Source organism: Bactrocera dorsalis, chromosome 3 (genome assembly GCF_023373825.1).
Source record: "Bactrocera dorsalis isolate Fly_Bdor chromosome 3, ASM2337382v1, whole genome shotgun sequence".
NCBI lineage: Eukaryota > Metazoa > Arthropoda > Insecta > Diptera > Tephritidae > Bactrocera > Bactrocera dorsalis.
Window position 1 is genome coordinate 12,730,079 of NC_064305.1, and position 252,582 is coordinate 12,982,660.

General features: G+C 37.0%; 3 protein-coding genes across 4 annotated transcripts in view; all 3 read left to right on the top strand.

Moving 5' to 3' along the window:
* Nucleotides 1-5,420, top strand: part of LOC105233129 (uncharacterized) — a 6,712-nt gene extending 1,292 nt beyond the window's left edge. The window contains exons 3-7 of the mRNA XM_049451544.1: nt 1,142-1,254; nt 1,349-3,069; nt 3,121-3,359; nt 5,082-5,131; nt 5,227-5,420. Of these exons, the coding sequence (XP_049307501.1) occupies nt 1,142-1,254; nt 1,349-3,069; nt 3,121-3,359; nt 5,082-5,131; nt 5,227-5,281 (2,178 nt within the window). The 3' untranslated portion in view covers nt 5,282-5,420. The remainder of the gene's footprint in view (nt 1-1,141; nt 1,255-1,348; nt 3,070-3,120; nt 3,360-5,081; nt 5,132-5,226) is intronic.
* An 8,370-nt stretch (nt 5,421-13,790) lies between these two features.
* Nucleotides 13,791-231,534, top strand: LOC105233244 (uncharacterized). 2 transcript variants are annotated; one of them, XM_049451540.1, is made up of 8 exons: nt 13,791-13,902; nt 156,462-157,252; nt 166,599-166,856; nt 175,548-176,038; nt 197,693-197,795; nt 200,138-201,160; nt 210,377-210,800; nt 230,276-231,534. In XM_049451540.1, exons 2-8 carry the CDS (start codon nt 156,685-156,687, stop codon nt 231,093-231,095), a joined length of 3,687 nt encoding a protein of 1,228 aa, XP_049307497.1. In that variant the 5' UTR covers nt 13,791-13,902; nt 156,462-156,684; the 3' UTR covers nt 231,096-231,534. The 2 variants fall into 2 exon arrangements, with proteins under 2 accessions (XP_049307497.1, XP_049307496.1); XM_049451539.1 differs by lacking the exon at nt 13,791-13,902 and adding an exon at nt 14,108-14,384.
* On the top strand, nt 128,658-138,266 carry LOC125777252 (uncharacterized). Its single transcript, XM_049451572.1, has 2 exons — nt 128,658-129,932; nt 137,095-138,266. Exon 2 carries the CDS (start codon nt 137,101-137,103, stop codon nt 137,728-137,730), a length of 630 nt encoding a protein of 209 aa, XP_049307529.1. The 5' UTR covers nt 128,658-129,932; nt 137,095-137,100; the 3' UTR covers nt 137,731-138,266.
* Nucleotides 231,535-252,582: the final 21,048 nt, after the last annotated feature.

Consider the following 252,582-nt stretch of genomic DNA (forward strand, 5'->3'; position numbering starts at 1 on the left):
ATGGAGGACACACATTGAGGAGACGGTAGGAAGGTATCGTTTTTTTTATTCCTGTAGAAAGTTATAGGAAAAAGGTGGGGAGTCACACCGAAGGTGGTGGTTTGGCTCTTCGAAACTGAGACGAGGAAGCTCCAGACTCTTCAGAACACTGCATTTTGAACTACGACAGGATCCCTCTTGATGTCTCCTGTCGGACACCTGCATAGTGAGGCTTGTATGCTCCTAATTAAGGAGCATAATGAACTTCTCTCCAAGCAGTTCCTGCTGAGGTGCTTTCGCAGTCACCTGCTTGGAGCGGAACCGCCTCCGAGGAGCAGTAAGAGATAATTCTTCAACTTCGTCGACGACATCAAACAACACGCCAACAAGACTTCGGACGCAACTTACTTCCGACAAGCACTGACTGCCCTCCACAGTGGAGCCATCAACACCTTCACCGATTTCCTGTCAGTGATTAGGGTACTTGGAATCAAATCACCACCATTGCGAACGAAGAGCTCGAGTTGTCAGCTTCGTTCTGGATACTGTAGCGGGTAAAATTTCTACTTATCTGGTATAGACCCCGATATATCTAATATATCCTACAATGAGTCTCCGTATGACACTGGCCACATCGTTGCATGCCAGACTAATCCACCTTATCTGACATCCCTTTCTTTTTGGTCCGACCCTCTCTAAACAGCGCGTTTCTTGGGCCTACCGTTGGATGTCGTCGACGACAACTTATCTAATCTTTACCATCCTAATGGGGATTAGATACACGTTACAACAACAACGATATAGACGTAAATACACCGTTATCATTAGTATAGGACCGAGTTGGATCGCCTTTTCGGCTTTGCGCTCTTTGAGACTTCAATATCCTTTCGGTCTAGATTGGAACCCAGGAGATCTTCTGAACTACTCGTTCTTAGCAAAGTTCTTCTTGCCGAAATCGTACGGCTTTTGGATAACAAGCATTTATGCAGTAAGACTAAAAATCTTGACGGACGCAAGTTGTCGAAGTTGAACGAGGGAATGTGTGGTGAGAACTTTCAGGCTCTTTCTCCTCTCCCTATAAGGATCGATCTAATACATACATATGTGCATCGATTTTGTATTATTGTGAATTAAAATTATTTTTCCCAAATGCCATTTTCAGCTCCTCTTTCAGGGCGTCAAAAATCTGAATAGCGATGATTTTGATTTTCCCGAAAACGCGCGACCATTTGTTTATCAAGATGTAGTAGACTTGGGAGTTGACTCCGTATCAAAGTAAGTGTGTAAAATAATTTTTAAAACGTAGCTACACTGCATAATCAGACACCAAAAGGGTAAAATTTAAAACTGTTACTCATTTTCCTTCCAGAACGGAGTACTCCAGCTACGGCATGGTCACTGACTATTTGTATGCCGCCATTTTGGCTAACATTATCAATGGCAGGGCGCCGCTGAGCACACTAATAAATTGGGGCCCTGCAATGGGGTTCCTACCACATCAGCAGGCGCTCGTCTTCGTTGACAGTCATGATGGACAGCGAGACCGTAACCTTTTGGGCGCTAATCAGCTGATCTCCTACAAACAACCAAGGAAATACATCATAGCAACCGCATTCATGTTGGCACATCCATATGGTCGGGTTAAACGGATTATGAGCTCGTATTACTTTGCTGCACAGCACCCCGAACAAGGACCGCCGTTCGAAGAAGGTAAGGAGCCAGAGGCGGATGCTGAGGCAGATGCTGGTGAGGCTGCAGAGGATAGTGAGGCAGCAGAAGGTGGTGAGGTAGCAGAAGGTAGCGAGGCTGCAGAAGGTGATGAGGCAGCGGAAGAAAATATAGAACCAGCGGAAGGTGACGAACAGGCTGTTGAGGTAGACGATAACGCGGCAGAGGGAGAAAACGAGGCAGCTGAAGTGGAAAGCGAAGCAGCAGAAGTGGAAAACGATGCGGAAGAAGTAGACACTGTGGGAGCAGAGGGTGATAAGGATGCTGCAAATATTGTTGCAAGCTCGTCACACATACGCTCACCGACTTTTGATGGGGCGAGTGGACGCTGTGAGTATGCATCTGGTTGGGTTTGTGAGCATCGTTGGCCGCCCATCGTACAAATGATACGGTTGGTGAATACGCTTAGCGAAATGGAGGATGGCGTCATGAATTTTCAAACCGCCGGTCCGAATCACATAGCCTTCTGTCGTGGCAACAAAGCATTCTTTGTGTTTAATAGCGATCTACAGTTGGCTTATGATGCTGATGTTGCGACTTGTCTACCGAGTGGTACATATTGTGATGTGATTAGTGGTGGACGTGCGGAGCATGGTGCATCTAGAGCGGATTGTGCAGGCAAGCGTGTTATAGTCGGTGCGGAGGGTAAAGCACATATTATGGTGCCAGCTGTGTTGGGCATTGATGAAGAGGGCGCTGCGGTCGGAAGTGATTATGATGAAACGGATGTGGAAGCGAATGATGCCTACGGAATTGCAGCTGGTGCGGACGGAGAATTTGGTGTACTGGCCATATATGAAGGATCGAGATTAGATAACGAAGCACAGACAGACGGCGGTCAAACAACGCTGGGTGGAGATGGAGGCGAAACTGTAACTGAAGCCGTAGCAGATGATGAAGAGGACTCGGTTGACGCAGAGAATGTGACGGAAACAGTGGATGTGACTGAAGAGGTTGTGTCTGCTGAAGAGCAGGAGGATGCGGTGGTAGAAAGGAAGAACGCTAAACTGGAGGAAGTCGCAACCAATGCTAGTGTTGAAAATGAGAATGCCGAAGCGGAGGCAACAGCTGTAGACACCGCTGCTGCTGATGAAGAAGTTGAGGAACAAGTTATCGAAGAGGGAGAAGATGAGCAGCCGGCACTTGACGAAGAAGAGCCAGCTGTAGACGGAGACCAAGAGAAGATGGACGAAGCTGAAGGGCAAGTTAACGAAGACGGAGAAGATGAGCAGCCGGCAGTTGATGAAGAAGAGCCAGCTGTAGACGGAGACCAAGAGAAGATGGACGAAGCAGCGCCAGAGAAAACTGAGGAAATAGAAATAGCAGTTGACGATGAGCCCACAGCAACAGATGCGATTAACAGTGAGAATGTTTTATCTAACACAGAGTTCACATCAGACGAGTTAGTTGTAGATCCTCCTTTCAGTGAAGACGCAAATAATGATGATGATACAACGTCAGAAGTTGATACAGCTGCAACAGAAGCAAATGAAGACCAATTTGCTCGAAATGTAACTGGACTGCGAGTTGGTTTAGTAAATATAGAGAAAGCCGTTAAGGAGCTCGAGAATAAAGCGGGCGAAGATAATGGATCAGGAATAACGACAGCAGTTAAAGACGTGGCCGATAGCATTGCAGAGAAAACTAAGGAGGTAAGTGTAAGATTAAAATATTTTTTATTGGATAATTGCAAATGTTTTGCACAAACCACATGAACCATGGCAGGGAATGTCTTGCCGTATATAGAACTGGTGGACGCGAAAACTGCCCTCAAATTCAGAGAATCAGGCTAATTAGAAACTGCGAGCCTGGGCACTTAGGAATCCTTGCATACTTTGATTTAATTCTAAGTTTTTGAAATATCGGGTCGCCGAACCTAGCCGTGGCTGCCGCTTCTGGGCTCATATACGTTCGAATGAGGCATGGGCGGGAAGGGTTCGGTGGAGGAGAGGTTACTTCAAAGCTAGAGGGGATGGTTGGAGAAGGAGTGCGCTTTCGGGAACTTGCCGTCAGCTCCAGTTTCAGGCTTCATGACCACTGCAGTATCTTTCAACCGGAGGTGACTACCATAAAGGTATAATAACCTTGGCATTCGCTTCTCTGCTCACATACCTTCGAGGAAGACATGGACGGGAAGGGTTCGTTGCACGGGAGGGCCGGTAAGCTTTTTTACGGGTGCATTGAAGCTTGCAGGACGGGTTGATGAAGGAGTACACCATCAGGAACTTTAAATTAGCTTCAGTACTAGGTTCAAGCGTAGACGACTGTCATTAAGGTTGTAGTAGAGTTACTGCTCCGGAGCGTTGCTTCCTTCAGAGGATATCCTACCCTCTCCGATAGTATGAGAGCGATATTAGTCTTGAGTTCGCCAACTGTGCGCTCATTATTAGTGATCGAATTTCTAGACTACTTATCTCAAGTAACGAGTTACTTTCTGATTAGACTGGTTCAAGTTCCCGTTCACAGCAGCAGAAATATTGTAGAAAAATGTAAGGCTGACGAGCTTCCTAAGACCAGTACTTCAGTTTCAGTAACTGCAGAATCTTGTAGTTCATTATTAGACTATTGGGCCTGAGACCAAATAAGCAGCCGCTAGTGGTCTACCAGTAGCTGCGCAGCTGCAAGGTTCTTCTATCTCAGGGTAAATCATATGGGGCCCAGTGAACTCTTCGCTCTTAGCAAAGTTCGCTTTTATTGGTTGTAGGAATTCTAACTGGCCACTGTCCGATCGGCATTCGTGTCGTGAGATTATACATCTTACCGAATGTGTGAATAGAATAGAGTTTCCAGCTCTGAGAGTGTTCTGTAAAAGATGAGCAGCTTCTTAAGACAAAAGGACGTAGCCAAAAGGTCAGATCGATGCTTCGAAAACTGAGTGACTGGTTCGTGACAGACAGACAGACATACGGACGGATGGACGGACGGAGGGAGAGACTGACTTTCTCCTCTTTAGGTGTGTTTTTTACGTGGCGGGTTCCAAACCCAGCGTACAACTGTAAGGAGGGATGTTTCGCCTTCGCTCTTTAGCTCGCCTTCAACCGACTTGGTCCAAGACCAGAAGACCTGAGCTGCTTGAGGCATATGTAAAAGAATCGTTTCTGGTCATTCCCAGGTGAATGACGCTCAGAGAACTCTCCTCACTTGCGTGAATTTCTACACTTAACTCTATCCTGAGACTGAATATATATGACCAAATTCAGCTCGCAATGCTGATCATTTATATAAATATTTTATAGGGTGTTCGACGTTTCCTTCGTTATGATAGACTCCTTGGCAAACTTAATATACCCTTTTGTGGGTATACAAGTTTTATCAAATAAAAAAAATATTATTCTTTTTTACTCCTTTTTCGTTTTATTTTCTCATCCCCACAGGTCGTTGCCAAGGCGGGCTTCAACAATAGGGCCGCACGCAGCACAGAAAGGTACGAACTGCCCACGGCGAAATCATCGCTAACAATCAATCCGCGTTAGTCAGCAATACAATAACAACAACTAATTTATTTACTCTCCCTTTCAGCGAACAATTTTGCAGTTTACTGATACTAATCAGCAACATTTTAATAAATTTGTAGAGCACTTACAGCGAGCGATATGAGAAAAGTGAATTTTCACTTTATTTCAATTATTTGATATTCTTTTATTATACATATGTATGTGAGTATTTGCCATTTCTACAAGCCATTTGCACAAAATAAATGTAAAATAAACTAGAAAATTGCAATTGTCAATTGCTTGTTGGTTGTTGTTGGCGCATGGTGATCGTTTTCCTCAGATAATATCCACTAAGCAGTTAAAGTAGAAGAAAAAGTGAGCAAAGAGCCGGCCAAAAGGGTAGGCTATTCTAAGTGCAGCAACAAAAAACTTACATTTAGTGTTCGGCAAACCCCGGCGCACATAACCACTTATTGCATGTTGACCATCAGCGCGCACAATGGCAACCCACAGCCTCAGCGCCGCACCGCCACTTAACTCTTACTCCAGCAGGCCAGCGCCAAATCGCGATTGTCGTAATGCTCACTAAGTTGCTATAAATTGAAAACGGAAATAAAATGTAAGGCACTCAAGCAGAAAGGGGCGCACAAGCGGTGAGTCAACTGCAAATCGAAACGGTGCAATTCAATTTCATTGCATTCCTGGGCACAGCCACACCATACACACCCCAGCGAGGCGCACTAACTGGCTCATGAATTGAAGAGTTATTTAGTGGCAGGCTCACATTTTGTTGTTGTTTTTGTACGACTATTTGAATTAAAGTAGTTACAAGGCTATGCATTATACCTCGGTTTGCTTATAGCCTACCTCTACTACCTCTCCCACTGCCTCCTGTGCTCTCCCTCTCCTCTTAAGTACTCATTTTGTTATCGTTGAGTTCAATTATACCCGTTTTCTGCAACATTACCTCCGACGCTTAGCCACTACTAGCTACTAACAAGCACTATCTAGAATCTACAATCAACAACTACAACAAAAAGCAACAAAAATAAAACAACTACAACATCAACTGTTAAAAATTGCTGTACCTACAAGTGCTAGTGTGTTGTCAACAATTGCAATCTCGCTGCAGAAGTGTCCAAGTTGCTGCCCTGACGGCGTTAGTTTGTATAAATATGTGAGTATGTGTGTGTGTAGGTGTGGTCTTGTTATCTCACTATTTGCCAGTTAGGCAGTGACACTACCGGAGCCGTTGAGAATGCCGGTGTTGGTACTACTCACTAATCGGTAAGTACAGTGCAGGTGTGTGTGTTATTTTAAGGAGGTTCATTTCCGGTATGAAATTTGAAAATCGAAAATTATATTTGGTGCTGAAAATGTCCTTAAGTAGTTGGAGATAAAAGTATTGCTACGGAAATAAATGGAACTTAACGAAATATTTTATTGCGAGCGGTGTTGATTATCTGAAGGTCTGTACTTAAAGCTTCGGAGCCGAATAATAATGTCATTGTGGACCAACAGCCTAAATTAGGTACGGATATCCAACGAAACTTAGTCTCTCTTCATTATGTATTTTTTGGAGGATGGAGTCATGTCATGCTCTATCAGGGCTATTCACTTGGGAGTAGCTAGAAATGATCCTTCTACTTATATCTCAAGCAGCCCACGATTTCCGGTCATAAACCAAGTATCCTCTGGGTAGCCAAAGAACATCCATTTGAAGGCGAGCCAAAGGGAGAAGACCAGTCATCCCTCCCCATGGTTGTGTGCTGGGTTTGGCACCCGCCACGTAAAAAACAGTACCGTGAAAACTAATCAACAGCCTCGTATGAGAGACCCCTCTTTTGATGACGACCGTGGCAAACGAAATAAGGACTACGATTTGAGGGCATGCACCTGGATGTCCGGTCCCTTAGTTGGGAAGTTGCCGCTGCCCAGCTGATTGATGTCTTCGTTATAGTGAAAGCTGACATCGCCGCCGTACAAGAAATGCGATGGACGGGACAGAGACTGATCCTGAGGACAAGTAAGATTCAGCAAAACTTAATTCTTTTGAGCATATTGACACGTTTCTGCAGTCCGGAATTCGGTAATAAGGGTGGAGTTTACAATAAAAGATTCCCTCCCCATCTTTTCGTTTAAGTTTAAAAGGACTTAGGTAGCAGTTAGGGTCTACCTTTTCAGCGTTTGGAAGCCTTAAGTTAACGAACTGGGCATCACAGAAATAATTTGAATTTATAATAAAATAAAGGAACAGCTTACATATAACTTGATGGATGCTTCTTTATTCTTCTTGATTGGAATAAAATTCCGTTAACATCGGAATTTGGCCGAGTTAGATCTCCATTGGCATCTTGCGTTCTATCACTGGACCAATGGATTGGATCAATAGATCTCGCGCTTAGCAGGCTCTGGTCGACGACCCGCTCCTGAGCGACTACAACGACTACAAGCTCATATTGGCTTAGAGTTGAATACAAGCGATCCTCTGAACTATTTACCCTTAGCAAGGATAATCTTGCCGCAATCGTCAGGATTCTTACTGGACATTGTCCAATAAACATTCCTGCGATAAGTCTAAAAATCTTGCAGACCCAAGTTGTGAACGTTGTATGGAAGAGGGTGAGGTAGTTACTTTATTCTGCACTGCCCAGTCTTTGCAAAACCGAGGTTGGCATGTACCAACTTTTCGCGAACGAGAAGATATAGCCGAAACTGATATTGGCCGCTCCAGCAAATTTGTGTTAGGCTCAAGGCGTTTTCTTGATTTATAAAGGTTCTTTGATCTATTGTATAGGAGTTTTATATACCACAACGGACCGGCGTTCTAAGCGTTCAAGTTGATTCCTATTAGGACCGAACTCATAACCAGCAGCTTCAACAACTGGCATTCGATACAATATTTGGCCGTAACACCAATAATATAATGAGCAGATGTAATCCTTACAATTAGATGAAACGTAACCAGAAGGAGATTACGACTTCACAGGTATTGATAGTTGCCCAACGCACTCCAGGTTCCGGTTATTCCAGTTTTCAGTGGCTGCGAGACTGAGGTACACTTCTTCCTGGCAAACTCATTTGCTTCACAGTTGCGTCTTTTAATCCCCCTGGTACCTAAATTATCCCAGTCAAGCTCAGGACAGTGGAGCTCCGATCTATTCCAGTCTTTAACGACAACGAGTCTGAGGCACCTTCCTTCCTTGCAAACTCATTGGCTTTACAAATACCACTTTTAATCCGCCTATACCCATCCTGCTGATAGCGAGGTTGAGCTTTCCGACATTAATATCGAGCACAAAGTTCATCATTTCATTGCTAGCATTATCACTCTGATATCGGAGTGTATAGTCGCTTTCCTAAAGAAGTATGCTTTTCGAAGCAGTAGCAGTAACATCAACCTCGACTTGAAAAAACTGTAATAGTCAGGAAGTCTAAAACTGATATCGGTGGATAGTTCTCAATACTAGACTCCTTTAAAAACCTTCCTCCAAGCCTTGACTCATCCGTAAAGCATCTTGCTACCACTTTCTTCCAGCGGTGCTTCTTACTCACAACTCCTCTGCTTGTCTGACGGTCGAGAAAAGACCGCGTGACTTGTACCCGGTACATACGTACATCAAGAGAAGCCTGCTGTAATGCCAGAAAACAATTTTGTAAATACGATGCTGCCTAAGTTGACCAATTTCTGCCTACCAACTGGCCTTCAAGTACCAAATACTTTCATTCACTTAGAAACCCATAGTAGGTTGCTGGATGTGGAATGCATAGTATGCATAAGGACCGACTCGTTTGCGCCCAGTATTGCTACCCACTCGCTAACAGCTGCCTTAGAAGCTGCATTCTTTCAAAAACAGGCGCCCATCTGCCACACCTTAACCAATTATCTACACTGACCCTACCACTTACTTACTAACCCAATTTGATATGAGATGCTGGCTAAATGTATGTATGTATGTATTTACTGAGGATCTCAGCACTTCTTGCCAGTCAATTTGGACCTGCTGCTGGACTGAAGCTTGGATTTATTGGTGGCTCTGTGTATGCGAGCTTATTGTGGTAGCAAGTGGCAGGAGTTTGTTTGCTAGCTTGTTGCACGCAATGTAAGTCACTTTTGCTACAAAAAAATAAACCTTTTCTTCGATTGGTGCATTTCTTTTTCAGAATTCCTGCACTTTTCTTGCAATTGATTGTAAGTGGAAATGGAAGTGATTTCATTTGCCAACACTTGAAGTCAACTTATGTGGCAACATGCAGTGTTGCAAATATCTACACACATGTACATATATATATACGAATGTAGGTGGCTAATAGCATCGGCTTTTGTATGCGTAACGGTATTTTATACGGATTTTTCTAAATTTATACCGAAGCGTAATAGCTTTGGCCGAAGCCGGCGAGCATTTTGTTGAAAGCTCAAGTGTAAGTTCATAGATTGCCTCGTTATTGCAAGTGTGTTTGTTGTTGTTATTTTTTTGCCTGCGTGTAAGTTGTTGCTTGTTAGCGTTGGCCAACAGGTGCTGAAGCGTAATTGAAAAATCTATAGTGTTTGAAAAATCGAAGAATTGTTGCGAAATACCGTAATAGCGTTGAAGGCAGTTGAGTAGCACGAAAAAAACTGCAGTGTGTTGCACGTATAACGGTTAATCGTAACAAAGCTGCAAGCGCTACTTGTTAAGCCAGCCTTGTGCGTCGCTACCGCCCACCTGCGGCGCTGAATACTTTTATGGAATTCGATTATTTTGAAAATGCCAGCATACTCCAGCCACTTGGACACGCCCACTTTGCACCAGTAACGGCCCAAATCATTCGCTACTTTCATGGAATCGGCTTCGCGTTGAGCATAGCGTTAGAGTGCTTTATGGCAATTGCTGTTCAATGCAGCGTGCCACAAAGTATGCAGCTTGGCTCATTACGTGTGCCGCGCCCAGGGTTGTATTTGTGCGTGTAGCCTTTGTTATTGGTGCTTGCTGCTTGAGTGCGCTCTGAGTCCTGATTTATGCTCGCAATCTTTGTTTGTTGTGATTTTCGTTGAAGCTACTTGACTTTACACGCTTGTATTGTTGCTATTGTTTGTTGTTGTTGAGTTGTTGTAGATCGGTTGCAATTTTGTATAAGAAATGGAGAGTTTTTGTTTCGCCAAAATGGTAGCAACTGCGGTTAGTAAGAAGTTCGTTTGAGATAGTTTAAAATAATTCCATTGGCTTGGCGCAGAGCATGAATTTTGTTAATTTAGTAGTTCCGCTAATGAGCTTTTTAACTTGTTTTATTTGTGCCTGGAGCTAACGAACCCGAAGCAATGAGGCGTGCGCTAAAAAATATAATTTAAGATGTAGTGAAGAGAAATCCACTGTTCTTCCAATAAATTACTTTACATAGTTATCTGTAACTCGGGTTGTGTTTTTTACCTGTGGCCTATTTTCGGAGTCCAAGCAACAGCGGACAACTCATACTTATACTCATTTTGGTTGACCATTTTATAATGAACAGCCCATCTCCGAATCAACGTTGGCAAATCGAGTAAATTTATTACCTAAATATTGGGTTGGTTTAAGCGACGCATCGCGCGCTCCGTCTAATAATCCGTCGACAGAATCGCCGAGCGGAAACAGTAATTCGAGCAATCGTGGACCAGTTTCGCCCCACATTTCCTCTGATTGATAATGCACATCCACAGAGATGCCGTACATAGTGCACCGGCGACGCTATTCCTACTAGATTGCTTATAGTATCAAAGATTACCCGAGTGAGTCTATCCACCAAAGCGCGCAACAATTGGAGCTGTGTTCATCTAATTAGTGGAAGATTTTTCGAAAATTATTTCGATTTACGAACTTACAAAATCCAACTCGTGATCGAATTGGAGCTAAACTACTTAGCATCAAGTGCGTCGCATGTTTGGTGAATGGGTCCAAAACTAGATGGACACCGATTTCTATTTTCTTAAGAAAATTTTGTTCACCGTTTATGGTTGAGGTGATGATATTGTACAAGTTATAGCGACGAGATGCCGTCATATTCTCAAAAAGCTACTATTTTGTATGTTTTATGGGTTGCGTCCATAATTCGTCAACAAAGTAGCCGACAATAATGTTACTGTCAATCTAAATCTATGAATTGGCGGATGCTGATATTAAATACTTTTGGTTTCCACAAGACGGGGCTACATGCAAGACAGTCAAAAAGCAACAATCATTTGATTTGAGGACACTTTTGGTGACCGCATCATCTCTCGACATGGCCCTGTGATGTGACGTGGCCTCCAAGACCTGGGTATTGGACATCACCATATTACTTATTAAGAGGAACTGTAAAGTCGAAGATTAACGACTTGGAAAGGTATTGCTGACAATTGCAGCAAAAAGTGGTCGAATATTGGGCCTATCTGAATCATTGGGGAATTATTAATTTGATTACCTCGAAATTGCACATCGAATTAAGAGAAAAGTGAAGAGTTCACTAACGGCAACGTAAGTGATAGTGAGTCGGCACAAGCGATGGCCAAGCCAGGATTGACTGACCGTTAAGGAAAGCTTTGTTATGTGTTAGTGCGATTCGCAGGGAATCATCTACTATGAGTCGCTCCCTTACGTCAAAACTCCCAATTCATAACTGTGACGCCAACAATTGGATCATCTGAAGTTAAGGATCGTACAGAACCGGCCAGCTTTAGTGAATAGCAGAGAAATAGTGTTCCAATACGACAAGACCAGGCCACACATATCGATGATGACTATCCTTCATTTCCGAAAGTTGCTTTCAGAGGGCTTTATTCATCAACGTTATGGTCTGGATCTGGCATAACGTATTTACAAGTTTTTTTCTGTTTATGGCAAGTGATTTTACAGGTGAAATATTCGCCTGAAGTAAAGTTTGGAAAAATAGACTGTCCCATCTGTGAATATCAGGCTACCGGCTGACTTTATACCGTATATATCGATACATTCTGATATCTTATTAATGTGGTCTGATTCATAACCCCACAAAGATCCAGTTACGAAATATCGTCCTTTAATTTATTGATTTCAGATAATGGTCAATATGTAAAGTATAAATGAAAAGAAGTGAATGTTTTTGAGGTTAGTGCAAGTACACTGACGCTATAATTCCCAAGGAATGTAAAGCCTATATCGCATATAAAAAAGTGTTAATGAGAAAATTCTGAAATCTTAAAAATTCGTCGGAAATGGGACCTAATTTAAGGAAAATATGTTTTTATTGTATTATAATGATATCGAAAAGTTGAATCATCGCTGAAAATAGTGAATAGCTCAAAACGGCTTCGAATCGGCCCAATAATTCGTCATAGTAGAGTCTTGTGGTCATTTCGTCCTTCTCCAGTTAGCCGATGTAGATGATTCTTCTGCATTCCCTCCAATTTCAAGCCGATTGAACAGTCTGTCGATAATCAAGACAAGAGCTAGGTAGGTTTGAGGTCAGATTGTGTTTAAATAACATCGCTAAATGCAGCAAAGTGGAATATCCAGTCTCGATGCTATCTATTCTCAACAGGCGGTATGCCAATACGAGAATTGTACAAATTGTTCTCTATTATAGCTGTTTTCGCGTGTTCCATTATAGCCCCAAGCGTAACTCATCAACAACCGACTGGCGACCGCATTGAAGCTCTTTAATCTGAATTTTGACGGTTGTCAGCGACAGCGAATATCACTGCGCGTTTATCTTTCAAAAACAAGTATACTGAATTTCGAGTAATATTAAGTTTTAACTTATTTTTAAAATGTTAATTTCCATACTGTGTATAGATACCAAGCATCAAGCTTCCAATCATTTGTTTCCGTTATTTTTGAAATTTCGAATGTCTGCAACGCACACATTCCACATAGAATCCACAGTTTCGTACATGCGCAATAAAGCATGCTATGAATGCAGCCCTGCTACTGTTATTAACCATTATGTGGTGATGTTAGGGTGGCAAAGAAATAGGCTCGAATTAAGTTTAAGATTTTTTGTAAAATTTGTCTTTAAGAATTTCTAAAAAAATGTCTAATACGGTTAAATAACGGTGGATCCCGATGATGAGTTGTGAGTCCTAAATTTTTTCTAAATTTTTTTTATGTGTTGAAAATAAAATAAAGTGATATATTTTTATTTAGTTTGTGTGCTATTGGAAAAAATAATATTTCTTTAATCAATTTAGAACTGTTATGATGGAGTTGTAGTTATCGTTTCATCACAGCAAACCTGTAATAGTGACTACGAGGTAAACTAATATCTGATAATAAGTATCTTTGAAAGTAAAAAAAAAATAATAAAAAATTATTAAAAAAAAAATATTAAATTTTAATAAAAAAAATTACTACATTTAAAAAAAAATATTAAATTTTAATGAAAAAAATTACTAAATTTTAATAAAATTTTTTTTTAAATATTTTTAATTTTTTTTTCGGCAAACGCTTCTGAAACGCATACTTCTAAAGCAAAAGCTGAAAAAAAATACTTTCAAAAAATTTCGCCCATCTGTTGCTATTAAAGTTTTAACATCGCCGCCTAACACACATTCCACAGCAGTGCCGTTAGTGTATGCGTCGGCTATACATAGCTGTTACGACAACAGCGAACGACTGCTTTGGAATTTTCAAAGTTACAAAACCGATGTGCTTAAACGCGACGACTTCAGTACGACGACGGCAAGCGAACAAGTGGCAGCACGAAACGGTGAAAAAACGGTGCGCTGCCAACGGTATTAAGCGCTTAACGGCACAATAAAGCATTAAACTGAGTGCATAATGTCATTCAAGTGAGTGAATTGTATTCTAAGCAGTGCGAATGCTGGCATCGGCATGTGTATATTGTGAAATATTACAGTAATATTAAATAACAAAATAAAAAAAAAATAAATATTTTTTCCGAAAACAAGAAGTAAGTTTCGGGTGTAAATAAAATAAAATAAAAAAAAATATTTATAAAATATTTAAAAGCAGGTAACGAAGTGCTTAGTGACAGCAGCGCTGAAAAATGTGTTTACGAGTTGAAGCGCCTAAAAGTATGCTTCGCCCAGCTTTTGTTGACTGAAATGCAGCGCATCCTTGAGCGCGCTCGTCTCCAGCGCGCAACGAAGCATTTGAAATGCTTTGAATTATTAAAATGAAATGGTCTTTTGGTTCTTTTAATTTTGCGCGTGTGTGTTTGTGTTCGTTTCTAACTGTACACACTGCTTGACTACATCATAAATATGCGTCCCAGACAGCAAGTCGTTGGCATGCAATTTATCAATTCTCGGTATGTGCAATAAAATTAAGTGCAGATTTTCTGGAAAGATTCTGGAAAGCAAGCGTATGTATGTGTGTGTGTGTGTGTGTATATATACGCGCCATTGGCAAAATTTTGTTAGCAGTGTAGCTGTTTGCTCGCATTTGCATATAGCCAACGCTGGCTGGTAGCAAAATTCAAAGCACGTGACCTACCAAGTGACCGCAATAAATATGCAACATTTTTATTAATCACTGCATATCATCAGGCGTCAGCAGTTAGGAATTACTTACTCATATTTCTCGTACTGCTTTATTATACTCTTCTCCTTATTTTGTTGCTGCTGCTGCTGCTCGCCGCTCATACACTATATTTACGGTCCATTTAATAGATAGTAGACAGCTGTTGTTAAGTAACTGCACAAATTGGGGACATACTTTTAGGTTGTTTTATTTAACGTAAATAATTTACACCCATTTTGGCATGCTAGGTTGGGTAGTTGACCTGAAAGTGTTGTGGAAGAAAGTGGTGCATATTTGTAAAGCACTTTTATGCGAAGGTGTTAATGTAAAGAGTGAGTAAAAATATTGAAGTTTACATTGGGGTGCCTGTGATATTTGCGCATATTTAAGTTGTTGAAAAAGAAGTAACACATTAATGAGTTAGTTTGATAATTAAAATTATGACAAGCATTAAGGAAGTGCTTGAACTATTTTTGCTGAATTGGCTAGGGAAGTGAAAACTTATATGAAGAAGACTTGATTGGAAATTTTGGAATATTTAGATATGGGTGCGTGCAGAGGGTATATTGAAGCCACAAACTACTATTTTATGTGCTTAACTGGTCTTAAAATTCATATATAAGCACACTCCTCAACAGTTTAACTAAATTTTGATTAAAAAAGGACAATATTTGACTTTGCTTTGCATACTTTTGGGATTTGTGGTAAAAATAACATCTATGAATACCGCATTGAAATGAATTTCTATTAAACACTTTCGTTTGCACAGTTTCATATTTAATAAAGATTATATTGTTAATAAATATCATTAGCTTTTGGAATTTTTGAAGTATTTTTAAGTGTAAATTTGGAGCCACACTGTGTGAATTACACAATCAGCTTTGCTGTTGCCTGGAATAGTCTTGCATATTTCTATGAGCTATATTGAATACAGTTTAACTTGCAGTATACTCTTAGGCGTTGTAGACCTTAACTTGTTTCAAACAGGTTTATCGCAAGACAAGTAGCTGAGTGCGAGCATACTTCAACTTCAGGTTTAATGTTGCTTGCTTTCGGCAGCTCAAATGCCATAAGGTGCTTTATGAATAGTACGAATTACATATAAACTACAAAAGATTTAGAGGAAGAATTAGAAAGAAAAGCTTTATTAAAAAAAAGTTTTAGTAAAATTTTTTTTATGTACTCTAACATATACACATTTTTAAGAAGGAAAGTCTGAAGGATTTTTGACAAAATAAACACAAATAAGAAAACTATTAACTTATAAAGTAACTTACATTTATTTTTTCTGTTTCGCTGAACTAGATGTTCAAGTGTTCTTTTGTGGCGTACTTTTTGGCGCATTTGAATTTCGAAGGATTTTTGAAAACGTTTTTACTTTTTTAATAAAATAGACATAAACTCAGTGTAAAAAACTGTATTTAGTTTTGGTTATGCCTTTGATCAGGTATAACCTTTTTTAACCTTAGTAGAGTTTGAATGTTAACTTTTGTTAATAATGCTGTCTACAAATCCAATCTTTAATATACTTTAACGGTCCGATATATTAAATAGAGTTATTATTTTTTAATTTCATTATTTTTTTCAAATTGACTTGTATAATACCTAGTTTTTATTATTTAAATTTTTTAAATTATTTTTTCAGAACGATATTTTCTTTTTAACAGAAAAAAGTTTGGATATATTACTAATTTTGAAAGCTAATATAACGGGTGATTTTTTTGAGGTTAGGATTTTCATGCATTAGTATTTGACAGATCACGTGGGATTTCAGACATGGTGTCAAAGAGAAAGATGCTCAGTATGCTTTGACATTTCATCATGAATAGACTTACTAACGAGCAACGCTTGCAAATCATTGAATTTTATTACCAAAATCAGTGTTCGGTTCGAAATGTGTTTATCGACAAATTTTGTTCAGCGATGAGGCTCATTTCTGGTTGAATGGCTACGTAAATAAGCAAAATTGCCGCATTTGGGGTGAAGAGCAACCAGAAGCCGTTCAAGAACTGCCCATGCATCCCGAAAAATGCACTGTTTGGTGTGGTTTGTACGCTGGTGGAATCATTGGACCGTATTTTTTCAAAGATGCTGTTGGACGCAACGTTACGGTGAATGGCGATCGCTATCGTTCGATGCTAACAAACTTTTTGTTGCCAAAAATGGAAGAACTGAACTTGGTTGACATGTGGTTTCAACAAGATGGCGCTACATGCCACACAGCTCGCGATTCTATGGCCATTTTGAGGGAAAACTTCGGACAACAATTCATCTCAAGAAATGGACCCGTAAGTTGGCCACCAAGATCATGCGATTTAACGCCTTTAGACTATTTTTTGTGGGGCTACGTCAAGTCTAAAGTCTACAGAAATAAGCCAGCAACTATTCCAGCTTTGGAAGACAACATTTCCGAAGAAATTCGGGCTATTCCGGCCGAAATGCTCGAAAAAGTTGCCCAAAATTGGACTTTCCGAATGGACCACCTAAGACGCAGCCGCGGTCAACATTTAAATGAAATTATCTTAAAAAAGTAAATGTCATGAACCAATCTAACGTTTCAAATAAAGAACCGATGAGATTTTGCAAATTTTATGCGTTTTTTTTTAAAAAAAAGTTATCAAGCTCTTAAAAAATCACCCTTTAGTTATTATTAGTCTTTTTTGAACTTTGTTAAATCCAGAGAGGTGTGTTCCGCCATTCCTTCCGCTTTACGCTGGAATGATAAGTCGGCATGCATGATGCTTACAATCAAATTATGAGCTTGGAACTATTTCTACTTTTTCTGCGAATAATTTTCCATCTATAAATTTTGAAGGGCTGCCGCCTGTAAAAAAAAAGTCCTAAATTTGTATATCCTCTCATGATTCTCTTCATGTCTTCAAGTCTTTGTCTTCTGGTAATTTTATTTCAGATTGGATGTTGACATACATTACCTCTATCCTTAAAGGTGAAAGATGAAGTCTCCAATTATACATCTATTTCTAAACTCTTTAATAGTTCTAAAATTTCTGAGTGCTCTATTAAAAATAATGTATTTATGTAACTAATCATTAACGTCAATCGTCACGGGTTTGTTTCTGGTCGCTCTACTGTGTCAAATTTTGCGGCCTTTTCCACTGGATTAAGTAGATTTTTCCACAACCTTTGATAAAGTTTCTCACAATATTCCAATTATAAAAATTATTGTCCTTAGGTTTGCTCTATGTTTTCTTGTAGTGGATCAAGTCATGTTTGCACAATAGACGTTGTGCTGTTATTGTCGATGGAATGTTATCTCATTCTTAATGACATCGGGAGTGCAACAAAGAAGCGGTTTAAGTCCTCTTCTCATTGTTCTGTTTATCAACGACATTTGCTGTTGTTTCTCTTTTGCTAAATTTTTGCTATATTTAGATGACTTAAAAATGTTCATACCAATCAAAAACTCGGAAAATATAATTAAACTTTAATGTGATATTGATAGTTTTTAGGATTGGTGCCTGAACTCAGAGCTTTTTCTGAATTTAGATAAATGTTCTCAAATCTCCTACCCAAGGAGACATACCATCTTATCTCCTAGTTACAATATTTCAAAATGCGTCCTAAAATGTGTAACTGAAAACAAAGATCTGGGCGTAAGTTTTGACAATAGATTTTTTTTCAATAAACACGTCAGTTATATCACTTCTAAATCATTTTCTGTCCGTCGAAGTGAGACCACATTGAACGCTTTTTCTCAAATTTGCTCTTTTCAATGTAATTAATGAAGGTATTGACCGTCCTTTTTAGGAAAAATTAATTTCAATATTCCTCAGCGTTGCCTCAAATCCATTTTCCCATTTTATTGTAAAAATGGGAAAACTATATTTGCAGATTATGCCCCTTTCCAGCGTGCTGTACGTGAGTTTAACTCGATTTCTCATGGATTCTTTTCAATCTGGGTCTTCCTTTATTAACATTTTTAATTCTGTTTTTTTAGCTAGTTATTTAGTCCTAATTTTACTATTCTGTATTTCTTATTTAAATTATAATTTTTTAATAGTTTGTAAGAATTAATGTTCATAGACTTAAGTAGCTAAATAAATAAAGTTTTTTAATTTTTATTTTTATATTTTTATTATTTTTTTTAATATACTACTGTAAGCAAAAACTAGTATTGAAGCCAAGGGAACTACTTTTAGGGAGACGAGTTAGCTTTTGAAGAATAAATTAAGAATTTTAAAATAATTAACAAAGTCATACAATTTTTTATTCATAGTATTCAATTTTTTTGACCAAAATTTGAATTTCGTAAATTTTTTTTTTTTAATTGTATCGCTTTATTTCATATATATTTTTTTATGGTCTTTGTTTATTTGAAACTTATCAATCTTAAATTTAATTCCGTTGCATAGTTTTAGGCAGTTCGAATATGTTACATATTCCGTTTCAAAAAATATTATATAGAAGTTAAATAATTCTATATATCTACTTATGAACTCCCAACAAACATGAAGTTATCGCTGCATCCAAAAGTAATCAGAAAATTTCATTTACTACTAGTACAATGTATTTCCGCTTAGTCAGCCAATTGATTAGCTGCTTTTAGGCGCACCAACACCTGTGTCAGCTACACTCAAAACCAGTACGTGCACGCTATTGTTAGTAAAAATAACGGTACATACTATTTATTAGATGTAGAGAGTGTTGTCTAGTTTTAGGCGGATTGACTTATCGGCATGAGAGCGCATGCAGTGAACGACCGAACAAATAAATAAGTAAGGAAATAAATGTATGCATAGACGGCCAATAAATAAAACAAAAGCAAAGCAAGGCAAATAAAGTGAAAATTGAAACAAAACAGAAAGAGTGAGTAAAAATGAAAAAAACGCACGGAAAAAAAATTACAGAAAATAAAATGAAAAAAGGCAGCAGCAGCAGCATTGTGAAGCAGATAAGCGACTGATGTGATTGTCGGTCGTGAGCAAACACGTTCATTTCCGCTTGATTAATTGCGTGGGCAAGCAGCGAGCGATACGCCGTTGTTGTTGTTAGTGTTATTTTTGGTAAAAGGTTGCCAACGGCGCGAAAGTGTGTGCTGCTTGTATGTGTCTGTGTGTCTGGGTGTATTTATTTTGCTTTATTTTTTGACTTTTTGGCAGTCTATCAATCCTTTCACCGCGCTTAGCCATTTAGTATGCGCATTGTTGTTGTTGTTGCTGTTACTCAAATCAATTCGCCGATTTTCGCCCGTGCAACCGCCAAACCCACCGACTCGCCAATCAATCGATCAAACCGACGACCGCCCATTTCATTACAATCTCCCTGCAATATACATGAAGGTGTGTGTATGTGCTTGCTTGCATTGATTGCCTACATTTAGGCGCGCTGCTGAAAAATTGATTGCAATTTAGTTAATTGAAATTTACATTGTGGCATTAAAATTAAATGTGCGTTGTGCGATTTTTTTCCTCGCCGTGCGCTCGAGTTGCGTTCATTGGCAGCTGGAGAATGGCATTTGCTGTCCGGCACACTGGCTGCGAAGGTAAGTTTCGAATTGGAATTTTCTGAAATGAAAACTAAAAAGTAAGCGCGCAAATTTGTACAAATTGTAGGTGTAAATATAAAATGGTGCTGGTTGTTTGTTTTTTGAGCAAATGCATTTAATTGAAAAATATTTGGCAAACTGTGGGGAAAATCGGAAGCCGAATAAAATACAAAAATAATAGAGTTATATAACCAATCGCGCGTGAAAAACAAAAATATAAATGTTTGTAAAATTTTAGGTTACCAAATAAATTTAAACCATAAAACGTTAACTTCAGTTGTAGCGTAGCTTTAATAGCCTTCACATTTAAAGAAGTTTCCATACAAGTACTTGATTTTGATCGCTCGGTTTGTATGGCAACTATATGATATAGTGGTCCGATCTAAAATTTTTTTTGGAATATGGTAGTGTTGTTTTGAGTAATAATTCGAGCCAAGTTTCGTAAAGATATCTTGTCAAATAAAAAAATTTTTCATACAAGCACTTGATTCTGATCGTTCAGTTTGTATGGCAGCTATATGTTTTACTAGTCGCATCAGAATTTTTTGTCCTAGATAATGTGGCGTTTCTATAGACAATAACTAGTGTCGAATTTCGTGAAGATATCTCATCACATATAAAAGTTTTCCATACAAGTACTATATTCCGATCGATCTTAAAAATTTCTTGGAATATAGTAGCAATACTATCAGTAATAATGTACGCCGAATTTGATGAAGATAACTCGTCAAATGAGAAAGTTTTCCATACGGACACTTGATTATGATCGTTCAGTTTGTATGGCAGCTATATGCTAAAGTGATCCAAAATCGGCTTTTACGACAAATTAGTAGGCTTTTGAGGCGCAAAAGATGTATGCGAAATTTCAAATTGATATCTTGAAAACTGGGCGACTTATGTGTGTATATATAGTCAGATAAATAGACCGACGTGGCTCAACACAGCTCGTCACGTTAACCATTTATATATCGTCACCTAAAATGCAAAATCAGTAAACATCACTTTTCATAAGTTTACAGGCGAAGGAAAGACAATATAAAAAAAACACCATTTTGTCATATTGAAAGAAAATCTGAGTTTTGGTTATAAAATGGTTATATATTGGTTATCATACATTGAAACAAAACTTGAGTTTTGGTTACAAAATGGTTATGTATTGGTTACCATGCATTGAAACAAAACTTAAGTTTTGGTTACAAAAAGGTTATGGATTGGTTACCATACTTGGAAACAAAACTTAAGTTTTGGTTACAAAATGGATATATATTGGTTACGGTTGATACGATGTATTGCATTTTAGGTGACGATATATGGTTTATGGAGTCTGTGGTATTTCTTTGAGTGAGTTACAAACTTTGTGGCAAATTTAATATACTTTGTAAAAGGTATAAAAATGAAATAACTTTTTTTGTTTCTCTCTGCTCAGTTAAGTGCAGCTAATAGTGGACAAAGCTCGTTTGTATGAATTTATTCATTTGGAAAATTAAACATCAATCATTTGCTAAATGTTGTTTAAGTGTAAAGCTGCTTTGGATTTCACACATTTGTGATTGCTCATGTAATTAAATTGATTTAAGAGTAGGCGATTGCTGTTTGTTACTTATACCATATTTTTCATGGTATTCGAGACACTTTTCAATGGTTTCGCTTAAGTAAATTAGTGGCGAAGTGTCATTCGAAATTTTATAAGTTTAAGCAGTAATGAAAACTTGTGTTTCAGTAAGTGAAAGCCAATAAAGTTATTTTAGAGAGACACTAAATAGTAGCGTATGTAGAGAAACTGTTCAAAGAAGCCTCAAAGAAATCGGAACGAAAGCGGAAAGTGAAGGAAATACACTATTGCTTACCGCTAAACACAGAGCTGCACGCTCAAGCAATATGCGAATTGGGGTGTTGAACAATGGAAGCTGGTTACATGGTCTGATGAAGCCAAAATAATAAGAAAATATAGAATATGGTGAATAAAAATCGTCAGGCAAGTGTTAGAGACATGGCAAGAGAGCTCGTCATTTCAATAGAGGACGCGTGACTTTGATGAATATTTTGAATATGAAACTAATAAAGATGATTTTTTTCAGTAAGCATGCTTGATCGTGCTAATTCCGATTGCATATTCACGGAGGTTATTATAAATCTAATCTGTAAATTAGTGGAAATACGTGCTTTTGGATGAGTATTGATTAGGAAAAAAGTTTGAAATTTTTCCAATTCAAATTTTTATAAGATTCAAAGATTGAAGATTTTGCTAAGTATAGTTAGAGGGACTTCATTTCAGTAAAATATATACACGTTTCTGTTAAAAACGCCATTATCGCTGACGTTGTCCTGTTAGAACACAATTCATTTCAAAGCTGGCCACTCCTGGGCGATTGCCTTCCTCAGATGGTCCAATTATTGAGAGAAAAGGATTTAATTAAGAGTTGAGTCTTAAAGGAGCAGTTCATAGCTGATGAATCTCTGCCAATTCCGCCAAACACATAGAAAAACCTTGCTGATACTCGTGTGGCATCTGGACAATGACTTGTCCTCAGAAAATATCATCGGCATCGAGTTGCCTTCAAAAAATACACATTATATACTTGATTATGCCATTCTTCAATATACACTTTTTTCTTTGTTTTTCGAAAAGTAAGAATATACTATACAAATAGTAATATCGTAGGAAGTAGTTTGAAACCAAAAACGGCGGCAGATGTTGTATTAACAGCTAGGACTCAACACATTCGCGCTCTGTTAAATTCAAAGCATACTAAATACTTTTGGTTAGGTTAGGCTTCGAGACTGTTCCTCATGTTTTGGATGAAAAGACTTATGACTCTGTAGCGACAACATGCTTGAAGTCCATCACAAAAATGTTGATGCAAATAATACCTACTCCAGTCGGTTCTCTCGGATGACTAAAAGTATGATATCCAAGATATTTCAACTTTGGTCTAGTGAAAACTATCAGATTGCAGGTTAATGCAAAGGAGGGATACCTTGTTTTTTAGATTTCGTTCAAGTATTTCGAGTTGAAATAGTTAATAGGTATCCAGAACAAAGTCTAAATTACTCTTGAGTAAGACAAATTTTACAAAAGGCAAATTCATACCAGCCCTGTTTTCTTGCTCTCAAGAAAAATCCTCAACAAAAATACTTGATTCATCAAAAAAAAAGTTGTGTGTGAGAAGCATTGTAATAGTAATGAGCTTGTTGGGTAATTGCTGTGTTGTGTTTATTATTTATATTACAAAATTGTTTTTGCTACGAGTAATTAAGCATATGAAAAAGCAGAATGAGAGAGCGTGAGAGCAGTAAATTACAACTAAATTTATTTTAATTGCCAAACATGAAAATTGTTGAGAACTAATAAAAGTAAGTGGTGAGTTTTTTTGAGTGAATGAGTGTGGAAAAAATTAATGTGGAAAAGTACGAAAATGTGGAAAACGAGTAAAGAGATGAAAGGGATGAGAAAATTAATAATAAATTATTTTGAAACCTAGAGAGCAAAAAAAGAATTGAATTTTTTTCGAGCGCTGATTAATATGAATTTAAATGAATTAATATAAATACCATAATTTTTATTATTTTATGGAGTTCCAGCTACTAAAGAGAAAAGAAATAAAAGAGAAATCTTTTTTTAGGAGTGAAAAGATTCCTAAAAATATCATAAATCACGAGTTTTATAGCCGAAATACTATAAATTATTTGAAAATAATAACAAAAATTATTTACTAAGTTTTTCACTAAGCGGAGTATAAATTTGAAACGTGCAACAACCACTCTCAGTTGGCACTTACTTAGCTAGAAGCGCGAGTGACAGCTGAATAGTGCTGATAACTGCCGTTTGTTGTCTGTCAGCGAATTTAATGTGTCATTTGGGATGACATTGTTGACACTTAAGTGCAATATTTATTTCGACTTTATTTCATATTTATGAGGTTGCCACTTTTTCTCACTGCGGAAGAGACGAAATGAAGATGCACAGAATCTGTGTTCAACTTAAAGCATTTTTATAGCTTTAAAGGATAAATATGAAGAAAAATTTTATGAATTTCAATGTTTCAATATTTAATGATAGCTTAACTAAATAAAAAGCGTTGCTACCTGGTTAAGATTTCATTAGGGGAGCAATGACATATTTAGTTATGTATATTATTATATGGTACAATTTTTTGTAACACTAAACGATATTTAAGATAGAGATAGCTTAATATTTGATTAAAAGAGGTTGCCACCTATCTAAGATATACATACACATATGAAAAAATTATGATTAGCTTTAGAATATTGTTACAAAGAGGCATATTTCGATAATATATGATATTAGTTTTACGTATTGTGAAAAGGTGTTGCCACCCTTTTGCGACCTGACTAAAATACAATGAAAAAAGTATTTAAAAAAAGCTTTAGAATACGGTAACAAGGCTAATATTTCAATAATATTTGTAATATTAATTGTATAGTACGTATGTACATATGTATGTATGTATGTTGAAAAGCAGTTGCCACCCTTTTGAAATATAAAAGGCATAATTATGGCCATCGGAAACTGTTGCATTTCTATACTCGTCAATTAGGTTTTACTACAAAAAGTTGATTTTTTTACTTTACCGAAGTTAATTTTTTCAGAGTTGCCATATGGCTTTTAATAAAATAAATGTGATACAGTTTAAAAAATATAAAACTTTAATATAAATCAAAATTAAAAAAATTCTAAAAATCAGAATTAATATTAACTTTTTTGTACATATTTTAATTGGTGCTGCCACACTTTGGAAAAGTGTACCTAGTGTATTAAGTGAAAAATTTGTTGAAAGCTTTTTGCGAAAAAATCAATTTTATTTCAGAATAGGTTTAGTGCTATTAAAACAATAACTAAAAACATAGTTGTTTTTGGGAGTTGCCACCTGACGCATTTTAAATTATATATAAATGTAAATTAAACTGTACCAATTTTTTTTCGAAGCTATTATTATGCAAATACATATTATTATTGTATATTGAATTGATGTTGCCACCTTTTTAAATTTTAAGTAACTTTTAAAATAAAATTTTTGTTGATTCCATATTCATGATTATGAGTTAAAAATTTGAATACGAGTAATTCAATTTTATTATTTTTTTTCGAAATTATTGTTATGCAGTTTTACTAAAATGATGTTGCCACCTTTTTATAATTAAAATATTTTTAAAATAAAAGTTATGTTTTTATAACTATGGTTATGAATTTAGTGCTATTTAAAATTAAAAAAATGTATGTTGTTGCCACCTGATTTAAAAAAAATTAAAAAATATATATTTTTTGAAAATATTGAATGAGATAAGTTTGTTGATTTTATATTCAAGAGTGAGGGTTAAAAATTGGATAATTAAATTTCATGGCTTTTTTCTCGAAATTATTGTTATGAAGTTTTATTAAAATGATGTTGCCACCTTTTTGAAATTTAAATATTTTTTAAAATAAAAGTTATGCTAAGTTATAGTTACGGTTTAGAATTTAGTGTTATTTAAACCTAAAAGTTATATGGTGTTGCCACCTAAATTGAGAAATTAAAAAATGTATTATTTGAAAATTTGATTTTTTTTTAATTTCATAATAATGAGTGAGAGTTACAAATTTCAATAAGTGAATTTCATTAATGGTCTACATTTTTTTTTGAATAAGTTTCCTGAAAGATATTCTTCACTAAAAAAATGTTTTTTTCTCAGTACTGTATTTCTTTAGACAACTAATACACCGATAAGAATCAATTTATTCTGCCATAGGCATGATATAAATTTAGTGTACTGAATCGTTTAATACATGGAAATACTTATGCTGAAGTTCACATATATTTCTTTGTATATACATACATACCTTATAAACACTCCGGTTCCTTCCGGAAATGCTTGACAGTGGTATTAAATATGTCAATTCACGTTAAACGTTATTTAATGGATAACATTAATGTCAATTGACTGCCAAATATATAACATGTGCGCATACGCCTAGAAAAAGATAACAGCATTACACACACATGCACACACTTAGATTGAAATATATTACTTGTAAGGTCAACTGGACCAGACGCCATCACTCAGCGGTAAATGATAGCCTTGGCGCACACACATATAACAGCACAGCTATATATGTAACAGCTACAACGCCTAGAAGCATGCCACAAAATTGTGGCAAAGTTTTGCTTTTTATTTACACACACGTATACATGCAAACCACAACTGTTTATCTGCCTTTATTTACTGCCTTTGTTTACGCATTTAATTATAAACAAAGCATATGTGATTATGTCTATATAAAAACATACTGAGTCCCACATATGCAGACAGCGACCACAATGGCGCGCATGTGAAAATGTTTATGTATTTTTACGCCAAAGTGTCAGCTATTATTACAGTTAACGGATGCTAATGTCAAATTAAATTTAGCAGCAAAAATTTATGGCTCATAAAGACAAGCATACGCATATACATATTCATTAATACAAACAAACAAAGCGCTGCTGGCCTAATAGGTTTGTAGGCAAGCATATAACGGTGTATCTACACTGTATGTGTGCGTGTGCGCTTATAAATATAAAAAAGATAAATGTGTTTGTGATTTGTCTACGCGGAGTATTATTTGTTTGCATGCTTACACAATATTTTCCGCTAATATTCACACGTGATTAGGGACGGCCCACAAATGTGTGATGTTTAATGCGAATATGCTGAGGTTACGTATACGCCGTGTGCGCTGTTTCAGCTAACATTTGCTGGCATTTGTGTGCAAAAGAGATGTTTTTTATATTGTTTGACAAGTTTCTTTGCATTTATATGCAAATGCCCGAGTTTTTAATGCGATTTGATGCAGAGAAAATTTCTATTTTTGTATGAATTATATTATTAAATAATATTCTATTAAAATGTATGAAATATATCAGCTGTCAAAAAGAGAAAAAAACATAATTAATGTCAGACAAATTGAAATGAAAATAGTAAGCTTGAAACATAAAACCATAAAAAGGCTATTTGCATAAAAAGAAGATTTGAATTAATCAAATTACTATAGAAATGGCAGAAAAACCACGAAGAGCAAAAATAAATCTTTTATAATTATTTGAACAATAAATGCAATATAGTAGCATAATTATAGAAAATTTCATAATATTTATATAACGTTGTTAAAAAGCAGAATATCACATAATTCTAGAAAATACAAAGCTAGTTTTTATAAAAAAAATTAAAAAAAAAATTAAAGAGGACAATTAAATGAAAAAAAGTTTAGAAAAATTTTATAAATTGTTAATTTTAGAATTTAAGTTCTTTAATTAATTAAATTTTTTAATTAAATTTGTAATTAAAAAATGCAGACATTAAATTAAAAAAATAAATATTTAATTAAAATAATTAGTTACCACAAAATATGTTTGCTTAAAAACTTGATATTTGTTTAAATATTTTAAATTGTTTTGTTGTATTAAATGGAATTTTTTTAATTTATATAATACAATTTTTAAAATAAAATAAAAAATATGTCAAATAATTATAATAAAACCAAAAATTTATTACATTTGATAAGAAAATATTGTTTACAAACTAAATTTTTTTAAAAAGTTATAATTTTTCAGCAACAGAAAATCTTATAATTTTAATTTAAGATTGTTTTCTATTAATTTTTTTAATTATTTGGATAATACATTACAATTTTTGAAATAAAATAATTAGTTTTTGAACAAAAACAAAAATTTTAAAGTAATTTAATTCATAATTTATAACTTTTTTTCAAACTAACTAAATAAAGTTTCTATAAAAAAGTCGCATCTCGTAAAATTAATAAAATATCTCTCAAAGTGAACTAGCAGGGCATGTATTTAAACTCCATTCAATGCGCTGCAAAATTTTTAATCAAGAAAATTATTTTCGATATTTTATATGTATATGTTTTAAATTAATTAAAATTCAAATCTTTTTTTAAATATAATATTTATGAAACACAAAACAATTTTTTTAATACAAATTCTATTTTTTGCTAAAATACTGAACAAATAATTTATTAATTAGTAATTAAAAATTATTTAATTTAGAAAAATTTAAAAAATAATAAACAAATTTGTAATTAACAATTTAAAAATTAAAATTAAAATAAAAATACATTAATAAAATTAATTATTTTTAATTATTATTAATTTTAATTATGTATTATAATTATAATAATTATTAATTATAATTTAATTTAATTAAAAAATATTAAAGTTAAACAAAAAATTGTTATAAAAAAAAATTAATTAAAAAAAAATTAAGAAAATAACTTTAATAAACATTTAATTATAATAATTATAATCTTTTTGAAACACAAAACAATTTTTAAATGCAAATTGTGGTTTTTGCTAAAACACTGAAAAAAAAAATTTATTTAATTAGTAATTAAAGATAAGTTAATTTAGAAAAATTTAAAAAATAATAAACAAATTTGTAATTAACAATTTAAAAATTAAAATTAAAATAAAAAAAATTAATTAAATTAATTATTTTTAATTATTATTAATTTAATTAATTATTAATAATAATATAATTTAATTAAAAAATAGTAATTAAAGATAATTTAATTTAGTAAAATTTAAAAAATAATAAACAAATTTGTAATTAACAATTTAAAAATTAAATTTAAAATAAAAATACATTAATTTAATTAATTATTTTTAATTATTATTAATTTAATTAACTACTAATTATCATTCAATTTAAATAATAAACATTTAATTATAATTTTATTTAACTTGAACAAATCTATTAAAATCTCAATCAGTTTATGCAAATAGTCATCATTACGAGTGCATTCGAAGCCTGCGTATTTAACCCCATTCATTTTCTATAATAACTCATCTAATGAAACGTGAGCCATACAAAGTCAAAATGTGTTGAGGAGCATTTATAGCAAACAAAGATACAAATTATGCGTTAATGAGGCAAATATTTGAATGGGCACATAGCTAAATGAAAAATGGTGAAAAAAGAACAGAGTTGAAGTGATTTACACACATATATGGTATTGAATGGTATAAAGTATATGAAATTTGTGGCTACCGCACATACCCGGTGAAGAGATTGTATGCATTACCTCAGTGGACTGTAATAATGAATAAACATGTTTATAACGAGGCAAAAGTCTACGTTTTTAAAGACTAAAATAATTTTTTTCTGAACAAAAGAAGAGATAAATGTGGAAATCTTACACATGCAAGTGCTCATTGTATATGAGGCTTGAAAATAAATGACTTAGCAAAGAAAATAGCATATAAAATAGTATAAATAAGTGTGAAGCTTGCATTAAGCTTTCTATGAGCGGTGTAGCATATTTTAAATAAATTACAGGTTTTGACATAGATACCTTAAAACTTACTCAAAATGGCTTATAATTGCAAATCCTATTAAAATCGCTTACTTGAATGCGTAGTAAATAAATTATATTCATAATTTTATTATAAAAATTTTAAAATTAAATGAAGAAAAGGTATCAAGCTCCACTTAAACTGAGCTAGAATCTATTTGACTTTCAGACTAATGCATAGTTGCCAGTAAAAAGAAATTCCTTACAAGTAGATTACAAGGATTTGACCCATCACTTTGTAGGGCAGCTATATGATATGGCAGTCCGAACTAAAAAATTTTTTTAAATATAGCAGGTCGGCTTCAGGAAATAATTTATATCGAATTTCGTGAAGATAACACTACAAATAAAACAGTTTTCCTTACAAGGATATGATTTTAACCGATCAGTTTGTATGGCGGCTATATGATATAGTAGTCCGTTCAAGAAGATTTCTTGGATTATTGTAGTGCTATTTTAAATAATAGTTGAATATATTTTGACAAATAAAAAAGTTTTGCCTACAAGGACATGGTTTTGATTGGTCGGTTTGTATTGGAGCTATAGGATATAGTAGTCCGATCTAGTAAATTTTTGGAAATATTATAGGCCTGTTTTGATTTATTATTTATGCAAAATTTCGTGAAGATATCTCAACAAATAAAAAAGTGTTTCTTACAAGGACATGATTTTCAGCAATCAGTTTGTATGACAGCTATATGATATAGTAGTCCGATCTAGAAAATTTTTTTAAATATCGCGGATTGGCTACAGAAAATAATTTATGACGAATTTCGTGAAGATATCTCAACAAATAAAAAAGTTTTCCTTACAAGGATATGCTTTTCACCGATCAGTTCGTATGGCAGCTATATGATACGGTTGTCCGATCTATAAGATTTCTTGGATTATTGTAGTGCTATTTCAAATAATAATTGATGTCAAATTTGGTGAAGATATCTCAACAAATGAAAAATGGTTCCATACAAGTACTTGATTTTGATTCTACAGTTTGTATGGGTGCTATATGTTATAGTGGTCCAATATCAGTGATTTTGACAAATTAGTAGGATTTTGAAGGGAGAAATTAATGTGCAAAATTTGCGAACAATATTTCAAAAATATAGGCCTGGTTCGCATACTTATATGAAGGCAAAGGGACACGGGTAAATCTACTCAGCTCTTGACGCTAATCATACTATATAGACATACATATATATACTCGTATATATTATAGGATCTGCGACGTTTCCTTCTGTGTGCTAGTAGCTTCGTGGCAAACTTTACAAATGCTCTTAAGGGTTCTTAAATACTAAAACAACTAAAATGACATGACAGTGATTCAAATATTTAATTGAGTGCTGGCATAGCAGCACTTTTGGCAAATATTTAATATAAAATAAATGCATACAGCATATCAAATACAAACATACATATGTATAGTACATACATGCACACCTGTACACAACTTCCAAAAGCGCTGAAAGCTCTCTTCATATTAATAGAGTGCCATTTGTGCCTCAAACAAACAATTGCAAAATGGCAGCGGAAGTGCCGAAACGGAAGCGGAAATGCCGGAAATTGTTGTTGTCATGGTAGCGCTAACGAGATTTGCATTTTTGGGTGCTCACATGCATTGTGCACACGAAAGTCAAAAACATTCAAGCAACTAAAATTGTTTATTAATTTAAAATTTTTTATGAAACTTTTTGGTTTTGTGCATTTGGCATTTTTTCTAGACGCGCTAACTGGCTGGTAATTGCTTTGCGTGCACGCTTTTGAACGCTTTTGATATTTGCGGCGATTTTAATCGAATTTCACGTCAATTCGCTTGTTTATGCTCACTTAGGCATGCGAAAACCGCAAACAATTCGCCATTAGTTCTGATGAAAATCATAAATTTCGACGCGAGCCTGCGCGGTAGGTGTCGGGAGCGGATTGAAAAGTAACAAAAATAAATTGAACTGTGACGAATTGAAGTGGCGCTAAATTAAAATATTGCGTTGGCTAACCACAGCGTATAACAAATTGATTATTTAATTGGTGTGGGATAATTTTTAGATTGAATTTGCTTAATTGCCGCTGGATGGCAGCGGTTATAAGCTGCCATATGTTATTGTTCTTATTGTTGCTGTCGAATTAAAATTTGGTTGAACAAGTGGATTAACATTACATGAGAAAATGCAATAATTTTTTCCACATAAAAGAATTAAAAAAAAAATTTTATTAAAAAATTAAAAATTTAAAAAATTAAAAAAAGTTTTTTTTTGTAAAAATCTTGGATTTTTTAAATATGTTACAGATAACAAATTTGCTGACGTATTAAAGAGTAAACAGCTGGTTTTGATTATTTAAGTTAAAATGCTCATATTTATGGTTTTCTAGATATTAACATTAATGAAATATTTTTTTTAAGTTTTTGCATGTAAAATATATCAAGATAAATTTTATTGCTTCAAATTTCTAAATTAAGATTTTTATTTCCGCGAAGTAATATAGTATAATAATTATAATATAATATATAAATTTTTTTTATAACACAATAAAAATTAAATTTAATATTTAACATTTCTAAATAGGTGGCAACATCTTAAGGTATTTTATTACTTTTACCAATCTTTTCACGAAGTATTAAAAATATGAAATTATTTTTTTTATCATTGCCCAATAATCAAATAAGTAAATTTAATTTTTAACATTTCTTAATAGGTGGCAACATCGTCATTTTATTAATTTTATCTATTTTTGCACGAAGTATCAAAAATATGAAGTTTTTTTTATTATTGCACAATAATCAAATAATTAATTTTTTTTTTCAAAATTCCGAAATAGGTGGAAACATCATAAAATTATTAATTTTATCTATCTTTTCACGAAGTATTCAAAATATTAAATCATTTTTTTTATTGCACAATAATCAACCAATTTCAAATTTAATTTTTTTTAAACAGGTGGCAACATTGTAAGCTTTTTTTTTTAATTTTAATTTTAATCGTATATGACACTGGACACGATATTTCATTCCTATTTAACGCACGTTTTCAGATTATTAAAACTATTTATTTACAATTTAGAACAGGTGGCATTGTCTTGGGGTTTTAAATTATCTTAGTAATACATCATTTTTTTTAACTTTTCTTTTCACTTATTTCATTTATTTTTCTTAAACATAAGTGAATTTTTACATATAAATAAATTTTGTATATGTGGCAGCCTCGTTATAAAATAAAATTAATTTTTTTTTTGAATTTGAAAAAATAACCTGCACATGCCTATCAATTTTCAAATAATATAGAATATTTTTTAACATACATTTCTGAATAGGTGGCAACATTATACGGTATTTTACTAATATTAATTTTAAACATTAAAACACCGTTAACGATATTTCATTCCCATTAAGTGGTAACAGACGTTTTCGAAATACTAAAACTATATATTTATAATTTAGAACAGATGGCATTATCATAAACTTTTAAACTATTTTTGTAATACATAATATTTCTGTTAAAATTTTCTTTTCACTTGTTTTATTTATTTTTTAATAATAAGTGAATTTTTACATAGCAATAAATTTTCTAAATGTGGCCACCTCGTCACAACATTAACTTAATTTTTTTTTTAAACATACAAAAATTTTCAAAAAAACATGTCTATCAATTTTAAAATAATATAAAAAATTTTGAAATTTCTGAACAGGTGGCAACATCATTAGTTAATTTAATAATATTAATTGAAAACATTAAATTACTGAAAATTATATTTCGTTCTCATTAGTAACAACCTTTTTTAAATTAATAAAATTATTTTTTACATTTGCGAACAGGTGGCAATATCATAAGTTTTTAAACTATTGACAAATAATATTTTCTTAAAAACTCTTTTCACATATTTTTTTTATTTTTTGCGATTATAAGTAGAAATATTTACATAAAAATATTTGCAGGTCAAATATAGTTGGCAACCTCGTTACAACATAAATTTCAACAATTTTACTTATAACATACTAACGCACGCCTGTCAAGTTTCAATACTTTATTTTTTTTATTTTAAGATTTTATATTTATAATCGGGTGGCAATAAGTTAGTTTCGATATATTCGAATTCGATATTTGTGTTTTGTGTATAATACAATATATTGGGTAGGCGAAAAAGTCTTTTCGTATTTTGTCAATAGATGTCGTGATATTTTCCAAAATATTGCTATCTTAATTTTCCCTACACTTCATTCCTTCTTCTTAATTAAAAATTATAGCCGAGTTAACAACAGCTCGCCAGTCGTTTCAATTCCATCAAAATCCATGGAAAATCCATCTACTCCGCCTTAAGCATTCCATTTAAACACTGTAACGCCCATTAAGCCTACCACCGTTATTTGAACTCTAGACACAAATGGCAGCTAAGACAAATTTGTGCTCAGTGACCGCGAAGTGGTTAATTTACTCAAGCGGTTTGTCGATTGCCTTCCACTGGCGGCAAATAGCTTCGAGTAGTTTTGAAGGCAGACAACATGATAACGAAACGCTGCAGTGTAAGCACGCTAAGGTGAAGGATAAAAGGCAATTGATGGTATAAACAAACGAAATTTATAAGCAGACTGAAGGAGATATATTCTAGATATACATAGGTACATATGTATATAGATATGTTTGGTATCTTTAAAATCAAGAAATTATTTTGTTATGTTAAAAATTCTATTTATGCGACATTTATATATATTTTTCTACAATTTGTGGGCAAGTAAAATATAATCTTAATCCCAATGCTGCTTTTAGCCCTGTTTTTTGTTCAAATCCTTTTCTGCATATTAATTGTCTTTTTGTATATTTTATGATTTACATTTCATTTCTAATTTTTGTCTCAATCGCTGATATCTTAACCCACTCTCTACTAGTACTTCATAACTCATACCAACCTCTTTTTCTTTCTCTCTCTCTTTCTTCCTTTGTTTCAATTTGCTACGCTTGTATTATTTAACACACCAGCAGGATTTCAACTGCCCAAACGCATAATTTCTAAGTAAATATTGTGAGGAAGACTGTGTGTGCTTGTAAGTGAGTGTTTGCCAGGATTAAGAGATAACCGCTGCTGTGATTATTTACTCGTAAATATTGAAATTTAGGCCGAACAGGAAATTGAAATTTCAATATTCGAGATTTTCGAGAGGAGGCAGCAGGCAGAGGCTGCTTAGTAGAGCACTTTGTGATTATATGAGACTATTGTGCGATTAAATTTGGACTGTGTGAAGAGAGTAATAAATTTATGAAATTTATTTAAGAGCGACGGCTTGTAAGTTCATTCAAGCTCCTTTTGTTGTTCATTTTTGAAGAAATATGGATTGATGATTCCACCGGTTAACGAACAAACCAAAACTCTTTTTCTGGATAAAATGGCAGCTCTTGAATCTCTTCAGATTACTTTGCGTCTATGCAATTCGAAAAGTTACAAAAAAAATTTTGGAAAAATAAATTTTAATACAAATAGAATATCCTTTTTCACTTTGAAAAATGCAAAATTAACTCAGAACTTGGTTGCTCTGTAATCCTGCTTAGGAGTTGTGATTTAGCAAAACTTTATATATAAAAATTACGTGTCATGTTGTTTGTCCGCAATGGACTTCTAAACTACTGAACTGATTTTAGAAAAATTTAACACACTGTGTCCAGTTTGAAGGCACTTAGGAGATAGCAAAGTAAAAACAACTCATAAATAAAGAATACAGTTTAATACTAAATGGACGCTCTCTTAAGCGGACTACTGGGCGGTCCCACAATTTGTTGATGTTTACTAAGTATAATCTATTAAGCGGACAACTCTATTAACTGGATAGAAAGGCTGCTATCCCGACATTGAGAAAGCAACCTTAAATACGTTATTTTTTCAAATGAAATTTATTTGCATGAAAATATACAAAATTACACCTCAACTACGAACCCTTTTATTCGTATATCGACAAAAACTGTTTCGCCTGTTTTCTTAAATGAAATTATCACTGGTATTGAATAGTTTATTATATGAATAATAGTATAAAGTGTATGCCAGATCTACTAGTTATCGATATAGAACGACTGTATTTCAACAATTTTTGCATCACTCTTGCAGAGAACTTAGCCATGCCGAGTTGATTTGAAAATTTTATAAGTTTTAGTTCCCAAATATAAAGATTTCATTTAAATTTTTGTGAAAATATCTTGTCATATGAAAAAGCTGTCCATATAAGGACTAAATTTTGATCGGTCAGCTTATATGGCAGCTATATGTTACAGTGGTCCGATTTGAAATTTTTTTTTTTCAAATATTATATCGTTGCTTTGAAGAACAATTTGTGCATAATTTCGTGTAGATATCATAACAAATAAAAAAGTTGTCCATGCAAGGATATGATTTCCAGCCTTCAGATTGTATGACAGCTATACGCTATAGAGGTCCGATCAGAACAATTTCTTCGGAGATTGTACCGTGATCTTGAAAAATAATCTATGCGAAGTTTAGTGAAGATATCTTGTCACATCAAAAAGTTTTCTTCAGAAGGACATGATTTTGACCAAACAGTTTGTATGGCGGCTATATGATATAGTAATTCGTTTTAAAAAATTTCTTTAAAAGTTAAAGCGGTATCCTTGGATAATATTTCTAATCAAATTTTATGAGGATATCTTGTCAAATAAAAAAGTTTTTTATACAAGGATAAGATTTCCATCATTCAGTTTGTATGGCACATGTATGCAAAAGCAATCCGTTCTAAGCAATTTCTTCGGATATTGTACTATTGATAAGCATAATAATCCATATGAAATTTTGTAAAGATATATCATCAAATAAAGAAGTTTTCCATACAAGCACATGTTTCCGTTCGTTCAGTTTGTATGGCGGCTATATGCTGTGGTATTCCGATCGCAATAATTAATTTGTAGTTTGTTGATATGCTTTGGATAATAATCTGTGCCAAATTTCGTGAGGATAACTCTACAAATAAGAAAGTTTTCCATACAAGACTGAGACTGAGGAACTAGTTCGCGTATATGCAGACAGATGGACTGGCAGGCGGACTGATATAGCGAAATCTACTCAGCTCGTTGTGTTGATCAATTTTATATATATTTTACTCAATTGTATATATTTTTTTTACCTGTCTTTACCACATTCAGCAGCATTTAAGCATATCATAAAATGAATGTTACTTAACACTATAAAAACTCACTTTAAATTTTTGTTTCTTCAAATCTTAGTTTTTCTTTTTTACCTTTCCATAATCATTCCACCAGCACATCAGCACTTCGCAGCCCAACTCCTCCTCCGCAGCTGCAGCTTCAAAACCACAAGTTACTGACATTTTCAATCAAATTAATAGCAGAACGAAATACCCTAGTAACGGCTCCTAACAACACAGCTGCACGCTAGGCAGCTTTGTTGACCCACTTAAAATACCACAAATCTGTTTTCAAATTCCGAAAGCTTGCGATTACCAAAACACCTGCAGCAAAGATTACACACATACACAAACAAATAAATCCACCTATATACAACTACATAGATAAGCACTTATATGTATAGAGCTGCATGAATCAGTACAGCGGCACCGAAAGCAGATAGTTTGTATACTGGAGCAGACATAAAGGCACACAATGTGGCGAATATTTAGGATATGGAGCAAATGCTTTCAAACACTTTCACCAGGCGAACACATGCAGAAGTATATATGTGTACATACAAATCTATATTGAGGTGTGCGCTAGTTTATAGCACCGCAGCGCGTTTGTGCGCATCTGTTTTTGCATGTGTGTGTGCGTGCATGTGGATAATGCAGACAAAGGTGTTCGGTGCCCCATTTTGGGGCGTCAATAGCACTCCGTTGTGGATAATGCGACCCAGACATTTGTTTGTTTTTAGCCTGCGGTTGAGCAAATTTAAACAAACACCGGCGACACAAAGCGTTTAGCCGTGCGCTTTAAGATCTTTATCGGCTAACTGCTGCTACAAAAGTGTGGTGAAGCTTCTTATGCTGCACAACGATTTTTGCAGGAAGATAAAAGTAAATTAAAATGTAATTTAATAATGCTAATCAAAGTAAGCATAGTCTCTTGCGCTTCATTCGTTTTTAAATCTTTTTATCTCGCTCTGCCATTAACGTGGCATCGATTTGCTGAGCGCACGAGGAAATGGAATCGGAGCATTACGTTGATGTCATTGGGAAATTTAATCTACCATTTTTAGATGCTGCTGGGTTTGTGCGATTTTTGTGCGCCAATAACATTAGTGTGGGGCATATACTATATATAAACATATTGTATATACATATAAAGAGTCTTTATTAAGGTGTATACAATTGCTTAGAGTGTTGGGTATTTATTTTTAGAATACTTTGAGAAATTATTAGGCAAATACTTTCTTTGGAGAAATTTTAAAAAATCTTGGAATATTTGCTTTATAATATCCTTCATCGAGGCTTTTTCTTGCAGCTCCGATATCGGAAAGAGGGGCATGCAAAATTCTTTATCTTGATATTGAGCGGTCTGTTTGTATGGCAGCTATATCCTATAGTAGTTCGATCTGAACGATATAAAGCATTGTTTGAGGTTTTTTAATGAGAGAGATCGACGTCGTTTTTAAAATGCTAATCATTCTCTACTAAATGGCGAATTCTTATCTTGAGCCTAGGAACTCTGAGAAAAAATATATCTATATATAATCTTTATCAGTCTTGCAATTTTATTCGTTTATATATTCGAATGTTTCATGTGATAGTTTTAAAAAGAACGAAAGGAAATATTTAAGGCGGCGTTGTTGCCAATTTTCACATCTTTGAAAATAAAACTATGTTATATAATAGTTATGTTTTGTGATATAAAAACTCTATCTGAACATTATTCAAAGAATTCCTGTTCAAAAATATCGAATTAAATGCGTGGTTTTTTTGTGAGATATTTTTATTACAACACTGTTGCCAAATTTCACATCTTTGGAAAAACAAAATCTGTTACAATGAAAATTATTTGCATTTTGTAAATTAATAACTGAATCTGAGCATTATACAAAGAATTCCTAAAAAAAATATGAAGTTAAGCACATGGTATATTGTGAGATATTTTCATTACAACACTGTTGCCAAACTTCATGTCATTGAAAAAAAATCATATTACATTAAATTTATATATTGTAATATAAAAACTGAATATGAAAATTATTCAATGAATTTTTGTTCTAAAATATCGAATAAAGCGCGTGGATTATTATGAAATATTTGTATTACACTGTTGCCAAATTTCATATATTTTGAAAAAAAACATACAACATAATATTTGTATATTCTAATAAAAAACTGAACACAAACATTATTCATTGAATTACTGTTCGAAAATATCAAGTTAAGGGCGTCGTTTATTGTGAGATATTTTCATTACAACACTGTTGTCAAATTTTCTGCAGTCTAAACAGAAAATTTCCACACAAACCACTTCGTGCCAACTAATACCTTAACACAGATCAGCACAAAAACACTAAAATGTGGAATGTGTTTCTAAACCATGCATATAGGCGTAAATAGACGAGAATTGGACTCAATTGAAAATTTCTCTCAATTTTCGCTTTGCTGTGATTTTCCAGCAACTTGAATTTTTTCAATGCTAACGCCAATGCACAACAAGACCAGCAACAGCAATTCACCAGTTGGTGAAGGCATAAAAACGGCAATCAAGGCGGTGGTACAAAAAGAAGGAAGAAACGGTAACTCAGCTTGAGTGAGCCAACTTGACTGTGGAAATGCATTCATTGGCACTCACAATGGGCAAATGCAACGAATAGAGAGGCACTACAAAAACCATTTAGAGAAGTTAAGATGTGAAAGAAAGTGGCAAATGCGACTTAACGGTCATGGGAAAAGTGCACAGTTAGCTGAGTAACGGGAAGAAATTAAAGCACGAGAAGAATAGAGCGTGAATGCATGCAGTTAAAGATAAATACATAAAGTAACAGTGAAATGGTACACAAAAAAAAATAAAAAAAACAAAGCCATGAAAGAAACGCAAAAAGCAGAAAAGTGTTTGAAGGCCGCAAATGGCGAAGTGGAAAACGACTGCGGGTTTGCAGTGAGGCATTGAAACGTGGCACGGTCTAAATGTTTAAGTATCGTGAATGGATGCGAATGGCGGAAAATGATTTCGTATGCAACAGTGTTGCATTGTATGCGAGGCGAATGGGCAAGGTGTGGAAAATAGAAAGAAAAAGCGACTTAAAGCAGTTTAAATGTTTAACGGGTGAGTGTGTAGCCGTGTAGGAAATGTTGAGAAAGCATTTTAAGCGAGTTGCATAAAGTATTGGGATTAAGTTGCAAATCGAAAAATGTAGTTAATTTTTGGTACAGAATATTGCAAATTCGCTGAAGTAGAATATATAAAAAACAAGAGTAAGAAAATCTTCACGCTCACATCATAAATAAGATAGTCTAATGGCGTCAAATCGTTCGACCGAGGCGGCCAATTGACTGGGCCATTTTGCGTATTAAGGCCTAAAGCCTTGGTATATGACTAAGTTTAGGTACTGCCGAGTAATGACTGCTACCAGAAAGCTTCATTGCTTTCATGTTCGTCGGAAATATGAATGAGCAATTGGATACTAAGGACAATTGAAGTACAACTCACAATACCTAGCAACAAAGCTTGTGAATTTTTTGATATAAGAAAATAAAATATATATATAAATTATTGGAACCACCAGCACTTCTCTTTTAATAACTATTTCAATATCCACCAAAACAAATGACTTTTTCAGTGGAAAAAATGAATCTTCTGGCATATTTCGCATGCAAATATCATCTATAAGCCTTTGTGGTCTAGAATGAAATGAAAAAAAAAAAAAACGCGTCGCTCGTACAAAAAATGCATACTCAACCATGTAACCCTGCATTTGTCATGCCGAGGGGGTTCGTGCATCGCGCGATTTCTACTACAACACAGTGTCACTCTACTCACAAGTGTCAATAATGACAAAAACGAAATGCAGGCAAAAAATAAAAATCAGAACAAAATGTGCAACTATAAAAATAGCGGCAATAAATTATCGCGGCACGAGCGCACAGACAAGTTGCATGCCACAAACTGGCAGTATGAAAATCGAAAAGAAGAAATTCAAGCAGAAGCGTGAAATAAAAAAGTGGAGCTACAAAAAAAAAGACGGCGAAAAAATATGCAAACAAATTTGTATTGTTGTCTCGGTAGAAGAGAATCAGTCACATAATGTGCATGCCGATAAATAAATGAGCACAAGCAAATATTAAAGGAAAACAAAAGCAAACTTTGTAGGTCGCTTAAGAGTATAATAGAGAAATCAAAACACGTTAAAGCTTTAGTAAGGAGAATTTTTAATTATTATTCCTTGACATTAATAAAAATTAAATAAGTTATGTCGAGATATTAACTGTAATAAAACGAAACGGCACGAGCAACTAAACGCTTATGAAATTGTGTCGCTAATAACGTAGAGATTTTACAAGGGATTAAGAGCTTTCACCAAATATGAAACAAGATGAAACTCCAAAATGAATATCTTATCCCGTAAGAAATAGTGCACTCAAGGGACTAAGAACTTTCGCAAGAGCTTGAGAGCTTTCACCAAATGTGAATTAATACGAAACTCTGACTCGAACATCTAACTGCTTATGAAATAATACAACTGATGGACTGAGAGCTTTTACAAGAGCTTGAGAGCTTTCATTAAATGTGTGACGAGACGAAAATCTGACACAAGAACCTAATCGAATTAAAAATAAGTAGACTGAGAGCTTTTACTAGAGATTGAGAGCTTTTACCAAATTATAAAGCCTACAAAACTCCAACACGAACAGCTACCTCGTCGCTTAAGAAAGAGTGCACATAATGGACTGAGAGCTTTTACAAGAGCTCAAGAGCTTTCACGAAAAATGTATAAAGGAGAGTTTCTGACACAATAATCTAAGCGCATATGAAATAGGTAGACTGAGAGCTTTCACAAAATATTCTTTAGTAATTTTGAATAAGAACAGAGACTGTAAACTCTTCCATGTTTTGCTCTTTTTTGCTTGAAAAGCTTTTTTCCTCAAAGTTTGGTCCTTTCTTATTAAGGATTTCGAAATAAAATCTAGTCCTCAAATTTTGTCTTCATCCCACATACATAGATTGTTTAAATACAAATTTTAATATTCTTTAAATTGCTTGCCGCACTTAGGCTTATTAAAGGTAGCGGCTCTTAAAAGCTTAATAAAAGCTCAAGACTCCATTATACTCCTTTAGAATCATTTTCAGCCTACATAACTCGTTAAAATTCTAATTATACTGTATTTTTAAATTCTCTGTACTTAGCTAAGCCTATCCAAGATGGTCCGTGAAAGCTCTAAAAAAGCTCAAGGCTTAATTTTTAAATTACATTTTTTCTCTTTTAGAATGCAATATCTACGTATTCAAACCTTTTTGTGGCAAAGAATGAGTAACAAATGGAAATACTAATAATCTTCGAAGCTCTTCATTTGACTGTAAAAATAATCCATTATTTTGCTATGGAACTCATAAAATCGTATATACTATATGTACTTATCTATGTTAGCATATGAGTACATAATATGTATCGTATATCACACACATACATATGTCTAATGAAGAACGGTAGCAACAAAGTAAATAACAACAAATACCTGAAAAAATAACACGAATAAGTTAACAAACTCTGAACAATTCATTTCACAGCGAAAGAGACTGACAGACTACTTCCACCTAACTGAAGGATATTTTCTATCTGTTTATGTGTCTTAAGGCCCACTAGTGTAGGTTGAAATTCCTACTTGACCACCAAAACAAATCCTGGATCATTAGTCAAATGAAATCTATTTCCAATTGACAGTCGGTGTAAGGATACTGAAAGGATATCATCAGTCTTTATTGTGCACACAATGATAGACCTTGCCTCATTTTCTGCGAAGTTAACTGTGTATCAGTTGTAAGTGCGACCACTTTCGTATTGCTTTACGAAACCCTCGTTGAAAGTGAATGATGAAATTTATTGTTCATTGAGGTTGCTTACAGCCACAAATCCTTACCATTAGCAAACCGGCACAGCTGTTAGGCATGGGAGACATGGATATACTTGTGTGTATAGTGAAGGGATAATAAGTGGAAGCAAGAAGAATTGAGAAGCGTTTGAAGTTGGATGGAGATAATAGTTGGTAATGGTTCGGAGATGGGTCTTAGAAATTGTTTAGGAAAAAAGTCTGGAAATCAAAAAAAAAAATATATAAATATGTTTATTAATTTACATACTTATCAGGAGAAAAAGTGATGGAAGATGGAGAGATACATTGATAACGTGAAAGAAAACAAAAAATATGAGACAGAAATTCACCTGGGAGAGAGGGTAAAAATTTCATATATAGAAAACTTGAAAGCTAAAATCTGCAACGTATGAAGGGTTGAGAGAGAGAGAGAGAGAGAAATACAGTAGAATAGAGTAAAGTAAAGTAGACTGGATCAGGGTGGAGTAGAGTAAAGTAAAGTAGATCAGAGTGGAGTAGAATAGAGTAGAGTAGAACAGAGTAGAGTAGAGTAGATCAGAGTAGCGTAGAATAGAGTAGAGTAGATCAGGGTGGAGTAGAGTAGAGTAGAACAGAGTAGATCAGGGTAGAATAAAGTAGAGTAGATCACAGTAGAGTGGAGTAGAGTCAGAAATTATAGTATGGAGAAGGAAAGTTATAATAGAAGCAATTTTTTTTTTTTTTGTTGAAGAGATGTGGGGGGGAAATCTTCTAAAGACACCCTGGCGGGTAGTGTCGGATTCGCTTGATGCGCCTACCGACTAAAACCCCCCCACACCGGTTGCCAACCATATGGTTATGAACCTAGAATGTAATTTGGGGGAGAAGGAGGAAGATTCATTTGTGAGCGGTAGTGGCCCTCAAAAGAATCTGACGCTAATAGGCGAAGCTCGAATTTTTGGTTAGGTGGGAGCGGAAGGATTTGTTAGGATGCATGGCCTTCTGAAACGGTCGGTTTTCTTGCACCTGAGAGTGGCAAGACAGTTGATGCTGGGGTTGCCGTGGGTAGCTACTGACGCCCGGAGATTTGCAGCGTAGGTAATGGCTGCCGATTGAATGGAAGGAAGATTTGTTTCCTCTAGGATCTGTTTGTTTCTAACATACCACGGGAAGTTAAGAGCAGATCTTAGTAGACGCATGTATGTGGATTGAAGCCTGGACACTTGTCTGGGTGAGGCAGAGCCCCAAATAGGGATGGCGTAGGAGCAGATGCTTCTAATGATGGCATTGAAAGCTCGCTTTTTGGTGCTTTGGGAAACCTTTTTATTGGTAAAAAGGGGTTTTAATGCGCTGAAGGCGCCATTGGCTTTACCTCGAACTGCTGTGATTTGTTTCGTCCAGGTTAGCCGCCTGTCGAAGACAACACCGAGGTATTTCGCGGAGGGGCTCCATTTGATGGGGAACCTGTTTACCAAGATTTTTGGTGGAATTCGTTTCCTCCGTGAAAAGAAGATTGCCTCTGATTTGGTTGTGTTGATATCGAATCTCCACATCCAGTACCAGTCGAGGACAGTGGGGATGAATTTGTTGAGGGCGGATGTGCTGAAGTTAATTGTACGGGAGGCGTACAAGAAGGCGACATCATCCGCATATTGGGCTGTGAGAATTTTCTCCTCGGTTGGGATGTCGTAACAGTAAATGTTGAACAGCACTGGGGAGAGTTTGGAGCCCTGAGGGACTCCTGCCGTGATCGGGTGAGCTTCAGAGAGCTCACTATTCACCCGAGCAGTGATTTTCCGGTCAGACAAGAAAGATTTTACTAAGCCAATGAGGTAATGTGGGAAGTTTAGCTTTATAAGCTTATAAATAAGCCCATCATGCCAGACCCGATCGAATGCTTGTTTGCAGTCAAGCAGGAGCATAGGAATGTGTCTTCCTTTGTTGAGGTTGTTAGCAACAAATTCGGAGACCCGCAAAAGTTGGTGTGCGGTGCCATGTTGCTTTCGAAATCCATGTTGGAAGTCGGGAAGAATTGTGTTTTCTGTAACAAATTTCTCTAGTCGGGAGAGAATTATACTTTCTGCTACTTTGCTGAGGGTGCAGAGTAGGCTGATGGGGCGATGGCTTGCCGGATCGCTTAGTGGTTTTCCCTGTTTGGGAAGAAAGACGACTGTAGCGGCTTTCCAGGCCGGGGGAAAATGTTGGAAACGCATCATGGCATTTATGATGTTGTTTAGGGCAACAAGGTGTTTGCGCGGTAGGATTTTTAAGATGCCGTTACCGATACTGTCGTGACCTGGAGCTTTCCGGTTTTTGAGGGAGCGGATAGCCTCGGAGACTTCTTTGGGGGAGGTGGGCTGAAACTCGACCGTCTGGAAGGTTGTGCCCCGGACAGTTTCTGATACTTGGAAAGGGGGAGCATTGATTTTTAAGGGATTGGGCAAAGATGTTGGCTTTGTCCTTGTCCTGTGGGTAAGAGATTCCGTCTTTAATTAGGGCTGGGATAATAGAAGCAACTACGAACTAGGTTTGATATAGTAAGTTCAAACCCTTCCAAAGGAGAAGGGCAAACATTATATTCATCAGAGAGGGAGAGAGCATAAGAGAGCTAGAATCATGTTTCATAAATAGAATACTATAAGGGGAGTTTGTCGCTAAAATCTTGTACGTGTTAAGGTTGACAGAGACAGAAATAGGAAGTAAGGAAGGAGAGAATTGTTTTTACAAAAGAAAATTGGTACTAAATACAACAATAATAAAACGATTATACTACATAAAATATTGAAAAAATACCGAACAGATTTAGCACAAGTTCATATGCGCGCATATCCTGCCATTCGAACTGCTTATACTCGCTTAACCCTCACAATATTAGCCACATAATGGCTCATATCGGTGGGTACATCAAACACAAAAACCAAAACCTAAAAATGAAAATAATAAAAAAAAAACACATCAATAAACTCATAAACTAAAAATCGTTGAGTCGAAAATATCCTTGAGAGTTTCCTCATGCACACTTTATGTTTTTCTTGTAAGAATGTATTAGTCTCCTTGGACTCACTCATCTTTTCGCTTGTGCTGTACGGACAAAATAACTTATTACAGCCGTTGTAGAGGCTTTAGTAAGGACAAGCTGAAAAATATGTCCCTTGACTGTTGCTTCCGAATCTGGCCTCCTTATAAAATGGCAAAAAATAAAAATAATAAAAATTTTGCATACATCACTATTTGCTGTGCTGTTGTACAAAAGTGTCTTGTTATAAGTTAGATGAGCTCGAATCTCAAGTGTGCTTGGTATGTGTGTAAGGACGGACACAAATTCAGTAACCTAGTTTGGTTGGAAAGCAAATAACATGAAATTGAATTACTACTTAGTAGTTGGGTAATAAATTGAAAAATTGTGTGAAAGTAAATAGGTACAAATCATTGAACAAATGTTATTGAATCAAAGCAAAATTGTGCAGTTAGTGTGTGTTGTGTCAACATATACGTTTATTAAAAAAACAAATAAGGCAAAAAATTTATTTTTAGTTTTTTTTTATTTTTTGTCTGTATTTTTTTTTTATTTTTTACTTTTTTATTTTTAATAATTTCTCTGGCAGCGTTGACGGTTATTTTATTGGCTTACAATACGTCCTATTCTGTTCCACAAAATCTCGAGTTAGAATCGTCATGCTGGCGCTATTTTACTGGTATCCTGTCATATATCCTTTTTTGCACTTTTTACTAAAACCCAGTTAACTATTCATTTATAGATTTGTTGATATTTTTTGTTTAAATTTTTTTTATTTTTCGTTTACTTTTTATTTTTATTAATTAATTTCAACGCTATCAATTCTTTTATTAGCTTACAACACGCCCTATGATATTCCACACAATCTCGTGAAAGAGTAATCAGGCTGGCGCTATTTCCCTGGTATCCTGCCATATATCCTTTTTTGCGTTCATTATTAAAAATCAATTAACCTTTGATTTATAGATTTTTTGTTTTATATTTTTGTTTTTTCTTTTATTTTTAATAATTTCTCTGTCAAAGCTAACGTTTATTTTATTAGCCTACAACACGCCCTTTTTTATTTCACACAATCTCGAGTTAGAGCAATCACACTGACGCTATTTTCCTGGTGTCCTGCCATATATCCTTTTTTTGCGTTTTTTACTAAAAATCAGTTAACCTTTAATTTAAACGCCCTCATCACTTGTGTGCCTCTCTTTTATGTCAATTTTGTTGTTGTTATTGCTATTGTTGACCTTAATGCCGGTCATCGTATAATATTGCTGTTTTAACAAGAAGGCTTGCTTGATATTTTCGGCGTTAGAGGAAGTACGAATTGTTGTTCCTTTTGTACGGTATACGAGTATATAAAGCATGAACCCAATAACTTTATGTTTGCTCTGCTTTATGAGTGTCATAAACTCTGCTTTCTTGACTTGTTGGCATCCTTTGTTTTTTGTAGACTCTACATAGCCTTTTGTCTTTGCCTTTTTATCGCTCATTGTTTTTATGCCGCTGAAGCGGCTTTTACTGTTGTTGTTGTTGTGGCTCTCCAAGTCATTATATGTTTTATGCGCCTTTACCCGGCGCGATTTTTAACACATTTCAGACAAATAAATTTCCTTTACTCGGCGGTGCAGTGAAGTAAGCTAGTCCTTTTTGTTGTTGTTGGTAATGTGTAGGCATTTTAATGGGGTCCTTCGTGTATAGGCGCGCTGGGTGGTATTGTGTCCATAAATTTGACACTTGAGTGCTTCGTGATTGCTATTAACCACACGTAATTTTTTAAATTTATTTACTGCAGGGGTGTAGGCTGGTCAGTAAATGCTGAAATGTCAAAACCGCACTTAAAATTTTAATTTTGCATACCTTTTTTTAATGTGGTGAGTGTTGTTTTTGTGTTGTTGGGTCATTAAGAGTGTGGAACTTTTTTTGTAGTGTATTAAGATAATTACTTGAGCACTTAAGAATTTTAAGGCTGCTTATGTTCACTATTAAAAATTAAACAATATTGCCTGCAGCATATTTACTAATGAAGTGGGCTTACCACATGGTTATCTACCAAGGTGATAAGGTAAGGTCTGTCTGGTTCACACATATGGAAGTGTGGTATCTTTCTCGGTAGTAAGGGTTTTGATTTAAGTCTATTTTGCCCACAACTTGTTACATTGGCAGACTGATTAAGTGCCAGTAGTAAAATTTAATTAAGTTTAGCTTTACAAAAATTTCCCATATATCCTTTTTTAATATTCTTTAAAAAAAATTTCTCACAAGTTGTTAGAAAGTTCTTGTGATTGAATGGCGTTAAAATTTCAGCAATAAATTAAGAAATATAGAGTTGCTGCATATATCCTTTTTTTACATTACGTTGCAATGTGAAATTTTATTAAGGAAAGCATTATAGCTGATTGACATATTAAAGTGCAAATTTATAAAGTTTTGGTAACCTTGATCTGATAAAATATGCTAATATATCCTTTTTTGGGAATTTTCGTTTGAAATTTTTCTCTCACAACTTGTAAGAAAGCTTACATGATTAAATGCAGGCAGACTTGTAAATATAAATATAAAATTAAAGAGTTGTCGCATATATCCTTTTTTTGCAACTATTTTAAATATTATATTTAATAGCTGAAATTACTGCAGATGACTTACAAATATGTTAAAATTCAAGAATACGGCTTAAAAGGGGCAATAATACTGGTAAAAGTAGCTATGAATTGTAACAAAAAAATTAATTTAAAAATAAAGGACATAAAAAGTTTATATCGGTCACACAATTGAAGGTGTTTTTCCTTTTATAAAAATTAATTTCAAGTCCTTTGCTAAGAGCGACGATTTGATAATTGAATACAGCTTGATTTTTACTTATAAGTTAAAATTTTTAGGGTTGCCTCATACATACATACATATGTATATCCTTAGCATAGAAACATAATTAAAAAAAAAACAAAAAAAAACAATTATTGCTGCTAACTATATGTTCAATTGGTGTTCTGCTTGAATGCCACTAGTAATTTAACATTTATTTGAGTTTTACAAAAATTCCCATATATCCTTTTTTAAGTATTCGTTAAAAATTTTTCGCTTACAACTCGTTGGAAAGCTGATGTAATTAAGTGCCACCAGAATTGTATAAATAAAACCAAAATTGTAGAGTTGCCTCTTATATCCTTTTTATTTAAAATTTGAAATATCAAAATTTTTAACTGAAATTGATGCAGCTGATTTATAAATACATTGAGGTGTAAAAAAGTGCTGTAACGAAGCAATAATATTGTTGAAAGTGGCTGCATTTAAATATTAAGGGAAAATTTAATTTAATTCTATACAACTTGAAAAGTTTAGTGCTGGAATTGTTACAATGGTGGTGTAATTCAATGCTCTTAGAAAAATAAAATATATTTGAATTTTTAAAATATTCTTACATATCCTTTTTTTAATATTGGTTAAAAATTTTTTGCTCACAACTTGTTATTCACCTTATTTAAATTAATGTCATCAAAATTGTCAAAATAAATTTAAAATTGCAGAGTTGCCACATATATCCTTTTTTAAAAAAATTTGAAATTTTAAATTTTTTAACTGAAATCGATACAGCTGAGTTACATAAACATTGAATGACAAAAATATTATTATAACGACGCAATAATATTGTTGTAATTAGCTATACATTTTTCTTTTTACTGTTTTATAATGCATTATAAAGTTTTCGTATTAACGAAAAATGAGCCTCACTAATTTTTATGCTGCTTATTGAAAATCAACAAATATTACAGATATTTGTTTGCGTTTGCTGAAATCAAGCTGCCATAGATAACAAACAAAAATGAGGCAAGCAACTGAAATAAAAATCAGCAAATTTATGGCAGCAATCTTTTTCTACTACGGCCCCACCACTCAGCGACTTCGAATTTCTTTTCCCATTGCTTTCGAATTTCTGCGAATTCTTCGCTTGCTTTCTATATTTCTCCTGCTTTATTTATTTTGCGTTTGCGTCATGATATCTGCGTCCTCCATGCTTGCTGCTTCACCCGCTACGTCATCACAAATCGTTTGCTTTTTCATTTCGCCGCTTCATCGTTGCTCTGCGGCTTTGCTGCTGTCTTATGGCCATTATAGTAAATTGAATATAATTTTATTTGCACAAAATGTGTGCGTCTGCCACTCATTTCAGCGTTAGATTTGCTGTTGACTTATGATTACGTTGCTTTGGTTAGCATTCGCAATCATTTCGTATAATAAATTTTGTTTTTATGCGCCTTGTTGCATACTTTTGGGAGCGCAGGCAGCATATACTCACTTTAAATGCTGTTTCTCTGAAGTGGCACAAACATATTTCCACCCGTTGCTTTATTTTTTGTACACTTCATAAAAATTACTCAAACTGCCTCCCCTCTCCCCACTCATTTCCGCTTTCGCTAGTGATTTTTTTGCTACAGTCTGCAGTCTCGTTGGACCCACTTTAATAAGCTTACTTGCAGTTAATTTCATTCGCCGACAGACGCAGCGTGCAATCATGGTTGACGGGTTTTCCCAAGCGTCTGCTGTGCCTACACTATGTGGCAAGCAAAGGCAAAAGTAAAAGCAAAAACAGCGGAAAAGGGAAATAGGGACCTTCTCCAGCTTTCTCCACCTCTTCGAAGGCGAATACTCAATCCTGTTGTCTATCAAATTTGCGTCAGCTGCCTTTGAGTATATCAAAAGGCAAAAGGGAGGCGGTTGTGTTAAAAGTAAATTAGGCAAACGTAGGCAGCTTTACCGCTGAGAACGCCATTTGGCCGCGGTGAGAAAAAGAAGAGGCAACAAATTTATTTTTTTTTTTTCATTGCGGTTGCTTTCGCCTGTCAGCCATGTCGAACAACTCAATTAATTTTCACCAACTTCATACGAATTTTATGAACTCGCTATTAAGGCGCTGCGTGAAAAATTTCATATTGCCTCAAAGTGCGTATGCTCTTTAAGCTTCTTAAAGCTGAGACACATTCGCAGCTCACTTCACTCGATTCCTCCGCTTCCACGCTCATTCATTGCGCAATAATTCGCACATCATTTGCGTTGATTTCATTTGCAATTTCACTGCTTCAATGCTCACTCCCTACTCCACCATTATTTTGCTCCCTCACTAGCTCTTCAATATTCTGGCTGGTCTTTGCTGGTCAACACCTTGTTTCGTTTACCCTCTTACTGTGCTTTCCAAAAATCTCGGCTTTCATTACATCTAAGCTTCGCATATTTTGCTTTTGGTTTTTTTTCTGATTTTATTACATTTGTTGCAATTTTAGTGTGATTGCTTTCGAGAGTCCTTACGCTTGTTGCTTACAATAATTATTTTTATTTCTATTACATTTTTCTTGTTTCTACGCTGCTTTTGCCTTGCGCTGTTCACTGGTCCCTTTGACTTACATATCTTTTCTACAGCCAGCAAATCTCTGTTTTATGTGCTCCACTCATTGCTTTGCTCTCCCCTTTTTTATGAGCTTTCAGTGTGGTGATTAGTAATACGAACTTTTTGTACCCTCGTTTCGGATATTTTTATGTCATTACTTTTCTGCGTATTTTGTAACTTTCATCGCATTGATCTACTTTTTAGATAATATTTACCACATTCAAGGGATTTTATGTATTCGATTCCATTTTGTGTACTTCCTCTTTGTGTACCCTTGAAAGAAAATTATACCGGAAACACGTTTTTGAGCAACGAACAAGCCATGAAAGAGCCTTGAAAGCGTATAATATTTCTGATAAGCTTCTGAAATATCCACACAACGTATTGTTGGAGTTCTGACGGTCCATTGATCGATGGGCTTATTACAAATCAGATCTGAGAACAACTTGTGGATTTCAGGCAGAAGCCGGCGAGTTAGAATCATAATATCTATGCTTTACACTCCCAGTTATACAAGATCACTCTAGGCCCCAAACTCAAAGCCATCTAGATTTTTTGTAAATGACTGGGTCTGATCCTTACACTAGCTTGGCTATAGTCCTTGTTATGCTAGTACAAACTGTCTAGATGAAAAGATCTGTAGTTTAGGACGAAAATATAAAATATTTACTAATTCCGAGATCACCTTAATTTCGGGTCTCATTGCATCAGGTTTTAATACTTCACATCAGAGATCACTTACATATATCTAACCTTGCCTAGCTATATTCCATGTTAAGAAGGTACAAATATGTGTGCCTAAAATGTCTTGATGAAAAGGTCGCAATATTAACTAATGCTTGGATCATCCGAATTTCGGTTGTAATTACATCAAGTTTTAATAATTTTGGAATAGATGGAAAGCAGAATCATTCTATTTTACAATTCAACTTTGAAAGTAAAGTCCTTTCTTCATAAACACTATAGCTTTTTATAATTCTCTTACTTGATTATTATTATGTGCCCGCAAAATGGTCCAAGTAGTTACCAGATAAGGTAACTGCAGGGAGGGTTTCAGAGAAGGTCTCTACAAAGTATACGCAATACCGAATAGCAGAAAAGGAGTAAAAACCATATGATTACATAGCTCTAGCCTTTCACCCCTTTCTTTGTACTAAAAATCATACATCGGAATAGGTTCGGTTAGGTTAGGTAAATAGGCTGATTTCGTGAGACAACGAATAATCCCACTTGGAGTGATAGGGACGATTGTCCGTTGTGATGCTCCGAACTCCTAAGTGTGGATCAAAAATATCGTCGTATATCCAGCCACATAATTGGCGCTTAAAGGCAGCCACATAATTATTGGAACTTGCTAATACCTTCTTCAGCCAATTTACCGTGTTCGTAGAAGATATGGAAACTAAAATGCTTCAACTTTTGTCTTCCGAAAGCTAGACAGTGAAGGAAAAAGTGTCTAGACATCTCCGTCTCATCATCCTCTCAGCAACCTTGACAAGTTGCGTTCACTAAAATCTTCAGTCTCAGCTCGTGAGTGCCAAGTGCCAGTGACATGTTAGAATACCTACATATATTTGTGGCCATATGAACTTTGTCAAGAGCTAATAGCTCCATGCACCGTTTGCGTTCCACTCTGGTCCAGAAGGCTTTCGCAATGCCACAAATATAATTTGCTGACCAAATCTGTATAAGGACTTTGAAAAATTCATACCGACTTTTTTAATTTCCACTCTGAGCCAAAGGCTTTCAGAACCTTACAAATGCAGGTTGCATACCAAATCTGTATAAGGCTTTGACAAAATGAAACCGATGTGTGATCTGAAAACCGTTAACTATTTTGTAGTTCGAAGTTTGTTTTCCACTTCTTGAAATCGTTTCGTCATCGAAAAGTGACAGCTCTGTGTTCCTTCAATATCAATCATACATAGGATAGTTTTCTGTCGATAATAAAGCAATTGTTTACAGATGAATCCTCAGTTTATGGTGGCTTTGTTAGTGTATTACTATTCAATTCTTAGTTTTTTTCTTACCTTAGTAACTTTTCTGTTTTCTATATCATTGTCCAATCGTTTGCAGACCACGCCTATCACTTTTCTTTCTCGCCTCCATTCGGTACCCAGCAATATTCTTGTGTTTAAACTCTACTTTGGAGCATAGATATTTATACTCGTATATGATATATCCCTTTCTTAAGTATATCCAAAGCTCATAGTATATTGTGGCTCACATACAAAGCTTGAAACTGTAAGCAGAAAAGTTTTCTTTGGTTTGCCAGATAATGCAAACTGCATAGTTTAATATTTCTAGGAACTGTAGACGTTGCTACGGATGCAGGACTTTTTACATATGATATGGGACTAACGACAAGAAAGAAATCCATCTACGGAAATATTTTTTTATTATGCCCCGAATAGGGGTTAAGTTAGCCATGAAATTGATAATGACCAGTAGGAAGAAAGGAGTTTTTAAGTGGTCAGCTTGACGAGTAGAGTGGATCCATCAGTATCTGCAAGCTATATCATATAGCTGGCACACAAACTGAATGATCGGAATCAAGTGCTTGTATGGCCAAGAGATCGTTGAAGACATGCCATGTTCTGGTCAATCTTCGACCTCTTCCACTGATGAAAATTTTAACGAAGTGGAACCGTTTTCAGTCGTTTGAAGAAATTAAATGGAATTCGCTGAAGTAGCTGAAGGCTATCCCAAAAAGTGCTTAAGAAAAGTGTTTCGAAGACTGGGAAAGTCGTTAACATAAGTGTACCTCTATTATATCTAGTGGGGATTACTTGGAAGGCGACAATATAAATATTTATGAATAATTAAATTTTTTTGTTTATTTACGATTTCCGGGTACTGCTTTATAACAAGGTATACATTATCACGCATCCCTCCCTTGTGATGGTCCTCCCTACACTTACTGTAATATCTCATTTACTCAGTGCCAAATGATTGCAGCGGCGAAATGTGGAGGCAAAAAACCCCTCCAAAGCAGCAGTGCGTCAGCGTGCCCGCAACTACCTTAGTAACTTCTTTTCAGCTGTCACTCTCGCTTAGCGCTCTGTCCATTGCACACCGCAGCTGCGTGCAATTCATCATAATTGTGGCATTTGTTATGTCAGCGCTACTCGCCGGTAGTCCATCATTTTCACTTCTCCCTGGCTGTCAGACCGCGCTACCTGGCCGCTAAGTTGTACGCACAGGTTTTTCCTGTTTACTACATTTCTGAGCAACTTCGTTGGTATTTATTTTCTATTTTACCTTCCTCCACCACCCTCACAGTCAGTTTATAGTCACCAAATGAATTTCGGCTGCCAATGGTCGCCAAAAAAGAGTTGTTGTTTTTCGTTGGTTGACTTTTGCTTGAACTTTGGTTTAGCTGAATCAATGTTTGCATATGATAGAGTTGTTGTTTATGTATATTCTCGTCACCCCAAAAGTTGCTGGTGAAAATTCCATTCATTAAAAAATCATAACGGAAGCATAACAAAATTACTGAAAGCATAGCTGCGTTTGCTTTTATTTGGCTCAGTTGCCATAGTTTGCCTTTTTTGGTGACAACGATTTTTTGTTTTTGTAATTTCTGTTTTTTTTCTGTTTTTTTTTTGTGCTCGTTGCACTAGCAGTGTCTCTTTTTGGAAATTGATTATTTTTTCGTTTCGTTTTTGCTGCTCGCTGCTTTTGTTGTAGTCAATGCCGTTGTTTGATCGCTCGTTGCCCTTGGTGACCGCAAAGTCTCAAAGATGTTTTTCGCATTTTCGGCGAAATAGTTCTTTACTCCTTTAGAATTCCTTTGACAAATGCTTGGGCATTTTGTATACTACAATATATACCGACCTGTGAACCTTTAATTTATATTATTAATAATACAGAGAGTAAACTGTAGAAAGGTTGTTAGCATTGGTGACAAGAATTGGCTTCGAAAATATTTTAAGGTAGAAAGCCTAAAGGTCAATGAATTTAAAAACAAAGTAACATGTTAACTTCGGCTTTCTTGGCGTTTACTGGCGTAGAAACTGCTTACGCGGTTATAGCCAAGTTAACAACAGCGCGGCAGTCGTTTCATTTTTTCGCAATGCGGCGCCAATTGGAGATTCCAAGCGAAGCCAGGTCCTTTTCCACCCGGTCTTTCCAACGGAGTGGAGGTCTTCGCCTTCCTCCGCTTCCCTCGGAGAATAATGCTTCTAATGCACCCAAAGTTGGACTGTTTTCATGTAACTGGACGACATGACCTAGCCAGCGTAGCCGCTGTCTTTTAATTTGCTGAACTATGCCAATTGTTCGTCTAGAGAAAATTTTACTTCTCAATTGCGTTCACAGACCGAATGAGGATGGATAGATTCATGTGTAGAAATTCACGCAAGTGAGAAGAGTTCTCTGGTTGTCAGAAACGATTCTTTTACATATGGCTCAAGCAGCTCACACCTTCCAGTCTTAGACCAGGTATCCTCTGAAAAGCCAAAGAACATCGGTTTGAAGACGAGCTAAAGTGAGAAAGCAAACCATTCCTCCTAAGGGTTGTGCGTTGGATTTGGACCTGCCACGTAAAAAACGCCCCCAATGAAAAATTACCAACAGCCCCGGAAGGGAAACCCCCTTTTTGATGAAAGCCATGGCAAACGCTGAGCTTCAGCTGAGGAACTAGTTCGCGTATATATAGTATATAGACAGACGGATGACAACGTTCACTTCTGGATGTTACAGATATCACGGGAAACCTGTTTAGGGTATAAAAATAAGTCTTGGTCAGCGACAAAATATAGCATGATGGCCATGAAACGAACTTTTTTTGTCAAATCGAAATTGGCGACAAGCAACATGAAGTCCATGAATCTTGCTTTTTTGACCGAATAGGAATGGACGATATCTAATATGAGTTTCATGAAACGAGCTGCTTTATCCGATTCGGAATACTGGGAGCGCGGTTAAAGATAAGAATGCTTGACTGAATGTTTCACTGGGCTGTTTGGTATCTCAGCGAACTCGAAACAGGCTGGATTTAACAAGTAGTAAGAGTCGAGTCTAGATAATTAGGAGTTTAACTTGGAATACAAATAGTGCAACAAATTAATTTTAGTACACGGTTCTCAGTGAATGACGTTGAGTGTATCTTGTGGGACCCCACAGCTATTTACTTCAACAACAGAGCTGTCGGTGCAACAATTTTCAGTCTGGAAAAAGAAGCAGAAGAGGTTAATCTTGAGACGAACGAGGGCAAGCCAAAGTACCTGTAGGCCACACAAAAGATTCACCGCGTCTGTGGGACTATGTCACTGTTGGAAACTACAAATTTGCAAAAGTTAAGGTCTTTGTATGTATCGAAACCAGCAAAGCCTGGAAATCCAACGTGGAACAACACTTGCCAATAGTGGGTACTTTGGTAGACAACGGAGAAGCAGATCCCTCTCTCTACGACCTAAAATTACTCTGTAACTTTTTCTTATTCCCGTCCCATTAAACGACACAGAAACATCTACGATGACGACCAGAGATGCGAAAGTGCTTGGAGCATTCGAGAGAACAGTTTTCCACACGGTCTTTGAAACCGTTCGCCTGCGCGACGAGTATCGATGAAGATGGAACCACTAATTGCATCAAAATCCAGTGGATGTGCTGGTTAGTTCATGTAGTTCGCATGGAAGTTGATACTAAAGTGAAAACAAGTTTTCATTCGAGGCCAAAGGCTGGACAAAGGAAGAAAGGCGCCCATGTATCCAATGAAAGGACCAAATGTATAGTTCTGTACTTGTATGTAATTGGAATGTACAACAGGAATTAAATAGCAAAGGATGAAGGCAGCTGGCGAACTTTTATGTGCTGGGCCCAGACCGACCCACGTTTGTAGTGCCATAGAAGAATAATACGATTTTTGCTCTGAAAATACTTCTCACACCACATCTTTAGTCATCCGCAAGTGCCTTAAAATAGACAAAGAAGCACGTAAAGTATCTGAGATAAGCTTTTGGTGGTAAAAACTGTAAAACTAAAATGGTTAATCTCAAGGCTACTACTACAAAACTGTAACTTAGCAACCCTGAAGGCGACAATTACTCAAAAATACGTGCGCATATTGAAGGAGTTTGCTTCTAATACTAAAACTTACAGCAACAACAAAGTATGTTTTTAGTATTAGAAGCAAAATTCTTCCATTGCTCTCATGTGTGCTAAGCAGACAGGAAACAGGCATGAGTGTGTATGATAATCTAGTTAGGGTTGCATTTATGTTAGATAAGGCTATCAAAAATACTTCAGTGGTGAACTAATTATCGCTCTTGGGCGCAAGTGAAAATTTGCGAGCGATAAAAATTTTATGCTGAAAAGTATGTCGGCTATTAAACAGCTGTTTTGCTACAGGGATAAAGGCACTTGTGTGATAAAAGCAATGAGGATATATACATACATACATATGTGAGTAGTAATAATACCAAAGGCGAATAATAATATTTAGGTTTGTGCTGGTGTGGTAGAGATATTATAGTATATTTATAAATACTACAATAATAGTAGATTCACGAGAAAGGCCTGCAGTAATGTAATAATTATACTAAATGAAATGCAACTAAAAAGGGGTTTGAGTTATGGCGGCACAAAAGCATTCATATACACATGCCTATGGCTTTGTAAGTCCTCTCTCTCTATTTGTGTTTCTCACACGCACTAACCAAATACCTACAGAAACAACTTTAATACGCAGATAATCGCTTCTACTGTCGCTAAACTTATAAAGTCAACAAGGCGACTACAATGCAAATATGTGAAAAGGACAACAGAGATATGTGTGTGGTTAAAGGATAATACACAGCTATGTACTTTCGGCCTAGGCTAAGCGTGACTATATAAAATAGCTTAGAGGCTTTTGAATTTGCCAAAATTTAGGCAATTTCATTTGGAATGCGACTCAGTTTGCCAAACAAAGTACAACTCAACTATGGCGCGCTGGGCTGCCGACTGTGCGTCGACCACCATTTCAACGCCTTAAGCCCAGCCATAATGTGTGCCAGAACATATGGGGCGCAACCTTGCCTAAATGTGGGCAAAAATGTGAGCGAAGTAGTAGTAAATGGCAAATAAAAAAATATGATAGCTAACAAAATAACAATAACAACAATGTGAAACAAAATTGTGGTCGTATAATGAAACAATAAAAACTAAACAAGCGCAGTAAAAGTAAATACAGCAATAACAATAGTAATAACAAGCACTCCCACCCACACAAAATATACGAACGCACACATATACGCTGGCGCTTAAACCACAAACAATGCCAAATAAAATATTTAGCATACAAATAGGCGCACAGCATACAGTGAATGTATAACCGACAAAGAGCAGCACTGCCTGCTGCTACCACTACACACTGCAGAGTATATATATACATATATACGTGTGTTTATATGAATATGTAAATATCGCTGTTTGTGCTTGCCTCTGTGTGCGTTTGTTAAATAAACAACTTTGTATTTGCTTTGCTGCTCACTTGCCTCAAAATCACATAAAGTTCTTTGTCGGCTGCGTTTAGCTTTCGTCGCAGCTGTTTTCTAGTTGCTTAAGACTTTGCTGCCGTTAAGAAATTGTGCGTTTTCTTTACAACTGCCATGTGCAACAACTTTGTGCGCCTAAAAGTAGGCTTGTTAAATTTTGATTACGCTTTCGCTGTGCCTAGTTTGTTTTAACTAACCTAAGAGAGTTCTCGTGCATTATTAGTTGAAGCCGTAGTTGTCAAAAATTAACTTTTTTTTGGAAAATGTTGCCACATAGTAAAAAAAAATAAATTATTTAAATGAAGTTAAGTTTATATATCACTTAGTAGACTCTTAAGAAACATTAACAGCACACCTTCAGCTTGATCGAAAAAATATGTATTTATATACAAAGTCGAAAGATTGCCACCTGTTTGAAAAAAAATTAAAAAAATTTTTTATTCCTTTATATACAAGTATAAGAGATAGTAACACTGAAGATGTTTAGAGAGTTCAAAGTTAAATATCATTTTAGGGGGTTGCCACCCGCATAGAAATCATAATTAAAGTAATTTGAGAAGCTAAATGAATTTTTTCGTTGCGGAAGTTGGAAATGTCCATCAGATAATTTCTTTTGTTGGATATCAATCAGTCTAAGAAGGCTTGCACGTAAAAATGTACAAAGCAGTGCTGCCAATGAATTGAAATTATTAATTCTTTGTGATTTAAAGTCTATTAAAGTAAAGCTATCGAATAGACGTTATTGAAAAAGGCTTATTGCAAAATCATTTATGGATTGGGTTGCCACCTGATTCAAATTTTAAATAAATTAAACATTAAAAATATTACCACTTATATATGTATGTAAAAAGGTGCCATTTGTTTAAAATTTATAATATTTTTAGTCGGGTTGCCACCTAAAAAAAATTAAATAAATTAAAATAAAATAAAATAAAAAATATGACCATATATATATTTTTGTAACCGTTGAAATGGGTTTGGAATTTTTTAAGTAAAATATAATATTGAGTAGGAATGCCACGTGATAAAAATTTTAAATAAATAAAACATTTAAAAAATATTATCACTGAGAATATTTTTGTAAAAGAATGTATAAAGTTTATAAATATAATATAATTTTGAGTGGGGTTGCCACCTGAAAAAATTTTAAATAAATTAAAAATTTAAGAAATATAGCCAACGGTGAATTTTTGTAAACGGTTGCCAAGGGTTTGAGTTTTTATAAATATAATTTAATTTTAAGTTGGAATGCCACCCGATAAAAATTTTAAATAAAACATATGTATTTTCAATAGATGAAAATTTGGAAAAAATTACCTTAAGATATATTTTTTAACTGGTTGCCAAGTGTTTATAATTTTTAAATAAATTATAATTTTGACTGGGGTTGCCACCTGCAAAAATTTTTAAATAAATTAAAATTTTGAGAATTATGATCATTGGTAGCTTTCTGTAAAAGGTTGCCAACGGTTAGGAATGCTGTCGGATATATTCTTCAAATGGTTGCCAATTGTTTAAAATTTGAAATAGATACAAATTTTAAGAAAAGTTACCATTGAATACATTCTTCGAAATGGCTACCAAGTGCTTATTATTTTGAAATAAAATAAAATTTTATATAGGGATGCCAGCTGATAAAAATTTTGATTCAATAAACTTTAAAACAAATGAAAATTTTGAAAAAAATTACTAATGGAAATATATTTCAAATTGGTTGCCAAGTGTGTCAAGTTTTTAAATCAAACACAACTTTGCGTAGTAATGCCACTCGACAAAAAATTGAGTTCAATAAAATTTAAGAAAAGTTATCATCAGATGTATTTTTCTAAATCGTCACCAAATATATAAATTTCTTAAAGAAAAATAAATTTTGAGTAGGTTTGCCACCTGATAAATATATTAGTTCAATTAAATAGCTAAAATAAAATAAAAAAATATTTAATATTTAGAATAAAAAAAAATTAATTATTTAAAAACTATAGCCGTCGGAAATATATTTGACAAGGGTTGCCATTTGTTTTAAAATATAAAGTAAATATATTAAATTTTAAATATTAGGCAAACAAATATAAAATGATAAAAAATTCCATCATTGAAGGTTGAAAAAAGGTATATATTTTTATCAGAGTTGCCAGATAATTATTATTGTGGCCGTCTATTGAGTAACTAGATTTGATGTGAACTGGATTTGCACACCATTTAACTTTTCCTTTAAATATTTTTTTCATTTTTGAGATGTGAGTCCCCTCTTCTTCAAAGGCCTTCTCGGAAAACCAATTAAATTTAGTGAGTTGCGTGTTCTTTTGCACTCGCTTATAAAATAAAAAAGCATTAAACCCCCAAAAGTATACTATTTTGCCCTCCATAATCTTTGTATAACAAAAGAAACTAAAACTCAACTTCAACCCAGAAATACGCCGCTTATTGTCTGCTCAAATTTACGCATCTCATTTGCGAGCCTTTATCATCACAGCGGTAAATACTGTAACCCATACAAATATGCCACTTGCGCTCTCTTTTGCTTCCGTTTTTTCAGCTATTTGTGTCATTTAAGTCTTCACCGCCGCCGGCCAAACGCGTCGTCCCAAGATTGTCGACGCTGGAAAAGTTTTTAATTTATTTAACGCCGCTGGCGATTGCTCAACGTCGCCGCCCTTTACACAAGGCGCAGCTGTATGTTGTGCCGGCGCGCTTTAGAGCGTTGCTCAGGCGGTAGTGTGAGTTGGCGGTTACATATCTGTTGAAAGGGGTACAGTGTGAGCTCATAAATGTTTGCCCTCGAGCTTAAGCTGCGCATAAGATATTTCTTTATGTGAATTACTTTTTAAGTGGTTGAACGATAAGGCAGTAATGTAATTGACAAGCTTTGGCAAAGTTCTTTGATTGTGTGGTGAGTTGGCGAAGTAAGTTAAATCGTGGCTTGGCTGTTGAATAGGTGAATTATAAGAAGGAAGTTCTATAAAAGCGGATGCTAACTTTGTTAGGCGAGATTAGTTGTGGATCACATATGATAAGGCAATTTTTCATTAAACTTTTTAGAGTGAACAGATAAAGTAATTCAATATATGTTTCGATTTGGAAACTGAAGCAGTGTTCTTTCAATACTATTAGCACACTGTAAATAAAGTGGACCCAAACGCAAGGCCTTAACGTATATGCCAGGCAAATAAGCATAGTGAAAAGGCTGGCATTAAGAGTGATCAGCGTTTTTCGAACATTATCAATTGATGCTGCTGAAGTAATAGCCAGTATAATGTTCATTGGTATCCAGAGTGACGAATACGAGCGGATCTACGAGTTATCAAAGCCGTCTATAGAAGCCGAAAGAGAAGAGAAAATCAAAAGTTTAACAACATGGCAGCAGCGATGGTAAACCCCACACAAAGGTCGGTGGACCAACAGGCTGATAGCGGAATCCAGTCGTGAATAGATATACGATATGGGGTCCTAGCTTTCCACCTAACCTAAATACTAAGTAGACATGGCTGCATTAGAAGCAACTTGTACAGATTTCAGCACGACATTAGTTCGAATTGTCTGACGTGTTCAGAGTGCTTTGAAGACTCTGAACACGTATTCTTTTATTGCTTTTTAAGTACAAGCGAAAAACTGACAACTACACTCGATGGCAGTTATACGGTGGAAAATTTGACGACTCTCAATTTTGAAAAAAATCAGGTTTTTTTTAAAGAAAACTATTTTATTTGACAAGATATTTTCACAACATTTGGTGTTTATTGTTTGGTTAAGGCAATGGTACATTCTCTGTAAAAATTGTTCAGATTGGCTATTTTAGTCGTACAGCTGCCAAAGAAACTGAACGATCAGTATCAAGTTCTTGTATGGAAAGGTATTTCATTTGGCAAGATATCTTCAAAAAAATTGAGTTCGCTTATTTTCTAAAGCAGTGCTGTAATCTCAGAAGAAATTATTCAGATTGAACAGTTATAGCATATAGCTGCCACACAAAATGATCGAACAAAATCAAGTCATTGTATGGCAAACTCTTTTATTTGACAAGATATCTTTATGAAATTCGGCACAAATTAATGTCTTAAACAATGATATAATCTGTAAAAAAATTGTTCAGATCGAAGGACTATAGCATATAGCTGTCATACAAAATGAATGTTTGGAATCAAGGTTGTGTATAGGAAACTTTTTTGTTTGAAGAGATAGCTGTACGAAATTTGGTACTCATTATTATCTAGAACAATGGCATAATCCCCGAAGAAATTGTTGAGATCGGATCAATATAGCATATAGCTGCCATACAAAGTGACCGACCAAAATTAATTTTCTGTATAGAAGCTTTTGCATTTTGTGGGAATATGAACGGTATTAACGTTTTTTCTTGTTTTCTAGTTTTGATAATAGATTTTCTTTTATTTCAACCATACTTTCTCATATTTTTTTATTTTTGACATTTGCTTAGTCGGTATCAAATTATGTTAAATAATAATACAATTTATTCCACTTTTCAATGATTAACTTGATTTAAATGTATTTCACAACTGCTTTGTCATAATTGTGTGCTCACGTAAAAAATAAGCAACTTAACAGTTATGTAAACGCTGCTTGCCTTCAATGAACTGCGCTGCACTGCGAGTGTTTGAATTCCTTCGCTGTGTATATGCAAGACTTTAAGGATTATCACCTCATTCCTTGGCGCAATTTTAATTAAAAATGAAAAAAAAGAAAAAATGCAATAAGAAATAAATAAAAATGCGCAACGTGACACTTATGCATGTACGCCTGCAGCGTGATGTATTAAAATTTTCTAATACAAAAAAAAAGGCGCTTCGGTTTGCGTCACTCATACGCCACGCAGTACTTCTTGCCATAACATTCACCTGTGAAAGAGCGATTTGTGTAGCGTAAAAGTTCCGTTACAGCGTACGACATGTCCGGTCATGCTGCACCATATGTATGTGTGTGTGTGATAAAGCAAAAGCATGCATGTGTGTGTTCAAGTATAAGCATGTGTGCGTGTGTATGGCAGTGATTGCATGCCTTTTGCTTGCATGTCACTGAGAAATTAGTCGTCGCCTTCGTCGTCGTCGTCAGCGTCTGCGTCATCACTATGGCATTGAGTTGTTGCCGGTTGCAGACTGGCTGAGACGTCATACGCTCGAACGCTTACTTGCTTGCTTGTCAACTTGCCTTTGCACTTGCCGGTGTTCGTGCGCTTTGCAATGTCACGCTGTGGCATGCAACGTCGACACACACACACATACACATGCGTGCATTGCAATGTTTGTGGAAATTGCTGTAACTGCTCAAGGCGTTGTCTCCGTTTATTTTCCTTCTATTTGTTTTCCTGCCTTTCGGTTCAGCGCATTCGTTCAGTTCGTCATAGCAACCGCTTTTATCAAACAGCTGGAAAACTTGTCATAAAACTTTCGTACTTTTTAATTCTTCCATTTCGCTTTCATTTCATTTTATTATATAATTTTTCAGAAGCAACTATCTATTGCCTGACGCACAGCTTGTGGTTGGTCTAAGGTTACAGTTCGGCTTTCTTTTTATCATTTCACCGGTGTCCAACTTCAAACTATCAACTGAGTCATCTTTTTGCCTTCTTAAAAAGTTTTTGTTAGTTTTTTTCTGCTCTTTCTTCTTTTTCTTGTTCTTAGCTTCATATCTGCTTCTGTCTGCTAATGAATTTCGTGCATTTTTTGTTTTGCTGCCTGTTTGTGAAACCGAGTCCTTTGCCATTTCCGGCAGGTTATCTGCAACTTATATTTCACTTGCCAAAGTTCACAAATGCGGCCAGCTTGGAGACATGTGTTGTCGCTTGTGCTTTTCTTTAAGTGGTCTTAGTAGATTTTCTTGCACTTACAGCCATGGGAATATACCCAGTTGCATTGGAAGGTGTTTAGTGATTGAAGAACAAAACTTTTTATAAAGCTTTGAGCTAATAAGTGTCAAAAACAGAATTTTTTTGATACTATTGTGGAAAATCAAGCATATTATCATATACAAGGCTCTAAAGTTTTGACTTACTGATTAGAGTCTTTAAAAATCAAGCTTGACTCGAAAATATTCTCATTTATAAGGTTCTACAGCTTAGACTTACTGCTCAAAATCAGTTTCATGTATGAACAACTTTTTTATTTGAGAATACTATACATCTTCAAGAAATTCGACATGGTCTATAGCTTGAAGCAACGCCACAATCACCCAGCAACTTGATCTAGACGAACCTCTAACGATCAGTAGCAAGTGCTTGTATGAAAAACTTTTTCATTTAACAAGACATCTTCATGATATTTGGCAGGCGTTCGTATACAAACCATGGACATAATCTTGGAAGCTATAGCATATAGCTGCCATATAAACTGACCGTTAAAAATCAGCTTCTTGTATGGAGAACTGTTTTATTTGTAAAGATATTTTCATGAAATTCGGTATAGAGTGTTGCCTTAGGTAATAATGCAATCTTCGAGGAAATTATTTAGATCGGACTACTACATCATATAGCTGCCATATAAACTACCCGTTTAAAATCAGGTTCTTGTATGGAAAACTCTTTTGTTTGATAAGATATTTGAATGAAAATCGATATAGGGCATTAACTAAGGTATTCATGCAATCTGAGAAGAAATTGTTCAGATCAGAGCACTATAGCATATAGCTGTCACACAAACTGAACTATCAAAATCAAGTACTTGTATGAAAAACTCTTCTATTTAACAAGATATCTTCAAGAAATTCCGTATGAGTTATTGCCTAAGACAGAGCCACGATCTTCTTTTAAATTATTGAGATCGGACAACTATAACATATACCTGCTATACAAACTGAACGATCAAAATCAAGTCGTTGTATGGAAAGCTTTTCTATTTCATCAGATATCTTCACGAAATTCAACATAGCTTGTTTTCCAAGATAGCGTAACAATCTCCAAGCAAATTGTACAGATCGGACTACTATAGCCTATGGCTGCCATACAAGCTGCACAACTAAACTTTAGTTCTCTGGAGGAAAAATTTTTTCTTTGTGATTATCGCTTTTCCCTCAAAAAACAAAAAATAATAATAATAATAATAATTCCAAAGCTTAATTTATTTAGATTTAAAATGATTTAATAACGAAATATAAAAAATATATTTGGTTTTATAAAAAAGCAAATATGAGAAAATGCTCAAGTTTCATACTAAACTTAACATTTCTGCACGTTTGATTTCAAATGAAAACCAATAGAACTCTTTATAACTAATTTTGAAGATCTAAAATGCAATTATTGACAATTTAATATTAAAAAAACATAATTTCGTTTTCTTTGATTAAAAAATCTTTATTTTTATTTCAGTTTTGCAGTCCTTCCTATATAAGGTAAGCACAAATATATTGTAAAAAGATAAAAAAAGTGAATATAACTGCTTATTTATATTTAAAATATTGAAATAACACTAATTTCTATAAAAAATCAGCTTCTGAATAACACCTTTCCTATAAAATGTGCACCGAAACTTTATAAAATATATGTTACGTATACGCCGTGTGCCACCATAATATTACTTCCCCCTTGAGAGCACAAATTATCTACGCCGCTAACAATTCCTGCTCCTGAATGCTAAAATAGATTTCTGCTGCTCAGCCAGCAGACATTTATACCACAAGCTTACCACATGTTGCATGCAACACAACACTCTTATGCTCCACACACAACAATTTTATGCGCTTATTGCCCATTGCGCCGCTTTGGCTTCACATTTCATCGCGTTCAATTTGGCTGACGTGCGTTTTGAGTGGCTGCGCTTCACCTAAATCGAACTGTATGCTGCGCAGAGCAGCAATTTCCGTTTACTTTTCACTTTGCATCGCGTCTTTGAGTGGCTTTTGGCACAAAACTTTGTTGAAAGGCTTTTCTGCAACAAATTGTTGTGTGTGTGTGCGTCTACTTTTCACTTTTCACTTTTGACGTTGCATGCTGCAGCTTACTTCAACTTACGTACACAAATTGCCATTGATGCGTTGTGTGATTTTTTGTTATTTGCCATGTTGTTGTGTAGTCTACCTTACGGCGCCGGGAAAATTACGCCCAAGGCACTCAGCGGTAAGCGAAATCGCATATATTTGAGTGACACTTGAAGGCAGCCATATTGATTTGGCAAATTTCATTATTTCTTAGATTTTTGGAATATTTAGATTGAGGATGATTTGAAAAAAATTGTAGTGGGGGTTGCCATATGTTTCATATTTTTAAGCAAAAAATTTCTATGCGAGGTGATATTAGGAAATAGGTATATTTAAGTAACAAGGAGGATTTTAATTTAAAAATAATTTTGAAGAGGATTGCCACCTGTTTGGTATTTTAAAGCAAAAAAGTTTATGTGATTAGAAAATCATGATATGTGTGTATGTTTCTAAAACAACGATATGTTCACGTTGTCAAGGAATCTGTAAATGTTATGAAAATTTTGTAGTGGGGGTTGCCACCCGTTTAATAATTTTAGGCAGAAACATTTCTGTGATAAGCGTTCTTATGATATTTACGAGTATATGAAAATAATGAGGAAGTTTTAATTTAAAAATATTTTTGAGTAGAGTTGCCACCCGTTGAATATTTTTAAGCAGAAAAATGTCTATGATAAGTGATATTACGATATGTCGAATACATAATAGTGATGAGGATGCTTTAATTGAAAAATATTTTTTAGCAGAGTTGCCACCTGATACATATTTTTAGGCCAAAAAATCACTATGATAAATGGCACCAAAATGTTGATATCAAAGTGGTTCCACCTTTTTATAAATTTTAACCCAATTAAATTTTTGAAAAAAATTGAATAGTAAAATGTGGGTATCAAAATAGAAAAATCATTAAAGCATCCAGTAAATTATCTGATTTTTTTTAAATAAATTTATAAATAGTCAAGAAATATGACATTTTGTATCAAATGAAACGCTACTTGATGTACATTTGTATATAATTTTTAATACCATATAAGCTATTAAGAAGAACATAAATATTTTGAAAACCTACAAAAGTAAGGAGCAAGGTTGCCACCTGTTCATAAATTTGAACACGATATAATTAATGAGATAAATGAAGTTATACCAAAAATATTAAACATTTTTCATGTGCAGAAATGCTTCGTCGGTACGATGTGGCAACTCTACACATCCGAGATTTAATTTTTTGACTTTTAATATTGCGAAAAATCAAATTATTTTAATATGTAAAAAGAAACCTGCGTCGATATGAGGTGGCAACTCTGCACGTTCCACGTTTTTTTGTTAATTTTTTCAAATATGCTGCACTATTCAAACACTTTTATTCCAGAATAGATCATCGATAATTTTTTTCTTCGTCGGTACGATGTGGCAACTCTGCACATTTTAGATTTAATTTTTATCTCTTCAAATATCCTGCAAAATTAAATCACCATAAACTGGGAAACAAAGCTCTTTCATGTATAAAGAAAGTGCTTCAGTATGTGGTGGCAACTTTGCATCTTAAAGATTTTTATACTCTCGCAACAAAGTTGCTAAAGAGAGTATTATAGTTTTGTTCACATAACGGTTGTTTGTAAGTCCAAAAATTAAAAGAGTTAGATATAGGGTTATGTATACCAAAGTGATCAGGGTGACGAGTAGATTTGAAATCCGGATGTCTGTCTGTCCGTCCGTCCGTCCGTCCGTGCAAGCTGTAACTTGAGTAAAAATTGAGATATCATGATGAAACTTGGTACACGTATTTCTTGGCTCCATAAGAAGGTTAAGTTCGAAGATGGGCAAAATCGGCCCACTGCCACGCCCACAAAATGGCGAAAACCGAAATCCTATAAAGTGTCATAACTAAGCCATAAATAAAGATATTAAAGTCAAATTTGGCACAAAGGATCGCATTAGGGAGGGGCATATTTGGAAGTAATTTTTTTGGAAAAGTGGGCGTGGCCCCGCCCCCTACTAAATTTTTTGTACATATATCGTAAACTACTACAGCTACGTCAACCAAACTCTACAGAATCGTTTCCTTCAGACATTTCCACATACAGTTCAAAAATGGAAGAAATCGGATAATAACCACGCCCACCTCCCATACAAAGGTTATGTTAAAAATCACTAAAAGTGCGTTAACCGACTAACAAAAAACGTCAGAAGCACTAAATTTTACGGAAGAAATGGCAGAAGGAAGCTGCACCCAGGGTTTTAATAAAAATTGAAAATGGGCGTGGCGTCGCCCATTTATGGACCAAAAACCATATCTCAGGAACTACTCAACCGAGTATATAATATTTTCTTAGCACCCTGATGACACGTACGAAATATGGGTGAAATCGGTTCACAACCACGCCTTCTTCCAACATAACGCTATTTTGAATTCCATCTGATGCCTTCTCTATATAATACAATATATACATTAGGAACCAAAATAAAAAATATGTAAATGACGGATAATGAAATCTCGATTATCACTTTATCATGCGAGAGTATAAAATGTTCGGTGACACCCGAACTTAGCCCTTCCTTACTTGTTTTTTTTAAGTTCTTCAAATATATTTCTTTATTCGAACGCTGTGACTACAAAACTGACCCTCAATGATGTGAAAAATAAAATTCGTTACATATGTTAAAAAAAAACTGTCGGTATAAGGTGGCACCTTTGCACATTCCATATTTTTTTTTATTATTTTATATAAATTACTATAACTTCAAAACTGACCCTCAAAAATGCGAAAAGTAAAACTCTTTTCATGTGTAGTTAAAAAAATCGTTAGGTATGAAGTGGCAACTCTGCCCATTCCAGATTTTTTTCAGTTTATCAAATTTCCTATACTATTCAAGCACTTTTACTCCAAAACTGCCTTTCAATAATGCTACCAATTTTTGTTTTCATAAGTAAAAAGAGCCGTGTCGGTATGTGGTGGCAACTCTGCACATTCCATCAACGCTAAAGTTTATTAAATTTAATTGCTGTCGGTGTAAATTGAATTTTCCTGTTAAAAGCATTTACGAAACGCAAATAAACACACGCCATTGCATACTTTTGTGCGCCAAGCAGTGTATGTGCTCATATAATCACAGCGCATAAACATGCATAAATCCAATGTATGCGTGCGCGTGTGTGAGTTTAAATAAAATTTACTGCTTTCAACTGCATTTAATGTTTACAGAGCGCCGAGTGAAGTGCGACACAGTTAAGTGGCTGAGCGAAATGCGTAGCGTAGATGTGTGTGTGTGTGGTAAAACAGTTCGCTTACTTAGTAGTAATATGTATGCATACACACTGATGCATATATTTATATTATATGTGCTTATTAAGCAGCTTTTTGCCGAGCGTAAAAATCATTTGTCAGCTTCCTGTGGCTGATATGTGTTCGCCTGCATGTGTGTGTGTGCGAGGCGTACGTGTTAATTCGCATATTGGTACATTATTTGTGTATGCCAATAACAAAAGCAAATTGGCTCATATTTATAAGCTTTTGTAATGCAGCCACAACAACAATAACAAGCTGTGTAAATAAATACCGAATGACAAGTGCACATATGTATTTACTTGCAAATGTGTAATTGTTAAAAAGTGTTGCATACGTTGAGGCGCGTGCGGTTTACGCTTGCGGTTTCAGCTTCGCTCTACATATCACACGCTTTGCAAATTTATTTTTAATTGTTTTTTACACTTAAATACACTTTTTTCAATTGTTGCACGCAAGTTAAGCTAAAGTGCAGTTATTTTCGCACGACAATTGCTTCGGCTGTCGTAATTGCATTAATTTGATTTTGCTTCAGTACGCCGTTTGTCATAAAAGCGTGTGGTGAAGAATATTTTTTCAGTCGCTGATAATGTCATAATGACAAAAATGGCTTTTGTTTGAATTTACCGCTATGCCATTGTAAACTGTCAGTGTGTATGTATGTGTGTCTATATGTGTCATTGTGAGTTGTTCGCTTGTTTGGTTGCAAAAAAACTGTAAATAAATCAAATTCATTGTGTAAACCGCGATAAAAACTATAACAACACTTTTATGAACGTTACACATAAATCAGGGCCTTATCTTTGAAAATCTTATTTAAAAATAAATGTTGTTTTTTTTTGGAAAAAAGTGAAAAATAACAAAATTGTGAGTAAAAAATAAATTCGTGAAACTTTGTCGCTTGTAGGCACTGAGTTTAACAAGGAGTAGGTGGAGTATGAAGGATATACCACAATTAATGATTTGGACATTAAAGATATGTTTTGTTCATTCAATATTTTCATACCATAAAAATAATTATTAACTAAAAAATATTACTAAAATAACTTTATAACTGTTTTTATTTATTTATTATGTTTTTTTGTATTTTGTTTCAGAATAAATAATTTATAATTCACTTCAAATCAAGTGGTATAATATTTATTTGATAAATTGGTTTGAAAAACATTTTTCGCATACGTGGCAACACTCACAAAAATATTTAAAACATAAATATTTCTTAAATATCAGAATTTATATTATATCCATATTGCAATGTTTCATATATTTTATTTAAAAATTTAGTTAAAAAACAAATTTTGAGAGGTGGCAACCTTTATTTAGATTTTTTTTTTATACTTTCAAATCTCTCGCTTGCTATAACCATATACACATAATACCTTAATTTTCAATTACAGTTAAAAAAAAATATTTTGAACAGGTGGCAACACTCGTTAATATTATATTTTGAAACAAAAGCACTTTTAAATACCTCCTTTGCTATATTCATATACCAAAAGGTAATTGTTTTATAAACTTTGTCAAAAAAATTTCAACAAGTGGCAACCTTTATTATTATTTTTCCAACTTAAGCACTTTTAAATCTCTTTTTTGCTCCAACTTTATACTAATAATATATTATTTTATAAATCAGTCAAAAAAATTTCAACAAGTGGCAACCTTTATTAGCATTTTATTTTTAAGTGTATGCTCTTTAGAATCTCGTTTTTACCAAAACCATATCCCAAAAAATCCTTGTTTTATGAATTTACTTAAACAATTTTTAACAGATGGCAACCCTTATTAACATTTTGTTTTTTATATATTTGCACTTTAAAATCTCTCCTTCACTATATCCATATACCAATAATATTTTGTTTCATAAATCTTTTTAAAAAATTTCAAAAGGTGGCAACCTTTCTTATTATTTTTTAATTATAACACATCATAAAATCTCTCCTTTGCGATAACCATGTACCCACAATATGTTATTTTATAAATTTAGTTTACCAAAATATTTTTATTTGTTTTATAAATTAATTTTAAAAAATTTTCTGAGGTGGCAACCTCCACAAATTTTTTAAATGTATGAATTTAAAAACTCTTCTTTGCCATAGCCATATACTAGAAATATCTTATAAATTTAGTTAAAAAATTTTCAACGGGTGGCAACCTTTATTAATTTTTTTACTTTGAAATATCATTTTTGCTATTTTATTTTAGAAATTTACTTAAAAAAAAGCTTTCAATAGGGAACCACTGACTGAATATACAGCTATTACTTCACCCTGTCCACCGAGTGAAGAATGGAGCCTCCCAACGAGCAGAGAGTAACACCAGGGATTTTGCATATCTTAGTAAAGAGACAAGCTCAGTTTCATTTGAATTTATGGCTAATCTACTTCTTATTTCACATATGCATATCATTGGGTAAGGTCGCAAAAGGTGTTTGGGAATTTTCCTTGTACCAAAAGAAAGTATTGTTCGCGTAGGCAAAAACCCAGCAGCCTCCTAACTTAATTTCCTTCGAAGAGTAGTGCGGGAATCCTGAGCAAGAGGAAAATATATTACCCCGCAAGCCACTATTTATTTTCGGCATTGTCTATCCACTCTTCCACTCAGTCACAACCGTTCTCTCGCAAAGGAGACTATAGACTATATGCCTGCGATTAGTTCCGACTTTAAACTAATAGAGAGCTCCTATAACCGCTTCCGACAGTATCTTGTTGAAGGCTCCATCAGCATATTCCTTTTGTATAAGACCTTCCTCCAGCCATTATACTCCCAGTTACAAGGCAGTGTCGACCGACTTGCAGTTGCTGTAGTTCCGTTGAGACCATAATATTCCATTCCTTGGAAACTCTACGGAAGTTTTGTAGGAATAATGCCATTGGCTTCGGAGAGACATAAGCGGTTAAAAAAATTACGCTGGTTCAGAGGGTCTAAGAAGGCTGTATAGACGTCTTGAAACTCTTCAAGGAGTAGTGCTTCCGTAGATAGGTTTAGCGAAAAGGTAGCGTACAAGAGTGCGACTCCTCACTATTTAGAGACCAGTTTCCAGCCCCATCTTTCAAATACTCCAAGGGGGTAAAATTCTTTGCAAGAGTAAGTACGTCTAAACCTAGAGGATAACAGCTCACTAAGCTTTCGCGCATTTACTAATTTTCACTCTTGTCATTTATAAATTTCAATTGGGAATGATACGAAACCTTAGTAATCGTTTTAACTGCTCAGATTCTTAAATGCTTAATCGAGCGAGCTTAATATTTTTATGCACCCACAGCTTTAACAGTCTTACTGCTGATTTTCCTAGAGTTGTATATATGTATATGTATGTAGTTATATGTGTATATGCCTAGTCCGCGTACCTGTGCGTCCCATCAGTGTTTACCACAACTTTGTTGTTGTTTCTATTTAGAAGTGTGCGATGCCACGTGGACTTTTTTTTACTTATTATTTCTACCTATCTCTTCTTGTTTAATTTTACTGGTTTCTTCTATACTTTTTTCATACCTTTCTTTCGTTTCCCTTGTGTTTCTTTTCGCATTTGAACTGCCACCACAGCTCACTTGTTCTTGAGTCACCACTAATAGCTTAGCATTTGTTTACGTCGTCATATTTGGGTTGGCGCTTACCAGCGCTTAGTCAGGATATAAGTGAGTAAGTAGTAGCAATAAGCATTTCGGCACGAGAGTTTCTTTTATTTTGCTACAAACCGCAGTTATTCTATCACTTGGCTTGGCTGACTAAGCAACAGCAGTTATTTAGAATGGCTTTTGACTTTTTGATGAGACTCATTTTGATTTGCTTGTCATTTGATGGCGTGCTTGTTTCTTCTTTCACTTGCGACTTTTGTAATCTGCCGCGTCTGCTAGGTCTCATTATGTGCCACACAAAGTAGGCACTTCGAAGTGGCAAGTTCATCGTTTGCTTATCTGCGTATTTTTCTTTTGCGTTTTTTTTTTCTTATTTTGGTTTTTTCTTCTTCTTTTGTGTGTTTTTCTTCTTTGTGCTTTTTTTTCTATACCTTCTATGCTTACTCTTATCTATTTCGCTTAATTTTTTTCTCTCAGCAAAACAGCTGTTCAGCGCCGCGGGTGCCTCAGCCGTCCGCATAGCACATAATCCACTTCAAACGCAGCCAGCGCCTCCCTCTGGGCACCTGAGGTAATTTGCTTATTAGAAATAAAATATGTTTCTGCTCTTCGTCGTCGTCGTCTTCGTCTTCGTCACCTTCACCAATTGTGTTTAGGCTGCCTTGCGGCTTGCGGCGCTTTAATTTATGCTACTTTCGTGTCCTTGCAGGTGGAATAATTAAATTGTTGCCTACTTTTTGGAGCGCATTACCGCATTTTCCGCAACTTGGTCTTCCTTGAGTTTTATTTACTGTTGTTGTGGTTTTTTTCTTTTGGTTTCGCTTAGTGAGCACATTTGCTTTAAAGATTTATTCGAGAGAAAAACAAAAATTACTGCGAAAACTTGAAATTTATGAGGTTGAATTATGGGTTTGTTGACTTTTAGACAACTTCATGGAATTAGCATATTAAATTGCGTTTAAATTCAAGAGAAATTAATAATTTTAAGATAAATAGTTGAGCATCTGTTGAAGTTTTGTGAAAAGTAAGACTATTACTAAAAATATTGGAGGGTTGGAGTTTAGAGACTAGGAAATAAGATCTTATGTTACTCAGAAAGGCATATAAAGGACCAAAGCTAAGGACTAACACTACAAATATTATACTTAAATAAAATTGTATCATTTTTGGGAAGATTTTGCTACACACAGGGTGACACACATAATATTATTTGATGCAAAGGTTGGTAAATCGGACGAAGGCCTAATGTCTCTGATATAAATACCCTTCAAGTTGAATTAAGGTTAGGTTTAGTTAGGTCGTGGAGTTGATCCGAAGTCGATGAATGGACAGAAATTTGTGTTACTCCAATATATAGGTATAGGAAGAAGTTGCACTACAAAGAGTCACCTTGTTTAGTATCGAATGGCTCGAAGAGATATTTCTCGGTGTTTATGAATTTTTCTTGTACCAAAAGAGAGCATTGACCGCGTAGGCAACAACAAAACAGTCTTCAGTACCTTAAGTTCCTTTGAAGAGTCGGCAGAAAACCTAAAAGCAAAAGGACATCACCTTCTTTGGAGCCACTATTTACTTTCAGAGGTGTCGTTTATTTCCCCGCCACAACCGTTCTGTAGCATAGGAAACTATAGATGATATGCCTTAAGCTTATAGAGAGCTCCAATAAACGATCTCGAAAGAACCTTGTTATAGGCCCATCGACATCAAGGAGAGTACCAACAGCATATTTTTTGTATAAGGGCAACCTTCAGCTATGACACTAACCGGTCGACCGACTTGCCTTTGCTTTAGTTATACTGAGCACAAGTCGCACTATGAGAAGTCGCCTTGTCTGAAACCTCGTTTGATATCAAACAGTTCGGAGAGGTTCTTACCGATCCTGATGGAGCTTTTAGTATTGCTCAGCGCCAGTTTTCAGTCAGTCTCATTAGTTTTGCTCCTTTTCGTGCTGTAAGAAGCAACTTTGAAATCGACGAAGAGTTGGTGTGTATCGATCCTCTTTTCACGGGTCCAAAACTTGACGCATGGTGAATATCTGGTCAGTTGTTGATTTTCCAGGTCTAAAGCCACTCTGATAAGATCCAATCAATTTGTTGACTGTGAGCTTTAATCTTTCACACAATACGCTCGGCAGAACCTTATACGTGATGTTGGGGATGCTTATCCCACGATAACTGGCGCAGATTGTGGGCTTCAATTCGGCGATCACCACTTCATTCGACGAAAATTTCTGCCCAGCGACCAAACTTTTGAGATCTAAAAACAAGAAATAGTCGACAGAGTTAAAACTTGAAGAACGCGGTGTATGCGGGAGTATGTAATTCGAAGCCCAATTCATGGATTTTTGGCAGCGTTTTCAGTGACTTATGACACGGTGCATCGTGTTGTTGGAGCAGCACTTTCTTTCTCTTCAAATGAATCTTCGAGTGTTCTTCGGCGATAGTCGCTATTCCTTTTTCAAGTTAGTCAATAAAATTGTTCCATGCGCATCCCCAAAAACAGGCGCCATAACTTTGTTGTCCCGTTTGGTGACTGTCGATTGAACTTCGGATTGCATTGTTGCCCTGTTGTTGCACCCACTTTGCACTGAGCTTTCCTTTATCCTAATATTGGTCAGTGATATGCTATACATGTTTAGCTGACCTCTTTAGAGTGTCTGTAATCTCGAACAACTGCACTTTGCGGTCTTCCTACTATATTTTGTAGACTTTTTTGATGTTTTCGTCGGTAACAACCTCTCTTGGCCGTTCAATGCGTTCACGGTCTTCTGTGCTCATTTCACCATATTTAAACCTATCATACTAATACTTGATGATTGATTGTTTTGGGACAATGTGCGAAAACTCATCCTCAAGCCAAGGTTTTGCTTATAATGTAGTCAGGCCGAGGACTTTTCATTTGAATTATTATTTAAAAGATCTTAAAGATCAAAATTAACTTTAGATGAAAGACAAAATTAAAAATCAGTCCAAGCTACTACCAAGTTCTTACTATTGAATACTAAAAGCCAAGAATCGTTTTTATTGAAATAATATTTGCAAAGGGTAAGGCCTAACATTAGGCGCATAACGTAAATTATCAAAAGCAATAAAAACTATACTTCTCTAAGTCAGCAACATTACCATCACTCCAGTAAAACGATTTCAGTTTACTTGCACCATTACTGCGACGCCTACATTTAATAAACTATTAACATCTACTTGCGCTCATAAATCTAATATAATTTTTGGCGCTGGCGGTTAAAAATGAGAATGTCAAGCGACGCAATGACAGTGCAAGACGACAGGAAAACAAAATAACATTAATAGCAGACATACTTATCAGCAGGAGCTTTGCGTTGTCAAAACAACAGCTGTTCTTAGTTGTAAGCATATTGTGTAGTATACCTTTGGGAGCGGTGGTTTTGGTTTTGTGTGGGGAGTAGAAATGCAGTTGTGAGCGGAGTAGACAGTTGAAGTTAAAACGAGCAAATGATGGGAATTAGAACGCTTGGTTTTTGGCAGGGCACAGTGTAAGGAAAGTGAAATTAATTGGAGAAAAATTAGTTTTGGATGTAATATGTGGTATATGACTACTGAGCGGCTTGTTTTGACAAACTTAAATCCCCATAAATTGTATGGGATACTACTGCGAGGTGTTATCAGTTTTACTTTTATTCATATTTTATATAATGAAAATTTAGTCCATTCCTTTTGTTTTTTTGTTGGATGGGAAATTTGTACTTAAGTTGTGAAGAGGGTCCATCAAATGTTATATTACTTTGGTGGACTTTTTACGGAGTCCATATACCTTTGGTAGAGTTAAAGTCATGGATCGCATGAACAACGGTAAGGGTATTATTTGCAGGTAACGCCTCATATATTTCTGTTTTATGTTTTTTTTTTTTTACTTTTGGAGGAGCTCCCTGTCGAGAACTTGCCATCAGCTCCAGTTTTAGGCTTTCTGACCACGGCAGCGTCTTTGAATCGTAGGTGGCTACAACATAAGTAGCAATAGATCTACTGTTTCGGAACGCAGTCTCCCTCAGAATAGTGACGGAGTAGAGTAGTGCTATTAGCCTTAAGTTCGCTGATAGTACGCTTAAAACTTGTGAAAAGATGTCTAGACTCCTTATCTCCAGCCTTGAGTTATTTCATGAATCGACTGGTTTGGGTGCCTGTCCTGGCTAGGACAGATATTTCAGCCTCATTAACAGCGGAATGAAATTGGACAGAAGCTTCTGTGCTGTGGCTTACTAATAAACCATTGGGTCTTATGCCAAATTAGCAAGCACTGGTCGATGAGCTCACTAAGACAAGTAATAACAGAGGCATTGGAAGGGACAGAAGCTCCTTTAGCTGCCTGTGGCTTACTACTTGACTTGAGCCTCAGATCAGATCAACAAACGCTGGTCGCAGCAGCTGTGCCGTCGCGAGGTCCTTTTGGCCCAAGAAAAATAGCAGGAGATCCTGGGAACTTTTCTCTCTCAGCAAAGTTCACCTTTTAGTGGTTTCGAGACGCTCGAGGTCCATCTGGCCTAAGAAAAATCGCAGCAGGTCCAGGGTACTAATCTCTCTCAGCATAGTCTACCTTCTAGTGGTTTCGGGACGCTCGAGGTTCTTCTGGCCCAAGGTAAATCGCAGCAGGTCCAGGGAACTCATCTGTCTCAGGAAGGTCTAGCCTTCAGTGGCTTTCCGGCACTGACTAAGCAGGATTCATGCAGTTTGTTTGAATATCTTATCAGATGCCAGCTACATCAACCCCGTTTCTGCAAGATCCAGACAAGAGCACCTCCTATGTCATACTTTCAGTCACCCAGGTGAAAAAACGAAATTATAAATAAAATATCTCAACAGATTTGTGATAGGTTCAGCGCGTTTGTTTCGACAGCAGATATCCAAGTACAGGGGTTTTTCGCTTGGAATCACAACTTTCTGTACAAAACAGTCTCAGTTGGATCCTCCGCATAGATAAGGGATCAATCTTTTTTGCCGCAACCTTCTGACTTTTCTTTTATCTGATTTCCCTTTACTTGGTTCAGGCTTTTTATAATTTGCAAGGGGGATAATGGTCAACTTTGCAAGGTCGAATTTATTTCGAGTCATGCAGGATCAGATTTTATCCTAGATTGAAGGAATCTGAGGATAGATTGGCTATGAATTCGAGGTTAAGTCATGTGATGGAAATAGCGTAGGGATTTCGTCGGTGCTGTGTATCCATTCATACCCTCTTGTTCATAGAGAGATACTTAAACTAAGGGTTTCTACGAATGAAGCATGAAGGAATGATCGATTTCCGTCCCATGACACTCTAGAGTTGCTGAAAATTATGTGTATTATATTAGTCATTCTTTTCGGCTATTATTTTACTTAACATTTCTACACTTTTCTTCAATATTTATGCTCAACTTGATACCACTGCACCACAAGTATGTCTCCCACCCTTAGAGTAGTACATAAACCTCAGCGCTCACTCTCATATTCAGCACCACGCAGGTATGAAGAGCAACTATGACAGTACTCATTAGTCCAAAGGAAACACGTTGCCAATGAAGCTTAACGAAATTGCCGTAGACAGCACAAAAACACCTGCATAAGATATATAAATACTATAAATATAAAATGAGAAGAAAAGGAAAGAGAAAAATGAAAAAAAAAAACACACGCCACTTTGTTTCACTATACCAAGTGTCGTAGCAATTTTGCTGCGCCCGCACAATCGAAGCCTCAACAATAATCATAGGCGACTGCAAAAGGCGCACAGCCTTCGCCGGTCCCCTGACAGACGCACAGCGTGACGCAAGCGACATCTGACAGCTGACATATCACCATTTCACCTCGCACCCACATAAGCACATACAAACTCCTGACGCCCCACGTAACGGACACGTTAGCGCGTGCTGTGTGCTGCGTGCCGTAATTGTTGCTGTTTTTGGCGCATGAAGAATGATAGGCAACCTTGTTAGGCGCTTCCGCATTGTTTCGCTGTCATTTTACGTTGAACTCATCATTCTTTTCCACACGCTCACCCTCGCCGCTCCTAACCGCTGCCATTTAGCCTGCGCGCAACTCTCGGGAGTATGCCATTGTGGTTGCTGTGGTTGTCAGCTTGCAGCCAGTCGGCACGAGTCAGCTTCAGTTAGGCTCAGTTCACCTAGTTGTCTGCTCAGTCGTCACCTGACTGTGCTCTTTCATTATGCTGTTGACACAGCAATGCCTAACTTATGTACTTAGGTTACCACCTGCCTTTTATGCTGCTGCTGCTGTGCTTTCTTGGGCTGTCTCTTGTGGGGCCACTGGGCGTATGAGTAATGTGATGCTTTCGGTGGCCATAAGTAATACTATACTCGCATTAGTGACGCGCTGCTGTGGTTTCTTACACTTTTGCGCTCTTGTTACTGTTGTTCTTGTTGTTATCTACTCTTTGTGTTATGTTTCTTAATGTGTATGCTGCTGAATTCGTGCTTTTGATCTTTGCTCAGTTTGTTTGTTTTGTTTTTGTTGGCAGTTACGTCTCGGCATTTCAAGCAGGCAATTCATCATAAATAATAAGCCGACAAAATCCTCACTAATTGGCGATTTTTCTAGCTTTCTATTAGTGGAAAGAGGAAATCAAATGTGAGAAATTTTCAAGGACTTTTGAGGTTATAGAGTTTTTAAATTTTTTCTTGCACTAACTTTCCTTGTTCTTGGCTTTGATGTAAGGTCATTCTTGTCGACCGCTACCAGCCTAGCTCCGGGGTATACCCAATCATGACCATAGAAGCTTTAAACAGTTAGATCGATCTCTTGTCAGCCAGCCGACATCTTTTCATGATGGTGCCTGGTTCGGACTGCTCAATAGCAATTTCAGTGTCTCGTTTGTCCGCGCAGCTTCTACCTACTTTTATTGTGCTCTGGAAATTTTCCAATTTTCCGAAGTTCGAGGCCCGGTTAGTGGGTGTCACGCATTGTTCTACAACCTTTTGGTTGATGGCTAAGCCTCTTCAGCTGATATATGCCTTGTAGCTGACGCCTCTGGTGGTTCAATCGCGAAATTGAGTGAAAATGGACTCCTGAAGCTTTTTGTAAGTTCCTCATTCGTTGGTGGTAGCAGCTGTGCCTATCTGAGCAAGTAGCTAGCACGGCGATTCTTAGCATGCCATTCATTTGCTGGGCCCTGAACTATTCCATAGCCTCACTTTTGCCATCTCCTTGCCTTTTTTGCTTTATTACTTTGATTGAAATGATTTGTTTCGCCTGCAGTTGGTGGAGTAAGGCCTTGTTTCCACACCGGAGTTAGTGCTGGTCCTTTTCACGCAACCGCCAGTACCTTCAGGGTTTCTCCAGGAGTCCCAACCGGAATAAAACTTCCTATTTGAATGCTGTGTTATTAGGGAGGAACGAATAACAAATGAACTATACTGTAAAGTCAGATCTTAGCTCCATACCTCCAAACTGCTACAGAAGCGAACTGCTTTCAACCCGTCCATACCAATGTTGTAATACTGTGATATCTATTGCTAGTCGGCACTCGCGGCCAGGGTTTAGTGTTGGGTTTTTTTTGACCGAATGGTCTCGTCTAAAAGTGGTCGAAATCGGATTATAAGTTTTGAAGTCCCCAGTTGGCAAATATGTAGGTGCACATCAGTACCTTTGTCTGACTTTTAAGCCAAAATGACGGATATATGGTGTAATTCAAAGAAATATTTTTAGTGATAAATATTTTTTCTGGTGCGCATACGAGTAAACCATATCTAACACAACTTATTTCCGAAAATGTCTGTATTTGGTACACTAATTGCCTTATCTCACATAACAGGCTGTTTTCAGACGTGTGCTTTCGATGAGACAAACATTGTTTAGGTGACAGCTGTTACCTGATTTATACTCGGTTTAGTTAGTTTTTTTATAATGAACAGATCAATTCCGGAAAAAACTTTGCAAAAGGTACAAATTTATTCCCAAAATAATTGTTCTGTTCGCTCGATGATTCGCGTGCGGCATCCAATACTCGGTCGATGTGAATGTAGTAGAGTCAGCAATTTGAGCAAATATCTATCGGTTTCGCACCACCTTTACTCTAGTAGGTAATGCAGAAGTCATAGCGTGCGCACCAAAGACGGTATTACTGCTTTGGAGCAGAGTAGCGAAGATAACTTAGAAGAGCCCAAGGCGCGTTACAATTGGATCTGCTTCCATTCATTTATGCAAAATTTAGATTTTTGGAAAAGCACGTCGCAAGTTCAGTGAAAGGGCCTGAAACGATTTTCACAGGAAAAGCTTATTGTGAAATGAACCTCACTCTTCATTGAAAGGGTACGTTAATAAACAAAATTGTCGCATTTGTAGTGTAGATAATCCACGGGTCATTGTTGTGATGCCGTAATATCTTCAATAGGTTACTGCTTGAAAAGATCCATGGGTAGAGGGCATTATTCATCCATATTTCTGTAAACATTAAGTCGATTTAATGTTGCAGTCAATGAGGAACGTTATAGAGTCATTTTTAAGGACTTTTTCGTGACTAAATTGAATGATGTTGATGTGGACGAACTTCTGTTTCAACAAGATGGCGCCACAGGTCATACAGGCAAAAGCCCAATCAATTTGTTGAAGGAAACTTTTGGTGACTTAACACTGCTGGACTATTTATTTGGCTTATGTGAAGTTGTTTGTCTACGTCGAGACCATGAAGGCCTTGAAAGATTACATTCGGCTCGTTATAGTTGACATACTGTCCCAAGAGCTGCGAAAAGTGGTTGAAAATTCAGCTTCGAGTAAGCTGCGGCAGTACGGTTAGGTTAAGTTAGATGGCTGATCAAAGATTGCACGTGGACAGCGATATGTGGGCTTTGTATGGCTTCAAAGAAGAACTCCTGTGTTTTCTATAAATTAGCAAAACGCCTAGTAGCTAATAAAAATTTGCACAAGCTTTTAATTTTCACTCCCGCGAGTTCGGTAAGATGTTTGAAGGTATGAGCTTCCAAGTGTTTAAGTCTTGACATCCCACAGCGGGACCTTGAAGAAGGAAGTGTTGTGTTGTTTCTACCTCATCTTTTTCAATACAGCTTTTGAAGATGGCGTCTAGTAAGAATCCCAATTCTATCATGTGGACGCAAATGTGGCAGTGCCCTGATGAAAGCCCCACAACTATTGGGAGGTTAGCCTTACTGAGATTAAAAAGATCACTAGATATCTTAAGATCGATCTTGGACCAAAAGGTTTTCCGCGAAGCCCTGCTATCTTGTAGTAGAACACAAAAAGATACGGAAGCACCGACCTGCTCCCATTTTACGGATAGCGCTTCTAGGGTATCTTTCTTTGCTAGCTCATCAGCTTTACAGTTTCCTGCGACTCCGCTATAGCCTGGCCCCCATACCAGTCTTACCGCTCCGAACGTCTTTGTGATTCGATGCTCGACCAACCCTGGACGCACTGTTAATGAGTTCAAGGATGGTACCACCGCTCTGCTATCTAAGTGAATAGTCACTTCTCTGGAGGAAGCTGCACTCCGGAGTGGTAAATCTACTGCTGTCTTAAAGGGTGCAAGCTCGGCTTGGAAGACACTGAAACAGGAAGTCTGAAACTGAAGTTTATAGATAGCTCCTGACAGTAAATCCCTTCACTAACCTTTCCCCCCAAGCTTTGACGCATCCGTAAAGAAGCTCACTGCACCTTTCCTCCAATGGCCTCTTCCCACCTACAACTCCTTCGTCGGTATATGGGCAGAGAAGGAGCCTGAGTTTGCTTCTAATATTTTTTTCTTCAAAAGTCGAATGACTTTCAATTTCCGTTACTTTCAATATTTTCGGACATATGCAAGCATTGAAACTCCATATCGAAAATTTCGATAAACGCTTCGACTCCTTTTAATAGCGTTGCTTGATATCTCATATACCGTAAAAATTGGAAGTTAATAATGCGAACTATTTGATTTCGAAAATTTCGAGTATATTTTCGGTTATACTATAATTATTTCCGCCAAATCCCATTGACCCAAAATGCGCAATACTATTTTCGAAAATCAAACTGCTGAACTGAAATTGAAATTACATTTTGTGTGCGAAAGTTTTTGTAATCTCCGCTTAGTCCATTCAGACACACAGATATGCCGCAAAATTCAATTAGGCAAAAGCAGTGATCCCAACACAATTTCAAGCGCCAAATTGTATTGACCAAATGTATTGAGAGCGCGTGACTGTGTGTGTGTGTGTGAGTGACTGCGCGCTTTGCACTCGAATTAATAAACAAACATATAACAGCGCTTGTGTGTGTATGTGTTTGTAAATTTGATGCGACTTATGCATATGCTTGTTGTGCTTGTTGTTGCAACTAAGTGTTTGCTGGACTCAAAAACGCGTGTAAAACAATTAACGCTAATTGGGTAGTCGGTAATGCGGAAGATGGCGGCGCAGCGCAGAGTGCGACAGACAGCGCGGTGCAGGGAGCTTTTTCCACATGCTGAAAGCCATGAAATTTTTGACTTTTCACAGCGCACTCATGCATACATAAAAGCAGCGCTTTAATTACCACACACGCATAAACGCATATAAAAACACAGGCGATTGTGTTAGAGCGCGCGCTGGCAGCCAAAAATGTTGTGTATGTGAAGAGCGCACACATACTTTCATAAGCGCATATGCGTCCCACGGCCATTTGTAGTAGTTTTGTCTGTATTGGTGCGCAGCAGTGCGTTGTAAAGCCATCAGCGCGGCAATTGCGTTGTGGCGCGCCGCATGACATACGATACCCGCCAAGCCATGTGGCTTTGCTGTGGTTAACGACTCGACTGTCAGCTGCTTTTCATGCTGCTGCTGCTACTACTCTACTTGTTGTTGTTATATTTGGTGTTGTTGTTATTTTTGTTTTTGTTATTATTCTTGTTTTTGTTTTTATTTGCCCATTGGGTTACTAAGCGCTGCGTAGCAATAACACACGCGCGCTTTATATGCACATATAATGAGCAACTGCTTTGCCTGTGTGTGTGTGTCTGTTTGGGAACCTTAGCGACGCGCCAGTGGCCCAAAAGCACTTATAACTGTGCAGCAGCGTATTGACCACAAGTGGCGCATGAGCGCTTTTCATACAAGTGCTGCGGTGCTGTGCGTTTGGGTGCATCTGCATTGCCTTGCATTGGCGTTAGACGCGCGCGTTGTCAGCTAAGGGACCCCCCAGCATATTGAAAGCTGCAAAGGCAGCACGCATATTAAGGTGGCCTTGATTCGAGATAATATCAGCGCTTATATTAAAATTTTGGAATTTCTATTAGGAGAGTTTTAGCGCTTAGGGTTTTGGGCAGAATATGGGAAGGACAGTTATGAAATGAGATTATGGGAAGTAGGGAAGGAACAAAAATGTACAGGAACATGCAACATGCGCTCATTATTTTTGGCATAAAATTTATAATTCTATTTCGCATAGTTATAATGATCCGATTTCGGTCACATATGCACCGATTTGTACAACAAATTTTTGCTATTTTGAGTTTATATTTATGGTGTCAGTTTCATAGGAACCCTTGTCTTTATAATCAAAAACCGGCGACAGTCGCTCCTTACAAGCTGCTCTTTAGGTGAATTTTTCATCGACAAAATCATGCACTATAGGCAGGAACAGGTATTAATTACTTGTTGTCTGTTCCAGACTATAAGATGAATAAAAAGAATCTTCTAACTAGCTCTGTGGCTTCTGGCGAGTTCTTTTCGATATGTGCGGTCTGCCGTTGTCCTGAGGAAATAAAATTCCTTACATATTTACAAAACTGGCTTTGCTAGTGAACTGTCAGACCCTCCAATTGTTGGCAGTACAGGTCCGAGTTAAGAGTTTGGCCATAGTTCCTTCCTGAGCATCAGTTCTGGCTTTAAGATAGCTGCAACAAATATCCCAACTGAGGCTTCTGGCGTGTTTCTATCGATATGTTTGGCCTGGCTTTGTCGCTATAGAACACAACTACTCACTTATTTGGCTTGGCGAGTGAAATTTCAGACTATGTATTGGCAGTACATGTCCGAGTTAAGAGTTTGGCCATAGTCCCTTCCTGACCATCAGTTTTAGCTTTAAGATGGATACAAGGAATATCACAACCAAGCTTCGGAACTTGTGGCGAATCATTATCGATATGTGTGGTCTGGTTGTGTCCGGAGGAAACACAACACCTCTCTTATTTACCAAAGCTGGCTTTGTGATTGAATTTTTGGACCATCCAATTGTTGGCAGTACTGGTCCGAGTTCATTGTTCGACGGTGCTTCCTTCCTGACTATCAATCCTGGCTTGGTGACCAATTGTGCAGGGCTCAAATCCATTCGATCACAACCTTTTTGTCTGACATTGTCTTAAGCGACCGACTTTTTACCATCCGCTTGAGAAAACGGATCGATTTTATGGCGGCACAAGAGGTTTATTCGTGGTAACTCTTGTATAATCCATACATCAAGCTTATTTTCCAGCCTTCATAAATATATTCTTCTTCTCTTCCAGTGCTTACGATAGTTTTCTGAGTTCATTATTGAAGTAGAAAATATGAATCAAGTTATTTATAAATAATCACAGTCCCAAAGTTACGACCCACTCAGTAATTGGCTGCTGAAATTCATTTAATACGAGCATTTTTTTCTTGCTAAGGTTCCTCAGTATCTTTTACTACCAAACTGGCAAGCTCTGGCTAATAACAGAGCGTATATGATACCTAAAAAATATCACAGAGCAAATCAAAAGCATTGTAGCTCAACTTTAGTGTTGAGCTGTTTAGTCAAAGAGACCGAAAACCATATCGTCGTCTTACTCAGACTCCGACTCCGCCTTTTTGGTTCTTTCTTCTTTTCGGCAGCAGCGCCTGCACCAGTAGCTGAAGCAGAGGCAGCAGCAGAAGAAAAAAACTTCCTGGGGTTATTGTTGAACTCCTTGATAGTAGTAACTTCCTTGTAATGCACTTCGGCGGCAGCAGCAATAGCCAACAGTCTCTTCAAACTATTGATAATACTGTGTGCTGGGGAATCAATAGTTTAGTACCAATCTGTAATGATACAGCATCAAAATTGGCACCAGCTTGGAATTTCGCAGGGAGATCTTCGGGCTTGATGTCCAAGATCTTAGGTGATAAAATAGAACTAGAGTCGTACGCTGAGAATACGGTCAAACCATACGAGAATTATGCTAGCATATCTATATATCTTTCACCATGTCTCATTGCCTCGTCCATTACCAATAACGCTATCCTATTCTCGCGGTATCTTTTTTTATATATTTTCCTTTATCTCTATCCAACTCTTCTCTCTATCTCGCTCTTTCGCTTTATTTGTCCATCTCTCAATTTTTTTCTTCTCACACTTCTGTAAATTGGTCAAGAGCAAAGAATGCAGGAGTCGACCTTGATTTAGTTGGGTTTCGATGTCAATGGTTTAAAAATTTAGAGCTTAACATGGTTTTTTCAAGTACCGGAAATAGAAGTGTCTCCAAGATAACCAGACATTCCGAAAGTCTTTAGGGTGTAAGCATACTTAAATATCAAAAGTATCAGAGCATGACCGACTTCTACTTTAGATAAAAAATCTTGGGAAAAATAATTGGTAAGTGTCGGTAGAATTACTGATTTACTTATGACTTAATTACTTGGGGGAAAAAATTGATTTGGGCTAATCCTCAGACGAGTTTCGTACAGTGTAGGAATTAATTTAGAGTTGAGGTTATTAGGCTTACGATTAGAGTTAAGGTTAGGGTTTTCGTTACGGTTTTGGTTATGGTTTGGTTTAGATTCAAAGTTAGGGATTGGATTATGACCTAGGTTAAAGTTTAAGTTAAAGTTACGGTTAGTGTTTAGTTTCGGTTTTTCGCGAAATCAATAAGCTTTTCTGATTTTTAGACACTACCTATTTTATAGCACCACCCTAATTTGGTAACTACTTATCTGCTCACCACCGCCAGATTTCTGCTGGTCCAAACTGCTGTTGACTGTGATTGACTTTTCAATTAAATTGTTGCGCTTTATGCATTGCAGTAACATTTGTCGTCGTTGCTGCTGTTCTTGTTACTGTTGTTGTTGCTGTTACTGTTATTGTTCCTGTTGCTGTTGCTGTTGCTGTCACCGCAATTATTTTCGCTTTTAGCAACAATTATTGCCCACTACAGCATTTGGATTGGCTGTTGTTGTTGTTGTTGTTTGCGTTTACGCTAGCACAATCTAAATTAGCGGTTAATTAATTGCCATGCGATAAGCTAATATTAAATTTGTCTACTTGCCACAAAAGTATTTATGATGCAACAATTATGTTTTCAAACAAAAGAGTTGCAAAGAGAAAAAAAACCACCAATTAATTCGCCACCATTTCATGTTTGCTGATCATTTTTCAATTAACGCCAAACAAATGTATTGCAAAAGTAATTGCTTTATTATATAATGGTTTTTTATACCCTGAGTGTAACACGTATTAAGTTTGTCATGAAGTTTGTACCACACTGAAGGAAATGCTATAAATAAATGATCAGCGGAAGGAGCTGAGACGATTTTCAGTCCCTTAGTTTTTGAGTTATCGGTCGGAAATTTTGTATACGACCTTTTTACCTTAAGAAACTGCTCATTTGTCGGGACCATCGATATTGGATCACTATAGCATTGGCTGTCATACAAAAAGTGCTATTGGAATGAAGTCCTTGTATAGAAAACTTTTTTGTTTGATGAGATATTTCAACAATATTTGACATAATTTATTCTCTAAGCCAACGATATAATCTGCGAGAAAATTATTCAAATCGGAGCTCTATAGCATATAGCTGCCATACAAACTGAATATTCGAAATCGTGTCCTTGTATGGAAAACTTTTTCATTTGATTATATTTCTTCACAAAAATTTAGCACGAATTATCATCTAAGTCATAGCTATAGTCACCGAGAAAATTGTTCAGATCGGAGCACTATAGCATATAGCTGCCATAACACTTAACAATCGAAACCGTGTCCTTGTATGGAAAACTTTTTTATTTAATGAGATAAGTTCACAAAATTTAGCTCGCATTATCACCTAAGTCATAGCTATAGTCTGCGAGAAAATTGTTCAAATCGAAATACTATAGCATATAGCTGCCATACAAAGTGGACAATCGAAATCGTGTCCTTGTATGGAAAACTTTTTTATGTGATGAGATATCTTCACAAAAATTTAGCATGGATTAAGCCTAAGCCATATATATAGTCTCCGAAAAAATTCTTCAGATCGGGTCACTATAGCATATAGCTGCCATACAAACTGAATAATCGAAATCGTGTCCTTGTATGAGAAACTTTCTTATTTGATGAGTTATACTAACAAAATTTAGCAAGAATTATTACCTAAGCTGTATCTATAATGTCCGAAAAAAATCTTTCGATCGGAGCACTATAGCATATAGCTGCCATACAAACTGAATAATCGAAATCGTGTCCTTGTATGGGAGATATGATAAGATGATGATCAACATCATGTCCTTATATGAAAATTTTTTTATTTGTGTAGGGTATTATAACTAAAAGTGAATGTTTTTTCTCTTGTTTCATTTTATAATCACTTTTTACCGCCGTCCAATTTGCATATTCACTCACTTGTTCTGCAATTAACTTTATTTTTTACATTAATTCAGGCTTGAAGTGCGCTTGATGGCTTTTTAATGCAGGTAATGTGTGCTAATGCCTGCTAAGCCAATAAAATTCATACGGTTGTGCAGAAAAACACTTTAAATATGCTGGCACAAACAACAACCCACACACACAGCCACACTCTGTTGCATGCAACTTTAAGTGCGGGCATAAATTATGAAAATGTTTGACACATAATTGGCTGGAAATTGATATTTTGCATGCATGCAAATTGGATTTTAATTTTCACACGCCTATTTACGAGTACACTAACAATTTGCGATTTAATTAATTTTCATTTAATTTAAATTTTATGCACGGTCCATTTAATCACGGTTTGGTTTTTTCATTTTTTCATGCAGCGTGTGTCATCTGTCTGTTTATATCAAAATTACTTAATGCTTGTAAGTTTTGACAGTTACTAACTGATTGATGTCGTATACTTACCTAAAAACCGAGGGTTCGAAGAATTTTGTCGATATTGCTTTTAAGTACCGCGAAAGACATGCAAGAGGTTATAAACTTTCGAACAGATCCTCAGTATTCACTTAGTCAAATTTATTGACTCTAATTTGTCAAAAGATCAACCTCGATACTTTACTGACAGTATCGTAGTTAAGAGAGTTACGTAGACATTTTACATGAGGCTTCAAATATCAATGGTTAATGTATTTCTCCTCAAGTCAACTAAACAATTGTGAAAAACTTGCTATACTTGCGTAACAGTAACACTATATCTCCGCCATAGTCGGTTCCAAGTCCAAGTAAAAGGAAAAGAGATGAATGAAGCACTCCGAAAAGCCCCAAGTAAGCGGCTCCGGAAGTAGGAGGGAGAAGAAAATGTGGAAAGGATTCTGAAGACTCAAAGCTCATTCTCAGACAAATGAAAAAGTTCAACACCGGGAGATGGGAACCCGGTCCGAAAGACTGGCAAACGCTTCGGGTTCTCTAGCTCAGCAGCCTGCAAACAGCAGAAAATGACAGCCGGATCTAGCAATCTCCGAAAACAAGGAACAGCCGGAGTCAAGTAAACGACGGTAACAATAAAATCACCAGTAATGAGGCAGATGGGAATATAAAGCAACCCGGCGTAAGGAGGAGAGATGGCAAAGGCATTTCGATCAGCTTCTAGCAAGCTTCTCAGGCAGATGTAGAACGGATTCCGGAGACTCCACTTTCATAGACGAACAACCCCAATTTCGAAAGGAGATGGGAACCCGGTCCGAAAGACTGGCAAAGGTTCCAAGTTCGATAGCCACGTAGCACGGAAACAACAAACAATGGCTGCCCAGTCGTCCCCGAAATGAAGAAACCACCGAATTCAGAAAACGACGGTCAGAAGAAAATCACCGTTGATTAGGCGGATGGGCGCAGGAAGTCTTACCCGTTGGCGACTTGTCTTTTGAACTAATACGGGGACCTGAAAGAAGCATGTCAGACCGCAACAGATCATATTTAAGGCGCCCTTCAGTGATGGTCTAATCGACGGTTATTGTTGTTGTAGTGGCAGGATTCTGCCGAGTACCCGAGAGTACTTGGCTGGACAAAAATCCGAATCCGTTTCGGTTACGTAGACCCGACTGTCGTGCGAATGGGTCTAATCGAATCGACCGTCAAACAGGTCAGTGTTCAAAGTCAATGTGGCTCGTTTCGAAAAGCAAGTCTTCTGGTTGGCCATCAATTACGTTATAGACATTGTAGAAATCCGCCATATGCTGACGAGTCTGGCGAAGCTATGGGTGTGTGACGAAAAGGTTCCTAGATTCTTGAAGGCTGTGATATCATTAGACTCGATACTGAAGAGGCTGGCCACAGAAAACATGGAATTGAGGACGAGTATTAAGGTGATAATCCATCCTAGCAGCACCGCACATGGTGATTTCATAGTTATGGGTATAGATCAAGACTCGAACTCATTCCTAGAGCCTATTTCTGTTCTGAGTCGGTCATTGCTAGGTCACGACAACATCTCTTTCGGATAATTGCTCCCCTAACGGTACTAACTCTGGAACCCTGGTGCGAGGAGACTCTCTGAAGCCACCATCTGCTATAACATCTACTGGTGAACACGCAGTAGCGCCGTTGTTTCCCCCAACACGGAGTTCGTCGGATCAGTATAGTCAAACCGAGGCGGTAATGGCAGGCTTCTATTAAATTTTAAAGATTAATTGTTTAATTACTTTGCTTGCCCATTACACCCCCACGCTTAACCCACTCACGAAATGCCAATAGAATCTCGGCAATGAATCTTCAAATTTTCGCCGTGAAGCTTTTCAATTGGCCACCGACCATTTATCATTTCAAAGTCGGTCATAAATTTTAACGCGCACACACGCAGCTGGTGGCAATAGCATAAAAGCATTTAGCGTGAAATCGACGTCTGCTGCGCACACTAACACACACACATACACGAATGTAACAAAAACTTATGTATAATGAAGAAGGTATGTATGGCAATGGGACGCCACAGCGTATAAGCGACAATTAGAAACTACTAAATTTAACACTGTCAACTGTTATTAAAGTTTTCAAGCGCGAAACTTGGCTGAAAGGCAATTGTGAGTGTCACAGGGGAAGTTGGGCGGCGGTGTGATGCGACAGTGCGAAGTAAAAGCGATTTAAGGATGTATTCGACTCTCTGGTAGGATTTGAAAGTGAGACGCTTTTAAGGGTTGCGGTGCTCACATAAAAGCCGAAGGCAAATATTTGTATTGAAGTGAAGCGCGCGAACTACTATAGGCATACATTTCATGACGTTTCTACTACTTTACTCACGCTATCAAATTCTGCTCGCCGTTCACCACGTTTTTGATATCTTTGCACAGTCAGTTGGATTCACAAATGTATTCGTAGCCAGCTGAAAAAGTCGTGACAAAAGTGGCCTGAAATACGCAAGCTGCGGCTGAACGACTGTCTACTCCATTTGCCAAAATAAACGCTTGCTACCTGACCCACCGACCACTCTTCGTTCTTACCACGAACACCCGCTACGAGCGCGCTTTGCTAAACGGTATTATTTGATTTATTAAGCAGCAAAGCCGTTGCATGAAAAATTGGTGTTTTGTAACGGTAAAAACAAGCATTTAAATTTCCGTAGCCCACATTTAAGCGTGTGCTCAAGCGTACGATTTGTAGCATACATTTAGGCGTGTGCTTCTGTTATCGGTCGTTGTTAAGACAAGCGGAATAGCTAAATTGACATTTGAAGTGCCTGTAAAGTTGTTAAAGATCGCTTAATGTGCGCTATGTTGTTGCTGGTAGTGTTTTTTCAACGCGTTAAAATATTTCTTTCTTTTGCTTGCGGTTCTGGCTCGTTAAGTCGAACAGATTTGCATGGCTGCGTGGCCTTGCGGTTACCGCTCGATGATTTTTCACGGCTTAAGCTGGCAGTGTTGAGAAAAGGTAAACCTCAGAAGATGAATGAATGTGCTAAGGTTGTTAAAAATCTGTAGTATAATTAATGATATCGAATTTGAAGTCTTACGAAAAATATGCAACTTTAAGTGGCAGTGATAAGGGAAATAACTCAAAGGAAGAAATATGCTGTTGTTATAATAAATAAAAGTTTTGAGATTAAGATTTATTTACACAGCGTTAATATAGCGTATATATGTGAATAGCTGTAGAAGAATGTCAATAAATGAAAGTACTAACGTGAGCAAAAAATGGTAAGGTTATGTTCATAATTTCAAAATTCCTAATGTTTGCTTGCAAATCTGGGACGTCTCTCTCAACGTATACCCGTTGGCCCAAATACACCCGTACAAATGTTTTTTCCAATCCTCGAAACGATAGCTAAAGTCAATCCCTTGATTTTTGACCTGCTTATGTTTTTCGGCTTCAACTCACCTCCTCCAATCTGTGGATCTTATCCTTGAAGTGAGATTCCGGATGGTCTGCAAAATACGCTTCTACAGCCGTAATGACCTCTTCATTTGATGAAAAATGCTACCCACGCATACATTTTTTGAGTTCTGGAAAAAAATGGGGATAAAATCTGGTGAACACGGTGGATGTTCCAACAATTCGAACTTTATTTCATGGATTTTAGACATTTTCAAAATGCTCTTGAGACATGGTGCATTGTCCTGATGGAAGAGGATTTTTTTCTTCTGTAAACCGCGTTCTTTTTTCGCGAATTTTTCTTTCAACTGGTCCAAAAGGTTGCAATAATATTCAGAATTAATTGTTTTACCAGTTTGCAAGTTATCCACAAACAAATGTACCCCAAAAAAACTAATGCCATAACCTTCTTCGCCTATTTTCAGACACGAACTCTTTTCGAAGCCGAACAAGAAGGTTCACATTACTCTTTAGCCTCTTGTTTTGATTCAATATCATGGTGATAGACTTAAGTCAATGTAGCGACACACAAAACCCACTTTATTTTTTAAAACTATCCAAATATTGCTGAGAAAGTCGCATTCGAATGTGTTTTTTTTCCATTGTTAGCGTGTGTGGTATCCCTTGTGCACTCGGCTTTCTAAAACCCAAAATTTCACTTAAAATATGGCTCACACAGTCTAATGAGATGTGTAGAGCCTCTACCAAAACTGTCTCAGTCAATGGACGATCTTCCAAAAGCATATATTGTATTTTTGCTATGATTTCTGGTGTTGATGCGCTTTTTGGAAGTCCCTCCCGTGGATCGTTTTCAAGGCTAGTACGACCACGCTTAAATTCAGCAACCCATCTTTCTACTGTTCTACTTGTAGGTGTACAATCATTATACGCTTTTAGCATTCCTTCGTGAATTTATTTTGAGCTACACCTTACAAAATAAGAATTTTATCAATATCATTTAATTTTTTTCTACTGTAAAAAAATACTGTGACATGGCGACACTAAATGGCTGGTTAGCAAAGAATGAATTCGGCAAATGATATTCTAAAATGGTTTCCACTCATCCTTCCGGTATTCCAACGATGGCAGTGAGATCTCTGACTGTTAATTAATTTATTATTAAGCACCAATTCCTACAATTATATTTCATTGACGGGTTGATCATCAGTTGATGTTGATGGCCATTTTGGACTTGGTTCGTTGTCAACGCGTTCTCGACAGTCTTTGAGTAATTTGTACCCGTCAAAAACACATGCTCTCGACAAACAATTATCACCGAAGGTTTACTCCTACATTTTCAACAACATCTCGGCACCAGAAATTTGATTCCGTACCCAAAATTTTGTCAAACTTTTCTGTTGAATAATTTCATTAATCGCAAAAGTCAACGAATACACTTTATGTACCTCAGAAAGACAAGCGAACACTAAACACTAATGATTCTTTTGAAGTGAGATTTGACGAAGATATCAATGACATACCAACGTTAAACAAATATATTTCGACAGTTGAGTTTTCGCGCGAAATTTAAATAAAAAAAGGCTTACTATTTTTTGCCCATATTAGTATGTTTGTACTGAATTTGAAGCACTGCACGACTGAAAAGAAGCAAATACGCTAAAGAAACACCAAAAGTAAGCAGCTAGGAGGCATACAACAACAACAACAGTAAGCAATGAAGAAAAACAATGTTAGCAGCAATAACAAGAAAAATGCTTACACAACAGCAGCAGAAACACACTGCAGTGAATATCCTCATGTAAGTTGCTATTGCACAGCTTCTGCTCCGCGCTATGGCGCTTATAAATTCCTGCATTTGACACACACATTTGCCAGGCTGTTGAACAAATTACACAACAACACTCTCACACACACATGCAAATACATATTTTTTCTGTTGTATGCGTGCGTGAAGAATGGACTTGTAGATTTTCCATTAACTCTCTTACATATGGCACACACACACACGAGCATTTAAGCAAGCATGTAAATTCTAGCGGAGCTCAAGTATTGTCGTTGTTGTTTTGATATTTACTTGTATAAATATTTACACACACACACAGCAGCGACGATGGCAGCAACTTCAAACAATACAATATAACAAGCAGTCACAACAATAATAAGAACAACAAGAAGTGTATAAGTGAGTGTAAGTGCTTTAGTGGCAATAAATTTTAAGTTGCCGGGTAGATACTTGTATGGGTATGTAGCTACTTGTCCGTGTGTGCCGAAAATTCAAAAGATGTTGAGACTTAGTAGTACGCAAGTGCGATGCCAAGGCAAATGCCTGGCAATAGTTTTTAAGACACTCAAGCAATTTTTGGCAAAATATTTTGGAGAGTTTGGGTAAGAGGAATTTATATATATTGTCATTATTTCTATATATATACATACAAATACATACAAATATTGCTTGTATTGAAAATTTTGTGGCTTAACGGACCTTCGACTTAGTATAGTTATATCTTAGTATATATCTATAGTATAATAAAATATCTCAATATACTCGTATATACTATAGTATATCTATAATAATGGCATATAGAAACCAGTTCATTTCATTTGGTGTGCCACTTCAGGATGAGAATACCCTCTAAACGTGAATGGAGAAGAGTTTTAGTAGGTGAGAATGATGTAGTTTTATTGGACTGCAAAGTACCAATACTTCGCTGATCTTGAAATCTCTCTCTAGCCGACTACATAACACAGCCAGCCTCTTCAAATCGAAAGTGTTGGATATGGAGGATAGCCAGACGCCACTTATTAAATCCAGCGTAATCAAAAATTGCAGAAAGGCTTTAAGCTCACTGCCAGATGAACTTCACTTCTCCATAATTTGGGTTTCCGGCCACAGAAACATTTTCGACAACAAAAAAGCGAACGAGTTGGTCAAGCTAGGAGCCACTTTAGACGATTTCCAGTTGGAGTTGATAAAATACCCGCTGGGAACGATCAAAAGAGAGCTTTATACTCCCTTTAAACAAACAAAGCACTTATAAATCAATAACCAACTGCAAGGTAATGAAACAAATATGGCGCTAGTATGATAAGACTAGAACTAAAAACTTATTACACAGATCCAAAAATAATATTAGTTTAATATGACGCCCTTTTAGAAAACATGAAAACAAGCTTCGATGTTATCAATTCTCCTGATTTTTCAACCAACTTTTCAACATGTTCCAAGAGATGGAAATTGAGGAAATGAGAAATGAAGAAATAACAGCTGTAAAAAAGCAGAGATCGCAGCGTCATTGCTTTAAATTATTAGTCATATTACACGCTGAATGAAGCTGAATTACGAAGCTGAGTTCTTCAAATATGGAAACGCTTCTTACAAGACTAGTTGATTTTTGCATCGGGCAATTACTCCGTTTTGAACTCAAAACATCTGATAATAGGAGTTCAATTCACTGACTTCTTAAAGAATATACTCTCTAAACAATACATGTAGCAAGAAATTCAAAGACAGTACCCATTTTAAGGATCAGCTCTTTAACCTAACCTAAACTAGCCGCTTCAACTCCACTATGATATGAGATACATTAAAATAATTTTTGCCGATTTACTCATATACAGAGTTTGTCCGGAAAGTAATAGGACTGAGTCGATTTAAAAAAAATTAGTGAATCAATCGTTACAATCCTTTAAAAGCTTTCAAAATAGGTGCCTTCTGCATGAATGCGGCGCTGCCAGCACGATTTCCCAGCATTGGAGCCTTCATAGAAGGCTTTCTACGGAAAAGCCTTGAGAGCCGAGGTGCATGCTGCTCGCCTCTGTCATCTCAAAATGCTTGCCTTTCATCAGCCTTTCAGACAAGGAATCAAAACAGAGTCCGAGGGGGTTACATATAGGCTGTTGGGTGGCTGCGGCAGCGGTGGAATGCCAGCCTTGGTTAGGTAGCTCTTCACAAGAATGGCGGTGTTAGCCGGGGCGTTGCCGTGGTGAAACTTCCAATCGGCTGCGATGTCTTGTCGGACCCGATTGATCCTTCATTTTAGTCTCTTGAGGACTTGCACGTAAAACTTGGCTTTAACGATTTGTTCAGGAGGAAAAAATGTCTGGTGGATGATGCTTTTGATGTTAAAAAAGACAATGAGCATCGTTTTCATTTTGGATTTGCTCATTCTTCCCTTTTTTGGGCGAGGAGACGCCGGCGTGCGCCAGTCGTATGATTGCCTCTTTGTCTCGGAATCATACTCAAGATGCATGACTCGTCACCTGTGATTATTCAAACATCTTCAAAGCTGCATGATTGGCTTGCACCACTCATAGAAATACGACGTGCGAAAATGTTCCTCTTGAAATACTGGATCAGAGTGGAGGAAGGAAAATCTTCTTATACATAGTAGCAAAGTGATAATTCTTTCAGCAGATTGGCATATAGTAAGCATACTCATAAAAGATGATAGTCCAGCCAGAGGAATTCAGCGGTAGCGATAAAGGAAGGAAAAATAGAAATAAATAAATAGAAAATAGAATATAAATATAGAAATTAAAGCATACCCTCCTTGCTACATACCAAGATAAACAAGAACCTTTTTGTTCAAGTGTCTGCATGAACCACAAATAACAATTTTTTTTATAAAAGCAACAGCATACAGAGACAACAGTCAAAGCAACTATCGAAAGGAAACGTTCAAACGTAGAAACTACAGACTGGAATTCAAATATGTCTAGTTCTTATTAACAACAATATTCCGCCAAAAACTCGGCATTTCAAGTAAAAATTACTCAAGTGGTTCAGTTAACCTAAATTTGGACAACAGTCTCTTCAGTGTAGTGAGTTCCAACCGCAATTGTTTAAAATTTGAGTTCACTTGATTTGCTCTTTAATATTAATAATATATATATAATATGATATATTTTTAGAGCGTAACTTTGCGGCATATCTCTATACTGTGCCAATCACAGCGCTGAGCGCAATTAGATTACCCCACATAAAGCAATTTTCTATTTAATTGCGTTTACGCTTTGAATTTGCTTTAACAAAATATTTGTTTCTATTTCTTCATTTGCTTTTTGATTTCATTTTCTTTTTTCAGTTTCGTTTTCATGCAGCTTTCTTTGTTTGTTTGTCCTGCTCTGCGGGCAATTCGAAAGCATATGTGTGTACATATATACACATGTATGCGTACGAGCATGTTTTTGCGCTTAATCTAATAGCAAAACATTTAAATCAACAAAAATGAAATTGTTTCACATTTAATTAAAACATAAATACAACGCTTTCCGAGAGAGAATCGGAGCTAATACATTTACGAATGGCTGGTTGATTCAGCTTTCAAAAGCACACACACTGGTTGGTGGATTAAGTGGCGTACATATCACGATATGGTGGATTGAAGAAATTAAATGAGTTAATAACTAGTTATAATTAGCGCCAGTTTGGACCGATTCGGTAGCAATGAAGTGTCTACCAAAGAGACTCAGAAAATAAGGGAGGCAAGAACTACAAAATTTTGGTGCGAAAATAATTTCTTTGTGGAGTTTTCATGGCATTTCTTTTATATTCAGGTCTTTATCTCCGAAACATACACAATGACAATGAAGTCCATATTAAATCAGATATTACTTAGTTTGATGATAATATCGTCTTTACGTCTTGAACTTTCTGATCGCATGACCTTGGATCTTGGAAACAGAACAAAGGACAATCTCTGTTTTCTGATTCATTTAATTATTTACTGCCCTCTTTTTATTCTTGAGATCCCCCAAAAGTTGCTTCAAAGACAATACCAGTTTCAGGCTTCCTGTCTTTGTTGCATTATTCAAGCTGAGGTTGGTGCTATCAATATAACAGTTGGTCTGCTGCTTCAGAGTGCAGCCTCATCTAGAAAGGTGAGTAGTCAAAAATATGAGCCTTGAATTCAATGAGCGTGAGCTCAAGTTTATTTAAGGAATGGCAAACCTCCTCATCAACCACTTTGGGTTACTTCTGCATAAGACTAGCTTGGGTTCCTGACCATAACGGAAGTGTAGGCAACTGCTGATGAGTTGGCAAGGAAGACCACTTCAGTCTAACTGTTGTTGGAAAAGAAACGGGTCCGAGCTACTCCTGCGAATTATGGATAGCTGAGTCAGTTGGAACTATAATGAACGATGTACAAGTATCGGTCGAAAGATTTTTCTGAGAAAATTTTAACCTGTAGAGCTGTTAGCCTTCAACAAGACAAGACTTTCGCCAATTGTAGGTGGGATGAGATGATGAGTTGGTAAGAAAATGCACCTCAGAGTCGCTGTTGTTGAAGCGGGTACTGGTAGGAATTCCGCTGTCCTGTTGCGGATTATTTATCGGATGATCGATGCTTAATATAAATCAGTAAAGCTTTTCACCCACAGCAAGACAAGCCTTTCCCCAATTGAAAAGGTTATAACTGGTCATAGTCTTATTGGTGTGTATATGGTGTTAAAGGATAAGGCTACTATCTAGAATTCCGGAATCAAAATCGACTTCGAATGATACGAGGTAGCAATGTGTCAATACTATCTTCTTAATTGCATCACTCTGGGCGATCAAGGCTAAAGCAAATTGGATCTCACAACTTTAAACATTTTGTCGAGCTCTCAGGAACAAAAATTAAATGTCCAAGCAAGTTTGTAATGGTTCGAAGGTGCTTTACTGACACTTAAAATTTATAACCTGTAGTTACTCCGGTTTCCTAAAGACTGATCATACATGATCAGTCCAATTGTGATCTTCTCTTCGGATCAGCTATGAAACCTAACCTACTTGAAAGAGTTGAGTGTTCTGAGATTCCACAACATTTGCTAGTGAACCAAATGAAACAAATGGAGAGAACAAAGTGTAGTTAACCGTTATGTATTACAGATTCTAAATCTCATCTTAGCTATCAGAGTTTTCCATCATAAGAATATGAGAAAATATGTTTATGTTATCAGCAATATTGTTCCCATAAAGGCCACAGAAGAGCTAAACTCTGAACTAGTCTATTATCCTATCGTCTATGAAGCCACTGCTAACGGTATACACATATTCATGCAAATAAAGTAGTGTGAAAACAAATTGCTGAGCAAGCAAACACACGGTGGAACGTGTCGATTGCCCTGTGGCTAATTTGGGTCTCCTCCATCCAATGCGTATACATATACCTATTTACATTCGAAAGTGAACCCGTTTCGCCATTCAAACATACATATGTATATGTGCAGTTATATATTTGCATATATGTAGTTACATAAGCATCTGCAAAGCATAGCGTTGCGTATGCACAATTTTATAGCGAACATTTAGTGCATAAACTTTGCCAATTACGGTCTGTGAATGTCCTTTTATGCTTTTTGTATTGCAACGGTATTTTATGAACTCGTAAATTGAAACTGAAAACCGCAGTCACAAAGCATTTTGCTAGTTCCTTAACTGGCTTTCACTTTTGTAGATACTTTTTTTGGCTAAATTTAATATTTACTGCTTATTTTGTTGTTTCATTCGCATCTTTATTTCTATACCTCTGAAGAAATGTGCCAATTAGAGTAAAAATTTATCTGTTTCTATTCTAAACCCTCTCTCTTTAACACTCTTCATTCACTTGATAGTGGCCAGAAACGATTATTTTACATATGACTCAAGCAGCTCACGACTTCCGGTCTTTTACCAAGAATCCTCTGGGTAGCCTAAGAACATCCGTTTGAAGGCGAGATAAAGTGAGGAGGCGAAATATCCCCTACATAGGGTTGTGCTCTAGGTTTGGAACCCGCCACATGAAAAAATACCCCCCAATGAATAGTAGCAACCAATAATATTTCTTATCCACACTTGACTCTAATATTAATTTACTTAGTTAGCCTACTACTGAAAGGCTTTTAGAAACCGTAGTATCTGCTGCTTCATCCCGAAATATAAATCTTTACTATCCTTATGAATGCTTTCCACCATTCTTTACTGATCTTCTTATCTTCGGATCAAAAATGGTTGAAGGAGCGAAAAAAATTGTGAATCGTGAAAGCCATTTCCTATTTACAATCAGTTTGTTTAACCTCTTTCCATTTTTGGGGTATGAAACATGACCGCGCTATGTTTCATAAGCACTATGAATTATTTAAACTTGTTTGCGACTAAAAGTTATCTACTTTATTTTTGTTATTATTGCAGCAAACTCTTTCAAAAACTTTGCTGCAGCAGCCACTCTTTGACTGCCTAGCTAATGGTGGCGCGCATTAAGAAGTAATAAAGGCTTTCAAAAACTACAAGAAAGCGCCAAATTCATTTCTCCGACTATCACACAACTTTGGTAACTTTTGCGATGCGCAGCTGTCGTGGCATTGCGCTAACTTTTTAAATGAAAAACCAATTTTTTTTTTCGAGAAAAAGAAAGATAAAGAACAAGAAGAGCGAATAGCCAAATTTCTTCAAAGGAAAGGTTATATAAACAAAGTTAAAAAAAAGAAGAAAAAACATTTCTTGAAAAAAAAATATTTTAATTTAATATTTTATATTTTAATTTATTTTTTTTTTAAGAAAAATTTTTGTTTTTCAAGAAAATATATTTTTTTAAGAAACTATTTTTTTTAAGATAATTTTTTTTTCAAGAAAAATTTTTGTTTTTTAAGAATTTTTTTTTTCTGAAGAAAAAATTTTTTTTTGGTTAAATTTTTGTTTTTCAAGAAACTATTTTTTTAAGAATTTTTTTTGAAGAAAATATTTTTATAAGAAAAATTTTTGTTTTTCAAGAAAATATAAATATTTTTTTTTAAGAAATTTTTTCAAGAGATTTTTTTGAAGAAAATAGTTTGTTTTAAGAAAAATTTTTGTTTTTCAAGAAAATATTTTTGCAAGAAAAATTTTAGTTTTTCAAGAAAATATTTTTTTTAAGAAATTTTTTTTGAAGAAAATTTTTCTTTTTCAATAAAATATTTTTTTTTAATAAAATTTTTTGTTTTTCAAGAAAATATTTTTTTTTTTAATAAATTTTTTTTTCAATTTTTCAAGATAATATTTTTTATTGTCTTTTTAGGAAAAAATAAATTAAATTCTTTTTTTAAATTTTCAAGAAAGTATTTCTTCGTTAATTTTTTGAAGAAAATTTTTGGTTTTCAAGAAAATATATATTTTTTTCGAAATTTTTTTGAAGAAAAATTTTTTTGAAGAAATTTTTTTTTTTTTCAAGAAACTATTTTTTTAAGAAAGTTTTTGTTTTTCAAGAAAATATTTTCTTTTATAATTTTTTTTGGTTAAGAAAATATTTTTTTTAAGAATTTTTTTTTTCAGGAAAATATTTTTCTTTTCAAAAAAATATTTCTTCCTTATTGTTTTGTAGAAATTTTTTTCCTCTAATTTTTTTGAAGAAATTTGCTTTTTGCTTTTCCTTTATCTTTCCTTCCTTTGGCATTCCTATTTCGCTTTTATTTTTCATCCTTTATTTGCCTGCTTGCTCAGCTTCCTTAACAACTTCCTGCTTTGACGGAAATTTTATCAATTTGCATAACAAACAGCGAGTGCTTGCGGGCGCTAAGTGTCGCATTACATACACAGACACACACATACATCCCTAAATAATTTTTAAGACCAACAAGGATAAAGAAAACGCAAACTCAGGCTACGCTTCTTGTGAGGCCAGCAACTTCCTGTCTCCACACAAAGATTGCTGTGTCTTACAAGAGCACGTGCATGTGGTTTAGCATGCCACAAAAAGTCACAACAACAACAATAATTGTCAACGCGTTGTGCTAACAACTGCCAGCCCTACAAATGCCTTCTAATGATCGTGCCTGTTGTTGTTGGTTGCATTGCTGTGCGGTTGGAAATTCGTTTGTTGCAACTTGTGTGGCAGGAATTTCACTTGCAACACGCAACGCCACACTGTTGGCTTTTCTAGCATTTTTGCATATATTTGCATCAGCAAATTGTTTTGTAGCTTGTTGTTGCTATTGTTGCAGCAGTTGTTTACATGCTAACATTACATTGTTTTTGTTGTTGTTTACATTTGTTCTTGTTGCATTATTATCTGTTATTTGTAAATACTTGGGAAGCTGTTGCATTTAATTTGCATTGCAATGCGACATTTGTCGGCTTGCCATGCTCCCCACGCTCTCCACTCTTTCTACACCCCGAGTCAGCGATGGAGCGGTCGAGCGTGTTGCTTTGTCGTCTGGGTGTGGTCGAATCGCCTGCTCTTCCATGACACACCATTCGTGGCGTATGTTTCTGTGACATGCAACAGTTTGTTGGCACTCACTAAAAATTTCATTGTCTCTCTAATGCCGGCATTGTTGTGGCAGCTCACAAATTTTCGCATGCAAAACTTTCAACTTTCACAACAAATGCTGTTGCATAAATAAGTGTTGCATGGCAGTTTGTCACTGGCGTGTTGCATAGTTGTGCAACTTTTAAGGCGCTATTTGGTAATAAAATCATTTTGAGTGAATTTGTGAGCGAACATCAACAAAGACATTTGCCTAAAAGCTTTCGTCAATTTTTTTTTGGAAAGCATCATAGCTTCGCTTGAAGTTATGAAAATCAAATGCTTTGAAGGTACTACTAACAAATAAAAAATTTGAATTTTATACATTATTCAAAATCAGTCAAGTTGATAACTGAAAAGGCATTAGTTGGTGTCACTCACGTGGAACTTAGCTAAATTGCTAATGTTTTCAATCTGAAGGGAAGTGTAAAAAACTAGACATTTCTGTATAAGTTAACTTGAATTGCAACTAAATAGTATTCTAATACAATTCTGTAAAGTGCTTTTAAAAATATGATATATGAAAACTTAACTTATATGGTTAGTTTAATGGGTAGTTAATCGGGTATGTAATTAACCAAGGCTACTAGATACTAAGTGTTATATCAGTATTTTAGATATATAAAAACAATAAAAAATAGGAACTATCACTTTGAGCCAATGAATGAGGAAAACTAATGATATTTTAGCATATTCAGTGGTATAAGTATACTAAATATATTCGAATGGAGAGTTCGATACACGGGGAGTAGCTAATTAAAAATGCAGAAAAACTTTCCTACACGAACATTATGGCGAATAAATTGCCTTCTTTTCATCACCCATCATTGAAAAAAACTATTTTCAATATCTTCATACAATATTTGTCCCATTTTTGATTCAGTTGGGACCATTTTGCTTGTCAGAAACGATAAACACTGCTTATATAATATTTAGCTTCTGCATGAATTCAGAACTAAAATAATGAAGAATTAATATCAATAATGCGCGGTCATTGTGAAAATTTTGGCTAAAACCTGAAGCCTTAGGCTACTGAGCTCGAAGGGGGATCTATACGCTAGAACAAGAGCCAGATTATCATCAGAAATCACAGCTCACATATGGATATCTTGAATATTATTATCTCGAGACAAATTATACCACATTTCCATCGTTAAGCGATTGATTTCATTTGCTCAGAATCTGGTTAATACGTGCATTACAAGCTGATTTAGGAAATTATTATACGCATTTGCGTTATTTACAAGTTATTGTAGGTTTCGCATTAAGCAAGTAAATCTACAACTTCGAAAACGCCATATTCTAATTAAAAAATGTATGGCTCTATAAATAGACATTCATAATTTTTCGTTAAAAATATTATGTTAAAAGTTGTAAGCGGTTAAAGTGATACCTCAAATGTGCCAAGCATTCATGCAAGTGATACAATCGGTTTTACTCATACGACATGGTGTACCATATGAATAAGGTACATTACATGCACACATTTAACTGCGTTAAACTTTTAAAAAATCTAAAATTTATGAAAAACAGCGTACAGACCTTATTTCTAGAACAAAATTTCACTATTTCAAGATTGTATGTAGATTTGCTTTTTTGCAGATAAAAATTTATTCCAAAAGCCCCATAGAACATATAACATATTGGTATAATAAAATTGTTAAAATTTAATAAAAGATATAGAGTTTGTTTGGTTCGGATCTTCATTTAGAGAAGAATGCAGTAGTGTTGCTGTGATCGACAGTTCCAATGGTGAAATCTACATATTCGTCGACGGATCCAAAAATGAAATAGGAAAAGGAGAAAGCTTCTTTTGTGGTCATCCATACGCAGAAGATCAAACTAAATGCCTACAATACAGTCACTCAGGCCGAAATTGTTGAGAAAAGACAACGGCTTCTGCTCTAACCAGCTAGTCTATAAACCTTTTAGTGGACAGCCAAGTGGGAATTCAGGTTACACTTAGTGCTTATACAAAGTTCTCATTTCGTTATGCTATGCAAGCGGGCAATAATTATACTCTAAGTAGGTTAATAACATCTGTTCACCAAATAATATAGGAATAGAAGGAAACGAAAAGGCCTGAGATCACAATTTACATTTTATTCAGCTTGTAGAAGAGATGTTTGAACCAGTGGACCATTGCTGGTGCTGGCTATGCCCTTCAGAGAGCTGTAGTTTAGAAAAAGTATTTAAGGCATAATTTTAAAATTTTATTATGTTCTATCAAAGGCATAGCCAAATTAAGAAGAGAAATTATTATTTTTATTCCACGCTCTCCTCGCTATCTAAGGTCTGAATATGAATAAAATCGGAAGATAAATATATTTTTTTTTGAAAATATTGCAACACTTATATAACTAATAGATTATACATCTAAACATAAAGAACACAGCTTTTCGGAAACAGCAAATTCCCCAAGAGCTTACATTTACTTGAATTTTATTAACACCAAATACAATTTTTTATTTTTATAATTTGTAAATTATAATTAATTAATTATTCATTAATAAAAAAACGTTATTATTTATATAACATAATTAACGCCAACATTCAAAGCCTAACAACCGTGCCATTAATTAAACAGCATAACAGTTTGCATGCTCCGAAATAATTGACGTAACAGCCCGAGGAGGAAAAGTGAAAGGCACAGCCATGGCAGACAACAACACATAACAAACAACTAACTATAATTGACAGTTATTAATGGCAACAAATTTGTCGGAGAGTTATAAAGTGACACAAGCAAATTGCTAGAGATGCCCTTGCCAAGAGTTGCTCACGCACAGCAGGAGCGTACAGTGTAATTGATAGAGTTTAACTGTAGATGTATATATAGGCAGATATTTTATATAGACATATAAATATATATAAACAGACAAACATAAACACATGCATATATACAAACGACTCTGACATAGACATGAGAAATTACACTGTTTAGCAAGGTTACGTATACGCAACGTGCAACTGCCATATCATATAGTATACTATGTACGTAATATAATACCAAAGCAGGGTTTTTGGGTTGGTACTTTCCTATTAAAATGCATAATTGGCACAATTTAATGACTAACCAAACATTCATACATACATACACAACAATAAGCAGCAACATATGGCAAATAGCGACCAGCAAATACAGCAAAGAGCAACAAAGTGCACTCTGAACTCACACACTTCCACACAAATACGCCAGTACTCAAATACACACAGAAAGATATACCGTTATAGAGGCATACCCAATTAACAAGCGCAAATGCCCATTGCTAGTGCAGGCAATGTGCGAAAATTTGCCTTAAATGCCAAACAATTGGAAAATTGTTGACAGCAACAACAGTGGCGCAAAACATTTATACGAGTGTACACCATGGAAAATACGCGAATTTGCACCAGAAGCTGTCTAACTACACTATGAGCGAATCGTTGCTGACAACGTCATGTGCGGAAACCACATTGACGTGCTAAATAATAATGAGCCGAAAGTAGCGTTAACCGCAAGTGAGAGTGCTGCGTGAAATAGCGTTGCATGGTGGTGAACAAAACTGCTAGCTGAATATGCGCTGAATTGGCAGGGTGTCAATCAAATGTGTTGTTTTCAATTGTTTGTGCGCCAGCTATGATCCATATGTGGTTTGAGAGCATGCTGAATACCTGTATGCCAAGCTGAATTATTGTTTCTTGTTGGTAAGTAAGAACTTGTAATGAAATTTTGTTTGCAAGCAGGTACAGTTGAACAATGCGCTGAAATCTATAACAATGCTAATATCGAAGTTTAAAAGCCTGCACTCATAATGACTTGAGTGATTATTGCGTCCGCTGAATAACAATTGTGTTAGCTGAATAGTAAACATGTAACTCTCTATGGCTAGAAGGACACGTTTATTAATAATTATGTCCGCTGAATAACAACTCTAACGGCTAATAGCAAATATAGTCAATATTAGGCCTGAAGTAATTTATAATTTTGTAGTCTTGCTAAATAAGAATTATGTAACACAGTCTTTAATATCAAGGAAAAAATTTATTTACTTTAAGACATGAAAAAATAAGTATAAATCGCTTGTTATCAAAAATTCTTTACTTGGTTTTCATGCTAAATTGATCAAATGCTGATAAATGCTATATAAGAGTAATATACAACAATATGAAACAATGCTTCCGCTGAATTTACAGAGAGTGTTCCAAATTTCACCTCTTGCTTCAAAACCCCGTTTCAGTTAGCAAAACAAAATTTGAAATGTGCTGAATATGCGCTGAATGACCATAAAAACGTTGGGGATTGATAATTAGTAATGAAATATGTTCAAATACTCTATATTCGTTCGTTTAATAAAACTATGCATGCGCTGAATTAACATACAATGTTGAAAATTTACTTTAATGCTTAAAAAGCTCGATTTATTAACCAAAAGACAGCCCAGTGTGAATTAACAAGCGCTGAATGGCTGATAAAGTGTGGTTTGCCAGTCAAATCTATGAAAATAGGTATTATTGATATTCTGTTACATCATATCTTTGACAAGGACTTCATATCATAAACTGTCGTGACTGAACTTTTGTAATCAAATATTTCGAAATATTCTAATTCCTTACGTTTATCACAATTTGAACACACTGAATTGATAGAAAGTGTACCAGATTGAATTTCTTGTTACAAAAACACAAGCAAATCATTATTTACTATAAGCTGAATATGCGCTGAATAAAGACTTAAAGGGTGGATAAAAATTTCTGAAAAGTTTAAAAAAAGTTGTTTGAGATATTCTGTTATACCATACTTTTAATATGATCTTCATATCATAGCCAGTCGTGATTGATTATTAGCAATTAAATTTTCTGAAATACTCTGACTCCTTGCATTTAACGAAACTTTGAATGCGCTGAATTGAGAAAGAAATTTAATTTCGTGCTATAAAAACTTAATTCGGCTAGAAAAACAGAATTCAGCCTGCGCTGAATACGCGCTGAATAACCAAAAAGCGTGATTGGTCAGTAAAATGTTTGAAAATAGCGCTGATTGACCAAAAGAGCGCGGTTAGTCAGTAAAATAATTGTAACTATCTATTTAAGTTATTAATTCTCATCATATTCTACAAATAAAACAAACTTTTGCATCTACTGCCAGAAAAATTAAGCTGAATAAGCGCTGAATTGTAATTTATGTAAGCACTTTGTCCGAAACCACCATCTGCACTTTTTAAATCCGCGCTGAATAAAAATTTCTTCAGCTGAATTAGTGAGATTCATTCGAAATACGTGCTGAACTGAGCTAAGTAGTTAAATATGCGCATTACATGTATCAGCGACGTGCTTGTGCCACACAGGTTAGCACTTTGCCTGCCACTCAGTGTTTTATATGCTAATTAAATAGCTGCATGCGTGATTTGAATGAGCTTTAAGCTAAAATGCTGTAACAAATCGTGAGTTTTTCTGCTTTGTTTGATATCACTAACTACTATATGCTTTTCACGCGCTTGTAAGCGCTAATCTTTATTGATATCTGCCACATAGCACTGCAATGAAGCGACGGCAAACATACATTTTTGTGAACACGGCGACAAAACCGTTATGTGGGTGGTGTGTAAGTGTGCTGTGGGGTTTGATATGCGCTTGCACTCGGGCTGCAGCTTACGGCATTTCCATTGCAGCAATAAAAATAACAACGCTATGATCCCGCCGGCTTTCGAAGCGGGCAATAAAAATAGAATCGTATGTAAATTTATATAGAGAAATGCATTTTTATTTTGGTTGCGGGCAAATTCAGCAACTACCCATGGCATTTATGTAGATTTTCGCTGCATTTAAATATTCCATTTCGTTTTAATGCGCAATTCCTACCTACCTACCACAGATATGCACTATTTGCTTTTTTACTGGGATTTTCATTTGATTTTTTTTTATTTGATTTTTTTTTAAATATATTTTTGTGAATTTTTTATATTTTTTTAAATTTTTCTTAGTGTTTTCCTGCATCCTTTTACCCAGGCACGTTTTCTACGTGTGCCACATGCACAGGTGCAAGGATCAAGCAGCTCTGCAAGTGCTTGTTTTATCTCTCACACAGGAATTTCGCCATACGTTTGCGAGTCATCGCGTCTTCTAATAAAATTGACTTTCTTTTATTTTATTTTTCGGTGATTTAGCATTTTTAAGTGAATCTCACGTGCTGCTAGGATATCGCTGTTGGTAATGCAATTGTGCGCTGAACTCCTATTTGATTCTTACCTTTATGCTTGAGAGTCAAACTTTTGCATTTTTTATACATGCCAAATGCGCTTTAAGTGGGCAGACTTTTAATATGACTCAATATGCATTAGCAGCACTTGAGTTTATTGAGAGACAAATATAAAAAAATAATGGAAATGACAAATAAACTTAAAACCAATAAACTGCAAATTTAGTTCAGGCATCAAAAACTCATTTCAGTTGGCAAAACCAAATTTAAAATGCGCTGAATATGCGCTGAATGGTCATATGAACTCATATTATGGGTTATTAAGAATGAGATGTACAAATATAGAACATTTAGGAGCATAAATATTCTATATTCGTACGATTAATGGAACTATTTATGCGCTGAATTAATATACAGTGATGAAAAATGAGTTTTAGGCTTAAAAAACTCGTTTCAGTTGGCAAAACTAAATTTAAAATGCGCTGAATATGCGCTGAATAACCATACACAAGATGGTGATTGATTATTAGTGATGAAATATTTCCAAATGCTACATATTCGTATGATTAATGAAACTATTCATGCGCTGAATTAATATACAGGGATGAAAATTGAGTTTTAGGCTTAAAAAACTCGTTACAGTTGGCAAACCAAAATTTAAAATGCGCTGAATATGCGCTGAATGACCATACACAAGATGATGATTGATTATTAGTGATGAAATATTTCCAAATGCTACATATTCGTATGATTAATGAAACTATTCATGCGCTGAATTAATATAGAGTGATGAAAATTTAGTTTAGGCTTCAAAAGCTCGTTTGAGTAGGCAAAATAAAATTTAAAATGCGCTGAATATGCGCTGAATGATCATATAAAAGTTGCTGATTGATCTTTAATAATGAAATATTCCCAAAAACTCTATATTCGTTCGATATGATACCTATGATACATGTAATACCTACCTACCTACCTACCTGCATAAGATATTTATTACCATTTCATTTTATTTAGTTATAAGATGCTGTTTTCCATTTCATCAAAAAATGTTTCTTTTCTTTCAGCATTTTCATGCATCTCTCTTGCCCATCAACAATTAAAGTGTAGAGGCAACTCGTAGTTCAATATGAGCGGCCGCATGATTACTTGAAGACTTTAAAGGTAAGTCAATCTGCGATCCATATTTTTCTTCACTTAATATCGCTGAAATACACAGGGTGACAGTTATTTCCATAATTAAAACATATATTTCGGATCTCACTGTTAGCCATATACTATAAGAAAAAGGGTTACAGAATTAGGTTAGATTAAGTTAATCTGGTAGGCCAAGAAGACACGCATAGACTAGTTTTGGTCGTTTGCGTTTCCAGATGGAGTTCAGTTGCTAGGTCCATCATCATCATCCTTTCAGCCTTTAGAATGCCTGTGATTGACGCGAGTTTTAACAGAATCTGCGGTCTCACTATTAATAACTCCTCGAATGTATCATACCGTAGCGACACCAGATGCTTACAACGTAGACTTGCCATTGCAGGACAAGTGCTCAATGATTCTGCGATTTCCTGCGAAATGCAACTGTGAAGGGTATTATAGCATCGACACAGCGAAAGTTAACATTTTTTCTTGAATCTACTCAATATTAATCCGTATAATTGTATATATTATATTGCACTGAACCTTAAGCCACAGCATGTAGAATGTGGAACACGGCGTATGAGTAACCTGCATTCCATAGCGAAATGCATAAACTTCTAAGATTTCAAAACATTTGCATTTCAATGCCAAAACATTTAAAGCCTTCGCAGAAGTATGCAATTTCGAAGGAATTTCACTTTAAGACATTTCTCCACACAAAATCCACGCAACTGACTGAATTACTGTTTCTAATATTCACGCCTTTCGCACACCATTCGACGGCGCCATGCAAATGCTTAGCATTTCCATCACAGCATGAGATGTGGCGTGCCACGTCACAGCTTCGAAATGTATGTAATGTTAGGCTTTTGCTGACACTTACGTGACATTCCTGCCAACTTAAGTGACACTTTTTGAAATCTACCGCAAAAAAAAACGTAAGCGAAAAACCGGCAGAGCCGCAAACTGCAAACAAACGTGGGCACACATTTTGAATAGTAATAAACAAACACACACATGCCAACGCTGCAGTTGAGGCTGAGTTAACGCTATGCGGATGACGATGATTGTGCAAAAATGGAGGAAAACAACCAAATCCCCCCAAAGAAACACTGCATAACAAGCGTGGGTCGGTTAGAAAGTGGATGGGTATGAAAATGCGAAAGAAAAAAACAAATGTGTTTATTTGAAAAAAAAGTAGGAAATAAAGGTTGTGATAACATGTGAATTGGCAAATTGTATGGTAAATATTTTGAAGTGTGAGGGGGGCTACAAATGGATGGTAATGGGAGTGCACGCAGTAACCAGTTAAAACAAAAACAGGAAGAAGCCGTAACTGCGGTTACACTTTAGCTTTAATAACTTTCAGGTATGGTAGGTATATGCTATAGTGATCCGATTTGAACAATTTCCTCAAAAGTTCTTTTGTTGCCTTAAATTAATAATTCAGGCCAAAGTTGTTGAAGATATCTAATCAAATAAAAAAGTTTTCCATATAATAATTGAATTTCTATACTCCAATTTGTATGACAGCTATATGCTATAGTAGCTCCTTCTGAACAATTTCATCGCAGATTATAGAATTGCACTGGACCATAGTATGTGTCGAATTTCGTAATGATATCTTGTCAATTAAAAGGTTTTCTAGACAAGAATTTGATGTTGTTCGGTCAGTTTGTAACGTGGCTATATGCTATAGCGGCTCGATCTGAATAATTTCTGGTCAGGTTGAATCGTCGTCTCAAATGATACTACGAACGAAATTTCGTGAAGATATCTCTTCAAACAAAAAAGTTTTCCATAGAAGAGCTTAATTTTATCAGTTCAGTTTGTATGGCAGCTATACGCTATAGTTGTTCGATCCTAACAATTCGAACACATGTTGCACCGATATCTTAGACAATAAGCTGTACCAAATTTCGTGATGATATCTTTTCAAATAGAAAAGTTTTCCATACAAGGACTTGAGCTCAATCGTCCAGTTTGTATGACAGCTATATGCTATAATGATCTGACATCAACAGTTCCGACTGAAAAGAAGCTTCTTGTGAAGAAAAAAACAGTTCGATATCTCAAAAATTTTCAGCATTCGTACGAGTATCAGTTGACGCCATCCATGAGTTTCTTTATAGATTTGACTATCTTGCTAAGTATTGTAGCTAGAAAATGAAGCGCTGAGATAAGGTAGGCTAATGTAACCTTTGTATCAAAATATCTGGCATTTGACGCCAAAATTTTAAAGCTTCGAACGAGAATTATGTGGCTTATTCGATTACTGGATCTGCATGAGTCTGTGTCGGGATCTTTCGATCTTTCTTGCTTCTCAGTTCAAAGTGTTCATTATAATTCATATGTGAGCTGAAGGCCTCTGTAGCTAGTGCTCCTTATATATTACATAATGTATAAATAAATAAACAAATGCGTATATTTGGCAAAACAATGAGCTAATTCCAGATTATTTCACAAATAATAATTAATCCATAGAAACTCTAATATTAAAGGTTCTACAAGTACTCAAGTTACATATATACAAACATACAAGATCTCACATCCCGGTACCAAATCAGTTATTCATACTCAAACGTGCATATTTTTCAAACCTTTCTCTCACTTCTCTCAATTTATTTGCACATGTTGAGCGGGTGAAAGCTGATGAGAGCACGTCAACACATAGCCATCAACGGAAATAAAAGCAGAAAACGATAAAAAAAAAAAATAAATAAAAATTGACAAACAAAATGTTAATAAAAAGTTGAGAGTTTAAAGTGGGTTGTGAAGAGTTTATTGCCGTGTCAGACACAAATCTAACTTGGAATGTATGACTTTGCTGTACAAGAACATTTGCTTGGTTGTAAATTAAATCAGATTGTTTTGAAATGAAATTGAATTGTGGATAGACAGAATCTGACCAAGAGCTGAACTAACGTACGATAATTGCTTGAGTGAAGACTCTTTTAAGTTCTTAGACCCTTATATTAAGTGGCATGATACCCTTATAACCACAACCGCGTTTTGTAACACCATTCCTTCTTTTTTTTGCTGCCTCATTCCACATTCCGTACTGAGTTATCATTAGGCCTTCATCGTAGTCTACGGTAACCAGGACATATGATTCCATCGTGTCGAGCATAAATAGTGGTTTGTATGAGTTTGGATCCCCAGCTAGTTTATTTGGAGACCAGACGCTCCCTCTTCCAAATTTTAAGGAACAATATCGTGTCATAAGCACTGCGTAAACAATGAACGGACCGGTCTTGAGTTTAATGGTAGTCTTTAAGGCTTTGTTAGGTATTTCATCTACTCCTGTTTATTTTGTGCTGTCAAATCTTTCCGCTGCTTCAATGACTTCTTTCTCAGTAAAAAATAATGCGCTGACTACTAGCAGTTTCTATCATATCATATATTTAGTATAGGCGCAGCTAGTGAATAACATCGGTCGGTGATTCGATTTTTGTTTATGAAAGTGTTGCGGAATCTCACTGTGAAATTAATGATTCTTCTATTTTGAAGTTCATTAATGATAGGACTATCAAACCTTTTTTTTCAGGGACAGTATGCACTATGCCGAACTATTGAGCTAATTCCACGAAGAAATTCAGAAAAAATCTAATTTGACGAAGATGAAGTGCACTTTCAACATGAAAATGCATCGGCACACACCTCCGAAATCGGTCTTACTAATCTAAATACAAACACCGTCGCCATATTCTTCAGAACAGCCTACAAACAATTTCTCGTTGAGTTTTGCAACTAATGTGGAGAATATCGCCGCCATGAAGGACTACTTTATAGATCTGCACAAAAGGTGTTTCGCCTAATCGAGACGACAGGAGAACCTGTTGAGAAAAAAATCGATTTTTTACACAACTTTTGCTTTTCTTTTGTAAGCTTAGAATAATTGGACCATTCCCGTACAAAGCGGCATGAGAAATTCGAAATCTTATACTGTCATCAGGTTTTTGTGTTTTTTTTTTAATGAAAAATTACGTTAAAATTACGAATTACTTTCACGTTGGAAGTTGACTATAAAGCCATTTATTCCATTTATTAAATACCTTAAGTTGGATGATTTTGCTCATCTGCAATTATGCCAGAAGCCTTACTTGAAAGTGTAAAGCTGTAATCTGTATGAATACGTGTTTTCGATTCTCTCTCTCTTTCTCTTTTATGCGTCTCTCTTTCGACTAATGAAATTATTTAAAGAACTTCAGATCTTTTTCACAAAGGTTTGTATTCTGAGCTCAAGCACATGCGCAATTTATATTGGTTAGCATATGTTATGTACATATGTATAGTCGTAAATATACATATATTAAGTATATACTATATGTGTGCAGTAAAATTTAGTTAACAAAACGATAAACCGTATTTAATAAGTAAATTCATGTCATCGCCCTTCTAGAAAAAATGTGCCCTAATAAATATACACACAAAGAAATGCAAAATGAGAAAAAACGTTAACTTTGGCTGCAAGGAAGCTATAATATCCTTCACAGGAGCATTTCTTTGATCGCTCACTTTGTTTGACAGCTATATGCTATAGTGGTTCGATCTGAGCAATTTTTTTAGCGATTCTACTGCTGCCTTGGAGAATTATTTTTGTCAAGTTTGATGACGAGAACTCATTAACTAAGAAAGTTTTCTATGCAAGGGCTCAAGTTCGATTGTTCAGTTTGTATGGCAGCTATAGGCTATAAGTGTCCCATCTGAAAAAACATTTTAGAAGATTATACCATTGCTTTGAATAATAATTTATGCCGAATTTAGTGAAGGTACATCGTTAAGTAAAAAAGTTTTCCATACAAGGATTCGATTTTGATCGTTCGGTTTGTATGACAGCCATGTGCTCTACTGGTGCGTTGCTTACCATTTCTTCAGAAAATATAGCGTTGCTTTGGATAATATTCTGAGCTAAATTTGGTGAAGATATCTTTTCAAATAAAAAAGTTTTTATACAAAGACATGAATTTAATTGTTCAATTTGTATGGCAGCTATACGTTATAGTAGTCCGATCCGAACCATATCTTCGGAGATATTGTCATTGTATCGGAGAAAAATAGATGCCAAATTTCGAGAAGGTTACTCGTCAAATAAAAAAGCTTTCCTTACAAGGACTTGATGCCAATCGTTCGGTTTGTATGGCAGCTATATGCTAAAGTTGCCCGATATCAGCGATTCCGACAAATGAGCAGCTTTTTGAGTAGAAAACAATGTCTGCGAAATTTTAAAGCAATGTCTCACAAACTGAAGGACTAGTTTGCATATACATATACAGTCAGAGAGACGGGCAGAAGGACATGGCTACATAGACCCGTCATCTCCGACGTTCCATTCTGCGTGTTACAAACTTCATGGCAATCTTTATATATGCTGTTCAGGGTATACATCAGTGTATACAAGTTTTTATGTGTATGTATTTGTCCCGTGGAGTAGCAAAATTTCGCATTCAAGTGATTACATCATTGTTACTCGCATTTAATTGTGTAAGTGGCGGTTTCACCACAACTTTCAACATGCGCCAACATTAAATATTCCCACAAATGTGTGTAGCTGCCTATATGTATGTGCTAAGTGCGTACCGTTATGTCGTGCAGGCATTGTATGCGCATAACACTAATTATAAATGAGTATGTGTTAACAAGCGTCTGCTCTGTTTCCACTGTGGCATTCCTCACCGCTCTCAACGCACGTGCTTGGCATTTTTTCCGCAGCCCACAATGGCACACGCACACACTAACACTCTTACTTAGCAGTTACATTTACAAGCTTCTACTTTTTGCTGCTAACATTAAATTTTGTATAAACTTTATTTTAGCCAGAATTTGTGTGTCTGCAAGCAAATTTTTATTTGTTGTTGCGTTTACAATTTTATGCGTATGCATGTGTCTGCCACGCTGGATGCAACTTTTTCAATAAAAATGTTTCACAAACTTTGGCACACGCTTTCGCGGAAGCCCACGCACATTTCACAGTAGCTTCTCTGAACTGGCTAAATGATTTTGGCTGAAAAATGGTCTCAAGTTAGTATTGTTGTTGTTGTTATTTTTGTTATATAATAGTGGATGTTAAAGCTGTTATTTTCTTTAATTTGCCAACAGAACTCAGAAGCAATTTGCTTGTCTTATTCCGTATAATTTGGGCCACTACCCACCGACCCTAGTACCTGTAGTTTCTTTGCTGTCCTCATGCCTATGAGAGAATGCGAGAAAAAAACGTATTCGGAAGGGTATAGAGGGTTTTCTCCTTCGAATTGAAGTTTAACGGGAAGCTTTTGAAAGTTCTCTCCAAGTTAATTTCCGGATTTCAGATCTCTGAGCCCTCAGCAAAACGAGGAATCATATTTAGACTATTATGTGTAGTCGGTTCTGAAGCCAAACGAAAATAACTGCAGTGAAAGGATCTCAGCTCTCGGCAAGGACTTTAATTCTATTTGCGCTATTTCAGTTGAATGGCTCTGAGGTGGTTCTGCCTGGCATACGCAAGACATTTGAGGAAAAAATATTGAGTTGATTTGATCACATCTTCTTTCATACAGCTGATGTAGTTGGCATCCAGTCCGATATTCAATCTTACTGAATAAAACCCGATCGGAATGTGCCCAGTTAGAAATCCTAAAAACATTGTAGGGTGGCCTCTGCTGAGAGCAAAGAGTTCCCTAGACCCCTAGACCTCTTATGATTTACTTTGGGCCAGAAGGATCTTACGACTGCACATCTTCTGGGAGTTGACCAAAGCCAGCTGATTTGGTCTGAGGGCCGTGAACCACAAAAAGCCAACAAAGCTTCTATCGGTTCCCATTCCACAGGTATTGAGACTGAATTAGCTGCTCTAACAAGCTCATCAGCCTTATACAATACAAATAATTAATGCAATACCGCTGTGACCTGGCGCTCAAACCAGTCACCCAAATCAGTCTAATCATGAAATAACTCGCTGTTAGAGATAAGGAGTCCAGACGTCGTTTCACTAGTCTTGCGGGCACATTCAGCAAACTCAAGGCTTATATGACAGTCCTACTATTGGAGTGAATAGTAACCAGTTAGAAGCAGACTGCGCTTCGGAACGGTATATCCACTGCTACCTTAATGGCAGCTAGCTCCGCTTGGAAGATGCTGCAGTGGTCAGAAAGCCTAAAACTTGAGTTGATGGAATGTTTCGGATATCTTCTTCGCATGCTTTGTTTCATCCGTAAAAAAGTTCGCTGCCCTTCTTTTCCAGTTCCTTCCCTTGCATGCCACGCACGAATATATGTGAACAAAGAAGCAAATAGCAGTGCTAAGCTCGGCGAGCTGTTAATCCATATTGTTTAAAATGTATACTCGATACATAAATTAAATAAAAACATCCGGTTTTTTATTATACATTTGGGGTTTCAACAATTTTATTTAAATTTTACTTATTAAATATTATTATTAAATATTATATCGACGGGCGAGGCGGCGGTACTCCAAATCCGGGAACGATTTGTCACTGCTGGCGATCGAGAGGACACGGATCGTGGTTGGATTTTTTAATTGGAGGTATCGTGAGGTGTCGACACGGCAGAGTGTCTATGCGAACGTTGATGGTTGAAAAGTATGTATCGAATGAGCAAACGAATGTTGTAGATTGTAGGTGCTGGCGAAAGGGGTCGACGCGGCGCAGTGTATGAACAAATGTGTTGAATCGGCTCCGGAGACCATCCTTTATGCTGAGTGGGTGGATGTACAAGTGTGGTGAGTTATCTTGTGTGCGAGTGTGGGGTCGTCAAGTATTAGTGTGTGCTAGTTTTTCCGGTTAAAGTGGGGGGATGCTTAACTCATTTAAACACATATATTTTGGAATGAAATCAAAGTGTGTGAGATATTCAGAGGGCCCAGTCTCGCAGTCATCTAAGTACAAATTATTCTGTGTTGGATTTCGAGGCTGACGTTGCTACTGGTTCTAAGATAGACGAAAGTCTGACTTCGAAGTTATGACTGTCAGCAGTTACATGGGAGTCAAGTCACGAGTACAACGACTGTTTGTTTGATGACAGCAGATATTTAGTCCTCCCCTGGTTCACTACCAGACCTATTTGGTTCGCTTCTTTATCCAGTCTGGAGAAAACAGAACTAACGGCGCGATTGTTGAAGACAATGATATTAAATTCACAGATCTTATAGAAGATTGTACCTTTTCCATTCTGATCTGCAGTTTGAATTGTTCTCTCGAGACGTAGATTTAAGTAGTCATAGAATTTGAAGCCGCCTTGTCTGAAACCTAGTTTGGTTTGGAACGGATCAGAGAGGTCCGTCCCGATTCTGACGTAGCTTTTGGTATTGCTCAACGTCGGTTTACACAGCCATATTAGTTTTGCGGGGATGCCAAATTCAGACATTGCGGCATAAAGGCAGCTCATTTTCGTTCTGTCAAAAGCAGCTCTGAAATCGACGAAGAGGTGGTGTGCGATGAGAGCCGCCTGTTGAATATATCGACAATTTTTTCGCGAGTGTGGTCTTTTCTATCTCAGTCAGCCCAAAATTAAAACATTATAGGCTTATTTATGGTTTAATAGAGCTAAGGAACTATTTTTAGTGAGAAACCACACTTGTTTTCTATAAGTCCCCCCAGAAGTAAAGGGCTGCCAATGCTTTCATTAGTCTTTCATTCCTCAGTCTTAGTTTTTCCTCAACGTTGGGTTTCTACGAGAGTTTCGTTTCTGGGATGAGCCCTAAGTACTTAACTCCGTCAGCAAGCCTTTTGTATTGATGATCTTCATCAGAAGTACGGGAAGGTTCAGAAGCAAAGGGTAGTGTAGAGATAATATAGTAGAGTAAAGAGATTTTTGTTCCCAGTGGTTTCACAATGGGTCAGAAACGGGTTAGAAGTGCTAAGATCAGTATGACTTCTTAGAAATAAACCCTCCTGCGACAAAAGCTGGCAGCTGCTACTTGATACCAGCTGCCCTTATGACCCCTCTGTACTCACTTCAAAGCTTTGTTTTTGTAAATATCTGCAATATATTCCTGCCAGTTCATTAAACATTAAATGAACAAATTCTGCCTTTGATGCCGCTGCCTGGTTTCTGGTTTCATTGACAATTTCGCGGCAATGCGAATTTAAAATGCAAATAAAGGCGCGAGCAAACAAGACAATAAAAGTGCACAGCACTGAAAGAGTAAAATACAAACACACACACACACACATACATACAAACGACAGCCAATGAGATGGGTATTTAAAATCACAATATTATTGTTGCTTTGTTGTTGTTGCGCTATCACTGCGCTGACCTCGTGACCGGGCGTTTGTAATGCAACTGCGACAGCGAGCGTGTTGGCTTACGGCATATTGTGGCAGCAGATTACAATTTGACTCTTCTTTATAACACTTTATGTTTTCATCTTTACAGTTATGTATACATACATATATGTATATGTATTTTGTATTTTTATGCGCCTGCACCAGTGCCGTGCAACCATTGAGCTATTCAAGCGTACGCTCAATGGCCATCTGGTGGCCAGATGCAAATAAGGCGATAAGCGCGGGAGCAAATTGCAAGCGGGCGGGCGGCAAGCTATAGTAAAGCAGTGTGGAAAGCATTGAAAATATTAAAAGAGTGCAACTACAATTACGAAATGGTGAACGGCCAACAACAACAACAACACTAACAATAAACAGCATTGCTTTTCACCTTCTCTCCCTGCAAGCAAATGGCCGCGTGCTCACGCTCTACAAGCTTGTTTTTGCGGCAAGCTGTGCCACAAGTATGTCATGGCCACACAAGTTGCTGTTGTTGTTGTAGTTGCTGCTGTTTTTTGTCACACTCGGTGGCATGTCTTTGTGGCGCGCGCGGCTGCTGGCATTGCATTGACGATAATGAGCGTCAACAGCATTTTGTTTGCCAGCTGTTCGACAGATTGCTATATTATGTTGCCACAATTTGTTGCAAGCAAGACGGGGTGTATGCTGAAATTCAAATATCCACCTGGCGCTTAAGGGCAAGCGTTTATGTTGGTACCCCTTGCACACACACACAAAACCCTGTGGTTGCAGTAGTGTATGTGTGTGCGTGTTTGCGCCTTTTAATTATTTCTCATTTCACTTTTTGAGCGCAGTGACTGCATACTGAAACTGCTGGCATATTCTGCCGGTGGCGCTCATCGCGTTGGTCATTATCACTAGATATCAATGTGTTCCACACAAATGAGCTCAGATATAGCCAGACATTGACCCACATATTTCAAGTACTAAAGTCACAAAACCCTGGTTGGTGTTGAATCGAACAAGCAACTGGTATAAATATCATAAACTGATATAAACAACTTAAAAAGTTAATTAGAGTATATGTTTTGGATTAAATAAAACTTAAGAAGTGGCAAGATAGGTAACTGGTATAAACCAGACTGACTGGTGTAAGACAGAGGAAGTAAAAAAAGCGTTTTTATATATTTTAATAAATCCCTTAGAGTAAAAAATTCGATTTAAAAGACAGAAATTAGGAGAAATTACTAACTGGTATAAAAAAATAAGAAGTTAAAACAAAAAAAAAACGCTTCACTAAGATATGTCAGTTTCACTTTCTTAAATAATGTGTTTGAAACTTATTGAAACTTTTGAGCTATCAAATTAGGGAACTAGTATAAATCAGAAATACAGGTATAATTAAAAAGACATGAAATATAATGTACCTACATCATTTGAATAAAGCTGAGTACGCGATTAAGAGAAAATTCAGCCGAAAAACAAAACTGGTATAAATATAATAAACTTTCATAAACAGGTTTAGAAATAATATCGAACGTATGGAGCTGTTCATTTCGACTATTTTAAATAATGTGTTTTAGTTTCGTTTAAACATACGAACAACTGCCTCATTACTTAAAGAAACTATTGCTTTCACTCACTTTTGTTCAGGTGAAAGCTAAATAATAAACTGCTTTGAATAAATTAGACTGGTATGAAAAGGAAGAGACAGCATAAAAACCGACTTAATTACTTACTTAATTGTTACTTTATTAAAACTGCTTTTAATTCTCAAAATTGTAGAATAAACCATATAAAAAATCTGGTATAAACCTAAAATATTGGTATAAAGAAATAGATTGGTTATTATACTGTAAAAGATAGAACATGAAGCAAATATAAAAGAACGTCAGCATAATTTGGTACAAATAATTATGATTATTGTTATAATGAAAATTTCGTAAAAGAAGCAGATATAACACTTTACAGAAGCTGTTTTCAGTTCGTAAAATTGTGGAGCAAGACATAAAAAATCTGGTATAAAAATATAAGTCTGGTATAAACGAATAGATTGGTTACTTTACCAGAAAAGAGAGAACATGGCGCAAATATAAAAAATTTCAGAGAAAAATTAATTGAAAAGCTGGTATAAACTGCATATATTGGTATAAATGAATAAACTGATTATTATATCAATACAGGTAGAATATGAAGCAGAAGTTTCACAGAAGCAATTTCGCAAAATTTTAGTAAAAACTTAACTGAAAACACGTCTGGTATAAACTAAAAAACTGGTATAAATTATTAGGTGAATATTTTCTAAAGTCTAATACTTAGGTCACTTCTCGAAAGCTGTTTTTAATTTGCTAGCTTTTGTTTGAGCTGTAACAAAATAACTGGTATAATTCTAAAATATTTGCATAATGAAACCAACATAGAGTAAGTGAAAAATATAAATAATACAAATGTTTAGCGAAAAAATAATTTACATAAAATCAATAAACTGGTATAATGAAATAATTTTTATCACTCGAATGTAATAGCCATATTTTCTCTTGAACTTAATTCAACTAGAAATCTTTGTTAATTGAAGTTATCTCAATGTTAGCTAGCAGTGAAATTGGGAATCGATCACACCCATCATTAACAGGTTTAGCATACGAGTGCTCTAGACTAGGAATGAATTTAAGATCAAATATTATTAAAAGTATAGATATTACTGAAACTGTCACTTAAAAACAGGCAAAAAGCTATAAGAATGCATATATAAATATATTTATAAGGGTAAGACTAGGACTAAAGACATAACAGGGTTTGAGAACAATCCTTAAAATCTTCCAAAAGATTCCTTTCCTTCATCTTTATAAGCAACACTCACTTGAAGTCTATTATAACTGAAAACTTTGCTTCAATCCCACACAAATATATCTTTCATATTTAAGTCCGAAAAATAACGGTTCATATTCCCCCACATACATGTACTAATGTATATGGGATATACATAACTCATTCTATAATCACCCATAATTTACATGCTCTCCGGACTTACTCTGTTTTATGCTGTTCATACAGTTTGTTTACTCTCTCAACTTATCGGCACATAATTTTTACTTATCCACTTTAATTGCCTTTCACGAAAATACAATCGCTGGGTAATTAATTTTTGCTGTGTAATGTATTCACCGTTAAGCAACTTAAAAGCAAATTATCTTCTGGCGTCCATAAGCGGTTAATGGATTATGGACAGTGGAATGATATTGGAAAAAGTTGCGTCAAACAGAGGACAAAACAGTAGCGTAGTAATATTACTTCCTCAGTTAAAACATCACCTAGAAAATTTTTCACCAGGATCTATGCAAGTTGCAAAATTTTCGCTAGTAGAATTGATTTTAGGACCGACAGTGTGTCATTATTCTGTTGAAAGCGAATACCTCGTGTATGTGATATAGGACAAGAAAAAATTATATATGAATGTATGTATCTACAATGCTTGCCACAGACCGAATACTAAGAATACTCCAAGTATTTTGTCGCTGTCAAACCCTCGTTGGACTGATCGCGCATGTTAAAATTCGGCTGCTGTTATTTGATCAGATATTACAGAATGTTTTTTGATGATATTTTAGGAGTTTGGAAGTTAACATTCAGCTTGTGCAAGAACTGAAACCACTCGTCCCGTTAAGCGACATCGCTTTGCTCTATGGGCTCTTGAAGTGTTTCAAGAAGATCCGACGTATTTTCAGGTTCAATGACTATGTAAACAGCCACAATTGCCACATTTTGGACGAAGAGATTCAAGGTCTGCCATTTCGTCTAGAAAAAACGGCAGTTTGGTGTGGTCTGTAGGCCGGTGGAATCATCGGTCCATATTTCTTAAAAAATGATGCCAGTGAAAACGTTACCGTCAATGACGACCATTATTGCGCCATGATAACCGACTATTTGTGGACTGAAGTTGAAGTTCGTGATCTCGGCGATATTTGGTTTCAATAAGACGGCGCCACTTCCCACTTCCGACTCATCGACTAGTCTATGGATTTATTGAGAAAACACTTTGGTGCACAGTGGCATTTCGGCGGAAAAAATAGGATTTATGCACTTTCCAATTTCAAAACTTTAATGATTTTGTTTTGTAAAGAAATATTTGGATAAGAAAAATTCAACAAGGGTTTTTATAAAAAGTGAAATTTTATAGTTAAAAAAACTAACAGAAGTCGACGGAAAGTTATTCAATAAAATCAGATTAAAATTATTGCCCAAATAAAGAATTTTTTTTGTGTGTAAGTTTATAGCTACGGCTTTTCTTTTATTTTTTAGTGAAAATATAGCACCTACTTGTTTATAAAAAAAAAATTTATTGAAATTGGCAAAGTAAAGTAATTTTTATAATTTTTCAAAAATTATACTAAAAAATATCAACTTTTCATTTTTTGATGGAAAAAAACTTTATGTGCTTTGCCTTGCTTAGCCCTCTTACTATAAAAAAATGAAAGTTCCGGGTCTGTACTTTCAATTAAAAAAAAAAAAACAACCGCCAATTACCGTCCCTTTTAGTAACATCGATTTTAATTTCAAAAGTCACTTCCAATATTTCATACAAATGGTCAATAAAACAAAAAATGTAGTATACTTTCAGGCTCTCGGGAATTGAGGTAGAGCGAGGGGGAGAAAAACAAAAGCTTTTGAGGAATGTAGTGATCGCGCGAAACGGTATAAAGCTGCAGCCTTGGCGTCACATTTCCACAACAACAACTTTCACTGGCAAGTGAAATGATTAGAATGGACAAAAACCCACAGGCCTATATTTATTCTTCAATTGTATTAGCATTAATAATTGATGCTGATTTAACAAAGATGCAATACAATACCATAAGAAATGTTTTGCAGTCTGAAGGGTATAATATTCTTCCACCTTACAACAAGCTATCGACTGAAAAAGAAAAATGCTATCCAGGAAACATTAATGTAGCGGACTTCAACAGACTTCTTATAACTTCGGATCCTTACATAAGTAGCTTAAGGCGTCATTCGAACAAAATTTAGAACTAGATCCCACTGTTAAAGATATGGTGCTTGCATAATATTACAAATAAAAACTAACACAATTTTTCGCCTGTTACATATTCAATTAAAACATTGCATATTATATTGGATTTTTATCAAATAACGTCACTTTGCGTTTAAGTTTAATTTTTTTTTTCATCAGGAGAACTCAATTAAGAAGTGTCCCGAATTTCAAGTCCCTAGGTCCAAAAATAAAAATTTTGGCAATTGCAGTTATATGGGAGGTGGGTGTGGCAGTAGGCGGTTTTCCAAGATTTTTCCAAAATTTCTTAATTTAGTCCAGAGAAGTGTTTCTGCAAAGTTTCATTCTTGTACGACCACTCCTTCTATTTTTTTCCAAGAAATGTATGGAGCGGTGCCACTGTGCGGTGTGCAGATAATTTCACGTTTTGGGCCGGCCGATTGGTAACCAAAATCGTGTGATATCACACCTTTAAATTTTTTCTTGTGGGAACATGTAAAGTCAAAAGTCTATGCGGCCAATCCCGCTTCGATTCAGGCTTTGGAGCAAAACATCACGCGTGTCGTTCGCCAGTTACCAGTCAAAATGTTTGAATGAGTCATAGAAAATTTTTCTTAACGGAAGGACCATCTGAGATGTGGTCGCGGTCAACATTTGAAAGGGATAATCTTCAAAAAATAAATTCCAAAGAATGTTCTTTCGAATGATAAGAAATATTTCACATCAAATGTGAAGTTTCTATGCTATTTTCTTTAAGAAAAGAAGGAACTTAAAACTATTTCCTTCAAATTCCCAAAATGTCTGGTCCTAAAGGTGAAAACTATATAGTTTTGGATATATTTGTGCCTAAACAGGGTGTATTAAGTTTGTCACAGAATATATTATATAATATCCAGCAAGAAGCGTCTGACACAGCATGAAATATACTTGTATACCCTATGCTAATGATCAGCACGACAAGCTGAGCAGATCTACTCATCGCCTATTCTATAAACAATGCACCTGTGAAGGGTGTTTTTCTATTATAAATTACCTTCTACCATACATTACGAATATGTTCTCAAAATGGTCCACTGTTACAGTGAAATGGCAGTCAACCGCTTTCATACGCGTCATTGCTTTAAGGCGTTAATAACTAGGTGGAAACAGCAGATTCAGTGACATCGTTTGATTTTGTTGCAATTGCCAATAATATTTGTGTCATCTTTTGATTTTCCCACAAAAATTGTTGTTGCAGTGATTTTATAAAAATTCAGATGCAAAGTTTCATAATCAGTGATTAAATACAAGTGATATCAGTTGTGCTCTCTGCCTGCCTTTCTGAAACTTGCCTATTGAGTTACTGGTCTCCAACAAAATTTGAAGACTGGTGAGTCGAACAAACAATTGGTATAAGACTAGCAGAACCAATAGAACAGGATAGTTAGTTTTATATCACATTATTGATGGATCCATATGGTCTTTAGCATTGAATTTCACATTATGATACATATGACATACTCGTACTCATAATCAAGGATCGTTATATTTTTGACAAGAGCGCAAATCTAAATTTTACTTGAATTTCAGTGAACAAGCAAGTCACGAGTAGAAGGTGGCTTTTAAGCTTATTTAATAACGTCTATATATAATATATTTAGCATACTACTAAAAATTTAATTCTAATCCTCATTAGATACAAATCTATATCATTAGTGAGTAGCACAGAATATAGTACATAAATATCGCATATAATATACATACATGCGTACATATACATATGTGTTTATTTTGTTGTACATTTTTGTTGTTGCACTTGCCTGTTCAAGGACAACATTCAAACGTTGGGTGAACGTGTATAATTAATTGTGTAATGCATTTACATATGTCCATATCTGCCGCTAATTAAATTTTAATGACGGAAGAACATGCAGCAACACACTCAACCGATTAAAGCGATTAATGTTTAATTGTCTTTGTACGATTCAGCAACGAGTAGAGGAAGAGTGAGAGCATACTGTGTTGCTAAGAAGAGACGCAATTGTTAATCGTAATTGAAATTTGTTGATTAAATACCACTCTAATAAGACATTGCCATTGCCATTACTATAAGGAAGCCCCAAAAGGTGATAAGCTTATAATGTTAGATATTTTCTAAGAAATATTCGGAATATTAAACAAGAAAATACGTTAGCTTCGATTTCACTGAAGCTCTATTAAGCTTCACAAGTACAAAATTTCCTTACAGGACTTTCAATTCGATGGTTTAATTTGTATGAGAGGCATGTACTTCTTCTTTGTTGGCGTAGACACCGCTTAAAGCCGAGTTTACAACAGCGCGTCAGGACATCTTTCTGTTCCTCTGCATCCCCGATGTGTATTGCGTGGAATATTCTCAGAGCTGGAGTGTTTTCGTTCACTTGGACGACATGACCTATCCAGCATAGCCACTTTCTCTTAACTCGCTGAAGTATGTAAATGTGGCCGTATATCTTGTACAGCTCATCGTTCCATCGACTGCGGTATTCGCTGTTGCCAATGCACATAAGACCATAAATCTTCCGCAGAAGAGACCAAATTATCTGCGACTTCGAAGTAATGAATGCTAACAGAGCCGTGGTAGCCAAGTCTCGAGTGCGACGACTGTATGTTTGATGACAGAAGATATTTGGTTTTCTTTATTTAGTTCTGCAGAACAGGTGGTGCGCATCGATTCTCTTTTCACGGGTCTTTTCCAAGACTTGGCGACGTATTTGAATAGCTCGGCCGGCAATCCATGCGCTCCCGCCGCTTTGCTGTTCAGACGGGTAATTGCTATTCGAACCTCTTATTGGTCGGGAAATGGAACGTGAAAAACACTGGATACTTGTCTTCCTTCTATTACAATATGATTGATCTGGTTGATGGCTTTTCGATCCAGAGACAGCCAGGTGGCTTGATGAATTTTTCTAAGCTGGAATCTAGTACCACAGACAACCATATTTCGGACCCCGGCGAATCGGATGTTTCCTCGTGGAGGCTGAATTTCCCGACCGTTGTGCCAAAGATTTCTTCTTTGACCCCACAGGCGTTAAAGTTGCCATGCTCGTTTTTAACATCATGAGGGGGGCAGCTCTCGTAGTTGCGCTTAAAGCGGTCATCGAAGGCATCTTTAGTCACATTGTCCCTCTATACCGTCGGGGCATGGGCGCAAATAAGCGCCAGATATTCATCCACCAGCGTGAATGCCAGAACTCGACGACGGAGTCTCTCTCCCACCACAAATTCCACACCGAATTAGCTCATTTACATGGCCACTGTAGTAAATGCCACAAGGACCTACTCGCCTCAGTCCTTGTCCCGTCCATCACATTTCTTGGATCGCAGTGATGTCAGCCTTTATTTCCACGAAGACATCAATTAGATGGGCAGCAGCTTCTCAATTAAGTGGCCCTAAATTCCAGGTGCATGCCCTCAAATCGTTATCCTGAATGCGTTTGCCGTGGTCGTCATAAAAAGGGGAATGAGACACTAGCCTATTCTGATCTTTTAGTTGGGCGCGTTTTATATGTGTCGGGTCCCAGGCTCAGCGCTCAACCCTGTATAGGAATAAGGGGAGGGCCTGCTGGTTTGCCTAGTACAATATTTGAATAAAATTATTGTAATAAATTTGTGGTGGGTTAGTTTATCTACAATTTCACTCAACTTATTGCTTCAGTATCAGAATTTCTTACTTTAGCGAGTGTTCTTTTGGTGTTCATTGACGGGAATATGAGACCTGTATATATTTTCATCAAAAGATGGTTTTGAATATTCGAAACGAGTTTTTCTTTTAAGGAAAAAAGTTTAATTTTTCTCACTTTTTATATAAAACATCTTAATAAATTTGGTAAGCCATGCGAGGAATTATGACAGCAGTTGTCATAGTCATTCATTCGCAATTATAACACCTTCTGTTTGCCCACTTTTCCTCTCGTTAAATCGCTTTGACATAACTAGTTGCAGTTTAAACTTTTTGTGTTCAGAGTTAAAGGTGTTCTGTGCTTCATAAAAAAATACTGTAACCGTAAAAATATGTTTTTTATTATTCGTGAAATAAATGCACCGAAGGAAGTTAAGGATTAAAGCGCAGTGAATTTGAGAGTTGAGCGTGAAAATGTGCGATAAAAACTTAAAAGCTGGAAAGCGCTGTGAACTTATAAGTCAGGATTAGAGAATATAGGAAGAGGAAGGTTAGGCAATAACTTGTAGTCAAGCAGCAAAGCTGAGAAGCAGCGCTTAAGCACAAATGTGCACATAAAATGCGCAAGGACATGAAAAGGAGTGGGAGTAGAGATACAAGAAAAAAGTTACAGAGGTAAATACGCTCACAAAGCTGCCACATTTCTGTGTGGCAACGAACATTTCATAATCTATGTGGTCAACTTTTTGTACTTAGTATTAGCAGCAGGTAATTATGCACAAATGAAGTTGGCTAAATGAGCCTTAGTCGCCGCCCCACACCACACCTACACTCATCTCTAACACGCACACTCACCACACTCGCCTCGACATCACCACACTCCACATCAACACCACCCACACGCAAGAGGATCCACACATTCAAACACACACCACACCACTCCACATAAAAAGGGTCAGGCTATTCAGCAAGCAGTACAGATTCGACCACCGTGAAATCTACGTCGTTTTTCCGCCACCGCTACGCAGCGCTCCAGCTCGATCCACCTGCATACTTCGAAAGTCCGCTAGTGAAGTTTTATTAGAACTTAACCTTGTGTTATATTAAGTGCACATATATTTGTTAAAAAAAAAAAAAAAAAAAGAGAAACCCACAAATCCAGGGTTGATTCGCTTGTAAGAAAACCCACAAGTAAAGCGTTACATTTAATACATTGTTAAGAACCAAGTGTGAATCCCGAGTTTTTTTATTTTAAAAGGAAAGAAAGCGATCAAGTGGTAAGTGAACCAGACATTGAGTGAAACATTGGTCCTTCGAGCCGCAAAGAGCGGCACTATTGAAAAAAAAAAAAAAAGTGCGGTGAGATTAGCCTACAAAACTTGGTATTAAAAAATGTAAGTGAGGCTACACATACATACATACATATATACCAAAAAATTTAATGCAAGTTAAATTAAAGTGAAGTGGCAAATACTTACATACATACAAAAAAAAAAAAAACAAAAAACAAAGTGGAAAAACGGAAAACACGAAACGGTTCCCGACCGTTATATCAAAATCAAAAAAAAAAAACAAAAATAATAATTTTTATCAAAAATCAAAAAGGAAAACATATAAATATATAACAGTGTGACATATAAATATATAAATATACATATAAATACAAAAATACAATACTGTGCTGAACAACTAGACAAAAAATATAAAAAAAAAAAAACCGGGCGCGAAAATTAATTTAACTTTAAAACGGGCGCGAAGCTTAAAAACAAACAAGAAAGGAAAACAGTGACTTCAAAGTGCAATAATTTTCAAAAAAAATTTTAAATAAATAAATAATAAAATTAATAATTGTGAAAATAAAGTATATCTACTAAAGACATCTGTACATAAGTACGAACCAAACAACAACCGGAATAGCAAAAAAGAGGAAAGGAAACCATCATCGGCAGCAACACAACAAAAGTTTGGAAGCCAAAAAACATAAAAAACGGAAGGAACCGGATCACAGGCATCGGCACCTTTATCTGCAGAAACATCCCTAGCCCCTTGAAGCGGCTCAAAGTGAGTTGTATCGACTCCACTTTTTATTTAAAAATTATATATTTCATATTTGTATGTTGGTTAACAGATACAGTTTATATACATAACAACTGTATTCAAGTCGGTTAACATTTTAAAAGAACGGTTGCTGCCAAACTGTTTCAACTTACGGTTAATGTCCGGGAAACCGAAGAACAGTTTGGTACACTATATATATTTGTACATCCACATATATGTATGAACAGTATATACTATAATATAATTATATATATACTGGCATATACATATCTAATACAAAAGGTCCTATTTACGCTTACCCTTGTGTATCCAAACACACAAATTTAAAAAAAAAAAAAAAAAAAATTTTTCAAGTATACACTTGACCCCGTTTTCCGGCAATACCCCTTATACTCCAAAAGTATAAGCAGGATTGCTTAAATAGTAAGCTTGGACAATTTCGATCCGTAAAAGAAAAAATAAAAGTCATAAAATACAACATACATATATGCAAATACTTATATTCATATTTTATATTTATTTATACATATATTGACATATAAGTACCAACCAAAGTTGGAAAACAACATACACACACATGTATGTATAAATAACAATTATAAAGTTCTGCAAGATTACATATGTTCTCATGTGTACTTAGAGTGCATACCTGCATCTAACCAATTTTCTTCTCCGCGCTATTCGTACGGCAAATAATATATATACATACACACGGCATACAATTTGCCTATGCCGCTATATACATACATATAACGTACATAGTGTACATAAATAAATTAAATTTTAACTTACAATTTAAATATTTCGAAAAAAAAAAAAAAAATCGGTGCGGTAAATGCAACCGTAAAATCTTTTTACAATATATACGGCATATTAACATTTCATTTTATATTAGACATATATCCAAAGGCCAAATCGGCATATTTTAAGCAATACCTCTTGTTCTTGCTAAAGCACAAGCAAGCAGGATTGCAAACGGAAGAAATCTTTTATATACAAAGGTCATTAACCCTTTTCTCTTTCTTTATTATCGCCCGTATACGCAATTATAAAAGAACGAGTGCGAAGCAATAAATAAGATCGAAAAAACAAGAACAAACTAATAGCACAACTATTAGAAATACGAAGAAATAAATAAAATAGAAAGAAACAAAACAAACTAATAGCACAACTATTAGGGATAACGAAAACGAAACACTTGCTCGTTAGTTCGGCCATTGCGTATACGGATACAACAATAATACAATATTATAATAAGGAAAACGAAACACTCGTTCGTTGGTTCCTAACATACGGATACAACAATAATACAATATTATAATAAGAAAAACGAAACACTCGTTCGTTGGTTCTTACCTTGCGTATACAACAAAAATATAAGATCATAATAAAGAAAACAAAATACGCGTTCGTTATTAGATACTGGTGTATACAACAAACATACAAACCGCGTATCTTAAAGATTCAAACGTATCTATTGCTACCATAATACACTGAGAGAAGTTTTTTCTGTCTCATATTTTCAATTTTTATCTATTATCTAAATGAACGGAGATTCTAAGGAATCTAAATCGATTCAATATCTAAAAGTACAAAAAATGATTTCTGAAGAAAAGAGCCCATGTACACCTGCTGAAGCTACACGCTCAAAGCAAGGTGCTACAAAGCAAAAAAAAATTAAAGACATTTCATATACTAAGTTTATTGCTGAGAGTGACAGTTTAATTCGATACTGCACTCGATTTTCATCTTCACCGATTCAGGACAATTCTGAATCGGTACTAGAAATCAAAAAAGAAAATCTAGGCAATTTCTGGACACGTCTCCAAGCTGCGTATGACGCAATTCTAGAATCTGACGAATCAGATCTTCCGGAAAATTTTAAATCCTCGGCTTGCTCCAAATACGAAAACTGCTTAGACCAGTACGAGGAAACGAGAGCTATGATCTCCGATCAATTGAGATTAATAAAAGCAATTGCACCTACTCCACAACCGAGAGTAGAGCTGCCTCCAATTCAAAGCCAAGAGGCGAGTTCCGGCATTCACCTTAAAGTGCCAGCTTGTGATACAGAAATATTTCACGGAGGTTATGAACAATGGCCGTCCTTCCGGGACATGTTTACGGCCGTGTACATAAACCATCCTAAATTATCACAAGCGCAAAAATTGTATCACCTCCGATATAAAACAAAAGGTCAAGCAGGCGTAATAGTCAAACAGTTCGCTCTTAATGACGAAAATTTCAATTATGCTTGGGAAGCTCTAAAAGCTCGTTACGAAAACGAAAGAATATTAGTCGACAAACAAGTCACAATATTAATGAATTTACCAAAGATTCAGAAAGAAACAAGTGAAGAATTTATAAAACTTCAATCCACTGTTTCAAATTGCTTGTCGGTTCTAGCGACACAAAATATTCCCACACACAATTGGGACCCCATACTAGTAAATATATGCTCCGCGGCACTACCGGAAAAATCTTTGCTTCTGTGGGAGCAATCGCTCTCATCACGAAGAAAATGCCCAACGTGGCAACAAATGAAAGATTTCTTAACTGCTCAATATGAAATTGCGGAAAGGGTAGATAAAAAAATGGTCAGAACTAAAAACGTTCAACAAGACCTAAATCGAAGTTTTATTAGACCCCAAGCTAGTAACAACCACAATTTAAATAGAAGCTTCTTTAAAAATCAAACGTTCACATCCGAACAATACAAACAAACGTCATGCGAACTGTGTAAAGGAGGGCACAAGCTAAAAGCTTGCGAAAAGTTTAAAAAACTTAATATCAATGAAAGGAACAACTTTTTCAGAGCAAAAAGACTCTGTACAAACTGCTTGTCCCACTCACATAATCTCAATAATTGCGAAAGCAAATTCAATTGCGTATATTGCCACAAGAGGCATCATTCAATGTTGCATTTCAATAACTTTCCTAGCACACCCCAAAGTAGCGCTTTCTCCAAAAGAGCCACGGGCTTAGTTGCAACCGCAACTCCCGAAACACAAAATCCCGAAATTTGCCAAGAGACACCATGTTGCTCAAAGGCCTTAAAAACACAAACGCTTCACAGCGAGAACCAAAGTAGGGTACTACTACCCACAGCAGTTATCTCCATCGAACACCGAGGAGAACTTTTCAAATTGAGAGCCCTAATAGACCAAGGATCACAACGATCATTCATAGCGTCTAGGGCACAAAATAGGCTAAAACTGCCAACAAAACATGCCAATTATGAAATTACGGGAATGGGTGGAAGAGTAGTACAAAACTCAAATAAAATCTGCCCCATTACCCTAATTTCCCCCCAAGCGGATAAGCGCATTCAAGCAGAAGCTATAGTCTTACCGCAACTTACGAACATGCTGCCAAGCTATCATATAAATAGCAAGCATTGGCAAAAGGTTACACACCTAAAGCTAGCAGATCCTAACTGCAACACCCCCGCTCAAATAGATCTTCTATTAGGCAGCGACCTTATTCCTCAAATTATTCTAGAAGGGGTTGAGAAAATTTCAAACACCCTTCTAGCACAAAATACTATATTCGGTTGGATACTAAGTGGACTAGTAACAGAACCAGTTACCGCCATGACAACTCAAGTGGAAGAGATATCCAATGAATTCCTTAATTCACAATTAAGGAAATTTTGGGAATTAGAAGAACTCCCCCCCATTACCATTACAACGCCAGAAGATCAGTATTGTGAAGACTTTTACAAAGCCACAACTACTAGATCAAGAAATGGTCGGTATGTCGTACGACTACCATTTAAACAACAATTTCCAGATACACTCGCCATAGGTCACTCTCGCACCTCTGCAATACAGCAGTTTCTAAGTATGGAAAAAAACCTACTTAGAAAGGGTGAGCTCAAACAACATTATGATGGTGTCTTAGAAGAATACCTCCATTTAGATCACATGGAGGAAGTAAGCCCATGCGAAAAAATCATAAAAGGCAAATATCACTCATTCTACTTGCCACACCATGCAGTAGTTAAGCCTGACAAAAAAACAACAAAAGTTAGAGTTGTCTTTAATGCCTCCAGATGCACTAGCTCGGGGAATTCGCTCAACGATATTCTATTCACGGGCCCCACACTCCAACCAGATTTAATGCTCCTCATACTAAATTGGCGTATATACAAATACGTTTTCAATGGGGATGTTGAAAAAATGTATCGACAAATAGTCGTACACAAAGATGATCAGGATTTTCAACGAATTATTTTCCGAAAATCTCCCAATAGTCCATTACGCGACTTTAAATTAAAAACAGTTACCTTTGGCGTAAACTGTGCCCCATACCTCGCCATTCGTACACTCCACGAACTGGCAGAAGACACAAAGTCAGAATTTCCTCTGGCAACACAAGTCTTAAAAACACATACGTATGTAGACGATATCCTGTCTGGGAGCCACAGCCTCTCACAAGCATACGAGTCCTTATCACAAGTGATAAAGGCCCTCAACACCGCAGGGTTTCCTCTAAAAAAGATCACAGCTAATCACCCAAGTATCTTAAAAAATATACCAAACGATAACAAATTGGATTCTAATTTCCTTATATTTGAAAAGGAAAGTATAACAAAAACACTGGGCATCCAATGGAATGCGATATCGGACCAGTTCTCATACACGACAGAGTCCATAACCGCATTATCCGCCATAACAAAGAGGCAAATTTTATCCTCAATGGCAAAACTTTTTGACCCCGCAGGATGGCTTGCGCCAATTATGATACAAGCGAAAATCCTGATTCAAGAATTATGGCTAGACGGAACAGACTGGGACGAACAAGTGAAACCTCTTCGCTTAGAGAAGTGGTCCCGGTTTGCTAATAATCTAAAAGACATCTCGCAGATACAAATTCCACGGTGGGTAAATTACTCCCCCGAATACAAAGTGGAACTACACGGCTTCTGCGATGCCTCTGAAAAGGCATATTGTGCCACGATCTATGTGCGCGCACAAAGCGACACCGCAACCACAAGCCACCTACTAGCCGCAAAAGCAAAAGTAGCACCTCTAAAAACGATAAGTCTACCACGACTTGAACTCTGTGGCGCTCTGCTACTAGCCAAGCTGGTTTCCATAGTGCAGACCCACATGAACATGACCAAATGCAAATTATATCTATGGTCCGATTCCGAAATCGTTCTAGCCTGGTTAGAAAAGCCACCACACTCGTGGAAAACATATATTTCTAATCGAACCTCTCAAATACTTGACCTAGTAGGAGCAGCCACATGGCGACACGTAGCCAGTGCCGACAATCCTGCTGATCTAGGTACAAGAGGGTGCAAACCCCTGGATCTTGCCACCACCACGCTCTGGTGGAATGGCCCCCGATGGTTAACCGAATCCTCAGATTCTTGGCCACAATCGACAATGCGCAACATAATCGCCCCAGAGAGTCGAAAAATCGACACCTATCATACAATAGTGGATGATAATGAAATCCTTGAACGATTTTCATCGTTCCCCCGAGCCCTCAGAGTTGTCGCATATATGCTCAAATTCATTGAGCAACTTAAACTTAAAGTTAAAGGAGTAACTTACACTCATTGCGATACATTGACGCACCAGGACTTACAAAAGGCAAAGGTCGCGCTTATCGCCTCAACCCAAACGCGCTACTTCAGTCGCGACATATCGTTACTAAGAGAATCGAAGCCAATTGACAAAAAGAGCTCACTCCTAGTACTAAACCCATTTTTAGACACGAAAGGTCTGCTTCGTGCCAATGGTCGGCTCGCTAATTCAAGCCTGACTTACAACGAACGCCACCCCATCATAATACCTGAGAAGTCTCCTTTTGCCACATTACTCCTGAATTACATCCACATATTAATGTTGCACGCCGAACAGCGCCTCATGCAACACATGGTACGCCAAGAGTATTATATTCCCCGTCTTAAGCCCCAGATCAAAAAATGCATTTTCATGTGCAAAATCTGCACTATGCATAAGCAAAAAATGCGAACTCAGATTATGGCAGCACTTCCACCTGAACGCTGCAATTTCGCTCCGCCTTTCACGACCACAGGTGTCGATTTTGCTGGGCCTTTTCAAATAAAGGCGTCCATGCTAAGATCTCCCACTCTCATGAAAGGCTATGTGGCTGTCTTTGTATGTTTCACGACAAAGGCAGTTCACCTTGAGCCGTGTACTAATCTGACGACGGAGGCTTTTCTCGCGGCATTTGCTCGTTTCGTCGCTCGACGTGGCTTCCCCTCCAAAATCATGAGCGATAATGGCAAAACATTCATAGGAGCCCAACGAGCCACAGAAAAACAGTTTGTGGATTTCTTAACACAAGTGTCCCCTGATATCGTACAAAAGTACGCCCCTCAAGGTATCAATTGGCAATTTATACCTCCAAGCGCTCCTCATATGGGTGGTTTATGGGAATCAGCTGTAAAGAGCTTCAAATCTCATTTCAAGAAGCTAGCCGGCAGCTATAAATTTAACTATGAAGAATTCACGACATTATTAGCTAAAATTGAAGCCGTTCTCAACTCACGGCCGCTCACAGTACTATCACAAGATCCCTCCGACTTCACAGCCCTAACTCCAGGGCATTTCTTAAAAGGAGCACCCATTCTGGCCACACCTGAGCCAGGCGTGGAGTCGCTTTCCTTATTAAATAGATGGGAAAGAATTAAAATTCTCCATCATAATTTCAGTAGCCGATGGAAAGAGGACTATATAAAGGACCTCCACAAGAGGTACCGGTGGAAAAATACAGAAAATGCGCCAAAAGTTGGAGATTGTGTCCTGATTCACGACGATTGCCTGCCACCTACCGAATGGCGGCTGGGCCGCATAGAGAAGCTTTATCCAGGCTCCGACGGTCATATTCGCGTAGTCGATCTCCGTACGCAATCCGGAAAGCTAACAAGACCGCTCGTCAAACTATGCTTCTTACCGATCGCCGATAACCGCGAAACAAAAACCGATAAACCGCTTAAATAAACCGAATAGAAAAACAAATAAAATAAAAATTTATATAAATACGTATACATATATATATTTAAAATACCACACAAATGTAGTCGATTAATCTAACGACTCACTCATGCCGCATAACGTGGCAGCCATGCTCATATGTCCTATATGCAACCAAATCCTAATTGAAATAACCCTCTTTCAAACAGGTCAATATGGATGTAGACATGCCAGCAGCCCCGACACCAACCACTCGTTCGGCTGTCAATGTGCCACGCCAGGCGGCTGCCCCAGTTGCGGCTGCCCCAGTTGCAGCGCCCCGAACAACCACACCAACGGCGCCTCGGAATGGAAGGGTAGCATTGCCGCCAACACCCGCGCTTGTCGTCGACCCACAACGCCGTAGATGTCCCCTATGCCGTCGACCCCACCGGCTGCCACAATGTGTCATCTTTAAGGGGTTACCGCCTCAACAACGCCAGTTGGTCGTGCAGGCGCACGGCCATTGTCTGAATTGCCTGACGCCGGTCCACCAAACTCACGAGTGTACGTCGGGCAATCTGTGCCAAATGTGTATGCGCCCGCATCACACTATGTTGCACCGTACACCTCGAAATGGCACCAGCCAACCTCCTGCCGGCCGCAACCGCGGCGCAGTACAACGACCGCCATTAAGCCGGGATGCACGGCCCCGTCGAACCATAGGGCCATCATCATCCCGTGCCCGGCGTCCACATAATGGGGCGTCCACACGACGCCAGCAACAACGACCGCGTCCGCGCCACACCTCAGGCCTCAGCAGCGTCGTAGCCACTCTGCAGCAGCTTCAGAGGATTCTAGGCTGAAATATTCGCCTAGGGGGGCCGGGATGGCTAAATGAGCCTTAGTCGCCGCCCCACACCACACCTACACTCATCTCTAACACGCACACTCACCACACTCGCCTCGACATCACCACACTCCACATCAACACCACCCACACGCAAGAGGATCCACACATTCAAACACACACCACACCACTCCACATAAAAAGGGTCAGGCTATTCAGCAAGCAGTACAGATTCGACCACCGTGAAATCTACGTCGTTTTTCCGCCACCGCTACGCAGCGCTCCAGCTCGATCCACCTGCATACTTCGAAAGTCCGCTAGTGAAGTTTTATTAGAACTTAACCTTGTGTTATATTAAGTGCACATATATTTGTTAAAAAAAAAAAAAAAAAAAGAGAAACCCACAAATCCAGGGTTGATTCGCTTGTAAGAAAACCCACAAGTAAAGCGTTACATTTAATACATTGTTAAGAACCAAGTGTGAATCCCGAGTTTTTTTATTTTAAAAGGAAAGAAAGCGATCAAGTGGTAAGTGAACCAGACATTGAGTGAAACAGAAGTGTACAAAGTGAGTGAGCGTGGGTGGCTAAGGCATTAAGACTTGGAGCGCCATAATGGCAACGCTAATAAATAGAGAAGGCAATTGTTGCAAGTAATTTTAATAACGGGAAGTATGCAAAAACCCACAGAAAGATGCAAGCAACGAATAAATACTTGCAGCAAGCAGCAAAACCGGGTATTAAATAGCAGAAAAAGCCGCAAGCGAGCAAATAAACAAACAAAACAAAGCTGGAATTCCTAAAGTTTGGCCTCCAAGGCATGCTGAAGAACTGCGCTCGCTACTCGTTACGCTGGCAGTTAACGAGCGACTGTGTGAGGGTAACAAAAAATGTGGGGAAAGAAGAAGAAAAGCGGCGAGTGTCGTTAAATGCACCAAACCGAAAGATAAGAAAAGTTGTGAACTATGAAAAGTGCATGAATACTATGGCGTTGGCAGCAGAAAGTTTTAAATGAGCAACAAAATACAACAGAAACAACAAAGAATACAACAAAAAAGCAGCAACAAAAGCAAGCACACACACATACTATCAACTAACCTTTTGCTTTATACCGACTGACACGAGGCGACAGCGCCGTTTGGCTCATTAAGGTGTTAAGCGTTGTTGCCGTTGTTTTTGTTATTGTTCTTAGCTCGTTAAATGCGCTGAATGCACTTGCAGCAATTAAACTGAGCTAAAAGTGGGATAATGCGTTGTAGAATTGGCAAAGAAAGTGTAATCAAGAAAACACTTGCTTTTTATTTCATTTTAAATAGACGACAACGGAAGTTCGGCTAGTTGACGACGACGACGATGGTCTTAATTACATGACACGGCAGGAAGACGCGCGCAAGCGAGAGCAGTTAATATAAATGGCCATAAAGGTGTTGCCTTGGCCAAGACGAGCGGGTAAAAAGTAGTTAATTTAGACGTTTTTAACAGAAATGAAGAGTTGGCTAAACTTTCAAGAGATTGAAGCAGAAAGTGGTAGCAGTCATGGACATTTAAAATGAGAATCACAACGGTACGAGGTGAGAAAAAGTAATCAGCAGAAGGCCTGGCTAAAGGTTTTGGTGATTAATGCAGAAAGTGGTAGAAGACTAACATATGGAGTGTTCTTAGTTCTTTCACGTAAAGTTCCTCCTAGCATTGGGTAACTAAGGAGAGTCACCACGGTAGAAGAGAGGTAAAAGTATACAGCAGCAGCCTATTTGTGCTATATAGAGCTTATCTGCGGCTATTAGAGGCCTCTCAGAAAGCAACGTGGTTCATATCCACTTCGTCGAATTCGTTACCCGAAACTTTAACGGATTACATGTAAGCATATCTCTTATGAAACTGCCAACTTGACTTTACATGTCAAATCCGGTAACCACTACTATTGAGCACGTAAAAAGCATTGGTAGTCCGCTGCACTCTTGTTTAGTGCTTAGTCTTAAAGCTCGATCTACATGAGAGGACTGTTGAGTTTAGCGAGCGCTGACCAACAACTCGAATATGTACGGCCGTGAGATGCGCAAATGGTCTTCAGAACTACTTGCGCTTAGCTGTGCTGACAGGAAACTATCCAATAGGTTTATATACAGTGAGCCTATACATTTTGTTGAATGCAAATTACCAAAGCTGCGTGAGGAAAGGCGAGATGGTTTAATCAAAGCAGTATCTTTTCAATTATACAGCGTCTGCCAGACTGTATTTGAAACATCATGGCAGACATAGCATCGATATAATTCAACACCTACCTTACCGACATTCAACTTTCGTCTATACAAATTTGTGAAAAGCTTTGTTGAATTCATTATCATCCATAAAAGATCTGGTGATCCATATCTTCTTGTAGTATTTCTGTGATTCACAAAAGACCAGCATTCACAGTTGTCCAAGACAGTTCCAGAGTTACTTTTAGTGAAGTCTATGATCTAACCTAACCTATCGTTTACCAGCGTACTCAAAACAAACCGCAAACTACAGTGATCACGTTTTCGCGGAAACCATACTTCTTATCTTTTGCTTGAAGTGAAGCTGCCTCCTATCGAGATCAAGAAGCCTTTGCTTGACTCCGTCGACGAAATCGAACTCTGCGCCGACCAGAGCTCGGGCGCAACAATCTTTTGAGACGCATACACCGCCATTCACAGTGGAGCCAACAACACCTTCACTGACTTCTTCCTGATGAGTGCCGTAGTTGGAGTCAAACCACCAAATGAAGAGTTCCAGTTGCCCCAAGAATCTAGAGTGAGCCTCGCGCAACTTTGATGTGTTGCAGGTTCTTACTTAAGTATAATCGAACTGGATATACCAAATATATGTCCAGCGTGCAATAAGTCTCCGCATGATTCTAATCTACTTATGTGTTTCTAAGGTTGCAGTCACTAAGTTAGAAGTGGATTTACTGCACCGGAGTGCAACCTCCTTCAAAGAACTGACCATTCATGCCGATAGCAGAACGGCGATAATAGCCTTGAGCTCATTAAGAGTGCGTTCAGGGCTTATAGAAGAATGCCTAATCTTGCTATTAATAACATCGACAGTCTTCGTGATAAGACTGGTATGCCTGCCGGGCCACAGCGGAATCGCAGGAAATTGTAAAGCTGATGAGCTGGCAAGGCACCCTAGAACCGCTGCCGGTAAAATGGGAGCAGGTCGGTGCTCCCGTATCCTATTGTGTTCTATTACTAGATAGTTGGGCTTCGTCGGAGCTTGGTCAGCGTTCTGCCACAATCGGTGCTTGCACTGTCGCAGAAGCCTTTTGACCCAAGATCGATCGCAAGAAGCCTGGTGATATCTTTGTCCTCAGTAAGCCTAGCCGTTTCCCTGGTTTTTGGGCTTTTAAAAGGCCATTGCCCTATCCGTGCTGTAAGACTGGACATATTACCAGACCCCATCTGCAGAAGCTGTGTGGAAGAAGATGAGCTGGGAACAACTCAACACTTCGTTCTTGACTGTTCCGCGTTTGGGAGATCAATACTTAAATACTTGGAAATGTATACTTTCAGACATAACATCGAACTGGCGGGAATGGAAGTTAAAAGCCTGTACAAATTATGTATTGGTTTCTAAGCGCTTTGTTAATTTATAAGTCCGAACATAGGAGTTCTAACTATATATGGCTTCACAAAGGATTACATATGTATGTCAGTCCACTTGCGATCTCTCTAGATCAGTCTTCTAACCTAACCTAAGCTAACTCAGTCTCTTTTTATGACCCAAACCCGTCGAAACAGCACGTTCGTTAGACCTTCCAATCGTTAGATGATTTTGACGACAACCAACCTGAAACTTACCACTTAACCGGGGGGGATAACAATAAAAACAGAGTCACCTCTCATTGAACAAACAGCTGTCAGACACAAATTAATTGACTAACGATGAACAAACTTGGCTTTTCACTGTTTCCTCTGAGAGTTTCTCGAAAGAATACTAAAAATAAATTTTGTTCAACTAGCTATTAAACCCTAAAAAATATTATCTTGAGTCTTTAATACTTGTTTAACAAAACGAAAAGCTCTCTTCTTCTCCACAATTCTCTCACGTTAAAATTTTATTGCGCTTTAAAATTCTTAATTCTTCATACCTCCTAAGCTCAAGAACCACGGTCCGCCGTCCTCACTGACACTCCAAGCAGGTGTGTAGTCCAAAAGAAACCGTAAGCACCATAAAAACTATAAGAAACCGAGGAACGAAAGCAAAACATAAAATAAAATATATGAAAGGTGTAAACAAATGATCAAAAGCGCTTAAGAAAGTCAACATTGTGAAGGAAAAAGTGAAAATAAAAACTATGCAAAAGAGCATGAATGTAAAGAAGATGAAAGGTTAAGGTGTAACACCTTGGGGCGTAAACAAATAAATTTACAACATCCGCAGAGAGTTTAAAGCAAGAATAAAGCGCACAAAGTAAGTGCCAGCAAAAATGACTGGATGCCGAGCTGCGCAAAGAATGTGCATATAGAAAGGATAAGGATGAAGAAAGGGTTGAAAAGAAGCATAAAGTTGAAGGGTGTGGCGAAGGGTACAGAGGAGAGTAAAGCGTAACGCTGTGGCCATCAAGTGCAGTGGGCGGAAAATATGAAAATAAGACCACGAGAAGACACAATGATGACGAGCAGGGAGTTGCTTTCTCAACTGGCGCAGCTGGTGAATAAATGTTGTGCGCTGAGAGAGTGAGGTAAGCCATTATGAGGCAACTATAGAGAAATACACAAAAGAAGAGCGGAAGGCGAAATGTTGCTACTGGCGAAAGCAGCGACATTAAATGATAGCAAAGCAGGAGCAAGCAACAGCATTATACGGAGTACAAAATTATAAATATTTGGTTAGGTTGAAGCTTGAAAAGGATTTGTGCGCAAAAGGCAAAAGTGAATCGCTTAAGTATAGTGGCATGTACTACCGTAAGGACAGGCTTAAATTAGCGAGTTTTGGTGAAATTAATGCGCGTATATGACAGCAAAGAAAAGGAGGTAAAAAGTGCAAAGGATGCTTGAAAAAATTCGAATTATTGAAGAATAAACCGGGCAGTAGGAAAACAGTGCAATAAACGCATTTTGCTTGAAATTAAAAAAATTGAAAGTCAGCAAGCAAAAAATTCCAAAAAAAATCAAGCAAAAATGTTGCGAAATTATGACGAAACGAGAATTGCAATTAGTGAGCATGCAATTTCCGGTTTGTTGCTTAAGACGTTGCAAGCGCCAATGCATGTAAGTTGCCAAGCCGGAAGTGTTTAATGAGCATGATTTTTCCAAAAAGTATTGCATGGCCTTGCATTAAGCTAAATGAGTTCTTCATTTATAGCTTCTTATGATTTTTCAGAATTTTTTCAGTCAGTTTTACTTGCCTCCGGAAATAAGCTTTCTTATATTTACACACCTTTAGGAAAAGCGGTGGGGCCGACTGATTGCCGGCTATTCAAACATGGTGGTGCAGAACTGATAAGGACCATGCATCGGCTTTTTTGTAGAATATGGTCCGACGAAAGCATGCTCTATGATAGGAGTTTAACTGTGCTCTGCTCAATTCACGTAAAAGGAGACAACACAATCTGCGCCAACTACCATGGGATAAGCCCTCTCAGCATCGCATATAAGGTTCTGTCGAGTGTATTATGTGGAAGATTATAGCGCACCGTCAAAAAACTGATTGGACCTTATCAGTGTGCCTGTAGACCTGTCAAATCAACAACCGACAAAATTTTCATCATGCGTGAAATCTTGGAAAAAACCCGTGAAAGGAAGTTCGACACACACCAGCTCTTCGTCGATTTCAAAGCTGCCTTTGACAGCACGAAAATGAGCTGTCTTTATGCCGCAATGTCTGAATACTGACGTTGAGCGGGACCAAAAGCTCCATCAGGATCGAGAAGGACCTCACCGAGCCGTTAGATACCAAACGAGGTTTCAGACAAAGCGACTCCCCATCGTGCGACTTCTTCAATCTGTTGCTGGAGAACTTAATCGAGCGGGTACAATCTTCAATAAGAGTTCACAGCTGCTGGCTTATGTCGATGATGTTGATATAATTGGACTCAACAACCGCGCCGTGAGTTCTGCTTTCTCCAGAATGAATAAGGAAACGAGCACATGGGTCTGGTAGTGAACGTGGGTAAGAGAAAATCTCCTGTCATCAAAAAAACAGTCGTCGCATTTCCGACTTGGCACCTAGATCATTGTTGACAGTCATAACTTCGAAGTCGTAGATAATTTCGTTTATCTTGGAACCAGCATTAACATCAATAACCACGTCAGCCTCGAAGTCCAATGCAGAATAACTCTTACCCAAAGGTGTTACTTCGGACTAAGGAGGCAATTGAGAAGTAAAGTTCTCTCACAACGAACAAAAACCAAACTCTAGAAGTCACTTATTATTTCGGACCTGCCATATGGTGCAGAGGAATGGACAACGACAACACCTGATCAGTCGACGATGCGAGTTTTCGAGAGGAAGGTTATCGCAGTCGATGAAACGATGAGCCTTATGAGATATATGGCGATATTGATATAGTTCAGCGAATTAAGAAACAGCGGCTGCGCTGGTTAGGTCATGTCGTTCGAATAGATGAAAACACTCCAGTTTTGTGAGTATTTCACACAGTACCCTGTACCTATCGGAGGAGGTAGCCCCGTTACTATTATCGAATAATGTCAAAAGCTCATATCATATTAACACGAAAGTCCACAATGAAATCAAGTTTCACAAACGAGTTTGACTTAACTTGATCACTTGATGCTTTCTCAAATTTACGCAACACATCAATTAAAGACTGATACGAAAGTTAACCAATCTCGCAGAAAATACAGGTCAACACAATTAACTGCGACAATTACTAAGCTTTCCTTACCAAGCGACAATTAACCGCTAAATTTTCTGCTTCGGCGCGGTAATTCGATATCCTTGTGCCTGCAGGCGCTCAAACAGCAATCTAATTGTTTGCTCTTTCAGCGCAGGCGAGAAGCGAAACAAAGTCAACTCACTCGCCAGTTTAGCGGTAAACAGCGACGATGGCCGAATTAAGCTGGTTGCGATGGTGAATGCGAACGATAACGCGTTAGCAGGAGTGACATAGTGGCCAAGACGTGGGTAATTTGAGGAAGGTGTTGAAGGATACGGGGAATGTGTGAGCTGTTGTTTGCACCAATATGCGTGAGTTTTGCTTAGATGGTCAAATGTAAAAGCAAGTGAAGGGCTGAAGGGCTTTGGAATATGGAAGAAAAACGAATTTCTGGAGGTAGAAGTAAGGACAGTTTAAAGTGGGAGCACATGCCATCGATTCCATTTCCCGACATCATTATCGTACAATCCATCTGGTGGTTTGCTGAAGTTTCGAGATGTAGAAGTTGAACAGTAACGTGAAGCGGGCACCACCCTGTAGAACCCCTTGTTTAGTTCTTCTCAGTGTTGAGTTTTTATCTCGAAATAGTACGAATGAGTGACAGCTGTTCAGGTAGTTCATAGTCCCCTTCCTCAGCTCTGGAGGGAGCGTAGATTTTTCGATGTCCTCAAGTAGCGTTATGTGATTGACTGTGTCAAAGACTTTTAACTAGTCTAATGCTACAAGGATCGTCTTCTCGCAAGATGGTTTCAGGTTAAGGCCATGAACTACCTAGGCTCAAGTGGGAGTAGCAAGGCCTCAAGTGTCTTCACTACTGGAGAGTTGTCGGAAGATAAGAGCCCCCTTTGTTGGCGGATTGCAGTAGAGGGAGCACTCTTTCGATTTTCCATACATCGGGTATTTGAAGAGTGGTCAGCGACGGGTTGTAGACCTTGGTAATCCTCAATATCAGCATGTTAATTCCATTAGAGGCAATAGACTGGGGCGATTTTGCCCTGTTGATGACACTCTGAACCTTCTCATCGGTGAAAGTAAGTGGTATGTAGTATTTTGGTATTTTTTGTGTTAAATAGCTCGCGTACTTCTTTGGGTCTGAAGAGGTATGATCATTGATTTGAGTTTCAACTCGGCCATCATGTCTCTTCGAATTAGACGAAGCCTTGGCAGTAGTCAAGGCAGACAGTCCGTTTGTCTGTCTACCCGTCTGCTTATACGTGAACTAATTCCTAAGTTCTAGAGATATTTGTCTGAAATTTGTTGCAGTTCCTTTTTTACCCAAAACCCTCAACTCCTTTAGAATCTAGTCTTACAAACCCAACATGCAAATATTCGCCTAATTGTTTGTCATTGCCACTCCCATAGTCAATTTCACTTAATCCTTTCATACGAATGCCGAAACGATTAGTAGCATCCGATTACAATTTGTATGCATTGGACTCATCAGTCAATTTGCGGCAGAGAAAACATATTATAATCACCAACAACCATTTACCAAGCAGCAGCAGTCACCAACACTTAAACAGTCCCAATGGATTTAGTCATTAAATCAATTAATCTTGTCAAGAGGATGAGTGGAGCTTAGCGAAAGAATGCGAATGCGAGCAATGTGACAGCAAATAGCAGAAGAAGATGTCAGCTGTCTAAGCCGATGATAGAAATTCAAGCCGAAATAGAATTTGAATCGAAAGGAAATCAGCATAGTGGAAATGACAGAGAAATTGATGCGTTGCTAGGCGTAAATTGGTGTGTGCGTGTTATTGCTTGTATACAGGAATGTATTTGAGTATGTATGTATGCGTGTATATGCCTATGTATGCATTTATATATCTATGTATGCAAGTATTTGTGACAAAACGCCATTAGTCGGCAGCGAAGTGGAAGTATTGAAAAGAAATCAAATCAATAGCGCTCGCATATAAGTAGGTTGCGTATACGCCATGGCGGCGCATTGTCATTGCCAAAATTGACGCAAAGCGGCGCGTTGTGACGCTAACAACAGCGGATAAAATAAATATATATGCATGGCAGCTGACGTATATGATGATTGCGGCACTAAGCGGAGTATGGGTGTGTGTGTGTGGAGAGCATGCGCTAATGCTGGGGATAAAGCAGAAAAATAAGCAAAAATGGCAAACATTTATGGCGCATTGTCACTGTGCTTGTTGTATGCACAGTGAGTGCCATAAAATTTAAGTGTATTAGCAGCAAGCATTGTTTGTGGTGGCTTGCTATTTTTTCTTTGCTTTCTTTGCTTTTTGCTTTCCTCTTTTTGTCGCCTTTCTTGCCTCTTAAACAATGTGGACTTCCTGTCGCCACATATTCATTCATTCCTCTGTCGTGCCTTGGCCACATTAAGCATATTAATACAACAAAGCATGTGTTGGTACATAATGCTCAGACAATGGCGTTACGCAAACAAAAGCCCGAATACAATGAAGGCAGGGCAATAAGAAGAAAGAAAGCGAGTATAGTGTGTGTGCTTTGTTAAGGCGCATAATGATCGTACAAAGTAGTCGAAATAATCGTGGGAGTGTGAGTGCTGGCATGCTAAGAGAATGAAAACATTGCGTTTTAATGTCAGTCGACATGTGAAAAGCAATAATAATATGAATAGAAAGCAAGCAGAGTGATTGAAGTGGACACGTACATTTTGTAAGAAAGTAGTTGTGGGTTAATTTTAGGCTACTTTGTTGAAATATTTTTTTTCCTTGGAAATATTTAATAATCTAATGAAAGTATTGAAGGTTAACAAGAAAAAACGCTAATTTTGGTTGCAACCAAGAATAGCTTTGAAGAAAGCATGGAACAATAAACACCTGCGAATATTCTTTTTTCACGAATTTTTCCTTCAACTGCTCCAAAAGGTTGCAATGACATTCAGAATTAATTGTTTTACCAGTTTGAAAGTAATCCACAAATAATATTCCCCTCACATGCCAAAAAACTGATGTCATAACCTTCTTGGTCGATATCCGGACACGAACTCGTTTCGTAGCCGAACAACCAGGTTTACACTAGCCTTTTTTTGATTCAGGATCATGGTGATAGACCCAAGTCTCGTCCATAGTGATAGGTAGTCATCCATTCTTTGAAACACAATTATTCACTAAACTGTTGGAATGAGCTGAAGGCAGGACTTTATATCATTGTCAAAGACAGAAAAAAGTCCACTCAAGAGACAAGAACGCAATTATTAAAAGCAATGCAAATCGACAACTTAAATCATATGATCTCCCATAAAAAAACTGGTGAGCTAAGAACCACTGAACAAATACTGTCTCTGAGTCGCGCTTTATTCTTCTGATGAGTTTAATATAACCAAACGCAGTCCCGAACAGAGTGTTTGATTTGCTCGCCTCCTTATCCATTCTGGAGAAAGCAGATGAGGCCAATGATATCAATACCATCGACGTACGCCAGCAGCTATACGCTCTTAGAGAAGATTTTACCTTCTCGATTCAGCTCTGCACTTCGAATTATTTTCTTCATTGAAAAAGTCATACGTTTTATATAAGTTACAGTGAAGTCGGTCACCAGTTGTCAATAATCCAGGCGCTTTCTTCTCCATTGTCGAGACTTTGAAAGACTTGAGGTTGAAGCATCTTAGAAATTTTACCTACGGCGCTCTAGAAGACATACACCAAACTAACATTAGCCGTCTCAACAAATTTGTGATAGGCGCAATATGATTTGGCGATTTGTAAGCATCTTACGATGCATTAAATGTAAGACTTTTTAGGTACAACAACCTGCTAGCATTCTATGCTTTCCAAGTGAGATCACTATTAGAATCGACCACTCAACCTAACCTAGCTATGTGTGAAGTTTAACCTACAAATGTCAGTTACAGTGTATTTGTTGGCAGTTTTTTTTTTATGACCCAAAAAGCTTGACTGGCAATTTCTGCTTTGGAAATGAGTTCAACAAAGAGTTGTTTCAAAATTTTGTATGCTCAACGGTATCAGGTCTACGAAATCGTTGAAAATGTTGCAAAATTCGCTGGAAGCACTGTAGTCCATGATAACTTATAATAAATATGTGAAAAATTGATTAAGCGTGCCTATATTGGCCCAAAAGTAAAAAATTTTAGAAATAGTGATATTTATTTATATTAAAATTCACAGTCCGGTTCAAATTTGATCAGGTGGTATATGATTGTGAACACTGTTTACGAGTTTTGTCTCCCGAAATCCATTAAAAGCTTTTAAATGCAGATTGAAAAAGGGAAGAGTGACTCTAGCAATCGATAAGGTATCTAATAGAGACCCCTATCCGAAAGAGAGTTTTGCAGTCCTGGTCAATTTTGATCATGTGATATAAGATTTTTTGCACTGCCTTAAAAGTAGTCAATTTTAAAAGCAACGATAGGTGTTTATTAGAAAATTCTCAGTCCGGGTCAAATTTGATCAGGTGATAGCTTACTAAAATCCACTAATTTGAATTTAAACTGAAACAGAGAAATTCTTACATAAATAATACTTCTAACTGACTCGGATCGTATCTATCAAGAGAAAGGGTCTCAAATAGAGACTAATAGCCCAAAGAAAGTTTTTCAGTCCGGTTCAAATTTGATCAAGTGATATACGATTTTTTTGTATTGGCTCAAAATGAGTCAATTTTGCAGCAATGACAGGTATTTTCCATAAAATTTGTAGTCCGAGTCAAATTTGATCAGGTGATATCCTACGGAAATCCATTAAAGCTTTTGAATTTAAACTGAAATAGAGAAACTCTTACATAAATCATACTTCTTCAACAGAAAGGGTCTCTAACAGAGATTTATACCTGAAAGAAAGTTTTACAGTCCGGGTCAAATTTGATCGGCGGAATATAAGATTTTTTGCCTTGGCTTAAAAGGAATCAATTTTAAAAGCAATGATAGGTGTTTACATATTAGAAAATTCGCAGTCCGGGTCAAATTTGATCAGGTGATATCCTACGGAAATCCATTAAAGCTTTTAAATCCAGTTTGAAAAAAGAGAACTTCGTACATATATCTCATTTCTAATTGGCTCGGATCGTACCTAGCAACAATTAGGATCTCTAAGAGAAACGTTTGCCTGAAAGCTAGATTTGAGGATATTAAGTTGACATTCAGTTGATTATTTCTCAGCCAGTTTTTTAAGAAATACGTTTCAAAAATACTTACTGTTGGAAATTAAGTTATTCAAAATAAAGGCAACTTACCGCCTTATATCCTGCGCGAGATTGAAATTCAATAATACCAAAAATTTACTTATACAATCAATGTTAAAGTAGGTTCCTTTAAGGCTTTTAATCATCAGCTCTCTTCATTATATTTCCATTAAAATATGAGTGATTTTTGCAATAACAATATTAGCCGCTAACTGTAATTTTCGCATCTTCATTAAAATTTAATTTTAATTACATTATAACTATCAGCAGCGATTTTTAATAAAACCGAGACGAGTTTTTAAGCTCTTAACCCCACTTTCTCATTTTTAGTTTGCGCGCTCATTAAACTTCTACTATGCTTTTGTTGACTAACGGTACGGTCAGCCAGTCAACCATTGATTTTGTTTTTGTAACTGACTTTGTTTTTGTAATTGTGAAAAATTTCCAAAGCGACAATAACAGGGCAGTTTAATTACATTCACTTGACGTGACATGACCCGCGTCGCGGCTACACAATCGCGCGGCAACGGCGTAACTTTCAGCCTGCCTGTCATTGTCAACCGTTATTATTGCCGCATACATACAACTTTTTTAGTTGCTGGCAGCACACTGATTATATTTTTCGCACTCAATATATTCCTCTATATATAGACTTTTATCTTTGCCTGCAGTTGCCAAGCGCTAGTTGACACTATGGAGAAAGAAAAACTGCCTGGCTGAGTGTTGGGTTGCGTTCGTCCTTCAATTATCTACGCGCTTAATGGGAAATTCATAAAAAAAGGTTATGAGTTTCTGGCCACACTATTTTAATGAACTTTTATTTTAATTTCCGTCATTAAACACTTTCTCCGCTTTTCACTCTTTCTCGCTGGGTATGTGTGTGTATTTGTGGCATGTCGCTGACGGCAAATTTTAATCCTCGCTGAAGACACTGCGCACAAAATAAAATTTTTACAATTTTTCCTTGGACCCGACTGTGACAACCCTCACCCAACTGTGTCAACGCCGCCTTCTTCCTTTTCATTTTAACTGTCTTCCTCTCGCATTTTGTATGCAGTTTGTCAAAGTGTCTGTCTGTCTGTCAGTTAAATAGTTGGTTAGTTGCTTGGATTGTTGCCCAACGAAGCTCATAATTGCCCCAGCTCACTATCGGTTGCATTTAACACTATTTGCCGTTGTTGTTTGTGTAAAAAATATATAATTATGTAGAAGGCAGAACGGGTGTGCTCAGCATCAATTTATGGAGACGCAATAAATGAGATTAAAAATACAAGGACGCAGCGAATAAATATACATACATATAAAATATATCTTGAAGGATTCTTCTTCTTTACTGGCGTAGACACCGCTTACGCGATTATAGCCGAGTTAACAACAGCGCGCCAGTCGTTTCTTCTTTTCGCTACGTGGCGCCAATTGGATATTCCAAGCGAAGCCAGGTCCTTATCCACTTGGTCCCTCCAACGGAGTGGAGGTCTTCCTCTTCCTCTGCTTCCCCCAGCGGGTGCTGCGTCGAATACTTTCAGAGCTGGAGTGTTTTCGTCTATCGGAATAACATGACCTAGCCAGCGTAGCCGCTGTCTTTTAATTCGCTGAACTATGTCAATGTCGTCGTATATCTCGTACAGCTCATCGTTTCATCGAATGCGATATTCGCCGTGACCAATGCGCAAAGGACCATAAATCTTTCGCAGAACCTTTCTCTCGAAAACTCGTAACGTCGACTCATCGGTTGTTTCCAACGTCCAAGCCTCTGGACCAAAAACCAGAACGGAATTAATGAGTGAATTGTAGAATTTGTACTTTGTTCGGAGAAAACTTTATTTCTCAATTGTCTACTCAGTCCGAAGTAGCAACTGTTAGCGAGAGTTATTCTGCGTTACATTTCAAGGCTGACGTTTTTGTTGGTTTTAATGCCGATTCCAAGAAAGACGAAGTTATCTCGACTTCAGTGTTACGACTGTCAACAGTGATGTCGAGAATGCGACGACTGTTTGCTTGAAGACAGGAGATATTTCGTCTTGCCTTCATTCACTACCAGACCCATTTGTTCTATTATCAGTTCTTCTCCATCGCATTTGAAGATCTTAGCCGGCAAGAAATTGTTTTTCAGACCAGTAATTGCCATCGTCATCGATTGGGGAATTGTGTTCACCATCTCCTGGTGTTAAACTTTCATTAGACTTGTAAGGATTTCTACTGATAACTTGGACCACTGCCCCGAGGGACTTAGTCGTAGCGTCACTTTCCTTCGAGAGATAGGTGAGTTGAGTGATGCCACTGGAAAAGTGGCGTAGAGAGCTTTTTCATGTATGGATGGAAGCTCTAGAAGAAATCTGTAGGAAATCTTAATCAAATTTTGTTTCAAACGGCCAGACCAAAGTAGTGTCTTTCAAGCAGAAGTGGCAGCCAATGATGGTAACATAGTCAGGTAGGCATCAAATTTGATAAAAAGGCTGCTAAAAATAAAATCGTGAAATAAGTAAACTAATAATCAAATTCCATCAGTTTGGCAATGAACAGGGTTGTCTTTATGCATTCGGGCGCTCGATTTATGAGCTTCGCGCGTGCTCATCAACCCTCTGACTCAATCTGCTATCGCGTAACATGCATTACATCGCCGCAAAGATAGGCGTCCTGACTGGACACTGTCCCCTTCCCAACCATGCGGTTAGCTAAAGATTTTGGAGGACGCAACTAACAAATGTTGCAATGAAGAAACTGAGGTGGACTAAGGCAGAAGTATCTTACTTGCCAAGCTTTTTAGGAACCCAGCGTATTGACTGGCATAAATATTCGTTGCCTGACTGGAACCACTCCACCAATCTTCCCCCCAAGCTTTGTTCCATCCACAAAGAAGCTCTCTACCCCTCTCCACCAACAGCCTCTTTCCACCCACAACTCTCTCGTCGGTATATGATAAGAAAGAGCCGGCAGAGTTCGGTTTGAGAACTCCATAATCCAAGTGATCCGCTTTCCATATTCGGTAAGATATCCCACTAAGTAAAGAGTGTTCGAGAGAAAAGTTTTGTCCAAAATTTATGGTCTTTTGCGCATTGGCAACGGCGAGTACTGCAGGCGATGGGACGATGTGCTGTATGAGTTATACGGTGACATTGGCCATAGTTCAGCGATTCAAGGAACCGCTGTGCTGACTTGGTCCTGTTGTCCGGATTTAAGGAAACACCCCAGTTTTGAAGCTTTTCGATTCAGTACACGCCGGTGGAATCAGAAGAAGGTGAAGACCACCACAAATATTCCATAACAGACCGACCCACTTGTTACTTCGCTGTTTTTTTTTTTTGTTTTTTTCGCACTTTTTCAAACATTTCGCAATTGAGCCATTCTTTTTGGCCACTCAGCATGTTTTAATTAAAATAACTTAAGCGATTGTTGTTGCTTTGTGTTGTTGTACTTTCTTTTTTGAACATTTTAAGTAGCAGCAATTGCGAAATTGTATCTCAAAACTTGCGAAAATGTTGCAACAAATGCTTAATGCAAATATATTTTTGTTGCTTTTTCATTGCAGGAGCCAAGGATTGTTGAAAACATTTGGTGATGCCAGCAAAAGCGTGAGAGTGTAAGGACAAATGATAAGGCAGGCAAGGAACGCGGAAAGGCCCCAACAACACAAACGAAAAATTGGAACAAAAACTATGTTGCAACAACAGCAAAAAATGTAGTAAAATGATTGCGAGAGAGACAAAGTGAAGCAAGAATTTAACAGTCAGGAAGAGAAACAGGAAAGTCACGCCTGAATAACAACAATAACAGCGCAGCGTATAGCAAAAGTAAGGCAGATAACAACAACTACAAAAACATTGACGCACACGTTGAAGGCGGCGAGTAAGTCAGTCAACACAACAGATTACGTGCAACGCTGACAACAGGAAGTGTTGACGGCAGCCGGCAATGGCGACGACGCCGGTGCACCCGCCGCAGCCGCGCTGCTACGAGTGTAGCTGGCGGCGACGGCTGAGCACCGTGGAGGTATGGACGGCATGAACGGCATTAAAGTGTAATTAAACAAAAGTTGCTGATGCCGGGCGAAAGTAATGTAAATACAACAACAACAAATAGCATTGCAACAAAGATTACCGTTAACTGCTGTGAGGCAAACGCGAACAATGCCTGCAACGATTGCATGCCGTGCTGCAACAGCAACAACATAAACACAGCCAAGACAATGCTGACACACATTATTGCACGCACACATATACATACATACAAGCAGACACACACAAACACGCCGATGCGTGTAATGAAATGTTGTTGTTGCCTGAGTTGAGTTGTTGCAGTGACAGTGTGAAGGATGTGTTTAAATTGGGGCGGGCGAGACAACGCTGTTGGCACTTTGCCAACAATGTCAAGTCACTAGCAGACACCAAAAACAACAATAACACAATAAACCAAATATAAAAACAAAAAACTCTAAAGTAATAAAAATAACGGTGAACTTACAAAAACACACCGCGTTGGCGCCTGAGTGCTCAATTGTGTTGCGGTTGTGTGGGTGTTGGCGAAATTAAGCGAAGTGTGGACATAAACACTTCCGGCTGGCTTCTAACGGCATTAGCGCGTCGCGAAGAGTGACAGCTGAAACAGCTGAAGCCACACGTGTCCATCCTGTAGTCGGTGGTGGAGAAAGCGGTGTCTGAATCGTGTGATAGAGTGTTAGAGAGTGTCAATCAATGAAAAATATAATAAAGTTATGTGATAATTATAAAGCGAAGGAATGAGTGTAGTCGGAATATGATTACGAGTAATTCGTAAAATAATTACTGAAAATTATTATCGATAAAGAGATCGCATCGTAATGATAGTCTAAACTGAAACCGAAACTTCGAAACAGCAGGAAATATTTAAGACCTTATAAAATGTTTACAAGGAACATTCCAAAGTCAACAGGACTTAAAAAAACAGAACAAATGGTTTTTTTCGGCAAAATCAATTTATTTTATTCAAAATAGTCTCCTTCTGCTTCGATGCAGCTTTTTTTATGGTCCAAAAGCATGTCGAACGAGTGTTTTAGCTCGTTGGTATGGCCGCCAGTACGCCGGTGAGATCCTTTTGAATGGCCTCTACCTCTGTATAACGCTTCCCTTTCATGGGCAAATGCATTTTTCCGATAAGTAAGAAGTCGCACGATGCCAAAACATGTGAATATGGGGAGTGATTAATGGTTAAAATGTGATTTTTGGTCAAATAATCGTCCTTCGAATGTTGGAGTCTGAGCAATTTTTGGTCGTCAGTCAATTTGTGCGGAACAAACCGTGCACACACCTTTCGTAAGTCCAAATGTTCGGTAAAAATGCAATAAATCGTTGTTTTGGAGATGTTCAATTCCATTTCCATGAATGGGTCAATGACGATTTCGACTGATTTTTGATGAATTCACGCACAGTTTCGATTGAATTTCGAACCATGATTGGACAATTGAGTTCACCATCTCTTGGTGTTATGTTTTCACTGCCATTCAGCAGGCTGAAGAAGTGTTCTCTCCATAATTTCGTAGAATTTTCGACCCCTGTTGGCCAGCTGGTCATGCTCTTCGTACTCATGCATTTCAGCCGCCCTTTTTTTGTGGTCGATCGTAACGCTGCGAGGTAGGCAGTTTGCTTTCTTTCCACTGCGACACGGCACTCCTCGTCGTACCAGCTGTTCTTTTGGATTTTCTAAAAGGCAATAGTTTCGTCAGTTCCTTTATACCCAGTTGTTGATGAGCGCTCTCAGAGAGCAGGAGTGCAAGTCGAGTAGAGAATCGTTTATTACAACTTCTCGACGTCGAACCTTCCTTGTATTTGTTGACGTGCGCTGTTGCTGCACAGAGGCGGGTGTGAATCTTCGCCTAAACAAGATAGTGGCCTGAGTCAATGGTTGGAGCTCGGAGCATACGCGTCTCTAAATGACCGATCTTGTTAGTGGTTTTTCGATCCAGAGACATCCAAGTGGCTTGATGAATTTTGCTATGCCACAGGTAACCATATTTCCGGCCCGGCAAATGTTTCATCTTGGAGACTGAATTTATTGACCGTTGTGCCAAAGATACCTTCTTTGCCCACCTTGGCGTTAAAGTCGCCAAGTACGATTTTGAAATCGTTAACCATATGTAATCGTTTCTGGCCACTCTCAAGTGACTTGTGCTCACAGGACTTTCCTCACTTCTACACATAGATTCATCCTTCTAAAATAACCAGGTAAAAGGTGATATCGAGTACATAGTGGTGAATCGAACACACAATTGGTATAAATCACTTGGTCGAATATAACCCAACAGCGATATAATAGCAATTTGTTCACCCACTTTAATGAGGTGTCCATACGTTTTTTATTTTTTCTGAATCGAAGCTGTTAATGCTCTCGTTGTTCTCACATAAAAACTTTCCATAAAAGAGCTTAGTTTCAACATAGCGACTTGGTGAGTGGCGAATCGAAGATGGTATTATATCTAATTATTTTAATTTTTTCATATAAGTGAGATATTTCTTGAAGATAATTACTCTGTAAGTTTACTTGAGAACAGCAAATTCGCTGAGCCATCTATGAAGAATGTAAAATTATAGTAGACATCTTACTGCCCAAGTCCAAATGTTATCTGATTAACAAACATATACTAAATACTAAATATACCTACTGTATAACTTTAAAAGAAACTTTCTATAAAATATTTATGTATACCAGTTTTCTCTCACGAGAGATGGCTGAGTAGTATTCATATGAAACTTAACTTAATTTCTCTGATTATAGTTCTGAAATCGCACAATGAATCGAAAAATCACATACTAACCTAACGAAAACTCCAGAAAATTGAACAGAAAATTTAACAAAACTACAACAAAAACAAACAAACTAACTGAAAACGCATCGTTCGCCCGCCGCACGCCGTGTAACCAGCATAAATGTTCCCGTGGCGGCGACGACGGCGGTGCGTACAACAAATGCAACAAACACGTCTGTTATTGCAATTAAAATGTCGGACGTTGAAAGAGCGCGCAACGCAACGAAGACAACAACAGCAAACAACACAGCGTCGACAACAGCAACAGCCAAAGCAACAACAACAACAATAGAACGCAACACAGCGAACAGTGAACAACTGCCGTACAAGCACTGCTCAACAACAACAGCAACACCGGGCGCAGCAGCAGCCGCAGCGGTGAAACTGCAACACCAACAACTCTATCACAATCAACTTTATCACCAGCAGCAACAACAACAAAGCTATAGCAAGCCAACGTCACACTATAATTACAATAACACCACAAGTGTTGCACAACAACAGCCGCAATATCAATTGATCACCAGCACCGGTGGCGAGTTTGGCGGCGCTGCTGACGACACATCCATCTTTGGCAGCTGCTTTGGTCTCTTGCTGAAGGTACTCTTCTCTCCGCCCGGTCTGGTGGCACTAGTGGTCGGCTACTCGATGCTCGGTGCTTGCATATTTCCATTACTCGAGGCACCACAGGACATTAATACGTCGGCGGCGATTGCGAAGAGCAGAGAGGAGTGTCTGCGTGAGCTGTGGATTATAACGGGTGAGTAGATGTTGGAATAGTTTAATTAGAGAAACCGTAAGAGCTCTTCTGGTTTTTGACATGTTGTTTAACTTCAAGACAAATCTATTGGAGAACCCGGAATCCAGGCTCTTTTAGATCTTTTGACTATACCAAACATCGCATGAAGAACTCATCCTGCCATTGATGATTGGTTTTCATATCCAAAATTAATCATTTTGTTATAATGTTTTAGGATTAGGAACATTGCGTTGACATCAGTCAGTTGCAGTTTCTAAGATACTGTCATAATGCCACTATTTTCAAAACCCTCGTCTCTCTTGGGAAAAAAACTGTAACGGTCGATTTTAATAAGATTTCCTGAGACAAATTTTTCACCAGCGAAAACATTCGCAATACAAAGAATCTGTTAGGAATTAGTTGGAGGCAAGTCCGGACGTTAAAATAGATGCATAAAGACCTTTCAACCAAGCTCTGGAGATACTGGTGTCTTTTTATCGATGTGTGTGTCTGAGCGTTGACCTGACGGAGGACAGTTTCCCTTCCATTGGTCAAAGCTGACCATTTCTGGCCGATTGCTTCCTTCAAACAGTACAATTGTTGACAGCAAAGCTTCAAGTAATGTAAAGAGTTTGGCTGTAGGTGCGGAGCTCTTAGTAAATGATTCTCTGACAGTTGCCCCAAACACACAGAAACAGCTTCCTAACAGTCAATTCTGGTTGACCACGGCCTGCGCTAGCTCATCGCAATTCGCACATGTATACTTTCGTTTGTAGTTGTCATATGTGACTAATTTTCATTACCAGTAACCAGATGCAGAGAAAGATTGAATTTGTTGCGTGTGAGTACATCCTGGACACTGGAGTAAAGAATGGTCCTTTATAGGTAAATATACTACAGTGTCAGAAAGTGTGATATTACTTTGTTATGAAGTCAAAGTAATATAAGTACCAAAGGCGACTGAAAGTTTTCATACAAGTCGACTTAGTTTTTCTTCATTCCTCAAAAAACTTTAGAAAGATTAATAGAAATAGCCATAAGAAGCAAATTACCTAGTCTTATGGTTTCATAAAAATGATTGGTGGAATGACTTAATCTCTTTATGGATCTGACATCTTCTTTCACAATACATCTGTAATGAGTTCCGGAACATAGTAATATATAATATTGTAGTAATATACCTCGCAACTGTGAAGTAGCAGAACTAGCCAAAACAGGCTACAATTAGATTCTAGAGAAGAGTGAATTTATATGCCTAAATATGAGTATATAGCAGCTGAATCTCATTGAAGCCAATCTCTAACTTTCTCAAGAAGTAACAAAACGCGACATGAATGAAATATGGGCCGCCCATACCGACTATTAAAGTACCAAAGAAAAGACACAGGAACTCTAGCAGGAGTTGTTGCAGGTCACCGACTATTGGTGACTACTGTAGCAGCCGTTAAAAGGTACAAGTAGATGAGCCTATAAAACGTCTTAGAGGCATGTGCAAGGCTTTTTATAGAAAATTAATCGGAATTATATGTTCTGTGTTTCCTGACGATTCTCTGAAGTTTCACAGATAAAAATTGTTGAATTGATGACCTTCATAAGAAGCACGGGAGGATTGTGGCGTCTCTTACTCATACAATAGAGTGATGAGATTTTAGTTCCCGTGCTTTCAGAATGGCTCTTCCGAAAGCGTAGGCGTGTCGTTGGACACCCATTCCACTTACTATCTTTATTGACAGTTCAATTATAGATCTCTTTTGGTATATGCGATATACATTGTGACAAAAAAGGACTCAGAAATTATAATTAAATTCCCTGGGTAAATGATTTTTCAAAATATTTTGCTAAGTTTGTGGAACTGTCCTTAATTTTTATGACAAATATGAACGCGATCTGTCAGCGAGTGTTTACAGCAGCTGTTTAAGTCGGTATACCTCTATAGTGTGTTGTGATTTTTAAAATGGATAAAAATACGGAACAAAAACTTGTCTCAAGTTTTGTAATTCTAACCAAATTTGATGCGTGTATTCATTGCGAATGCTGGAAAAGGCTTAGATTCTTTTAGTTTTATTAAAAACCCAAGACTACGAGTGGTACAAAGCCTTCAAAGACGGTCGGGAGATCGTTGAAAACATGCCTCGTCGACGTCATTCGAACTTATCAATAATTAAAATATTAACAAGTAAGGAAGGGCTAAGTTCGGGTGTCACCGAACATTTTATACTCTCGCATTATAAAGTGATAATCGAGATTTCATTATCCGTCATTTCCATATTTTTTTATTTTGTTTCCTAATGTATACTATATATTGTATCATACAGAGAAGGCATCAGATGGAATTCAAAATAGCCTTATGTTGGAAGAAGGCGTGGTTGTGAACCGATTTCGCCCATATTTCGTACATGTCATCAGGGTGTTAAGAGAATTCCATTGAAATCGGTCCAGTAGTTCCTGAGATATGGTTTTTGGTCCATAAGTGGGCGACGCCACGCCCATTTTAATTTAAAAAAAAGGCTGGGTGCAGCTCTGCCATTTCTTCCGTAAACTTTAGTGTTTCTGACGTTTTTTGTTAGTCGGTTAACGCACTTTTAGTGATTTTCAACATAACCTTTGTATGGGAGGTGGGCGTGGTCATTATCCGATTTCTTCCATTTTTGAACTGTATATGGAAATACCTGAAGGAAACGACTCTATAGAGTTTGGTTGACATAGCTATAATAGTTTCCGAGATATGTACAAAAACCTTAATAGGGGGCGGGGCCAAGCCCACTTTTCCAAAAAAAATTATGTCCAGATATGCCCCTTCCTAATGCGATTCTTTGTGCCAAATTTCACTTTAATATCTTTATTTATGGCTTAGTTATAACACTTTATAGGTTTTCGGTTTCCGCCATTTTGTGAGCGTGGCAGTGGGCCGATTTTGCCCACCTTCGAAGTTAACCTTCTTATGGACCCAAGAAATACGTGTACCAAGTTTCATCATGATATCTCACTTTTTACTCAAGTTACAGCTTGCACGGACGGACGGATGGACAGACAGACATCCGGATTTCAACTCTACTCGTCACCCTGATTACTTTCGTATATATAAATCTATATCTGACCCTTTTAGTTTTAGGACTTACAAACAACCGTTATGTGAACAAAACTATAATATTCTCCTTAGCAACTTTGTTGCGAGAGTATAAAAACACAATGATTACCACTGATCAACCACCGTATTCACCAGATTTGGCTCCGTGTGATTTTTCTTAGTTCCCCAACTGAAATTGAAATTCGGTGGAAAGCGTTTTCAGTCGATCAAAGAGATAACACAAAATTCCCAGAAAGAGCTGAAGGCCATCACAAAAGGTGCTTATGAAAAGTGTTTCGAGGACTGGAAAAATCATTGGCACAAGAATATTATTTCTTGTGGGGATTGCTTTGAAGGTGACCAAATAGACATTGATTAATAATTAAATATATTTCGTTTTATTTACAATTTCCTGGTACTATTTTGTCACAATGTAAAGGCATTCCATTCTTTCATTATATTTATTTTTCATTCTTTATCCAATATCCATTCTTTCACTATAATTATCTCTGTTGGAAGGAAATTTTTAGAAAACGAATCTTTTTGGACTACTATCTGCCTTAATTGATATAGTATAAACCGTGGAAATACAACAAATTCTATGAAGAGTAGCGCTTGAAGCTTTAGATTATTAAAGATAAAGATTAATATAAAGATTAAAAAGTATTGAAAACAATTTTTGAGTTAGAATTTTTCTAGTGCCATACTGTACTTAAACCATCTGCGTTTTAAAATCATTAAAATTGGAGTATCAGCATGACCACATATATACACATAACCTGTACTTTAACCACATCACCGCTTTTAAATTTTAAATCAAGCAGACTAACAACTAACACTTAATAAATTGCCAAATATTTTGGTTTACCCATGTGTCATTATGTCATAAAATTAACTAATTTGTAATTGAAACGCTTCGCTTGCAAATATACATATCTATTATATACGCTATGTTAACAGTATGCGTTATATATGTGGCACTAAAAGTTTCTATGACACCGCAGCAGCCATATTCGCCACAAATTTTGTGATTTCGTACACTTGAATGAGTGTACTTTTTGTAGCAATTACACAAATTAGACGGAGTTGGGCCCAACTGCTAGCAAAATGCTTTAACATATGTTTGATTTTCCAGCAGTAACTAAGTAATGAGCCAACAGCATAATGATGCTTAAGCCAGACTTATTTTTTGCCTAAAACACTTCGCCTTGAAAACTACATTCTTCCACGTTGAGTGCAAACTGAAACCTGTCAACAGCAGCTTATATGCAACGCACATAAGCACATTTTTGCCAAGGCAGTTGCGCACTTTTGTGGTGAAATGGTGAATGAATTCAAATTACATTAAATAAATTGCCGGCAAATAAAATAAATATTATTGCTGCTGTCAAGTGTTTGCAAGTGGTAGTATTGTCTAAAACAGTTAAATATATTTACCAAAACATGTAAAGGTCTTTATAATGCTTGTAAAATAATTTACAAACAATTTGGAGATTTTAAGTTGCGGTTAACTGTATTCCCAATTACTGTAATTTTAAACTTTTAGCACTTAATTTGCATGAATTATTTGTTTGTGAAATTAAAGTCAGTCAAATAAATGCGGTTTCGAAGTTGTCTTAGCAAATAGTTTAGAATTTTATACAAAACCGCTGCAAAAGGTATTAAATATTTGTTCACTTTCGTAGTGGTTGGAAAAGTAAAAAATCGCTTCTCTAAAATGGCATTTCTTCTTTCTCAATTAGTGAAAGGCTCTTTTTAGTACCTAAAAAAGTATTATCAAGGATTTGATTCGATTAGAAAACTTCGTAATTAAGCTTCAAGGCATAGGAGCTTCATAGCGGTAACCTATTTTTTGATTAAATAGATAAATCTTGGGATATGAAAAATGCAATATCGCTAAAACTGAAAATACAGTGGTTTCCAAAATCACCAAAAAAAACTTGTCTGGTTTCAGTAGCCTAACTAGAATATATTCCAATGGGTAATCCATATACATATATATCAATAAATGGATTTATTAAACGAATACTTCGGTGAGGAGATAATTTCACGTTTGGGCCGGTCGATTGGCCGCCAAGATTGTATGATAGTACACCGTTAGACTTTTTTCGTGGGGATATGTAAAATCTAAAGTCTATGTGGACAATCCCGCTACGATTTAAACCTTGGGGCAAAATATCGCGCGTGTTATTGGCCAGTTACCAGTCGAAATGTTCGAACGAGTCATTGAAAAGTGGGCTCAACGTATGGACCAGCTGAGACGTAGTCGCGGCCAACCTTTGAAAGACATAATCTTCAAGAAATAAATGCCAAAAAACGCCCTGTTGAACGATAGTAAACATTTCCCATTAAATTTCAAGTTTCTGTATTTTTTTTTAAGTAGGGGACCTCGAAATGGAACACTCTGTATACACGTTTGAAATCCAGACAAAACATGTGGTGTCACAGTATTAATTATACCGTGTGATATCGAAAATGAAACGAAGCGACCACGGTCCTAACTACATTCCAACATCATATACGCAAGATTATAATTCGTATGTCGTTGTTGTTGTAGTGGTACCAACAGAAAACATTCATGAAGTAGTTTTAAGGAATTTTACCGATTTGACAGTTCTTGACTGGATAAAAATTCGGCTTCGTTCCGATTGCATAATAGTATTGTTCACTTAAAGATTGTCTGCAATATGTAAAATTAATCTAGATATATATAGTATATACGATAAAACTGCAATTTTATATAAGGCATCAAAGTATGATTGCATCCGTGGTTTGGAAATTTTTAATAAGTGGACCTGAACATGCCCCTAAAAAGTTGAGTCTACTTATGTATGTGCCAATTCGCCAAAGCTATATAAACTAAACTAATTGTCTGCTCATAGAGTGTGAACATGTTTGCAATCGGCTGATAACCATGCCCACTCCTCTTATTCCCGTTAGGCTGAAAATTACTAAAAGTATGATAACTCGCTTAATAAATACATCTGAAGCATTAAATTTTACTCCTCAGTTGGTCGAGAAGGGTTTCTATGAAACTGGTAAAAACTTAGCACCGCCCACTTTTAGGTGACATCACATATCCGTGGATCTACTCTACTAATTTCAACAAAATTTGGTAGGTTATGCGATTCTAATATTTATATATTTCGGTGAGAAAATGGGCGAAAACGAACAAAAACCACGCCGACCTCATTTTTATCACAATTTTTAATTTCAACTCAAAATTTCAATGTAGAGAATACTTATGTATACATGCATTATGACAAAAAAATATCCGGAAATTTTTAATACAACGCAAAATATTTAATTATTTATCAATATTGATTTTCGCCATCAAAGTAATCCCCACCAGATGTGTAACACTTATGCCAAAGATTTTCGAAACACTTTTCACAGCCAATTTTTGGAATTCTCTTCAGCTCCTTAAACGAATTTTGTTTTATTTTTTTGATCGACTGAAAACAGGTTCCAAAAAGCGGAAATTTCAGTTTGGAGAACACATGGAGACAAGTCTGGTGAATACGGTAGTTGATCTGGCCTTTAATTCGTTCACAATCGTACCTTTTTTGAGCAAAATAATCAACAATATCACTCGAACTGACTTGCGAGAGAGTTCGAGTTTTCCCTGCTTGACGACTTTCATGCACCATATTTTTCATTTTTTTAATAACTTCTTTAATAGGCATGTCTTCAACGATCTTTCGACCATCTTTGAAAGCTTTGTACCACTCGCAGGTGTTTCTGATAAAACTGAACAAAGTAAGCCTTTTCCAACATTCGCAATGATTGCGGACATAATATTTGGTTAGAAATATAAAACTTTAGACAAATTCTTTGTTCCGTATTTTTATACATTGTAAAAATCGTAACGCATTGCTAAGGTGTACCGACTTAAGCATCTGCTGTAAACAAACTGGTTGACAGACCTTGCTCATATTTGGGATAGTAATTAAGGGCAGTCCTACCACCTTAGCGGCAAAATTTTTTTGAAATCTCATTAAACTGGAGCACTTTAATTACAATTTCCGGGTTGTTTTTTGTCCCAATGTATATCAATCACCAATAAAGTTCTGTTTATACATCTTGACACAAATAAGGCATTTAAGGTATTCCATCTCAACTCTAGATGTTGAGCAAATCAGACTTTTATTTGGACTTTAGTGCGTTTGGCTAACTTTTTACCAAAGATATTGGCCTATCTGTGAGATATATTTATTATTTAAATTAACAGAGAAGATTTTTCCGAAAATATGTGGGGTTGTGCCTAAAATGTATACGATTGGGTCAATATTATCCATCATCCTTATACTACATATACAACTTCTATTCTTTCCGTTGGCCTCATAATGCATATTGATAAAAATAAATCGAAATGCGCATATACAGAGCAAATTGTTAATTCTTTGTTCATTGGTTGACCAAATTTGATCAAAAATCGGGTTTTAAAGTATCTTTTCTGAGTTTAAGCATCAACGTCCTTATTGTTCCACAAACTAAGGCCATAGTAAGTTTGGAATTATTGTTATCAAGTAAATGATATTTCACCTCAATTGGCGCAAAGCTGTGCAATCGGAAAACAATATTCTTTACATTCAAAGTTGTCAAAATTGTTCAATTTGTGCTCATTTTACTTTTCCCATATATTTTATATTGAATTTTTTAAATCTCTATGAATTTCTTAACTCATAAACAAATATATCTACAACTCTGAAAAGGTAATATTCCGATACAAAATTTTTCTCTATATAAAAGATCCAAGGATTTATTTCATAAAACCGTTACTTTAAAAATTATACGCAGATATTTACAGTACACCATGTCGTATGAGCAACACCTAATGTGTGAATCACTTGTATGAATGCTCGCTTCATTTGATGTATAACTTTAATCGCGTATAACAGTTAAACTTTTTTTGTAGAATAAAAAATTTTCTATAAGAATATCGCTCTTTCATAGTTGAAGATTTAGTTGTTTAATTAGAAATTTCAAAAAAATCTTATGTTATAAAGATGAGAAAAAAAAAAAATTTAACCAAGATTAAAATTGAAAATAAAGCGGTGTTTTGCAAAGTTTTATGTATATTTTCGAAAAAATATGTGACTTAAGCTTAAGTTTAAGTGAAAAATTTCATAGGATCCTGGTTTTTAATGCAAAATGTGAAACTTCAGGGAGAGTATGCAAGAAATACATATAACTGGTAAGAAAGAGATACCCTGATATACTGATGATGATTATATTTACTTATGGATTTATGGATAAATATATATATAGATGAAATATACATATATAGATAAAATGCACAATCACTGCGAGCTCACTTCATCAAATTATGCACCAAACAAGAAGCTCCCATGCCCACATAAGTACGCACATACTTGTATGTATGTATATTCATAATTAGGTGCTGCATAATATGTTCTTACTGCATTATATGAGCGCCACAATATCTACTTGCTGCAAAAGCGCCTATTAGGTGCAAATCATCCAACATATGTACATATATATGTACATATGTCAGCATGCAGACCTGCATTTGTAAGCAAGTTGCAAGGCATTGTTGGCATATGTAAATTAAGATGCCATCAACTGGTTTAGACAAGCAAACGAGCAAGCAAGTACGCAGAAGGACATGCGAATGCCATGCTCAAGGCCCTCAAAAAGGACATGCAGTACACAAACACACACATAAACACATATAATATGCTTGTTATGCACGACTTAATTATGCCATTCTAAACAGCGCTGCTATTAAGGGTATGCCACTAAGGCCTCAAAATCGCGCTCGAGTTGGGTCCACTAAGTTCTCTTGTATTATACAATATATGTATGTAATAGGTTAAGGATGTTATGAGCAGGTGAAACTACTCGACGTGCAGACACTTAGCTGCTCAAGCAATTATGCAATTTGTGGCAAGCAGCCATACATAAGCGACTATTTATGCAGTTATTAGTTAATGCATTGGGGAATGTATGCAAGCCTGAGTGCAAAAATACAGGGTGTTAGAGGGACTAAACTTTAAGTGTGAGGATTAGAATTTAAAGGTAAAAGAAAATTCTTAAGGAATACTTTTGTTGGCAGAAGAATTTCTCACAAGAAGCTTCAAACTGGATTTCTCTCTCTATGTTATGTTAATTAAATCGCCATTGAACCGCCATCAGCAACCTCGAAATTTGTTTAAAAATCAGCTTAGGATTCTTAGTTAAACATTTTTTTCTTTCAATATATTATTTTCTTAAAAATCGCTTTCTTCTTTAAATAAAAATCTCTTTTCTTCCCAACCATCATTTTCTTATCCCCAGAAAAACTCAACGTCTTATACGAGCGCAACTGGTCCACATTGGTGCACGAACAGCTGCGTCGCTTCGAAGATTCGATAGTGGCGGCCACACGTCATACAAATAACAGTAGTTACAGCATCGGCATGTTTGGCGGCAGTTCAACGGCGCTGCGCCGCTATGGCAGCACATTCGATGCGTCCACAGATGCCATGTTGGCGCCGACACATTGGACCTTCGGCGAGGCGTTACTCTACTCTGTCACTGTGATAACGACAATTGGTAAGTAAGATATACTATATATATATTATATGTACGGAATCAAGGAAATTAGAAAATATTGCACAGTTTTTTCATTTATAACCGTCAAAAGGCCTATACGAAAGAGTGATCCATTTCGAGGTTTCTTACTTTTTTAAAGAAAAAAACACAGAAACTTCAAATTTAATAGGTAATGTTTATTATCAATCGAAAGAATATTCCTTCGCATTTATTTTTTTGAAGATTATCTCTTTCAAATGTTTACCGTGGCTAGGTTTCAGGTGGTCTATCCCATGAGTACAATTTTCGATGATTCATTCAAGTATTTCGACTGTTAACCCGTGATGTTTTGCTCCAAGGTCTGAATCTAAGCGGAATTATCCGCATAGACTTTAGGCTTATCAATATCAATATCAATATCAATATCAATATCTATATTAATATCAATATCAATATCAATATCAATATCAATATCAATATCAATATCAATATCAATATCAATATCAATATCAATAACAATATCAATATCAATATCAATATCAATATCAATATCAATATCAATATCAATATCAATATCAATATCAATATCAATATCAATATCAATATCAATATCAATATCAATATCAATATCAATATCAATATCAATATCAATATCAATATCAATATCAATATCAATATCAATATCAATATCAATATCCATATCCAATTTTATTGAGAGCGTGAGGATTAAGTAAAAAATCAGTTTTTTCGACTTTCGAGGTTAGCTTCTAAGGTTTAAATTTTTTTTCGAAGTTCGGTTAATAATCGAAAGAAGTTACTAAAATTTGAAAATACGGGCATAATCCCTATTTTCCAGATTTATAATGGGTGTTTACGATTTTTCGGTCAATTTTGGTTGTTATGTGGAGTCAAAGTCGGATCTTCGAAAACTTTTATTTCTTAATACAAAATCCACGACCCAATTTTGACCACTTATTGCACTTGCTGTGTAAGTTGAGGTTAGGTCGTATGATTGACCAAAAACAGCAGCTTCGCTAAATTCCCCAAAAGTATATCTATCTACCGAGATATTTCAATCTCAGTTAGGCAAAATCCGGGCACTAGATTCAGAAGTGATGAAATGATTCCACCTTGCCTTTCTACTGACATATTTGTAAAGGCCGTCCGACAAAATCTTTAGCCAACATCAAGTGGGAACATGCTGGAATATACATCCATCCATTGTCGCGAGATTGATTTTTGCTAAGAGCTGGTAGTTCGGAGAGTATATTATGGTTCACTCAGCGCCAAAAGTATTTCGGAGACCCACAAATTCTGATTGCTAACCAGCGCTTGCTGAACTCTCTCCAACAAAGGTCCAACGCCAGAACCCGAGATGATATCGGAAAAACGACTGTTTTCCAATCGGATAAAATTGGGGAAAAAGTTACCTCCCTAACAAACTCATTGGCTTTGCAGATTCCGGTGAATCTGTTGTGGCCGGACACATTTCAATGAAGCTGCTATCATCAAGGAGTTCATCAAGGACCCCAACAAGTTTGTTACTGCTGCTTCTGCAATCGAAAAAAAGGAAGAAGCCAAAAAGGAGGAGTCGGAGTAAGAGGAAGACTAAACAGCTCAATAAGCAATGGACTTCATGTCTAGTTTCCTTCGTAAGCTCGATCGAAAAGATATGTTACACCATTGAATTAACCGGAAACATAGACATCCTAGTATTTTTTGTTTATAAAAGCAGTTATTAGAGAAATATGCCGGCAAGTCGAAACATCAGAGCCCACTCTCTTGCAGTAGTAAATATATTTTCTGCTACGGTTCGAGCCAATGATGCATTCATTCATTTGAGTGCCTTTAAATATTTTCACAAGACCACTTCCACCAACCGCTGATATAAATAGTGCCATTTTGGCCTGAGAGGGTCAGCTTGCGGGGCCATTTACCGATTTATTGACCCGTTTACAAATTACAGTGCAAAGATTAAATTACTGCATGCCACAAAGTAAATGAAAACAACAACAAACAAACACATACACAAAGCAACATATTTGCCTATGGAGCAGCTAAAAACGCAGCGTTGCCACAGGTACGCAACAGAGTCAGTAGGGTATGTGTATATATAATATAATATATAGTAACCAAACATAAAACTGAAATTCCACAACACACATATAGAAAATATATTTACATTTTGTTGCATGTATGCAGCAACTCCGGGGGGACCTTTCCTTCGTGTACTGCAAGCAGCAATTTTATGCGTAAACGCATTTTTCCTGCAACACTCAGGGATATCATATATTTACCACATGTTATACCTATGTGGCCTCTTGTTGTTGTTACTTTATTTGCTGTAGTGCACCAAGGTTATGCAATGTATGCCAAATACACTACAGTGGAGTAAGGGTTAAGGGGTAAATTGCCAGCTGCACACCGAGTGGCAATGTAGAACACCAACAGCAGCAGCAGCGAATGGCCGCCAACATTTTGAATTGTGTGGCAGTGGCACACACACACACAGTGATCGCCCCCAGCCCGCAGTACACAATTGGAGAGCTGCAGTAAAATTGAAGATAAACATTTGTCTTTTGTTGTGTTTGCCGACAGGCGCTGCCATTCACAGGCACGCAGCTGCCGCACACTGTGTGTGTGCATGTGTGTGTAGGTATGTAGATTTGCTTTTGTAACTATGTGTAGGCGAATAGAGATGCAGCTGAATGCATTCATTTATGTTATAAAGCATACGCATTTATTTGCATTCATGTGCTTTTGACCGCAGACAGCCGAGCGAGCTCCAGTGACTATATGAATACATCATGCCAGCCTCATCATTCATCTCAGTAACCTTTAAGTTGCCTATGCACACACGTTTGTTTTCATGTTTGTGTACACGAACACCTTTACATACATATTTGTGGATATACAGCTGTTGGTGGATGCGTGAATAGGTGTGTTCACTGCAAACTGTAAGCAGTGCAACTCTGTGTGACTCAAGGCTGGAGGTTGAACACAACACTCTTCGTATTCTGTCGCTTTAAAAAATATTATTTAGCTGAACTAGGCATTGGCATAAGAAAATCTGAAATTATCGATTTATTTGTTTTCAGAAATAGAATGTTTAAGTAATTATCGATATTAACAATTTATCGATAATAAGCACTTGTAAAACAAAAAAATCTGATATTATCGTTTTTTTTATTAAAAATAGAAGGAATATTTATGATCGATAATTATCGATAACAATAATTTATCGACAATATTTTTTTTTTAATATATTACATCAATATCTTTATAATAATTCTAAAATTATAAACAAGAAAATATATTGAAATACAGTTTTCGATATCAGGTATTTATCGGTGTAAAAATATTTTATTATAGAAGCGTACCGTAGACAACGCTATTAACATATTCATTTATAAATGCTAGATCAAAACTTTTTAATAATTACTGCATATATTGTATATCGATAAATTTCGTAAATTAAATAATCGATAATTAATTTAGCTTTAAAAAATATAATTTAATTGAACTAAGCTCGTAAAAAAACAAGAAAATCTCAAATTATCGATTTCGTGTTTTATAAATAGAAGGTATATTTATGTGATTATCGATATTAAAAATTTATCGATAATAATTTTTTTTAAATATATTATGTCAATAACTTTTTAATCATTCTATAGTTATAAAAACAAAATTAACAAAAGCAAATATATTGAAATACAGTTTTCGATATCAGGTATTTATCGATATTAAAATATTTTATTAGAGAAATGTACCACAGATATCGCTACTAACATTTTTAATTAGATATACTATATCAATACCTTTTTAGTAATTAGTACGTATAATATATATCGATAAATTTCGTATATTATATAATCGATGGTTATTTAAAAAATAAAATAATATATTTGGAAATATAGCTGTCGATATCCGATATTTATGAACGTAAATTTCTTAGATAATCTAGATTAATACCGTTTTAATAAATACTGCGTTTTTTATACATCGATAAGATCATTTTATCTTAATTTATCGATAATTATTAAAAAATATATATATTAATATATTTGGGTATACGTAATTTAGGTAAAGATACCAGATGTTTATGGATATTAAATTTTTTTATTATATAAAGGGATTCACCGATATCAGATATTTATCGACATTATTAAAACATATTTATTTTGTTAATACATACATATTTTAAATATTTACTGAGCATATATAATCAAACATATTATTCTCGATAAAATTTAAACATTAAAATATCGATAATTTAAGAAAAAAGTAGAATATATGGAAATATAGTTACCGATATCAGATATTCATTGGTATTACAATATATTATTATAGAAATAGAGTTATCGATTTCGATTTTCAGCTATTTATCAATATTAAATTATTTTAATAAATACGTTAGATCAATATTCAGATGTGAGTTATATTCTTAATAAACGTGAGGCATTAGTTTTTATTTATATTAATATCGATAAACTTCTAGTTTTTTAATTAGGTTTCAGAGAGCTGCTATTTTCAAGCCCCCATAAATAATAATGAAATATTAAGCAAATAGTACTACTGCTTATAGCTAATAAAAAAGAAAAATTTGTTGAACAATAAACTTTAACAAAAATATCGATAGTTACTAAAGTGAATACAATACTTTTTTTTATCGATATCGGCTATATAACCCTATTAATTTATTTTATTAAACATATTTGGTCAATATCTATACGTACTGTTTATTTTTATTTATAACGGAACATGTTTTATCAAATATTATTATCGATAAATTTATAATATATTAATTAAGTTGACAAACTGCTCTTTCAGCAGCCTTTTTACTTCCACACTATTTTTTTACTATATATTAATAGTTATAAATAAAGCAACTGTAAAACAATGAATTCGAAAAAAAAAATCGATAATTATCGGTTTAGAAATACAATATATTTGCTGATATCAGCCTGTAATAGACATTACAAAATTTATTAAATATTCCATGCAAGATCTCTTTTAAATACTTATAAAACATATTTTATTAAGTATATTTATGTATATCGATAAATTTCAACCTTAATAATACTAAAAACAGTGCTTACTTTAAAGAAAACATTACGTAATATTACTGCGTGTTATCAATATATCTCAGACATTTATTAGTGAATTTAAAATTTATCGATAATATTAAAAATCGATTATTTATCGATAACAAAAATTTATCGGTATCGAAATTCTGATTTTTAAATGGCAGCTCAAGATATAGATTAAAAATTTATTTTAGCAGTTATTTGGCATTTTAAGTATTTATTTTATAATCGATATATTTTGAGTTATGTAAGTCGAGTTAAGAGGAATAAAAAGTTTAAGGAAAATATATATAAACATATATAAAAGAGGGTATTCTTGCAGAATATTGCTATTTCCATTAAATTTTTAAACACGAAGTCCAGTAGTGCCTTTCCATACATAAAATACTGACGACACACAACCTATCATCGCTAACGCGTTACAATTTAATACAGTAAGTCCATAGGTAATTCCCTCAGCTTCATTTCGGTTTATAGATAATCAAAGAGCAACCCATCAGCAATTCACCAGCACAAATAATCGCCGGCAGCTTACGTCATACATATTAAAATAAAAAGCTACATTTGCCCGCACGAATATCTATGACTTTGTGGCCTTTGCTGACCTAAGGCTGATGCTGCTGAAATACTAAGCAAAAGCACGCCGATCAACCAGAGAACGAGTACAGCAACATAAGCATTTCTAATGGAGACCACAAACAATTGTAGCAACAAGCCTACTGCGCTGCAACTTCACCTAATGGCCTAGGCAGGCGCTATGCTCAGTCAGGCGCTGTGCTACAGTTGTGACCACCATATTGGCTCTGCTACGAAATCGAACTGGTTGTAATGCCTGTTGGCTGCTGTTTACACAGTATTTCAATTGAAGTAAACACTTGAAGGTGCGCCAGATTGCGGTTATATGAATGTGCCACAAACTGCTGTCGATGGCACAAACAAGGGACTTCAATGTGGCCGACCGCAACTTCCAATACTGCTACTTACTTCCTGCCGCTGCTAAGCCACTACTTCCTGCCTGTCTGCCATGCCACCACTACATTTCTTATTGCTATATCAACAACTGGTTCCGAGAAAATGCTTGCCTCTGCTGTGCTTTGCTTTGCTTCCGCTCTGGCATCGCAGGCAGCCGGTGGTGTCTTTCCAATTGCTTCATACTGCTTGGCTACTTATTGCTATTTGATGGTCCGAATATGATTCCTGTTACAAGAATGCAAATATTGTGCGTGTTGTTATTGTGTGATGTTGTTGTTGTTGCTGGGTGAAAGGAAGCGTTTAATTTTATTGTTTGCCTGAGCTGCGCTAGCCGGAGGCTTGTGAGCGGGAAACAAATATGACAACGTTGCAATATGCACTGGAAAAAATATTTCGCACACATACTCGTACAAATATATGACCTATAAATGAGGGATAGGGAAGAGGAAAGGAAATATTCAAATTCAAGTGAACTCAGCAGTTTATTAAAATCTAGAAATATTTTACATTTTTTGGTTAAGAAATTTTTTAATGTCCGTTGTGTGCTGTTTCCACATTCTCTGCAAATTTATTGAAGAAATAATAGTGGAGGAAAATATTTAATAGCATATATTTAAATAAATTACATCATGCTTTCAATTTCTTTTTCCTCTGTCTTGTCAAGTCTCAACAGGCGCGGCTTTTATGTGAAATAATTGACAGTTCTTTGGTATTTGCCATACCATTTTGGGAGCACTGAACCTTGTAGGCGATTATGGATGAAATAAGCGATTCTCAAACACTTTTAGCTATCATTTTGACTTAAATTTTTATTTAAAAATATTATGTTGTCCTCTTTTTGCCTCAAGGAGCAGGAAAAAGCTGTCAGAACATATATCTTCCGCTGAAAATGAAAAAAAACTCCAATTTTCTAAAGCCGGGCTTATAATATAACATAACTCATCACTTAGTTTTATTTAATCAGAATAAACTTCCTAGAAACAGCTATAGAAACATAATATATTGTAAGTTTTTCAACAAGCTGGACAGAGAAAATCTGATGTAACACTTCATCACTTAGTCTTGTTTAATCAGATTAAATTTTCTAGAAAGAAGTCAAAAGTCATCCATCTTTTTTTTATTACAAGTATAGGATCGTAGCTCTGACGCTCTTTTTCTTATGTTACGTAATAGATCTTATTAAAGTTCTAACCGAACTTGAGAATCTCTCGATAAACTTGATCGATTTGACTAAGAAATTTCTACGGTACTATCCGGCTTTTGTAATTTTGCCTGAAGAGATCTGAGATCTCAATAGAAGCCCGATGAAGATTCGGAAAATCTCTTTTCAGCTTTCCATTTTATTCTTACCATCAATTTTATTTATTTTAAGCATTTGAAAATGGCAAAAAGTAATAACAGTTACAGTTACGATATTCCAATAATACTTTGAAAAGTTGATCCTGTGTAAGTTCCAACCGAACTTGAGAACCCCTCGATAAATTTGATCGATTCCACCAAGGAATTTCTGCTGTACTCTTCAGATTTTGTAATTTTGACCGAAGAGACCTCGGAGAAGTCCGACGAACATTTGGAGCACCTTTTTTCAGCTACCCACTTTATTCCTACTACCTTTTATATTGGTTTTGACCGGTTAAAATATAAGAAAAAATAATCAATCTTACAATTTCGATAATTTCTCGCTTTTAATAGTAGATCTTGGGGAAGTTCTAACCAAACTTGAAAACTTCTCCATAAAATTTATCGTTTCAACTAAGAAATTTCTGCTATCCTGTTCAGATTTTGAAATTTTGGCCGAAGACATCTCGAAAATAATCATATACAGATTTGGAGCACCTTTTCTCAACTCTCCCCTTTATTCCACTTTTGTTATTTGATTGGTTAAGATATATAGCAAAAATTACCAATATTTATATTAGGATTTTTCTCGCTTTCCGTAGTAGGTCTTATGGAAGTTCTAACCGAACTTGAGAACCTCTCGATAAATTTCATCGATTCAACTAAGAAATTTCTGCTGTACTATGAATATTTTGTAATTTGGCCGAAGAGACCTCAGGAGAAGTCCACTGAAGGGTTGGAGCTCCTTTCTTCAGCTTTCCATCTTATTCCAACCATCACTTATAATGATTTTGAACAATTATATATATGAAGTCGATCTTGTAGAAGCTCTAATCAAAACTGAGAACTTTTTGATTGTGCTGAACGATTCAGCTCAACAACTCTCTTGTGTTGCCCTGATTTATTAATTTTGGTTGAAGTGCTCGAAAAAGTTAGATGATGATTTTTTGTACCTTTTATCGGTTTTCTGCATTATTTCTACCATCTCGTTTAGTCATTTTGGGCAGATAAAGCCTTAAAAAGAATTATTCTAAGCCACTTTTGTGCGTCTGCGCATATGTATCATTGTTCGAAATTAAAGTTATTTTATGAATTCATTCTGAGCTACTAATGAAGTCAAGACATAATTATTTTCCATTTATAAAAACATATTTTGACACTAATCTCAACTTTAATTATCAAAATTTCGGTTAATGTTGTTCACAAAAAAACCACAAAATTACATTTCTTCATCAAAAACTTAAACTCTTAAAAATTTTCAATTTCAATACTTTTAACACATACATATTTTTTCTCTCTCCCATTTTTTCACTAGGTCATGGCAGCTTGACGCCCCGCACTGCCGCTGGTAAAATCGCTACAATTTTGTACGCGCTAATCGGTGTGCCGCTCATGTTGATGTGTCTCTCCAGTTTGGGTGCGCTGCTGGCGGAGGCGTTACAATGTACCTACGCACGTATCTGTTGTCGGCTAACGCGCCATCAGCACCACCATCACCATACTCATCAACACAGCCAGCCACACAATCAACACCATCACCATCAGCAGCATAAACATGAGAAGGGTCACAGAGAGAAGGAGAAACAACCGCCGCCACATGATCTTTATCAACAACAAACACATCACCTGCAGGTGACCGGTGAGAAGAGCGGGCATTTGCTCGAGGCGTCAGCTGGTTCAATGGGCGTGAGTAGTGGTGGCGGCGGCGGCAGTAAATATGTGAGGCGTTGCAGTGCGGACAGTTTGGATAATGATGTGCTGCTGAAGCGTGGACTGGGCGGTTGCCAGCAGGAAAAGGGGCATGAGGTAAGTGAGAAAGATAAAAAATGTATTGCGTTTTTTTTATGTTGAGAGTAAGTAGCTTAGTTGATTAAGACTAAATGGGTTAAAAATGTTTACTAATCGGCCAAGAAGTTTAGGCCCATCAGCCTCTCCACCTTCTTACTAAAAAGAGACCGATGGACTGGTACATAAGAGGTCCCATTCCGCGCGACTATTTATCAGGAGCGCAACATCACTATTGTATAGGCGAGTCAGTAGCTACTGCCCAGCATACTATCGTGTCGTGGCATAAGGACTTCGCTGTTCCTTAATATAGAGGGAGCTTCCAATAACGTCTTGCCAGAAAAAGTCGTATCTGCTCTGTATGATCTTGGTGTTGAATCAAACATCAATCAATTGATGAGTTACTGAAATGGAATGGGATACGTTGTGGACGAAATGTGTGTAGGGAAACCCCACAAGCACACAAGGGTTTCATTCACTAGAAGAAAAATGATCTCGACGGCACCGCTGCCGCGAATGGTAGACATCCGTCTGTTACCAGCGGATACTCTAAAATATCTAGGATTCATCCTCGATGGGAAGCTTTCATGGAAGCCGAATATCGAAGAGAAAGCAAAAGCGTCATCAATTGACTTATATTGCTATAGAGGAGCCATTGCCAAAAGAGGTCTCTTACCGAAAGTGGTCCTCTGGCTCTATGACGTCGTAGTTAAGCCCATTACGTTCTGTGTAGTCCTTATGTGATGTAGGACTTTAGAAAAGACCACACTTGCTAAGAGGCTCGAGAGAATTCAACGGGCGGCAGTTACCTGCATATCTGGTGCACTAAAGTCCACTCCAACGACACTTAAAGCCATATTGCCCGTAGACATCGTCGGAAGGTGTATGGCTGCGAAAGTTGCCGTCAGACTGAGAGAGTTTGGGTTCCTAAAAGAATATGGGTCTGAACACTTAGGAATCCTCACTTACGTTGACTATATTCCGGATCTCTTGGATCATGGTTCGGCTTGACGAACTCTGGCGGCCCTTCTTTTCCTATATACCGACAAGAGAGATGTGGGTGGGAAGAAGCCGTTGGAGGAGATCGGCAGTGAGCTTCTTTAGTGATTGGTCAAAGCTTGGAAGAAAGGTTGATGGAGGGGTTAGTGTCAGGAGCTCTCTATAAACTCTAGCTTCAAACTTCCCAACTATTGGGGTGTCTTTCAGGCAGAGGTTGCAGCCATTAAGCTAGCAGTAGATTTCTGCTCCGGAGTGCAGTCTCCTTCCGAAAAGTGACCATTTGCTCAGATAGCAGAGCTGCAACTTGCCTTTTTCACCAAAATTCTTTTAATTTAAATTCTATAATCTCCTTCAAAAGCAATAGACACTGAATAAACTTCTAAAAAAAGGTTAATAAAAATGTCGACATTGTAAAATATGAGTTATTAAATTCGCACACATACATACATACACTTCATATCCCTAATGGAGAATTTCAGTATAAAAAATTTATTTTCAGACTAAAGTCCCACAAAAAGTATACTGAACGTTTATTCACGCTAACGACAAATCAATAAGCAAAATTAATAAAATACAAAAACAAGAGCAAAAACGAAAAGAAAACAATAGCAAAAGATAATGAATAAATAATGGTGTTGTATGCGAAAATACAAAAAAAAATCATTAACTGCCAAAACCAACAAGGCACAAATTGGGGTGGGGTGACGGCAAATATTTATATATTCAAGGCCGCTGGCAATATTGCCATACCAATGAAATGCGAAAATTAGAAGACAAGTGGATAAGCAAAACAAACAAGAAATGGGAAATGAGTAAAAAGGTGGAAAAAGTAGGCAATAGGGGAGTATGAGCGGGTGGCGGCGTAGAAGCAGGCAAGTGGCAGAAAGTTATGACCCCTGAACATGTGTATAAAATTATGTGTTGTCTGTATGTATGTGTTTCACATAAAATCGTTAAATCGCCATAATGAGACCCAGTGGAATCATTTGCGTGAGTGTGGAGGCAAGTGGGGGAATTGATTAAGAGCTTTGTTGGAGAAGTGAGTAAAAGAAAACTCTGCCAAAAAACATGATATGAAATTGGGGGTACGAAATGTGGGAGCTAATAAAAGAATGATGAGAAAAATTACTTAATTTTCGCTATGTAAACACGAAGTCGAAGCATATATATATATATATTTAAGTATGGATACAATGATAGCAAGCCATAAAGATTGCCCGCCGTTGGCTTATTATTTTCCATTTTCGCCTTTTGTTTACGAACGAGTTCATTAATTTTGCATTATGTCGATGTGGGAAGATGGGCGCGTTGGAGAAAAGCAACAAATTTCGACGCTAATAAAAATAAGAAAAATAGTCCTGCACACGCATACCCATAACGCTATGAAATAACTTTTTCATATACTATATCTACATGCTACGTTGGTAATACAATGAGGTGAGGAAATTAAACGGTGTCTACAAGTCAAATATTAGTATGCAGAATGTAGCTAATCAATTACGACCCTTCCTGTTGGCCAATTCTATATGCTTCTGGTCGATCGCCTACTTCAAGTGGTCCAGTTGTTCGCAGTAGATGGTAGAATTAAGCGTCTGGCCATATGAGAGCAGCTCATAGTGGATGATTCCCTTCCAAACCCACCATACACACACCAAAACCTTCCTGGCGGTCAATCCCGGCTTGGCCACTGTTTGGGACCTTTGACTACGACGTATGTGATCCACTTTTCGTCGCCAGTCACCATCCGCTCCAAAAATGTTTTTTTTGCGGCACCCAAACATCAAGATTTCTTGTGTTTCTAGCCTTATGCAGATGGCTTATAATGGTGTGGTGACTAACTTCCATCTTCTATGCGATGTCACGAGATACCGCATCCCGGTCTTACGCAATGTTTTCCATGATTTGGTCGTCGTCACACGGATTCCGCGGGCTGGCTTATCCATGGTGTCGTTTTCACCCGCTTGGAATCGTCGTCAAAGCCACTCGTTCGCAGTTCAAAGAGATAGAGTACCATCCCCCAAAATCCCATTAATCTCGCGGCACATTTCTCTAGCGGATTTGCCTTTTACGAAGGAAAACCTTAAAATAGCGCGAATTTCGGCGTTAGTGAACTCCATGTTTACACGTCTATAACTGTTGAACTCAATATTCAAACTAATCATGCATAGCGTTATTTTGTAGGTTAAGTCAAGACCTTTCAAAGATGTTCGAGCTCTGTAGCGCTTTATACGAGTACATAGCCGCGAAATTCAGAAGACAAAAAGGCGGAAGGGAGATATTTGACAAGCCTTGCGAGTGCAAATGTGGTTGTGAAAATGATTATGAATACAAATATCTGAGTCTGAGAACAAATATTCATATGCATAAAAATATGGGTACGGATATGAGTAAAAATGAATTTTGATGTCAGGAAGAAAATTAAGAGGTAAAGATGGAGTCTTCTGTCCTGAGGTCTTCATCATCTGTAGTTTCTGGCTTCCAGACACAGTAGCGTCTTTCAAGTTGTAGTGACTGCCATGAAGGTAGCTGTAGATATGCTACTTGGCTCCTTCAGAGAGGTGTGCATTCATTCCGATAGCCAAGCGGCTATACTGGCTGTGATTTCGCTATCTGTGCGCTAGAACTAGTCAAAGAGTACATGACTTGATTAGCAATAGTCTCAAGCTTTTCCTATATTAGACTTCTTCTGGTGCCCGGACACAGCGGAATCGCCGAAAACTGCAAAGCCATGAGTTTTCTAGTGAGGGCACACTTACTTCAATTTTATGCGATTGGAAGTGAGTTGGTTTTCCGTTGTCCTTTTGGCGTTGTAGCGCTGGTTTCACGACCTGCAGTAAGCTTGGCAAGAACTGGTCAACAACCAGTGCTAGTGTGACTGCGGGTTACTTTTGGTCCAAAGCGAATCGAACTATTTGCACTTAGCAAAGTCAACCTCGCCAAAATTGTAGGTGTTCTGAGTGGACTTTGTCCAATAGGTTCGAACTTTCTTTACAAAAGCTGGACGGTGAGTGAAGAGTGGAATCATCTTGTCTTTTTCTACTCTATATCCCGGCTTTTGCTGACAGAGATTGAAATATTTCGGTAGATACATTTCTGGAAAACCTAGCAAATGGGCTGCGATTAATATTGACCGTCTTAATAAATTTGTAGTGAGCTCAAAAAGCTTCGTCTATCTATGAGTTGATTCAGGAGCTTTTGGGTAGATACTAGTAGATAGATGGATAGTAAAAGTTGAGGTGTTTCGCTGCGACCTACGGTCTATTGTGCCCTTTTCAATATCACATATGGTCACCAAAGCCCAGCTTCCTGAACAATTCCAGGAGCTTGCTTGGCGCGGCTGAGTTGGTGTTATTCCTGTTCACGTAGATAGAGCCTAGGGCTTTGAGCCTGCTTCTGCAAATTGCTGGGCATACAGAATCAGGTGGTTTGGGTTCCTGTTCCATATTGCAGAACCGGCAGTTTGCGCAAGAGACTATGCCCTTGATGGACAAGTGCTTCATGAGTCTGCAGTGCCATGCACAGAGCGCGATAAGGTCAAGAGAGGTTGATCATTTCCCTAAATCTTGCAAAGTTGTATCCTCCTACCTCCATACACCTGCCATACAAAGTGATCGGTTAAAATCCAGAGCTTATCTCCAAAGAAACTGCTCGTCCGATCTGAAAAATTTCTTCGGAGAAAAGTTCTGTATTCTAAGCTAACCTCGAAAGACTGCAGTTATTTCGAAGAAGTATTTTTCTTAATTTATATATGAAGCAAATACCAACTGCCACACCCTTTATGCCTACTCTCCACCGCAACTGCATAATTATGACATTTTTACACTGGGCGGACACGCAGAAATTTAAAATATATGTTCCATTATAATTGCCTATTTACATTTGCCACAAAACATAGCGCAAGCCATGCATGCAACACACATGCACGCATATGCCACATGCGGTAACTTGACACTTACAGTGTGTGTATTTCGCATCGCTGCGTATAAACAGCTCAAACTCCGATTGGGAGGCGAAAGTTCAACATACACTTCACACAGATACACACACAGCTATACGCACATATACTTATACAATCACACATATACTTATATAAACACACATACTTATACAATCACATCCGCATGCATATTATGCCGCTTATGCCACTTAACATACTTCATTTATGCAACCATGCACTCACTTAACCGGTTGAGCTGCGCGGCACAAACGCACATATGTGTGCAACGGCTTGTGGCAAGTTGCAATTTCTTATTGTAATTTTATTACCTTGACGCGCGCGCACCGCGTTTCTGGCATTCTTAAAGCGCGCTGCAATTTGTGGCAGCAAGTTGGCCGCAACAAGTGCAAAAATACGCATGCAAGCAAACCAGTGCCTGCGTGTGTGTATTGCTTTTTGTGTATGCTTGGCATGCGGCAAAAATGTGGCATGCCACAAATTATTACCTGCCACTACTTAAGGCCATAACTCACTCCTGCTCTGGCTGATGGAGTTATTTTCAGCGATTTTTCGCGCAAAAGCGCTTAACTCGCCATATGCACACACACACACAATCCACATATGCACTTACGTATTGTTCTAGCGTCGAACTTTTACCTGCTTGGCGCTGTTCTTTCCGTATCGTTTACTCTCCTCGCGTTTTATGGCGTGTTAATATTTCGCAACTCGTAAAAACTTTAAGTCAAAACTCCTGCTGCCAGCGCCGCCTTCTTACTGTGCTCCTGCTTCCTCTACTTCACTCTCTCACACACTCAGCTCTTTGCGCGCTATTCAACTCATAATTAACTCTAATTGAATTATATACCTGTATAATTGCAACTGTTTACAGTCAATTGTTGAAAGCTTAATGGCAGGTAATTGTTGCTTCACATCCAGCAATTAAAGTTTTGTGGACAGCCCCTGCTAACTCGCTTAGGGCCGCTAGGCACGTAACTGCGGCCAAAATGGCAGCTTCAATGATTATAGAGGAAAATTAAATCAAATATTGAAAGAAGAAGAAGTCTTAACTTCGGTTGTAGCGAAGCTGCAATGTCCTCCTCAACAAAAAATTAAATATTTATTCAAAGTTTGTTCTGTCAGTCTGTATGGCAGCTAAATGCTGTAGTGATCTGATCTAAACATTTTTTTTGGAGATTGCACTATTGACTTAGATAATGGCTTGTGCCAAATTTCGTGATTCCGATCTTTTACAAGAAGTTTGAAAGGCAGCTATATGCTTTAATGGTCCAAAATTCGCAATTCCGACAAAGAGAAGCTTCTTGTTGAGGAAAGCTCATTGGCAACATTTTATATCGATACCACTCCAACGGTGACTCTTTAACTGGTACTAAACCTGACACCTAAAGACGTCTTCGCTGAAAACTGCGCAGCAAAATTGGTGGGACGACTATTGGCTGTAGAAGAATTTACATATAGAACATTCGGGCATAACTCGGTGGGTAATGGCGGTTGGGAAAGCATCGACCCTACTTTTCAACCGTAAAAGAAGGTTTAAAGTAAGCATAGAAGAATATGGCTGGCGTAAAGGTAAGTTAGCTACACGCAACTCTCTAAATATCTATACAGATAGGCTCGAAAATGGACGTTGGAGTTGGTGTGGTATACTGTCCAGAGTTAAACATAAGTTAACCGTTTAAGTTGCCGGATCGCTGCAGTGTATTTCAAGCTTCTTTGCTATTGCAAAAACCGCGGAGCTGGCCTCTAATACATCTGGAGGCTATTTCAGAGTCAACATCTACGCAGACAGCCAAGCAGCAATGAAAGCAGCAGCCTCGTATCGGCCAAAAGTGTCTTGTGGATCAATGAATCAATGAAACACTGGACGAGTTTGCCAAGAATGGTGTACGGCTAACATTCGAAAACGTGATTAACATTGAGAAATCCATGTATTGTCTATACGACGATCTCGGCAGAAGCCCGACGAGCAACCTGTGTGCAAAAGTCATGTGCGAAACGGTAGATCTGAAGCATACAAAAATCCTATTGGAACTCAATAGAAAACACTGTAGGAACATGATGGGAATACTAATTGGTCAATTTCTGGTGGCACATACATCCCCAGAATTGGAGTGACAGATCGAGAAGACTGCAAGAAATACAGTGGCTCCATCGCATAATCGGACAAGAGTTTTTCTAACATAAATGTCTTCCAAACATTAAAATAAAAAAGCAGAATGTGTTGTTTTTTGCTTTTATTTACACTTCATATTATCGTCTGCTTTAGTGATAAAGAAAGGTAACTTTTTTAAATATAAGCTGTCAATTTAAATAAAAAAACTAAAACAATTCAATTTTTTATGCTCAACGAATAATCGGACAAAACAAGATAGAGCTACTTAATATATAAAACAAAAGGAGTCAATACTTGGTTGCATAACCCTTGTTATCCAGAACAGCCTGTAAGCGCTGTGGAACAGATTTTACCAAGTTTTGACACACCTCCGGCTCTATGGAATTCCAAGCCTGTAATAAGGCCTCCTTTAGCTCACATAACGTGTTAAACTTTTTCTGATACACTCTTCTAGCTAATTCCTCCCACAAATGCTCGATTACATTAAGGTCAGGGCTCTGCGGTGGTGTTTGTATTAGTTTAGGGCAGTTGTGTATCAACCAAAGCTTTGCAACGCCCGATGTGTGCTTGGGGTCGTTGTCTTGATAAAAAGCAAACTGGTTCGCGATACCCAACTTTTCCGCACTTTGCTTAACATTTTGTTTCAAAATATTAAGATAGCCAAATTTGTCCATTTTACCATCAATAAAATGCAAATTGCCTACTCCAGCACTTGACATGCATCCCCAAACCATGACAGAGCCCCCTCCGTGCTTCACAGTGGCTTTTGTATTTTTATGAGCAAATTCGGCATTTGGTTTACGCCACACAAACATTTTACCATCTGATCCATGCAAATTAAATTTGCTTTCATCAGTGAATAAAACCTGAAAACAGGGAAAACTATTAAAATAAATGTATTTTGAGATGAAATAATGTGAAACTACCTGATTCCAAAAGTCTTCTGATTTTAATAAATACTCCTTCGCATATTTGAGCCTTTTATTTTTATTTTGATGGCTAATGAAAGGTTTTTTTCTTGCAATTCTACCATGGTAATCGTATTTGTGTAAGGTATTACGAATAGTATTTAGGCAGACATCTTTACCACAACGATTTTTTAAAGAAATTTTAAGTTATTTTGCCGTTTTGAAAGGATCTTTTGCGATTTCATTTACTATAGAACGCTCTTCTCGAACAGATAATATCTTGCCTTGACCTTCTCTGCTTCTATTAGCCAATCTGAACTCATGATGGAATCTCTTAATCACATCATGGACCGTGGATTTGCTTCTTCCTACCAATTCAGCGATTTCTCGGACGGTTTTACCTTCACCATTCAATTTCACTATTAGTTGCCTTATTTCAAGCGAAGTTTGCTTGCCGTTTGGAGCCATTTTAAAAATAATTTACAAAATTCTAAACTCTTCTGCGACTAAATAACATTTATGACTAAATAAGACCAAAAAATGTGATTGTAAAGTGTGCATTTACAAAATAACGGCACATTTAGCATTGCTATTTTGGTTTGTCCGATTATTCGTTGAGTGCAAAAAATTGAGATATTTATGTTTTGCTACTCAAATTTACAGCTATCGTAAAGGATAACTGTTTTTTTTTATTGATGAGAGAGACAGTATTATGAAGAGTAAATCAAAGCAAAAAAAAATACATTCTGCTTTTTTATCTTTATGTTTGGAGCACATTAACATTAGATAAACTTCTGTCCGATTATGCGATGGAGCCACTGTATCTAGCGTAGAGCTCCATCTCCATCTGATATCGAAAAGGACCAGCGTGGCTTATTAGCCCACCAATTTAACCTAGCATCACTTAACTTTATACCGATATTTCAGAAACTGAGGAATTAGTATATATAGACAGATGATCCATAGCGCCCTGCGTTCAATTTTCGGCCGACATAATCGCCCAGGAGAGCCGGTAATTGAACAAACATGCGGAGTAAAGCAGAGTATGGAAAAGAACCCGAATGAGTTCAACCGCCAACGCAATAATTGAGACTGTGCCGAAGGGAGCTTGGTTTGCAGGCTTAAAAAATCGAACTCGAGTCAGAATTATATCTTTGAAGTGATGATAATCCACAAGCTATTATTTAGACGCCATTATATCCCCAAAAACTCACACTTTGTTGGCCTCTTTGGGCAGGGGGAATAAGGGATCTATTTTTCAAAACTGAGAACGCTATAAAATCATGATGCATGACTTTTTCATACCTGGATTGGAGGATGTTGATGTTGACGTCCTTTGGTTCCAACAAGACGGCGCTACTGAACGTTGTCTGAAAGAAACTACTGATGATTAAGCTTTATCTCGCGTCATGGGTCTACAGCGTGCAGATAATACCGAGACGATCGACGCCTTGGAAGAGAATATTCGGCAAGTTGTTGTCAACATACGACCCAAGGTCGAAAATTTGGCCGTTTTGCAGAAATTTTTTCAAGCCAGCCGTAATGCCCATTTGTTTGTTTACAGTAAGGCCAGATTCTGGGCCATAACAATAATTAATATGCTTTGGATTTCTTCTTTAAAACCAAATGTCTAAAACAAATACCCTTAATATTTTATAAGAGACTTAAAAGTTATTTACAATGGTTAACAAAATTATACTACTAATGAGCTCTCTTTAAGCAATAATAACACACCAACAGGCAATAAGAACAAATTGTAATTGTTGATATTTCTGCACTTCGGACATCAAAATCTAACAGGCCTTGGCTGTATAAAATCCAACTCAATTCCGATAGCTTAGAACCGGCTGTCTTGGGTATTGAACTGTATTTTTAACTGCAGATACTGTTATCTCGGCAGAAAAAATCCGCGCAACATAAAATTTTAGAATAGTTCAAAATTACAGATATTTTCTACATATTTTTCAACTCCTAACTGTATATTCACTCTTTCGCCAAACAACTTCTTCTACACGCTCACAATTCTCTTTGCCTTCGAAGCATTTTCGCACCAAAGTAATTTTCCAACTTTTGACCACTACACATTTTTCTTCATTATTCGATTACTTAATAGTTGGCTGAGTAGAATTTCTTGCTCAATACTGAAACTCACTTACACACTCACTTAAATATACCATACGCTCACAAATAATTTAAAGTGAAAATGGCCAAACGTTGTATCGACTATAAATTGAAAACTAAAGGGCAGCAGCCGGCAGTGAATCGAATTTGCCATAAAAGCCGGAAACAACATTTAACTATAGAAATAATCGAATAGAATTTCGGCTAACTTTTGTGGTGTACATTTCCAAAAGCAGGTCAACATATATGAGAGCAAGTGTAACGTGTCCTTGCTGACAAGAAAATGTGTTATGAAGAAGTTTTCTGGAGCAAATGGGCAAAAAACATAGCACAACATGGCATGGCATAGCATGACATCAACAAGAAAATTAACGGAAAACTAATAGCAGAAAACTGTTGCCCCGAGAAAGACATAAATGAGAGTGGGAGAGAGAGAGAAAGAAAGAGAGGGAGGGAGAAGAGTGTTGCAAGTTTCCTACGGCAGCTGCCAAAAGCAGCCAAGTCAGGCAAGAACTTGCTGGGTTATGCTGCCGATTGATTGTTGTTGTTTGTTGCGAACTTGGTATTTGTAGTTTTTTGTTGTTGCTGTTATAGCTTAGATGTAGCCTTGCTTGTTTTTCTGCAGATACACAGAGCTTTTCGTCTTACTTTCAACAGTTTCTTAACAAACATTTATTCGAGCATTTGTTGCGTAGGTGTTGGCTTGGAAAAAATTACCGGGGGTTTTTGGTCACAACTCCGTTATATATTTCTTCAATTATTTTTGTCCTAAGGGAATGTTATGCTACCTTTTTCGTATTTCAATTCGCTTAGTTTTTAGTTTCGAAATTTAATTGAAATAAATGTGTTGGCTTCTTCGTTTTTTTTAATAGTTTGGGAAGTCCGGCTTCCATTGGCTGTAATTGTGAATAGAAATATAAATAATAGTCCTGCTACTGCATGAGCTATATGTTAGACTAAGCTTCGATAATTTCGATGTTTATAATTCGCATGGAAATGTGCTGGAAGATCAATTGTTGAAGACATCGAAATGGAAATCGTCGAGTTCGGTTCTCATAGAAGCACTACTTCGTTTAGCCAAGAGCTAAAACTACATAAAAAAAAGAGTATAACACCACTTAAGTAAGGTCGGGTACAAAAAGAAATTTCATGTTCATTACAGATCACTGTAGCGTATACCTACCTACCATACAAAGTGAATGATCGGACTCAAGTGCTGGTATGAAAAACTTTGCAATTTGACACGATATCTTCACGAAATTTTACACGGATAATTTTCCAAGGCATCACTATACTCTCCGAAAAAATTGATTAGATTGGACTACTATAGCATACAGCTGCCATACAAACTGACCCATCAAGAATAAGTCCTTGTATGAAAAACTTTTCAATTTGACTAGATATCTTCACAAAATTTTACATAACTTATTTTCCAAAGCATCGCTATATTCTTCGAAAAAATTGTTTACATCGGACAACTATAACATATAGTTGCCATACAAAGTGACCAATCAAGGATAAGTCCTTGTATGAAAAACTTTTTAATTCGAAAAGGTATCTTCACGAAATTTTACAAAGAATATTTTCCAGAGCATCACTATATTCTCCGAAAAACATTTTCAAATCGGTTCACTATAACAGATAGCTGCCATACAAAGTGACCGATTAAAGATAAGTCCTTGTAAGAAAAACTTTTCAATTTGACTAGATATCTTCACAAAATTTTACAAAGATTATTTTCCAAAACATCAATCTCTGAAAAGATTTTTCAAATCGGTTCACTATAACATATAGCTGCCATACACTGGTCGATTAAACTCAAGATAAACATATTTTTACACTTTTTTACCATAAGAAATACACCTGGAAAAGCTACAAAGCTTCAATGCAGACGGAGTCAAAATTTTTTCTTCTTTTCCAATAAAAAAAACCGCTTAAAACAACTAAAAGTATGCAACACATTTTACACATTTACTGTACAAAAGGCTTACACTGACTACACTCACAATCTCCACTAAGCACCAAAAGTGAAATTTCGCAATTTTAAACGCCTAAATTAACTTAAGCTGCACAGTGGCGTTTAAAGAATTTAACTAAGGGCTTTTGTCGAAGAGAATAGTCGCACAAAAATTTGCCACCTCACTCACTTAAGCACTTACGGCGAGCCCACACGCAGATACACACAAACACACACACACACTTAGAGTGTATTAGTAGCAGCAGCGCGCCGTTGTTGGCATATAAATTATACAGTAGCAGCAGCTACTCGTCGCACTTCACTGCAGTGGCCTACCACTATTAGCACTCGAGCGCCTGGCTGCCTGGATGCATGTGCTGCGCCCTACGCTCGGTTCGTACGCCACAGCGCCACTTGGAGATGTAGTGCGAAGCGAGCAACATATGCTAACACGCCCACTTAGAAGCTCGTTAAAAGCGGCACTTGAACTCATTTTCAATTTTTTAACAATTTTAGTGCAATTTTGAAAGTTTTCCGGCTTTTTTCAATTCACCAGCAGTCTTTTATTGTTTTCACTTCTTTTATTTTTATTTTTTTTTTTTTGCGATTTTGCTCGTGAAAAAACTTTCCAACGCCAGCGGGCAATGGCAAATATTGCACTTGTAGCTATGTAGCGGAGATATGTGTGGCTGTGTGCGCCAGCGTTTAAAGTAGTCAGGCCTTGTGGGATATTGAGCGCTTTAGGCTATAAAAGTGCTGGCGCAGGCGAGCAGCCAGAAATGAAATATGCTGAGGGAGTGCAAAAAATTTTGAAAAATTCCAGCAACAAACTGCTGCAAAAAAATTGTATATTGCAGAGCAAACAATAAAAAAACAATTTAGCGCATGTTTACTTGACTTTTTCCAGCACTCAAGTTGTCTGCGAAGCATACTTTCGGACGCGAGACTATACGAGTGCATGTTGAAGAAAATTTAAATTACAAAATAATCATAAAATTCTATGCGCAGCAAGGTGAGTTGAAATTTTGTCGGATTTTACGCAAACTACTTGTTGAAAAATCAAAATTATAAGTTCTTTTTTTTTTTTAGAAGAGAAAAAATGCTTAAAAAAATCTGTTCATTAAAGTTGTTTGGACAGTATTGCTCAATGGAAAAGAAAACATTTTACAGATCTACATCAATTGTTTTTTGATTTAATTTTTTTGAAGTTGCTGTATACACATTTTCGCATTTAATTTTGAATATCAAGCGATACAGCTCAGGCTGCAAAGCCGACGAGCTAGTCCAAGAACAGAATGCGAACGGATAAGAGTTCTCACGTACATTCGCTATCATTTAAAAGTAGCCGTGGCGACTTCTCACTACTTACAGCCCAGTTTCCAGTACCATCTCTCAGACAACCCAATACGGTACGGATATTCTTTGAGAGAATTCCAGTAAACCTGAAAGAGTTATGGCTGACGTCTACGCTTTCCCGGAGTGATTCTTTAGAAGAATATCAGTAAACCTGAAGAGTCATGACAAACATCTGTGCTTACCCGAAACCATATCCAAGAAGATCCTCTGGCCTTCCAAATCTCAATTTTATACATAGCAAGTTTCGCTTTATACAATCCCCATCTACACTAAGTCCGTATTCATAGTCCCATAGAACATAGTTTTACAAGATAATCTGATTTGCGATAACTCGGGTGTCCACACACCATTTGATGCCCTGTTTGTTTCGAGTTTTTCGATGACAAGTACTTTCTCGGTTCAGAACTCAAGATCTCGACGCACTCATCGATAGCGCTGGCAGATAGCATTGAACTTCGATCTGGCGCGACTGGTAAAACTGATCGCAGCTTCTTGCCGTAAAGAACCCAATCCATGTTCCTAAGATTTTTATAGAGTTATCTGACTGGGCCTGCTTTATATTTTTATACTAATATAACAATAATCAGGGAAGGATGGTTCATTAAGAACCCTCCATTCAGATATTAAGGTAGCTATTTCCCTAGATACCAAATTGAGGCCAAGGACTTCTTCCTGCTTGAAATTACAAAAGTGGAGTACTTTCACCTGTACCTAATATAAAGATCTTCACTACAAATAAACTCACCTCTAGCGTTTATATCCGCGCTTCCCCAATCGGGGTACTTAGGGTTTTCGCCCGGACCATAAAAACCGCGGGCTTTATTTCGTCGCACCAGAATATTTTTTGTCCTACTATTATATTCGTCAACATTGCTGATGATGGCTCCTGACCGAACGATCTAGAGTTCTTTGGTTTTGCCTTCGAGCCATAGGTAAAATAAAAGCATTTAGTTCGTTTCAGACCAGGGAATAAGTTCTGATTCATATTCCAGTACTGTTAGCCGCGGGAGGCTTATGGGTCATCATCCTTAGTTCTGAGATGCTGCTACACCATAGTCACGGCTCTTAGACTAAGACGACATTCGCTTCGTCTCTTCCGAGCAAAGATGTGGCATTCGTGCATCATACAGACCTAGATGAGCTAGAATTCTCCGACATGACCCTCGAGCCATAGATAAAGGGAAAGCATTTAGTTCCCTTCGGACCAGCAAACAAGCCACTATCACCACTATTCTACATGTGGAATTATTTTTATTCTAAAGCACATTCTTTCTTCGCTAGTGCGTGTGCCTCTTGTGTTCTACTACTGGATAGCTGGGCCTCGCGGCTGCTCGATCAGCGATGGGCCAGCATTGGTACCTGCGCGGTAACAAAAGCCTTTTGGTCCAAGATCTAGTGATCTCTTTGCCCTCAGTAAGGCTAGCCTCTCATTAATGATGGGGCTCTTGACGGGCCATTGCCCTATTGGCATACATGCTGTAAGACTGGGAATCTTACCGGACGCCGCATGCAGAAGCTGCTTGGAAGAAGATGCAGTAGATACCACCTTCTTGACTTCCTTCTTGACTGCCCTGCCTTTGGGAGATCAAGACTTAGGCACTTGGGGGCACATACCTTCAGACATCCCACCGATCTGGCGGGCATAGAAATTAAGCGCCTCTGCATTTGTATTGGATACTAAACGGTTTGCCGATCTCTTAGACCGAACACGTTAGTTCGATTTTCAATGGCTTCACAAAGAACTACTTCTATTAGTCCATGTGCGATCTCTGATTAGCCATCTAACCTAACCTAACCTAGTGCGTGTTCTGTACCTGCTAGATAATCGCCAGGAGGGCTAAATAACCCTTCGGTCGAAAATCTGCGCCCAGGCTCACTCCGTCTGAAAATAAACGGTTCCATTCACAAGTCGCTCTTGGAGCCTGTGGTCCTCCCTCCATGGCATTGTTCGGAAGGGTCCTCAGAACTACCCTCAAAGCCATAGCTGATGGTACGTTTTGCATCAACAAGAGAACCGATCGACAGTGGACAACTTGGACCCTGATTGAAATCTCTAGCCTAGCTCGTTTTCCAACCTTTAAAGCCACAGCAATTGCTACTTTATAGCGGAAGCCGGCCCGTTCATCGGTGCACCTGACCAGCTTGTAAATATTTTGGATCGGTACTCTCGCACCTTGGAATCGGACCGTGGTTCCCGTGACCACCTTTATAAATGCTTGTCCGACATCAATTTTCCAGTTCCTGTTGCTTGCGGGTCCAAAACCCTCAATGAATCTAGCTGGAGTTCCTAATGCACCTAAGCCGTACTTTGGCTCACGATCCCTAGCCGCGGAAAAAAAGGATTTTTTTGCGGATATTTCGCGTAGTGAATCCTTGGACACTATTCGAGTTCAACACAAATTACGATCTTCTTTAACCGCATCCGTTTTGGTTTTTTTGTTTTCAAATTACATGATTATTGGGTACCCTGTAAGAACCGCTATCCAACTAACTGTAATACTTGTAGTCTCAAGTTTATCTGTAGGCTAAGATTGACGTACGTCCTAATGGGACAATGCGAAACATATTACACTGACTCAAATTGGAACCCCTATGTTGTAACACCACCAGTAAGTGATACAGGAGAATAGCACAATTTATACTTTCGCAAGGTACCCATTTAGGGTACATTATGGGAAAGGTCTTTTTGGATTACTCAAGTATATTCAAACATAGTACAATATATTCGACAGCACGCAGTGAAGAATATATAGCAGCCATAGTTGAAAGTGTTTACAAATACGGTGGAGAGTCGAATCACGACGTTCGCAGCAACTCGGACTGAGGTATGGAATGACTTGGCGCATTTGCTTGTACAAGAAATGAAACAGTTCGACCTTCCCAAGCGATGACTTCATCACCTATTGAAAAGTTGAAAGAATATCAAATTTTTTCGAACCAAATTTTGTTCAGCGATGAGGTCCATTTCTGCCTCAATGGGTAAAGAAGTTAAATTAGAAAATTAGGTAACCTCAACCTATATCAAAACTTATTTCGATTTTATGTATATATGTAACTCTAAACTAAACGCCACATTCGGCAAAAATAACGCAAGGTAGATCATATTTGTCTGTAGCATATAGTTATTCAATATGTTGAGAAAGTAGAAAAATGTGAACTGAACTGAATTACTATTATCTTCGTACTCACACACTTCTCTGCAACGCCTCCGAAAAAAGTATTTGCATTTTAGTTTACCTAACAGCAGCCACAATATGAACAAATCCAAATAAACGAGAGTAACAAAATTTGCTTAACCACATGACAAACACTCTACAACAACTCAACTACTTCAGAACAACTTAACCACCTTACAACAACTTAACCACACTTGCAACCCTTACTAACTCACACCTACAAACACAAAGGTATTTTAAGGTATTTGTCACACTAATTAACACCTTCCTTCAATCTGTAGTAAAATGTGTGAAAACTTTTAATGCGTGCAAATATTCAACACTTAAAATTGACACGGACTTAGGTAAAGACAAGCAATTGACAAGAACTTACAGCGGCGATTAGGGGGCTTGTGGGGCAGAGGTGTAATTAAATGACTATGACAGCAGGCGTTGCAATAACCGGAAGTAAGCAGCTTAAGTAAGCACGGTAAACTGTATACAAGCTGCTAGTAAAACAACAAAACGCTGCCAGACAACAATGGAGAGTGTAGTGACGTTGCGTATACGCCGTGGCAAACGCACCTGTGCTGCGTGCGGAACTTGTGTGCGTTTTGTTGGTTAACTAAGTGTCACACTGCGGTTTCTGACGCTACGAAGCGGCAAATTATGCACGCAAATGTATTTGTTAAACAAACTGAGGCGATAATTTTGAAAAAGCGTTTGGGTTACAAGAGAATTTCGTGGTTTTGCACAAGGATGGGGGAAGGAGAAACAAAAAAGAAGGAAGGAAGGAAGTAAGGCAGTTAAGCTGAGCAAATGCATAACAAATTACAATAATTTTTCTAATCCAAAGAAATTAGAATACCGAAATATAGTTGTGTAACATATTTATTTGGCTTAAGTAATGTCTGCGCTTGTGTTAACCACATTACTAACAAGCTTTTGTGGTTAGCCACGCATTTCTCTAGTTTGCGTTAATTTAACTTATTTGATTTTTGTAGTTAGTCTGCTTGCGGTTATATAAGCAGGGTTACTTGCTGTGGGAATAATAGAGTTTAATTAACATTTAGTGCTAATTGTATGTCCTTGTGGCATGGGGTATTAATGAGAATGCCTTTTTAGGTTAGGTTGGGTTAGTCTGGCAGACTAAAGTGCCACGGATAAACCAATTTTGGTCCTTTCCAATACCATATGTTGCCCTGTAGGACTCTGTGGCCTCACTAGTGAAACCTCTGCCAGTGTATCATACCGCGAAATCCCTTTATGCTTTTAGCGTAGCTTTACCAATGCGGAAGTGTTTAAAAAATGCTATATTGTTTCCCTCGTGCCTTTCTTTTGGCATATACTGCAGTATTCTTCATCCGTCAGTCCCATGCTACAAGGGTGTGCCGCCAACAGACTGGTGTATATTCCAGTCATGTTCTTACAGTCCATTCTATAGAGTGCCGGTACCAACTTTGTATAATACCGATCTACCATTTTAAACAAGACTTGTGCAGTTTGACAATCAAGTGCATCGTTCCATCTTTTTTTGTTTATTCTTGGCATACTCCAGTCGCGATCTTTACATAGACAATACATGAATTTTGCAAGGTTTTCTGGTGACAGCCGAACACTTGGCAATCCGTTCACTATCACATTATCTTCCATGCCTTTGTGACCTGGCAAGCAGTAGAAGTGAAGACATTTACCGCAGTGGTTTGACGACTTTCTCTACTGTTGCCCTGCTTTCCGAGACACTTTTCGGCGATATGTGTAACATGGTTAAGGCTTTGATGTCCACTTAACTCCCCAATTAAATTTTAGTTCTAGAGTTCACTGTTGATGTACTAGAGCGGACCATTAGCAAAAGCCTTTGCATGAAATATAATGCAGTGGTGTATCAGTTTCTTAAAGCTCAAGATGTGCACATTGATTCTGAGTGCTCCTGTTACACACAGTGCCTCGAATCTCTGAACCCTTAAGATTGCCTTCCGGTAGGCATATTTCTGTAAGCCTGTACACCACTTTACTACACTGCCGTAAAGCAGAATTGTTCTTAATATCATTGTGTAGCACCAGTAAATAAGAGAGGAAGAAAGAAAAAAGGCGCCAGATTCTGTCGAGCCTCTCCATACACTCATATGAGGCTATGTTGAGCTTTTTTTTACTCTTTCATTCCCTTTGCACTTCCACATGAGGTTTCTGTTCAAGTCTTTCACAATTGGTGCGGTCCTTCTTCGTGAGTTGTGTACCAATTATCGAAGAAAGCATCCATGAAGGGATTTTGAGCTTCCTACAGAAAACAAACAGATCCGCTTTTGCTGGAGCTGCTTCCGATGCCCAATTTTGAACTGTATTGAGAGTATTAGTTATAATATTGCTACTGGTGTATAGGCATCTTAACGTTATTAAGATGGCAATGTCATCTGACGGGCTTGGCTTAACATTTTATACATCACTAATCTTCATAGGAGACAGCACTGCAAGCTGTGGCGTGCCACTATAGACTTCCTTAGTTATTTTAGCGTCATTCCATTCTGTTCTGATCCTTCTAGAGATCAAGAGGCTTTTGACATGACGAAGTATAGCAAGACCAACACCTATTGACTCGATACTATTCAAAATGAGTTCCGTAGAAGCGTTATTGAAGGCTCTAGAGATAACCAGGAACACTCAACTTTCTTATATTCTAAGGCTTTTCAAGGTTTAATATTAATGTGTAGAATACAGTCTCGTTGGATCTGTCTTTAGTGTACGGGAATTGCACTTGGTACAGGCGCTATGGCCCTGATATACACATCCAAGATTTTTTTTAAGTCTTTAAGCAAGAAAAAAGTTAAGTTTAGGCTATAAACCCAAACTCATTCGGGTAGGTTGGGTTGGTTCTAGTTGACTTCATTGTGAGAATGGCTAGGTCTTCTAATGAGTCCTCACAGTTGTTGATCTACTACGTTCATATTTCAAAACTTACTGCCAAATCCAGAATTGATGAGCTGTACGAGATATAAGACGACATTGACACAGTTCAGCGCATTAAGAGATAGCGGCTCCACGGTCATGTCGTCCGAGTATAAGAAAACACTCCAGCTCCGAGAATTTCAACGCATTTCCCATCGGGGGAAGTAGAGTAAAAGGAAGGACCAAGTGGAGAAGGACCTAGGTTCGCTTGGAATCTCCAATTGGCATCACCTTGAGAAAAGATGAAACGATTGACGCACTGTTGTAATATTGTATAGTGCAATAAAGGAGAAGAAGAAAAAAGATATCGTTTGCGTCGAAGTTAATATTTTTTCTTCTTTCTTGCTTTCTTTGTGTTTTCTTTAATCCTTTCGGTAATTAGTTTCATACATGTTTACAAAATCACATTTGCTATCCATTACGGAATCCAACTTTCAACTTTTTCTACAACACATATGGTGCACAGTTCAATTCTCGTGGCAAGAGCAATTTCATTGACGCCCCGCTTTGCTCGCCACAGTGTAATTTTAAGCTCAAATGTCAGCCAATCGAATTTCAACACGCCACATGGACACTGCAGCAAGGGTGTTGTGCCACAAAAAGCTGCAAGTGAACTAATTGACTGTTAAAATAAAGTCGCAAATCGTTGAAAATAAAGAAAAGCAATTCACTGTGTGTGGCAATGTGAATGAAAAAATACGAAAAAGGATATGCATAGAAATGGTGGCTTGTGGTGTGTATGTGTAAAGGGAGGCAAAGCATTCATTATACTCGTATGAGACTGTGTGTACATGCAAAAGCATTACTATGCATGTATGTGTGATATATATTGCATGAGTGGTCGAATATGTGAAAGTGTCGAATGTGTGAAAGTATTTTAGCCACCACACTCAGCAGTTGAACATATAAATAGCCCGATATATTTATTCCGAATATATACAAATGCTTGGATTTGCCCACACCAGCGCACCTTTCAGCACACAACAGCTAAACCAAGTCATTTAGATAGCAATTTCCAAACACACACACTTACACACTTACAAGCTCAACAGCAAGCAAATGCCAGCAATAAAATCCCCAGCGTCCTTTCAATGCAAAAGCAAACTGATTGGTTAACTGACAACTGTAAAAGTCCATTTGTATATAAATTTGTTGCCGTCGAGTTGTCAGCTTATGCTGCATGTGTGCTTGTATGCATGTGTGAGGTGTTGCATGTGGCCACTGAGGTTTTGTTCGAAGGATTAGTGCGACTTTATCACGCGCTGCTCTTCCACTCGTTTAATATGCTTTGATAGTAAATTTAGTGTAGGATTTGGTGAATGAGATTAGTTGGCGGAGCACAGCATGGAGCCGCGCAGAAAATGTGAGATAGCTAAATGAAAGGGTATATATGTATGTATATATCCATTTAGTAAGTGTGTAGTCCATGTGCGTGCAAGGAAAATTTCGGGAAACAGCAAGGATGCAATGCAATTTGTTTTAATTAAATGATATATTGAATTCATTTCAACTCCGGAAAATGCTTTGAAGTTAAGGCATAGTATTATTTAAAATTTAGTTATTTGGATATATGAAATGGAGCGAATGGAGGGGTATAATAGCGTTTTTAATGGGAGCGTTGTTAACTTTTACTGAAATGTTGGAATTCGTCAAATAAAAAAGTTTTCATTACAAAGACTTGATTTTGATTAGTCAGTTTGTATGACAGCTATATGATCTTGTGGTCCGATCTGCACAATTTCTTCGGAGACTACACTATTGCTTTAAATAATGACCTATATTAAATTTCATGAAGGTACCTACACAAATAAAAAAGTTTTCCATACAAAGACTTGATTTTGATCGGTCAGTTTGTATGGCAGCTATATGCTAAACTTCTCCGATCTGAAAAATTTCTTCGGAAACTATAGTGAAGCTTTTGGTAATAATCTCTGTGAAATTTGCTGAAGATACCACGTCAACTTGAAAAGTTTTTCATCATTTTCTAGAGACTTGAGTTGGAGCGTTCAGTTTGTATGCGAGCTATGTGCAAGAGACTACGTTGGCTTAGTAGAAAGGAACTCGTAAAAATATATGATTAGTTAATTTTTAATACAATCCATATGTGTACTCTTAATAGATTTTATATTCCTCTGAATAATATTTGTATATTTCCTATCTATTTTCAGTTGGACTGCAAAAACTGTAAATACGACGCTTTAATTTCGGAAACAAATCTGAGTAGTGGTTACGACTACAGCAATAGCGGTAATATGGGCGATTCGGGAGATGGTGAGTATACACATGTATAAATATAAATAATTTACAATTTCCTACATCTCACGCCCCTTACTATCTCTTAAAAGGCAAAAATTTAATTACTTATGTATTTAAAAAATAATAAAAAATACAATAATACACAAGATGAACTGAATTTAATTATAGAAAAGCTTTCGGAGCATTTTGAAACATTAGCTGAAAACACTTTTTTTTTAATTTACCTCGACTATTTTTCTTTTTATTTTTAGTAAGAAATTTAAGCGAACACCAGAAAGTCTGATCAGTAGGTGTCAGAAGAAAATTTGTTCCAAAGTTTGCTTCAAACGAATTTGTATCAATATTGCGCCATCTATGAGGTCAACCAATTAGGTGGCATTCAAATATTTAAAACTTTTGCTTTTCTTTACTAAATTCTCAATAAATGGAAGAAAGTAAATGTGAGATAATGAAAGCAAGTTTGGTCGGTATTACAAAGGAGTTTATTTTAAACAAATTACAGTCAATATCGCGCCATCTATCATGTCAACCATGCGACTTGGATAAAGCTTTTCAATTCTCTTGCTTTTCTAAGTTTAACTCTCAATACAAAAAAGATAATACTTTGGAGTTTAGAGTTAAAATTATGCTCGAAGTGAGTTCATGGTACGCTCCTAATATAAGAAGTTTCGAACTCAAAAATTGTTTATGGCTCGCTTACACACTTCGGAGGCGTAAGAAAGTTAAAAGTAAACGGAGAACATTATTAAAAGGCGTGTTAAAAAGAAACTTTTAGATTTCAAGAAGGCTTCAGGTAACTCTGTAGTGGACGTTTACCTACCATTATAACCAAATGTTTACAAAGAGCTTTATCTATAAGTTAAGCTACATTTTCCTTGACATTATTTGTGATAATTCGGACTACGAATATATTTTTAGTGATAATTCAGCTCTGGCGCCACCTAGCAGAACAATATTTACAAATGTAGTTCTCTTAAACTTGTCAACATGGTTCATAGGTACGAAATTAGTAAATTCTGTCTCTTAATAAGGGCTACCCAGCAGGTAAAGGTTAGAATTTGTATAGTATGCCTGTCGAACTGATATTATAGACTTTGAATGAGATTCCTTCCAACAAAAAGACAGTTCAAGCGACAAGTTCATGAGTCATCGAGTTTGATGGGTACTCAACTGGTAGTAGAAAAAGTTACAAGGTCTAAACGGAGACTTAAATCTGGTACCACTGGGAGCAGTTAGCCCTTGGAATTCGCTCCAATCTACTTAATGGCTTTGGCTCTTTGGGGAGATTCGTGGAGGCTGTAGGGTGGTTTAAACTTTAAGGCAGGTAAAATTGCAAATTCAGTTCAGTGTGAAGCAGCACTGCGGCTGGACCCACAGCACAGCAGAGTTTCAGGTCGGCCTCGAACCCGACCAAGGTGAGAAAGGTGTCCCTTCCATCTGACCAATTCAAACCAAATAACAGATCTAAAAGGCTTGTATTATTTGGGGCGCTGATCAACGCATTGATCCGTGAGGTAAAGCTGTTGGCGGCAGGTACTCACGTAAAAACGCAACGGATGTTGTTAATAGAGTCCTATGAAGTTAATAGTAATCGAGCGCCAATTATTGAGCAATTTAATATTGGGTTAGTTTAGGTTATACCCTACGACTGTCACGCCAAAAATAGACCTACTGGCTCTTAGTAATGCTTGATCCAGGTTCTGTTTAACTTAAGGTAAAGTATTCGACACACAGAATGTCAATGTTTTCTGCGAAGTTTAAAAGCCTCTTGATGTCTAAACTTGATAATCCATCTCGTCCTTTAAACTGCGAAGATTCTTGATATTTAAGGTACGTTTTGGAAAATGCTGGACAGAGGCACAGGAGATATGCCATTGTCTCTCTCTCTTTCCTACTTCTCTGCATGTGTCATCGGCACTTATGCCGACTCTGCTCGAATGTAATGGTAATAGGCTGTGACCAGTCAAAAAACCAACCAACGTTCGGCAGTCCTTTTGAGACTCTGTAAGAAGTATATCGCTTTCCAAATTGCAAAGACTTCCACCAGGAAGATGGTGCAGTATTCCGGAAGCTTGAAGTGTCTCCTGAGCTCCAGGTCGAAGCAATAGATTCCGACTCCCAATCCATTAGCTATTTTTGATCCATGTAAACTTCTCTCCCAAATAAAGCATAAGAGTATGTGGTCCGATTTCTCCAGAATATATACTTCCAAGCGCCTTAACTTCAATATGCCTTTAAACTGTTAGGAAATTGATTCTTTCTGCATTTTCCAAACACATTTCGTTTAAAAATTATGCACTTAATTTCAAACAATCTCATTAGTGACTTGCATTTGCTTCTTCGCATTATCCTTTCAGACTCCTGTCGCCTGCTGCACAATTCACCGGCGAAATTGAATCAAAATCAAATGTTGGCGGGAGCGAAAATCAATGCGCACTACTATCAACAACAGCATCAGCAGCAACCGCAGCTACAACAACCACATCAGCAACAGCAACAACGTCCCGATGTTATGCTAATGGCAACAACAGCAGCGGCAGCACCGAAATCAATGCAACAACAATATCAGCAACTTTATAGCCGCTCGGCCACACCATCACCGCAACATTTGCAACAGCAGCCGCAACAACAACAACAACATGCCATGCAAACATTCCACATCGTATCGGCCGGTTCGTCGCCCACGCAACAAGGTCAACAACAGCAACAACAACTACAAGCACTGCCAACATTGCGTCAGTACGCGACACTGCAAACGCACCAACATAAACCGCAACAGCAACAACAACAACCACAACAGTATGTTGCTGTGCCCAGCGGTGCGCTGGTGCGTTTTCAAACAACAACAACAACGCCGGCCGCAACAGGCATCGCCTCAGCGCTGAGTGGCAGTGGCAATAATTGCACCACCGACGGCAATGGCAACGTCGGCATCGGTGTGGGCGCCACACTCATCGCCACCGGCATGTCGGGCAATTGTTATCAATCGGCGAATGTGTCAGTGCCCGGCGGGGGCACAGCGACCGCCACAATTTACTTTCCAATTGCCACAGCAGCGCATCCACAGCAGCAACAACAACAACACCAGCAAACATCGAGCTTTACGTCCGTTGCCTATGCGGCGGCAACAACAGCAAGCAATGACGCTACAATAGCAACAAAAATGAGTGGCACCAGCTTGGGTTCGGGCAGCAGCAATGCAGCCGCAACGCAATTGCTTTGCAATCAGCCGATTGTGAAATATCACACCATACAGCTAACGCATGCTACGCGGAAACCACAACAACAACAAACGCAACAGCAGCCGGCTTTGATGGGTAGCGCGGCTGATGTGATGCCACTGCCGCCACCGCCGGCATACCAAACGGCAACGGTGCACGGTGAGTAAGCGCATGCAAGTCATTAAAAGCGATTTGCTTGAAACTTAAATTGAAACTTTTCATTTCTCTTTGTTGAATTTAAAAAAGGCTTTGAGATAATAAAATAAGAAAATCAAACCACGGTGTATAAAACTTAGTAATACCTTATTAATTTTATTATCATTGTAAAGAAAAAAAAAAAAATTACAAATTATTAGGTGGCAACGCTTTTTTAAAAAAAAATTCAAACTAAGCCATTATAAACGCATTAATTTTTGTAAACAGTTTTAATAATAAGTTCATCTTAAATTTTTTATTTATAAAAATTAGTGAACATATGGCAACCTCTTACAATAATATTTTCAATGAATTGCTAACTTAATCTTGTTTTAATTGAAGCCCATACTCTACCTATATTATTCTTTCATTTTGTAAAAATTTGTACAAATATGGCAACACTTTTAAAAATATTTTTTTAATAAAGTCAAATGTTTAAAATAAAAAAATATAGTTTTGTAATAAATTTAAAAAAATAAGGTTATCTTTCAAGTATTTTTAAAATTAAAATGCGTAAATATATGGCAACCCCTTCCAATAATATTGAAATGAAATGCTGACTTAATCGTGCTTAATTTGATGCCCTTATCATATACTCTACTTATATGTATGTATATCGTTAAAATTTTTGTCAAATATGGCAACGCTTTTAAAAGCTTTTTTTTTTTAAATTAAGTCATTGTAAACGTATGTACATAATTTTGCAATCGGTTTTTAAAAATAAAGTTATCTTTTAAGTACTTTTAAAATTAAATTATTAAACAAGTGGCAACCTCTTCCAATAATATTTGCAATAAAATGCTTCCTTAACCCTGCTTAAATTTATGCCCATATCAAATACTCTGCTTATATTATCATTTCAGTTTTTTAAGAATTTCACAAATATGGCAACACTTTTAAACACAGTTTTTTTATTAACTCATTTAAATGTGTTTCGTTTTGCATCACTTTTTAAAAGTAAGGTTATCTTTTGAATGTTTTTAGAACTAAATTAGCAAACATATGGCAACCTCTTTCAATAATATTTGCAATGAAATGCTTCCTTAACCCTGCTAAATTTGATACCCATATCGAATATTCCACTTATATTATCATTTCAGTTCGTTAAAATTTTTACAAATGTGGCAACATCTTTCAAAATATATATATTTTTTAATTAAGTTATTGTAAACGTACATGTGTACATAATTAATTAATATTTTTTTATTTGTAAGATTATTTTTTAAATAATTTTTAAATTAAATTTAATGAACATATGGCAACCTCTTTCAATAATATTTGCAATGAAATGCTTCCTTAACCCTGCTTAATTTGATGCACATATCGAATAGTCTACTTACATATATTATTATTTCAGTTCGTTAAAGTTTTACAAATATGGCAACACTTTAAAAAAATTTTTTTTTAATAAGTCAAATGTTTGAGATAATAAAATTTGATTTTGCAATCAGTTTTTAAAAATAAAGTCATCTTTGAAAAATTTTTTAAATTAAATTCAGTTAACATATGGCAACCCCCTTTGCAAAAATTTGTTTTCTTAAATGTCTTTAGTTTGATAACCATATTATAATACTCTAGTTATATTATTATTTTAATTTTTTTAAATTTCTACAAAGGTGGCAACACTTTGAAAGAATTTTTTAAGTGTTTAATAGTAAGTTTATCTTTTAACCATTTTCTTTAATAAAATTAGTTAACATGTGGGCAATCATTTAATTTTAATTTATTATCTTCATTTCTATAAAGGTGGCAACACTTTTCCAAAATTTTCAACATTTGGTTATATAATATTTAGTACGATACCGAGATTATAATTATTTGTTTATTATTTTATACCCTTGCAAGCTGTTGCTACAGAGTATAATAGTTTTGCTCACATAACGGTTGTTTGTATCACATACAACTAATCGAGTTGGATATAGAGTTATAGACTATATAAATGATCAGGGTGACGAGACGAGTTCAAATACGTGCGAATGTCTGTCCGTCCGCCCGACCTGCCGTGTAAGGTGTTATTTGAGTAAAATTAAGAATACTTTACTTTAACGAATGAGAGCCACTGAGAAACATTATAAGGTCCAAGGTCGCGTAACATCCACTTAGTCGTACACCGTAATATTCCAATGTAACTTTTTCAGCCAATATTATTTTTCGATGTGCACGAGATTAATCTAACTACTACCTCCGTTAGAATATAATTTCCTCTCTCTCCCACCAAAGCGCCTTTTCTCCCACTCAAACGAATATTTTCAAAATGATTTCCTTATTGATTTTACTCTCTACACAGAGACTTTCTGCTCATGAACTCTTTACTATTCTACTCAGCTTTTGCCCACAAGTTCGTAGTGTGTTTGATAAACTTTCTTAAATTCCCAACAACTTCGAAGCAACTACTATCTTCGCCACTTGACGCAACCATTAAATCTGGAAATCCACTTTCGTTGCTGGCGGAAACTTTCACTCATTTTAAATCAACTACAAACTTTGACGTGCCAAACGCAGCCAACCACGACAACCTAACTAACGGAACAAGCAAATAAAACAACAATACACAAGAGAGCAACAACAATATAAAAAGAGTATGCTAAGATATTTCGTATGCTAACGGTAACTAGGCAAGAGCAACAAGCAAATGAGGCAATTAGTTTGCTCCCGAACGGCAAGCACTCGCTCGGTCTCATAAAGTTAAATCTTTCACTTGAATAACTCATTTACTTGTAAGTATGTGTGTGTATGTTTGTGTGTATTTGTGAGTAGCACTGCCGCTTGGCTACCACATTGCTGCACTTTAATTGCATTTTGCTTTCAACTTAAAGTTGCACTACCTAAAACCGTAGATACAACAACAATATCCACAACAACAAAGCAAAGTTTATGCATTGCTGCAGCATCATCTAACCATTGGCTGGTGGTATTGGCGGTGTGGCGAGCAGCAAAACTTTTCCAAGTTGACTTTCATTAGTGGTTTGTGGCAATGAGTGCCAGGCGTCTCAAACACAAACACACACACACACCTCAACTGTATGTGTATGCGTGTGTCACTGCAGCGTCAATGCAGCACTGCATTTTGACACTTCTCTCTCCTATATGGCGAGAAAAACTTTGCATGCCACATTTGTGTGGCAATTGAAATTTAAGCTCAGCCTTCCTTTGGTGACAGCTATGCAAACTGCAGAAAAACACATTGTTGTTGTTGTTATGTGTTTGTTGTTTGCTTGAAATCTGCCGGCCAATGCTTGTGTGAAAGTTAGACCACAACACTGATGCAGCTATTTACAGAGTTGCCACTGAGCAACCAAATATTCACACTTGCCGGTTTCGGTGGCAGCAAGCGGAGGAGGCGTGTGTGAATCTAAAATAAGAACAAAATATCGTTAACTTCGTTGCAGCGCCGCTATAATACCCTTCACATATACTCAAAACTCCAAACAATAAGCAATATGCTATAGTCTTCCCATATGGACACTTCCGACAAATAGGGAGAAAAAAATGTATGAAATTTCATATCGATATCTCAGAAACTGAATGACTTCTTCTTCTTTACTGACGAAGATATCGCTTACGCGATTATAGCCGAGTAAACAACAGGGCGCCTGCCGTTTCTTCTTTTCGCAATGTGGCGCATATTGGAGATTCCATGCCAAGGTATGTTCTTCTCAAAATGGTCTTTCCAACGGAGTCATCAAAAGGAGGTTTTCTCTTCCGAGGATGTTGTTTTATTTTCTTTCGGGACGTTTTCTACTTGGCGGGCGCCAAGTCCAACGCCCAACCCTGGAGAGGGATGGTTTGCCTTCTCACTTTAGCTCGCCTTCAAACGGATGTTCTTTGGCTGCTCTGAGGATATTTGATCTAAGACCGGAAGTCGTGAGCTGCTTGAGCCATATAGAAACGAATCGTTTCTGGCCACTCACAAGTGTAAGGCAATCAGAGGACCTTACTCACTTGCGTGAAAGTCTACACATGACTCCATCCTTATGATGAGTTCGCGTATATATAGACAGATCAATGAATAGCCTGTATATATATTTTAATCTACTAGAAGTGGAAATAATAAGCTTATCTGTGAGCTTCCAGTGGTTTGGAGTACGAGCTCCTCTTCAAGACTAGTTTCAGATTTCCGGTCCACTGCAATTTCCTGAAAGCAGTGAAAGATCTACTGCCTTAAAGCGGAGCTACCTTCCGGGAGATGCGAACTCATTCCGATAGCAGAGCACTTTTTGTCTTTGGACACTTCTTCCTGGACTGGTCAAATTCTTAATAGATGGGATTGTAATCCGAGCCGCATGTAATCAGATATCTGGTGGATCTGTCTAAACCTGTCCTCGTGTGATCCTGCTAATCTTCGTCGTGGAGATCACTCCGCCTTTCGTCTCAATTGATTGAATGATCTATTGTAACCTCTCCTAAATTACAAAGACTCACCTAGACCCAGCATATTGATAAAGTCCAATATATGTGATCCCTATTTGGAAACATGAATGCAAGGGCCTTTAACCTACCCTTTGCAGTCAATTTGCATATGTCCTGGTGTTTCAGGTTCCCTGTCGCAGAACCGGCAATTTAAGTAAGAAGCTTGCAGTGGCCAGTGTAGAATGCGACCAGTAGTCTGATTTTATGCCTAAAGAGGTTGATTACATATTTAAACCTGCTGGGGTTATAACACCCTATTAGCAACATGGCATGGCGCTCTATTTGTAGTTATTGCCTCGCTGCCTACTCCTTGTTCCTTGCGGATCAGCTCCTTTATGGTATGGGGATCCACCGCAATGAAGGGTTCAGGTCCCACCATTTTAGTGGATGTTGTGAAGCGAGCGAATTGATCAGCCAGTTCATTCCCGGCTATACATTTGTGACTTGGCACCTAGAGAAGGGACACTTGGTTACGTTCCGATAGGTTATTCAGAGATTTGATACTCATTAGAGGAAATTGCTTTAAGTGCCGCTTTATTATCGCTAAGTATGGCACTGACTTATGGCAAAGATTTCTGCCTGAGCAATGCTCGAAAATCCTAGGTATGAAAAGTTTTTGAACATGGTTCTGCGACTTTTGCAACAATTCAAGCCTTACTGCTGAGGGTAACCTTGAACTTCTTGGTGAAGTTTACCCTTTTGGTAATGCTGCTCCTTGGAAGAAGTACCAATGCTATTACACCACTTAACTCTTTTAGCCGCTGGGACTGGGGATATAATTCCTCAAAAAGTGGACCTTGATTAGTAAATATATTTGGAAAATGATGCGGAAGCACTTGAAGTGAAAAAGATCGCGAAGTAAACGACAATATAGTATTTTGCGATTTGAATACAAGTGTTGTGTTATGAGAATATTGAATAATTCTTTGCATGAACAAAACTTTGGAGATCCAGAGTTGATTTACTATTCTGTGGGTATATCTACGTACATTGAACCTAATGAAAGTTCATAATACTTATGAACCAATTTAAGCATGGACATATGTAACTACTTGAGTTGCTCTAGAACACGCTCACCAATCGATATTCAGCTTGTCAGCCGTTATTCAGCACATCAAATGAATAACAGTCTTTACTTATGTACGCGTATTAGCATCAATTCAGCTATTAGTGCCAGCCTCACTTACGCACTGTGCAACGTTTTAATTGCATTTAACTCAGACCGTTATCGTTAGCTTGCAATATGCCAACCGGTCTTTGCGGCGCATTGCTGGGCCGTTAGCTGTCTGTAGTAGACGTTTGCGAGGCGTTGACAGCATAGCAAATGTTGCGCGATAGGCTCAGCCAAGCGACATAATTCACAGCATTATTTCCAGCTGTTGCTGACTTGGCTGCCTTGAGCCTGTACTGTGCTTTCGCTGTCTCCTTTTGGTTGTACGCCTCGGCAGTGCTTCGTTTGTCACGCTGTCAGCTGGTTGTGATTTCACAGCGTTTGCTTGGTTTAAAATGTTAAGCGATTGATTTGTGAGGGATTTTTTGAATGTGGTTAAGCGCAACTAGTCTTAAATATTACTCCGATTATATATTTTAAATTTAAATGTTGTTAAGTCATTAAGCTGAGTTTATTTACGACTAAAAGGCCTTTTTGAAAACCATGACTAAAGCGCTGAATGTGCTGAATAGTATCACTAGCTCTACAAGCCTACTTTCTAAGGCTTCATTATTAGTTAATACTGTTCAAATATATTCAGCGCAGTTTATTTTAACTAAAGTTACCTAAATATAAGTATTAGTGTGTTTTACAACGCAATTATGTTAGCTGAATTGTGCTGAATTTGGCTGAATGCACCCAAATTGCAATTAATTGATTGCCCTCTACTTATGTGAATTTTTTATGCAATATTTTTTTAAACTGTATCAGCCGAATTAAACAACTAAAGCTGAATAGCGCTAGTATTAACGGCAGGTTATTTGAAATCACGCACATTTTATTTTGGCTTACTTAAAATTTGCGCTGAATAAATTTATATAATTGTAAACAAATAATTTTTGAACTGTAACGTGTAGGAGCTGAGTATTTTTGTCAAGCAGACGTATGCTGAAAGGAGCTGAATACATTTACTGACTGTTAAGGAATAAAATATTAAACAATTCATTGAAAACAGAGTTCAGCTGAATAGCGCTTATATCATATAAATAAAAACATATATTTCTTACAAAGATAATAATATTTTCGTAAATGCTTGGTAAATATTAAAGGCTTATCTTTCATGTAGCAAACACTAATAAAAACTTCGTTTCTTCAGCATACTTTTCAAAGCTGTAAAAGAAATTGTGTAAACGTTGAAAGTTATTTATTGTTATTCAGCGCCATTCAGCGCATTATAGCTCTACGTTATTACGTTATTGCTTACTGAAAAGCGACTATTATGTCAATATTTGTATGTAAGCATGATTCAGCGCCTTTTATACTAAGCTGTTAAGTTAACGTTTACTCAAAAGCTACAATAATAATAGTATACGTGTTTTATAATGATTCAGCTCATTTATGAGTAATTCAGCGGCACTTTAGGTACTTTTAATATAATGTTTTATTTCATCATAAATCAAATATAATGGAATGCTCATTTCATACGCTGCTGACTTTATTTAAAGTGCGCTGAATTAAGCTTTAATTGACAACTTTTCCTTTTTTGTATTAAAAAGGTGTACTTCAGGCACTTTCAGCCAAATTCAGCACGTTCAACGTTTAAAACTGACAGCTTGAGAAATTTACAACATACGATCACCTCAAATGCACTATATCGATTTAATTAACAATCTACGTCATTGTGACAGCGTAAATTGCTGCCCTTTAACACACAACTTGAGTAAATTGCTAAACTCAAACACAACTCAGCAGAGGCAGGCAAAGACCAACAACCAACGCAGCCAGGTGTAATGCGACACTGCAAGGAACAAGCTGTAAACAAACACAAATAAGTGTACAAAACCTTTAGCCTCGTGTAAAGCGCTTTACAACAAGCATTACCGTTAAAATACGGTAATCAATCACTTCATTTAATTTAGGGCTTAAATTGTGACAGCTGAGCCCAGCGAATGGAAGGAGAGCAGCTGATTGACTAAGTGCCTGTTCTTGTGTCAGAGCCTATATTTTTGCATATTTATGTATGTAGGCCTATTGGCGTTGAGTTAAGGATTTGCAGCACTTCCGCAGCACTTAGTAACGGAGCAAAGCTGCAAAGTTGCAAGAGTGAGATGGAGAGAGTGATAAACACTTTGACTTTGGCTGACGAAAAAACAACAGCTTAAGCAATAATACACAATGCTGACATACAATAAAAGTTAAGCACACTCACACCTCTGCCTTTTCTAGGATATCATATGTGGCTCGAATATTATGGGCCCGTCAGACGTGTGCCACATTTTGTTTATTGATGATGACAATGACGCGTTGTGGCACGTACGTGTAAGAGACGAATGAGCCGCGTGGCGCTATGCTTTATTGTTTTCCTCACACCTTAATTTGTTTTGCGGGTGGAGCAGCGGCACAGTGTCAACGCGATTGAATTTCAAGGACGTATATACTGTGTTGAGAGAGTTTAAGGAGTTTAGGCTCATGTTACTACTTAAGCATTGAATTTATTTCAATTAAGGTCGTGTTCTGAATAAAATATTGAATAAGTAACCACACAAATAATCACCAATCAGAAAGATGTCAATATTATGCAAAAATATTGTTAACAAAATGGATGCTGAATTGTGCTGAATCATTGCGCCTCTTGGTTCTCCTGAATTTTTGGTATATTTTAAAAATTTTATTGTAAATAAAATAAAATATATTTAGATATGTTTAAAATCAGAATTGGTTGAGTTTATGATACAACAGAAGATTATGTCATGCATAAAACTAGCGCTGAATTGCTCAGAAATGCGCTGAATCACCATAAAATACAGGTATTATTATCATCAACGTTTTTAAAAAACCATAAACTTAAAAACGTGGCGCTGAATTGCGCTGAATGGAGCTGAATGGAGCTGAAGAGCAACAAATAACACTCAAAATGTTTAAAATAAAATGGCAGACAATAAAGACTGAAGTTCTAAGGGTTTGAATTACTTTTTCTTAAACAACTCAAGCTGCAGAGTTGTCAAAAGTACTTCTCTAATAGACTGTTTAGAAGAAAAAATTCATGTAAAGTTAAAGGCTTCCAACTGAAATAAAACTGAAACTTTTTGCTCAAAAATATAATATTATTGAGAATGCATTCATCTTTCATCAGACAAATTAAACTTTGCACAATAGCGCTGAATTCTGCTGAATAATGCTGAATAACGTTTTGTTCGACTGAGAGTAAAATAGTAGCGCTGAATAACATTTAAAAGTCATGGAAACACTGAATATGGCAAAACTGAATAGTGCTGAATTCTGCTGAATAGTGCTGAATAACGTTTTGTTCGACTAAGAATAAATAGTTTCGCTGAATAACATTTAAAGTCTAAGGAAACACTGAATATGGCAAAACTGAATAGTGCTGAATTCTGCTGAATAACGTTTTATTCGACAGAAAGCACCGAATATGAGAAAACTCCTCTTTTAAAACTTTGTTCGGTGAATACTTAAGATAGAAAAATGCTTCATTCCAAAAACTGCATTCAGATTCACCTTTTTTTCAAATATTAATTTTTTTTAATTTGCTTGAAATTAATTTAAACAATAGCCTTTTCACTAAACCTTTCAATTTCCCATTTTGATGCGCTTCATTCCAGGTATACGTCGAGCGAAATTCCTGACTAAACCGCTGCCACCGGAGATCAGCACATTAGTAGCCGGCGAGCGCGATTTAACCTGCCGACATGATTTATTATTACAACAAAGCGGTGGTAGTGCAGCCAGCAGCAATGTAAACAATGCAACTACAACACCAACACAATCGACAATATATGCCGGCACAACAACAACAGCAACATCGAATGCATCAAACGCAACAACGATTGCAATGTTGACATCCGGATTGACAGCAACAGCGGCGGCATGTAGCGGTAATGCACCAACAACAACAACAGCTGCTGCAGCAACAGCCAACAACACACAAATGGGCACATTAATGTCCGGCACATCGTCCATGGTTGGTTCGAATGCCACAGTCGACATAATGGAGGATGAAGAGGAGCACGAACAGCAACGATTGGGGTAAGCTGTAAATCTGATTGCGTTGTTATTCTTGTTGTTATTTTCTCTCTTTGTTGTTTTCTGTGGGATGTTATGTATTTTTAAATGCGTATGTCCTATTTGATTTTGTAGTTGGTGATATCTTCTTTTTATTTGGAAAAATACAATTCGCTGAATTGAGCTGAATTGCTCTGAAAAGCGCTGAAATAAAGGGAATGAAGAGAAAATATTGTTTTGACGTGGAGAAAAAAATTCCTTAATATCAGAATTTATTTTTTATTGAAAATATTATTTTTCATCTTATTTTTTGAAAACCACAATTCTCTGAATTGAGCTGAATGACATTGAAACGCGCTGAATTGCACAGAAATGCAAATAAAATATTTTTTAAAGCTTGAAGTGAGCGGAATGTCACAGAAAAGCGCTGAATTGCGCTGAAACACGCTGAAATAAAAGAAATGTAGACAAAATATTGTTTTAAAGTCGTGAAAAATTAACTTCGTTTATTCCAGGCACGTTTATTATTATTTTTTTATTTTTATTTTTAAAACTTCACGTCGCTGAATTAAGCTGAATGGTATTAAAAAGCGCTGAATTGCGCCGAAGTGTAAATAAAATATTTTTTTAAAGCTTTACGGTGAGCTGAATGACATTGAAACGCGCTGAACTAAAAGGAAGGTAGACAAAGCATGGTTTAAAGTCGTGAAAAAATAACTTCTTTTATTTCCGATTAAGTTTTTTTATAGAAATTATTAGTTTAGGATTTATATTTTGAAAAATACAGTTCGCTGAATTAAACAGAATAACATTGAAAGGCGCTGAATTGCGCTGAAATGCAAATGACGTATTTTTTAAAGCTTTGAAGTGAGCAGAATGTCACAGAAAAGCGCTGAATTGCGAGAAAATTAGACAAAATATTGTTCCAAAGTCATAAAGTATTAACTTTGTTTAAATGTTTACACCTTAAATGCGCTGAATTAAGCTAAATCACATTGAAAAGCGCTGAATTGCGAGAAATGTAGACAACATGTTGTTTTAAAGCATCAAGCTACTGGTTTTATTTATTTTATGGCATCTTTTTATAATGGAAGCCATTTTTTTGGATTCATTCTATGATCTTACCCCTTCTTGCGCTGGTTATCAATACATTTCTTTTGACTTTCTTACACATTTATTTAATTGCACCCTTCGCAAAGCCAATGACTCTTAATGGAGCCACTAACGTGGCGTAACGCCCACAAATAGCTGGGAATATAAAAAAATACGCAACACCAAACTATGCCACCAGAACGAAAAGAGCCTTGAAAACATAAAAAAGGGTTCACAAAACTACAAAATAAGCGTACAAATTGTTTTGGCAAATTTTCCTGCCCTTTAACCACCAAAAAGAAAGAGTAAATCCTCCAGCAAAGTCAAAGACAGCACACCAGTCCTCAGGGTAAATGACCACACATCAATAATCAAACATGAATACAATGTATACATATTTACAAATGAATATACTCACACCCAGATATTTATACATGCAGTCCTCCAACACCCATGCAAATTGGACGGCTTGTCCTTTTTCCAGCTGGTGTCGCAACGAAAGCGGTGGAAGTGGCAATAAAGTAAAGTTCAGTCCCACGTAATATATCCATACAACGATATATACAAATATATACATATACATATATATACTTAAGTGCGAATGTAAGCAAATATTTCTTCGATATGCCGTTTGGTAAGCTCTGCGCTCTTCCTGCTTGTCTTAATGACAGTGGCGGCATGTTTACCCGGCCGAGTAGTGTTTGTCAACGGCGTTCCTTTTTCCGGCAGTTTTTTGCACTTTTCGCTGCCGTTACGACAGCTCACTGCTTGCTTTTTTCTGCTCGCTGTTATTCAGCGTTTTTTGCTTGGTATTTTCGGCATTTTCCTTTGCTTTTACAATCTCTTCCGGTTTCCACGACACGAACTCTTCCTTGTTCAGCAGACAACTTGATTTATAAAGTGGCATACCAACTGTGGGTTACTTAATGCTTCCTACAGCCGTTTGTGCAAAAAATTACACTGCATACTAAAGACTATTATTCAGCAGCTAAATTAATGAAATTTGCGCTGAATAAAAAAACTTTATGTGAGCAGCAATAACTCTGCTTTTTCCACATACGAATTTTTTAAAGGAAAGCTTTAAAAATGTAAAAAAATACGCTCTACATAAAAATATTATTAAAAAAAAGCATATAGAAAGCGCTGAATAGCTGAATAACAAATAATAATGACAAAATAAAGTTTAAATCACATCATGCTTCCCGCAAACTAAATTAGTAATGTTAATTCGATAAATTTAAGGGTGCTGAATAAGACAAATATGCGCTGAATTCTACAAATAGCGCTGAATGACGCGTCTATTAAAAAGCATAAAGCAATTTAGTCATAATTATTATGTAGAATTATGCGAGTCTTTACAATATCGAGAGTAGATGTGCATATATTGCAAAATCGTAGACTTCAATACGTCGTGCTTTTATGCAAATTAACAATTAGAATTAGCTGTTTCTTAATTGACAATAGCATTTTTGCATGTAAATCTTAAATAAATGTATATAAGAAGCATAATAATGCTGAGCACGTTAAGATTCTAACAGTCTTAAGTATATAAACATCAAAAAGCATAAAATATGCAGAAAATGAGTGCTGAATTAGTTTCCATGTGGCTGAATTGTAGCTGAATAAGGCAGAATTAGTAAAAATTTTAACAAATTTCAGTAACGTATCACGTATTTGGTAACGTATCATTATATTGCAATACTTTCAAATAAATTTGGAGTATAAGTACATTGGAAGTATAAAAAATGAGCTAAAATTGCGCTGAATCAATTCACTTGTAGCGTAACTATGATAAATACATTAAAAGTGCAACAAATGAGGGTAATATGTCATTATATTTCAATACTTGCAAACAAATCGGGAGTTTATCTATACGAGTAGTTCAAATGATGTGCTGAATTACATCATACGCAGCTGAATTGCGCTCTATACTTTAAAATTTCAAAAAATAATATAATATAGTAATATGTCATTGTATTACATTATTTGGACAAAAATCTTGATTATATCCATTTCAGACGTATACATGTTGCGCTAAATTACGATGAATACGATAAAGATTCAACAAATTTCGGTAATATGTCATTATAATACAATTTTTGCACAAAAATGTTGATTATATCCAATTGAGAAGTATATGTGTTGCGCTAACTATGCGCTGAGTTAATTCATATGTGGCTGAATTGCGCTGAATCGATTAAAATATTAAAAAATTACAACAATATGTTATTCTATTACAATATTTGCACATAAGTATTGATAATATCCATATGGGAAGTAAAAATGTTGCGCTGAATTGATGCATATGTGGCTGAATTGCGCTGAATGTGTTAAAGTGTTAAAAGGTTACTTCAATATGTCATTATACTACAATATTTGCATGTAACTTTTAATTATATCTATATGAAAAAAATAATTTTTGCGCTGAATTGTTGCATATGTAGCTGAATTGCGCTGAATGCGTTAAAATTTTAACAAATTTTGCCAATATGTCATTAAAAGAACATTTTCAAAAAACACATATGACTCAAGTATTATTTTTCATTCTCAAATTAGGTTAGCCATTAACGAAAAACCAAAATCAATGCAAAGACTAATTTGTGGTAATACTTTGTAACCGATATCTGTGTGATTGTACTCAGGCTTATTGAATAACAAAAACTCACTCTATAAATCTTTCTACTCAGACTCGTACTCACTCACTCACTGCCACACAATCCTTGCCAGCAATTTGTCAATGTACAACGGCAATTTCACGAAGTAAAGTAATTCAATACAATGAATTTAATGTGAGACACACAAAAAATCGTAGAAATACATATCTAACCGTCTAGTCGATTAATGTTCGACATGATTGGTACAAATTGCTGATTGCTGGCAGACGCGACATTTGGAAATGGATTTGGCATTGGAAATGAAAACGAAATAAGAAACGAGACAGGTACACGATGAGCAACACCACTTTGAGTAGGGTACAACATATGTACAAGTATTTTGCGCTAAAGGAGTAGAATTCTAGTAAATGGCTGCTTGCGAAGACTATTGAACCCTTCGTGCTAGAAATTCTTAACACGAAGTAAGCACGAACTCTATTAAAGAGCGATGGAGGTGCGCAGAGCAGAGCACAGACAATGTAGAATTAAGTGATTAACCGTTAGACACCACTGTGCACTCGCATTTAATGGCGTTGACCTTAATTACGGTGCATTGGCGTGTAAAAGAAAGGGAACTCACGACAATATTTATTAACAAATACATCAAATGGACTTCATTGTTTTTGTTTAACAGGTGTCAACTGACGAAGCGTTGAAGTTAATTGAAAGACAATAAAATTAAAAGTATTGTTGCTTGTGTGGTGTGAGGAAAGGTGTGAGAAATGCAAGGATATTGAGAAATTAGTGTGAATGGAATTAATGTGGAATTTAGGTTTTGATAAAAAGGTTAACAAGGAAGATAAATAAAAGGGGTCATAAAAAAGAAAAAAAGTATAATAAAAGCAATAAATGTGAGTTTATTTTTGAGGAGCAAGTAACTGTAGTACATGCTGAGAATTTCAGTGTTGTTATATACTAATTTTTTTTTTTCAATGGAAATCTATAGATGGATCTCCATTAGTTGTTTAGCTATTGCTCTGAAATTTCGCATACGTCGTTTTCTCCTCAAGAACTTGTTCATTTATCACAAAGGTCATTATCGCATCACTATATCATATAGCTGCCATACAAACTGAACGATCGGAATCAAGTGCTTGTATAGAAAACTTTTTTATTTGAAGAGCTGTCTTCACGAAATTTGATATGGCTTATTGCAGCTAATAACCCTACAATAATCCACGAAATTTTCTAGATCAGATCGCTATATCATATAGCTGCCATACAAACTGAACATTAAAAATCATATTTTTATAAGGAAAACTTCTTTGTCTGAAAAGATATCTTCGCGAAATTTGGTCTGGACTATTGCCTAAAATAGTGGTATAATATTTGTAGAAATTGTTCAGATCGGACGGCTATAGCATATAGCTGCCATACAAACTGAACGATAAAAATCAAATTTGTATAAGAAAACTTCTCTGTTTGAGGGCATATCTTCACGAAATTTGGCACGGATTATGGCGCAAGTAAGTTTTAAAATCTCCAAAGAAATTTCTCAGATCGGACCGCAATATCATATAGCTGCCATACAAACTGAACGATTAAAATCAAAATTTTCTACGGAAACTTGTTTATTTTTGAAGGAATTTATCAGTAAAATATATATATTCAATACAACCAACATTAACATATTTTTTCTACTTTTTATATAATCTCTCCCACCTCCTTTTCTACCAAATAATCTCTCCAACTTTAATCTCAACCGCTCAAACCAATTTTAATACATATTAATACCAACTATTTCATTGTTACACCACCACTACCTACGCTTATCAACATTTCCCACCAAATAGTAGCAAAAAAATTACAGCAACCAAACAAGCTACAATTAATAGACCTGCTTTCAAGTTAAGCCACAATTAATTACTTACATTGACCAGCGAAGCAAGACTAAGTGAATGAAACGAAAGCAATCTATAAATAATTGAAAAAGCAACAGCCCAAAAACGAAAGACAGCATGAATCAATGCAGGCAATTTGACGTGCATATGTATAATTGCCATTATTTCAGGCCAAGTACAACCAAAATACAATATAATTGATGAGGGCGCGCTGGTGGCATGTTTCTCATATACGGCTGAATTGCTGCTGCTACTTGAGCGTCGTGGGTAGCACAACTTACACACTATACTGCTGAAATGTACAATAATTCGTTGCTTACACGTATAAACATATATAGCATATGTGTAGTGACAAATAAAGTGGGTGGTTTTTGCGCAAATGAAGGAGAGCAACAATCATTCACTCGTGCTCAAATAACAACTTCATATGTTAGATACTTTTATACTTTATATATACATATCCATTATATATAGTAACTGTTTTGTACATATTTATTAACAAATTTTGCTTTAATTAGCTGCAACTTCCAGCATTTCTCAATTAATGCCACTTAAAGCATCTCTTTGCTGTTCAATTGGCTTAGGTCGCCATGGCGTATGAGTAACTTTTGGTTTTTCTGATTAAAGCAGATTGCGTTGGAATAAATATTGTATCGGAATATAAATAAAGCAAAGTATGTGATATTTACGTACATACAAATTCGTATAAGATACACCTACATATGTATATATATGTATATCATACATCAAGAAGTCATTAAAAATGTCGCAATTTCATATAAAATTCCTGAGAGAGCAGTTCAGTTAAGATGTGCTTTTGAAGTATTAATATGTGACAAATCGATTTGAAATTTCGCACTTATTATTTTTTCCTTAAGAAGCTCCATATTTATCAGAACCGCCGATTTTGAATCATTATTCGCTATAGCTGCCATACAAACTGATCGCTCAAAATCAAGTACTTGTATGGAAAACTTTTTTATTTGACAAGGTATCTTGACAAAATTTCGCAAAGATTAGTTTCCAACGAAAGGCGAAAATCTTCAAGCAAATTGTTCAGATCGGGCTACTTTTATATATAGCTGCCATACGAATTGATCGGTCGAACTCATGTCGTTATATGAAAACCTCTTTTATTTGACAATGTATACTCATGAAAATTGGCATAAATTATTACCTTAGGTAACGCCATAATATCCGAGAAAATTATTCAGATCGGTGCACTATAACATATAGCTGCCATACAAACTGATACTCCAAATTAAGTTCTTGTGTAGAAAACTTTTTTACTTGGCAAGGTATTTTTGCGAAATTTTGGAAAGATTAGTTTCCAAGTCAAAGCTAAAATCTCCGAAGGAATTGTTCAGATCGGGCTACTACAACATATAGCTGCCATACGAACTGTTCGTTCAAAATCAAGTCATTGTATGAAAATAACTCTTTTTTGACAACGTATTTTCATGAAAAATGGCATAAATAATTATTTCATACAATGTCACAATATCCGCATAAATTGTGCAGATCGGCCTACTAACGGGTGATTTTTTTGAGGTTAGGATTTTCATGCATTAGTATTTGACAGATCACGTGGGATTTCAGACATGGTGTCAAAGAGAAAGATGCTCAGTATGCTTTGACATTTCATCATGAATAGACTTACTAACGAGCAACGCTTGCAAATCATTGAATTTTATTACCAAAATCAGTGTTCGGTTCGAAATGTGTTTCGCGCGCGTGTTTTGTTCAGCGATGAGGCTCATTTCTGGTTGAATGGCTACGTAAATAAGCAAAATTGCCGCATTTGGGGTGAAGAGCAACCAGAAGCCGTTCAAGAACTGCCCATGCATCCCGAAAAATGCACTGTTTGGTGTGGTTTGTACGCTGGTGGAATCATTGGACCGTATTTTTTCAAAGATGCTGTTGGACGCAACGTTACGGTGAATGGCGATCGCTATCGTTCGATGCTAACAAACTTTTTGTTGCCAAAAATGGAAGAACTGAACTTGGTTGACATGTGGTTTCAACAAGATGGCGCTACATGCCACACAGCTCGCGATTCTATGGCCATTTTGAGGGAAAACTTCGGACAACAATTCATCTCAAGAAATGGACCCGTAAGTTGGCCACCAAGATCATGCGATTTAACGCCTTTAGACTATTTTTTGTGGGGCTACGTCAAGTCTAAAGTCTACAGAAATAAGCCAGCAACTATTCCAGCTTTGGAAGACAACATTTCCGAAGAAATTCGGGCTATTCCGGCCGAAATGCTCGAAAAAGTTGCCCAAAATTGGACTTTCCGAATGGACCACCTAAGACGCAGCCGCGGTCAACATTTAAATGAAATTATCTTTAAAAAGTAAATGTCATGAACCAATCTAACGTTTCAAATAAAGAACCGATGAGATTTTGCAAATTTTATGGGTTTTTTTTTTTAAAAAGTTATCAAGCTCTTAAAAAATCACCCTTTATAACTTATAGCTACCATACAAACTGCTCCATCAATAAGACGCTATTTACTTTTTTATTTGCAAAGGCTTCACTTTTTTCTTGCTTCCTCTTTAACATATTGTTGTCACGTAAATATTTCATTTGCTCAGCGGTTGTCATGTTTTTGAGATTTTTATTTTCCTGAATCGATGGCGCTCACAGTAACTGACATGTTAGATATGCAATCCGTGACTTAAAACAACACGTCTGCGGTTTTCTTGTCACATTTCTGGTGAATAGTAGTAGAAGTAGTTCATATGCCAGATGGTGGAATACATATACACAGAAGTAACCATATTGCTGTTGTGTGTTTTGTCAGCTTCGAGTTACTTCCTAGACGCTATTGTGACTATTGTAAAGCTGCTGTAGCTTTTTTACTACATTAAAGTGATATTGGCGATTAAATATGCAAAAGTTTTTACTTTTCTCGAACATTTAATAGACTGTAAGAATGCAAAATGCTGAGAAAGACTTACAGTATCCGACAAAACTATGTATACCCCAGCACATTTTTTATTGTTCTTTGAATATTTTTTTCAAAAGTTCAACAATTAAAAAATTGTACATACGGTAAGTGCACACTATAAGTTGACAAATAATAACGGTGTGATATTTACCGTTAGCTTTTATTTTGCTTGCAGAATGTGCACTTGTTGATGATCAGTTGAACTTTGCAGGCGACAAAATTATGTATACCGTGGCAATATTTGTGCGTAGAGCTTCTTTGCGTAAATCTTCTTCTTAATTGGCGTAGACACCGCTTACGCGATTATAGCCGAGTTAACAACCGCGCGCCAGTCGTTTCTTCTTTTCGCTACGTGGCGCCAATTGGATATTCCAAGCGAAGCCAGGTCCTTCTCCACTTGGTCCTTCCAACGGAGTGGAGGTCTTCCTCTTCCTCTGCTTCCCCCGGCGGGTACTGCGTCGAATACTTTCAGAGCTGGAGTGTTTTCATCCATCCGGACAACATGACCTAGCCAGCGTAGCCGCTGTCTTTTAATTCGCTGAACTATGTCAATGTCGTCGTATATCTCGTACAGCTCATCGTTCCATCGAATGCGATATTCGCCGTGGCCAACGCGCAAAGGACCATAAATCTTTCGCAGAATTTTTCTCTCGAAAACTCGCAACGTCGACTCATCCGCTGTTGACATCGTCCAAGCCTCTGCACCATATAGCAGGACGGGGATTATGAGAGACTTATAGAGTTTAGTTTTTGTCTGTCGAGAGAGGACTTTGCTTCTCAATTGCCTACTCAGTCCGAAGTAGCACCTGTTGGCAAGAGTTATCCTGCGTTGGATTTCTAGGCTGACATTGTTGGTGGTGTTTACGCTGGTTCCAAGATAGACGAAATTATCTACAACTTCAAAGTTATGACTGTCAACAGTGACGTGAGTGCCAAGTCGCGAGTGCGACGACTGTTTGTTTGATGACAGGAGATATTTCGTCTTGCCCTCGTTCACTGCCAGACCCATTCGTTTTGCTTCCTTGTCCAGTCTGGAGAAAGCAGAACTAACGGCGCGGGTGTTGAGGCCGATGATATCAATATCATCGGCATACGCCAGCAGCTGTACACTCTTATAGAAGATTGTACCCGCTCGATTAAGTTCTGCAGCTCGAACTATTTTCTCCAGCAGCAGATTGAAAAAGTCGCACGATAGGGAGTCGCCTTGTCTGAAACCTCGTTTGGTATCGAACGGCTCGGAGAGGTTCATCCCGATCCTGACGGAGCTTCTGGTGCCGCTCAACGTCAGTTTACACAGCCGTATCAGTTTTGCGGGGATACCAAATTCAGACATCGCGGCATAAAGGCAGCCCCTTTTCGTGCTGTCGAAAGCAGCTTTGAAATCGACGAAGAGGTGGTGTGTGTCGATTCTCCTTTCACGGGTCTTTTCCAAGATTTGGCGCATGGTGAATATCTGGTCAGTTGTTGATTTGCCAGGTCTAAAGCCACACTGATAAGGTCCAATCAGTTCGTTGACGGTGGGCTTTAATCTTTCACACAATACGCTCGATAGAACCTTATATGCGATGTTGAGGAGGCTAATCCCACGATAGTTGGCGCAGATTGTGGGGTCTCCTTTTTTATGGATTGGGCATAGCACACTTAAATTCCAGTCGTTGGGCATGCTTTCGTCCGACCATATTTTACAAAGAAGCTGATGCATGCTCCTTATCAGTTCTTCGCCGCCGTGTTTGAATAGCTCGGCCGGCAATCCATCGGCCCCTGCCGCTTTGTTGTTCTTCAGGCGGGTGATTGCTATTCGAACTTCTTCATGGTCGGGTAATGGAACGTCTGCTCCATCGTCATCGATTGGGGAATCGGGTTCGCCTTCTCCCGGTGTTGTGCTTTCACTGCCATTCAGCAGGCTAGAGAAGTGTTCCCTCCATAATTTAAGTATGCTCTGGGCATCGGTAACTAGATCACCTTTGGGGGTTCTACAAGAGTATGCTCCGGTCTTGAAACCTTCTGTAAGCCGCCGCATCTTTTCGTAGAATTTTCGAGCATTACCCCTGTCGGCCAGCTTATCGAGCTGTTCATACTCACGCATTTCGGCCTCTTTCTTCTTCTGTCTGCAAATGCGTCTCGCTTCCCTCTTCAACTCTCGGTATCTATCCCATCCCGCACGTGTTGTGGTCGATCGTAACGTTGCGAGGTAGGCAGCCTGTTTTCTCTCTGCTGCGACACGGCACTCCTCGTCGTACCAGCTGTTCTTTTGCACTTTCCGAAAACCAATGGTTTCGGTTGCAGCTGTACGTAAGGAGTTTGAAATGCCGTCCCACAGTTCCCTTATACCGAATTGTTGATGAGTGCTCTCAGAGAGCAGGAGTGCAAGCCGAGTAGAAAAACGTTCGGCTGTCTGTTGTGATTGCAGCTTCTCGACGTCGAACCTTCCTTGTGTTTGTTGGCGTGCGTTTTTTGCTGCACAGAGGCGGGTGCGAATTTTGGCTGCAACAATATAGTGGTCCGAGTCGATGTTAGGACCTCGGAGCGCACGCACATCTAAAACACTGGAGACGTGTCTTCCGTCTATCACAACATGATCGATCTGGTTGGTGGTTTTTCGATCCGGAGACAGCCAGGTAGCTTGATGTATCTTCTTATGCTGGAATCTAGTACTACAGATAACCATATTTCGGGCCCCGGCGAAGTCGATCAGCCTCAACCCATTTGGGGATGTTTCGTCGTGGAGGCTGAATTTACCGACCGTAGTGCCAAAGATACCTTCTTTGCCCACCCTGGCGTTAAAGTCGCCAAGTACGATTTTGACATCGTGGCGGGGGCATCTCTCATAAGTGCGCTCCAAGCACTCATAAAAGGCATCTTTGGTCACATCGTCCTTCTCTTCCGTCGGGGCGTGGGCGCAAATCAGCGATATGTTGAAGAACCTCGCTTTGATGCGGATTGTGGCTAGACGTTCATTCACCGCAGTGAATGATAGTACTCGGCGACGGAGTCTCTCTCCCACCACGAATCCAACACCAAACTTGCGCTCCTTTATATGGCCACTGTAGTAAATGTCACAAGGACCTACTCGTCTCTGTCCTTGTCCCGTCCATCGCATTTCTTGGACGGCGGTGATGTCAGCCTTTATTTTCACGAGGACATCAACCAGCTGGGCAGCGGCACCTTCCCAATTAAGGGACCGGACATTCCAGGTGCATGCCCTCAATTCGTAGTCCTTATTTCGTTTGCCATGGTCGTCATCAAAAGGGGGGTCACTCATCCGAGGCTTGTTGTTAATATTCGCTGGGGGTGTTTTTTTACGTGGCGGGTCCCAAACCCAGCGCACAACCCTATGCAGGGGATGTTTCGCCTTCTCACGTTAGCTCGCCTTCAAACGGATGTTCTTAGGCTACCCAGAGGATACTTGGTCAAAGACCGGAAGTCGTGAGCTGCTTGAGTCATATGCAAAAGAATCGTTTCTGGCCACTCCCAAGTGAATGGCGATCAGAGAACTTTCCTCACTTGCGTGAACTTCTACACATGACTCCATCCTCCAAATTGCGTAAATAGTTTTTGCAAATATTTAGAAACAAACTCGACAAAGGTAAAATTTCATGATTTTATACTCGATAAAAGTGTTTGGGTAAATAATATAAAGATTTTATTTAGTGAAATGCCAAGATCTGCAGAAATAAGCGTTGACCTGCGAAAATTGATTGTTCATGATCATTTAGATGGAAAACATACCCCAATCACTTCTTCAAAACTTGATTGACAGCATGCCTCGACGTCTATTGGCAGTAATTAATGCTAAGGGTGGCAACACTAAATATTGAAGCTCTAGTGTGAAGGTAACCTCAAAATTTATTCGGGTATACATACTTTTGTCGTTGCTAAGAATTTCTCTTTTTCAGATTACCGCGTATTTTGCAGTCACTAGCACTAAAATGCAGAAAATTAATTTAATTTTTTGTATGTAAATAGTATACTCATAAGCAAAAACAAAAACCATGCAAAAAAATAAACTTCACTTTTCAAAAGATATGATAATTTTCATTTCAACTTTCATGGGGTATACATAGTTTTGTCGGATACTGTATAGTTTTTATTCACCTTTGACGATATGTATCAAAATAGTTAAAGTTAAATAGTAGTTAATAATGTTAAATATAAAGGGTTGTCGAAAAAGTCTTTTCGTATTTTGTCAATACATGCCGTTGCAGTCGTATATCTGCAGTGCTACCAATCACATTGTGTCATACCATATAATGTCGGAAAGGTGAGATTTTAAGCTTCATTTAACCAAAAAAATTAATATTTACGATTTTTTTTACCATAGCATCAGCTAATATTTACTCATTTAAAGCGACTATTAGACACAAATACTTATGTTATTTGCGACCTATTACCAGTGAATTGACAAATCTTTTGTTTATGTAGTAAATAGTAGTTATATATCAACAGTTGTTCATACAACTACATCCTATACTCCTTCCCAGTCACAATTTGCTCCAACCTCTTAGATATTTATACTTCAAGCGCTGCTGGCTCGCAACTTCATGCCAAATCCACGTCAGCGTTCAGCTGCTGTAAGGTCAAGCAGTCTTTATGCGCCTGTTTTACATCAGCGCTTGTTTTATATAAGCGCTTCTTTCATATATGCTAGACAGCACCAGCAGAGTGAGTACATGGCGTATACGTAACATGCCTGCTGCACGTTAAAGGCGAAGCCACACATACAAATAAATTTGAAATGAAAAGTTTTTCGCTCTGTCTGCTGGCGTATAAATGAAATTTAATAAATATATAAGAATTTACAAGATTTATTTATCGATGTTCTTTTGCCATTCATATTCTTGCTTTATCTGCTCGTCCGGCACTCATAAATATACAAGCACTGGTGTGTCTGGTTGCGCGTGGTTTCCGTCTGCAAACTGAGTCTTATATGTGTATATATGTGTGTGTGTTCTGCTTGTTTTATGCAGCTCTTATATGAAACATATTTTCTTGGCAGCTGTTTGCATCAACGCTTGCCCTTTGGAAAGTGATTTTATTCATGGAATTAGTTTGCAATGCAATTCGAGTACAAAATTGCTTTGCTCTCTCATTTATTTCATTTATTTCGTAAACAACTTGCAGCTGCTAGTTCAAATCAAATCATGGTTATATGTCTTAATGTTATTTTTACAGCACATTTCATTAAATAATTGGGGTGAAATTGGGTATTGATGATAATGGTTAGTGCAAGCTTCAGATCTTCGGTTTGTGTAAAATTGGATGCTTTTTTGGCATAAAAATTCTTAGTTAAAAGACTGAAGAAACTGCTTTGATAAAAGTAGCTTTGCATTGCCACTTCGGGCTTTTGAAGGTTGTCATAAGAGGCAACTTGGTACGAAGGATAAATGGGTAGTACATATATGAAGCAGTTCAAAACACATGCTAAAGGATATTCAAAGCGAACAATCTGCAATATTTTCCTTGCTTAGCTCGGACTTAGGGTCATAGAGACTTCATCATAGAAAAATGTTAAGCAATAGATAACTTGGTTAGGTTAGTTTGGGCTAAGAACAAGTTTCTGTGACAAAAGTCAATGAGAATCTCACTAGGAAAGCTATGAACGTCGGTTCTTTGTGATATTTAAACTTTCACGTGAGATCCACAGGTCAAACGCTGGAATGCAAGACGACAACGAAGCTCCAGCTCATTCTTAATCCAATACACTTGAGACAAGCGTGCAATCTTATCGGCTTTGCAGTTTCCAGTGAGCAGAGCAGGCACCCAAAAGAGTCTGCCAACAACGTAGGTTGACGATATTTATAGTGAGGGTAGTTTCTACTTGACTTCTTTTGAACGCACAGTAAGTGCCGCACTGCTATTTAAGTGACTGTCCACCTTCCTGGTACAGCCAGGACTTCGATGTCATATATTTAGAGCTACCATAATCGCAGCCACCTCTTCTCATAAAACTCTACAGTGATCTGATGGACTGAAACTATGCTTGACGGGAATATTCTTTCAGAAAAGTCACCATCCAAACTTCCTCCGTTCGTTCGCCTATATGTCTGCATGCGAAGTAGTCCATCAGTTTTCGAAATATCACACTGATATTTCGCACACATCGTTTTCTAGTTAAAGAGTTGAACATTTATTAGAAACACCGATATCGAACTACTATAGCATATAGCTGCCACGTAAACTGAAAGGTCGGAATTAAGTGCTTGTATGGAAAAGTTTTTCATTTGACGAGATATCTTCACAAAATTCGGCAAAAATTATTATTTATGCTAGCCGTATAATTAGTGAAGAAATGGTTTAAATCGGTTCACTATAACCAACAGCTGTCATACAAACTGAACGATGAGAATTAAGTTCTTGTATGAAAAACTTTTTCATTTGACGAGATATCTTCAAAAAATTTGGCATATCTTATTATTTTAGGCAACGCTTTAATTTCCCAATATTATGATCAGATCGGTCAACTATAACATATCGCTGCCATACAAACCGAACGATGAAAGTTATGTTCTTGTATGAAAAACTTTTTTATTTGACAAGCAATCTTAACGAAATTTGAAATAGATTATTATACAGATCATAGCAATAATCTCCGAAGAAATTATATAGATCGGTCAACTATAACATATAGCTGCCATACAAACTGGTCGAACAAAATGACGCTCTTGTAAGGAAAACTTTTTTATTTGACGAGATATAATCGCAAAATTTGGCACACATTAATATTTCACACAACAGTAGAATATTCAAAGAAATGGTTGAGATCGGTCAACTATAACATATAGCTGCCATACAAACTGACCAATCAAAATCTCAAAAAAACTGAAAAAGGTAATTTTTTCCTTGCTTAGAGCAGTTTGCACTGCAAAGTCTATGAGCAGTTTTATCTTATTTATAAAAAGAAATGTATTTCCTTATAACTAAGCATAGAAATATACTCCTTATTATTAAATAAATCCTTAATATCCTGCCAAACTCTACCGCGCTGTATTGTAGTTATAATTTATTTGAAAATAAAGCTATCAACCGCAAACGCCAGTCACAACAAGCATAATAACATTTTGATTTTCAACATCATAAATCATGCCGAAAATAAGCGAGAACTGCGACGATGACAAGCAGCAATTTCAAAAGTCAATACAGCGCACAACACAACGACAAACACACACAACAGTACTATATTGAGTACGTGTGTTTGTGCGCATGCCAAGCTCAAAAGCCGAAAACTATGCAAATTGCTGTGCTAAGCAAAAGCTGAGACCAAACAAAAGTAGTGAAGGCAAAGGCATACATTTTCTTGTATATACATATATTTATGTAAATGTATGTGCGGGAATGTAAGCAAGCATATGTGTGGTTTAGCAAAATGTCACGTATACGCCATGTGCGGTCGGTAGCCATGGTGGAATTGCGACCGTCGCAAGGGTTAGGGACAGACTGTAAATGACTATTTCGTTTTGTGATTGTTTAGATATTAAATTGAGCACAACGATGCGATCATCGGGCTTGGCAGGCGAATGGAAAAACAAGATAAATTGAATGCTCAATAAAACAAATGAAAAAGCAATTGGGTGTACATATGTAAAAACGGATGAAGTGATTAGTGTAGGCAGCTTAAAGAAAAAGGGGTTCACAAGGCATGCAAATATAGCAAATGGTAAAGGGTTTCTTTTGCAACGGACAGTGGAGGCAGCAAGTTTAGAAAAAAGGTACTAAGGAAGGGATGATTACGAGCTGAAAGGGTTTAGTTTTCGGTGGGTAAAAGCGGTCTGGAAATGATAGTTAGAGAGATAACGAAAATAAATCGTTGCAATTGTGTGGCAATTCAAAGGGGAAATGATACGCTGAAGATTGTGCACAAATTAAAATTTCAGTTTGACTTTCAGTCGTTTAAAATCTGTATTAGGATAGACATACTATACCATTTAAAATATTTTTCAAATTTTATAATTAAAAAAAATTTTGACAGATGGCAACCCTTAAAAAAATTTTGCTCTTGCGTTTTTGCTTAAAATTGATAATCTCTTTCGGTAAAATTTCATTTACATTTAAAATTTAATTAATTTTTTTAAATATGTGGCAGCACCTTTCTATTGCTATTTTTTTGGGAATCTTAATTGAACTACTGCGTTCTAGCTTAAATTTTTTTCAACTTTAATATCCCATTTTTATTGTAAATTTAATTTATTATTTATTAAGTGGCAACACTTTCCTTAAATTATTGTTTTTTTTTATTTTGATTGAAATGAAAAATAAATCTTATACTACACCCAATACTTCTCAGACATATTTTTTTGAATTTATTTTAAATTTTTTTAACATTTATTTTTAACAGATGGCAACCCTTAAATAATATACTTATTTTATTCTTGGTTACATTTTTTAATTTCTTATTTCTGCCTCGCAGTATTCAAATTTCTTCGTTAATTTAATCAAATATTTTCAAAATATGTGGCAACACTTTACTTAAAAATTTTATTAACTTAATTATTTTTTCACCTTCAGTATTATTAATATTATACTACATCCAATATTTCTCAAACACATTTAATTGACTTTATTTTATAATTCTTTAAACATTTATTTTTAACAGCTGGCAACCCCTAAGTAATATAACTGCAGTGTTCTTGCTTAAAGTCTTCAATTTATAATTTCTGATTCGAAGTATTAAATTTTCTTTGTAAATTTAATCATATATTTTTTAATAGTGTGGCAACACTTTTTTCTAAAAATTTTATAAACAGAAATACATATATAATCTTCTGTAGTTTCAATATTCATTTGTAATATTTTAACTATTTTTCCAAACTGTTTCAGGTCGAAATATAATATGTAAAAAAGTATTTAGCTCTAATTTCTAACCCGTTTTATTCAATTTACTTTGTAAAATTAATTTGACATTTTGTTTTTGGTTTTATTCGCGTCAAAAAATTAAAAGACGTGGCAGCTCTGTAAAAAGGGTATACCCGGTTTTCTCCTCAAAACTATTGAATTAATTTCCGTTCCGATTCATTTAACTTAATGATTTTAGTCTAAAATTTTTGAAACATGTGGCAACACCTCTCTCATAAATTGAACCAACAGAAATATTTCTTCAGCCTCTATAGTTTCAATGTTCAACTTGGAATATTTGATTTTTCTTTCAACAAATTCATTTGAGTCAAAAAATGTAAATAGGTGGCAGCTCTTCAAAAAAAAATGTGTCGTTAATTTCTTTTCAAACTATTGAGTTTTGCTTTTCGATTCGATTCAATTAACATAATGATTTTATTCTTATATTTTTTAAACATGTGGCAACACTTTTCTCAAAAATTTAACCTAAAAATATAATGCTTCAACCTCTATAGCTTGAATGTTCATTTTGTAATATTTGAGTTTTTTCGGAAATTCTTTTGGGTCAAAAAATTTAAAAAGGTGGCAGCTCTTCGGAAAAAGTATGTCGGCGTTCTTAAAAGCATTGAGTTTTTATTGCCGATTCGATTCAATTAACTTAATGATTTTTTAATCATGCTTGCGACTTATCTTATAATCATTAGCTCATGTTAAAGTGCATAAATTAAATTCAAACTAGTGGCAACTCTCCGTAAATATACCTTAAAGAAGAAAATTACCTTGAACTTCACTTACACTTACTTATGACTTCCATTAATGTATTTATGTTGGAGCTGGCTTAGAAGTAGTTAAATAGTAAATCGTTATATATTTTATACAATTGTTCGTATAAGTGGCAACCCTACACAACAATTGCTTACACTTTTAATAATACTGTTTAATTTTCCAAACAGAAAATATTATCCAGTCTGATTTGTTGTTATAAAACAAATACGTTTAAAACAGGTGGCAACCCTGGTTTACTTTTAAATGCAATTTTCTTGAGCTGTCAGTTTAGTGTTCTCAAAAGTCTTTACTTACAAAGTTGTTACAAAACAAATATTATTAAAACAGGTGGCAACCCTATTTTATTTTTAAGTGCAATTTTCTTGAACTACTTGTGGTTGCGGCTTATTTAATAGTAATTAGTTTATCATATAATAGTAAGTAAAAATAGCTCATACTAGAATACATTGTCTAAAACAAGTGGCAACCCTCCTCAATAATCTTTTTATCTGTTCAAAATTCGGTTTATTTTTAAAAATCCAAAAATATTCAATTTTCATAAAACTTTTTACTTGCAAATAGGTTGTAATAAAAATTATTTCAAAACAGGTGGCAACTGTAGTTTATTTTTAAGTGCAATTTTATTGAACTCCTTGTGGTTGCGGCTTATTGAGTATTAATGAGTTTATTTTATAGTTATAACAAAAAATATTTTGAAACATGTGGCAACACTGATTTATTTTTAAGTGCAATTTTCTTGAGAACTTATTGTTGTGACTTATTTAATAACAGTGAGTTTATTTTTTGGTTATAATAAAAAAAAATTTAAAACAGGTGGCAACCTTTCTTAACCCTTTTACCCATTTGTAGCTTTTAAAAACAATTTAACTTATTAATTCCCAAACAAAAATATGTTTTAATAAAATTCTCGGATATTCCAAGCGTTATGAGAAAGTAAACGAATATAGTGGCAATAATGGGATATACATACACCCCGAAAACTCTGTGTAAATATTACCTTAATTACAAAAATGTGTTGCTTGAAACAGTCTAGGGTTAGCATAAGAGGCTTAAACTCACCAAAATTATCCTGAGCTAACTCTAATGCATTTAGTTCATCAAAAGTTTCCGCAAATAAAAGTATTAACAGTTATGTAATGCAAATAAATGAAGGGAACCAAGAGAGAGAGAGAGAGAGAGAGAGATTAAAATATGTGCAGATTGAAAGCAACTGCAAACTGTTATGAGCTTAAGGATACTTTTGAAAGCAAACATTAACTAAAACATTATCCAAAATTATTTCAAAAAAGTCTAACTGTAAAAAACTAAAAACTAAATATTTCTTCCCCGCTTACTCTCTTCTAGTAACTGCCCACACGGCACACCATCACGTGTACCACTGATCTCTGGCAGCAGCGGCGCCATCAACGCACACAGCAACGCCGGCAGCACAGACGAAGAGCAGCGGGGCGCGCGCAGTCTCTTCAATGCCACCGCAGCCTCTTTCCATCGACACACACTAAACACCTTCCAACGGAATGCGGCGGCACGTAAATCAACCACATATGCCGCAACACGACGCGCTGGCTGCAACATGCACGTAACAAGCCACCGAAGTGGGAAATCGAGCAGCTGTTATGGCGACACAGCCACCGAGACCTCCGACGACGAGGACGTGGACGCGGAAGCAGCGTACATGCAACGTGACACCACAGCTGGCGAACAGTTCCGCTTAACAAAACTCAACAAAGGCAACAAACAAACCAAGCCAGATGAACAGACTGCCTACTGTGATACCGATGCGACTGCCGACGAGGCTGAGGACGACGAGACCGCCTCGAATGCCGACGGCGAGACGGAGGAGAACGGCGCACAGGTGCCCATCAGCATTGTGCTGCTCATACTCATCTGCTACATATGCTTGGGCACTGTGATTTTCGCCTTCTGGGAGAATTGGTCCATTGTGGATGGCGCCTACTTTTGCTTTGTCACCTTGACCACCATCGGCTATGGCGACTTCATGCCAGAACGCACGTTCCACGGACCGCACGTGCAGCTCTTCGCTTGTTGCGCCTATCTCTTGTTGGGCCTGGTTCTGGTCGCGATGTCTTTCAGCATACTGGAAACGCAGCTAATGTGGAAGTGCAAACGGATTGCGGTGCGACTGAAGTTGGCCAATGATTGATAGTGGCGACGCTTGTTGGCGCGTCGCAGCAGCGCCGGTGCGGTGGCGCAGTTTTTGTAGTATGTAAGCGGTAGCAGAAGAGGCAGCGGTAGTAGCAGAAAAATTAGTTAATAAGTTGAAGTGTTAGCAGTAGGAAGTAAATGAGCAGGGAAAGCGTTAAATAATAATCTAGTCATATATACAAAGCTCTAAGTTAAGTAGCGGTTAATTAGTGGTTAGTTGAGCGCTGTAAATATTTTTGCTGTAAAAGTGCGTACGAGCGTTAAAAGTTTTAGTTAAGCGTTTTACTTACCTTTATTGATTTACCGTTAGCATAACGTGTAAGTTAGAGTTGACATAAGTCGCTTGGTCCTTAGCGGAAGGCTTGTGGTGAATTGTCAATGAGAGCTCGTTGCATACTGTGGATGGAAACAGAAAAGTGTGTCTCTTAAACCCGTCGAAATAGCTCTTTTCCCAGTTTCCCCATCCATTTAATCCCGATAGGATTAAGTGAAAGACCTCAAATCTTGGTCGACCAAAACCATTAAGTTCAATAATATATATATTTTTCCAAACTTCATAGGTGGAAAACAGTTCCAAGCTCAATAAGACTTTGGTGATAGGAGTGATAGGAGTACCTACCGTAGCCGACGTCTTTTAATTCGCTGAAGTATGGCAATGTTGTCGTAAATCTCGTACATCTCATCGTACGTCGAGTGCGATATTCGTCTTTACCAATACGTAGAGCACCATTAATCTTCCGAAAATCCTTTCTCTCGAAAACTCGTAACGCCGTCTCATCAGATATTTTCATCGTCCATGTCTTTCGTCATATATCATAACGGGGATGATGTGGCTGCAGAATTTGGTCTTAGTTCGTCGAGAGGGGACTTTACTTCTAAATTTCCTACTCAATCCGAAGTAGCACCTGCTAGCAAGAGTTATTTTGCGTTGGTCCTGGTTCCAAGATAGAAGAAATTATCTACCACTTCGAAGTTATGACTGTCAACAGCGACGTCGCAACCAAATCACGAGTGCGACGGCTATTTGTTTGATGCCAGGAGATATTTCGTCTTGTCCTCGTTCACGCCAGACCCAGTTGCTCTCTTCTTTGTCCAACCTACAGAAAGCAGAACTGAAGGCGTGGTTGTTATGGCCAATGATATCGATGTCATCAGCATACGTCAGCAGTTGTAAACTCTTATAAAAGATAGTACCTTCCCTACTTAGATTGTCGAAATCTCGTTTGATATCGAATGGCTCGGATCCTGACTGGAAGAAGTGATGTGTGTCGATTCTCTTTTCACGGATCTTTTCCAAGATTTGGCATATGGTGAATATCTGTTCAATTGTTGATTTTCCAGGCCTGAAGCCACATTGATAAGGTCCAATCAGTTTGTTGACGGTGGGCTTTAATCTTTCCCACAATACGGTCGATCGAACCTTATATGATAGGAGACTTATCCCACGGTAGTTGGCGCAGAATGTGGGGTGCATTTTTGTGAATTGGGCAGAGCACACTCAAATTCCAATCGTTGGCCATGCTATCGTCCGACCATACTCCACAAAGAAGCTGATACATGTTCCTTATCAGTTCTTCGCCGCCGCGTTTGTATAGTTCGGCCGGCAATTCATTGGCCCCCGCCGCTTTGTTGTTCTTATAGAGTTTCATTTTAAATACGCTGGTCAACAATAAAGACAGTTGTTTTCTTTTCTCATTTATAGTATAAATTAGTTTCCTATTGAAGAAAGTATCCGCATATGCTAATTTGTGTGTGTGTTAGTATTTGAGTTCAAATAACTATTACGAAAACTTTGAACTAAATAAAAAAGTTCAAATATGAAATGTATATAGAGAAACAAACGAATATATGTAGATACATAGATTTATAATTAAGTAAATAATAGTATTCTTAAGAAATATGAATATAAAAAATAAACGAATTGTAGAGAAAATACGAAGCAATTGTCTATTAGTAAGCTGATGAGCAAAACAGTTAAGCTGTAATACAATAATGGTAAAAAAATAAGTAAGTGAGAGAACATATTAAATGGATTAAAAAAAAAACTTAAAATAATATTCGTAATAAATAAAAAAACAATTTCGATGTAAAGCAAAAACAACCAATAAATACGAAGAGTAAAAGATAATAGAATAAAATTATTAATTTTTAAAAGAAAAAATTGACTATTATTTTATCCACAGGTTAAAAATTCCTTTTCCATAATTAAAGCTTGAAGCAGATGTTATTTCCACATCGACTACCAGTTCATTTAATTTTGGTCCCTTATTGACTTCTCATCATATGGCTTCAAAAGAGTCTTAGCACCTCCGCTCGGAAGACGCTGCAATCGTCAGTATACATGAAATTGCAGCTGATGAAAAGTTCCCGCCAGTATACTGCTCTACAAATTCCCCCGGTGTGTCCATTTCGCGTTTGTTACCTTTGTTTTCACAGTGTTGCCCATATCTCGAGCAGAAGTTTCACTGCTGGTACTGGCGATTCCGCCGCATATAGTTACCCTAGCATTGTCAGTAGATTTTTATCGACTTGCTTCATCTTTTCCTTCCCATTGGAACCGATAGAGAGGCAACACGTCCCTTTTAACTTAGCCTTGGCGGGTAACGTTCCTGTTTGTCTCAGCCTTATGCACCTAGAGACAGATATGGGTGTCGATTCCGTCCTCTTTTCACCTTCTGAATCCATCTTCTACTGACTGCATTTGCACGACAGAGCCGCTATCAGTTCCCAAAAACTAGTAGTCGCCTTTATTGGTTGTCTGTCACGCGGTCAAAAAGAAGATTGACGCACGCCCTTATGAGACGATGCCTTCAGAGCAGACCACGGTGAGAGAAGGATCGTAATTATAAGAAATGAGAAAAGTTGATGTGCAGAGAAGTCAACACTAATCTCTCCACACTGAGTATCATCTTCTAAACCAGCTTGAAAAATTTACGCGCTAGAAGGAACATAACTGAAAAACTTAAACTTAAACTTTCGTCTTGAGAAAAGCTTCCCCTAAAGTCATCGCATGACTCTTTAATCACATCACATGGCGGAACGAGAGTTAACAAATAACTGACTAGACACAGTGCTTGCTTTACTTATATAAATAAAGAAAGTGGCAGCCAGCTTCGCCTAAAATCACCTTGCGACTTCCAAATCACATCACAAAACGGCGTGAGAATCATATTGGCACCGATCAGACCCGAAGGCCGCTTTGCTTATAATATAACTAGCTGGCAGTGAGATTCCCCTGAAATCACCTTGCGAATTCCAATTCACATCACACAGGAGGCGGTAGTGTGACCTAAACACTGGCCGGATACGTGTCTGCGTTTCTTATATAGAGCCAGCTGACAGCCAGCTTTTCCTTAAGTCACTACATGACTCTTAAATCACATCACGAGTTATGCACGGTGCCTGCTGTACTTATATAGATCCAGCTGACAGTCTGCTTCTCCTGAAGTAACCATGTGACTTCTAAGTCACATCACACCGCGACGTTGGGGTCACCAAATCACTGGTAAGGCGCCTGCTTTACATATAGAGCCACTTTGCCCTGAGGTCACATCGAGGCGCGAGAGTCATCTAAGCGCTGGGCAGGCACGGTACTTGCTTCACTTATATAGAGCCAACTGGCAGTCAGCTGCCCCTGAAGAAATTTCAGCTAATATATTAGCTCTCTACATATGATGAAGCTTACGTGCTTTCAAAATGGATTTATCGTCTCCAAGGCACTGCGATAAACTTTGCTGAAGTGCATTCCAGCAATTATTTATAGAATTTATAGTCAAGAACTTTTTAGAACATCAAAATATTGCTTGAATCCTTATAAAAGTCTATCTGTCAGAACCGCCAGCTGTTGGAGAAGAGCAGCAGTGACAACGGATGGTTTGAAGTTAAGAGATAGAGTTGTAGGTGAAGTATCGCTGACTGTGTGCTTAAAACTAATCAAAGAGTACCCAACCTCATTAGCTTCAAACTTTTACCATATAAGACTTGTAGGGGAATCTGTAATGCCAATGAGCTTGTTAGGAAGCGTACTCTTACTATAATTTCACCCGATGAAAGCGAGTAGGTTTTCTGATGTATTCTTGCTTTGGCGCTAGACCTTTTGGCCTCCAGTGAGCTCGGCTTTCTAGCCCAAAATGAAAACTAAGAGGTCCTCTGAACCATTTGCACTTGGTAAAGTCAATCTTGTTGGAAGTGCAGGTGTTCTGACTGGATATTGTTCAAACTTCACACAAATGGTGTGACTAAATATTTTGACGGACATTTTTTGCCAAAGCTGTACGGAGGAAGGCGATGTGGGATCAGCCCGCTCCTAAAGCCCGGCTGAGAATAAAATATTTTGGAAGCCCCTAAGGAAATGGCGGGGATTTAAGTGATGAACTTTAAGAAGGAATATCTACCGAATCGGGACCTATACAGTTAGCAGAAGCAATTAATATGTAACAAATTAATAGGGAATTGGGAGAAGTTAAATCTACTTCTTCTTCTAAATCCTTCTTAAATCCAAAATTGAGCCTGATTGAGTTTCTACCAAAAAGCAAAATTGAAAGGCAATGAGAGAAGAAGCTAATTCTTTTTCTACCATTAAAACTCTGCTTCTTAGCACCCTAAATTTAACCTGATAACTACAAATTTCTACCAAAAGTTCTCAAAAGTTTAGTAAAAATGAAATATAAAAATCGAATAAAACAATTTCTTTAAAATACATCATACTAGAGAAGTCATAAATTCTCAAACAAAAAACAAACAAAAAACAATAACAATTAAATATGTAAATTCTACCTCATAATCCAAATTAGACATTTAACTCACAGTGACAGCCAACTAATTGGTATCGCTGCATATAAAAACCTCACTTTGAAAATTAACTACCGGTCCTGAGAGCGAAAAAATACAACAAAAAGTAAGTATGTGGACCTCATTACTGTCTATACTGTCTGTCCGTGCATATATACTTAATTGTCCCCAAAGACCGAACTTTTTATACCAGTTCGTCTGTAGCCAAATGGAAAGTGAAAGCAGGCAATCAGCAATAGGGATAACGGTACTCGCCCCCAAACGCGGTGTGGAGTGAGTAAATAAACGGTAATGGACGCGCATAAATAAATATTTGAATTTTTTAATAGATTTGCCGACGTGCCGACCAGCGCAATGTTATTTTATTTTGACAACGTAGCGGGAATTTACGAGCGACATAAAAAATTAGCCAAAACAAAAAACGAGTGCATAAACAATATCACAAACAAGCGCATATGGCAACGAGACTGAAAGTCACAGCTGACATGCGGAAATGTGAGGCGAGCGGCTGGTCAAAAATAAATATCACTTTAAATATGCCGTACACGGTAGAACAAAAAATTCAGCCGGAAGCAGTGAAAGCTAAACAACAAATATTTACTCTGCCGCTTTACATATAAATAATGAAATCTCTTTAATTTTAATTTTTCGAAACTTTTATTTCTCCTGCTATGCAGGAGCTGCCAAATCTTTACGGTTACAGAGTCGGTCTTAGACTAATTATTTCCCTAACCAAAAGCCAATTCCTAACTTAACGCTACCCTAAGCGTCGCTGCCGCTGCCACTGCGGTTCGCCGTTGTTGTCGTTGTTGCTGTCACACGCTACTCTGCAGACAAAGCGTCAGCACTTTCCATACCTATGGGAATGTTATTGTCGCTGATTTCGCATACTGTTGTTATTGCTGTTGTTATCATGCGCGGAAGGTAAGTTGCATCGTAAGCATTTCGATGCACTGCAGGTGGAATGAATAAGCAGATGGTGGTTTGGCTATGTGTGTTAACTTGTGTGTTAACTACTCCCCCTTTTGAAAGCGACCGTCCTCGGGTGCCTCTTACACGTCGGGTGGAGTTGCAGTGTCGGCGTTTCTAATCACTTCAATGATGGCTAGCTTTCGCTGCATCCTGGACCAAAAGTAGGCTATTATCATAAAAATGATGATCGTAGCCACTAGCCCCAGTGAACCAATCGAGATCAAATGTTTGGTTGCCATTTCCTGTTGTAGTGATGCAATATGCTTTAAGTTCTTTACATGTACCTCTTCCAGATACGGCAATGATAGAGTTTTTATATGTTCCGTAAACTTTACTATCGTTGAAGGAGGGGCTTCGGGGTGGGATTTAACAACTTTTTTCCAGTTGACATGATTAGTTCCGTTTATGGTGACATTACCTTCAAACATAACGAGAAAGGTGCCCTTTATAGTAACGCTTGACCGTGTTCCCTCTGAGATCTCAACGCACTGGTCATTTACCACTATTAGGCCGTCGGCAATTTCTTCAATAGGGGCGATGTGTTCTGCTGAAGTTGTTTTGCATTGCGCTGAATTATGATTCAATAGCTGTTCCACGCACAAGGCTGAAGCAAGTGGCTGGCAAAATGTAAGGGTTGCAGCATTTTTGCAGTTTGTGAGAGGTTGGTAGTCGGGAGCGCAGTGTGCTGCTATATCTGTTTCTAAGTTAATTATCTTCTTACTATGAATTACAGGTAAAAGCTTAATTTTTTCACAAATTCTGCTGATTTTAGGATATTTAACTACAAAATAAATATTATCACTATCCTGTAATATTCTTAGCTTAGAGGCTGTTAAAATATCGCTTATAGTAATATTGGCAAAGTGTTCGGCAAATAGCAAAATTTTAGTATCATCACTATCCAAAATGACGGGATCAATTATGTTATGCTTTCCTAGTGTTACTGAATGAACTAAGTTTGTGAGGTCTGCTAGTACTGCCCTGTTTCTTGCTGTAGCCAACCCAAATAAATGCCCTGTGTCCACAATTTTTTCTTTTGTAATTTTAAGTAGGTCATTCATTGCTCGTGTCAGATTATTTATTCTTGTCTGAAGCTGAGTGTTAATTGTAATCTGTCGTTCATTAGCCTCAATCAGTTCACGTTCTTTGGTTGCGACCTCGTTAAAATCGTCGAAGTCGGGTGTCCCTGCGATGTATTTCAGTGCAGTACCTATAATGTTGATACCACGTGAATGTCGGTGATGGGTCTTCAGAGTCTCCAATAAAACGAGGATCTGACCAGCATCCGCTTGGAGCAATTTCCTTGCAGGAGAATGTGGAAACTGTTCAAGCAGCCCTTCCGTATCTGTCGCTATAGTTTCATAATTCGTCAAGTTAGTTTTATGTAGCAAAATACCATATTGGTCGTGAATAGCAACTTTCCCAGTTGAAATCATCATGTAGTGTGAGTTGGTGTAATTAAATAATTTCGCCTGCGTCCAGGAAATAACCGTCAAAAACGAGTATCTGGGAAAAAAGAAAAAAAACTTGCTTTACCTCAAGTTTGCCTTGTGAACCCGTTTACCATTTATCATGACCGTAGTTCCCAAGTCCTGCTCAATAAAATTTTCCACATACAATTTTGTTAATTTATTGCCAATTCTTTTATTGGTTTTAACAAATACTTTGTCTCCGGGTTGATATGTTTTCAACTTCTTATGTTTATTCAATCGACCTAACTCAAGTGCTTGTGCCCTGACAATTTTGTTCACGATGTCTTCTCGTAATTGCTGAGGAATAGAATGAACTACATCTATAGGCCTTTGTCCCGTAACGGAATGAACCGACCTATTATATTTCGATGTAGCAAGCAATATCAAATCCACCGTCTCGTTCAGTCCTTGTGTAAGTTTAGTGCACCTTGCAATCTCTGTTAATGTGCTATGGAACCTTTCGACCTGCCCATTAGTGGTACTATGATGCGGAGGGGTTGTAAACATGATCACCGAAAAATTATCTCTCAACAGTGACTTTATTGTTTGCGAATTGAAGGACTTTTCATTATCGCAAACTATGGTTTTTGTATTTTTAAAAAAATTTAGAATCTGTATAATAGGTTGTTTTACGTCAACTATTGACCTGGAAGCAATGGGTGAAACTATCGCGAATTTTGAGAACTTGTCGACACACGTCAGGAAATGTTTCTTATCCGTTGAATAGATGTCGAGGTGGAGAATTTCTCCAGGATACTGTGGTATAGGGGTTTGGCCTACCGTCGGATTCGGGGGATGGCGTTGGTACTTGGCCTCCCGGCAGATTTTACAGTTAATTACTAATTCCCTCAATTTCTGTCGCATTCTGGGGAAATAATACTCCTTTAGAATCTGTTGCAGGTTTTCTTTTAAAGAACGATGGGCCCGATTATGTTCGGTTTCCAATATCTCCTTCTGATCGTCTTCATTGGTTATGTCTATCACTTGCCTCGTTGCATGTCGGAATTTTACACCTGGGAATTTCGTTAATACTTCGTCTTGAATTCTTGCAAGTGTTGGTATGTCACATAATAGTCCGTTTACAACATTAGGATTAACACAGTCTCCTATGATTTTCGGTAGTTCATTTCTGTCATTAAAGATGACATGGTGCCTCATCTGCGTTTTAAAAATTATTTTTGAAGTCTTCGATGGGGAGCTACCTTCTTCAAGAATTATTTGACTCCTAAAGCAATTAATAGGATTCTCTATTGTGGGAATAGTTTTAGTGAGTGATACCTCACTGTGTGCTGTAGCATCCGTAGAGGAGCCTGAATTTTCCAAACTATTAATATGCTGTCGTGACAACGCATCCGCTACGACATTATCCTTCCCTGGCTTGTAGAAAAATTTAGGGGAAAATTCCTCCACAAATGCTCTCCATCGCTTAAGTTTCGCGTTTGGGTTTTTATCCGATATGGCGAACGTAAGGGGTTGATGGTCTGTGTAGATGTTAAGCTGTTTAACACCATAAAGATAATTTCTCAATTTCTGGAGGGACCAGACTATTGCTAAGAGCTCGCGCTCATTTGTAGCGTAATTTTCTTCAGTGGATGACAAGGTCCGGGAAATCATGGTGACAGGTCGACCGCCCTGTGACAGAACCGCGCCCAATGCATGTGAGGATGCATCGGTCGTTAAGTCGAAAGGTTTTTCAAAATCAGGATATAGTAAGAGGACGTCCTCTGAAGCTAAAATTTCCTTGATTTTACCAAATGCTCGTATCGCCTCTTCGTCCAGTCGAATATGAACGTTTTTAGAACGATTGGCGCTAACATGTCCATTTTCGCCGCGAAGGTATTTCGTTAATGGCTTAACAATTGACGCATAGTCCTTCACGAACCGTCTATAGTACCCTGAGAGTCCGAGGAAGGACCGCAAGGCACGAAGTGTTCTTGGAGCTTCATATTTGACAATGTCTTGCACCTTGTCTGGGCAGGTTTTTATTCCATCCCTAGAGACAATGAATCCGAGGAATTCTACTTCGCTTCTTATAAACTTGGTTTTTTCAAGTGACACTCTCATGTTTGCTTCGTAAAGCTTTTCGAGAATACGTTTAACATCCTTGACGTGCTGATCTTCATCCCTAGAGAAGATAATGACGTCGTCAACGTAAACATGGCAACACTTGCCAATTTCGTCTCGAAGAACGTCATCGATGGCCCGCTGAAAGATGCTAGGCGCATTCTTAAGGCCGAACGGAAGTCGGCAAAATTCATATTTCCCGTTATTAACGGAGAATGCTGTCTTTTCCCTGTCCCGTTCTGCTAGTCTTATCTGGTGAAACCCAGACTTAAGATCAAGAGTGGTAAAAAACGATGATTTTCCCAGATTAGCCAAGATGACTGAAGTCTCGGGAATGGGATATCTATCGCTTATCGTTTTCTCATTAAGCTTCCTGAAATCAATAACCAGGCGCATGTTTTTTTCTCCAGATTCAGTTAGTCCCTTTTTTCCTACAACCCATATTGGATTATTATACGGTGACCGTGAAGGTCTTATTATGCCGTTGCGGAGCAGATCGGAAATTTCTCGATTTACGAAGTCGGCTGAAGCCATTGGATATGGGTAGCTTTTGGAATAGACTGGATTGTTATCAACGGTTCTTATTGTTCCTACAATATTTGTATTATAAGGCAATGACTCATTTGGTGCGGCAAACACTCCTGAATGCTCCTTTATTAACTTTGATATTCGATTTTCTCGATTATTAGTAGACAGGATAGCGTTCACGTCTCGACAAGGAAAATGCCTAAGAGTTTCTCTTTTACCATTATAGTGAATAATCCCGTTCTTCATGTCTAGGTCTGCACCTATTTCTCTAAGGAAGTCAAACCCTATGATACCGTCAAATGTCTGGAGGGAGGTCAGAATATAGAATTGAGCATTTTGGTCGAAGAAATGTATAGTGCATTTATGTTTTATGTTATCAGTCCCGTGGATTGAGTTGACAAGGAAGGGCTTCTCAACCTCCTTAATGCCCTTAAGGAAATCGAAGTCCTTAACATAATTTTTCGCGGCACCAGTGTCTATTAAAAATTTTAATTCCCTCCCTGCGAATGATCTACTTACATATGGCAGGAGGGACTTTGATCTAAAAAATTAATTTCATCAATAGGTTCGTCCAAGTATTGGTCGTCGTACTGTATGTCCTCGCCGTTATTAATATTCTGGTCACCACTATAGTCTTCATCGCACCCTTGCTTCTCGTCCCCATATCCCTGCGTTCCTAGGTGGTTTACGCGCTGCATCTTTGGTGCCGTCTGTCTGTCGCTTTCCACTCGCCTCTTTTGAGCTACTTCTTGCTTCCCTTGGGACCGGTAAGTATTGAACGGATTCCTCTGAGAAAGAGGATTCACAGTGAATCCTGGTTGAGTTCCCTGGCCTTGGTTAATCGATTGGCGCAATTGCTGTCTATTCTGTCGATGGTAAGAAAGGGATGGATCGACCTCCATCGGTGTCACATCCTGTCGGGTGGCTTCCATTTTTCGATATTGAGGGAGATCCTGGGGGATGAATGGGGTTGCCCTCTGAATGGCTCCAAGCGGTCGCTCCTTCCTATTGAGGAACGAATAGGCGAATGCAGATCTGGCTTGGTTAGCTTCTAGCTCTTGTGCAAGGGCTAGTGCTGTGGGCATATCGGCAGGCCTCGAGGAGAACAAAACATCGCATAGAGGCCTATTGAGACCTGAAATAAACACTCGTAGCGCATCTTGTCGATATTTTTGATTAAGAGTGCTGATTAGCTCAGCGTTTCCACTATATGACATCGCTGTTTTGTTTACGAGCAAGGTAAGTTTTCGTTCTACTTCATCATAGAACTGCAGGATGTTCTTGTTGCTCTGACGCAACGTCGACATCTCTTGCTCAATCATATGAAGGGGTCTCTTATCAGAGTAAGTGAAATCTAGTCTGGCGATAATCGCATTGAAATTTAGAACCGTGTTGAAAGAAGCAAGCACGGTGTCAGCTGTTCCTGTAATCTTGTTCCTTATGATCGCTACCGCTTGGTAGTGACGGGAACTACCGTCATATTGCTCATACACCTTATACGCTGCCTGAGCGGCATTTCTCCACGAAACATACCGTGATTGTGTCCCGTTGAATTCGGGCAGCGATTTTATCACGTCCAGAGATTCGTCACATTGAACATTGCCTGTGATTGTAACAGGCGCATATTCTATTACCCTTGTAGGGGTCTCTAAAGTCGCCAGTCTGTTAGTCAATGAGTCAATGGTTCCTTGGAACTCTCGTTTTGTTATTTCAGTGGCAGTCCTTATGGCTGCTGTTATTAAGCCCTGCATCGTTTGTGCGTCCATGGTTTACACAAAAAAGAACGATCACACAAACGGGAAAAAAAAATAAAAAACCAGAAAAATTGTAATAACACTAACTATGTCGTGCTCCTGAGCAGTAATAGCGTCGCTTATTCAGATAACTATAATTGATCCACGCACACAAGTTAAGAAAAAAATTTATTTATTCGAAAGCCGAGTACTTTACTTACATGTGAAAAATTATCATATTTTATTATTTTATATTTAATGGGGATGTCCACAGCTTAGTCCGATTCTCTCCTCAGTCCTCCGCTGGCTACGTCTAGGCGCGACGTGCAAATCCTTAAGTTTGTTGATTTAAGCGTTGTTTTTATTTTTAATTAAAATTTTGGTTGTTATCTGGCTACGTCTAGGCGCGACGTGCAAATCCTTAAGTTTGTTGATTTAAGCGTTGTTTTTATTTTTAATTAAAATTTTGGTTGTTACTCGCGGGTATCGAGCTCGCGGCCACCTTGCGAATTGTTAGACTATTATCCTTTTATAAGGATTTTACCGTATCCTTTTCCGCGCGTGGCCCCACGTTGGGCGCCAATAATGAAATCTCTTTAATTTTAATTTTTCGAAACTTTTATTTCTCCTGCTATGCAGGAGCTGCCAAATCTTTACGGTTACAGAGTCGGTCTTAGACTAATTATTTCCCTAACCAAAAGCCAATTCCTAACTTAATGCTACCCTAAGCGTCGCTGCCGCTGCCACTGCGGTTCGCCGTTGTTGTCGTTGTTGCTGTCACACGCTACTCTGCAGACAAAGCGTCAGCACTTTCCATACCTATGGGAATGTTATTGTCGCTGATTTCGCATACTGTTGTTATTGCTGTTGTTATCATGCGCGGAAGGTAAGTTGCATCGTAAGCATTTCGATGCACTGCAGGTGGAATGAATAAGCAGATGGTGGTTTGGCTATGTGTGTTAACTTGTGTGTTAACTTATACAAAATAAATATATTATAGGGGAATGCGAGCATTTAAATGTATATGCATAACGGGGAATTAGTAAAAAATACGGCAATATAACACACTAAATGAGCTAATAGGCTCCCGAGAGAGAGGAGAGAGTGTGTTTCAATATTTTTTGTTTTCTTTTTTCTTTGCGCTGGAAATGACAAGGGACATCATGCTTCAGCGCCCAATCAAGTAACCCAAAAGGAAAACTTGAACATAATACAAATAAAGGGTGTTTTTTGGACATGTGATTTTTCGGAAGAAATAGACTTCTAAGAGGGAACTAAGCTCTTTGCAGCAGCAACAGCGCGTTGAGTATTTTCTTCCAAGTCATCAATCGGCTCGACTTATCTGCGTAATTAAGTGACTCCACATAAGAACACAAAAGATGGTCCACATTGTTAAATCAGACGATCTTGAAGGCCTTACGACAGTCCCACGATCTGAGATAAAGCGTTCACGAAAAGTTTCTTATAATAAGTTAATGGTTTTGAAGGGTAACTGGCATGAAGCGCCATATTGTTGGAACCAAAGGTGGTCCGCATCAACACCCTCTAATTTAGACACAAAAAAGTGATTAGTCAGGGTTCTATAGCATACCCCATTGACGGTAGCATTATTCTCCACATCATTTGAAGAAATATAGAACAATGATTCCCTCTGGCCATAGAGAATACCAAATAGAGATTTTTTTGGGGATGGAACGATATCTCAACAATTGCTCATGGATATCATCACTCAAATTACTTTTTTAACGTACCCATTCAACCAAACGCTGAGCTTAATCGCGGAACATTAAACTTTCCCATCTCGTTTTGAACCCACACACCGAACGTACGACCCTCTTGATGGTTATTTGGATTCGATTATTTTACGAGTTGGATTTTGTAAGTTCGCAAACCAAGATCCTTCTGTAAAACCTTCCATATAGGGGATGTGCATAGTTCCAATTGTTGAGAATGGACTCATTCAAGTCTTCTCTATACTATATTTCATTATACTCTTCTTCTTCTTTATTGACGTAGACACCGCTTATGCGGTTATAGCCGAGTTTACAACAGAGCGTCAGTCCTTCTTCTTTTTTGCTGTTTGGACCCAATTGGAGATTCCACGTATAGGCAAGGCTTTCTCCACCTGGTCTTTTCAACGGGGTGGAAGTCTTCCTCTTCCTCTGTTCTCCGTCGATTACTCTAAGAGCTGAAGTGTTTTCATCACTTCACAGCGTAGGCGCTGTCTTTTAGATCGCTGAACTATGTCAATATCGCTGTATATCTCGTGCAGTTCATCGTTCCATCTACTGCGGTATTCGGCGTTGTCAATGAGTAAAGGGCCGTTAATATTCCGCAAAACCTTTCTATCGAAAACTCGTAATGTCGACTCATCAGATTTTGCCAAAATCCATACCTCTGCACCATATAGCAGGACGGTGAGGATGACTGACTTGATCGTCGAAAAAAGATTTTACTTATCAATAGCTTACTCAGTCCGAAGTAGCATCTGTTGGCGTCATTTTCCAGTGGTCATCTTCAAAAGCGGGGTCTCTCATCCTTAGCTGGTGTGTCCTTTTTATTAGAGGCGTTTTTTAAATGGCGGATCGCAAACTCAGAGTACAAGATTCTCACATTAGCTCGTCTTCAAACGGATGTTCTTAGGCTACCCAGAAGAAACTTGGTATATAACCGGAATCCGGGAGCTGCTTGAGTCATTTGTAAAAGAATCGTTTCTGGCCACTCCCAAGTGAATGGCGATCAGAGAACTTTTCTCACTTGCGTGAACTTCTACACATGGCTCCATCCTTCACTTCAATTATCCCCTGGAGTAAAAGTCGTGCGAAAACGATCCATGGCTGCCGAAATTATTGTCTTTGCTCTGACTAGATGTAATAGGTTCAACTGCTCTATGCATCATATTAGAAGCTTTCAAACATTTCTACTGGGTACTTTGGTAAATTTTTTTGGTCAAAACTGTTTTATTTTCATTTGATTACAGTCGCCGTCGGCAATGAATTATATTAACATATAAACTTCCGCCACTCAGGAAAAATTTTATTGACTGTAAATGCTTTAATGCCCAGCACATTGCTTTAAAGCTTGCGGGGATGAGCTTTCAGAGCAATTCGCTTCGAAGTTTCACTTGCTGGTTTGCGTTGGCGACGGATTATGTGAGTATATTTGGAACATATTTATTTATTTACTGATTGGTGGTTTCATTTACTAAGCGATTTGGTGATAGCCGTAATTTGAACGAATAATTAATGCAAAGTTTTTGTAGAATAAATAATTTGCAAAAATGTTGGTGGAGGAACAACAAAGGCAAACTTTAATAATTAAGTGCTCAAGTAACATAAAGATGAGATAGGAATACTTGGTGTTTCATTTGTTTTTTTATCTTTTATAAAGACCGAAGAGGAGGCAGGACGTTAGAGATAAGACCAAAGGCAAATAGATTGCATATATGACTAATAGTGACATCGAGCAATTTTGTGATAAAACTAGTTTGGTTATCAGCCCACAGCAGATCGCAGGTAACTCTGAAGCTGATGAGCTGGAAAGGAAAAGTAATATAGCCATGATATTAGTAAAATAAGAACGGGTCAGTGTTACCCAATCCTCGCGTATTCTACTACTGGATAGCTGGACTCTGCGGGAGATAGCTCTACCGTCGGTTCATACAACCTCACAAGATCCTTTTGGTCCAAGACCGATCCTAAGAAATCCAGTGAGCTCTTTGCTCTCAGGAAACCATAGGTCGCAGTACAAAGCCTCAAATTTACGTTATGTCTAACTATCTATCAATTAGGCAGGCAGATAAATATATTAAATTTACTTGTTTCTTGAGTTATTTATTGATAATTGGTTAAATGTACCCAATCATTTTTACCCGATCTCACAACAGTAAACTTTTATGCTCAGCTGTCAAATCAATTAAAAAAACTTTCTGAAACAGCCAGCTCTGAGCCTTATATTATATTTTTATGGACAAACACACATATACCATATCCACTATACCGTTATAAATCTACAAAATAAGCTCTATATATACATTTATATATATTAGGGTGAGCCTATTCTAATTGCTTTTATTTTTTTCCTAAATATAAAAATAATTAATCAGAAAACCCTAAAAAATTTTTTTGCAATTTTAAAAATTTTCAAAGCTTTTAAATATTGCGTTAAAATTTTTAAGTAGAAAAAATTACACGGCTATGTAAATTTTATGATTTTCTTATTTTTTTTTTTAAATCCAACCTGTGATGTGAAAGCTTTTTCTTAAAAGATTCGAAAGCTGCATTACTTTAAATGAAAAAAATGTCAATGTTATATGAGAAACTTTGAAAACCCACCGATACCGTTTCAAAATAAACTAAAAATAAGCTATATAGCTTTTGCCCTCTGTGTATACACCTAGGATCACTCTAAACCCTAAATCAGATAAATAAATTTTTGGTCCACCCTAATATAGCTTTACTGCATGCCAAAAATGTATCACTATTACCTAAATGTTTGCAAAAATCCATCAATTTAATCCATACAACTATAAAAGCATACGTAACCAAAGCAAAGCGCCTGAAAATATGCTTCACTTAAATGTCATAAACTATTAAGTTGTGTTTGTATAAGTAAATATCACTCGGAACGTGTCGGCTGTCAAGGGCATAAATATTACATATAGCAGCAGTTAAAGCTTTTATTACGGCATTTTCGGGACAATAATTTACATACGCACACACACGCACACAGCAATAAAATCAACAAATACAAGCATATTTCAAGGGAAGAAAAAGCAGTTGAGTGAAATATTTTCTTGTGACAACGTCTGCTCTTGCACATATGTATATGTATGGTACATATATACGCCTATAAACATATCAGCATAATAATATACATACATGCATATATACAACCACACACACATACATCTATGTATATACCCACATCTTACCTTATCTCCATCTCTCTCAGCGCGCTCCTTCGCTTACGTGTGTCTGGTGTCGCATTTCTTGCCGTTCAGCCGCTTTTCTTCGAATCCCATTCATTTTATATGCAAGGCATGAGCTGAGAATTCATCATGAGAATTATTGAAATTGAAAATGATGAATGTAAAATCTTGAAAAGAAAATAATAATAAAAAGAAATTTCAACGATGACAAGCACTCAGCAAACAAAGTGGAGACTGTGATAGCCCAAAATATTATATATGCATGTATATGCCTGACTGTGTGCGTGGATGTGTAGTGTATGTGTGTGTAGCAGCAATATTTTGGCTGCTAAATCAACTGAGTGACTTCTGATCAGCAAAAAGAAGATAAATTTTCTCAATTGCTTTGTCTTTTGGCTTAGAAAACCAACTATTTCAGTGGCATAACGGACAAATCAATTTTATAGTCGCTTTGTATGTGTGTGTATGTGTGCATTCAACTATTCATCTACATAAATAATTCGTCAAATTTCCTTTATACGAAAAATGCTAATAGAATATTGCGTTAGTGCAGCTGAAATTTCAAAGGTCATTCACATTGAAGCTGTGTCTTTGGAAGATGATGGTCATATTTATGAGTTTTGATCCTGTTTTTAGCACTTTTTATATGTTTTTAAAGGTGAACAAACAAATAAATTAAATATTTCGTTATATTTCTTCGATCGACATTCTAAGTGACTAAGGCGGAGAGTAGACTACTATCGAGATTACAGTTGTACGTCTTTAAATAAGCCTCCACAACCTTCAACGGGGTTGCTCCGAAGGAGAACCTACCGACAACAGGGAGGAAACAAAGCAACGTAGGACTACACAGCAACCAGTACCTAACATGCACAGACATTTACGGAAACCCTGGGCAAGCGCCCATCAGATTCAAGGCCAGTATAATTCTGATTATTCTGTACTGGAGAACCGGAATGGATCAGTTATGACAAAGGGCTGATGAGAGCAGCATTCTGTCACCTCAGTAGGTAAGAGTGACATCTCACCGAAATGGCTGGCGGGATAATGCCGTTCTCATCTCCGTCTCGCATAACAACGACGAAGGGGACAGAAATTAGGTTGCGACCAAAGTAGAAATTAAGGAAATATTACGAATCAACAAGTTCTTTAACAGGTTTAGTCAATTAGTGTCACCTAAATACCAACGCGAAAAATCGATTTTCGATAAAAAAAAACATCATTCTATGGAGAAAAATGTATTTGTGATTGGATGATTTTCCTCAAGTAATCACTGTGGCGAATTGCGCTCAGTAAATATACTGATCTAACTCTGTAGCTACATTTGAGAATCCTATAACTGAAGGAAATATTTGAAATCATCCTTTAAATTTTATTTTCAATTTTAGTATAGAATTTTTAAAGTTATAGACTATCAATGTACGGGGAAAAATAGAAACACATTAGATTTAGTTAATCCTTAAGCCTTGATAGCGCAGACACAATTCTAAAAAATAACAGCTAATATCTTTAAAGCTAACCTATTGTGTGGCAAGCAAATATCCTAGTATTATTATTTAATCTTTATAACTACGATTCAGATAACATGTGCATTGCAAATATTAAAACCTAAAGAGAGTTTATAGTAACACATCTGAACCCTTTTTCGCCCAAAATCTCTTTTTAACGCTTTCAAAGCTGTGAAAGCTAAATTACACAATTTAAATGATTTTATTTCGTCGCCCGAACTTTGGCAGCAAGAAAGCCCAACAAGTAATATTTTAGCTTTTTAAAAGGATGTGTGGTTACACACATACATACCATATGTACATATATAAACTAGATATACATGCGTATGTTTAAATACGGATATATGAGAACTCCCGTAGCGTTTGATTCGTTTAAACCAGGATTAGAGTAGATCCTTACAAATTTGCGCTTTGGCTAATACAGGAAATTATCGCCGGTACTAAAATTTATTGAACTTGTACAAATAAATATATATATATATATATGTATATTCTTATATGTAAGTTCACTTACTTCATATAAATAAGCTGGTAGGAAGAATGGTCCACAATAAGACAAATTGCTTATGAGTAAGGTTAAATATGGTGGAATGGGTTAATACTTAATAGGCATGTACCGATGCAAAAATTGTTTTCTGCAAACCAATGGCAACTACAATTGAGCTCCTTATCAGCAGAAGCACAATAGGGTTTTGAAGTCTAAAAAGTATAACATATGCTGGGGATAAGGGAAGTATGTACTGATTACATTTGCATTTGATATTTTACTAAATTATGCTTAAGAACATGTGTCCGTCATCGTTACGAATATTGCAAAATTTTATCAAAATTACAAGCTTACGAGTGGTGCAAAGCCTTAAAAGATTCAAGATATGCCTCGTTCAAGACGGATTTCGACCTTTTCAGCTGATGACTGATGATGATAAAATCGTCAGGCAAGTGCTGGAAAGATGGCAGGAGAGTTTGACATCTCTCGTGAGTCCGTTCAAATGATTTTGGTGAATATTGTGGGTATAAAATGTGTTCTTGCTCGACTCATTCCTATAAAACTGATTTTTTTCAAAAATAGTACCGTAAACAGATCTCTTTGGTTATGAATGATCATGCGAATTCTGTTCCCTCATTCATGAAGAACATTAAAACTGCCGTTGGGATATGCGTTTATGAGTTTGACGTGCAAACAAGTCAACAATCACCGGAGAGGAAAAACGAGCCGAACAAAAAAAAAAACAAAAACACGACAAAGCCGCTCAAACATCAAGCTGATACTCATTATTTTTTTCCATATTCAAGGTTTGGAGCACCATTAAATTATTCCCGAGGGACACACATTCAATAAGGAGCTCTATTTGGAATTGTGGAAGAACAATTCAAAAGGCACAAATGCATCACAGACAATAATTAATGATCGCTCATTTTAAAAACTGGTATACTACAAATATTAACTTAATGTTTTTAGTAACTCCGAAAAAGTCCGAATACTCCGAATCTCTCACAAACTCACAATTTGATGGACTGCGAACCTAAATTGAATGTTTTTAGTAACTCCGAAAAAGTTCGAAGATTCCGAATCCCTCACAAATCTCACGAATGCATCACAGACAATAATTAATGTTCGCTCATTTTGAAAACTGGTATACTACAAATACGAACTTAATGATTTTAGTAACTCCGAAAAAGTGCGAAGACTCCGAATTCCCCACAAATCTCACGAATGCATCACAGACAATAATTAATGTTCGCTCATTTTGAAAACTGGTATATTAAAAACTTAAACTGCATGTCTTTAGCCACTCCGAAAAAGTACGAAAACTCCGAATCGCTCAAAAACTAAATTTATTTACGTTAACTGCAGAATTAGAATAATATGAGCATAAGTTTCAGAATTTTTGCTATTCCGAAAAATTTCGAAAGTCTTTGAAAAATTTAAGTCTAACACTTGTTATGTTTAAAAATTAACAAGTAAGGAAGGGCTAAGTTCGGGTGTCACCGAACATTTTATACTCTCGCACAATAAAGTGATAATCGAGATTTCATTATCCGTCATTTACATATTTTTTTATTTTGCTGTAAAATTAATTAGAATTAAATTCTGAGAGATTTACCGATATTTTCGGTGAAAAATGAGGTTAGGTTAGGTTAGGCACTGAGTTTTTCGTGTTCGATATAAGGGACCTTGAAAAGTTATAGTCCGATCACGACAATTTTTCCACAAGGGATACCTCAGCTCAAATACCGTATTTGTGTAAAGTTTTATTCCGCTATTATCATTGGTTCCTAATGTATATATTATACAGAGAAGGCATCAGATGGAATTCAAAATAGCGTTATACGGGAAGAAGGCGTGGTTGTGAACCGATTTCACCCATATTTCGTACATGTCATCAGGGTGTTAAGGAAATATTATATACCGAATTTCATTGAAATCGGTCGAGGAGTTCCTGAGATATGCTTTTTGGTCCATAAGTGGGCGACGCCACGCCCATTTTCAATTTTTACAAAAAGTCTGGGTGCAGCTTCCTTCTGCCATTTTTTCCGTAAAATTTTGTGTTTCTGACGTTTTTTGTTAGTCGGTTAACGCACTTTTAGTGATTTTCAACATAACCTTTGTATGGGAGGTGGGCGTGGTTATTATCCGATTTCTTCTATTTTTAAACTGTATATGGAAATGCCTAAAGGAAACGATTCTGTAGAGTTTGGTTGACATAGCTGTAGTAGTTTCCGAGATATGTACAAAAAACTTAGTAGGGGGCGGGGCCACGCTCACTTTTACAAAAAAACTACGTCCAAATATGCCCCTCCCTAATGCGATCCTATGTGCCAAATTTCACTTTAATATCTTTATCTATGGCTTAGTTATGACACTTTATAGGTTTTCGGTTTCCGCCATTTTGTGGGCGTGGCAGTGGGCCGATTTTGTCCATCTTCGAACTTAACCTTCTTATGGAGCCAAGGAATACGTGTACCCAGTTTCATCATGATATCTCAATTTTTACTCAAGTTACAGCTTGCACGGACGGACGGACGGACGGACGGACAGACAGACATCCGGATTTCAACTCTACTCGTCACCCTGATCATTTTGGTATATATAACCCTATATCTGACTCTTTTAGTTTTAGGACTTACAAACAACCGTTATGTGAACAAAACTATAATACTCTCTTTAGCAACTTTGTTGCGAGAGTATAAAAAGAGATCTTTAGGGCAAATTGGTATAATATGACCATAAATTTTGATATTTCTGCTACTCAGAGAAAGTCCGAATGACTCCGAATAATTTAGTTATCAAACTTATTATGTTTATACATTCAAATTGAGTTGAATTTGCTTTTAGTATGGGTGCCCAAACGATTATATAATATGTAATTTAGTTTCAATGTTATTTAAATAAATTTTTCTTCCTGAATCTTGTATGTATTGAATACTGTTTATGTTTAGATATGTAACTAATTTCCTCAGCCAGATAATAATCTCACGAGTGTTA

Coding starts and splice junctions, on each gene's coding strand:
- LOC105233244 (XM_049451540.1), top strand. CDS start 156,685: ATGTCGGACGTTGAAAGAGCGCGCAACGCAACGAAGACAACAACAGCA. Junction 166,857..175,547: donor CACTGTGATAACGACAATTG/GTAAGTAAGATA, acceptor TTTTTTCACTAG/GTCATGGCAGCTTGACGCCC. Junction 197,796..200,137: donor TATGGGCGATTCGGGAGATG/GTGAGTATACAC, acceptor TTATCCTTTCAG/ACTCCTGTCGCCTGCTGCAC.
- LOC125777252 (XM_049451572.1), top strand. CDS start 137,101: ATGGATGTAGACATGCCAGCAGCCCCGACACCAACCACTCGTTCGGCT.